General features: G+C 43.1%; 5 protein-coding genes, 1 long non-coding RNA gene and 1 pseudogene across 16 annotated transcripts; 6 read left to right on the plus strand and 1 right to left on the minus strand.

Annotated features, from left to right (window-relative positions):
- Positions 1-24,267: 24,267 nt before the first annotated feature.
- LOC119820578 (cytochrome P450 2B1-like) lies at positions 24,268-63,356 on the plus strand. Its single transcript, XM_038339055.1, has 9 exons — positions 24,268-24,600; positions 30,832-30,994; positions 31,130-31,279; positions 36,726-36,886; positions 38,071-38,247; positions 38,693-38,834; positions 48,770-48,957; positions 49,130-49,271; positions 62,785-63,356. The coding sequence occupies exons 1-9, from the start codon at positions 24,430-24,432 to the stop codon at positions 62,964-62,966; spliced, it is 1,476 nt and encodes a 491-aa protein (XP_038194983.1). The 5' UTR covers positions 24,268-24,429; the 3' UTR covers positions 62,967-63,356.
- A 2,408-nt stretch (positions 63,357-65,764) lies between these two features.
- On the plus strand, positions 65,765-93,422 carry LOC119820542 (cytochrome P450 2B1-like). The gene is made up of 9 exons (XM_038338993.1): positions 65,765-65,950; positions 72,234-72,396; positions 72,532-72,681; positions 74,618-74,778; positions 75,946-76,122; positions 76,570-76,711; positions 78,512-78,699; positions 78,868-79,009; positions 93,026-93,422. Exons 1-9 carry the CDS (start codon positions 65,780-65,782, stop codon positions 93,205-93,207), a joined length of 1,476 nt encoding a protein of 491 aa, XP_038194921.1. The 5' UTR covers positions 65,765-65,779; the 3' UTR covers positions 93,208-93,422.
- A 1,354-nt stretch (positions 93,423-94,776) lies between these two features.
- LOC119821863 lies at positions 94,777-107,828 on the plus strand (annotated as a pseudogene).
- Positions 107,829-142,639: 34,811 nt separating this feature from the next.
- On the plus strand, positions 142,640-173,802 carry LOC119820758 (cytochrome P450 2G1). 10 transcript variants are annotated; one of them, XM_038339336.1, is made up of 12 exons: positions 142,666-142,689; positions 143,760-143,815; positions 161,096-161,194; positions 162,333-162,595; positions 163,145-163,307; positions 164,725-164,874; positions 167,556-167,716; positions 168,081-168,257; positions 169,935-170,076; positions 171,466-171,653; positions 171,773-171,914; positions 173,285-173,802. In XM_038339336.1, the coding sequence occupies exons 4-12, from the start codon at positions 162,416-162,418 to the stop codon at positions 173,464-173,466; spliced, it is 1,485 nt and encodes a 494-aa protein (XP_038195264.1). In that variant the 5' UTR covers positions 142,666-142,689; positions 143,760-143,815; positions 161,096-161,194; positions 162,333-162,415; the 3' UTR covers positions 173,467-173,802. The 10 variants fall into 10 exon arrangements, with proteins under 10 accessions (XP_038195261.1, XP_038195265.1, XP_038195259.1 ...); XM_038339340.1 differs by having other exon boundaries at positions 162,365-162,595; XM_038339342.1 differs by having other exon boundaries at positions 162,368-162,595.
- A 9,984-nt stretch (positions 173,803-183,786) lies between these two features.
- LOC119820574 lies at positions 183,787-203,210 on the minus strand. Its single transcript, XR_005286517.1, has 3 exons — positions 203,078-203,210; positions 195,786-195,899; positions 183,787-190,606 (listed from the first exon to the last, which is right to left on the minus strand). It is a non-coding gene; the product is annotated as an uncharacterized LOC119820574 (long non-coding RNA).
- On the plus strand, positions 188,633-195,459 carry LOC119820573 (cytochrome P450 2A3). Of its 2 annotated transcripts, none has more exons than XM_038339047.1 (9): positions 188,633-188,844; positions 189,109-189,271; positions 189,913-190,062; positions 190,299-190,459; positions 191,462-191,638; positions 192,800-192,941; positions 193,346-193,533; positions 194,121-194,262; positions 195,057-195,459. In XM_038339047.1, the coding sequence occupies exons 1-9, from the start codon at positions 188,665-188,667 to the stop codon at positions 195,236-195,238; spliced, it is 1,485 nt and encodes a 494-aa protein (XP_038194975.1). In that variant the 5' UTR covers positions 188,633-188,664; the 3' UTR covers positions 195,239-195,459. The 2 variants fall into 2 exon arrangements, with proteins under 2 accessions (XP_038194975.1, XP_038194976.1); XM_038339048.1 differs by having other exon boundaries at positions 191,462-191,560.
- Positions 203,211-243,398: 40,188 nt separating the features above from the next.
- On the plus strand, positions 243,399-251,597 carry LOC119820576 (cytochrome P450 2A9). Its single transcript, XM_038339053.1, has 9 exons — positions 243,399-243,620; positions 243,887-244,049; positions 245,536-245,685; positions 245,900-246,060; positions 247,661-247,837; positions 249,252-249,390; positions 249,824-250,011; positions 250,537-250,678; positions 251,220-251,597. Exons 1-9 carry the CDS (start codon positions 243,444-243,446, stop codon positions 251,399-251,401), a joined length of 1,479 nt encoding a protein of 492 aa, XP_038194981.1. The 5' UTR covers positions 243,399-243,443; the 3' UTR covers positions 251,402-251,597.
- The last annotated feature ends 31,344 nt before the right edge of the window (positions 251,598-282,941 follow it).

Here is a 282,941-nt window from a genome sequence, read left to right on the forward strand (position 1 = left end):
GGTTCTGGTAGACGTATTGTGTTCTCCATCGTGGAGAGCAGCATTTCATGTGTGGAGTCTGTGAAACTCATAAAGTCTAAAGCTGGGAAGGTTCTCAGAAAACCTGGGTCCAGGCTCTCAGGGACGGGTAGGAGAGAGATGGTCACGTGAAACCACAGAGCTCAGGATAGTGTTCTAAACTGATGAGACCCATACACCAGGGAGTATGATCAGTTAGAGGAAGGACCTATCACTAGGGTCAACTTGTGAGGTCTGGGCCTTGACTCTGCAGCTGAGGGGATATACAGAGATAATGTCACAGCCTACATGGGCCTCAGTCTGTTCTAGCCCTGGGTGGACATGAGGTGTTATGGGAGGCCCTAAAGGGTCAGGCTGAGGCTTTCTGTGGACAGGGGCTCATGACCATTATTGATCCATCTTCCAGACAGTGGCGAGTGGGGGGACAGTCCTGAAGGTAGGGGGAGGGATGATCCCACCAACCCCACTCTTAGATATGATTTTTATTATTATTATTTTATTTTTTTGGACAAAGACAGAATTGGGACTTCCTCAAGCAGTCTGTCTGATCACCATGAAGGACTTTGTACCAGAAAATGGAGCATGGAGAATGGAATCAGGATGGAGACTTGGGTCTGGTGGCACAGGTTCGGAAAACCTGGGCTGAGTCCCAGGGGTCTGTGCAGGAAGTCACCATGATGAAGACATAGAAATGGAGAGTGTGGTTGCCAAAGATCTGGACAGAGTAGTGTGGAGACAGGTTCAGGCGTGTGGGAGAATGACAAGCTAAAGATCCAGAGATATATTTCGATATAGAAATTTCACAGAAAAAATAGAACTAAAATATGGGATCCTAGAAAGAGTCAACAGAGACACAAATGTCTTGGTGGGAAGGACAGATGGTTGTGAGAGTAACAGGGTGTGCTGGTTTGAATGAGAATAACCCCCATGACTCAGATCTTTGAATACTTGGTCTCCAGTTGGTGGAAATGTTTGGGACAGGTTAGGAGGTGTGGCCTTGTTGGAGGGGATGTGTCACTGGGGATGGATTTTGAGGTTTCTGATGGAGGAGAGTTATCTGTCTATGTTACTTTCATTGGTTAATTAATAAAGAAAACTGCCTTGGCCCTTTAAGAGACAGAAAATTAGGTAGGTGGAGTAGACAGAACAGAATTCTGGGAAAGAGAGGGGAGACGCTTCAGGCAGTCACCATGATTCTCCTCTCTGAGATGGATGCAGGTTAAGATCTCTCCTGGTAAGCCAGACCTCCTGGTGCTACACGGATTATTAAATATGGGTTAAAGGAAGATGTGAGAATTAACCAATAAGAGGCTACAGATAATGGGCCAGGCAGTGTTTAAAAGAATACAGTTTCCATGTAATTATTTTGGGCAAAGCTAGCTGGGTGGCAGGACACAGTCCGCTGCTCCCTTCTACAGATTTCCAAAGCCCAAGCCTTTCCCAGTTAGTGCTCTGTCTACATCCTACATGGATGAGATATAAGCTCTCAGCTACTGCTTCAGCATCATGACTGTCCACCTGATTTCATGTTCCTGAACACGATGGTCATGGACTCACCTCTGAAACTGTAAGCCCTGATAAATCCTGTAAATGGAGACTGTGCTTTTGTTTCCTGGCCACCTGGACCTGAATTATCACACAAACCTATATTAATTACAACACGGTTTGGCCAATGACTCAGGTGTATTCCTAGCTAGCTCTTACATCTTAAATTAACCAATTTCTATTAACCCCTGGATTGCCATGAGGCTGTGGCTTACTGGTCAGGTTCTGGTGTCTTTCTCCTTTGTCAGCTACATAGCATCTGCCTGACTCCACCTTCTTTCTCCCTGCATTCAGTTGAGATTTCCTGCCTAGCTATATTCTGCCCTGCATATAGAGGGGAATCCCACACCTCTCGGTTGAGGTGGTCATGGTGTCTTAGCAGTGCAATGGAAGAGTAACTAAGACAAAGGGCATGAAGGGAGGACAGACTCTCAACAAGAGAGTCAGAGATGAGACCAGAGAGACACAGATGCACAAGAAGTCACACCATGGCAGGTGCCTGGAGAATAACTGACACAACAAGGTTACAGAAATACAGACAAAGCAGGATATGGCCCAAGCCAGGTGAGAGCCAGTCAGAGGGACAATGTAGGGCACTCTTAGAGCTCAGTGGTATACCTCTTGTTCCCAGGGACATTTCTAAGCTTCTTTTACTATGCCATGGCCAACATTATGATTTTCAGTGAGTGCTTTAATTTCTAGGATCTCAAATTTGTACATTCACTAAGTTCACTGAGTGAAAGATTCACTATCATCAGCTCTTTAAATAGCTAGTTAAGGTCAGAAATTACACCATGAGCCAGGAATCAGTGTGGGTGGATTCTGGGAAGAGACCAGGGGTCTGGAAAACAGAGGCAAGAAAGCCTCAGAGGTCAGATTCCCAGAGAAGTGAGATTATTTTAGTCTGTCCATGCATCTGAGTGTGGTATCACTCAGTGGGTAACCGACAGCATCCATAGAAACTGAGGAAAAGGAGATGTGCCAAGGCATGCTCTGATGGGAGTGTGTGCACAGCTGCATGGAGACCTGGGTCTGAGCCATGGAATCACATAAAGGCATTGTGCTGGGGCAAGTTTCTTATTCCAGGATTTGGAAGGTTGAGGCTGGGGCTCAGGAGTTCAAGGTTATCCTCAGTTCCTTACATGGAGGCCAGCCTGGAATACATGAAACTCTATCTGAAAAAAATATACAAAATACTTTTCTTCTCAAGGAGATACATTGTTTACTTGTTTACAGAAATCTGAGATAGCATTTCTGGTTCCAGTTTGCCTATTCCCACATCCATAGACTCCCATGAAAATACTTTACCTTCCAAGTGGGGTGACAAGTTACACAGGGCATAGATTTAGGCATCCAAAGGATGGACTGTGGGAGAAGAGGCTGTAGTGATCTTGCGGTGATTCTAGGTAGCTGGAGCTGTAGTGGCAGCAGTGTGTGTGTGTGTGTGTGTGTGTGTGTGTGTGTACCCACATGACCACCTACACTCAGCTGGGAGCACACTCCCCAAGTTTCTGAGGTGTTCTTGAGATGTTGTCATGCTGTGCAAGGCACAGACTTAAGAACTAGCCATTTATGGGATCAAAACATGTTTTTCGGGTGTTCATGCCTTCCTCTGGGTGTGTGAATCCTTCCTGGCATCTTAAAGCACTTCCATGACATCGAGAACTGAACAATGTCATTACTAAGCATGCGAGAGGTACCAGGAATCACTGAACCCCAGTGCTCATCAGGCTCTCTCTGACTCCTTCCTTCAAATAAACTACTTGATGAAAAAGGAGCAGAGGTCTCAACAGACAGAAAAGCTTTCTCCTGGATTCCTGTGCTGATCTCTTCAAACTGGACTCAGAAAAACCCGTGCCAAATCAAAACCTTTTATTTTATTAATGATTATAACACCTTTGGGGGAAGTGATTTATCCAATGTCATATAGTGAGATTAGCATGAAAAAGGGCTGGAATCTTCATCTTATCCACAGCTCATTCTCAGTAAAATACAAGGGACCTGGATTAATCTCCACCCACCAGCCGTTCCATAAGCAAATCTCTTTCATAAGTAGAACAGAAACACTACACTAGGCATCTCCATAAAGAGCCCACTGGCAGTCCTATGTATTATATTGACAAGTGACAATCAGCATCTTAGAAAAGAGTTCCTTTCTATCTCCCTTCCTCCCTTCCTCCCTTCCTCCCTTTCTCTCTTCCTCCCTCCCTCCCTCCCTTCCCCCTCCTTTCCTTCCTGTGGTGTTTGAAAGAAAATGGCCCTCAAAGGGTGTGGCACTATTAGGAGGTAAGGTCTTATTGGAGGAAGTGTGTCACTTTAGGCGCAAGTATTGAGGTCCCTCAGTGCAACAATATTCGACTTCCTACTGCTTGCAAGATGTAGCAGTCTCAGACCCAGAACCATGTCTTCTCACATGCTGCCATGCTCCCTGTCATGCTGATTATGCACGGAACCTCTGGAACTGTAAGCTAGCCACTTAGCCAAAAAGAAATGTTTTTCTTTTTTTTTTCTTCTTTTATTTTTTAAAAAGAAAACAATCTTTTTTCATTTTATATACCAGCCCCAGTTCTCACTCCTTCCCCTCCTCCCATTCCTTTCATCTCCCCCCCCCCACCTCACCCCCATCCACTCCTCAGAGAGGGTAAGACACATTGCTTTGGGGAAGGTCCAAGGCCCTCCCTACTATATCTAGGCTGAGCAAGGTATCCATCCAAAGAGAATGGGTTTCCAAAACACCAGTATAAGCAGTAGGGATAAATCCTGGTGCCACTGCCAATGGTCCCAGTCTGCCCCAGCCATACAACTGTCACTCACATTCAGAGGGTTTAGTTCGGTCCTATGCTGATTCCTTCCCTGTCTGGCTGGAGTTGGTGAATTCCCATTCGCTCAGGCAAACTGTTCAGTGGGTGTCCCTATCATGGCCTTGACCTCTATGTTCATATTCTCACTCCTCCCACTCTTCAACTGGACTTTGTGAGTTCAGCCCAGTGCTCCAGTGTGGATCTCTGCCTCTGTTTCCATCAGTTGCTGGATGAAGGTGACATTTAAGATATTCATCAATCTGACTACAGGACAAGGACAGTTCAGGCAGCCTCTCCTCTATTGTTTAGGATCTTAGCTGGGGTCATCATTGTGGATTCCTGGGAATTTCTCCAGTGCAAGGTTTCTTGCTAGCACTGTAATGGCTCCCTCCATCTAAATATCTCTTTCCTTGCTCTCATCTCTGTCCTCCCTCCATCTTGACTATCCCACTCCCTTCAAGTTCTCCTCAACCATTCTCTTCTCCCTTCCTCTTTCCCTTCCATCTTTCCTCCCCCCACCCCATGCTCCCAATTTTGTCAGGCAATCTTGTTTATTTCCTCTTTCCAGATGGATCTATATATGTTTTTCCTATGGTTTACCTTGTTACTTAGCTTCTCTAGGATCATAAACTATAGTCTCAATATCCTTTACTTTACAGATAGTATCCACTTATGAGTAAGTACATACCATGTTCATCTTTCTGTGTCTGGGTTACCTCACTCAGGATGTTTTTTTTTCTAGTTTCATCCATTTGCATTCAAGTTTCAAGATGTCATTTTTTTAACCACTGAGCAGTACTCCATTGTATAAATGTATCACAATTTCTATATCCATTCTTTGGTTGAGGGGCATCTAGGTTGTTTCCAGGTTCTGGCTATTCTGAATAATACAGCTATGAACATAGTTGAACAAATGTCCTTGTAGTATGATTGAGCATTCTTTGGTTATATGCCCAAGAATGGTATTGCTGGGTCCTGAGGTCTGTTGATTCCCAGTTTTCTGAGAAACTACCATATTAATTTCCAAAGTGGTTGTACAAGTTTGCATTCCCACCAGCGATGGAGGAGTGTCCCTATTATTCCACATCCTCTCCAGCATAAGCCATCATTGGTGTTTTCGATCTTAGCCGTTCTGACTGATATAAGATGTTATCTCAAAGTCATTTTAATTTGCATTTCACTGATGACTAAGGATGTTGAACATTTCCTTTAGTGTCTTTCAGCCATTTGAGATTCGTCTGTTGAGAATTCTCTGTTTAGTTCTGTACTCCATTTTTAATTGGGTTATTTGGAATTTTGATGTCTAATTTCTTGAGTTATTTATATATTTTGGAGATCAGTACTTTGTTGATGTGGGGTTGGTGAAGATCTTTTCTCATTCAGTAGGCTACCTTTTTGTTTTATTGACTGTGTCCTTTGCTTTACAGAAGCTTCTCAGTTTCAGAAGGTCCCATTTATTTATTTGCTCTCAGTGTCTATGCAACTGGGGTTGTATTTGGGAAGTGGTCTCCTGTGCCCATGCATTAAAGGTTACTTTCTACTTTCTCTTCTCTCAGGTTCAGTGTGGCCATATTTATATTGAGGTCTTTAATCCATTTGGACTGGAATTTTGTGCATGGAGATAGATATAGATCTATTTTCATCCTTCTATATGTTGATATCTAGTTATGCCAGCACCATTTGTTGAAGATGCTTTCTTTTTTTTCCATTGTATAATTTTAGCTTCTTTGTCAAAAATCAGGTGCTCATAGGTGTGTGGATTAGTATCCAGTCTTTAATTCAATTCCATTGATCAACCTGTCTGTTTTTATGCCAAAACCCAGCTGTTTTCATTACTGTAGCTCTATAATAGAGCTTGATATCAGGTATAGTGATGCCTTTGGAAACTCCTTTATTGTACAGGATTGTTTTGACTATTTTGGGTTTTTTGTTTTTTCATATAAAGTTGATTATTGTTTTTTCAAGGTCTGTGAAGAATTGTGTTGGAATTTTGATGAGGATTGCTCTGAATCTATCTATAGATTGCTTTTGGTAAGATTTCCATATTTATTGTTGATCCTACCTATCCAAGAGCATAGGAGATCTTTCCATTTTCTAGTATCTTCTTCAATTTCTTCCTTCAAGGACTTAAATTTCTTGTCGGACAGGTTTTTTTTTATTTCTTTGGTTAGTGTTACTCCAAAGATACTTTATGTTATTTGTGGCTATTGTAAAGGGTGATGTTTCTCTGATTTCTTTCTTAGCTTCTTTATCATTTGTATATAGGAGGGCTACTGATTTTTTGAGTTAATCTTGTATTCTGCCACATTACTGAAGATATTTATTAGCTGTAGGAGTTCCCTGGTAGAGTTTTTGGGGTCACTTATGTATATTATCATATCATCTGCAAATAGCAGAAGTTTGACTTCTTCCTTTCCAATTTGAATCCTCTTGATCTTCTTTTGTTGTCTTATTGCTCTAGCCAGAACTTTAAGAACTATGTTGAATAGATATGGAGAGAGAAGACAGCCTTGTCTTGTTCCTGATTTTAGTGGAATTGCTTTGAGTTTCTCCATTTAATTTGATGCTGAGTGTCAGCTTGCTGTATATTGCTTTTATTATGTTTAGATCATTCCTTGTATCTCTGATCTCTCCAAGACCTTCATCATGAAGGGGTATTGGATTTTGTCAAATGCTTTCTCAGCATCTAATGATATGATCATATGGTTCTTTCAATTTATTTCTATGGTGGATTACATTGATAGATTTTTGTATGTTTAACCATCCCTTCAACTCTGGGATGAATCCTACTTGACCATGGTGAATGATTTTTTTGATGTGTTCTTGGATTGGGTTTGGCAGTATTTTATTGAGTATTTATACTTCTATGTTCTTGAGTGAGATTTATCTGTAATTCTCTTTCTTGGTTGAGTCTGTGTGTGGTTTCAATATTAGGATAACTGTAGCCTCATAAAAAGAGTTTGACAATGTTCCTTCTATTTCTATTATTTGGAACACTTTGAGGAATATAGGTTTTAGCTATTTTTTTGAAGTTCTGGTAGAATTCTGCACTGAAACCATACAGCCCTTGGCTGTTTTTGGTTGAGAGGCTTTTGATGAAAACTTCTATTTCCTTTCAGTTTATATGTTTATTTAAATCATTCACCTAGTCTTGATGTAATTTTGGTATGTGGTACCTATTCAGAAATTGTCCATTTCTTTTACATTTTCCAATTTTGTATAGTACAGGTTTTTGTAGTATGACCTAATGATTCTCTGGATTTCTTTGGTGTCTATTGTTATGTCCCTGTTTTCATTTCTGATTTTGTTAATTTGGATGTTCTCTCTCTGCCTTTTGATTAGTTCAAATAAGATTTTGTCTATTTTGTTTATTTTCTCAAAGAACCAGTTCTTTTTTTTTGATTCTTTGTATTGTTTTCTTTGTTTCTATTTTATTGATTTCAACCCCCAACTTGATGATTTTTTGCTTGACCATGACCTTCTGACATTCATTGTTTCCACTGAGAAGTTGGGTGTATTTCTGATAGGTCTGCCTTTATATGTTACTTGATATTTTTCCTTTGCAACTCTTAATATTCTTTCTTTATTCTGTACATTTTGCATTTTGATTATTAAATGGTGAAGGGCCTTTTTTTGGGTCCAGTTCATTTGGTGCTCTGTAAGCTACTTGTATCTTCATAGGAATATCCTTCTTTAGGTTGGGAAAATTTTCATATATGATTTTGTTGAATATATTTTCTGTGCCTTTGAACTGGAGTTCTTCTCCTTCTATTTCTGTTATTCTTAGTTTTGGTCTTTTCATGGTGTCCCAGATTTCCTGGATTTTTTTAAAATTTTTTTTCTCACTTTTTTATTAAAGATTTCCATCTCCTCCCCTCCTCCTCCCCCTTCCCTCCCCTCCCTTCCACCCATACCCCCACTCCACCCCTCTCCAAGACAAAGAGCCATCAGGGTTCCCTTCACTATGTTAAGTCCAAGGTCCTCCCAGCTCCCCCTAAGTCCAGGAAGGTGAGCAACCAAACTGACAAGGCTCACAGTGAGCCCGTCCATGCTATAGAGTTCATGTTCATTGCTGTTGTCCTTGGTTTCTCAGTCCTCCTCCACCGTCAGCCACATTCAGAGAGTCCGGTTTGGTCCCCTGTTCCATCAGTCCCATTCCAACTGGACTTGGTGGTCTCCCATTAGATCTGTCCCACCGTCTCAATGGGTAAACGCACTCCTCACGGTCCTGACTTCCTTGCTCATGAACTCCCTCCTTTTGCTCCTCATCAGGACCTTGGGAGCTCAGTACGGTGCTCCTATGTGGGGCTCTGTCATTTTCTCCATCCAATGCCAGGTGAAGGTTCTATGGTGATATGCAAGATATTCATGAGTATGGCAATAGGATCTGGACATTTCTGGCACCCTCTCCTCAGCTGCCCAAGGACCTAGCTGGGGGTGTCTTCCTGGACACCTGGGAACCCCTCTAGAGTCAAGTCTCTGCCAACACTAGAATGGCTCCCTTAACTAAGATATATAATTCTTTGTTCCCATATCCACACTTCATATATCCCAACCATCCTATTCCCCCAAGCTCTTCCCATCCTCCACTTCACACTTTTCTCTCCCCATCCCCCCTCCCCCATCCCACCCCACCCCCATGTTCCCATTTTTTGTCCGGCAATCTTGTCTACTTCCAGAATCCAGGAAGATAACTATATGTTTTTCTTTGGGTTCAACTTCTTATATAGCTTCTCTAGGATTTTTTACGGATTATAGGCTCGATGTCCTTTATTTATGGCTAGAAACCAATTTTTTTTGTTAAGAATTTGTTGGATTTAATGTTTTCTTTGACAGATGAATCTATTTCCTTTATAGTATCTTTAACCCCTGAGATTCTCTCTACCATCTCTTGTAATCTTTTGGTTATGCTAGCCTCTGTAGTTCCTGTTCATTTACCCAGAATTTCAATATCCAGAATTCCTTCAGCTTATGCTTTCTTTATTGCCTCTATTTCAGTCTTCAAGTTTTAAACTGTTTGTACTTTTTGCTTCACCTGTTTGATTGTTTTTTTTTTCTTGGTTTTCTTTGAGAGATTTATTGATTTCTTCCATTTTTTTGTTTGTCCTTTCCTCCACTTCTTTAAGAGAATTTTTCATTTCCTCCTTAAAGGTCTCCATCATCCTCATAAAGTTACATTTAAAATCATTTTCTTCTACTTCTTCTGGGTTAGGGTAATCAAGTCTTCCTGTTGTGTGCCCACTGGCTTCTGGTGTTACCGTGTTGGGTTCTGGTGTGACCATGTTGCTTTTTAAGTTTTTGAATGAATTCTTGCATTGGCATATACCCATCTCTTCCTTCAGTTGGTGCCAGCAGTGTCTTTGCCTCTTGGTCCAATCCTTGCAGTTGCTGTCTGTGCCTTTGGGAGTTGTTCTTGGTCTGCTCTGTACAGTCGCTGTCTGTGTCTCAGGGAGCCACTGTGGTCTCTCGTAGGCCAATCTCTTGGCCTGCTCTCTTGGTCTGTTCTTTTGGTCACAGCTCCAGAGTTCCTCTCTTGGTCCTCTCTCTTTCCTCTCTGTGTAGTTGCAGCTCATGTTTCAAAGTTCCTCTGAGGTTGCAGGGGATAGGAGGGTTTGGGGGTGGAGTGGGGCTTGTAGCTTGCAGTGTCTAATCAATAGGATGGAGCTGTTGGAGCAGCCTACCTACAGGAAACTTGCATGCTGACTAGCTAGAGAAGCTTATGCAGGTGGGGGAGGAGCCCAGGATTTTGCCCTTGTAGGAGGGCCTAGAGAGTGGGGTGTCCCGCCAGGTGGGTGGTCATTCACCTCTTGGTTCTCTCTGTGTAGTAGCAGGCTGTGTTTCAGAGTTCCACTGAAGTTGAAGGGGTAGGAGCGTTTGGGGATAGAATGGGACTTGTAGCTTGCTGGGTGTCATTGATGGGGTGGGGGTGTTGGAGAAGGCTACCTGTAGGAAGCTTGCCTGCTGGCTGGTTAGAGAAACTCAAAATGTGTTTCTAAGAAGAGTTACTGTGGACTGGGCAGTGGTGGCACATACCTTTAATCCTAGCATTCAGGAGGCAGAGACAGGTAGATCTCTGTGAGTTCGAGGCCAGTCTGGTCTATAAAAGCTAGTTTTAGGACAGCCAGGGCTGTAATACAGAGAAACCCTGTCTTGAAAAACAAAACAAAACAAAACAAAAACAGCAAACAAACAACAACAACAAAAAGATTTACTGTGGTCATGGTGTCTCTTCACAGCAATGGAAACCCTAACTAAGATACTTTCTTCCTTTCTTTCTTTGATAGATGTGTGTTGTATACATGCATGTGTGCTTGTGTGTTTTCATATATGTAGGTGCACCTGTGTGTAGTAGTTCAAGTCCACATTCACGTTTTCATGCTGGCCTGAAGTTAGTGTCAGATCTTTCTTGATGGTGCCCCTCTTCACTGAGGCAGGGTCTCACTGGACCCAGAGCCTCCTTTCCCCAGAGGTCCCATGTCTGTCTTCCAAGTATTGGGTTTACACAGGGAGCCAAACATACCTGGCTTTTACGTGACTTGTGTGTTCTGAACTTCAGTCCTTATGTTTGTGTGGCAAGCACTGTATTGGTGGAGCCATCTTCCCAGTCCTATTGTGAAGAGTTCTGAAGACTCACCTCAGTGTGTGTGTGTGTGTGTGTGTGTGTGTGTGTGTGTGTGTATGTCTGAATGTGTTTATATGTGTGTATGTTGATGTAGTCCAGGTTGTCTTGAGCTTGCAGTAGCCCTGGCTAGGTTCAATCTCATGACAACTCTCCAGTCTCACTCTTTAGAATGCAAGGATCAGAAGTGTGGGCCACCATGCTTGGCTTGCTTGTCAATTCTGGGGACCTCTATTGAGCACTGTTATTAGTGATTACTCATGTGCCTCTTCCCCTGTCTGTCCATCTCAGGAAAATTCCAGGCAGAAACTGATGGTGTGGTTAGCAGCTGCCAGTGTGTCAGCCTTCAAATATTGGGCAAAATATACTTCATATTCATGCTGCTACCCTTCCAGAGTTACAGTGACCTCATCCCAATTGGTCTCTCACTGCGTCATCCAGAACATACTTCCAGGTACATATGAATATCTTTAGAGGTAATTGATTCCTCTAGCATCTAATGCAAACATGCTGCTTTCCCATAAGCCCCACAGGGCATGTGTCTTAATCATGGTCTATTGCTGTGAAGAGACACCATGACTCTGGTAACTCTTTTTGTAAAAAATTTTTAATTGATTTTATTGAGCTGTATATTTTCTCTGTTCCTCTCCCTTTCTCTCCCCTCCCCTTCTACCTTCTCCCATGGTGCCCATGCTTCCAATTTATTCAGGAGCTCTTGTCTTTTTCTACTTCCAATGTCAATTAGATCCATGCATGTCTTTCTTAGGGTCCTCATTGTTGTTTAGGTTCTCTGGGACTGTAAATTGTAGGCTGTTTTTTCTTTGCTTTATGTCTTATGAGTGAGTACATATGATATTTGTATTTATGTCTCTGGGTTACCTCACTCAATATGATGTTTTCTAGATCCATCCATTTGCCGTGAGCACAGTAACTCTTATAAAAGAAAACTTGTAATTGGGGCTGGCTTACAGTTTCAGATGTTTAGCTCATTATCATCTTGGTAGTATATGGTGGCATGCAGGCAAACATGATTCTGAGAAGGAGCTGAGATTTCTACATCTTGATCCATTGGCAACAGGAAGTGAACTGCCACAGTGGGCTTGACTTGGGCATGTAGGAGATGTAAAAGTGACACACTTTCTCCAACAACTTCCTATTAGTGTCACTCCCTAAATGCCAAGCATTCAGGCACATGAGTTTATGGGGGCCATAACTTTTCAAACTACCACAGTCCACTCCCTGGTCCCCATAGACATATAACCATAAAATGAAATCCAACTTCAAAAGTCCTCATATTTTATCAACAATGTTTTAAAGTCCAGTGTTCAAAGTCTCTTCTGAGATTCATGTAATTGCTTAACTGTAAACCCCTATAGAATCAAAATAAAACCTTTCCAAAATGGAGGAAATGGAGCATATGAGGAAGTACTGGACCAAAGTAAGACCAAAATCCAGTTGGGCAAACTCCAAACTCTGCATCTCCAAATGTGATGTCAAAGAGCTCTTCAGATCTTCAACTCCTTTCAGCTTTGTTGACCACAACATACTTCTCTCTTTTGGGCTGGTTCCACTTCCTGTTAGCAGCTGTGATTGGCAGGTATCTCATGAAAGTGGCATCTCCAAAATTGTGTGGCTTCCAGGGCAATCCAGGCTTCACTTTTTCAGCTTCATGAAATAGCTTCTTTGAGCCTTCATGTAGGGAAACCTATGATACTTGCCTGGCCTCAGAGGCTTTTGTTAATAGCAAGGGGGATTCCATAATCCATTTCTTCTATTCTTGGCTCTAAAGTCAGAATCACATGGCTGAAGCTGCCAAGTTCTGAGCTTGAACATGGTTCCCTCATTCCGTTACATCTTCAACTTTTTGTTCATGTTTGCTTCACTGCTTAAACTTGTCATTCCTGGTACTTGCTCTGCAGATCTGGCTGACCTCAGACTTAGAAATTTAATTGCCTCTATCTCCACATGCTGGCATTAAAGGCATGTGTCACCACACCTGGCTCCAAGCTTTCACAAATTGGAGGCTTATTTGGGTGGGGTCTTGCCCTGAGGTCTCCATTCCCTTTATTCTATTTCTTGATCTGTTTATCATTTGAACACAGGACTTAGCTCCATTCTATTTCTTGATATCCCCTTTCTCCTCAATCTGTAGATTTTGTATTTTTACTTACTTAGCTTGCTCCTTTTCATTACAAATCTTCTTAAGAGTCAACACAAATAACAACATGGCAGAGTCTATACAAGGCTGTTTTGAGATTTCCTTTGCCAGTGTAAGTAATCCAAAATTCTTCATTTAGCCTCAGACAGACATTTTGGACAAGAGCAAAAAGCAGCCACATTCTTCACCAAATATCACAAGAATGATCTCTAGATAACATACTGAAATTCTTCTCTGATACCTTTTGATCCAGGCCCCCACAGTTCAAATCATCCTCAAGACTCCTTTAGTATGGCCTGTAAGCACTTCACTGCTTTCCTAACTCAAAGTACCAAAGTCTGTATAACCACAAAGAAAAGCATGGCTAGGCTTTTACAGCAATTCCCCACTCCTGTCTTAGTTAGGGTTTCTATTGCTGTGAAGAGACACCATGACCACAGCAACTCTTATAAAAGGAAATATCTAACTGGGCATGGCTTACTGTTTCAAAGGTGAAGTCTATTGTCATCATGGTGTGACATGGCAGTGTGTGGGCAGAATTGATTCTGGAAAAGGAACTGAGATTTCTACATCTTGATCTGCAGGCAACAGAAGGAGACTGTCACGCTGGGTGTGACTTGAGCATGTATGATCGATCTCAAGCCTGCCTCGAGAGTGTCACACTTCCTTCAACAAGGGCACACTTCCTAATGGTGCCAATCACTATAGGCTGTGCATTCAGATACACTATAGAGACCTTACCTATTCAAGCCACCACAGGGTGTTGGCAGAGATTCTTCTGTCCTTCACAATTCCCTCACAAATTGGCTTATTTTTGTGTGACTTTCCTAGGGAGATGCGAACAAACATATTCATATCAGATATGTGAAAGGTGACAGACCAAAGAAATGACCCCACCTGAGTGTGTCTTGGTAGATCGATGACTTATTGAAATCACTTACAGGAACATGGGGAGGATTTTAATTCACAGGGTCTTGGGTGACTCAAAGCTAACCAAATCACCCCAAATCCTACCCTACTATGAGGGCAACTCATTAAATTGGTAACCTTGGCACTCACTACCAGCCTTGAAGGCAGTATTTGCTTCTGTAATCATTTGAATCTGGCACCTTTCTGAACTTATGATCCTTGATTCTCCCTCCAGGGAAGCACACTTCAGTACAGAGGAAATAGCTCCACAACTCTTGAAAATATACTCAATGAGAAACACCTGGAGAAAGACAGAATAGAGAGAAGGAACATAGGAAGGTGGATTTGATGAAACAGAGTAGCAAAGACATAAACATGAGAGAGAGACAGAGATACAGAGTGACAGAGATAGAGAGACAGAGAGAGACAGAGAGATTCATACTACTTGTATTGATGAGCAGAATATAAACGGAGGTGTATCATCTAAATTTATGCAAATGAGCACAGAGATACACCATTGAATAACTGGGTACTCTACAAGTACTTCTCAAATCTTGTGTTCTCCCTCACCTCCTAGAAAAAAAATATGTGTTTGTGTGAGAGGCTGGCCCAATGTGAGCCCTCATTTTTGACCACCACACTGCAGAACTTGTCCTTGGGCTGCCCAGGTCCCAGAAATCTGGACCCCATACCAAAGCTGAATGGGTTTGGCAGTTGCCCTGTGTCCAGGAGCTCAGGAGCTCTGCCTCTTGCCTGTGGGATGCGGTCACCTTGGGATCTTGAGCTCAGTTCCCAGTCCTTTAAAGTATGGATCTGTTGGTCTTCTAATCTCTTTCATGTTTGCTCTTAACTGTAGAAAATTTCATTTCCACCCGGCCCAGCCTACTAGTTCACAGATCCCTCTAGACTAATGGTTCTCAACCTTCTTAATGTGAATTTTAATAAAGTTCCTCATGTTGTGATGATCCCAACTATAAAATTATTTTCATTGTTATTCAAAACTGTCATTTTGCTATATTTATGAATTGTAAATATCTGTATTTTCTGGTGGTATTAGGCAACCCTTGTGATAGAGGTTGTGACCCACAGGTTGAGAACCATTGACCTAGATGAACTTCACAGTTGACCAAGGAGAAACCCTGGTGGTTTCAGGGTTGAGAGAATACCTTTGGGAATTAATGTGAATTTTAACTCTACGATTAGGAAAACTGAGGCCAACATTAGAGGAATATGTACAACGGGGATGTGAGGGCAAGATCAGTCATGCCAGCTCCCTCTTTGCTGTTCACATCCCACAACCTCCCTTTCCTTCCTCGAGTGACAGAGCTTGTTCTTTCCCAACCTATTTGTCATGTACCTCCAAAGTATCTTCATTAAGTCTCTGATCCTAGTTCTTTGAAAAGTCTTAGTTTAAAATCAAGTTCTACCACTTCTCAACCACTCTGACATGTGTTCCTTTCTACTCTTGTTGGAGAAAGGACTCACATAAAAAGTTCTCACTGTGTAGCTCTGAATGGTCTAGAACTTGGTATGTAGATCATTCTGGCTTCTGAATCCCAAGAGAGACCACTGGCTATATCTCTCAGAGGCTGTGATTACAGAAACATTGTTTTGTAATTTCATGAAGAATCTCTTTACCTCCAATGAGTCAGTCCAAATTCGCCCTTTCTCAGAAACCCAGCGCCACTGGTGTATCATTTCTATGTGCATGGACGAACCTATTTGGAAAGTTCAGTATAAATGCAATTATACTTGACCTCTACACTTCCTGATTTTTTTTCATGTAACATAAGGGTCTCAGGGGCCGTCTTCATTGGAGCATGTGCCAACAATGCATTCCTTTTTAATAGCTGAATGATAATCCAAGGTTCCCCACATTTTGTTGATATGTTTTCCCACTAGGGACATGCATGCACATACACACACACACACACACATACACACACACACTGGGTCTTAGTATGCAGCCCAGGGTGTTCTTGACTTCCTAATCTATCTGCCTCATTCCCCAAGTAGCTGGGATAAGATATACATCACGACGTCTGGTGGGTTGTGTCCATTTTTGATTCTGCTGGGTATGGGTCTTTCTCTCAGCTGATTTCTTCTTGCTGTGTTCCTGTGCTGGCTGCTTTAATGTGAACTTGATACAAACTAGAGTAATTTGGGTAGAGGGAGGTTCAATTGAGAAAATGCCCCTATAACCACAAGACCCCTCCCCCACTCCATATTCTGAAGTTGTATGGGAAGGGTGATGGGAAGGAAGGGTGATGGAATCACCTGGGCTTCAGTGGTCTGGGACAGCCTTATCGCTCCAGCTCTGTCTCCTCAGCCTCGTGACTTTTCTCTTGTGTTGACTGCCTGCTCTTCCAAAGGTCCTGTGTTCAATTCTCAGCAACCACATGGTGGCTCACAACCATCTGTAATGAGATCTGGTGCCCTCTTGAGGAAGAGACCTGGTCAGTCATCCTCATCAGCTTAGACCATGAAACCTAGTATGGACTAGTTCAACAGAACCGCCTTATACAGGTTGCGCATGCATGCTTCAGCATTGCAGAGAATACGTTTCAATTTCATTTTTATTTTCCTCAGTGGACATTCTGTGATTTCAACATCTCCAGCATTTTGGGGGTCTCTATTTCAACTTAGGCTTCACTTCTCCTGCTTCATGTAGTAGCGTATAAGGCAGGGACTCATAAAGGGAATCCAACCATACCAGTTGGTGCTGGACCTCAGCAGTTTTCTGGAACTTGGGTGGAAACCTCCAGGATTCCGTCACTCTTGTATCTTTCATGTCTGCCAAACCAGTGCCACATGATGCTGCCACCAAGTTCCAATGCTAGATCAATCTGTGCCTTGCTCCCTGGACCACAGTGTTCTGTGGCCTGAAGAACAGTTGGCCACTGCTTTTTGACCCTGGGGTAACACTTACTAGGTGACATTTTTGTTTTAGAAAGGAATCTTGCATTTCAGAAACCCAAGCCTACAGTGGGCGAAGTCTTGCCCTCAGCGCAGCATTTCTACTGTCCCAGTGCAGAGCACTGTTAGTCCTAAAGATGGGAGGAGAAAGACCACCGACCAAATCATCATGGCCAAATGAGTTAAAGCAAGCTTTTTAATTCATGTTCATAAGCTGCTTCCCCCTAATGCAGGGTTCAAGACACCAGCATTGGACCTGAGAGACAAGGCTTTTACAGAACTCTGGGATGGAGTAGAACACAACAGGTGGTCTTAATAAGTTAATCGCGAGGGTCTTATAACCTTTTGAAACAAAGGTAGGTTGCAAGGCAGTTATAAAACATTTTGAAACAAATAAATGATTGATATTCCAGGAACAGGGAGTACAGAACCATTTGTAGTTAAAGCTACAGTGGGGTATGGCTGAATCCTTGAGAAACAGAGGTTTAAACCTCTGTTATATTAAAGCATAATCAGGAATGACGCTAGTTTGGATTTGCTATGAGATGCCTTGTAAGCCTAAGGTGGAGGCAGACTGGTTCTTCACACAAGTTTGTCCTCAATGCTGGTGATTACCTTAACGAGTACAGCTGCCTCCTCTGAACCTACATTGCCTGCAACTTCAAACTCTCTCATGCTTCTTTTAGTTTTCTTCTGGAAAATTGCAGAGTTCCCCAGTCTTCCTGCTCCACTTTGCTCCTTATTACTGCGGACTTGAATCAGAGCAGTAGGCGGTCACCATGCCACTGCTCTACTGCTTCACCAAATAAACGAGTCCGTTCTTTTTTCTTTTCTTTTATTGATCCCTTGGGAATTTCACACCATGCTCCCCATCCCACTCATTTCCCAGTCCGTTCATGTCGACTCGCCATCCTTGTAGCCTCCCCACCCCCCAAACAGAAGAAAAACATTTCACTTTTCCATCTTTCTGTCTTCTCCATCACACATTCATTTGTCCTCATGGCTTTGGGAGCTGTGGTGTGTCTCGTAGGATACCACACAGCTTTACTTGTGAATGTTCATTGCAATGAGTTGTTGGTCTGCTTTAAGGCCTCTGGCTTCTGGTACACACCATCAATACTGAACCCTCAGTGAAAACTCTCTGATATCCTGCTATTGCCTCAAGTCATGGAGATCTTGCATCTATGGTTCCACGGGATCAGACTCTTCATGTGCTCCAGCAGGTCATAGATAGGGTAGACATTGGGGTACACCAGCTCAGAGCCCCAGATGTGGGTCAGGGTGGTAGCTGAGTTGGTCAGCCCAGATCTCCACGGGGACTGACTCCTTTAGCAGAGGGTCAGGGCCAGCTCTCCTGCACACATGGTGAGGGGTGAGAGCAGCTCTACTGAGTGTGGGACTAGCTCTCCCATTGTGGAAGCAGGGAAGGGGAGGGATATTTCTCCTAGTGCCATGGATGGTCAGGACTAACTCTTCAGTGTCCATACCATTTGACCCAGTTTTTCATGGAGGAGTGCCTCTTCTAATGGTTTGGCCTGCAAGAGGCAGAACCAGTTCTCCATTAGCCAAGTCACCCATGGCCCTTGATGGTAACATGGGCCACAAACATCAACACTGACTCTGTCTGTCATAGGACGCAGACTCGGACCTGGCCCTCAGCCACAGTTAGGGCCTGGAGTCCATTCTTTTTGAATTCAGTTTCACTCAAGTTCTTAGGGCACAAAGAGAGCAAACCAGATTTCTCTAGACTATTTGAATAGCTTTTAGCCTTGCTCCCTTAGGCTCTCACTATTGTTTCCCTTTCTTTTACTATTCTGGTTTTCCAAAGTCCCACCAGAGCACCCAAATACAGTCCACTTTTGGGCTTCTTTATAATTCCATGCTCTTTTCATAAATCGGCTACAAAGACCTAAGAACCATATGGTCAGGTATATCACAGTGACAACAAAAAACACAAATTTTCAGGAGGAATGGCTGGTCCATTGATGTGATGAAGGGCCTGACAAGGGTCAACAGGAAGAGAAAGGGATTGTTTTGAAGGTACCATCCATGATGACATGGAAGGTGTTGGGACAGGAGTATGTCAGAGTTTACACTGTAGGTCACACTGTATCCCTGGCCTTGAACAAGAGGTAGATGTGTACTTGTGTTCAACATGCATTCTTCTTTCTATTTTAATTGGGAACCACACAAGGATGGTACCCATAGACAGGGTAGGGATTCCCTATTCAATTAAAAATCTGTAGTTCTCTTAAGAAGGAACCCCCAGGGGTAGATTGATACGATCCCAAATCTAGTTGAGGTGAACCAACATAGTCCAGTGGATTCTCTCAGTTGTAGGGACTGAGTGGTATTCCCAACACTCTCTCCCAGTCCCTGAGCCTCTGGACTTAGAGGCTTTTCTTCTTCTTCTCCCAGACTCAAGGCTTCTTCCTTTTTTTTCTGTTTCTCTCTATACTCTGTGTCACCCATATCTGTGATTAATCTATTTGTCCCTCCTTCTCCCTCTATACATCATCTCTCTTTCTCCTCTGCATGGAAATGGAATTTAGGACCTCAGACCTGCTTGTAAAGTGCCCTAACCCTAAGGCACATCCAGGATCATCCATCCATGACTGGAAGAGGCCAGGCAAGTGCTCTACCATTGTGGTACATCACCAGCCCTTTAGAAAATTTTAATCTGGAGATAGGGTCTTGCTAAGTTACCCAGGCAAGGACTGATGCTTAATCTTAGCCTCCCAATTGCTGAAATGAGAAGCACAGGCCTTTCCTTGGACCCCCCCCCCTCTCTCTAAAACAAGACTTCACATCTCTTTACTAAATAGAGAGAAACACACATACATACATACAGAGAGAGAGAGAGAGAGAGAGAGAGAGAGAGAGAGAGAGAGAGAGAGAGAGAGAGAGAAAGAGAAACTCTTCTTTCTATATTTATCCAGTGCCTGTCTACATCCAGGACATGACCTCAATAGCCGAGTTACATTCCAGTGACCAAAGAGGAAGGAAGAAAGGCATGCAGATTTCAGACACAGGACCTGCACTCTCCTGTCCTTGGAATGGTGCCACCCTAGACTAGACTGAAACCAGACCTTTGTTCTTGCCAAGCTGGGTGATCTGACACTGAACATGGGCCATTTTCCCAACCCAGGATTCCTGGTGGGAGCCATGAGGTGTGTTCCATGCAGTAGCTGACAATTCACACTTTGGGAAGGTATGTCATCTTCCTTTATTAATATACAGAGGAGAGAGAGAGAGAGAGAGAGAGAGAGAGAGAGAGAGAGAGAGAGAGAGAGAGAGAGAGAGAGAGATTGATTGGGGCGTTGCCGAAGGTCACACAGTGAATTAGAACTACTTTGTGCAATAGAAAAGCTGCTTTCCAAACATGAACTGTGCCAGATATGATGGCACACATCTGTAATACCAGCACTATGAGCCTGTAATAATAGTTTTATGAGTTCAAGATGAGCCGGGATACATAGGGAGAACTTGTCTAAGACAGATAAACAAGCCAATTTAAAATGTGGTATGGAGAATCAAATTCAAACTTGGAAGTTTTATATATGCTTGAAATAGCAGAGATACACAAATCATTTTCTATATAATTCAAAAATTTTGAAAGGAAAATTATGATACAAATTAAGCTTTTATCACTTCAAAATATACACCAGATTTCTACACACAGTATGAACACCACCACCAGCAACAATAATAACAACAAAATCATAAGATCACATGGCCTAAGTCTGTAATCTTAGTTACTCAAGAGAAAAGATCATAAGTTCACAGTCAGCCTGGGTGGCAGAGCAAAACCCCAAATATCTTTGACACATTGGCACATACTTGCATTCCAAGTGCTGGGATGTGGAAGCAGGAGAATCAGGAATTCAAGTTTGGCCTGTACTACATAGTGATATTATGTTTCCTAAAAACAAAGAAAGCCAAAACAAAAAGAATGGGTGCTGGGGATTTGGCAGAGTCGGGGAATGTTGGCTTGCCCAGTGAAAATGAAGCCCTGAGTTCAATGCCCAGCAGCATATAATATAATCATTGCGATTCATGGCTATGCACTCAGCACCAATAGAGGAGCCATTGCATCCTTGGCTACACTGTGATACAGGGTAGGTCAGGTTTCATGAGACCTTCACACCAAGAGAGAAAGAACAAAGGACATCTGTTGAAGTTTTAGGTTGCTTTGAACCTGCTTGTCTATCAGGATGACAATACACCTTGGGTACCTTAGCCACTGGACCACAATGACACTGACATATGTGAGGGTAGATGATGTTGATGGTTCTGGGCCTTAGATAACTGATATTTCTTTGTTGAGATGCTTTGGAAAGGTCTGTAACTGGAATCTGATCCTGATATAGTCAAGAATAATCTTCAGGGTCCTGAGACTGTATGTATTCATTATCACACTCACTTCATGCAGTGATGAAGGTGAAATCCAAGTCTTCATGGATGCAAGGAATATAGCCTATCAACTGAGCCCATCTCCAGGCAGTTTTGCCCTTGACTGACTATGTAGTTCATTAGATGTCAGTGTTATCCAAATGGCTGGTTCTATTTACGTTTCTTGACCCTCTTCCTTTTCCCTGCAGACAACTCAATATGTCCTTCTAGGTTCCTCATCTCTCATCACTTCTTTTTGTCAAAATGTCAGTATGACATACAATTTATAACATAGAGAATGAAGTTTTTCTTCCAAGACACAGATATGCATTTAAATTGACCCCAGTGTGTATACATTATCTATCCAGATTTATACTAGTGTGTAGTTTACAATTGAATGGTGACCAACAAAGTCAGTAAAAAAAAGTGGTGAACTATGGGGAAGGCTTTAATTAAATTTAGAGTTTAGGGTTTTGGGATAGAATGAATTCTTTTTATCTGAGAGTATAGGGTGAGTTATATTGGAAGGAGCAGAAACAGAATGCTAATTGTTGAATGTTTTCTTTAAAATTCAAATTGAAATTTAAATGCCATTATAACTACATTAAGTAGTGATATGTGAACTAGGGAAAGGGGTCAATAGTTAAGAGCATTTGCTGTTCTTGAAGAGGACCTGGGTTAAGTTCCTAGCATCTACATGATGGCTACAGCCATCTATAACTCTAACTTGAGAACATACAGTGCCCTCTTCTATCCTCTTGGGCACAAGACATACAAGTGTTGAACATAAATATGTTCAGATGAAACACTTATATAAATAAAATGAAAATTTCAAAAGGAGCTGGGTAGTAGTGGTGCACACCTTTAATCCCAGTACTCAGGAGGCAGAGGTAGGTGAATCTCTGAGTTTGAGACCAGACTGGTCTACAGAGCAAGTTCCAGAACAGACTCCAAAGTTACAGGGAAACCCTGTCTTGAAAAACAAACCAAACAAAACAAAAGGATAAAATGACAATGTGAAGCTCTAGAGCTTTGTAATGCCCATTCTAAACGAGTAGATATTCACTGCCATATATAGACTGTGGAGCTGGTCAATTTCTCTGTGTTATGTTTTATAATACATTTAAGTTAAGACAACAACAAAAAAAGAAATGAAATGTTTTAAATGTGATTCAGGCATTGCCTTTATGTTATAGTTTGGTTGTGGAATGTTCCTTTCCAGCTTACTTATTTGATCAGTTGGTCTTTAGTTGGTGGCGATTTTTTGGGAGTTGTACAATATTCAAAGGTCGGGGTGGCTGGTGATACAAGTTACTTAGATTAGGCTAACATTCATAGTTAGGCTCTGTCTCTTTCTCCCACATGCAATTCATTTTTTGCTACTGATATGTGATTAGTCTCAATTTCCCATGTCAATGCTGGGGCTCAAACTACCAAAGAAATTAAAACAAGAAAGTAAATGGTGAGTCTATCATATAACAACCCCACTCCTGGTACTAATGCTTTGTGTTACTTGCTTTGTCATTGTGGCTAAATATCTGCTCAGAAGCAAGTGTGAAGGATTTGTTTGGGGTCAGTATCAAGACAGGAAGGCAGGGCAGCTGAACCCCTAGGTTTGTTGTGTGAGCATGTGGCAGGTGAGAAGGGGAGAGAGGAGGGTGTGAGGGAGAGGTTCCCTCAAGTAACTTTCTACCAAGTTTAAGAACATCCTAAAATACTATTGGTTAGAGACCAAGCATTCAAACACATGGAGTCATGGGAGATCCTTTGCATTCTAACCATGACACTTTGTGACTGGATCAATGTCATTGTCATAGGAGCGGGTCCTCTATGAGAGTCCAGTTTCCTTTTCAGCTCTCCCAGGCTTAGGTGCACTTGCTTGTCCCCTGGCAAGTTATAATGCAGCAGCAAATGCCTCACCAGACACCAGTGGGGTGTTCTGGGAAATAACTGCTTCCAGAAGCACAATGTAAAATGACTCCTAATTATAATTTCCTGCTCTGCTCTCTGGTACTCTGCCTCAGTAGGAAAACAGAGTTAGACAGCCTCAGCATCCTGAAGCTCTGAGTTCACAGAGGATAGAGACCCGTTAGGGAGAGGTGGGTCAGGGGGAAGGCCAGAGAGCATCAGGTGCTGGTGTGAGACAGCGAGGACGAGGAAGTGATCACCAGTCAGAGTGATCAGAGACCCAGAGGCTCCAACTGCTCCTCTGCCAGGCTGGAGCCTCTCTCTCCACCTGACTGCTGAGCCTCACACCTCCTGTATCTCCCTACTTCTCCATTCTCTCCCATCTGTGGTTGTCACAGGCCTGAGAGTGACATGGGGACTCTGGAGAAATCACATCAGCACTGAGCTTGGGACATGTACAAACACACAGAGAGTCACACGGTAATATGCAACTCATTCCTGTCACTCAAGTCACACGCAAAACTAAGAACAAACAGAGTGGATTCCCAATACAAGGATGTACTTGTGAGCCACATGTGGTGGCTCACACCTTTAATCTCAATACTCAGGAGGCAGAGGCAGGAGGTTTTCTGAGTTGGAGGCCAGCCTGGTCTACAGAATGTGTTTCAGGACAGCCATGGTTACACAGAGAAACCCTGTCTTGAAAAATCAACCAATACAGACACACCACCACCACCACCACCACCACCACAACAACAACAACATGCATAGAGAAATCTAGAGAAACACACAAAAGCACAGACATGCACACTCACATAAGATATAACCCTTCACATATGCAACACACAGACAGTCCATGCCTGTGTAAATAAACAGAGAAAGCTGTGCTGACATGCGTGCATAAAACCCCGAAATCAAGATGCTTGACTCAGTATATTCTTTTGTCCTATGTACCTGTTTTGCTGCCCTTGCCAGCATCTATGGAACAGGGAGTGAGTAGGTCACCGACAGCCCAAGCAGGAAGTTTGGGTGCTAACACTAAGGGACAATGATGAGATAGGAGGCAGAAATAACTGAAGTTGCTCAACTGAGTGGAGAGGCAGGTCCAGCATAAAAGTCTTGCTGGAGTCTGCAGTGAAGTGGACGGTGCTCAGACCAGGACCATGGAGCCCAGTGTCCTGCTCCTCCTCGCTCTCCTTGTGGGCTTCTTACTACTCATCGTCAGGGGCCACCCAAAGGCTCATGGTCACCTCCCACCAGGACCTCGTCCTCTGCCCCTCTTGGGGAACCTCCTGCAGATGGACAGAGGAGGCTTCCTCAACTCCTTCATGCAGGTGAGACACGCACATAGCCTGAGCCCTACGGCCTAGCCCTGTGTTTGCTCCTGGAGATCACTCAGTGGGAGAAGCAAGGGACTCCTCCCAGGCCATAACCTCAGGTGGGAAGGTCGCTGAGTGGAAGGTGAGGTGCTGGTTGGTGACAGATGGTGACGGATGGTGCTCAGGTTGGTTGACATGTTGGAACTGGGTGGGGCACTGTGCTTGTAATATGAACGGAGAAGGTGTTGAGATGTGTGCCAAGGATTTACAGTTTTCCTTTTTGGTCCAGAAGGGAAAGAAAAATGTCAGATGTAGTGGTAGATTAGATTTGCTTCTGCCAGCACAAGGGATTAGCCTGCTGTCTTCAGGGACAAAGGGGAGGAGAGGCAGGTCAGGAGGTGGGGTAGGTAGGGATGCTTATTTTATGTTTTTAGAACACATAAACCATTCATGGAGCTGACCCTGGCACCATCTTTTACAGTCTTCACCAGAGAGATTTCATCTTTAATTACCACTTCTTTATTAGTAATCACTTAGCATTCTTGGCCCCACTTCCCATTTAGAGAGCTGATTTAGTGGCAACAATCCTGCTACGCCTTGGTTTTTTAATATATCACCCACCTGGACCAATGGTGTATTCCTCTGAATTTTAAAATTTGAGACAATTTCATTTTGGGGGGAGGAGGGGGAATAAGATCATCCTCCTTTTCTCAGTCTAATAATCCTTTTGAGCTAACATCTCACGTGCTGGACTGATAGATGTGTGGTACATCTGGCCGTAAGTGTTTTTCAAATGGGCTTCACTCATGCCACACCATTCCACTTAGCATCCTCTCCAATATTTTTGTATTCTCTGAAAATCTAATTCCTTCCTTTCTTATTTTGCTGTCCACGTCTCTATGTCTAAAGGTCATTCCTACTTGGAGGTAATTACGGTTGCTTGAGTAATTATGGATGTAGGAGATATTTACTGTCATATGAGCAACTTTTGAACTGAAGAAAGTGGCACCTCCCCCAGCACCCTTACGCCCAGAACTCACAGTGAGGGTTGGTGACATCCTGTCATGATAGCACGACATGCTGCATCTTTTCCCTGTAGGGACAGTCATCATGTCATCTGCAAACAAGGTTCCCAGGGGCTAGGTGATGTGCACTGGTCAGGGAATTCCTACCCTCTACAGAGCTCCTTAAAGAACCATTCAAATAAAAAAACCAATGTATGTGGCAATATCAGGGAGCCAAGCTGCCTTCCTTGACCCTCAGAAGCTGAGAGTCTGTTTGCAGATATAGAATGAACGCATAAAAATTAATTTAGCAAATTATCTGCTCACCTGGGTGATATTGGATACAAGCAAAGCAATAGGAATTTTAAGATTGGTTGGGAGTTCAAACAGACTCATGTAAATGGCAGGATATAAACAAATCACAAAGACGTTCTTGAATGTTATCATTCTAGAAAAAGCCATTCCTGAGCAGCAGCTGGTGCTAGGGGAAGAGTGGAGCCGGGTGGATGAGGTCACGGTGTGACAGGGGAGAGGCAGGCGTTGAATCTTCAGGTCATGGGGATGAGCCAGCTTAACTGATGCTAAGGATGGTATAAACAAAAGTGATTCAACTAAGCAGGCAAGAGAAAGTCTCCTCATGTATTCATCTGTTTTCTGTTGCTGCCACAAAAGTCCAGAGGCTAAGTTCTTTATAAATTAAAGGCTTATCCAGCTCTTAATTGTGAGATTTGACAGTCTAAGATCAAGCAGCCAATTCTTCCAACCTCTGATAGGGACCCTTCTTGTCTGTCACAATACAGTAGAGGACAGGAAAACCTGTCACATCAGAAGATGCTAACCATGTGTGTTGGTCTTGTTTCATAATAATCCATTCTCTGTGAATCCAGCCCTCTCTGTGAGACCAGCATTAACCTATTCTGTGGGTCTAGCCTGAAGACCCAATGCCTCTCATTAGGCTCTAGCTCCTGAGGGATCTGCCACCTTTCAACACAACCACATGGGGGCGAAGCTTCCAGCAGAGAGTGCACAGAGGACACTTTCATCATGTTCAAGGCACAGCATGTGGAACAGGCAAGAAGAAAGAGCAGGTGGTTCAGACAGATGGCTCTGGATGCCAAGTGGTAGTGATGTCCCGTAGTGAAGCCCAGAAGCAACCAGCTCGGCTCTCTCAACTGTGTTGTGGATGAGCCTGGAGCCTGACTCAAATCCAGCTGCTAAGGGCTGTGTCAGCTGTGTGAGCTCCAAACCCATGTGCGGATGCACGTGAACCAGCAGCTGGCAAGCCCTCTGGAATGTTTCTTGGAAGCTTCTCTGGTGGCTCAAGAAGCTGAGATCTCTTCTAGGCAGCTGTGTTCTAAGATGGTTGTGTGGGCTTTAGTCATGGTGTGTCTGTTACAAAGACTGAGTCATAATGATGACATTCTTTTGGCCAGTGGTAGAGACACAAAGAGGAGCTAGACCCTCCATACGTAAAATCACCAGTATTCTATGGTGTCATAATAACACTTCATTTTTCTTTAATAAATAAACTCTGTGTTATGGTGTTACTATTTTGGGGAGTGTTATTTCAGCATCATTTTAAACATAAGTATTTTCTAGGTGTGGTGCTATATCACATCCTTTTTATTGGGTGCTGGGAGTAAACTCAGGGCATCATGCATGTCAGACAAGCATTCTGCCAAGCAAATGCATCCTCAGCCCCTAGAGGAAGGACCTTTAGCGTGTACTTCTTCCACTTTCTTTTGCTCTCCTCTGTTCTTCCTTTTCTTATCATCACCATCTTGGTCATCACTATTGCCTCCTCCTTTCTTCTTCTGAGATCTGCCTCAGGAGTGGATCAATGTATCTGTCACAGGAGTGGGTTTCTCATCAAAGTGAGTTCAGCCCCTTCTTTCTCAGATTCATGCTTTGTTGCCTTTTCTTTTAACATGGATGACATGGGAAGAAACTCCTTTCAGATGCACGCCATACTAAAAATGCCCAGTCTCAAAAAATGTAAGAAATAATCTGTGATCTATATAAAGTGCCCCTTCTTGACATTTGGAAAATGAGCTGAGACCGAAGATGAGGTTCAGCTTGGGGAAGGTTCACAGGCACAGGAACAGACAGTGAGAGGAGAGGCCGAGATCTGGTGCATACAGATCTGCAGCTCCCAAGTCTCTGAAATGCTCCTGGAATAAAGCCGCTTCATGATGTAACTACCACTGAAACTTTTTAGAATTAGGTTAAGAGTTCAGGCCACCTCTTTTGTAAATAGGCATACAGAAATTGACAAAAAACTTTTGAGCATTTTCCAGGTCTTGTGACACACACATGATCCCAGCACTTGGGAGCTGGAGGTGGAAAGATCAGGAGTTCAAGGTCTTCTTTTAGCTACAGAGAGAACTTGAGACCAGCTTGGGAAAAAAGGTCCTGTCTCAGAATAAAACAATCCACAATATTATTTTGAGAATTCGTGGACTTGCTCCAGGTCTTTCTTGGGCCATGTAGTCACCCATATGTTTTGACTAGTGAAAAGAGAAGAGATGACCACTTGTGTGACCTGGTTTGGGGGAAGAGGACTGGTACAAATTCTTCTCCACTCATCAAAGTAGAGAGATGAGGGATTGTGCCTCGGTTTTGAGTATTCTTGAGTATTGCATTTCTCTTCTGGTGAGAACAAGGATACACGACTCCCAAGGGTGTGACAATCCGTGTTTGTTCAATAACAACTCGCTTTGCCCACACATTGACTTATTTACCAAATCACTGATAATTTATTTGGTCCCTTTGTCCTGGGAAACATTCTATCTGTGACATCTCAGAGGCGGATAAGGTCACCACCACGCCTACGGAGCATTACCCTGGCAGTGACAGACAGACACAGCAGGTGGACAGGAGCAATGAATCAAACAAAGCAACATGGTGTTTCAGCAAATGGTGGGAGTTTGTGACACAAGGTCTTGCTTTGCTTGTGAACAAAAACTCTGAGAGACACAGATAGTGGCACTGTGGGAGGCAGGTGCTGCAGAAAGGACCTGAAGCAGAACAGGGTCAGGGAGCAACATGGGGCTGGTGTTAAAGAGGAACAAAGGAGGAATGGAGACGCAGAGGACTGATGGGATCCTGTCAGGCACAGCCATGCGGTCATGGTAGGGACCTTGATCTTATTTTCAGCAGCCATGGTACAATGAGGATCTTAGGGAATGTATGGGGTATTAAGTAAGGATTGTTTCAGTGAATGCTGTGACTTGGGTTGTGGTGAAACTGTTTGTATGGATGTGAGAGCAGAAGTAGGGGACCAGGACGGGGCTTGCAGAGGGCAGTGCACAGCATTTTAAAGTAACATTAACTCTAACTTCTAAAACATGCAAATTTCTGAGTGTGTTGGTCTGTCTGTCTGTCTGTGTGAGTATGTTTCTAATTGTGTGCACACACCTGTTCATGGGGGCAGAGGCCAGAGGAGGGTGCCAGTGTTCTCCATCGATTCTGTTCATTACTTTGAGGCAGGATCCCTCCCTGAAACTGGGTCTGGAGGTCAACAAGTCCCAGCAATCCTATCGTCACTGTCAAACACTGCTCAGAAGTCATAGGTATGCATGAATACCCTGTCTTGTTATATTGGTGCTGAGATCCAAACCCTGGTCGTCACAACTGTGGCCAAGTTCTATTATCTGTTGTGCCCAAATTACAGTGTTTACAAATGATCTGTATTGTATCATCTGTCTGTCTATCCTTTCATCCATGTACCTACTTATTTACTTATCCATCCATCCATCCATCCATCCATCCGTCTACCCACCCACCCACCCACCCACCCATCCATCCATCCATCCACCCTCTATCTATTTTTATTTTCAGCATCATCATTTTGTGTGTGGTTGTGTGTGTTTGTGTGTTTGTTTAAGTGGTCCTTATGTATGCCTGATATCTGAAGAAGCTAGAGGACGTCAAATCCCATGAAGCTGGCATTACAGGCAGTTGTTGGCTATCTGACATGGGAGGCAGGACTAACCTCTCTGCAATAAAGGCAGTACTCTTAACCACTGAGCCACCTCTTTAGCTCCAACTATGAAATTTTGAGTTAAGATATGATTGAAGTGGGTCATCTCTCAAAAAGCACACCTCAATAAAGTTGAAAGAGGAACAGATTCTTATCATTGATGTGCAGACCAGCTAACATCAAGACTGGTTCCTGTCTCAGCCCCTTGTAGTCACTACCTTCCCACTGTCCTGACACACCATCAACCACAACTGTGTTGGAACATCATTTAGGTGCAGCAGATAGAATAAACGTTTGCTTTTGTGTTAACACTGATTTGGCAAATTTCATCTACATTGTTGATCTCATCTGAGGATTTGTTAGTTCATTGTTGCATAAGATTCAGTAGTGTGACCCCCATCTAAACACATAAATACACCAACTTCACACATGTGCAGAGCTTTTTCTTAGCATTGTCCCCAAACAACACTGGGCACTGACCATTTTCATAGCCTTTCATTTCTATTAGCTGACGTGCAGTCTAGAGAGAGGAAAGGTTACAAGAGGACGAGGGGGGGTTGTTTGCAAACATCGCACCATGTTCCTCAAGGGCTCTGAGCACTGGGAGGTTGTCATGTTCCTGGGACCAATTCCCTGGAGATGCCCTGATAGTGGCATGGCCAGGCATTTTTCCAACTGTCCTTACTGCAGTCATGACTCACATTCAGGACCACTGCTAGGGGACTATCACCTTCCCTTCCCATGTAACCCAGTGGGTGGGTCAGTGCCATTCTCTCTGAATGTTGTCAGGAGGCATTGGACAGCCTTGGTGACAGAAAGCATGGTTCTTTATTGAGAGTCCAGAGATAAACAGCCAGTCTGAAGGCCATGGGCATGTAACTACATGTATATCTGCATCCATATCTGAATCTATCTTTTTTTTTGAGATAGGGTCATGTGTAGGCGAGACTGGCTTCAATTTGGATGTGTAGCCAAGGATGACTACTGATTCTCTGGTCTCTGTCCCCCTAGTGCCAGGATTAGAAACAAGGGTTGTCCTGTCTCCCTACTCTACAGGGCTGGTGTACTGATTAGGAAACCCAACCAATCAGTGCAGGCCCTGCCTGTCTGGTGAATTAACCCTTCACCTCTTAGGTCCTCAAAGGGAAGGGAGGCCAGGGGAGGGGTTCCTATTTACCAGTCTGTGTCTAGGTGTTTTCACAGTGTAACAACAACGTCTGCACTGACTAACCACAACCCTGGTGCCCTTATGCTTGGCAGCTTCGAGAAAAATATGGAGACGTGTTCACAGTGCACCTGGGACCGAGGCCTGTGGTCATGCTGTGTGGGACAGAGGCCATAAGGGAGGCTCTGGTGGACCAAGCGGAGGCTTTCTCTGGCCGGGTGACAGTTGCTGTGATTGAGCCAGTTGTACAGGGATATGGTGAGATATGGGACAGAATGGAATGGAGGATGTAGTCCAGGAAGGTGTGTGAGAGGTGGAGCCAAACATGTGGGGAAGGACTCAGGGTCTTTGAACTTCCGTTGTAACCCAGCCATGCTTCCCCTATGTTCTTAGGTGTGGTCTTTGCCAATGGGGAACGTTGGAAGGCCCTTCGGCGATTCTCTCTGGCCACCATGAGAGACTTTGGGATGGGGAAGCGGAGTGTGGAGGAGCGGATTCAGGAGGAGGCCCGATGTCTGGTGGAGGAGCTGCGGAAATCCCAGGGTGAGTCCCAGAGAATGGGCAGAAGGGAAGATGGTGACACAGGGACCTGTGTGCAGAGCCTAAGAAAGAGAAAGAGACATACAAAGGTAGAGAAACAGACAGACAGACAGACAGACAGACAGACACACACACACACACACACACACACACACACACACACACACACGATGTATGGGAGGATAAGGGCAGATGTGGAAAGGCAATGGCAGGGAAAGGAATGTCAGATATATTGTGTCTAAAATAACTCAGAAATATGTACTGACCACAGTGGTCACTTTTCTTCAGAAAACCAATCTGTGAATTAATTTTCTGTCAACTAAAGATGACTGGTGTACACTTGTCCTCTCCGAGCTCTGAAGGTGAGGCAAGATGGTCGTATGCTCAAGGCCAGTCCTGTCTATGTTTTCAGGTCCTGTCTTACAATGTGACTGTGGCTGGTTGTAGAGCTTCTAGCACCATAGAAGTGGGCATGGTCCTGCATGTTTGGAATCCCAGCACACCAGCGGTAAAGGCAGGAGGCTGAGAGTTCCAAGGTCATCTTCCATTGCACATCGAGTTCAAAGCCACTTTGACTCAACCATCGTAGTTGCTCTCTATCCCTGCCTTGAACCCCCACGGTCTTATCAAAGCCAGATGTGGACTCTAGATCAAAGGGAAGGGAGCAGGAGGACCTGCAGACATGGTCTAAGCAGGGATCTGTGTTTTCTTCCTTGTGAGTGTGCTGGTGAGAAGAGTGAACCCAGAGGCTCATGGGAGTTTGATTTTGGTAGAACTCAGAGGAACTCTGGGCACTTTAAGGTTTGTTATATCAAGGGCACATTGGTGACAAGACTGTTGTTTGCACCTCCATTTCTTTTTTTTATTAAAAATTTCTCCCTCCTATCCACCTCCCATTGGTCTCCCCATCCCCCCATCGACTCTCCCTCCCTCCCTCTTCTGTCCGAAGATCAGTAAGGGTTCCCTGCCCTGTGGGAAGTCCAAGTTTCTTCCCCCTCCATCCAGGTCTAGGAAGGTGAGCATCCAAACAGGCTAGCCCCCCCCCCCCCCCGCCAAAGCCACTATATGTAGTAGGATCAAAATCCAGTGCCATTGTCTTTGGCTTCTCAGCAGCCCTCATTGTCCGCCATGTTCAGGGAGTCCGGTTTTATCCCGTGCTTTTTCAGTCCCAGTCCAGCTGGCCTTGGTGAGCTCTGATAAGATCAGCCCCACCATCTCGGTGGGTGGGTGCACCCCTCGCAGTCCTGACTTCCTTGCTCATGTTCTGCCTCCTCTGCTCCTCAATTGTACCTTGGGAGCTCAGTCCAGTGCTCCAATGTGGGGCTCTGTCTCTATCTCCATCCATCGCCAAATGAAGGTTCTTGGTGATATGCAAGATATTCATCAGTATGGCTATAGGATCTGGCCATTTCCGGCTCCCTCTCCTCAAAGCCCAAGAAACTAGCTGGGGGCTTCTCCCTGGACACCTGGGAACTCCTCTAGAGTCAAGTCTCTTGCCAATCCTAAAATGGCTTCCTTAATTAAGATATATACTTCTCTGCTCCCATATCTACTCTTCCTATATCCTAACCATCCCATTCCCCAAGCTCTCCCCAACCTCCCCTTCACACTATTCTCTCCCAATCTCCCCTTGCCCCCATCCCACCCCACCCCCAAGTTCCCAATTTTTGCCCGGCAATCTTCTCTACTTCCAATATCCAGGAGGATTACTATATGTTTTTCTTTGGGTTCACCTTCTTATTTAGCTTCTCTAGGATCACAAATTATAGGTTCAAAGTCCTTTATTTATGGCTAGAAACCAATTATGAGTGAGTACATCCCATGTTCATCTTTTGGGTCTGGGTTACCTCACTCAGAATAGTGTTTTCTATTTCCATCCATTTGCATACAAAATTCAAGATGTCATTTTTTTATCGCTGGGTAGTACTCTAATATGTATATATTCCACACTTTCTTCATCCATTCTTCCATTGAAGGGCATCTTCAATGCTGAAGATGCTTTCTTTCGTCCATTGTGTACTTTTAGCTAATTTATTGAAAATCAGATGTTCATAGGTTTGTGGGTTAAGATCCGGGTCTTCTATTCAATTCCATTGGTCGACTTCTCTGTTTTTATGCCAATACCAAGCTGTTTTCAATACTGTAGCTCTGTAATAGAGTTTGAAGTCAGGGATGGTAATGCCTCCAGAAGTTCCTTTATTGTATAAGATTGTTTTGGCTATCCTGGGTTTCTTGTTTTTCCATATAAAATTGATTATTGTCCTCTCAAGATCTGTGAAGAATTTTGATGGGACCTTGATGGGAATTGCATTGAATCTATAGATTGCCTTTGGTAGAATTACCATTTTTACTATGTTGATCCTCCAAATCCAAGAGCAATGGAGATCCTTCCATTTTCTGGTATCCTCTTCAATTTCTTTCTTCAAAGACTTAAAGTTCTTGTCAAATAGATCTTTCACTTCCTTGGTTAGAGTTACCCCAAGATATTTTATGCTATTTGTGGCTATCGTGAAAGGTGATACTTCTCTGATTTCCCTCTCTGCTTCCTTATCCTTTGTGTATAGGAGGGCAACTGATTTTTCAGAGTTGATCTTGTATCCTGCCACGTTACTAAAGGAGTTTATCAGCTGTAGGAGTTCTTTGGTGGAGTTTTTCGGGTCGCTTATGTACATTATCATATCATCTGCAAATAATGAAAGTTTAACTTTTCCTTTTCAATTTGAATCCCCTTGATCCCCTTATGTTGTTTTATTGCTATTGCTATAACTTCAAGCACTATATTGAAGAGATAAGGAGAGAGTGGATAGCCTTGTCGTGTTCCTGAATTTAGTGGGATGGCTTTGAGTTTCTCTTCATTTAATTTGATGTTAGCTGTCGGCCTGCTGTAAATAGCCTTTATTATATTTAGATATGATCTTTGTATCCCTGATCTCTCCAAGACCTTTATCATAAAGGGCTGTTGAATTTTGTCAAATGCTTTTTCAGCATCTAATGAGATGATCATATGGTTTTTTTTCCTTCAGTTTATTTATATGATATATTACATTTGATAGATTCGTATGTTGAACCAGCCCTGCATTTCTGGGATGAAACCTACTTGATCGTAGTGGATAATTTTTCTAATGTGTTCTTGGATTTGGTTTGCCAGTAGTTTATTGAGAATTTTTGCGTCAATGTTCATGAGTGAGATTGGCCTGTAATTCTCTTTCTTGGTTGAGTCTTTGTGTGGCTTAGGTATCAGGGTAACTGTAGCTTCATAAAAGAAATTTGGCAATGACTCTTCTGTGTCTATATTATGAAATACACTAAGGAGTATAGGTATTAGGTCTTCTTGGAAGTTCTGGTAGAATTCTGCATTGAAACCATCTGGTCCTGTGGTTTTTTTTTTTTTTTTGGTAGGGAGGTTTTTGATAACAGTTTCTAATTCTTTGCGACTAACAGGACTATTTAGATTGTTCACCTGGTCCTGGTTTAACTTTGGTATATGGTACTTATCTAAAAAAATGTCCATTTCTTTTACATTTTCCAATTTTGTAGCATACAGGCTTTTGTAGTAAGATCTAATGATTCTCTGAATTTCCTCTGTGTCTGTGGTTATGTCCCCCTTTTCATTTCTGATCTTATTAATTTGCTTGTTCTCTCTCTGCCGTTTGATTAGTTTGGATAGGGGTTTTGTCAGTTTTGTTGATTTTCTCCAAGAACCAGCTTTTTGTTTCATTGATTCTTTGGATTGTTTTCTGTGTTTCTATTTTGTTGATTTCAGCCCTCAGTTTGATTATTTCCAGTCTTCTACTCCTCCTAGGTGAGTCTGCTTCTTTTTTTTCTAGAGCTTTCAGGTGTGCTGTTAATTCTCCAATGTGTGCTTTCTCCATTTTCTTTAAGTGGGCACTTAGTGCTATGAACTTTCCTCTTAGCACTGCTTTCATTGTGTCCCATAGGTTTGAGTATGTTGTGTCTTTGTTTTCATTAAATTCAAGAAAGACTTTAATTTCTTTCTTTATTTCTTCCTTGACCCAGGTGTGGCTCAGTAGTTGACTGTTCAGTTTCCATGAGTTTGTGGGCTTTCTGGGGGTAGCATTGTTGTTCAATTCTAAATTTAATCCATGGTGATCCGATAAGACACAGGTGGTTACTAATATCTTTTTGTAACTGTGGAAGTTCGCTTTGTTACCGAGTATATGGTCAATTTTCCATGAGCTGCAGAGAAGAAGGTATATTCTTTCCTATTTGGGTGGAATGTTCTATAGATGTCTTTTAAGTCCATTTGGTTCATTACCTCCATTAAGTCTTTATTTCTCTGTTAGGTTTCTGTCTGATTGACCTGTCCATTGGTGAGAGAGGAGTGTTGAAGTCTACTATTAGTGTGTGTGGTTTGATGGCTTCCTTGAGTTCTAGTAATGTTTCTTTTACATAAGTGGTGCACCTCCATTTCTTTACATGGGGTATTTGTCATCTCTTATTGACCTTTCTCTGGAGATCTGAGAGGTCAGTGCGGAAGGGGAGGGAAAAAAGGTGCAGAGGCTGAGAAGAATGAACTGGAGCAAGAAGTGAGAGACGGAAGGAACCAGAGGAAGAGAAGTGAGCCCCAAGGCTGAGAGTGAAGCTCTTGAGCCCTAGGGAAGGATCCACACAGGATCAGAGATCACAGACAAGCCAGCCCCAGGGTGAAGGGTAACAGTGGCCCCAATACTGTTAGACTGACAACAGTTCTCCAACCACCAGGTTCATGAGTGAACCTGGCACACAAAGGCAACAGGAGCTAATGGCTTCTGGAACACCACAGAGCCTAGAAGAGAGGAAGGGTGGAAGAAGTCAGAGAAGGAATGGAAGAAGTCAGAGAAGGGATGGAGGAAGTCAGAGAAGGGATGGAGGAAGTCAGAGAAGGGAGGGATGGAGGAAGTCAGAGAAGGGATGGAGGAAGTCAGAGAAGGGATGGAGGAAGTCAGAGAAGGGATGGAGGAAGTCAGAGAAGGGAGGGATGGAGAAACACTGGCAGATGGGCATGGAGTGTGCAGGGCTTGTAAATTCACACAGCCATCCCTGAACCCTTCTCTGCACCATTCCCTCCAGGGGGAGTTAGCTATCAGTTTAGAGTCAGGATGTTGTCCTGGGAGGAGGAGCAGTGTGGAGACTGACTACACACACTCCACCTCTCGGTCCCAGCATCCTAGCTTCAGTCATGATTAGCTGAGTTTCCTTGGTGAAGGTGCCTCCCCTTCTGTGTATATGAATAGCATCTCACAATCTCTATACTATGAAGGGGAGTTAAATAAAAAGGATGCATGCATCTTTGAGTGCAGACTCATATGGGCATCATATGTGCAAATGTGATAGCAGCTGTTGCTGTTCATTGAGCGGTGAGTGGGGGTTCAGCTTTACAGAGATGGGACCGATGGCAAATGTTCCCTGATTCTATAGCCCCTGTCTTTTGTCATGCATCCTCCTCCAGGAGCCCCCCTGGACCCCACCTTCCTTTTCCAGTGCATCACAGCCAACATCATCTGCTCCATTGTCTTTGGAGAGCGCTTTGACTACAAAGACCGCCAGTTCCTGCGCCTGCTGGACCTGTTCTATCAGACCTTCTCGCTCATCAGTTCATTCTCCAGCCAGGTCAGTGGGCGGGAAGAGAGGAGCATCCAAGGCAGAGGAAAGAAGATGCTGCTAGGTGGGTGAAGAAAGGAGTAGCTTAGGGCTGAACGAAAGACAGAGACAACTTTGAGAGGCAAAGAGGTTGCGAGCAGGTGGGAGATAGGATGGGGAGCAGGGCAGAGATGTAAATGCAGAAATACAGAGTCATTCACACCTGCAGGAAATGGTGATGTGGGTGCTGCAGCTGTAGCTCTGAGGGTAGAGGACTTGGTTTTCATGCATGAGGTCCTCATTGCATTTCCTGGGTGTGGTGGCATACCACTCATGCAATTCCAGAACATGGAGGCAGGGAGATGAGATATTCAGGGTGTACCTTTGCTATACTGACTTTAAGGCCACTCAGGCAAGTATGAGACCTTGTATGCATAAGCAAAACCCCAAATTTAAACACACAAATTAAAACACACAATGACAATTCAGCACAGGGTATTGAGAGAGAGCACAGAGGAGAGGAAAATGGAGTCACAGAGCGCAAGGCCAAGGCGAGAGACAGATTTAGAGATAAAGCTCAAAGCATGCATGTGCGTATAGTGTATACATTTGAGAGACATGTGTGTATTTATGTGAGAATTTTGTGCACTTATCCCTTTAACATGGGGACCTAGGGGCATGAGGTGGTTTGAGTGAGATTGGCCCAGGTAGGGTAGTGGATTTGCATGCTTGAAGAGCTGTTTGCAAGGATTAGGATTTGTGTCCTCATTGGAGGAGATGTGTTGCTAGGGGTGAACTTTGAGTTTCCAAATCCCATGCAAGGCCAGTGTTCCCTCTAGTCCTAACTGTCTGCCTGTATACCATGGTGTCATCTCTGAGACACATGTCCTTTTGCTTGTAGATCATGATGTCAGCTCTCAGGCACATGCCTGTCTGCTTGTACATCATGATGTCAGCTCTCAGGCACATGCCTGTCTGCATGTTATGATGTCAGCTCTCAGGCACATGCCAGGCCTGTCTGCTTCCTGCCATGATGATAATAAACTAACTTCTGATACAGTAGGCATGCCCTCAAAAATGCTTTTTTTTGTAAGAGTTGCCTTGGTTATGGTATCTCTTCTCTGGGTACGGTGCAGCAATAGAACACTAAGAGCACTTCCACTTCCTGTGACCTAAAAGTTCAAGAGAACCTCCTGGGCTCTTCTTTCTTGCAGGTGTTTGAGCTTTTCTCTGGCATCCTGAAGTATTTTCCCGGTGCCCACAAGCAAATCTTCAAAAACCTGCAAGAAATCCTTGACTACATAGGCCACAATGTGGAGAAGCACCGGACAACCTTGGACCCCAGCAATCCTAGAGACTTCATCGATACCTTCCTTATACGCATGGAGAAGGTAAGTCCTGCATGAATGAGAAGGGATGGCTGAGAGTGAAGGCTGAGGATGTGAGCGGAGGAAAAGGGGGCAGAGGATGGGGAGGAGAGACAGGAAATGGAGTGGAGGAGATGCAGAAGTGTCTGGAAAATGATGAAAATAAAGGGAGGAGAAAATGTGATAGGGAGAAAGAAGGGTGGGGAAGACACACAGGGCAAGGGACAAAAAGCAGGAAAGACCACAGAGGAAGAAAGAGCCTGGGAGACAAACCATGATAAACTACCAGAGAGTAAAGTAGAGAGAGAAGACAGAGCAGAGAGAGATTAAGTGATATTATTAAGGACTGAGAAATGTCATGTGGTCCATATAATGTGAGACAGAAGGACAGTTCCTAGGATGTGTGTGCCTCTCCCTGCAAGGCTCCAGTCAACCCTGACCCTCCCTTCTCTCTCCCATCTGGAACCAGGAGAAGTCCAACCAACACACAGAGTTCCATCACCAGAACCTCATGATCTCCGTGCTGTCTCTCTTCTTTGCTGGCACCGAGACCAGCAGCACCACGCTCCGCTATGGATTCCTGCTCATGCTCAAATATCCCCATGTTGCAGGTGAACCACAGGTGGCCAGTTGGGGAATGTTCTAGCTCCCTATTGGCTGGGAAGTTTGTGAGGGTGAGAGAACCATGAGCCTCGTATATCTGGAGCTCCGAAGGCTTTGGACTACTTCTAAACTAAGGCAGTGCTGTGGGTGGTGCATGAATGAGCACTCAGCTGGCCTGTTTTCCATTGATTTTACCTATCAATTAATGGTTGATCCACCCATCCTTCCTTCCATCCATCCATCCATCCATCCATCCATCCATCCATAGAACCATCCATCCATCCATCCTTACCTCCTTCTTTCCTTCTGTGTTTACATCCCTCCATTCACTTGTCTTTCTCTTGGTCTACCTCTTTTTTCCATTTTCCCATTTTATTCATTTCCCATCCATCTATTATCCATCCAACCATTTATCCATCCCTCTACCCAACTATTTACCCACTCATGTATTCCTCTGCCCATCTTTTCTACATCCACAGATTATTCATCCTTGAATCTTTTGTCTCTGCTTCAATCATTTATTTGGATGAATCAGCCTGTGAGTTTTATTCTTTGATCAGATCTAGTTGAGTGGGCTATCTATCACTGATTCATTGGTCATTCCTTAATCCTACTAATTAACCTTTCAATTCACTCTTCATGTGTCCATCCATCCCTCCATGTATCCGTTTAATAACGCACTCATTTCCCTGTGATTTATTCATCATTCAACACACCTACCTGTTTATTCCTATATTTTCTCGTTCATTCATTCATATATTTGCTTAATGTTTTGTTCCTTGGATTCCTTGATTTATTTGTCTATGAACCATTTATTGACTCATGAATTGATTAATACGATGAGTGAGAAGTGGAATATGGGCATCCAGTGTTGCTTTGCTCATTTCTCTCACTCTGCAATCTTTCCTGTGGCGGCCGCACTTACATTCGCCATTACAAGATGGCGCCGAGGGCTAAAGTAAACAAGTATGTGGCGCGAACTTTTCGCGCCACATCTGCCTGGCAACAGGTTTCCACCAATCCTTTTCTGCCACGTCACCTAATCAGTAGACACGCCCCGTCCTCCTCTATATAAGCCGCCACCCAGCCCGGCTCGGGGCCCCCTGCTTCCAGCTCTCCCTCAACCAAGCAGCGCTTCATTAAAGTGTGATCAGAGAAGAATCCTGTGTCGGTGGTGATCTTTCCCTGCTGGTCAGGGTTCGCTCGCCGCAGCTGGTGCCGAAACCCGGGAACTTCGGCGGACACACACAGGGGGCCGAAAAGGATTCAGAACTCTACACACGAAGCGGTCGGCGCCGGTAAGTATCCTCAGGTATGCTTCTTGGAGGAATTAGTCCTTTGTGGTTTGCACTAGCAGTGGTTGTTTTTGCTGTAGTGGTTTATGCCTTTTGCATTTTTATCCGTTGTCATAGACCAGGAGAGGAGTGTCTCTGCTGTAACATCTAAAGTGAAAGTAAATCCGTAGCAGATAAGGCGATTTTTCTGCCCTTTTGTAAGCCTCTTGTAGAAAAGTGAGCAAAGATGGGCAACGATCAGTCTGTCTCCAGTGTATGCGATTTTGTAGATCCCATACAGCGGTTACTACAGGAGAGAGGATTGAAAATCTCGAAATCCACCATAAAGGTGATTGTCGGGGATATTGATCGCATGGCTCCGTGGTTTGCGGTGTCTGGGGATCTAAATCTGCATTGCTGGAGAAAGCTAGGCAAAGATTTGGAGGCAGCAAAGGAACAGGGGCAATTAAAGAAGGGGACTTATCCTTTTTGGAGATTAGTACACTCCTGTTTAAAAGACGGAAAAAATGTAGAGGAGTTAAGAGAAGGAAGGAAAATGTTGGCAAGACACCAGGACAGCCTTTCAGAAGCAGGTTCAAAGACAGAGGAGGATACAGAAGAAAAGTGCACGGTAATAAGGAACAAAAAAGGAGAAAAGAAAGATATAAAAGAAAAAGAGGATCCTAAGATAAATAAACCTTCAGCACCTCCCCTGTATCCGGTGCTGGATGAATTCGCAGCCTTGCGGCTGGCTGAAGAGGAGCTGGTAGAGGCAGAGGAGGAGAGCTTAGAGGAGGAAGATGCACGTTATGAGGAGGAGAGATATGGGCCAGCTCTAAAAGTGCCCACTAGAGAGTTTCCCCCTCCTTACGTGCAGCCCAGGAGTAGCTGCCATTTCATCGACAGGGGCACTCTTGCGCAGTTAGCTGTGCATTATCCACCTTCAGTGGTGGTATTTCCTGTTTTTGAGGATCAAAATCAACAAAGATATCATGAGCCAGTCCCTTATAAAGAGTTAAAAGATTTAGTGGAAGCGGCAAAGACTTATGGAGCTAATGCGCAGTATACCCGCACATTACTGACTCGGTTGACCACCAGAGCTATGACACCAACAGATTGGTGGGAAATTGCTAGAGCATGCCTTTCTACAGGTCAATATCTAGATTATAGATCTATAGTGGTAGAAGCTGCTCACACTCAGGCTCGAGTAAATGCGCAAACGCCAAATCGAGCTCCCTGGAATGCAGACATGTTATTAGGGCAAGGGCAATGGACGGCTAATCAAACAGCCTATCCAGTGGAGGTATATCAACAAATTAATGAAATTTACACAAGAGCATGGAAAATGATACCAAAAAGAGGTGAAGTGACGGGTAACCTTACTAAAATTATTCAAGGCCCTACTGAACCTTTTTCGGAGTTTGTGGCTCGCATGATGGAAGCCGCAGGGAAGGTGTTTGGTGAAGCCGAAGAAGCTATGCCTTTGGTTCAGCAGTTAGTGTTTGAACAGGCTACTAAAGAATGTAAGAGAGCCATCATGCCATGGAAAAATAAAGGACTGGATGCTTGGCTTAAGGCCTGCCGAGAGATAGGCGGCCCTCTAACTAATGCTGGCCTAGCGGCTGCTATGCTAGCAGTCTCCAGGGGGCAGGGAAGATCAGGTACCTGCTTTAATTGCGGGAAGCCGGGGCATGTACGAAAAAATTGCCCCCAAGGCACACATAAAAAGAGCCAAGGTCAGAGACAGCCGGGCACATGCCCGCGGTGCAAAAAGGGAAAACACTGGGCAAATGAGTGTCGATCCGTAAAGGATATCAATGGACAGCCCATACCTAATGCAACATCAGCCATGTCAAAAAACGGGCAGAAGGGCCCACTACCCCAGGGCCCGAGAATTTATGGGGCAATTCAGGAGCCAAACATGAGACCACCCCAGTCATCAGAAGGGCCACCACAGGCTCCGCAGGGTTGGACCTCCGTGCCACCACCGGATTGGTACTGACTCAGAGTATGGGTGTTCAAGCTATAGACACAGATATGTCAGGACCTCTAGAGGAAGGAACAGTGGGATTAGTTTTAGGAAGATCCTCTAGTACTCTTAGAGGGTTATTAGTGCTACCTGGAGTGATCGACCCTGACTACAAAGGCATTATTAAGGTAATGTGTCATTCTCCGTTTGGCATCATTTCGATTGCACCCGGAGATCGTATTGCACAATTGTTAATTCTTCGATCAGACCATGAAAAATTTCCCTCTTATGAGAAAGAGAGGGGCAAGCGAGGGTTCGGCTCCTCTGGGGTTGAACTAGCATGCTTGTCTATAGGACTTGATGATCGCCCCATGTGTACCCTAGAAATAGAAGGAAAGCTCTTTACGGGCCTATTGGATACCGGAGCGGACAGAAGTGTGATGCGTAAACAGGATTGGCCGAAGAGGTGGCCGTTACAGACGGCTGCACAAACCTTACAGGGTCTAGGATATCAAAATACTCCAGATATGAGTGCTAAGCAATTGCATTGGAGGATGGAACACAGTCAAGGCATTTTTCAGCCTTTTGTCATAGACCTTCCTTTAAATTTATGGGGAAGGGATGTACAACAACAATTAAAATTGATAATTACCAATGATTATTCTCAAGTGAGTAAAGATGTCATGAAGGCACAAGGCTTTGTACCAGGAAAAGGGCTGGGGGCTCGCCTTCAAGGACGAAGTGATCCCGTGTTGCCCACTCCCAAATCTGATCGGAAGGGCTTGGGTTTTTCCTAGGGGCCACTGATGATGCGTTACGCATCCCCTGGGGCACAGATACACCCGTTTGGGTGCCTCAGTGGCCCCTGTCTATGGAAAAGCTCCAGGCCGCACACATATTAGTTAAAGAACAACTTCAGCTTGGTCATATTGAACCTTCTGTGTCTCCTTGGAATTCCCCTATTTTCATCATAAAAAAGAAGTCAGGAAAATGGAGGCTGCTGCATGACCTTAGAGCAGTTAATGCACAAATGCAACTCATGGGATCTGTCCAAAGAGGGTTGCCTCTTTTAAGTGCTTTACCAAGAGATTGGCCTGTTTTTGCCATAGATGTTAAGGATTGCTTCTTTTCTATACCCTTGCATGTTTTAGATAAACATCGTTTTGCATTTACTGTTCCCTCTATAAATCACGAACAGCCTGATGAACGCTATCAATGGAAGGTCTTACCACAGGGTATGGCCAACAGTCCCACCATGTGCCAGCTATACGTGGATCAGGCGTTACAACCAGTGAGACGTAGTTTTCCAAAAGTTAGGCTGATCCATTACATGGATGATATCCTATTGGCAGCAAAACAAGAGCATATGCTAGAACGGGCATTAGTTGCCCTGGAGGCATCCTTAAAACAAAAGGGGCTGATTATTGCCGCCGATAAGATTCAAAAGACAAGTATTATAGAGTTTTTAGGAGCCCATGTTACCCCAAAACAGATTTTTCCACAAAAAATTTGCATTCGCACATCACATTTACGCACTTTAAATGATTTTCAAAAATTGCTCGGAGATATAAATTGGCTGAGAGGATATCTCCCCATTACCCGTGAAGCTTTGCAGCCGTTGTTCTCAATATTAGAAGGAAATCCTGATGTAACGTCACCTAGAGAGCTTACACCCAAGGGAAAAGAAGCATTAAAGATAGTGGAAAAGGCCATAGAACAAGCGCAGGTTCTTCGGTTTGATCCAGAACAACCATTATTGCTTTGCATTCTGCGCACTGTTGGTCATCCTACTGGAGTATTGTGGCAGACAGGCCCGATTTGGTGGATACATGGTCATACACTTGGTTCACGCACGTTAAGCTATTATCCTGATTTAGTGGCACAACAGGCATTATTGGGAGTGAAGTTCAGCTTGACCACCTTTGGAAAAATGCCAGAGAAGTTAATATTGCCCTATACCAAAGATCAAATTGAAGTTTTGACAGGGACTACTGATGATTGGGCCGTATTGATTTCCTCATATTCAGGCGTTATTGATAATCATTATCCGTCTGATAAATTGCTGTCCTTTATGGCACAGAATGTTGTATATTTTCCAAAGATTACCAGTGCTTCTCCTTTGAATAATGGCTTGACTATTTTTACTGATGGGTCCAAAACTGGAATTGGAGCCTATATGGTATATGGCTCCCCGCCTGTTACTCTGAAATTTCGCTCTGGAGCACCCCAAGTCGTGGAGTGTCAAGTAGTGTTGGAGGTCTTTAAGGCCTTTCCCCATCAGCCTTTTAATTTGTATTCTGATTCATGCTATGTAGTTAATGCTGTAAAACATCTGGAAGTGGCTGCATATGTTAAACCTAGTAGCATGGTTGCATCTTTGTTATTACAAATTCAGAATTGTATAATTCAACGTGCTAAACCATTTTTTATCGGTCATATTAGAGCTCATTCCGGTCTTCCTGGACCTATGACTGAAGCTAATGATATGGTTGATAGGGCTACCAGGGAAATGGCTTTAGTTGCCCTGGATCCTATGCAATCGGCTGAACAATTTCATAGAAAGTTTCATGTGCCTGCAAATACCCTTCGCCTTAAGTTTAATATTACTCGCGACCAAGCGCGTGAGATAGTTAAACAATGTTCCTCCTGTGTGATTTTTCATCATCCGCCTCATATTGGGGTTAATCCACGTGGGTTAAAGCCACTTACCCTTTGGCAGATGGATGTTACTCATGTTTCAGAATTTGGCAAACAAAAATATTTGCATGTTTCTGTGGACACTTGTTCAGGTGTTATACATGCCACCCCGTTATGTGGTGAAAAGGTCCTTAACGTAAGGACCCATTGCCTAGAAGCCTGGGCTGCTTGGGGCAAGCCTTATTCTTTAAAAACTGATAATGGCCCGGCATATGCCTCTAAAAGTTTTCAACAGTTCTGCTCTATTTTTGAAATTAATCATACTACTGGTTTGCCCTATAATCCACAAGGACAAGGCATCGTGGAAAGGGCTAACCGCACCATTAAGGAATTGCTTCAAAAACAAAAAGGGGGAATAGCCGAGGGCGCATCCCCGCGAGATAGAATATCTCTCGCTCTCTTTACATTTAATTTTTTGACCTTGGATTCCAATGGCTGTTCAGCCGCGGAAAGACATATGGACCACAGACACAGAAATACAGAATTAGTAAAATGGAAGGATGTAATTGATAACAAATGGTATGGACCGGACCCTGTGATACAGAGGTCCAGGGGAGCTGTTTGTGTCTTTCCTCAGAATCGGCCAGATCCGGTGTGGATCCCTACCAGACTGACAAGGATCGTGACAACACTGGAACAGCCTGACGAAGAGCAAGGAGATGTTGCTGCTCCTGATCCTGTTGGTGAACCTGCCGGTTCCAGTTGAATCTGAAGAATCTTATTTCTGGGCTGTGGCCCGTACATGGCCCATTCCAATTCCTGTTCACAATGAGTCCACAATATTGCCACAATTTTTTGTTGATAGTTGCCAATTGAACTTAGTTTGCAAAAAGGTGGATGCTCAGGAACAGAAATTTAATCAAACTGTAGTGCCCCTAGCAGGAACTTTATGTTTTACCACAAATCAGAGCACTTCTATCTCAGATTGCATCTTGCTAGATGCTATGAATCTTACTGTAGCTAGAGATCCATTTTTAGAAGATACCCCTAATTTTTTGAGAAAGGCCATTAGCGTAGCCCTGCCTCAGGTCAGATCTGGAGCTAAATCTGGATCTGGCTCCTATTCCGGTTCCAATGATACTGTTAATGTTACCACTTATGGGATCAGTTGCAACCTTACAACGCCCAATTGGGTACAGGTTAGCAAGGTTAATAATAGTGATTCACAGGTTGGCAATAGTAATCATACTAGTAATAATATTTTTTCTTGGTCTGTCCCTAGATGCTCTGGTAATGATTTGAGCTATCCCCCTGAATTTGTGGATTGCAGAGGACGATATGATAAGTTTTACAATAATTCTGGATGGGTTCTTAGGAATCTTAACCATTTTAAGGTTAAAAGAAAACTTATGATAAAGGTTGGATCACCCTTTACACCATGGATACTTATGAATTCCAGAGGAGCTATAACTGAGTTGTCTCCATTTGCTACATTTGTTCGCTCTGGAATAATTATGTTAAATAATTATACAGGGATTATGAATCACACTTCTAAAGAAATTAATATAACTAGTGTAGAGAAAAAACATAATACTACTCTACGGCAAACCAGAGTTTGCCTGGATCCTCCCTTTGTCTGGCTTTTGTTTAATACTACAGGGAGTTCAAATAATACTGCAGTTGATTGCAAGAAGGATAATTGCTCTCTGTCACAATGTTGGAATTTCTACCATTCAGGTGCGATTGTTATGCGCATCCCTACCTTTGTGTTTTTGCCTGTAAAAGCCAATCCTAAGAACTTCCCATTAGCCACCCTGGTTCGCCGGAAAAGGGATTTTGGCATTACAGCAACTATTGTGACGGCTATTGCAGTGTCTGCTGCTGCAGCTGTTACTGCAGGAGTAGCTATGGCCAATCAAGTTCAGACAGTTACTTTTATCAATTCCGTGGTTCAAAAAACCTCGGACGCTATGTATATACAAGAAAAGATTAACCATCAATTAATGTCAGGTATTTTATTGTTAAATAAGAGAGTTGATTTGGTGGAAAGAAATATGTTAAAAATGTTTGATATAGTTACCTTTGGTTGTGTAGATCGTACTAAGCATTTGTGTGTTACCCCCTATACTGCTACCCTTAATGAATCCCGAGCGATTTCTCAATATCTAAATGGCAATTGGACAAGGGAATTGGAACAATTGCAAGCAAATTTTAGTTTGAAGATTTTGGCTTTGAATCAAACCCAGGCGACTATGGTTTCGCTGGGGGAATTTACAGATTGGCTGGTAGATACCTTTTCATATATTAAGGAATGGGCAGGGGTTGGCGTGCTAGGATTAATATTAACTTCGGGAGTGATATTGGCGTTGTTTCTGATTCTAAGGCTGATTCGGGTAAGGAAACGGGAAAAGGTGGCCATTGCTCGTGCCCTCGCAGCCTTGGAGGCCGGTAACTCCCCCCAAGCTTGGATCAGCATCTTACAGGACTCCTGACCCTAATCCCTGCTTTTGCACCCGAAGGCCATTGAGCCATTGCACTCGGAAAGAGGGATCGATGAGGTTCCCCTGAATCTGGGGATGTGTTGTCCTGGACAGGAGGTTTTGCACCTAAGAGTGCACTGAGTAGATCCACTCAGGAGATCATGACCTTATGCATATGGGTAGTCCCGCTTATTTTTCCCATCCCTGAGAAAAACGGGACATGTCTACATTTTCAGGGTAAGGTCCTCTGACCTCAGCCTTGACTGTCTTTTAAATTTCATAAAATTAAAAGGGGGGAACTGTGGCGGCCGCACTTACATTTGCCATTACAAGATGGCGCCGAGGGCTAAAGTAAACAAGTATGTGGCGCGAACTTTTCGCGCCACATCTGCCTGGCAACAGGTTTCCACCAATCCTTTTCTGCCACGTCACCTAATCAGTAGACACGCCCCGTCCTCCTCTATATAAGCCGCCACCCAGCCCGGCTCGGGGCCCCCTGCTTCCAGCTCTCCCTCAACCAAGCAGCGCTTCATTAAAGTGTGATCAGAGAAGAATCCTGTGTCGGTGGTGATCTTTCCCTGCTGGTCAGGGTTCGCTCGCTCGCCGCACTTTCCTTTAGTAACCGACTCATCCATTGCTTGGCTGACTTACACATTCACATTCTAAGAATCTGAAATCGATGTGATGTTGTTGTGAGTTTGTCTGCTGCGGCTCATGTGTGGAGGTGGGGGGACAACTTTGTGCAGTTGGGTCTCTCCTGCACATTCACACGGGTTCTGATGTCAAAGCCAGGCTGTCAGGATGGAAATCAATGCATCTGCTGACTAAGCCATCTTAATGGCCAAAGTATTCACCGATGTATTCATATTTAGTATTCAGTTATACACAGATTAATTTACTTTCCTTTCATTCCTGAGAATATAGCCTCAGGTTATTTGTCTGGATTTTTAAAATGGTTTTTAGTAGTGTACATTGTTGTTTTGTCTGCATATATGTCTGTGTGAGGGGGTCACATTCTCTGGACCTGGAGTCACAGTGTGAGTTGCCATGTGAGTGCTGGGGATTGAACCCTGGTCCTCTGAATGAGTGACTGGTGCCCTTAACCATTGAGACATCTCTCCAGCTCCCTGAATTTTAAAATATAAATTCCATGCAAAGATCTCTCTCTCTCTCTCTCTCTCTCTCTCTCTCTCTCTCTCTCTCTCTCTCTCTCTGTGTGTGTGTGTGTGTGTGTGTGTGTGTGATGCAGGAACACAAATTATATCATTATATTTCAAATATGGAGAATTCTTACCATCTCTCTCTCCAGCCTTCCCGCAGACTGATAGGTGAAAAGAGCCCTTTGCTGTGGGTTTTCCTTTTCTTTCTGTTATGAGCAAGGTTGGACCTTTGGAGATAGTCTCTAACATAGGCGTGGCTGGAGAGAAGCACAGGTGTGCATGCCCTAGAATGCTCTGTGTCTTTCTCAACAGAGTCTCCTGGCTCTGCACTGTTCCTACGCTATTGGCTCACAGAAAACAGGGTCTCTGTGCATTGCCTCCGTGAAGGGATGGACATTCCATGTTGTCTTCCTTTCTGTGCAGGAAAAGTCCAAAAGGAGATCGATGAGGTGATCGGCTCACACCGCCCACCAACCCTTGATGACCGCACCAAAATGCCTTACACTGATGCGGTCATCCACGAGATTCAGAGATTTGCAGATCTTGTCCCGATTGGAGTGCCACACAAAGTCACCAAAGACACTTTGTTCCGAGGGTACCTGCTCCCCAAGGTGAGACCAGCTGCGATTCCACATCTCTATGCCATGGTCATCCTCCATTCTCCCAATCACCACTCTAGGCCTGTTTGTGGTTTCCCAGCATTCTGTGGTTCTCTAAGGACTGACTGTCTGCAAATGGGAGCCAGGGTATGCTAATATCATTGCCTCTCACAATGTCTCCTAGAACACTGAAGTGTACCCCATCCTGAGTGCAGCTCTCCATGACCCACGGTACTTTGAACAACCAGATGCCTTCAATCCTGAGCACTTCCTGGATGCCAATGGGGCTCTGAAGAAAAATGAAGCTTTTATGCCCTTTTCTATAGGTGAGAGGGACCTGTGCTTCCTTTCCCAGACACTAGAGGGCAGGCTCATCCTCCAGGATACAAGACTAGGTCCATGATTACCTAGTGCTGTTCTGGCTGCCAAATTTGCCTGAACCCTCACTTTCATCCTGGTTACTGTCCCATGACGCGAATATTGACTTAAGGAGCATTCTACTGAGGAGGATTTTGGAGAAGTATTTAAAAGCCTTTAAACTCGAGCAATTAATTTTCTTTCCAATTTAATTTTTAGGGGAAAATCTTTTTAAAGGAGTGAAAACATTTGTCTTTACGCATGACTAAATGCCTAACAGAAGAGAGTAAAGGATGTTCACAGAGAACAAAATGGATTAAATGCCAACAAGGTCTTTCCTGCCCCTGCCAACAATAAATAACAGATTAATTAATAGAGGGGATGGGAGCACAGATATTCCCAGGTCAGGATGTCCAAGATATCTTTAAAGCCAGCGTAGTAAATCCCACGTAAAGTCCTCAAAAGAGCAGAAGACAGTTTCCCCACTGTAGAAAGTGCAGTGATGGAAATCTGTCAATTCTTCTCAGTTGCATCAAAGCCATCCAATGTGTTCCTCTGCCTGTTAGACTTCTGCTATTTTTCTTTTTCCCTTTTATTAAAAATAGACTCTTTCCTCATACAATATATACTGATTACAGTTTCCCCTTCCCTCTCCTCCTCAGAGTCTCCCCCCGGATCCACTCCTTTCTGTCTCTCATTAGAAAAGAACAGGCTTCTAAGTGATAACAGCCAAACATGATGAAATAAAATATAAGATAAAACAAAATCCATCACTCCAATGTTATACAGTGCAAACCAACAGAAGGAGCCGAGCCCAAGAGAAGGCGCTAGGACCAGAGACCACTCATTCGCACACTCGGGAACCCATGGGAACACTAAAAGGAAAGCTCTAGGATGTGCACAGAGGACCTGGTGCAGCCCCGAGCAGGCCCTGTGCCTGCTGCCTCAGTCTGCGTTCATACGAGCTTTGCTCAGCTGGTTCAGAGCCTCGTTCTCTTGGTGTCCTGCATCCCCTCTGACTCTTACCCTCTGTCTCCTTCCTCTTCCTCTGGGTGCTCTGAGCTCTGAGGGGAGGGTTTTGACAAAGATTTTCCATTTAGATCTCTGTGTTCCAAGGTTTCTCTGTCTGTGAAACATCTGGCTGTGTCTCTCTGAATTTGTTTCCATCTCTGCAGGGGGAAGCTTCTCTGGCGATGGCTGAATAAGGAGGGCTCTGATCTATGAGTGTAGCAGATTTCTTTAAGGAATTTATTCATTTCCTTTTAAGGACCTTTATAATCTATATAAGGTTTTTTAAAGATCTTTTTCTTGAACTTCGTTTATGTTGGAATGATCAGGGTCAGCTATGGTACAGTTGCTGGGCTCTCATAGAGACACATTGCCCTGGCTGTTACTGATTGTGTTTTTATGCTGGAATCCAGGAATCTGGTTTTGGGGTGATTCTAGGTCTAGGTGCCGATCTCTGGGTTTGTCTTTGTTGGGTGGGTGTTTGCTTTCTTGGTTTCTGGGTTTTAGGTGAGCATGATGGCTGTGTGTTGCCTCATAGGAAACTTTCTGTGGACCTGTTTCCCTGTCCTGCCCAGCTGGTGTGTTCCCAGGGAGTGCCTGCTGGTGTTGGAGCCTGGGATAATGGGAGGAGTTGGGGGAAGGAAGATTGGAGGAGAAGATCTCTGTGATTCATTGGGGATGGGGTCAGGGAGGCAAGGGAGGACACACCAGGCATTCTGCTGCAGAGCTGGGGATGACCCTGGCAGGGGTTGGAGCTGAATCTGGAGGAGCAGAAGGAGAGGCATGGATCCTCTGTCAGTCTATCTGCTTCCTTAGCAGGAGAGGTCTTTAGGCCTGTAAGGGGTACCTTCTGGGGAAGATCTGGGGATCCACAGGAGACGGGGGAGGGGGGTTGGAAGGTTGTAAGAAGATTTCCATTGCAGAGTTGGGGTAGACTCTATGGATTAGATCTTGGGGAACAGAGGGAGAGGTGAAGATCTGCAGTCAGCCTACCTCACCCAGGGCAGGAGTGGCCTGTGGGTTAGCAGAGAGAGTGCGAATTCATTTTCTTAAGAAACAACAGCAATAACAAGTGACATCAAGTATGGACTGCCATGAGATGGGTCGGGTCTTCTGGTTAGGGAAACATTTTTTTTAAATTTTTTTACTACTTTAAAAATCATACCAATCAAAATTTCCACTTCCTCCCCTCCTTTCACTTCCCTCCCACTCCCCCAACACACCCTGCCCCCACAACCCTCGGGTCCTAAGAGAGGTCAAGGGACCCTGCTCTGTGGGAAGTACAAGGCCCTCCCCACTACATCCAGACTGAACAAGGTATGAATCCAAAGAGAATAGGATTCCAACAAGCCAATACATGCAGTAGAGACAAATCCCAGTGTCATTGTCATTGGCCCCTCAGTCTGCCCCAGCTGTCAACCACATTCAGAGGGACCAGTTTGATCCCATGCTCATTCATTCCCAGTCCAGCTGAAGTTGGTGAGCTCCCATTAGCTCAGGCACACAGTCTCAGTGGGTGAACCCCTCGTGGTCCTGATTTCCTTGCTCATATTCTCCCTCCTTCTGCTCTTCAGTTGGACCTTGGAAGGTTAGCCTAGTGCTCCGATGTGGGTCTCTGTCTCTGTCTCCATCTGTTGCCTGACGAAGGTTCTATGGTGATATTCAAGATAGACATCAGTCTGACTACAGGACAAAGCCAGTTTAGGCACCCTCTCTTCCACTGCCCAGGGTCCTAGCTGGGGTCATCCCCATGGACTCCTGGGATCCCCTCCAGAGCCAAGCCTCTTGCCAACCCCAAAATGGCTCCCTCAATTAAGTATCTCTTTCCCTACTCCCATATCTGTCCTTCCTCCATCTCAACCATCCTGCTCCCCCAAATTCTCCCTAATCCTCCCCTTCTGCCTCTCCCTCCCCCTTTCCCCTTCCATCTACCCACCATGCACCCAACTTTTGCCAGGCGATCTTGTCTGCTTCCAATTTCCAGGTGGATCTATATATGTTTTTCTTTGGGTTCACCTCATTAATTAGCTTCTCTAGGATCACGAACTATAGGCTCAATGTTTTTTGTTTATGGCTAGAATCCATTAATGAGTGAATAAAAAAAAATTTTATAATTTTGGGTCTCAGTTATCTCACTCAGGATAGTGTTTTCTACTTCCACCCATTTGCATGCAAAATTCAAGATGTCATTGTTTTTTACCGATGAGTAGCACACTAATGTGTAGATGTGCCACATTTTTTATCCATTCTGCACTTGAGGGGCATCTAGGTTGTTTCCAGGTTCTGGCTATTACAAATAATGCTGCTATGAACATAGTTGAAGAAATGCTTTTGTAGTATGATAGGGCATCTTTTGGGTATATCCCCAAGAATGGAATTGCTGGATCCCGAGGTAGGGACTCCCAATTTTCTGAGAAACTGCCACACTGATTTCAAAGTGGTTGCACAAGTTTGCATTCCCCGCAGCAATGGATGAGTGTTCCCCTTAATCCACATCTTCTTCAGCATAAGCTATCATTGGTGTCTTTGTTTTTAGCCTTTCTGACAGGTGTAAGATGGTATCTCAAAGTTGTTTTGATTTGCATTTCCCTGAAAGCTAAGGAAGATGAACATGTCCTTAAGAATCTTTTGGCCTTTTGAAATTCTTCTGTTGAGACTTCTCTGTTCAGTTCAGTACCCCATTTTTTAATTGGGTTATTTAGAATTTTAATGTCTAGTTTCTTGAGGTCTTTATATATTTTGGAGATCAGTCCTTTGTCTGATGTGGGGTTGGTGAAGATCTTCTCCCATTCAGTAGGTTGCCTTTTTGTCTTAACGTTTGTGTCCTTTGCTTTACAGAAGCTTCTCAGTTTTAGGAGGTCCCACTTATTCATTGTTGCTCTTATTTTCTGTGCTACTGGGGTTATATGTAGGAAGTGGTCTCCAGTGCCCATGCACTGAAGGCTACTTCCCACTTTCTCTTCTATCAGGTTCAGTGTGGCCATATTTATATTGAGGTCTTTAATCCATTTGGACTTTAGTTTTGTGCATGGTGATAGATATGGATCTATATTTATTCTTCTACAGGTTGACATCCAGTTATGCTAGCACCATTTGTTAAAGATGTTTTCTTTCTTCCTTTGTATAAGTTTAGCTTCTTTGTCAAAAATCAGGTGTTCATAGGTTTGTGGATTAATATCTGGGTCCTCGATTTGATTCCATTGGTCAACGTTTCTGTTTTGATGCTAATACCAAGCTGTTTTCATTACTGTAGCTATGTAATAGAGTTTGATGTCAGGGATGGTAATGCCTTCGGAAGTTCCTTCATTGTATAGGATTGTTTTGGCCATCCTGGATTTTTTCATTTTTCCATATGAAGCTGATTATTGTTCTCTCAAGGTCTGCGAAGAATTTTGTTGGGATTTTAATGGGGATTAAATTGAATCTATAGATTGCCTTTAGTAGAATTGCTATTTTTACTTTGTTGATCCTACCAATCCAAGAACATGGGAGCTCTTTCCATTTTCTGGTATCCTCTTCAATTTCTTTCTTCAAAGACTTAAAGTTCTTGTCAAATAGATCTTTCACTTCCTTGGTTAGTGTTACCCCACGATACTTTATGCTATTTGTGGTTATTGTAAAAGGTGATGTTTCTCTGATTTTCCTCTCAGCTTCTTTATCCTTTGTGTATAGGAGAGCTACTGATTTTTTTGAGTTGATCTTGTATCCTGCCACATCACTGAAGGTATTTATCAGCTGCAGGTGTTCTCTGGTAGAGTTTTTGGGGTCACGTATATACACTATCATATCATCTGCAAATAATAAAAGTTTGACTTCCTCCTTTCCAATTTGAATACCCTTGATCTCCTTATGTTGTCTTATTGCTATTGCTATAACTTCAAGCAAAATATTGAAGAGTTATGGAGAGAGTGGACAGCCTTGTCTTGTTCCTGATTTTGGTGGAATTGCTTTGAGTTTCTCTTTGTTTAATTTGATGTTAACTGACGGCTTGATGTATACTGCTTTTATTATATTTAGATATGATCTTTGTATTCCAGATCTCTCCAACACTTTTATCATAAAAGGTGTTGAATTTTGTCAAATGCTTTTTCACCATCTAATGAAATGATCACATGTTTTTTCTTTCAGTTTATTTATATGATGTATTACATTGATAGATTTTTATATGTTGAACCAGCCTTGCATCTCTGGGATTAAGCCTACTTGATCACAATGGATGATTGTTTTGATGTGTTCTTAGATTTGGTTTTCTAGCATTTTATTGAGAATTTTTGCATCCATGTTCATGAGTGAGATTGGTCTGTAATTCTCTTTCTTGCTTGAGTCTTTGTGTGCTTTTCATATCATGATAACTGTAGCTTCATAAAGAGTTTGGCAATGACTCTCCTGTTTCTGTTTTGTGGAACACATTAAGGAGTATAGGTATTATCTCTTCTTGGATGTTCTGGTAGAATTTTGCACTAACAACATCTGGCCCTTGGCTTTTTTTTTTTTTTTTTTTTTTTTTTTTTTTTTTTTTTTTTGGTTGGGAGGTTTTTAATGACAGCTTCTATTTAATTTAATTTTTGTCTTGATTTAATTTTGGTATATGGTATTTATCTAAAAACATGTCCATTTCTTTTACATTTTCCAATTTTGTGGAGTACAGGCTTTTGTAGTAAGACTTAATAATTCTCTGAATTTCCTTGGTGTCTGTTGTTATGTCTGCCTTTTCATTTCTGATCTTCTTAAGTTGAGTGTTCTCTCTCTGCCTTTTGATTAGTTTGGATAGGGGTTTGTCAATCTTGTTGATTTTCTCAAAGAACCAGCTCTTTGTTTCATTGATTCTTTGAATTGTTTTCTGTGTTTCTATTTTGTTGAGTTCAGCCCTCAGTTTGATTATTTCCAATCTTCTAGTCCTCCTGGGTGAGTCTGCTTCTTTTTTTTCCTAGAGCTTTCAGGTGTGCTGTTAAGTCTCTAATATGAGCTTTCTCCATTTTGTTTATGTGGGCACTTAGTGCTATAAACTTTCCTCTTAGCACGGCTTTCATAGTGTCCCATAGGTGTGCATATGTTGTGTCTTCATTTTTGTTGAATTCAGGGAAGACTTTAATTTCTTTCTTTATTTTTTCCTTGAGCCAGGTGTGGTTCAATAGTTGACTTTCAGTTTCCATGAGTTTGTTGGCTTTCTGGGGGTGGTATTGTTGTTAAATTCTAAATTTACTCCATGTTGATCTGATAAGATACAGGTGGTTACTTCAATTATTTTGTATCTGTGGATGTTTGCTTTGTTACTGAGTATGTGATCAATTTTTGAGAAAGTTCCATGTGATGCTGAGAAGAAGGTATATTCTTTCCTGTTTGGGTAGAAAGTTCTATAGATGTCTGTGAAGTTCATTTGATTCATTACATCTGTTAGTTCTCTTATTTCTCTGCTAAGTTTCTCTCTGGTTTACCTGTCCATTGGTGAGAGAGTAGTGTTGAAATCTCCTACTATTAGTGTGTTGCATTTGATGTGTACTTTGAGTTCTAGTAATGTTTCTTTTACATAAGGGTGGTTTTATATTAGGGGCATAGATATTCAAGATTGAGACTTCATCTTGATGAATTGTTCCTGTTAAGAGTATAAAGTGTCCTTCTTCATCTCTTCTGATTGATTTTAGCTTGAAATCAATTTTGTTAGATATTAGGGTAGCCACACCTACTTGTTTCTTAGGTCTGTTTGATTGGAAAACCTTTTCCCACCCCTTTACTCTGAAGTAGTGTCTGTCTTTGAGGTTGAGGTGTGTTTCTTGTAAACAGCAGAATGTTGGGTCCTGTTTTTATATCCATTCTCTTAACCTGTGACTTTTTATAGGTGAATTGAGTCCATTGATATTAAGTGATATTAATGACCAGTGGTTGTTAACTCTGCTTATTTTTTGGTGGTAGTGTTTGTGTGTTTCCTTCTTTGAGTTGTGTTGGTGGAGGGTTATCAGATGTCTGTGCTATTGTGTGTGTTGTTAGCTTCCTTGTGTTGAGGTTTTCCTTCTAGTACTTTCTGTAAGGCTGGGTTTGTGGATACATATTGTTTAAGTCTGTTTTTGTCATGGAATATCTTGTTTTCTCCATCGATGGTGAAAGAAAGCTTTGCTGGGTATAGTAGTCTGGGATTGCATCCATGGATTCTTAGTTTCTGCAGCACATCTATCCAAGACCTTCTTGCTTTCATGGTTTCTATTGAGAAATCAGGTGTAATTTTGATAGGTTTACCTTTATATGTTACTTGACATTTTTCCTTTGCAGCTCTTAATATTCTTTCTTTTTTCTATTTGTTTTGTGTTTTGATTATTATATAGTGAGGGGATTTTTTTTGATTCAGTCTATTTGGTGTTTGTAAGTTTCTTGTACCTTCATGGGAATATCCTTCTTTAAGTTGGGAAAAGTTTCTTCTATAATTTTGTTGAATATATTTTCTGGACCTTTGACCTGGAGTTCTTCTCCCTCTTCTAACCCCTACTATTCTTAGGTTTGGTCTTTTCATGGTGTCCCATATTTCCTGGATGTTTTGTGTTAAGAATTTGTTGAATTTGATGTTTTCTTGATCAATGAGTCTATTTCCTCTATACTATCTTCAGTGGCTTAGTTTCTTTCTTCTATCTCTTGTATTCTGTTGATTATACTTGTCTCTATAGTTCCTGTTCATTTACCCAGATTTTCCATATCCAGCCATCCCTCGGTTTGTGTTTTCTTTATTACCTCCATTTCAGTCTTCAAGTCTTGAACTGTTACCTTTACCTGTTTGATTGCTTTCTCTTGGTTGTCTTGGGTATCTTTGAGGACTTTATTAATTTCTTCTAACTTTTTGTTTGTCTTCTTTTCTATTTCTTTAAGGGACTGTTTAAAGGTCTCCATCATTTTCATAAGGTTACATTTAAAGTTGTTTTCTTCTACTTCTTCTGGGTAAGGATGTTCAAGTCTTCCTGTTGCATGCTGGCTGGATTCTGGTGTTACCATGCTGCTTGTCAGGAAGTTGGAGGAATTCTTGCATTGGCGCTTGCCTATCTCTTCATTCAAAGGAGGTCAACAGAGTCTTGGCATCTTGGTTCAATCTTTGCTGTGGCTGACTGTGTACTTGGGAGTTTTTCTTGTTCTGTCCTCTCTATGTCCCCTCAGCACTGGAACAGGCTCTCAGATCCCCTCTGCCCTGAAGCAGGCTGTGTTGGGGTATCAAAGTCCCAGTAGCAGGAACACTCCCCACTGGCTCTCCATACCCCTCAGCCCTGAAGCAGGCTGTATTGGGGGTTCCAAGGACCTTGCAGATGAAAAGATGAGCTTGGGGGCAGGGTGGAATGGGGTAAAGAAAGCCAGCAACAGGGAACACACCCCACTGGATGACCAGAAAAGCTTAGGGAATTGGAGGGGGCCTGGACTCAGTCCCCCGCTGTGACTGTCCCAGAGTGTGGTACTTCAGGCTATCTGGCTGTGTGGCCACTTACTCACCTCTTTGGTTCCTCTCAGCATGGGAGCATGGTGTCTTGCAGGGTTCCAAGGACCTAGCAGATGAAAAGATGGGCTTGGGGGCAGGGTGGAATGGGGTAAAGAAAGCCATCAGCAGGGAATACACCCCACTGAATGGCCAGAAAAGCTTAGGGAATTGTAGGGTGCTGAAAGTTTTCTTCTATAATTTTGTTGAATGTATTTTCTGCACCTTTGAGCAGGAGTTCTTCTCCTTCTTCTATCCCTATTATTCTTAGGTTTGGACTTTTCATGGTGTCCAGATTTCCTGGGTGTTTTGTGTTAAGAATGTTGGATTTTCTGTTTTCTTTGATCAATGAGTCTGTTTACTCTATAGTATCTTCAGTGCCTGAGATTCTTTCTTCTATCTCTTGTATTCTGTTGGTTATACTTTTGTCTCTAGTTCCTGTTCATTTATCCAGATTTTTCCATTTCCAGAATTGGTTTGTGTTTTCTTCATTACCTCCATTTCGATCTTCAAGTCTTGAACTGTTTCCTATACCTGTTTGATTCTTTTTCTTGATTTTCTTGGGTATCATTGAGGGATTTATTAATTTCTCTTAAATTTTTGTTTGTCTTCTCTTCTATTTCTTTAAGGGAGTTTTTCACTTCCTGCTTAATAATGTCTCCATCATTTTTATAAGGTTACGTTTAAAGTCATTTTCTACTTCTTCTGGGTTAGGATGTTCAAGTCTTCCTGTTGCATGTTCGCTGGATTCTGGTGTTATGTTGCTTTTCAGGATGTTGGAGGAATTCTTGCATTGGTGCCTACCCATGTCTTCCTTCAAATGAGGCCAACAGAGTCTTGGCGTCTTGGTCCAATCTTTGCTGTGGCTGACTTGGGAGTTTTTCTTGTTCTGCCTCTCTTAGGTCCTCTCAGCACTGGAGCAGTCTGTGTTGCAGGATTCCTAGGACTTCACAGGTGAAAAAGGTGTCCTTGGGGGCAGGGTGGGTTGGGGGAAAGCCCAGCAGCAGGGACACTCCCAGCTGGCTGGCAAGAAAAGCTAGGGAGTTGTGGAGGGGCCTCTAGGTTCTTGTACACTGGAGAGTGGGTATCTGGCTGTCTGGGCTTGTGGGTGCTGATTTACCACTCAGATTACCTCTGCACTGAAGCAAGCTGTGTTGCAGGGTTCCAAGGACCTCGCAAGTGAAAAGGCAGGCTTTGGGGCAGGGTGGGGATGGGGCAAAGAAAGCCAAGCAAGAGAAACACACCACATTGGATGGCCAGAAAAGCTTTGGGAATTGGGGGGGGGGGACCTGGATTCTGTCCCTCTGGGAAGGTCCCAGAGAGTGGCGTGTCTGGCTGTTGGGCCCTGTGGCCACTGACTTACCTCTCCAGTCCCCTCTGCACTGGAACAGAGTCTGTTGCAGGGTTCCGAGGGTCTCACAGATGAAAAAGCAGGCTTGGAGGCAGGGTGGGATGGGAGAAAGATAGCCCAGCAGCAGGAACACTCCCCGCTGGCTCTCCAGTCTCCTAAGCCCTGAAGCAGACTGTTTTGTGAGTTCCAAGACCTCGCAGGTGAAAATGTGGGCTTGGGGGCTGGGTGGGATGGGGTAAAAAAAGCTCAGCAGTAGGAACACACTCCACCGGATGGCTAGAAAAACTTAGGGAATTGGGGGAGCCTGGATTCTGTCCCCCTGGGAGGTTAGGGATACATTTATGTGTGAGCATGAGGGGGATGGAGTGTGACCTGACACATTTGTCTGTTTGCATTAAATACTCTTTGACGTTTTAAATTGTAAGAGACATCAAAATTAGTAGCATGTATTTGAGCCAAGAACCCATTCATGATGGATAATCCCCTGAACCAGAGAAAGTTCAGTAACAGCTCCAAGCACAAGTTGTCTGTAGACCAGAGGGCTCTGGGCATGGACACACAGCTTGATGGGTGCCAGCTCTGCTTTGGCCTTATTTGGCTATGCTGTTGCAGTTGGCAGCTTGGGATAGGTTAACTGCTGTGAGTGACTGAGATTTGTTCTTTCTTGGAAGACTATAATCTCAAGTTAGTGTGTGGTTCAATTGTCTTTTGTGTTTGTTTAATTTGTTACATACAAAAGCTGCCTCCAGCCAAATTTAATTCAGTTGAATGGACTCTATGGGATGTAAACATGGAATCTTTGTGTTCAGGTTTCTTATCTTTTAGAGAAAGAGAGGTTCTAGAAGGAATTCCTTAATCTTTACTTGTCCCCCTCCACCTTCATGCTAGGGGTGGAGCCCAAGGCTGTGGGTTACCATGTTAAGCAAGTTTTCTTGCAAAGACCCCACACCTCCGGACTCCCCCTTGTGCATCCTAGAAGATGCTCTCCTGCTGAGCATGCCTGTCCTCATCCCCTCACTGAGAGATTTTAGGCAAGTGTTCTCCTGCTGAGCCATGTCTCAGCTAAGAATTGTCTTAGTCTTGAGTTCGAAGTGATTTCAGTCACCCCGGGCTCCAGAATTGTCCATAGAATAGTCCCAAGTGTAGAAAGGCAGGAGTGTGGAGAAGAGGGACAAAGACAAATAAACAATAGAGAGGGAAGGACATCAAGACAGATTCCAATAAAGAGAGGCGCACAGAGACACAAGGAAGCTGCAGTAGGAGGAGATGTGTGGTAGGAATCAGAGTGTGGACAGGAGAGAGAAGAAGAAGATGAGGAACTGAAGGGAAAAAAGGAAGAAGACAGGAAGAGAGGAAAAGGAGGGAAGAGGAAGAGAGAGAAAGACACAACTAGAAATAGACAGAGAAACATGAGGGAAAACTCAGAAGGAACATATGACAAGGTATCCTTAGACAGAGAATTGGGAGGGGCTAAGAGGTATCTAGGGAGTTTGGAAAAGCACGAGTGGGTGGAATAGATGAAAGGACACACACACACAGCAGTGATAGCATAGGTTCATGTAGGCTGACATTGGCAGAGAGAAGAGCGGGGAGGAGAGAGGGAGAGAGGACATGCCAAAATATGTTAGAGCTAAAGAGACATGAACAGTGTTTAAATCGCCAGCTCCAGGCGTGGGGACTTTGTGTTGAAAGTGAGATAAGTCATTAAAAGCTGCTCTGGAAAAATCTGGGTCACAAAACCAGTTCTAGGAGAACCATCTCAGAGAGCTACTCCATGAATTTCCAAACTCATTCTAAATCAGAATTCACCTAAATTTTGGAAAGGAGGTGCCCCAAGGGACAGGGTGCTTCAGCTAATTACTCCTACACAGGCACAGTTTCCCAACAACTGGAGGTCACTGGGGTTGCTGGGAAATCCCTCTTCTACCTGGAGGCCCCTGGCAGCCAGTTGCACATTAATAATCACTGAGGGCCAGGTGGTGGTGTCACAGGCCTTTAATCCCAGCCATCAGGAGGCAGAGGCAAGCTGATCTCTGTGAATTTGAGGCCAGCCTGGTCTACAAGAGCTAGTTTAGGACAGCACAAGATGTTTTAAAGAGAAACCCTGTCTCAGAAAAAAAAATAATCACCGAGGTACAGGGCAGGTGGTGGAGCCTCTGCCTGGGCTTTCAGGCTCCCTTGCTCTGTGCTGCTCCATGCCCGAGGAGACAAACCAACAAGGGCTCCTTACACCTCTGAGAATCTGCTGGGTGCCATAGATCCCTCATCTTGTGCTCCTTCCCATTCTCAGTTGTATGAACGATTAATTGTGTTTGGGGATTTGTTGACGTTCTTTGATTTCAAGCTGTAGAAGCATAGGGGCAGAGAGAAAGAGAGAAAGGAGATGGGCATGAGTGACAGAGGGGACAGAGAAAGTGGAGAGACAGAGAATGCTTGGTAAGCAGTCTATAATCTTCCTGCCCTGGTCTCCCAAGAGCTGCACTTGCAGGCATGTGTCTCCATGCCTGGCTCATCTAGGGCCCTTAATATCATCCAGTTGTTGATCTAGGAATCTTTGTAAACAGCACCTTTACCCTCAGGGCAGCCAATGAGATGGGGACCAATCCCCACACACGAGAAAGGAGGGAACACTAAAGATGTATTATAGATGTGTAGGCATAAAGAGTTCATTCCTACTCTCAGTAGGTTCTTATGTTTCTGGACAAAGGACTCTGGCAATCTCACAAAAGCTAGAAATTTGTCAGATGTAACCATGAGACATCCACCAACAAACTGCACACATGTTACAATTTATTTATTCAATGTGTACATGGTTGTATGTATATACATATTTCCTATATAGTGTGTGTGTGTGTGTGTGTGTGTGTGTGTGTTTATTGATATGCTCAGATCTGCAAAGTCCCCAGAAAACCAACAAGGAGACCGAGTCCCACATGTAAAAGCAAAGAGCCTTTATTTTGTACAAGTTTGCAAACTCAGTCTCTCCATGTGTCCAATGTATTGGAATAATAGGAGAGCTCTAAGCTCAGTTAGAGTTGGGTTTTTATAGTAGTAAAGGTGGGGGTGAGGGATTTCTAAGGTTCAGGACCCCTGATTGGCTGACATTTGTCTAGGGGTGTCCTGGTGAATGTATGCTGGCAGGTGATCCTATCTACAATGGTTGGCACCTAAGGAATTTCCTTGGGATGGTCTGTGCCTGCGTGGTGCCTGGGTAATCTCAGTATGTGGTCCTCCCTGCAACCAGGTATTGCCTCAGGGTAAACTACTGAGACTCAGGCCTCTTTTAAGCTTACCATGACTGGGTCCTACACTGGCAGCTGATAATGGTTGGAAGTTAAGAACTTCCTTTGGGTGGTCTATCCCTATTAAGCTTATCATGCCTGAGTCCTACATTTATGTTAGAGGACAGCTAGTGGGAGTTTGTTCTCCCCTTCTAGTATGTGGGTCCAGGGGACTGAACTCAAGTACTCAGGATTGACGGCAGGTGGTGGTCTCACTGGCCCTTGCACCAATTCTTTAAGGTTTTAGGAATCTCTTAACATTCTCACTTGAGTTACAGGGGAGTGTCAAACTCATTCTTATCCATTGCAATGGGAGAGTTGTCTGGGTTTAGGGAAGGGACAGTCTGAAGTTTGTATACTCACCCGGGGCTCACATGGCTCATTCTCTGTGCCCACAGGAAAGCGCATTTGTCTTGGCGAAGGCATTGCCCGCAACGAATTGTTCCTTTTCTTCACCACCATCCTCCAGAACTTCTCTGTGTCCAGTCCCGTGGCTCCTAAGGACATTGACCTCAGGCCCAAGGAGAGTGGCTTCGGCAAAATGCCCCCAACATACCAGATCTGCTTCTTGGCCCGCTGACTGGGCTGAGGTGGTCAGGTATCCCCACACCTGTTGAGAATGGCCCCATCTTTCTTCCTCTGTGAGACCTGCTGCAAACCAGGCCATAGGTCACTGCTCAAACCCTTTCACCTTACTGCAGCTTCTGCAAAGCTCCGAGGTGTGTTCTTCTGCCCCGAGAATGGCATTGGAGAAATCAGTCGAGTGTCTTGCTTGATATGTGAACAGAGAGACTTCTGGAGGCCACATCTCATGCTGAGTCAGTCTCCTATTGCTCCTAACAGCCACAGTCCCCATGTATCATCTTCTGGTGCGCTATGATCTACACCAATGGACTCTGTATTTGGTCTGAATTCTATGTCTATAAACTTGCCTAATATGTATGGTTCATGTAAACAGAGTCACATAGTGTGTGATCTTTGGTGTCTGGTTTCTTTTTACTTCACACAGTATTATCTAGGTTCCTGTGCTTTGCAGGCCACAAACACCTTCATGTGCTTTTATCCTTTCTTAGCATCCTCTCTATGGGCAGAGGCCTCCTCAGTTGATACACCCTGAGCTATGTGATTCTGAACACTGATCTCAGGTTCCCTTATGTTTCCTATAAGAATCATACCAATAACTTCATTAGCTAAGGTTCTGTAAAAGAACAGTACTGATAGAAATAATCAGTCTGTCTGTCTGCCTATCTCTCTCTCTCTCTCTCTCTCTCTCTCTCTCTCTCTCTCTCTCATCTATATGGGATATATTAGACTGGCTTACAATCAGTGCCAGGTTAGTTCAACAATGACTGTCTCATAATGGAAAGGCTGAGAATTTGGTAGTTGTCCATGCAAGAGTATGTAAGCCTCAGCTGTCCCACATGGTGCTGCGGTCTTGGAAAATGCCTGGAGAGCTGATGGTTTTCAGTCTCCGTTGAAACCCAGAAGAATTTGGATTTCATTCCAGCAACAGCAAAGGTTAGATGAACTCGAGTGAAGGCAGGCAGGCAACATCAACAACTTCTGGCCCTGGTTGCAGTTCAAGTCAGCCTCCCTGTCCTTGCCTCTGTGTCTCCAGTATCTAGACAGAGCTAAGATGCTGTTTGAGAGTAGAACAGTTTCAGTCTCTCTGTATATATCTGTTTCTGCGTCTGTCTCTCTGTCCCTCTCTCTATTCTTTCTCTGCGACTGCTACGTGATCCGTAATAAGTTCCCATAACAAAAGTGTGGCCCAAACTACTAAAGAATTTCAGACAAGAAACAAAATGGTGAGTTTTTATCTCATGGCAACCTCACTCCGGCTAATGATTTTCTGCATTAGTTGTTTTTTCTGTCAATGTGGCTAAATATCTGCTCAGAAGCAAGTGTGAAGGATTTATTTGGGGTCAGTTTCAAGACAGGAAGGTGGGGCAGCTGAACCCCTTGGTTTGCTGTGTGAGCATGTGGCAGGTGAGAAGGGGAGAGAGGAGGGTGTGAGGGAGAGGTTCCCTCAAGTAACTTTCTACCAAGTCTGAGAATGTCGTAAAATACTATTGGTTAGAGACTAAGCATTCTAACCATGACACTTTGTGACTGGATCCATGTCATTGTCATAGGAGCGGGTCCTCTATGAGAATCCTGTTTCCTTTTCAGCTCTCCCAGGCTTAGGTGCACTTGCTTGTCCTCTGGCAAGTTATAATGCAGCAGCAAATGCCTCACCAGACACCAGTGGGGTGTTCTGGGAAATACCTGCTTCCAGAAGCACAATGTAAAATGACTCCTAATTATAATTTCCTGCTCTGCTCTCTGGTACTCTGCCTCAGTAGGAAAACAGAGTTAGACAGTCTCAGCATCCTGAAGCTCTGAGTCCACAGAGGATAGAGACCCGTTAGGGAGTGGTGGGTCAGGGGGGAAGGCCAGAGAGCTTCAGGTGCTGGTGTGAGACAGCGAGGACGAGGAAGTGATCACCAGTCAGAGTGATCAGAGACCCAGAGGCTCCAACTGCTCTTCTGCCAGGCTGGAGCCTCTCTCTCCACCTGACTGCTGAGCCTCACACCTCCTGTATCTCCCTACTTCTCCATTCTCTCCCATCTGTGGTTGTCACAGGCCTGAGAGTGACATGGGGACTCTGGAGAAATCACATCAGCACTGAGCTTGGGACATGTACAAACACACAGAGAGTCACACGGTAATATGCAACTCATTCCTGTCACTCAAGTCACACGCAAACCTAAGAACAAACAGAGTGGATTCCCAATGCAAGGATGTACTTGTGAGCCACATGTGATGGCTCACACCTTTAATCTCAATACTCGGGAGGCAGAGGCAGGAGGTTTTCTGAGTTGGAGGCCAGCCTGGTCTACAGAATGTGTTTCAGGACAGCCATGGTTACACAGAGAAACCCTGTCTCGAAAAATCACCAATACAGACATACCACCACCACCACCACAACAACAACAACATGCACAGAGAAATCTAGAGAAACACACAAAAGCACAGACATGCACACTCACATAAGATATAACCCTTCACATATGCAACACACAGACAGTCCATGCCTGTGTAAATAAACAGAGAAAGCTGAGCTGGCATGCGTGCATAAAACCCTGAAATCAAACTGCTTGACTCACTATATTCTTTTGTCCTATGTACCTGTTTTGCTGTCCTTGCCAGCATCTATGGAACAGGGAGTGAGCAGGTCACCAACAGCCCTGCTTGTTGATACAAGCAGGAAGTATCGTTGCTCACTCTAAGGGACAATGATGAGACAGGAGGCGGGAACAGCTGAAGTTACATAACTGGGTGGAAGGCCAGATCCAGCATAAAAGTCCTGCTGGAGTGTGTAGGGAAGCAGACGGTGCTCAGACCAGGACCATGGAGCCCAGTGTCCTGCTCCTCCTCGCTCTCCTTGTGGGCTTCTTACTGCTCCTGGTCAGGGGCCACCCAAAGGCTTGTAGTCACCTCCCACCAGGACCCCGACCCCTGCCCCTCTTGGGGAACCTCCTGCAGATGGACAGAAGAGGCCTCCTCAACTCCTTCATGCAGGTGAGACACGCACATAGCCTGAGCCCTACGGCCTAGCCCTGTGTTTGCTCCTGGAGATCACTCAGTGGGAGAGAAGCAAGGGACTCCTTCCAGGCAGCAGGTTCAGGTGGGAAGGTCGCTGAGTGGAAGGTGAGGTGCTGGTTGGTGACAGATGGTGCTCAGGTTGGTTGACATGTTGGAACTGGGTGGGGCACTGTGCTTGTAATTTGAACGGAGAAGGTGTTGAGATGTGTGCCAAGGATTTACAATTTTCCTTTTTGGTCTTAAGGGAAAGAAAAATGTCAGATGTAGCGGTAGATTAGATTTGCTTCTGCCAGCACAAGGGATTAGCCTGCTGTCTTCAGGGACAAAGGGGAGGAGAGGCAGGTCAGGAGGTGGGGTAGGTAGGGATGCTTATTTTTATGTTTTTAGAACACATAGACCATTCCGGGAGCTGACCCTGGCACCATCTTTTACAGTCTTCACCAGAGAGATTTCATCTTTAATTACCACTTCTTTATTAGTAATCACTTAGCATTCTTGGCCCCACTTCCCATTTAGAGAGCTGATTTAGTGGCAACAATCCTGCTACTCCTTGGTTTTTTAATATATCACCCACCTGGACCAATGGTGTATTCATCTGAATTTTAAAATTTGAGACAATTTCATTTTGGGGGGAAGGAGGAGGAATAAGATCATCCTCCATTTCTCAGTCTAATAATCCTTTTGAGCTAACATCTCACGTGCTGGACTGACAGATGTGTGGTACATCTAGCCGTGTTTTTCAAATGGGCTTCACTCATGCCACACAGTTTCACTTAGCATCCTATCCAATATTTTTGTATTCTCTGAAAATCTAATTCCTTCCTTTCTTATTTTGATTTCCATGTCTCTGTGTCTAAGGGTCATTCCTACTTGGAGGTAACTATGGTTGCTTGAGTAATTATGGATGTAGGAGATATTTACTGTCATGTGAGCAAGTTATGAACAGCTACATCACTAAAGAAAGTGGCACCTCCCCCAGCACCCTTATGCCCAGAACTCACAGTGAGGGTTGGTGACATCCTGTCATGATAGCACGACATGCTGCATCTTTTCCCTGTAGGGACAGTCATCATGTCATCTGCAAACAAGGTTCCCAGGGGCTAGGTGATGTGCACTGGTCAGGGAATTCCTACACTCTACAGAGCTCCTTAAAGAACCATTCAAATAAACAATCCAATGTATGTGGCAATGTCAGGGAGCCAAGCTGCCTTCCTTGACCCTCAGAAGCTGAGAGTCTGTTTGCAGATATAGAATGAACTCATAAAAATTAATTTGGCAAATTATCTGCTCACCTGGGTGATATTGGATACAAGCAAAGCAATAGGAATTTTAAGATTGGTTGGGAGTTCAAACAGACTCATGTAGGTGGCAGGATATGAACAAATCACAAAGACTTTCTAGAATGATGATATTCTAGAAAAAGCCATTCCTGAGCAGCAGCTGGTGCTAGGGGAAGAGTGGAGCCGGGTGGATGAGGTCACGGTGTGACAGGGGAGAGGCAGGCGTTGAATCTTCAGGTCATGGGGATGAGCCAGCTTAACTGATGCTAAGGATGGTATAAACAAAAGTGATTCAACTAAGCAGGCAAGAGAAAGTCTCCTCATGTATTCATCTGTTTTCTGTTGCTGCCACAAAAGTCCAGAGGCTAAGTTCTTTATAAATTAAAGGCTTATCCAGCTCTTACTTGTGAGATTTGACAGTCTAAGATCAAGCAGCCAATTCTTCCAACCTCTGATAGGGACCCTTCTTGTCTGTCACAATACAGTAGAGGACAGGAAACCCTGTCACATCAGAAGATGCTAACCATGTGTGTTGGTCTTGTTTCATAATAATCCATTCTCTATGAATCCAGCCCTCTCTGTGAGACCAGCATTAACCTATTCTGTGGATCTACCACGAAGACCCAATGCCTATCATTAGGCTCTAGCTCCTGAGGGCTCTGCCACCTTTCAACACAACCACATGGGGGCCAAGCTTCCAGCAGAGAGTGCACAGAGGACACTTTAATCATGTTCAAGGCACAGCATGTGGAACAGGCAAGAAGAAAGAGCAGGTGGTCCAGACAGATGGCTCTGGATGCCAAGTGGTAGTGATGTCCCGTAGTGAAGCCCAGAAGCAACCAGCTCGGCTCTCTCAACTGTGTTGTGGATGAGCCTGGAGCCTGACTCAAATCCAGCTGCTAAGGGCTGTGTCAGCTGTGTGAGCTCCAAACCCATGTGCAGATGCATATGAAGCAACAGCTGGCAAGCCCTCTGGAATGTTTCTTGGAAGCTTCTCTGGTGGCTCAAGAAGCTGAGATCTCTTCTAGGCAGCTGTGTTCTAAGATGGTTGTGTGGGCTTTAGTCATGGTGTGTCTGTTACAAAGACTGAGTCATAATGATAACATTCTTTTGGCCAGCGGTAGAGACACAAAGAGGAGGTGGACCCTCCACACTTAAAATCACCAGTATTCTATGGTGTCATAATAACACTTCATTTTTCTTTAATAAATAAACTCTGTGTTATGGTGTTACTATTTTGGGGAGTGTTATTTCAGCATAATTTTAAACATAAGTATTTTTCTAGGTGTGGTGCTTCATTGCATCCTTTTTATTGGGTGCTGGGAGTAAACTCAGGGCATCATGCATGTCAGACAAGCATTCTGCCAAGCAAATGCATCCTCATCCCATAGAGGAAGGACCTTTAGCGTGTACTTCTTCCACTTTCTTTTGTTCTCCTCTGTTCTTCCTTTTCTTATCATCACCATCTTGGTCACCACTATTGCCTCCTCCTTTCTTCTTCTGAGATCTGCCTCAGGAGTGGATCAATGTATCTGTCACAGGAGTGGGTTTCTCATCAAAGTGAGTTCAGCCCCTTCTTTCTCAGATTCATGCTTTGTTGCCTTTTCTTTTAACATGGATGACATGGGAAGAAACTCCTTTCAGATGCATGCCATACTAAAAATGCCCAGTCTCAAAAAATGTAAGAAATAATCTGTGATCTATATAAAGTGCCCCTTCTTGACATTTGGAAAATGAGCTGAGACCGAAGATGAGGTTCAGCTTGGGGAAGGTTCACAGGCACAAGAACAGACAGTGAGAGGAGAGGCCGAGATCTGGTGCATACAGATCTGCAGCTCCCAAGTCTCTGAAATGCACCTGGAATAAAGCCGCTTCATGATGTAACTACCACTGAAACTTTTCAGAATTAGGTTAAGAGTTCAGGCCACCTCTTTTGTAAATAGGCATACAGAAATTGACAAAAAACTTTTGAGCATTTTCCAGGTCTTCTGACACACACATGATACCAGCACTTGAAAGGTGGAGGCGGGAAGATCAGGAGTTCAAGGTCGTCTTTTAGCTACAGAGAGAACTTGAGACCAGCTTGGGAAAAAAAGGTCCTGTCTCAGAATAAAACAATCCACAATATTATTTTGAGAATTCGTGGACTTGTTCCAGGTCTTTCTTGGGCCATGTAGTCACCCAGTATGTTTTGACTAGTGAAAAGAGAAGAGATGACCACTTGTGTGACCTGGTTTGGGGGAAGAGGACTGGTACAAATTCTTCTCCACTCATCAAAGTAGAGAGATGAGGGATTGTGCCTCGGTTTTGAGTATTCTTGAGTATTGCATTTCTCTTCTGGTGAGAACAAGGATACACAACTCCCAAGGGTGTGACAATCCATGTTTGTTCAATAACAACTCGCTTTGCCCACACATTGACTTATTTACCAAATCACTGATAATTTATTTGGTCCCTTTGTCCTGGGAAACATTCTATCTGTGACATCTCAGAGGCGGATAAGGTCAGCACCACGCCTACGGAGCATTACCCTGGCAGTGACAGACAGACACAGCAGGTGGACAGGAGCAATGAATCAAACAAAGCAACATGGTGTTTCAGCAAATGGTGGGAGTTTGTGACACAAGGTCTTGCTTTGCTTGTGAACAAAAACTCTGAGAGACACAGATAGTGGCACCGAGGGAGGCAGGTGCTGCAGAAAGGACCTGAAATGGAACAGGGTCAGGGAGCAACATGGGGCTGGTGTTAAAGAGGAACAAGGGAGGAATGGAGAAGCAGAGGACTGATGGGATCCTGTCAGACACAGCCATGCGGTCATGGTAGGGACCTTGATCTTATTTTCAGCAGCCATGGTACAATGAGGAGCTTAGGGAATGTGTGGGGTATTAAGTAAGGATTGTTTCAGTGAATGCTGTGACTTGGGTTGTGGTGAAACTGTTTGTATGGATGTGAGAGCAGAAGTAGGGGACCAGGACGGGGCTTGCAGAGGGCAGTGCACAGCATTTTAAAGTAACATTAACTCTAACTTCTAAAACATGCAAATTTCTGAGTGTGTTGGTCTGTATGTCTGTCTGTGTGAGTATGTTTCTAATTGTGTTCATGGGGGCAGAGGCCAGAGGAGGGTGCCAGGTGTTCTCCTCCATCGATTCTGCTCATTACTTTGAGGCAGGGTCCCTCCCTGAAACTGGGTCTGGAGGTCAACAAGTCCCAGCAAGCCTATCGTCACTGTCAAACACTGCTCAGAAGTTATAGGTATGCATGAATACCCTGTCTTGTTATATTGGTGCTGAGATCCAAACCCTGGTCGTCACAACTGTGGCCAAGTTTTATTATCTGTTGTGCCCAAATTACAGTGTTTACAAATGATCTGTATTGAATCATCTGTCTGTCTATCCTTTCATCCATCTACCTACTTATTTACTTATCCATCCGTCCATCCATCTGTACATCCGTCCGTCCGTCCATCCATCCATCCATCTACCCACCCACCCACCCACCCACCCAGCCACTCAGCCACCCATGCACCCACCCACCCATCCATCCATCATCCATCCATCTATCCATCCATCCACCCTCTATCTATTTTTATTTTCAACATCATCATTTTGTGTGTGTTTGTGTGTGTGTGTTTAAGTGGTCCTTATGTATGCCTGATATCTGAAGAAAGACGTCAAATCCCATGAAGCTGGCATTACAGGCAGTTGTTGGCTATCTGACATGGGAGGCAGGACTAACCTCTCTGCAATAAAGGCAATACTCTTAACCACTGAGCCACCTCTTTAGCTCCAACTATGAAATTTTGAGTTAAGATATGATTGAAGTGGGTCACCTCTCAAAAAGCACACCTCAATAAAGTTGAAAGAGGAACAGATTCTTATCATTGATGTGCAGACCAGCTAACATCAAGACTGGTTCCTGTCTCAGCCCCTTGTAGTCACTACCTTCCCACTGTCCTGACACACCATCAACCACAACTGTGTTGGAACATCATTTGGGTGCAGCAGATAGAATCAACGTTTGCTTTTGTGTTAACACTGATTTGGCAAATTTCATCTACATTGTTGATGTCGTCTGAGGATTTGTTAGTTCATTGTTGCATAAGATTCAGTAGTGTGACCCCCATCTAAAAACATAAATACACCAACTTCACACATGTATAGAGCTTTATCTTAGCATTGTCCCTAAACAACACTGGGCACTGACCATTTTCATAGCCTTTCATTTCTATTAGCTGACGTGCAGTCTAGAGAGAGGAAAGGTTACAAGAGGACGAGGGGGGGTTGTTTGCAAACATCGCACCATGTTCCTCAAGGGCTCTGAGCACTGGGAGGTTGTCATGTTCCTGGGACCAATTCCCTGGAGATGCCCTGATAGTGGCATGGCCAGGCATTTTTCCAACTGTCCTTACTGCAGTCATGACTCACATTCAGGACCACTGCTAGGGGACTATCACCTTCCCTTCCCATGTAACCCAGTGGGTGGGTCAGGGCCCTTCTCTATGAATGTTGTCAGGAGGCATTGGACAGCCTTGGTGACAGAAAGCATGGTTCTTTATTGAGAGTCCAGAGATAAACAGCCAGTCTGAAGGCCATGGGCATGTAACTACATGTATATCTGCATCCATATCTGAATCTATCTTTTTTTTTTTTTGAGATAGGGTCATGTGTAGCTGAAGTTGGCTTCAATTTGGATGTGTAGCCAAGGATGACTATTGATTCTCTGGTCTCTGTCCCCCTAGTGCCAGGATTAGAAACAAGTATCTTGTCTCCCTAAAGTGCTGGTGTACTGATTAGGAAACCCAACCAATCAGTGCAGGCCCTGAATGTCTGGTGAATTAACCCTTCACCTCTTAGGTCCTCAAAGGGAAGGGAGGCCAGGGGAGGGGTTCCTATTTACCAGTCTGTGTCTAGGTGTTTTCAGAGTGTAACAACAACGTCTGCACTGACTAACCACAACCCTGGTGCCCTTATGCTTGGCAGCTTCGAGAAAAATATGGAGACGTGTTCACAGTGCACCTGGGACCGAGGCCCGTGGTCATGCTGTGTGGGACAGAGGCCATAAGGGAGGCTCTGGTGGACCAAGCGGAGGCTTTCTCTGGCCGGGGGACAGTTGCTGTGGTTGAGCCAGTTGTGCAGGGATATGGTGAGATATGGGATAGGATGGAGTGGAGGATGTGGTCCAGGAAGGTGTGTGAGAGGTGGAGCCAAAGATGTGGTGAAGGATTCAGGGTCTTTGAACTTCCGTTGTAACCCAGCCATGCTTCCCCTACATTCTAAGGTGTTATATTTGCCAATGGGGAACGTTGGAAGGCCCTTCGGCGATTCTCTCTGGCCACCATGAGAGACTTTGGGATGGGAAAGCGGAGTGTGGAGGAGCGGATTCAGGAGGAGGCCCGATGTCTGGTGGAGGAGCTGCGGAAATCCCAGGGTGAGTCCTGGAGAATGAACAGAAAGGAAGATGGTGACACAGGGACCTGTGTGCAGAGCCTAAGAAAGAGAAAGAGAAGCCGGACAGTGGTGGCGCACGCCTTTAATCCCAGCACTCGGGAGGCAGAGGCAGGTGGATCTCTGAGATCGAGGCCAGCCTGGTCTACAGGAGCTAGTTCCAGGAAAGGCTCTAGAAACTACAGGGAAACCCTGCCTCGAAAAAAAAAAAAAAGAAAAAAGAAAGAGAAAGAGACATACAAAGGTAGAGAAACAGACAGACAGACAGACACACACACACACACACACACACACACACACACACGATGTATGGGAGGATAAGGGCAGATGTGGAAAGGCAATGGCAGGGAAAGGAATGTCAGATATATTGTGTCTAAAATAACTCAGAAATATGTACTGACCACAGTGGTCACTTTTCTTCAGAAAACCAATCTGTGAATTAATTTTCTGTCAACTAAAGATGACTGGTGTACACTTGTCCTCTCCGAGCTCTGAAGGTGAGGCAAGATGGTCGTTTGCTCAAGGCCAGTCCTGTCTATGTTTTCAGGTCCTGTCTTACAATGTGACTGTGGCTGGTTGTAGAGCTTCTAGCACCATAGAAGTGGGCATGGTCCTGCATGTTTGGAATCCCAGCACACCAGCGGTAAAGGCAGGAGGCTGAGAGTTCCAAGGTCATCTTCCATTGCACATCGAGTTCAAAGCCACTTTGACTCAACCATCGTAGTTGCTCTCTATCCCTGCCTTGAACCCCCACGGTCTTATCAAAGCCAGATGTGGACTCTAGATCAAAAGGAAGGGAGCAGGAGGACCTGCAGACATGGTCTAAGCAGGGATCTGTGTTTTCTTCCTTGTGAGTGTGCTGGTGAGAAGAGTGAACCTAGAGGCTCATGGGAGTTTTACTTTGGTAGAACTCAGAGGAACTCTGGGCACTTTAAGGTTTGTTATATCAAGGGCACATTGGTGACAAGACTGTTGTTTGCACCTCCATTTCTTTATGTGGGGTATTTGTCATCTCTTATTGACTTTTTTTCTGGAGATCTGAGAGGTCAGTGCGGAAGGGGAGGGAAGAAAGTTGCAGAGGTTGAGAAGAATGAACTGGAGAAAGAAGTGAGAGACAGAAGGAACCAGAGGTAGAAAAGTGAGCCCCAAGGCTGAGAGTGGAGCTCTTGAGCCCTAGGGAAGGATCCACACAGGATCAGAGATCACAGACAAGCCAGCCCCAGGGTGCAGGGTAACAGTGGCCCCAATACTGTTAGACTGACAACAGTTCTCCAACCACCAGGGTCCATGACTGAACCTGGCATACAAAGGCAACAGGAGCTAATGACTTCTGGAACACCACAGAGCCTAGAAGAGAGGAAGGGTGGAAGAAGTCAGAGAAAAAATGGTGGAAGTCAGAGAAGGGATGGAGGAAGTCAGAGAAGGGATGGAGGAAGTCAGAAAAGGGATGGAGGAAGACTGGCAGATGGGCATAGAGTGTGCAGGGCTTGTAAATTCACACAGCCATCCCTGAACCCTTGTCTGCACCATTCCCTCCAGGGGGAGTTAGCTATCAGTTTAGAGTCAGGATGTTGTCCTGGGAGGAGGAGCAGTGTGGAGACTGACTACACACACTCCACCTCTCGGTCCCAGCATCCTAGCTTCAGTCATGATTAGCTGAGTTTCCTTGGTGAAGGTGCCTCCCCTTCTGTGTATATGAATAGCATCTCACAATCTCTATACTATGGAGGGGAGTTAAATAAAAAGGATGCATGCATCTTTGAGTGCAGACTCATATGGGCATCATATGTGCAAATGTGGTAGCAGCTGTTGCTGTTCATTGAGCAGTGAATGGGGGGTTCAGCTTTACAGAGATGGGACCGATGGCAAATGTTCCCTGGTTATATAGCCCCTGTCTCTTGTCCTGCATCCTCCTCCAGGTGCCCCCCTGGACCCCACCTTCCTTTTCCAGTGCATCACAGCCAACATCATCTGCTCCATTGTCTTTGGAGAGCGCTTTGACTACAAAGACCGCCAGTTCCTGCGCCTGCTGGACCTGTTCTATCAGACCTTCTCGCTCATCAGTTCATTCTCCAGCCAGGTCAGTGGGCGGGAAGAGAGGAGCATCCAAGGCAGAGGAAAGAAGATGCTGCTAGATGGGTGAAGAAAGGAGTAGCTTAGGGCTGAACGAAAGGCAGAGACAACTTTGAGAGGCAAAGAGGTTGCGAGCAGGTGGGAGATAGGATGGGGAGCAGGGCAGAGATGTAAATGCAGAAATACAGAGTCATTCACACCTGCAGGAAATGGTGATGTGGGTGCTGCAGCTGTAGCTCTGAGGGTAGAGGACTTGGTTTTCATGCATGAGGTCCTCATTGCATTTCCTGGGTGTGGTGGCATACCACTCATGCAATTCCAGAACATGGAGGCAGGGAGATGAGATATTCAGGGTGATCCTTTGCTATACTGACTTTAAGGCCACTCAGGCAAGTATGAGACCTTGTATGCATAAGCAAAACCCCAAATTAAAACGCACAATGACAATTCAGCACAGGGTATTGAGAGAGAGCACAGAGGAGAGGAAAATGGAGTCACAGAGCGCAAGGCCAAGGCGAGAGACAGATTTAGAGATAAAGCTCAAAGCATGCATGTGCGTATAGTGTATACATTTGAGAGACATGTGTGTATTTATGTGAGAATTTTGTGCACTTATCCCTTTAACATGGGGACCTAGGGGCATGAGGTAGTTTGAGTGAGATTGGCCCACGTAGGGTAGTGGATTTGCATGCTTGAAGAGCTGTTTGCAAGGATTAGGATTTGTGTCCTCATTGGAGGAGATGTGTTGCTAGGGGTTGAGTTTCCAAATCCCATGCAAGGCCAGTGTTCCCTCTAGTCCTACCTGTCTGCCTGTATACCATGGTGTCATCTCTCAGATACATGTCCTTTTGCTTGTAGATCATGATGTCACCTCTCAGGCACATGCCTGTCTGCATGTATGTCATGATGTCAGTTCTCAGGCTCATGCCTGTCGGCTGGGATATCACGATGTCAGCTCTCAGGCACATGCCAGGCCTGTCTGCTTCCTGCCATGATGATAATAAACTAACTTCTGATACTGTAGGCAAGCCCTAAAAAATTCTTTTTTGGTAAGAGTTGCCTTGGTTATGGTACCTCTTCTCTGGGTACGGTGCAGCAATAGAACACTAAGAGCACTTCCACTTCCTGTGACCTAAAAGCTCAAGAGAAACTCATGGGCCCTTCTTTCTTGCAGGTGTTTGAGCTCTTCTCTGGCATCCTGAAGTATTTTCCCGGTGCCCACAAGCAAATCTTCAAAAACGTGCAAGAAATCCTTGACTACATCGGCCACAATGTGGAGAAGCACCGGACAACCTTGGACCTCAGCAATCCTAGAGACTTCATTGATACCTACCTTATACGCATGGAGAAGGTAAGTCCTGCATGAATGAGAGGGGATGGCTGAGAGTGAAGGCTGAGGATGTGAGCAGAGGAAAAGGGGGCAGAGGATGGGGAGGAGAGACAGGAAATGGAGTGGAGGAGATGCAGAAGTGTCTGGAAAATGATGAAAATAAAGGGAGGAGAAAATGTGATAGGGAGAAAGAAGGGTGGGGAAGAAACATAGGACAAGAGAAAAAAGGAAAGACCACAAAGGAAGAAAGAGCCTGGGAGACAAACCATGCTAAACTACCAGAGAGTAAAGTAGAGAGAGAAGACAGAACAGAGAGAGATCAAGTGATATTATTAAGGACTGAGAAATATTTTGTGGCCCATATAATGTGAGACAGAGGACAGAGAACAGATCTCAGGATGTGTGTGCCTCTCCCTGCAAGGCTCCAGTCAACCTTGACTCTCCCTTCTCTCTCCCATCTGGAACCAGGAGAAGTCCAACCAACACACAGAGTTCCATCACCAGAACCTCATGATCTCCGTGCTGTCTCTCTTCTTTGCTGGCACCGAGACCAGCAGCACCACGCTCCGCTATGGCTTCCTGCTCATGCTCAAATATCCCCATGTTGCAGGTGAACCACAGGTGGCCAGTTGGGGAATGTTCTAGCTCCCTATTGGCTGGGAAGTTTGTGAGGGTGAGAGAACCATGAGCCTCGTATATCTGGAGCTCTGAAGGCTTTGGCCTACTTCTAAACTAAGGCAGTGCTGTGGGTGGTGCATGAATGAGCACTCAGCTGGCCTGTTTTCCATTGATTTTACCTATCAATTAATGGTTGATCCACCCATCCTTCCTTCCATCCATCCATCCATCCATCCACCCATCCATCCATAGAACCATCCATCCATCCATCCTTACCTCCTTCTTTCCTTCTGTGTTTACATCCCTCCATTCACTTGTCTTACTCTTGGTCTACCTCTTTTTTCCATTTTCCCATTTTATTCATTTCCCATCCATCTATTATCCATCCAACCATTTATCCATCCCTCTACCCAACTATTTACCCACTCATGTATTCCTCTGCCCATCTTTTCTACATCCACAGATTATTCATCCTTGAATCTTTTGTCTCTGCTTCAATCATTTATTTGGATGAATCAGCTTGTGAGTTTTATTCTTTGATCAGATCTAGTTGAGTGGGCTATCTATCACTGATTCATTGGTCATTCCTTAATCCTACTAATTAACCTTTCAATTCACTCTTCATGTGTCCATCTATCCCTCCATGTATCCGTTTAATAACGCACTCATTTACCTGTGATTTATTCATCATTCAACACACCTACCCATTTATTCCTATATTTTCTCGTTCATTCATTCATATATTTGCTTAATGTTTTGTTCCTTGGACTCCTTGATTTATTTGTCTATGAACCATTTATTAACTCATTAATTTATTAATACGATGAGTGAGAAGTGGAATATGGGCATCCAGTGTTGCTTTGCTCATTTCACTCACCCAGCAATCTTTCCTTTAGTAACCGACTCATCCATTGATTGGCTGACTTATACACTCACATTCTAAGAATCTGAAATCGATGTGATGTTGTTGTGAGTTTGTCTGCTGCGGCTCATGTGTGGAGGTGGGGGGACAACTTTGTGCAGTTGGGTCTCTCCTGCACATTCACACGGGTTCTGATGTCAAAGCCAGGCTGTCAGGATGGAAATCAATGCATTTGCTGACTAAGCCATCTTAATGGCCAAAGTATTCACCGATGTATTCATATTTAGTATTCAATTATACACAGATTAATTTACTTTCCTTTCATTCCTGAGAATATAGCCTCAGGTTATTTGTCTGGATTTTTAAAATGGTTTTTAGTAGTGTGCATTGTTGTTTTGTCTGCATATATGTCTGTGTGAGGGGGTCACATTCTCTGGACCTGGAGTCACAGTGTGAGTTGCCATGTGAGTGCTGAGGATTGAACCGGTGCTCTTAACCATTGAGACATCTCTCCAGCTCCCTGAATTTTAAAATATAAATTCCATTCAAAGATGTGTCTGTGTGTGTGTGTGTGTGTGTGTGTGTGTGTTATGCAGGAACACAAATTATATCATTATATTTCAAATATGGAGAATTCTTACCATCTCTCTCTCCAGCCTTCCCGCAGACTGATAGGTGAAAAGAGCCCTTTGCTGTGGGTTTTCCTTTTCTTTCTGTTATGAGCAAGGTTGGACCTTTGGAGATAGTCTCTAACATAGGCGTGGCTGGAGAGAAGCACAGGTGTGCATGCCCTAGAATGCTCTGTGTCTTTCTCAACAGAGTCTCCTGGCTCTGCACTGTTCCTATGCTATTGGCTCACAGAAAACAGGGTCTCTGTGCATTGCCTCCGTGAAGGGACGGACATTCCATGTTGTCTTCCTTTCTGTGCAGAAAAAGTCCAAAAGGAGATCGATGAGGTGATCGGCTCACACCGCCCACCAACCCTTGATGACCGCACCAAAATGCCTTACACTGATGCGGTCATCCACGAGATCCAGAGATTTGCAGATATTCTCCCAGTTGGAGTGCCACACAAAGTCACCAAAGACACTTTGTTCCGAGGGTACCTGCTCCCCAAGGTGAGACCAGCTGCGATTCCACATCTCTATGCCATGGTCATCCTCCACTCTCCCAATCACCACTCCAGGCCTGTTTGTGGTTTCCCAGCATTCTGTGGTTCTCTAAGGACTGACTGCAAATGGGAGTCAGGGTATGCTAATATCATTGCCTCTCACAATGTCTCCTAGAACACTGAAGTGTACCCCATCCTGAGTGCAGCTCTCCATGACCCACGGTACTTTGAACAACCAGATGCCTTCAATCCTGACCACTTCCTGGATGCCAATGGGGCTCTGAAGAAAAATGAAGGTTTTATGCCCTTTTCTATAGGTGAGAGGGACCTGTGCTTCCTTTCCCAGACACTAGAGGGCAGGCTCATCCTCCAGGATACAAGACTAGGTCCATGATTACCTAGTGCTGTTCTGGCTGCCAAATTTGCCTGAACCCTCACTTTCATCCTGGTTACTGTCCCATGACGCGAATATTGACTTAAGGAGCATTCTACTGAGGAGGATTTTGGAGAAGTATTTAAAAGCCTTTAAACTCGAGCAATTAATTTTCTTTCCAATTTAATTTTTAGGGGAAAATCTTTTTAAAGGAGTGAAAACATTTGTCTTTACGCATGACTAAATGCCTAACAGAAGAGAGTAAAGGATGTTCACAGAGAACAAAATGGATTAAATGCCAACAAGGTCTTTCCTGCCCCTGACAACAATAAATAACAGATTAATTAATAGAGGGGATGGGAGCACAGATATTCCCAGGTCAGGATGTCCAAGATATCTTTAAAGCCAGCGTAGTAAATCCCACGTAAAGTCCTCAAAAGAGCAGAAGACAGTTTCCCCACTGTAGAAAGTGCAGTGATGGAAATCTGTCAATTCTTCTCAGTTGCATCAAAGCCATCCAATGTGTTCCTCTGCCTGTTAGACTTCTGCTATTTTTCTTTTTCCCTTTTATTAAAAATAGACTCTTTCCTCATACAATATATACTGATTACAGTTTCCCCTTCCCTCTCCTCCTCAGAGTTTCCCCCCGGATCCACTCCTTTCTGTTTCTCATTAGAAAAGAACAGGCTTCTAAGTGATAACAGCCAAACATGATGAAATAAAATATAAGATAAAACAAAATCCATCACTCCAATGTTATACAGTGCAAACCAACAGAAGGAGCCGAGCCCAAGAGAAGGCGCTAGGACCAGAGACCACTCATTCGCACACTCGGGAACCCATGGGAACACTAAAAGGAAAGCTCTAGGATGTGCACAGAGGACCTGGTGCAGCCCCGAGCAGGCCCTGTGCCTGCTGCCTCAGTCTGAGTTCATACGAGCTTTGCTCAGCTGGTTCAGAGCCTCGTTCTCTTGGTGTCCTGCATCCCCTCTGACTTTTACCCTCTGTCTGCCTCCTCTTCCTCTTGGTGCTCTGAGCTCTGAGGGGAGGGTTTTGACAAAGATTTTCCATTTAGATCTCTGTGTTCCAAGGTTTCTCTGTCTGTGAAACATCTGGCTGTGTCTCTCTGAATTTGTTTCCATCTCTGCAGGGGGAAGCTTCTCTGGCGATGGCTGAATAAGGAGGGCTCTGATCTATGAGTGTAGCAGATTTCTTTAAGGAATTTATTCATTTCCTTTTAAGGACCTTTATCATCTATATAAGGTTTTTTAAAGATCTTTTTCTTGAACTTCGTTTATGTTGGAATGATCAGGGTCAGCTATGGTACAGTTGCTGGGCTCTCATAGAGACACATTGCCCTGGCTGTTACTGATTGTGTTTTTATGCTGGAATGCAGGAATCTGGTTTTGGGGTGATTCTAGGTCTAGGTGCCGATCTCTGGGTTTGTCTTTGTTGGGTGGGTGTTTGCTTTCTTGGTTTCTGGGTTTTAGGTGAGCGTGATGGCTGTGTGTTGCCTCATAGGAAACTTTCTGTGGACCTGTTTCCCTGTCCTGCCCAGCTGGTGTGTTCCCAGGGAGTGCCTGCTGGTGTTGGAGCCTGGGATAATGGGATGAGTTGGGGGAAGGAAGATTGGAAGAGAAGATCTCTGTGATTCATTGGGGATGGGGTCAGGGAGGCAAGGGAGGGCACACCAGGCATTCTGCTGCAGAGCTGGGGATGACCCTGGCAGGGGTGGGAGGTGGATCTGGAGGAGCAGAAGGAGAGGCATGGATCCTCTGTCAGTCTATCTGCTTCCTTAGCAGGAGAGGTCTTTAGGCCTGTAAGGGGTGCCTTCTGGGGAAGATCTGGGGATCCACAGGAGACGGGGGAGGGGGTTTGGAAGGTTGTAACAAGATTTCCATTGCAGAGTTGGGGTAGACTCTATGGATTAGATCTTGGGGAACAGAGGGAGAGGTGAAGATCTGCAGTCAGCCTACCTCACCCAGGGCAGGAGTGGCCTGTGGGTTAGCAGAGAGAGTGCGAATTCATTTTCTTAAGAAACAACAGCAAGAACAAGAGACATCATGTATGGACTGCCATGAGATGGGTCGGGTCTTCTGGTTAGGGAAACATTTTTTTAAATTTTTTTACTACTTTAAAAATAATACCAATCAAAATTTCCACTTCCTCCCCTCCTTTCACTTCCCTCCCACTCCCCCAACACACCCTGCCCCCACAACCCTCGGGTCCTAAGAGAGGTCAAGGGACCCTGCTCTGTGGGAAGTACAAGGCCCTCCCCACTACATCCAGACTGAACAAGGTATGAATCCAAAGAGAATAGGATTCCAACAAGCCAATACATGCAGTAGAGACAAATCCCAGTGTCATTGTCATTGGCCCCTCAGTCTGCCCCAGCTGTCAACCACATTCAGAGGGATCAGTTTGATCCCATGCTCGTTCATTCCCAGTCCAGCTGACGTTGGTGAGCTCCCATTAGCTCAGGCACACAGTCTCAGTGGGTGAACCCATTGTGGTCCTGATTTCCTTGCTCATATTCTCCCTCCTTCTGCTCTTCAGTTGGACCTTGGAAGCTCAGCCTAGTGCTCCAATGTGGGTCTCTGTCTCCATCCATTGCTGGACGAAGGTTCTATGGTGATATTCAAGATAGTCATCAGTCTGACTACAGGACAATGCCAGTTTAGGCACCCTCTCTTCCACTGCCCAGGGTCCTAGCTGGGGTCATCCCTATGGACTCCTGGGATCCCCTCCAGAACCAAGCCTCTGGCCAACCCCAAAATGGCTCCCTCAATTAAGTATCTCTTTCCCTACTCCCATATCTGTCCTTCCTCCATCTCAACCATCCCGCTCCCCCAAATTCTCCCTAATCCTCCCCTTCTGCCTCTCCCTCCCCTTTTCCCCTTCCATCTACCCACCATGCACCCAACTTTTGCCAGGCGATCTTGTCTGCTTCCAATTTCCAGGTGGATCTATATATGTTTTTCTTTGGGTTCACCTCATTAATTAGCTTCTCTAGGATCACGAACTATAGGCTCAATGATTTTTGTTTATGGCTAGAATCCATTAATGAGTGAGTACATACCATTTTTATATTTTTGGGTCTCAGTTATCTCACTCAGGATAGTGTTTTCTACTTCCACCCATTTGCATGCAAAATTCAAGATGTCATTGTTTTTTACCGATGAGTAGCACACTAATGTGTAGATGTGCCACATTTTTTATCCATTCTGCACTTGAGGGGCATCTAGGTTGTTTCCAGGTTCTGGCTATTACAAATAATGCTGCTATGAACATAGCTGAAGAAATGCTTTTGTAGTATGATAGGGCATCTTTTGGGTATATTCCCCAAGAGTGGTATTGCTGGATCCCGAGGTAGGTTGACTCCCAATTTTCTGAGAAACTGCCACACTGATTTCCAAAGTGGTTGCACAAATTTGCATTCCCAGCAGCAATGGGTGAGTGTTTCCCTTAATCCACATCTTCTTCAGCATAAGCTATCATTGGTGTCTTTGTTTTTAGCCTTTCTGACAGGTGTAAGATGGTATCTCAAAGTTGTTTTGATTTGCATTTCCCTGAAAGCTAAGGAAGTTGAACATGTCCTTAAGCTTTTTAGCTATTCTGACAGGTGTAAGATCGTATCTCAAAGTTGTTTTGATTTGGATTTCCCTGAAAGCTAAGGAAGATGAACATGTCCTTAAGAATCTTTTGGCCTTTTGAAATTCTTCTGTTGAGACTTCTCTGTTCAGTTCAGTACCCCATTTTTTAATTGGGTTATTTAGAATTTTAATGTCTAGTTTCTTGAGTTCTTTATATATTTTGGAGATCAGCCCTTTGTCTGATGTGGGGTTGGTGAAGATCTTCTCCCATTCAGTAGGTTGCCTTTTTGTCTTAACGTTTGTGTCCTTTGCTTTACAGAAGCTTCTCAGTTTTAGGAGGTCCCACTTATTCATTGTTGCTCTTATTTTCTGTGTTACTGGGGTTATATGTAGGAAGTGGTCTCCAGTGCCCATACATTGCAGGCTACTTCCCACTTTCTCTTCTATCAGGTTCAGTGTGGCCATATTTATATTGAGGTCTTTAATCCATTTGGACTTTAGTTTTGTGCATGGTGATAGATATGGATCTATATTTATTCTTCTACAGGTTGACATCCAGTTATGCTAGCACCATTTGTTAAAGATGTTTTCTTTCTTCCTTTGTATAAGTTTAGCTTCTTTGTCAAAAATCAGGTGTTCATAGGTTTGTGGATTAATATCTGGGTCCTCGATTTGATTCCATTGGTCAACGTTTCTGTTTTGATGCTAATACCAAGCTGTTTTCAATACTGTAGCTATGTAATAGAGTTTGATGTCAGGGATGGTAATGCCTTCGGAAGTTCCTTCATTGTATAGGATTGTTTTGGCCATCCTGGATTTTTTCATTTTTCCATATGAAGCTGATTATTGTTCTCTCAAGGTCTGCGAAGAATTTTTTGGGGATTTTAATGGGGATTGCATTGAATCTATAGATTGCCTTTGGTAGAACTGCTATTTTTACTTTGTTGATCCTACCAATCCAAGAACATGGGAGCTCTTTCCATTTTCTGGTATCTTTTTCAATTTCTTTCTTCAAAGACTTAAAGTTCTTGTCAAATAGATCTTTCACTTCCTTGGTTAGTGTTACCCCACGATACTTTATGCTATTTGTGGTTATTGTAAAAGGTGATGTTTCTATGATTTTCCTCTCAGCTTCTTTATCCTTTGTGTATAGCAGAGCTACTGATTTTTTTGAGTTGATCTTGTATCCTGCCATATCACTGAAGGTATTTATCAGCTGCAGGTGTTCTCTGGTAGAGTTTTTGGGGTCACGTATATACACTATCATATCATCTGCAAATAATAAAAGTTTGACTTCCTCCTTTCCAATTTGAATACCCTTGATCTCCTTATGTTGTCTTATTGCTATTGCTATAACTTCAAGCACTATATTGAAGAGTTATGGAGAGAGTGGACAGCCTTGTCTTGTTCCTGATTTTCGTGGAATTGCTTTGAGTTTCTCTTTGTTTAATTTGATGTTAACTGACGGCTTAATGTATACTGCTTTTATTATATTTAGATATGATCTTTGTATCCCTGATCTCTCCAACACTTTTATCATAAAAGGTGTTGAATTTTGTCAAATGCTTTTTCACCATCTAATCAAATGATCACATGTTTTTTTTCTTTCAGTTTATTTATATGATGTATTACATTGATAGATTTTTATATGTTGAACCAGCCTTGCATCTCTGGGATTAAGCCTACTTGATCACAATGGATGATTGTTTTGATGTATTCTTAGATTTGGTTTTCCAGCATTTTATTGAGAATTTTTGCATCCATGTTCATGAGTGAGATTGGTCTGTAATTCTCTTTCTTGCTTGAGTCTTTGTGTGCTTTTCGTATCAGGGTAACTGTAGCTTCATAAAGAGTTTGGCAATGACTCTCCTGTTTCTGTTTTGTGGAACACATTAAGGAGTATAGGTATTATCTCTTCTTGGATGTTCTGGTAGAATTTTGCACTAACAACATCTGGCCCTTGGCTTTTTTTTTTTGGTTGGGAGGTTTTTAATGACAGCTTCTATTTAATTTAATTTTTGTCTTGATTTAATTTTGGTATATGGTATTTATCTAAAAACATGTCCATTTCTTTTACATTTTCCAATTTTGTGGAGTACAGGCTTTTGTAGTAAGACTTAATAATTCTCTGAATTTCCTTGGTGTCTGTTGTTATGTCTGCCTTTTCATTTCTGATCTTATTAATTTGTGTATTCTCTCTCTGCCTTTGGATTAGTTTGGATAGGGGTTTGTCAATCTTGTTGATTTTCTCAAAGAACAAGCTCTTTGTTTCATTGATTCTTTGAATTGTTTTCTGTGTTTCTATTTTGTTGAGTTCAGCCCTCAGTTTGATTATTTCTAATCTTCTAGTCCTCCTGGGTGAGTTTGCTTCTTTTTTTTCCTAGAGCTTTCAGGTGTGCTGTTAAGTCTCTAATATGAGCTTTCTCCATTTTGTTTATGTGGGCACTTAGTGCTATAAACTTTCCCCTTAGCACAGCTTTCATAGTGTCCCATAGGTGTGCATATGTTGTGTCTTCATTTTTGTTGAATTCAGGGAAGACTTTAATTTCTTTCTTTATTTTTTCCTTGAGCCAGGTATGGTTCAATAGTTGACTGTTCAGTTTCCATGAGTTTGTTGGCTTTCTGGGGGTGGTATTGTTGTTAAATTCTAAATTTACTCCATGTTGATCTGATAAGAGACAGGTGGTTACTTCAATTTTTTTTTTTTGTATCTGTGGATGTTTGCTTTGTTACTGAGTATGTGATCAATTTTTGAGAAAGTTCCATGTGATGCTGAGAAGAAGGTATTTTCTTTCCTGTTTGGGTAGAAAGTTCTATAGATGTCTGTTAAGTTCATTTGATTCATTACATCTGTTAGTTCTCTTATTTCTCTGCTAAGTTTCTCTCTGGTTTACCTGTCCATTGGTGAGAGAGTAGTGTTGAAATCTCCTACTATTAGTGTGTTGCATTTGATGTGTACTTTGAGTTCTAGTAATGTTTCTTTTACATAAGGGTGGTTTTATATTAGGGGCATAGATATTCAAGATTGAGACTTCATCTTGATGAATTGTTCCTGTTATGAGTATAAAGTGTCCTTCTTCATCTCTTTTGATTGATTTTAGCTTGAAATCAATTTTGTTAGATATTAGGGTAGCCACACCTGCTTGTTTCTTAGGTCTGTTTGATTGGAAAACCTTTTCCCACCCCTTTACTCTGAAGTAGTGTCTGTCTTTGAGGTTGAGGTGTGTTTCTTGTAAACAGCAGAATGTTGGGTCCTGTTTTTATATCCATTCTCTTAACCTGTGACTTTTTATAGGTGAATTGAGTCCATTGATATTAAGTGATATTAATGACCAGTGGTTGTTAACTCTGGTTATTTTTTGGTGGTAGTGTTTGTGTGTTTCCTTCTTTGAGTTGTGTTGGTGGAGGGTTATCAGATGTCTGTGCTATTGTGTGTGTGTTGTTAGCTTCCTTGTGTTGAGGTTTTCCTTCTAGTACTTTCTGTAAGGCTGGGTTTGTGGATACATATTGTTTAAGTCTGTTTTTGTCATGGAATATCTTGTTTTCTCCATCGATGGTGAAAGAAAGCTTTGCTGGGTATAGTAGTCTGGGATTGCATCCATGGATTCTTAGTTTCTGCAGCACATCTATCCAAGACCTTCTTGCTTTCATGGTTTCCATTGAGAAATCAGGTGTAATTTTGATAGGTTTACCTTTATATGTTACTTGACATTTTTCCTTTGCAGCTCTTAATATTCTTTCTTTTTTCTATTTGTTTTGTGTTTTGATTATTATATGGTGAGGGGATTTTTTTGATTCAGTCTATTTGGTGTTCTGTAAGTTTCTTGTACCTTCATGGGAATATCCTTCTTTAAGTTGGGAAAATTTTCTTCTATAATTTTGTTGAATATATTTTCTGGACCTTTGAGCTGGAGTTCTTCTCCCTCTTCTAACCCCTACTATTCTTAGGTTTGGTCTTTTCATGGTGTCCCATATTTCCTGGATGTTTTGTGTTAAGAATTTGTTGAATTTGATGTTTTCTTGGTCAATGAGTCTATTTCCTCTATACTATCTTCAGTGGCTTAGTTTCTTTCTTCTATCTCTTGTATTCTGTTGATTATCCTTGTCTCTATAGTTCCTGTTCATTTACCCAGATTTTCCATATCCAGCCATCCCTCGGTTTGTGGTTTTCTTTCTTCCACTACTCCTCCATTCAAGTCTTCAAGTCTTTTTTTTTTTTTTGCCAAGAATTTCTATTTTATTGCCATTCTTATTTCTTCATTAAGTTCTGTGTATATTAAAAATGTCATCTCCAGGAATGCCCTTCCCCTCCCTTCTCCCTCCTTTTCCCCTTCCCTCCCTCCCCTCACGCAACCTCCTTCCCTCCTCACAAGGCCAGGACCATCAGGTTCCCCACTCTATGCTAAGACCAAGGTCCTCCCACTCCCCCAGGTCCAGAAGGTGATCGCCAATGAGAAGGCTCCCACGAGCCCGTCCATGCAGAAAATCAGAGCCAGAGCCATTGTCTTTGCTTTCAGTCACCCCGCTGTTGGCCACATTCAGAGAGACGGTTTGGTCGCTATGACCATCATCCCATTCAACTGGAGTTGTTGTCTCTCCCATTAGTTCTGTCCACCGTCTCCATGAGTGAATGCACCCCTTCGTACTGACTTTCTCCCTCATGTTCTCGCTCCTTCTGCTCATCATCAGGACCTTGGAGCTCAGTCCCGGCTCCAAGTGGGGCTCAGTCATTTTTCTTCATTGTCGCCAGATGGAGTTCCTCACGGTCCTGACTTTCTTCTCATGTTCTCTCTCCTTCTGTTCCTCATCAGACCTTGGAGCTCAGTCCGGTGCTCCAATTTGCTCTGATCAGCGTCAGTGGAGGTCATGTGATATTCTTCATCTATGGCCGTCAGGTGTGAGTGTTCTATGGGAATAGGTCAAACAAATTCATCAGATGGCTATGGCCCACTGGCCTTTTCAGTCTCCCCCATCTCCCTCTTTGCTGTGGCTGACTGTGTACTTGGTAGTTTTTCTTGTTCTGTCCTCTCTTATGTCCCCTCAGCACTGGAACAGGCTCTCAGATCCCCTCTGCCCTGAAGCAGGCTGTGTTGGGGTATCAAAGTCCCAGTAGCAGGAACACTCCCCACTGGCTCTCCATACCCCTCAGCCCTGAAGCAGGCTGTATTGGGGGTTGCAAGGACCTTGCAGATGAAAAGATGGGCTCAGGGGCAGGGTGGAATGGGGTAAAGAAAGCCAGCAACAGGGAACACACCCCACTGGATGACCAGAAAAGCTTAGGGTATTGGAGGGGGCTTGTACTCAGTCCAGCGCTGTGACTGTCCCAGAGTGTGGTACTTCAGGCTATCTGGCTGTGTGGCCACTTACTCACCTCTTCGATTCCTCTCAGCATGGGAGCATGGTGTCTTGCAGTGTTCCAAGGACGTAGCGGATGAAAAGGTAGGCTTGGGGACAGGGTGGAATGGGGTAAAGAAAGCCATCAGCAGGGAATACACCCCACTGAATGGCCAGAAAAGCTTAGGGAATTGTAGGGGCTGAAAGTTTTCTTCTATAATTATGTTGAATGTATTTTCTGCACCTTTGAGCAGGAGTTTTCTCCTTCTTCTATCCCTATTATTCTTAGGTTTGGTCTTTTCATGGTGTCCCAGATTTCCTGGATGTTTTGTGTTAAGAATTGTTGGATTTTCTGTTTTCTTTGATCAATGAGTCTATTTCCTCTATAGTATCTTCAGTGCCTGAGATTCTTTCTTCTATCTCTTGTATTCTGTTGGTTATACTTTTGTCTCTAGTTCCTGTTCATTTACCCAGATTTTCCATTTCCAGAATTGGTTTGTGTTTTCTCCATTACCTCCATTCGATCTTCAAGTCTTGAACTGTTTCCTATACCTGTTTGATTCTTTTTCTTGATTTTCTTGGGTATCTTTGAGGGATTTATTAATTTCTCTTAAATTTTTGTTTGTCTTCTCTTCTATTTCTTTAAGTTGAAGTCTCCAACTAAAGTGTTTTTCACTTCCTGCTTAAAGGTCTCCATCATTTTTATAAGGTTACGTTTAAAGTCATTTTCTACTTCTTCTGGGTTAGGATGTTCAAGTCTTCCTGTTGCGTGTTCGCTGGATTCTGGTGTTATGTTGCTTTTCAGGATGTTGGAGGAATTCTTGTATTGGTGCCTACCCATGTCTTCCTTCAAATGAGGCCAACAGAGTCTTGGCGTCTTGGTCCAATCTTTGCTGTGGCTGACTTGGGAGTTTTTCTTGTTCTGCCTCTCTTAGGTCCTCTCAGCACTGGAGCAGTCTGTGTTGCAGGATTCCTAGGACCTCACAGGTGAAAAAGGTGTCCTTGGGGGGCGGGGGGGGTGGGGGGAAAGCCCAGCAGCAGGGACACTCCCAGCTGGCTGGCAAGAAAAGCTAGGGAGTTGTGGAGGGGCCTCTAGGTTCTTGTACACTGGAGAGTGGGTGTCTGGCTGTCTGGGCTTCTGGGTGCTGATTTACCACTCAGATTACCTCTGCACTGAAGCAAGCTGTGTTGCAGGGTTCCAAGGACCTCGCAAGTGAAAAGGCAGGCTTTGGGGCAGGGTGGGGATGGGGCAAAGAAAGCCAAGCAAGAGAAACACACCACATTGGATGGCCAGAAAAGCTTTGGGAATTGGGGGGGACCTGGATTCTGTCCCTCTGGGAAGGTCCCAGAGAGTGGCGTGTCCGGCTGTTGGGCCCTGTGGCCACTGACTTACCTCTCCAGTCCCCTCTGCACTGGAACAGGGTCTTTTGCAGGGTTCCGAGGGTCTCACAGATGAAAAAGCAGGCTTCGGGGCAGGGTGGGATGGGAGAAAGATAGCCCAGCAGCAGGAACACTCCCCGCTGGCTCTCCAGTCTCAGCCCTGAAGCAGACTGTTTTGCCAGTTCCAAGACCTCGCAGGTGAAAATGTGGGCTTGGGGGCTGAGTGGGATGGGGTATAAAAAAGCCCAGCAGTAGGAACACACTCCACCGGATGGCTAGAAAAACTTAGGGAATTGGAGGAGCCTGGATTCTGTCCCCCTGGGAGGTTAGGGATACATTTACGTGTGAGCATGAGGGGGATGGAGTGTGACCTGACACACTTGTCTGTTTGCATTAAATACTCTTTGACGTTTTAAATTGTAAGAGACATCAAAATTAGTAACATGTATTTGAGCCAAGAACCCATTCATGATGGATAATCCCCTGAACCAGAGAAAGTTCAGTTACCGCTCCAGCACACGTTGTCTGTAGACCAGAGGGCTCTGGGCATGGACACACAGCTTGATGGGTGCCAGCTCTGCTTTGGCCTTATTTGGCTATGCTGTTGCAGTTGGCAGCTTGGGATAGGTTAACTGCTGTGAGTGACTGAGATTTGTTCTTTCTTGGAAGACTATAATCTCAAGTTAGTGTGTGGTTCAATTGTCTTTTGTGTTTGTTTAATTTGTTACATACAAAAGCTGCCTCCAGCCAAATTTAATTCAGTTGAATGGACTCTATGGGATGTAAACATGGAATCTTTGTGTTCAGGTTTCTTATCTTTTAGAGAAAGAGAGGTTCTAGAAGGAATTCCTTAATCTTTACTTGTCCCCCTCCACCTTCATGCTAGGGGTGGAGCCCAAGGCTGTGGGTTACCATGTTAAGCAAGTTTTCTTGCAAAGACCCCACACCTCCAGACTCCCCCTTGTGCATCCTAGAAGATGCTCTCCTGCTGAGCATGCCTGTCCACATCCCCTCACTGAGAGATTTTAGGCAAGTGTTCTCCTGCTGAGCCATGTCTCAGCTAAGAATTGTCTTAGTCTTGAGTTCGAAGTGACTTCAGTCACCCCGGGCTCCAGAATTGTCCATAGAATAGTCCCAAGTCTAGAAAGGCAGGAGTGTGGAGAAGAGGGACAAAGACAAATAAACAATAGAGAGGGAAGGACATCAAGGCAGATTCCAATAAAGAGAGGCGCACAGAGACACAAGGAAGCTGCAGTAGGAGGAGATGTGTGGTAGGAATCAGAGTGTGGACAGGAGAGAGAAGAAGAAGATGAGGAACTGAAGGGGAAAAAGGAAGAAGACAGGAAGAGAGGAAGAGGAGGGAAGAGGAAGTGAGAGAAAGACACAACTAGAAATAGACAGAGAAACATGAGGGAAAACTCAGAAGGAACATATGACAAGGTATCCTTAGACAGAGAATTGGGAGGGGCTAAGAGGTATCTAGGGACTTTGGAAAAGCACGAGTGTGTGGAATAGATGAAAGGACACACAGCAGTGATAGCATAGGTTCATGTAGGCTGACATTGGCAGAGAGAAGAGCGGGGAGGAGAGAGGGAGAGAGGACATGCCAAAATATGTTAGAGCTAAAGAGACATGAACAGTGTTTAAATCGCCAGCTCCAGGCATGGGGACTTTGTGTTGAAAGTGAGATGTCATTAAAAGCTGCTCTGGAAAAATCTGGGCCACAAAACCAGTTCTAGGAGAACCATCTCAGAGAGCTACTCCATGAATTTCCAAACTCATTCTAAATCAGAATTCACCTAAATTCTGGAAAGGAGGTGCCCCAAGGGACAGGGTGCTTCAGCTAATTATTCCTACACAGGCACAGTTTCCCAACAACTGGAGGTCACTGGGGTTGCTGAGAAATCCCTCTTCTACCTGGAGGCCCCCAGTAGCCAGTTGCACATTAATAATCACTGAGGGCCAGTTGGTGGTGTCAGAGGCCTTTAATCCCAGCCATCAGGAGGCAGAGGAAAGCTGATCTCTGTGAACTTGAGGCCAGCCTGGTCTACAAGAGCTAGTTTAGGACAGCACAAGATGTTTTAAAGAGAAACCCTGTCTCAGAAAAAAATAATCACTGAGGTACAGGGCAGGTGGTGGAGCCTCTGCCTGGGCTTTCAGGCTCCCTTGCTCTGTGCTGCTCCATGCCCGAGGAGACAAACCAACAAGGGCTCCTTACACCTCTGAGAATCTGCTGGGTGCCATAGATCCCTCATCTTGTGCTCCTTCCCATTCTCAGTTGTATGAACAATTAATTGTGTTTGGGGATTTGTTGACGTTCTTTGATTTCAAGCTGTAGAAGCATAGGGGCAGAGAGAAAGAGAGAAAGGAGATGGGCATGAGTGACAGAGGGGACAGAGAAAGGGGAGAGACAGAGAATGCTTGGTAAGCAGTCTATAATCTTCCTGCCCTGGTCTCCCAAGTGCTGCACTTGCAGGCATGTGTCTCCATGCCTGGCTCATCTAGGGCCCTTAATATCTTCCAGTTGTTGATCTAGGAATCTTTGTAAATAGCACCTTTACCCTCAGGGCAGCCAATGAGATGGGAACCAATCCCCACACATGAGAAAGGAGGGAACACTAAAGATGTGTTATAGATGTGTAGGCATAAAGAGTTCATTCCTACTCTCAGTAGGTTCTTACGTTTCTGGACAAAGGACTCTGGCAATCTCACAAAAGCTAGAAATTTGTCAGATGTAACCATGAGACATCCACCAACAAACTGCACACATGTTACAATTTATTTATTCAATGTGTACATGGTTGTATGCATATACATATGTCCTATATAGTGTGTGTATGTGTGTGTTTATTGATATGCTCAGATCTGCAAAGTCCCCAAAAAACCAACAAGGAGACCGAGTCCCACATGTAAAAGCAAAGAGCCTTTATTTTATACAAGTTTGCAAACTCAGTCTCTCCATGTGTCCAATGTATTGGTATAATAGGAGAGCTCTAAGCTCAGTTAGAGTTGGGTTTTTATAGTAGTAAAGGTGGGGGTGAGGGATTTCTAAGGTTCAGGACCCCTGATTGGCTGACATTTGTCTAGGGGTGTCCTGGTGAATGTATGTTGGCAGGTGATCCTATCTACAATGGTTGGCACCTAAGGAATTTCCTTGGGATGGTCTTTGCCTGCGTGGTGCCTGGGTAATCTCAGTATGTAGTCCTCCCTACAACCAGGTATTGCCTCAGGGTAAACTACTGAGACTCAGGCCTCTTTTAAGCTTACCATGACTGGGTCCTACACTGGCAGCTGATAATGGTTGGAAGTTAAGAACTTCCTTTGGGTGGTCTGTCCCTATTAAGCTTATCATGCCTGAGTCCTACATTTATGTTAGAGGACAGCTAGTGGGAGTTTGTTCTCCCCTTCTAGTATGTGGGTCCAGGGGACTGAACTCAAGTACTCAGGATTGACGGCAGGTGGTGGTCTCACTGGCCCTTGCACCAATTCTTTAAGGTTTTAGGAATCTCTTAACATTCTCACTTGAGTTACAGGGGAGTGTCAAACTCATTCTTATCCATTGCAATGGGAGAGTTGTCTGGGTTTAGGGAAGGGACAGTCTGAAGTTTGTATACTCACCCGGGGCTCACATGGCTCATTCTCTGTGCCCACAGGAAAGCGCATTTGTCTTGGCGAAGGCATTGCCCGCAACGAATTGTTCCTTTTCTTCACCACCATCCTCCAGAACTTCTCTGTGTCCAGTCCCATGGCTCCTAAGGACATTGACCTCAGGCCCAAGGAGAGTGGCTTCGGCAAAATGCCCCCAACATACCAGATCTGCTTCTTGGCCCGCTGACTGGGTTGAGGTGGTCAGGTATCCCCACACCTGTTGAGAATGGCCCCATCTTTCTTCCTCTGTGAGACCTGCTGCAAACCAGGCCATAGGTCACTGCTCAAACCCTTTCACCTTACTGCAGCTTCTGCAAAGCTCCGAGGTGTGTTCTTCTGCCCCGAGAATGGCATTGGAGAAATCAGTCGAGTGTCTTGCTTGATATGTGAACAGAGAGACTTCTGGAGGCCACATCTCATGCTGAGGCAATCTCCTATTGCTCCTAACAGCCACAGTCCCCATGTATCATCTTCTGGTGCTCTATGATCTACACCAATGGACTCTGTATTTGGTCTGAATTCTATGTCTATAAACTTGCCTAATATGTATGGTTCATGTAAACAGAGTCACATAGTGTGTGATCTTTGGTGTCTGGTTTCTTTTTACTTCACACAGTATTATCTAGGTTCCTGTGCTTTGCAGGCCACAAACACCTTCATGTGCTTTTATCCTTTCTTAGCATCCTCTCTATGGGCAGAGGCCTCCTCAGTTGATACACCCTGAGCTATGTGATTCTGAACACTGATCTCAGGTTCCCTTATGTTTCCTATAAGAATCATACCAATAACTTCATTAGCTAAGGTTCTGTAAAAGAACAGTACTGATAGAAATAATCAGTCTATCTATCTGCCTATCTCTCTCTCTCTCTCCCCCCCTCTCCCTCTCCCTCCCTCCCTCCCTCCCTCCCTCCCTCCCTCCCTCTCTCCCTCCCCCACCTTTCTCTCTCATCTATATGGGATATATTAGACTGGCTTACAATCAGTGCCAGGTTAGTGCAACAATGACTGTCTCATAATGGAAAGGCTGAGAATTTGGTAGTTGTCCATGCAAGAGTATGTAAGCCTCAGCTGTCCCACATGGTGCTGCGGTCTTGGAAAATGCCTGGAGAGCTGATGGTTTTCAGTCTCCGTTGAAACCCAGAAGAATTTGGATTTCATTCCAGCAACAGCAAAGGTTAGATGAACTCGAGTGAAGGCAGGCAGGCAACATCAACAACTTCTGGCCCTGGTTGCAGTTCAAGTCAGCCTCCCTGTCCTTGCCTCTGTGTCTCCAGTATCTAGACAGAGCTAAGATGCTGTTTGAGAGTAGAACAGTTTCAGTCTCTCTGTATATATCTGTTTCTGCGTCTGTCTCTCTGTCCCTCTCTCTATTCTTTCTCTGCGACTGCTACGTGATCCGTAATAAGTTCCCATAACAAAAGTGTGGCCCAAACTACTAAAGAATTTCAGACAAGAAACAAAATGGTGAGTTTTTATCTCATGGCAACCTCACTCCGGCTAATGATTTTCTGCATTAGTTGTTTTGTCTGTCAATGTGGCTAAATATCTGCTCAGAAGCAAGTGTGAAGGATTTATTTGGGGTCAGTTTCAAGACAGGAAGGTGGGGGCAGCTGAAGCCCTAGGTTTGTTGTGTGAGCATGTGGCAAGTGAGAAGGGGAGAGAGGAGGGTGTGAGGGAGAGGTTACCTCAAGTAACTTTCTACCAAGTCTGAGAACATCCTAAAATACTATTGGTTAGAGACCAAGCATTCAAACACATGGAGTCATGGGAGATCCTTCGCATTCTAACCATGACACTTTGTGGCTGGATCCATGTCATTGTCATAGGATCGGGTCCTCTATGGGAGTGTCCAGCTTTCTTTTCAGCTCTCCCAGGCTTAGGTGCACTTGCTTGTCCCCTGACAAGTTATAATGCAGCAGCAAATGCCTCACCAGACACCAGTGGGGTGTTCTGGGAAATACCTGCTTCCAGAAGCACAATGTAAAATGTCTCCTAATTATAATTTCCTGCTCTGCTCTCTGGTACTCTGCCTCAGTAGGAAAACAGAGTTAGACAGCCTCAGCATCCTGAAGCTCTGAGTCCACAGAGGATAGAGACCCGTTAGGGAGTGGTGGGTCAGGGGGAAGGCCAGAGAGCTTCAGGTGCTGGTGTGAGACAGCGAGGACGAGGAAGTGATCACCAGTCAGAGTGATCAGAGACCCAGAGGCTCCAACTGCTCCTCTGCCAGGCTGGAGCCTCTCTCTCCACCTGACTGCTGAGCCTCACACCTCCTGTATCTCCCTACTTCTCCATTCTCTCCCATCTGTGGTTGTCACAGGCCTGAGAGTGACATGGGGACTCTGGAGAAATCACATCAGCACTGGGCTTGGGGCATATACAAACACACAGAGAGTCACATGGTAACATGCAACTCATTCCTGTCACTCAAGTCATTTAATAACACACAGAGTACCTCCCCAATACAGGTATGTACTTTAATGTCAATATTCAGGAAGCAGAGGCTGGAGATTCTCTGAGTTTGAGGCCAGCCTGGTCTACAGAGTGTGTTACAGGACAGCTAGGGCTACACAGAGAAACCCTGTCTTGAAAACAATTCAATAAAGGCACACACCACTAACACACATACACACACACATACACACACACACACACACACACCTCTAGAAGAACACAGAAAAGCACACACATGCACATCGACATAAGAACATCCCTTCTCATATGCAGCATACAACAGGTTCATGCCTGAGTAAATATACAGAGAAAACTGAGCTGACCAGGGCACACTCACTCCCAGCAATCAAAATGAATTATTTCCAATGTTCTTTTGTCCTATGTATCTGTTTCATTTTCCTTGCCAACATCTAAGGAATAAGTAGTGACCAAGTCTCCAGCAGCCCAAACAAGAAGTGTGGGTGCTCAAACTACTGGACAGTGATGAGACAGGAGGCGGGAATAGTTGAAGTTGCTCAACTGAGTGGAGAGGCAGGTCCAGCATAAAAGTCCTGCTGGAGTGTGCAGTGAAGTGGACGGTGCTCAGACCAGGACCATGGAGCCCAGTGTCCTGCTCCTCCTCGCTCTCCTTGTGGACTTCTTACTGCTCCTGGTCAGGGGCCACCCAAAGGCTCATGGTCACCTCCCACCAGGATCCCATCCCCTGCCCCTCTTGGGGAACCTCCTGCACATGGACAGAGGAGGCTTCCTCAGCTCCTTCATACAGGTGAGACATGCACAGGGCCTGTGCCCTATGGCCTAGCCCTGTGTTTGTGCCTGGAGATCACTCAGAAAGACAAGCCAGGGACCCCTTCCAGGTCATAGGTTCAGGTGGGACGGTCGCTGAGTGGAAGGTGAGATGCTGGTTGGTGACGGATGGTGCACAGATCGACAGGCGCGTCCTCGCTGTGTTAGAATTGTGTGGGGAACTGTGCTTGGAGTGTGAAAAGAGTCGAGGTGTTGAGGTGTGCACCAAGTGTTCACAATTTTCCTATCTGGTGCTTCTTTGTTCCAGAAGAAAAAGAAGAATATAAGAGGCATCAACAAATTAGATTAGCTTCTGCCAGCACAAGGGATTAGCCTGCTGTCTTCAGGGACAAAGGGGAGGAAAGGCAGGTCGGGAGGTGGGGTAGGCAGGGAGAGCTTAACAGTCATAAACACATGGACCAACTTAGGAGCTGATCCTGGTGCCTTCTTAACTAGTCTTCATCAGTGAGATTTTATGATTTCACATCCTTGGCTCCAGTTCCCACTGAGAGAGCTGAGAGTGTGGCAACAATCCCAACTTCCTGCTACCCTTTAGTTTTTAACAGATTGTCCATCTGGATCAAAAGTGTATTCATTTATTTTTATTTAGCTTTTAAGACAAGGTCCCCCCCCCCATTTCCTCCAGGTTTATTTCAAACTCATGATCTTCCTTCAATTTTCAAGTATCTTTGATCTGATCTGTAGATGGTTAGAAAACTGTTGCATAAGATTTGATGGTATCACCCAGCACAGAAAAAGGAATAGGTCAATATTAAACATGTGCAGAGCTTTTTCTTAGCATTGTCCCCTAAACAACACTGGGCACTGACCATTTTCATAGCCTTTCATTTCTATTAGCTGCAGTGCAGTCTAGAGAGAGGAAAGGTTACAAGAGGACGAGGGAGGGTTGTTTGCAAACCCTGCACTATGCTCCTCAAGGGCTCTGAGCACTGGGAGGTTGTCATGTTCCTGGGACCAATTCCCTGGAGATGCCCTGATGGTTGCATTGCCAGGCATTTTCCCAACTGTCCATAATGCAGTCATGACTCACATTCAGGACCACTAGTAGGGCATTATCACTTTTCCTTCCCATGTAACCCAATAGGTGGGTCAGGGCTGTTCTCTCTGAAATGTTATCAGGAGGCATTGGACAGGCTAAAGCTAGACCACAGGAAGCAAGGTTTTTGATTGATATTTAAGGGATAGACAGCCAAATTGTATGGTACAAGCAAGGTTCTATGGTTATATCTGTATCTGTATCCACATCTGTTTTAGGAGTCCGTTTGTTTGTTTCCCAGTCACCTGGAAATTCAGACCCAAAATAATCACACAGAAACCATATTATGTGCAATACTGTTTAGTCAATAGCTTAAGCATATTTCTGGCTAGCTCATATCCTAAACTAACCCATCTCCATTAATCTGTGTATGGCCATGTGGCTGTGGCTTGCCAGGTAAAATTCCAGCATCTGTCTCCAGTGGGGTTACATGGTTTCTCCTTGACTCTGTCTTCTTTCTCCAAGTATTCAGTTTAGTCTTCCCCACCGAGCTCTGCTCTACCCTATCATAGGCCAAGCCAATTTTTGTTGGAGGGAGCTTGCTTGTTGGTTCCTGGCTGCCCAGCTAGCTTAGACCCGAAATAATCATACAGAAACTATATTAAATCACTGCCTGGCCCATTAGCTCTAGCTTTTTATTGGATAACTCTTATATTAATTTAACCCATTTCTATTATTCTGTGTATCACCACATGACAGTGACTTAGCAGGCAATGTTCCCAGCATCTGCCTCAGGTGGAGAATCCATGGCTTCTCTCTGACTCTGCCCTTCTTTCTCCCAGCATGCAGTCTAGCTTTCCCTGCCTAGTTCTTCCCTGTCATAGGCTCAATGCAGTTCTTTATTCATTAACCAATAAAAGCACCATGTAGACAGAAGGACCTCCCACACCATTTCCCCTTTTCTGTTTAAACAAAAAGGAAGGCTTTAACTTTAACAAAACAGTTATCAAGCAAGAATTACAGTTACAATATTTATATCTACTTTATCTTTTATCATAACTAAGAAAAACTATAACCATAACTATAAATTCTTCAACTCCATCAAAGACTCCAAAAGGATATAATATCATCTAAGTAAACAGGAAGTGCTCTGTAAGCATCTTCCAAAACTCTATAATTGACAGAGACATCTTGCTACCAGGACAGTCATCCAAAGCTCTTTTGTATCATTGGGACATCCATCTTCAGTCTACATGTCCATAGTATCCAGCAGACATTTCCATGAAACAGGAAATTTCAATGACAGTTCTGCCTATATTGGCAGTTTGTCAGCTACTTTCTTCTGTGTCCTGCAGGATGTGTGGCAGACTCTTTCATGAATCAGGAACCCTGAGGACTATCTCACCTTTAAGCAAATTTAGCAGCAATTTCTCTGTGGGTCCTGCATGTCCAGTTTATCAAGCAGTCTAAGCAAGAGCAGTTTCTTGCCAAATGGTCAACCAACTCCATAAGGAGCCTCTTCGATGCCCATCTTCCTCTTGAAGTAGATTGGTGCTACCAGGAGCAGATGTGTCTCATTGTCATGAAAAATCCTAAGTTATTAAAACATTTTAAATGCCATATTCTGATGGTCTCTGAAAGAATCAAAGAATACCTATCTAACTGAAATATATCTCTATATATCTAGAAAACCAACATGACCACAAGCTTGACTATTATATATGATTATCTATTAACATTTTTAAATGAGCTATACAATCACAATACTTTAATTAAGAGCAGAAATATACATATAACAAAATTAACCTTAAGTTTGTATCAATAAACCAAGATCCATGCCAATGCAAATCTCTATAGCAAGTTTTCTTTATTCGTTAATGGTAATCACAGCATACAGACAGAAATCCCACATCACATATCTATATCTAGATCCATAACTATTTATTTTCTTTTGAGATAGGGCCTTAGGTAGCCCACACTGGCCTCTAACTAGATAGATACCCAAACATGACTACTAATTCCCTGACCTCTACCTCCCCAAGGATAGGATTAAAGTCATGTGTTTAGAGCCCCACCCCAACTCTATTGTACTGCTAATCTGAGTACAACATCCAACCAATCAGTGCAGACCCTGCTTACCTGGTGAATTAACCCTTCAATTCTTAGGTCCCCAGAAGGGGAAGGGTGACCAGAAGAGGCATTCCTATTTACCAATCTGTGCGTGTTTCACAGTGTAACAACATCTTCACTGACTAACCACAATCCTGGTGTGATTATGCTTGGCAGCTTCGAAAAAAATATGGAGACATGTTCACAGTGCACCTGGGACCGAGGCCCGTGGTCATGCTGTGTGGGACAGAGGCCATAAGGGAAGCTCTGGTGGACCAAGCTGAGGCTTTCTCTGGCCAGGGGACCATTGCTATGTTTGACTCAATTGTTACAGGGATATGGTGAGATACGGGACAGAGTGAAGTGGAGGATATGGTCCAGGAAGTCATGTGAGAGGTGGAGCCAAAGATTTGGGGAAGGATTCAAGGTCTTTGAGCTTCCATTGTAACCACCCATGCTTCCCCTACATTCTTAGGTGTGATCTTTGCTAATGGGGAGCACTGGAAGACCCTTCGGCGATTCTCTCTGGCCACCATGAAGGACTTAGGGATGGGGAAGCAGAGTGTGGAGGAGCAGATTCAGGAGGAGGCCCGATGTCTGGTGGAGGAGCTGAGGAAATCCTAGAGTGAGTCTCTGAAAATGAGCATAAAGGAAGATGGTGAACACAGGGACCTGAGTTCAGAGCCAAAGATAGAGAAAGAGAAAGAGTCACAAAAGTAGAGAGACAAACAGACAGACAGACAGACAAATGTAGAGAAAGAACATTAAATACAGATTAAATACAGAAGAGAGATTGTGTGTGTGTGTGTGTGTGTGTGTGTGTGTGTGTATGAATAGTAGCTATGGACAAAGATGTGGATAGAAAAATACAGAAAAATAAATGTGAGTTTCATATTGTGCATAAATAAACTCAGAAACATAGATTGAACACAGTGGTCACTTTTGTTTAGAAAAATCAATCCGTGGATTAATTTTCTGTGTCACTTGGGTATGGTGGTGCACACTGGTCCCCTCAGAACTCAGAAGGCAAGAAAAGATGGTCATCAACTCAATGACAGTCCTGTCACATTGTGAGGTCCTGTCTCAAAATGGTGTGTGTGTGTGTGTGTGTGTGTGTGTGTGCAGGTATAGGTAAGTTGTAGAGTATTTCAGCATTATATACAGTGGGTATGTCATACATGTTTGCAATCCCAGCACTCAGGAGGTGGAGCCAAGATGGTGAGATTTTCAAGGTAATCTTCTATTGCATACAGAGTTCAAGGCTATGTTTGCTTAACCTGTGTTACACCACTATCCTAATGATCTTAATTCAACTGTTCATAGTCTTCGTAATGCTGTGACCCTTTAATACAGTTCCTCATGATGTGGGGAACCCCAACCATAAAATTATTTTTATTGCTACTTCATAACTGTAGTTTTGCTACTGTTATGAATTGTAATATAAATATTTGTGTTTTCTGATGGTTTTATGAGACCCCTATGTCATTTGAACCTCAAGGGAGTCATGATCCATAGGTTGAGAACTGGTAATCTTAGTCAAAGATAAATGCAGACTCTAGGCCAATGAAGGGAAGGGAGCAGGAGGACCTGCAGACATGGTCTAAGCAGGGATCTGTGTTTTCTTCCTTGTGAGTGTGCTGGTGAGCAGAGTGAACCCAGAGGCTCATGGGAGTTTGACTTTGGTAGAACTCAGAGGAACTCTGGGCACTTTAAGGTTTGTTATATGAAGGGCACATTGGTGACAAGACTGTTGTTTGCACCTCCATTTCCTTATGTGGGGTATTTGTCATCTCTTATTGACCTTTCTCTGGAGATCTGAGAGGTCAGTGCAGAGGGGGAGCGAAGAAAGTTGCAGAGGTTGAGAAGAATGAACTGGAGAAAGAAGTGAGAGATGGAGGGACCCAGAGGAAGAGAAGTGAGCTCCAAGGCTGAGAGTGAAGCTCTTGAGTCCCAGGGAAGGATCCACACAAGATCAGAGACCACAGACAAGCCAGCCCCAGGGTGAAGGATAACAGTGGCCCCAATACTGCGGGACTGACAACACCAGGGTCCATGAGTGAACCTGGCACACAAAGGCAGCAGATAGCAGGTGCTGATGGCTTCTGGAACACCACAGAGCTCAGAAGTCAGAGAAGGAATGGAGGAGGACTGGCTGATATGAGTGGAGTGTGCAGGGCTTGTAAATTCACACAGCCATCCCTGAACCCTTCTCTACACCATTCCTGCCCAGGGGAGTTAGCTATCAGTTCAGAGTCAGGATGTTGTCCTGGGAGGAGGAGCAGTGTGGAGACTGACTACACTCCACCTCTTGGCCCTGGCATCCTAATCCCAGCCATGAGTCACTGAGTTTCCTTGGTGAAAGTGCCTCTTCTGTGTATATGAATAGCACCCCATAATCTGTATAGTACTGAGGGGATTTAGTAAAAAGCATGTATGCATCTCCGACTAAAGAACCCAGACTCATATGTGCATCATATGTGCAAATGTGGTGGCAGCTGTTGCTGTACATTGAGCAGTGAGTGGTGGGGACAGCTTTACAGAGATGGGGCTGAAGTTGAGTATTCCCCTAGTTCTGTATCTCCTGTCTCTTGTCCTGCATCCTTACCCTCCAGGAGATTCTTTGGACCCCACCTTCCTCTTCCAGTGCATCACAGCCAACATCATCTGCTCCATTGTCTTTGGAGAGCGTTTTGATTACAAAGACTGCCAGTTCCTGCGCCTGCTGGACATGATCTATCAGACCTTCTCGCTCATCAGCTCATTCTCCAGCCAGGTCAATGGGTGAGAAGAGAGGAGCATCCAGGGTAGAGGGGAAAAAAAGCTGCTGTGTGAGGGAAGAAGGGAGTGTCTTAGGGCTGGAAGCAAGGCAAAGACAACATGTAAAGGAAAGAACCTTAGGCATGAATGGAGGGAAGAAGGGAGGGATGTTGAGTAGGGTGGAAACCTGAATATAGAAATACATAGTCATCCAGACATGAGAGAATGATGATGTCAGGGAATCAGCTGTACCTTAGAGGACAGAGGACATCATATTTCATGCATGAGCACCTGTGTTTATCTCTAGGGCATGATGGTGTACAACATATGAGATTCCAACATTTTGAAAGTGAGTGCTGTGCTATCAGAAATTTGGCATGATCCTTGGCTATATATTGAGTTTAAATAGTAAGTTTGGCATAAGTGTGTCAGAATACAATACCCCATAAATTAAAAAATAAAGACAAAACAGAAAGAGAGAGAAAGAGAGAGAGAGAGAGAGAGAGAGAGAGAGAGAGAGAGAGAGAGAGAGAGCAGAGAAAAGGAAAAGGGAGATACGGAGAATGTAAAATGAAGGTTAGAGACTGATTTGAAGAGACAGTTCAAGGCATGCATGTGTATGGTGTACATAAATGAGGTGTGTGTATGTGTGTTTGTTCCTTCGGGATATCTGTGGACCTAGGAACACTGCCCACTTCCTGAGACCTGATAGCTCCAGGTCCTTCTTTGTTGCAGGTGTTTGAGCTCTTCTCTGGCTTCCTGAAGTTCTTCCCTGGCACCCATAGACATATCTGCAAAAACCTGCAGGAAGTCCTCTACTATATTGGCCACAGTGTGGAGAAGCACCAGGCAACCTTGGACCCCAACAATCCAAGAGACTTCATCGATACCTACCTTATACGCATGGAGAGGATAAGTCCTGCGTGAATGAGAGGGGATGGCTGAGGATGTGAGCAGAGGAAAAGGGGGTAGAGGATGGGGAGGAGAAATAGGAAATGGAGTAGAGGAGATGCAGAAGCATCTGGAAAGAAGAATAGAGAAAGGGTGGGGGGAGAAAATGAAATAGGGAGAAAGAAGGTTTGGGAAGAAACACAGTTCAAAGGACAAAAAGCAGGAAAGACCACAAAGGTTCTAATAAAGAATTTGGAAGACAAACCATGATAAACTACCAGAGAGCAAAGTAAAGAGAGAAGACTGAACAAACAGATCAAGTGATATTGTCAAGGACTGGGAAATGCCATGTGGTCCAGATAGTGAGACAGGACAGTTCGCAGGATGTGGGTGCATCTCCCTGCAAGTCTCCAGTCACCCCTGACCCTCCCTTCTCTCTCCCATCTGGAACCAGGAGAAGTCCAACCAACACACGGAGTTCCATCACCAGAACCTCATGATCACCATGATGTCTCTCTTCTTTGCTGGCACTGATACCAGCAACACCACACTCCGCTATGGCTTCCTGTTCATGCTCAAATACCCCCATGTAGCAGGTGCGCCACAGACAACCAGTTGGGAAACTTCTAGCTCCCTATTGGCTGTGGAGGTTTGTGTGAATAAGAGAGCCATGGGCCTCTTATATCTGGAGCCCTGAAGGCTTTGGCCTAATTCTAAACTAGAGCAATGCTGTGGGTGGTGCATGAATGAACACTCATCTGGCCAATTTTCGATTGTTTTCTGCTATATCTTAAAGGTCAATCCACACATTCTTCCATACATCCTTCCATCCATCCATCTATCCATCCATTCTTCCCTCCTGCTTTCCTTCTGTCTTTATATCCCTCTAGTTACTTGTCTTTCTCTTCATTCACCTCTTTATCCATTTACTCATTCTATTCATTTTCCCATCCATCTATTATCCATCCAACCATTTATCCATTTTCCTATCCTTCCTCTACACAACTATTCACCCACACATGTAGTCATCTGCCCATCTTCTCTACATCCATAGATTCTTTTATCTCTGTTTCACCCAAGGACATATATTTTCTTAATCTATTTGAATTAATCTGCTTGTGAGTTTTATTCTTTGATCAGATCCAGTTGAGTGGGCTATCTATCATTGTTTTATTGGTTCATTCATATACAAATCTCATTTCTTAATCCTTCCAACTGGTCTTTGAAGGATAATCTTTATGTGTCCATCCATTCATCCATGTATCCATTTAATAACTCACTCATTTATCTGTGATTTATTCATCAGTCAATACACCCACCTGTTTATTCCTATATTTGCTCTCATTTATTCATCCACATATTTGCTTGATTTTTGGTTAGTTGTAGTCATTGATCTATTTGTGTATGAATCATTTGTTGACTCATTAATTGATTAATACAGTGAGTGAGAAGTGGAATATGGGCATCCAGTTTTGTTTTGCTCAATTCACTCACCCAGCAATCTTTCCTTTAGTAACCGATTCATTCATTACTTGGCTGACTTTACACACTCACATTCTAAGAATCTGAAATTGATGTGATGTTGTTGTGAGATTGTCTGCTGCGGCTCATGTGTGGAAGTGGGAGGACAACTTTGTGCAGTTGGGTCTCTCCTGCACATTCACATGGGTTCTGATGTCAAATTCAGGCTGTCAGGATGCAAGTCAAGTGCATTTTCTGGCTGAGCCATTTCCTTGGCCAATGTATTCACCAATGTATTAATATTTAGTTTTCACTTATACATAGGTTAATTTATTTCCCTTTTATTCCTGAGGTTATAGCCTCAGATTCTTAGTTTGGATTTTTAAATTTATCTCTACTAATGTGCATTGTTATTTTGTCTGCATATATGTCTGTGTGAGGGTGTCAGGTGGTTTGAACTTGAGGCAAAGAGGGTGTGAATAGCTATGTGGAAATTGAGCCTGGGTCCTCTGCAAGAACAGCCAGTGCTCTTAACCATTAAGCCATCCCTCCAGCTCCGTGGATTTTTAAATATGGATTTCATGCAAAGATGTGTGTGTGTGTGTGTGTGTGTGTGCGCGCGTGCATGCGCGCACTTGCATGCTATGTAGGAATATAGTTTGTTACATTCATTACATTTCAAATGGGGAGAATTCTTACCATCATCCCCTCCAGTCCTCAGACTGATAGATGAAAAGAGCCCTTTGCTGTGAGTTTTCCTTTTCTCTCTTTTATGAGCAAGGTTGGAGCTTTGGAGAAAGTCTCTAACATAGTTCTAAGAGTAGCTGGAGAGACAGATGCCTGAGAGAAGCGTGTCCAAGAGTTCAGTGTGTCTTTCTCAACAGAGTCTCCTGGCTCTGCACTGTTCCTAAGCTATTGGCTCACAGAAAACAGTGTCTCTGTGCATTGCCTCTGTGAAGGGGACAAGCATTGTCTGTTGTCTCCCTTTTCTGTGCAGAGAAAGTCCAAAAGGAGATCGATCAGGTGATCGGCTCACACTGCCCACCAACCCTAGAGGATCGCACCAAAATGCCTTACACTGAGGCCGTCATCCATGGGACTCAGAGATTTTCAGATCTCACCCCAATTGGTCTGCCACACAGGGTCACCAAAGACACTTTGTTCCGAGGGTACCTGCTCCCCAAGGTGAGACCAGCTGCGACGCTGCACTTCTATGCCTTGAGTCCCCTGTATTCTCTTTAACCGTAGTACCAGCCTGTTTGTGTCTTCCCAGCATCCCCTAGTTTTTATTGATTGACTGCAGATGGGAGTCAGGGTATGTTAACATCTTTGTCTCTCACAATCAATGTCTCCTAGAACACTGAAGTGTACCCCATCCTGAGTGCAGCTCTCCATGACCCACGGTACTTTGAACAACCAGATGCCTTCAATCCTGACCACTTCCTGGATGCCAATGGGGCTCTGAAGAAAAATGAAGGTTTTATGCCCTTTTCTATAGGTGAGAGGGACTTGTGCTTCCTTTCCCAGACACTAGAGGGCAGGCTCACTCTCCAGGACACAGTCAGGACTAGGTCTATGTTTACTGAGTCTAGTCCAGTTGCTTTGCCTCAACCATCCTATCCACCCTGGCTACAGTCCCACTAGGGGCTCTTGATTAAAGGAACCCTCATCAAGAGGACTTTAGGGAAAGTATTTAAAAGCCTCTAAACCTGAGCAAATGCATTTAAAAAAAACAGCAGCAAGACCAACCAACATCATCTATGAACACTTCTTTGAGCTGGGTAGGATTTTGAACACTGGGGAAGCATTGATTTTAGTTGTGAGCACTAGGGAGATGAGGCATGTTTTGACATGCTTGTCTCTGTTTGCAGTTAAGTACTCTGGCTTGCTTAATTGTAAGAGAAATCAAAATTACTAGCATTTATTTGACCCAAGATGGTTATCCATGATGGATAATTTCTCGAACCACAGAAAGTTCTCAGTAGTGTGGGCAGGAAGCAAAGCATGTGGAGCTGAGCACATGGATACAACTTGATTTGTGTCAGCTCCACTTTTCTCCTACCTGCCCACACTGTAATAGTTGGCATCCTGGGATTTGTTTGCTGCAATGCTTGTCTCTGAGCCAGTTACTTGCTGGCAGAAAACTACTTGTTGGCACAATGTAATCCAGATTCGTTTTGTATTTCACAACTAATGACATTAGGTTACTTTTGTTATAGGCAACCTTATTCCAAAATGAATTCATTTTTAACAAGATTTAGTCATGAAAAACTCTATTTATGTAGATAGATTCCTTATCTTTGGGGAGAAAGGAAAGTTGAAGAAAGGATTCTTTAAAAATTATCTTTGCGTGCTAATTATTGAACCTAGTGCTTTGTAAATGTTAGGCAAGAGCTCTACTACTGAGCCATGCCCCCCAACTACTCTATGGGGGATTCTAGGCAGGTGCTCCACCACTGAGCCACACCCCTAGCCCCTCACTGTGGGATTCTAGGCAGGAGCTCTACCACAGAGTCATGCCCTCAACCTCTCACTGGGGGATTCTAAGCAGGTGTCCTACCACTAAACCACATATCTCTGGCAAAAACTATCCAGAGTTGAGTGTCATAGTGACTTTAGTGACCCAGGGCTCAGTTCCACCCTGAGATGTCCAGTTGAATCTTCATTCAGGGTGGGGACATGTAAAGTGCATTTCTCTACTCCATAGCTGTAAGCTTACAGGACAGCAGGAATGCAGATGATTACGTCTGGAAGCATCTAGGATATGGAGAGATAATGGAACTGAAGCAGAGGTCTTAACAAAGACAGGCACAGTGAGATTGGGACAAGGTGTACTATTCGTGTTAAGTGTCAACCCGACAATCTAGGATCTCCTGGGAAGAGGGTTTCAGTTTAGAAATACCTGTCTTACAATGGTCTGTGGGAGGCTTTCTTGATTGGTAATTGATATGGGAAGATGCAGTCTATTGTGGGTGGTATTATTCCTTGTTTGGGGCCCAGGCCTGTGTAAGAGATGCAAGGACTAAGCTGAGCTCCAAGGAAGTAGGCAGCATGCTCTTCTTATAGATGTGGGTTGACCAGTTTCCAGTTCTTGTTTCTTTGACTCCTCTGGCATGACAGTCAATAATCTGGACTTGTGAGTCAAAGAGAAGCCCTTTCCTTAACTCTGATTTTTTATTTTTTGGTCAGGACAAACAGCAGAACTGAAATCAGGACACAAGAAGACCATGCAGGAAGAGGCATTTTATGGGAGATGGAGAGTGAGCGGAGATGGTAGAAGAAGAGGAGGGAGAGGTCTCAGAACAGGCGGGAGGGGAGGATGGAAAATGAAGGGAGAGGACCTGAATGAGGAATAGACCAAAGGGACATACGGAGGCAAATACTGAATGAACAAGTGATAAGGGGAGGATGGGAGTAAGAGAGAGACAGAGACAGAGAAGGGGGAGGGGGAGACAAACAATAGGGAATTTAGACACAAAGAAGCAGAAAAGGAAAAAAAGTGAAAGAAAAATAATATCTGGTGGGTAAAGAGATACAAGTTGACAGCCCTGGCCAGCAAGCAAAAAAAAAAAAAAATATAGCCCAAAAGTGTTAGAGCCAAAGAGAACACGAACAGTGTCCAAATCGCCAGCTCCAGGCATGGGGACTTTGTGTTGAGAGTGAGATAAATCATTAAAAGCTGCTCTGGAAAAATCTGGGTCACAAAACCAGTTCTAGGAGAACCATCTCAGAGAGCTACTCCATGAACTTCCAAACTCATGTCACTTAAATTCTGGAAAGGAGGCGCCCAAAGGAATAGGGTGCTTTCCCTAGACACCCCTACATAGGCAGCTCCCCAACAACTGGAGGGAACAGGAGATGCGGAAAATCCCTTCTCCACCTGGAGGCCTGAGGCAGCCAGCTGCAGATTAAGATTCACTGAGGTACAGGGCAGGTGGTGGAGCCTCTGTCTGGGCTTTCAGGCTCCCATTGCTTTGTGATGCTCTATGACCAAGGTGGCAAACCAACCTTATACCCCTGAGAACCCGGTGGGTGCCATGGCGCCCTCATCATGTTCCCCTGCCCATTCTTAATTGTATGAGCAACTGTGTTTGGGAACATGTTGAAGTTCTAGTGCTGAGACCAGAAAGGGGTGGGGGAAAGTGGGGGAGATCCAGAGCATCTTCCTCTTCCTTCCTCTCCTTTCTCATCCTCCCTTCCTCTTCCTCCTCCTTCCCTTCCTTCTCTTCTTGTTGGTTTCTAAGATGCAGTCTTGATATACAGCTGAGGCTGTTTTGAACTCACGATCCACCTGCATCAACTTTTCACGTGCTACGATTACAGCAATGCACCATCATGCCTGGCTCATATAGAATTATTAACATCAGCCAGGTGACAATCTAAGAGTCAGTACAAATATCGACTTTTGTGCACATAATAGCCTTATGAGCTGGGTACCATTGTCCTCATGAGAGAAATTAAGAATACTAACGATATCTTGTTATAAATGTATATCCCCCCCCACCAAAGTATCCATACCCAACTCCAGGTTGGTCCTTACTTCCTCTGGGGGCAATGGATGCTTTGGAAATCCAACTCTGTCACAAACGAATGTGGGTCATCCACCTAATATTTCACACTCATTTTTTGAGGTGTGGAGGATTTCTTTATAGTCTCTCAGAATTGCAGGATAAGAATCAAACTTACATTCATTCGTTGTAGTGGATAGAGTTGTCTGGGTTTAGGGAAGGGACAGTCTGAAGGTTGCATACTGCCCTGGGGCTCACATGGCTCATTCTCTGTGCCCACAGGAAAGTGCATTTGTCTTGGCGAAGGCATTGCCTGCAACGAATTGTTCCTTTTCTTCACCACCATCCTCCAGAACTTCTCTGTGTCCAGTCCCGTGGCTCCTAAGGACATCGACCTCAGGCCCAAGGAGAGTAGTGTAAGCAAAATACCCCCCAACATACCAGATTCACTTCCTGCCCCGCTGAATGGACTGAAAGGAGAGAGTCAATGGATTTCAGTGTTTTCAAGAGTCCTCACTTCTGCCCAACTATGCGTCATGTTCTCATCTGTGAATGGAACTGAAAAAAACAAAACAAAACAGAACAGACAGTCAAGTGCATTTCTTGAACAGAGAGACTTCTGGAGGCCACAACTTATTCTGAGTCATTTCTCTCACACTTTTAACTGCTGCAGTCCCGACTTATCCACACTCTGCGCTCCGTGATCTGTGCTAATGGGCTGTAGATCTCTCTTGAGTCATCTCCATCATATTCCCATGTGTGTGTTTAGAATTGTGATTCCCTTTACCGATGAGTAACAGAGGTCACACACAGCATCACACTGCAAGTGAGTGGGGCAGCAAGATCACACCATGGCTCCAGAGCAAACTTTGCTATGGCAACTCCCTCCCTTATGTGTGTTTAAATTAAGATGAAATTCATATAGCAAAACTGGCTAATTTGTTTAGTTTAGTATTTTGAGACAGAGTCTCATGTAGTTCAGATTGACCTCAAAATCCTATATGCATCGAAAGACGACTTGAACTCTGGACCTGCTTTTCTCCATTTTCCAAGTGCTGGCATTATAGGCATGTGGACCTACATTAAGATTTTAGACTGACTGTATTTTAACACCTACATTATAACATCTTTTAATTTATTCACAACATTTTATACCTATGGTATCTAATTCCAGGTATTTTGTCACACATAATTGTTCCCCCACCCCAGCCCTGACCTGTTAAGAAATCCCCCAAGTTCCCTCTCCTCATAGCCCCTGAAGAATCTGGCTTTTGTGTCAATGGATTTGCTTGACTTGTCTCATAAAAATGAAACCAATAAATGTGTGATCTTTTATGTCCAGGTTCCTATGTTTCAGGGTACAGTCACACACCTCTATATGCCTTCCCCATTTTCTTCCTTAAAATCCTCCTCTCCTGGCAAGGACCTTCTCTCAGTCTGTGGCTCTAGGCCGTGTGAGTTTACTTAGATTCTCTTATGGTCCCTGTTAAGTTCTCCAAGGATCTCATAAACACACAAAGCTTTATCTCTGCTTACGGGGGTGTTCTTGCTGTGTTTTGTGTTGGGGTGGGGGTTACTTGTTTCTCGAGACAGAGTTTCATCGTGTAGCTATGGCTAGTCTTGAACTCACTAAAATCCAGCTGCCTCAGTCTCCTGAGTGCAGGGATTAAAGGTTTGAGCCATCACATTCTGCTTAAACACTGTTGCCTTTTTTGTTTTGTTTTGTTTGTTGTTGTTGTTTTGGTGTGTGTGTGTTTTGGTGTGTGTGTATTGGAGTTTTGTCTGTACATATATCTGTGTAATATATGAGTGTCTGGTGCCCATGGAAGCCAAAAGAGTTCATCTGATCCCTTGGGATTGGAGTTACAGATGGTTGTGAATATGGATGCTGGGCGTTGAACCCATGTCCTCTAGAAGATCAGGAAGAGCGGCCAGAGCTCTTAATCACTGAGACGTTCCCGCACCTCTGTTTTCGTATGTAACCTATTGATTCTCAGATACCTAGGGATTTTTCCAGAAGGTCTTTCAGTAAGAAGTTCTCCATCTCAGCCATGACAGGTTTGTGAAGGGTCAACATACTGTCTTGTTCTGTCAAGGAAGGAAGGAGTAAACACACAAATAAGGTGATGAGAACAGCCGCTCATTCAGCTCACCCATTGTGTGGCAAACCTATCTCTAATCTGTCTTACTTTTTTATGATGCCCAGAATTAATTCCAGTCTCTCCAGGTCCAGGTTTGCCCCAGTTCTTCAAAATCCATTCATGCTTGATCCCTCTTGCTGTCTTGTCACTTTCTGACAGAAGTGGCCCAGAGTCACACTTTCTTTGGAGCCACCTGAAACTCTCAGCCTCCATATTCCACACTGTTGGGACTCACGTGTTCCCTTAAGGGGAAGTACTGTTCATTTAACATTCACAACTATGATGACATTTCCAATCAACTGATGTAGGAAGTCCTTCTGTATATGTGTTGCTTTGCTTTTATTCGTTAATGAATAAAGAAACTGTTTTGAGCCTAGAGCAGAGCAGAACAGAGATAGGCAGGGAAAACTAAGCTGAATGCTGGAAGAAAGATGGTGGAGTCAGGGAGAAGCCATGTAACCCTGCAGGAGACAGACGCTGGAGGGAACTTTGCACATGGCGATACAAAGATTAATAAAAAAATAGGTTAAATTAAGATGTAAGAGCTAGCCAATAAGGAGCTAGAGCTAATAGGTCAAACAGTGATTTAATTAATAAGTTTCTGTGTGGTTATTTTGGAGCTGAGCAGCCAGGAACAAACACGTGGCCTCTTACTACAACCAGCCATTAGTCAATGGGTATCTGGCTGTCAGTCTTAAATCTGATGTACTAAATATCAGCCTGGGATCCCTGTCGCCTAGGGAGAGTTACCAGGAGCTTTGTCAAGGTGGATTCCTGACAAATCCTCCTCCAACAGCCACAAAAACAAAACAACAGCAAAGCCTGCCCAGGAATGGAAGAGGGAGGGCCGTGGAGGGCTGCAAAGCTCTGGCTTATTTTTAAAATCGCTTTTAAATTTTTTTTTGAGATTATATTTGCATCATTTACCCTTCCCTTGTCCTCCATCCAAACATTCCCATGTGCCCCTCCTTGTTCAATTGTTTCATTAATTGTTGTTACTTGGATGCATGTATATGCACACACATATGTAGTTCTAAGGACATAACTACAACCTGCTCAGTCTGTAAAGTGTTACTTGTATGTATGTGTTCAGGGCTGACCATTTGGCGTTGAATGACTTGGTATGGTCTTCCCTGGGAAGGCTACTTCTCTAGCTCTCAGCATTCCTTAACTACCTGGAGTTCTTTGTGCAGGGTGAGACCTTGTGGGTTTCCCCCTTCTGCTAATAGCATGTCTATCATCCTTGTTCATGTTGGTGAGACATAGGTGTAGCTTCTGCCATTCCTTGGAGACACGATTTCACAGCAAGCTCCTCGATCCTCTGGCTCTTACAGTCTTTCCACCCGTCTTCCACAATGTTCCCCCTGCTTCCTCCTTCTGAGTCTTACTCCTCAGCATTTTGCTAGTCTGGACCCGGAGTGTCTCCAGCTCAAGGGCTGTCTATCTTTTGAACAGTGGAGTCTGCCTTTTTTGGAAAACACTTTTGAAACAGACCCCATGACCTTTCCTCAAATCCTTCCAAGGGGTGAGATGTGGAGAAGGTCAGGGTGAGGAGGCAGGAGTTGGGAGGAAGGAAGCTGCGCTCACAGGCTGCAGAGTTGCAAGCCCATGGCTCAACAGGCATCGCCAGATCAGGTTGGGAATTCTCTTCTTCCAGCCATGCTGTGGTGCTAGAGAAGCTTCTAGAATTCTTTTGAGAAGGAACAGAGGGAAGGCTGGTAGAGACTTAGGTTCTGGTAGACGGCTGTAGTCTACATCATGGAGAACAGCATTTCATGTGTGGTGTCTGTGAAACTCATAGTGTCCAAACCTGGGAAGGTTCTCAGAAAATCTGGGACCAGACCCTCAGGGAAGGGTATGAGAGAGATGGTCACGTGAAACCACAGAGCTCAGGATGGGTTCTAACCTGATGAGACCCAGACAACCTAACACAGGGCAGTGTGATCCAGTGAGAGGAAGGACCCATCACTGGGTCAACTTTGATGTCTGGGCCTTGACTCTGCAGCTGAGGGGAAATATGGAGATACTGTTACAGCATACATGGGCCTTAGCCTATTCTAGTCCTGGGTGAACATGAGGTGATATGGAAAGTCCTAATGGAGCAGCTAAGGCTTTCTCTGGATAAAACTTATTATTGTCATCTGTCCCATCTTCCAGAAAAGCAATGATTGGGGGGACAGGGTTAGTCACTGGAGGAGGTAAAATAATGTGTGTGCTCATGTCTTCCTGCTCTGCCATGCCAGTCAAGTTTGGTCTTCCCCAGTGGAAAGCCTTGGGATGCTCTTGAGTGTTTCTGTCTGAGCACCATGAAGGGCTTCAGGATGGACAAATGGAGCATGGAGCAGTGAATCAGGAGGAAGGTGAGTGTTTGGTGGAGAAGCTTCAGAGTCTGGGCAGGAGGTCAACAAGGTGGGGGCATAGAGATAGACAGCCCTGCTGGGAAAGTTCCAGAGAGAAATATCGAGTTCTGTCATGATCCATTGCCTCTGGCTCTTCGTATTGTTCCAAATCTTCTTCAACAATGACCTCTACCTAAGGAGGAGGGGTGTGATATGTATGTCCCTTGCAGGGCTGAGCACTCCACAATCTCTTATCCTCTGCACCTTTGGCCAGTTGTGGGTCTCTGTGACAGTTACCATCTCTTATTGATTGATTGAGGAAGAGTTTCTCTGCCTATTTATTTGTTTATTTATTGAGACAGGATTTCTCTGTGTAGCCCTGGCTGTCGTGTAACTCACTCTGTAGACCAGGTTGGTCTCGAACTCACAGAGATCTACTGGTCTTTGACTCCCAAGTGCTGGGATTAAAGCAGTGTGCCACCACTGCCTGCCTAAGAAGCTTTTCTAATGGCAGAGGAGAAGACATGGTGATATGTAACTATACAAATACATCTTTAGGAGTGGGTTTAATTCTCTATCCAGTTAGCAGAACAGTAGTAGGTTCTCCCACAGGGCCAGTGATCTATGTGACCATGGGTTCTTGGCATCCTTACTGGTGCTAGGCATGGGTTTTCTCTTGGGAAGTGGACTTAACATCCAACCATAAAGTGTTAAACCAAATGGGTCACTTCCATTGTTTTAGTTTAAAAGCGGTGGAGGGAAGGAATGTCAGACCATACAACAAAACTCACCTGCCTGCGAGGTTTATTGGGGGGGGGGAGGAGGCTCAAAAATGGCCTCTGGGGGCCAGAGCTGAGGAAAGGAGAGCAAAGGGCAGGAGGAGCTTGACTTTCGTAAGGGGATATAGCGCATGCGCAGAGATAGAGTGTTCTACATAACTAGTTCAGTTGGATGAGGTAGATATTCCGTCAGGACCCTGAGAGCAGGCCAGCGTAAATGCCTGAATGCTAACACCCACAACATCAGTTTTCCTAGTGTGCAGTGGGCATGTCTTTCCAGGCTGGTCACTACTGTTGTTCACAGGGTTCACAGCTGAGTAAGACGGATGATGTCATTTCTCTCCAGTAAAGTGCATAGTACCTTCCACCTAGCCAGTGGGGGTGGAGCTTCCTGGTCAATACCAGTTTGATTATTCCATGTTCTATGATTCTAATACGTAGTATCTTCAGCAATAGAGTCTCATCATCCATCAAGTCTGGAGAGTAGCCGAGAGCAATGGCAATAACCCGTATTGTCTGGGGGTCTATGAAACCTACTGATCAAATGACTCAGGGAGGCAAGCCAAAGCCATCACTTGCTGACATGATCAGTGTTCTATTGCTGTAAGAAGACATCGTGACCATGGCGACTCTTTTAAAAGAAAATATCTGATTAGGCCGGCTTACAGTTTCAAAGGTTTAGTCCATTATTGCCATGCCAAGGAGAAAGGTGGCACACTGGCAGACAGCAGCTGAGAGTTCTCCATCCGATCTGACAGCAGCTGGAAGAGAGACTCTGGGCCTGGCATGGGTTTCTGAAACCTCAAAGCCCACCCCAAAGACACACTTCCTCCAGCAAGGCCACACCTCCTAATCCTTTCAAATAGTGTCTCTCCCATAGCACTCAAATATGTGAGCCTAAGGGGCCATTCCAATTCAAACCTCCACCCTTGGCTTTTTCCAATTGGATAGCCTGTGGTATCTAGTATGGGCATCGTCTCCGTTTAAATGCTTCAACAATGTATATATACTTCAGAGATCTTCCTCTACAGTAGTGGCTACAGTAGTAGTTGCAGCTTCCCCAAAGATGTATAGATGTGTGTACTCCCTCCCTTACTCTGGCCTCAAGTCCCTTAATCCTTCATGCTCCGTTCCTTCCCATTCCACCTCCAGGCTGTCTGTATTCTATCTCCCCACTCTCAGAAGTTGTGGTGCCAGTAAGAGGGGTCCTCAGGTGGTAGGGGCTGGATTGGTAGATGGGCACTGCTACTTTATGACCTTGTGTTCAGGAAGTGAGGGCTTGGGTCAGCAGGTGGTGAGAGACCTGTGTGCGATACGCTGCTCTTTGGGGCCCTCTGGTGGCAGACACTGGAGTTTCTGGGTGAGCATGGGTACCTGGGAGGTAGAGTGAAGAGAAACGAGAGGAGGTTTAGAGCTCTGCCACAGGCTTGTTTTTAAAGAAAAGAGAGGGAAGTGTGTATGGAAGCCTCTTAAGCTCCCTGATTCTTGCTCTTGATTGTGTAATGTCTCTTGTCCATCAGTCTAACGTTGTTTCCAGATCCCACCGGACAGACGCCATGGTTGACCTAGGAGGAACCTTTAGGATTTCAGGGTTGAGAAACATTTCCATAGACTTAGTGTTGGCACTGTCATTAGCAATTCGGTACTGGAGAGGCATCTCAGAAGAGGAAAGCACTTGCTGCTCTTGCAGAGGACTGGAATTTAGTTCCCTATGCCCATGCATGGCGACTGATGATTGCCAGTAAATACAGCTGCAGGGGACCTGGCTCCTCAACAAAACAAGACAGAAAGAGAAGAAAAGGAGAGGGAAGGAAGAGAGTGGAGGCGGCTGGGAGGATGGTGGTGCTGGGAATAAGACCATCTGTAGGGCAAGCATAAGGACCTGAGTTTGGATGTTTCAGTACCCACATTAAGAAAAAAGCAGTGCATACACACACACACACACACATACCATACACATATATACACACATCACACATGCCACATACAACACACACATCACAAAGTATGTACATACCACATACCATAATATACATCACCCACACACACCACACAATACACATACCACATACCACACACACATATACACACACCACATACTACATATGCACACACTCACACAACACATACACATATACCCACACCAACACATCACACACACACATGCACACACACCACATATCACACACACACAACTCGTACACACACCAAACATGCCCACAATACATCACACACATGCTCACATACACACACACATACATTTTCACGCATATAAATAAAAATTAAATTTAATAAAAATCTAGAGAACACTTTATAATTAAAAGGGGATTTAATGTAGATGAATTTTATTTCATTACAAAAAAACCCAAACCTGTCGCTCTCATGCACCTGCCTGGTGTTTACAACAGATGACTCTGCAATGTGAACCTTCTGGTGTTTGTAGAACATTTTGTGGTTTTTAGGAGTTTACAAAGCTCTTTATGCTTTCTGGACAGTTCTATATTGTGCACAGGACTGAACCCTCATCAATATGCTGTGGTTTACAAAGAATCTTACCACAGACACAGAAGTTTCACTTGGAAAATTCCCATGGCAGCAGTCATTCTTATGAAGTGATTTTCCATTTCATAAAGTAAATATTTTGCTAAACCTTTTGTAACGGTCACAAAGAAGCTGCCATGGATAAAGGGCTTTATTTTGCCCACAAAGTACATTAAACAGAAAACCACTTGATGGTAGCTTAAAATTTTTCAACACCCTTGAAGGGAGGGAATCTTTTTCAGTCTTCCAACATAGATTTGGCATGCTTCCCGAATGTCCACTAGGGGGCAGGCAAGATGCTAAGCCTGGCATTGGCAGTTAAACCAAGAAGACACTCTGTTCTAGTTCCATTTCTGTTGCCATAATAAAATTCCCCGACAAACAGCAACACAGCGGAGGAAGGGTTTCTTCAGCGTACAACTCCAGGTTCCAGCCCCTTTGAGGAGGGGAAGTCAAGGCAGGAACTTCAAACAGGTTCATATCACATCTACAGTCAAAAGCAGAAAGAAACGAACACACACACCCTTGCTTGCTTGCTTATAGGTAACTTTCTCTAATCTTATATAGTTCAGGTCCCCAAGCCAGGGTCTTAATAAACCAATTAACAATCAAGACAATCAAGACTCAGAAGAACCCAATGCAGACAATCCCTCATGAAGAATTTCTTCCCAAGGGATTCTGCCTAGTGAAACCCTGTCACAAACAGAACAAACCAAACAAACAAAAAACCAACCACATCGCTGGGTCCCTGGAAAATTTGGTATAGAGATGTATTGTAAATAAAGACAGGGTCACGCTGCATAACCCAGGCTGTCTTCAAAGGCTATTGCCTCATCCTTACGAGCGCTAGTAGTATAGGCCAGAGCTACCTTTCTAGGACAGATGTGACCTAAATCTTTACAGAATAGGTAAAACCACATTCTCCCAGTCTAAGAACCTGTGCAGCAGTCTCCAGAATCCTTCCTTCCCTCAGATACTCTTGCAGTTCCAGCACTTGCCCTGCAGGTGGAGCACCAGCCCCAGGAGAGCCCCAGCGGAGCTCAGACTGTCCATTCTTGGCTTTTCATCACCACTATAACCACAACACCTGAGACAACTAACGCACACAGAGAAAAGTTAATTTTGGTTCACAGATTTGAAGGACCCAGTGTAAGCAGGTGGAACCATTGCTGTGGACCCTCTGAAGGACATGCTGTATAGCAGTGACATTTGGTGCACTTACTTCATGAACAGGGAGGCAGAAAGAGACGGCTCTCAAAGCCTCTTCAAAGATACTCCCAGGGCTAAAGACATCTCACAAGGCCCCACTTCCAAAAAGTTCCACCATCTCCAAGTAGGGCCATCCCGAAGATCGAGTTAGTATAGAAACCTATATGGGACATTCAACTGCCCACCCTTTAAAAACCTCACCATGAACACCTTCAGAAAATTACTTCACCCAACTGATGACTGAGATGAATCTAGCACACAGGTTACACCATGAAAGACCTGATTAACAGCACCCCCATTCAGCATGAAGCAGTTTGGAGAGATAACTACGTCCATATTCCCAAAATTGTTTATGAATGTTCTTTTACATTTAAAGGGGGATATGATATAGATATGAATAATTTGCAATGGTATGGATTAACATTGCAAAAATGGTCACCATAGTAAAAGTGATCTACCAATTCAATTTAAAATTCTGATACAATTTCTCACAGAAATTGAAAAACTATTCTTAACTTCATATGAAAAAAATTAGTTAAACTGAGCTCATCTTAGACTTTCTTTAACAAGAGCTCATTTGATATTACACACGGGAGGTAAGGTGTGGCGTGCCTGGCCCTTTGTGAGGAGTATTGCACATAGCTTCTGGCTGCTCATCAGCCAATGCTTAGTGAGCATGTACTACATGCTAATGTAGGTCGACGATGAGAGGTCGAAGAGTAAGGAAATCATGTTCCCGCGCCTCATTCGGTTTGTAAATAACAGGGTTATAAATACTATGAAGAAAACGGAGCAAGGACAGGTGGATACTGTCTGCTCGTGGTCTTTTCAGGTGGAATAGTGGGAGGGTTTGGGGAAAGTGTGAGCTCTACTAGTGGGAGGGGTGTGGGGAAGACATTCCCTTGTAGAAGGAGCCACAAGGACAAAGGCCTTGAGCTGAGATCACTCTCAGCAGCATCCAGAATCAATATAATAAAAATAAATCAATTAAATATCAATTATTAATTAACAACAACCAATTAATAGCCAATTAATGTTCAATTAATTTAAATAATCAAGCATAGTGTCTGACAGTGTTTCCTGAAAAATGAAGGCATAGGCTCTTCCATCTTCTCCTCTTCTGTGAGGTGTGTGTGTGTGTGTGTGTGTGTGTGTGTGTTTACGATGCATGCCTGTGAGGTGTGGATGCACATACCCTTGTTTATGCAAGGGGAGGCCAGAGCAGGACATGGTGTATCTTCCTCTGCTGCTCTCTTCCTTGACAGGGTCTCTCAATTTTTACTTAGACTGCATTGCCTGTGAGCCCTTGGGGTCCATTTGTCTCCACTACCCAATGCTGAGACTGCAGGCAACATTTATCCATGCCCAGCTTTTTTATGTGGACTCTGCAGATTTGAACAGAGGACCTCGTGCTTGTCCAATGGACACTCTTGCCCACTGGGCATTTTCCAAGCGCAGTGCTATGTCTTTTGGAATAGGCTTGTTCATGTGACTCTCAGGGATATTGACCACTCTGTGCTGATAACCAGTGAACTCCAGAAATCCAATTGACTCTGTTTCCTCAGCTCTTGGATTAAAAGATTGTGTCAACATTCCTGGGTTTTTGATGTGGGTTCCTGGAACTGAATTAACATCCTTTCATATACTTTCATGCCATGTACTCTACAGCCTGAACTATCTTGCCAGCGTAGGGCAGTATTATTTATTATTTATTTATTTCTATTTTTTTTATAGGAAGTCTATGTTGGTCTTGAAACTGAGCCCAAATGCTGGTGTTACAGGGATGTGTCTGGCTCAGTTCACTAATTTCTTGCTGCTTGCTTTTTCTTGTTTACCTATATAGACCTCTCACTGTCTAGAAAGTGCCAGCACATGGTGGGGCTCACAATAGATATTAATGAAGTAACAATAGCCATGTGCTCAAGAAATGTGAGTATACTAGGACACAATGTTTTCAGGAGGACTGGAGTCTTGGGGCGCTCATAGATTTCTTTGGAAGATCTTTAGAGTTTAGGTTATCTCCGTGTCTGCAGACCAGGAGATCAGGCTGTCTCCCGTGTCTACAGATAACGTCTCTAGCATTCTCAGCTCTTCCTCAGCACAGGAGACAGGTTCTGCCCACATTATCTCAGCGTTGAGTCTGAGCTACTAAGTTAAGCCATTTGTAAAGTGGTGGATACAACAGGGCTTATTTACATGGAAGAACCGTTCGTGGAATTAGCTGCAGTGTGTAGATTAGCTGTGGTTGTATGGATTTGGGATCCAGCAAGCACACTGAAGAACTGGCTGTACTCATGGTGTTGAAACCTGTTGTTGGAGTTAAGTGAGATGTTATTTGCATTAGCCTGACAGTAAGCAGGAGCCAGAGAATCGACTGTGCGGGCTGCTCCCAGGGCATCTGAGGCCAAGTTGGCATGGGGCTTGCTCCACTGATTGGTTTATACCTCCCCTCCCTGCTTCCACGCTGTTCCTGCCCAATTGCATTCTCCCTGCTTTCCTCATTCTCTGTGTCCCTGTAGTCCATTTAAATGTCTCTGGCATTTGAATCTGTTTCTTTCTTGTCACGATCTTTCCATGTTCTCTTTGTTTATCTGTGTCTCCTTAGCTGCACATCTCTCTCTGCCTCCTCTTTCTTTCCATCTCCACGTGTCCTCTGTGCTTTGTGTCTTCGCTCATCCCTCCTCCCTTCTTTTTTGCCTCCTTCCTTTTCCTTTTCTCCCTCCTTCCCCCTTTCTTCCTCCCACTTATGCCCTCCCTGCTCCCTCTTCCTTCTTCCCATCTTTTCTCCTTCCCTCCCTCCCTCCCTCCCTCCCTCCCTCCCTCCCTCCCTCCCTCCTCCCTCCCTTCCTTCTTCCTTCCACTCACATGCGCCCCAGGCTTGCCCTGAACTCTTTGTGTGACAGATTATGATCTTGAACTTCTTTCCTTCTTGCACACACTACCATGCCTGGTGTTTGTGGTAGTGGGGATGGGACCCAGGTCGTGCATGCTAGACCAACACTCTACCAGCTGAGCTATATCCCCAACACTGTTTTGTGTCTTAATTGGTTGGCTTCTCCCTGTTTCTCTGGAGTCCCAGTTATTCACTTTCTCTCCCTGCCCCCTCTCATATTTTCATTTCCTACCTCTTCCCTCTAATGTCTTTTAGCTTTTGAGCCAACAATTCGTTTCTTTTTTTTTTTTTTTTTTTTTTTTTGGTTTTTCGAGAGAGGGTTTCCCTGTAGTTTCTAGAGCCTGTCCTGGAACTAGCTCTTGTAGACCAGGCTGGCCTCGAACTCAGAGATCCACCTGCCTCTGCCTCCCAAATGCTGGGATTAAAGGCGTGTGCCACCACCACCAGGCTTTCATTTCTTTCTCTAACTTTCTCTTGCTGCCTGTGTTCTCAGAAGCCCTTTCTCCTGGTCTCCTCTTGCCTCTAGGTGTTCTTGGTCCAGATCCATCCCCTTCTGACTCACTGCTTATGGGAAGATTTAGGTGGTGGTCATTACATGATGTCATGAACCCGGAGAGGGGTGAAGGGACATAATGAAGGGGCCTAGGGAAAGAGAAGAACTAAAGAAACGTTGTCTTTCTCTTCTCTCTTTGGAATCTTTTTACTTTTCCTCAGCCCACTAATCCAGCCTTATAAAATCTCCTTCAGCCAGACCCATGGTGCATGCATATGATCCCAGATACTAGGAAGAAGAAAGAGGAGTTCAATGTTCAACACCTACATGGGCTACAGAGAGAGTTCAAGGCCAGCATGGACAATTTAAAAACAGATCTTTTCTCTGTAAGAGAAAGAGGGAAAGGGACAGGGAAGGGGGAGGAAGGGAGAGAGAGGTCGCTATAACAGAGGATTTACCTAGTGTGCATGAATCCGTAGATTCAATCTCCAGTATCACAAAAACAAAACAAAGACAACCCCAAATGGGACTTCCAAAACCCTCCCACACTTCTGTTCTTAGATTGGGTGGAGAGATCAGATGACTATCTCTCTCATGTGGGCTGTGCTTAAAAGGACTACGTGTTCCAAAGGCCAGCCCTGCAGCCAGGTAGAGCTTGCCAGAGGACAAAGGCAGGACTCCACTAATTCCCAGCAAAAGCATAGAGTGATAGAATTAAGACAGCGCTGGAGATGGAAGGGTGAAGGGTGTCCTCTGTATAGACAGCGCTGGAGATGGAAGGGTGAAGGGTGTCCTCTCTATGGTCAGGTTCTACTCTTCCATTTTCTAAGCATTCAAACTACGATCTCTGAAGACAGAAGGCATGCCTGGCCTCCTCCTAGCACACTGCTGCAGGGTTTCAACAAGGAGAGAATGCTCATCTTCCTGGTGTGAGTGTGTGGTGGGGGGCAGGTGTCGGTGATAGTTCCTGGAGGGACCAACTGATGTGCTGGCTCAAACTCTGCACCTTTAAAGCCAGGTTCAGGACCAGGAAGATAACTGAGTTGGTAGAACTTCTTGGTGTGTGAACACAAGGAAATGAGTTCTGATCTCCAGTATCCATGTAAAAAGCCAAGCATGCTGGTGGGCATCTGTAATCCCAGTGCTTGGGAGGGTAAAGACAGATCGATTACTGGAGCTTGCTGGTCAACCAGCCCAGTCTAAGCACTCCATTCTCAGATCAGTGACAGACCCGTCTCCAAAAGTATGGTGGTAAGCCAGGCATAGAGACATATGTCTTTAATTCCAGCACTCGGGATGCAGAGGAAGGAGGATCTCTGTGGCCAGTCTAAGTCTATGTAGGTAGTTCTAGGACAACCAGAACTAAATAAAGAAATCCTGTCTCAAAGAGAAAAATGAAAAAAAAAAGATGATGGAAAGGTGCTATGGGATAATCTTTCTATATGCTGTAAATATGTGTTAATCTCATTAGTTGCTAATAAAGCTGATTTGACCTATAGCAAGGCAGAATGGGACTAGGCAGAAAAACCAAACTGAAAATACAGGGAGGAAGAAGGGTGGAGTTGAGAGAGAGTAAAGAGCCAGCTTCCAGGAAAGTGAGATTCTAGAGAACAGCTAAAGCCACGAAACCATGTGCAAAGAAGTAGATTAATAGAAATGTGTTAATTTGCCGGGCGGTGGTGGCGCACGCCTTTAGTCCCAGCACTCGGGAGGCAGAGGCAGATGGATCTCTGTGAGTTCGAGACCAGCCTGGTCTACAAGAGCTAGTTCCAGGACAGGCTCTAAAGCCACAGAGAAACCCTGTCTCGAAAAACCAAAAAAAAAGAAAGAAAGAAAAAGAAATGTGTTAATTTAACTTGTAAGAGCTAGTTAATAATAAGCATAAGTTATAGGTCAAATATTCTGTAATTAATATGTTTTGCATGTTTATTTCGGACAAGGTGGTTGCGATAAAAGAAAGTTCCACCTCCATTTACAGAAAACAATCGAGGAAGACATACCTAAGGTCAACCTCTGCCCTCCACATGCATGCACCACACATGAACACACACACACACACGCACATGCATATGCACAAACTTGCCTGAGGCAAGTCTCAGTGCACCTGTGTGTAAGATGAGACTGACACACATATTCCTGTCCCAATAAGGAGTCTCATCCCTGGCAGAGACTGGCTCTCTTTCTCCCAGCAGTCATTAGTTGCTTGTAATACTTTGCCATGGTATGTGACCCCATGACATTTTCTCCATCAAACAAAATATGTCCACTATTGATATTGCCATTGTTGTGGAATACCCTTCTGTCTGCTGTGAATATGTATTATTACCATTGGTTAATAAAGAAATGGATTTGGCCCATAGCCAGACAGAATAGAGCCAGGCATGAGATCCGAGCAGAGAGATAGGGAGAAAGGAAGCAGAGTCAGGGTGCTGCCAGGAGTTGATGGAGGAGTAAAATGCCAGAGCATTGCCAGTAAGCCATGGGCCACAAGGTAATACATGGGTTATTTTGAGATGTAAGAGCTACTTAGTAAGAATCCTGAGACATCAACCAAGGAATTATAATTAATAATAAGTCTCATAATGACTAGTTAATAGTTGGTTGTGGAACCAGGCAGGGTATGAAAAATCCTATGGTTACAAATGGCTTACCAAGGTGGGACTGTTGAATTTCTGTAGGCTCTGAAAAAGCCTTATAAAAAGGGCTCTAGAACACATAAATGGAGCCCAAAACAACTTCCTAGTTGCGCCTCTCATGCAGGCTGCACAGAGATGCCACAACATTTAGCCTTGAGCACAGCATGACAGATCCCCGCCCCAGTACACAGAGGCATCTCCAAGACTCTCAGCACGCTGTGTGGTGGATTTAGCTTTTGCTCATACAAACAAAAAAGTTTTGTAGGCCAACTGCATGCTACCGAGTGGAAGTATGGACCCCAGAGTTGGGGGAGGGAGTAAGTGTGACTGTCCTCAGAACCTCCACCATGTTAGGAAGCCCAGGGGGGCAGAGCCAGCAGGGTCCTAGTCATGCCCACTTAGCATTTTCAAAACTCTCCTTGTCATAAAATGGTTACAGATGCACAATAAAGACAGAATCAAACAAAAAAAAAAAAACCTGTAGATGGGTCACAATGTTTTAAAAATGTACATAGGCCTAAAGCCTAAGAAAGAAAGAAAATGGGTATAGACTGTAATAGAAAGAAATAATAGATTTAAAAAAATAAAACAATGTTTTTAAGGAGACAGTAAAAGTATTATTTTAAAAAGCCAAACAAAGATGAAAATAGAGAGTCTGGATTATGTATACTATTGGGTTTTCTTTGAAATTTTTCTTTTCAGGCAGGGTTTCCTGTAGCTTTGGGGACTTGAGGACTGTCTGTCCTGGAACTCACTCTGTAGACCAGGCTGTCATCAAACTCACAGAGATCTACCTGTCTGTGCATCCTAAGTGCTGGGGGGAAAAGGCCTAGCTCTTTCCTTTGAATTTTTTGACTAACTACAGTGAGACATTTGATTGTTGGAGCTGCTCAGCTAAACTAGCATAAAGATATCATGACTTCAAAATCTGGGTTTAAGGATATGTTGCTTTGGAAAAGAGGATCTTGTTTTGTTTCCACAGAAGATGAGAAGCTGTAGATTCCTATCAGGTTAAGGTTTGATCGAGCAAGACCCCTGAAAGGTCTCCTTTGGGAACAGTGGCACAGGTGATCCAACATCCAGGCTACTGGCTGAGATGGACCAACACAAAATACCCCAATCAGGATTTGATCATAATTCTAATTTTTTTCAGGATCTCCATAGGATTACTAGCACCCCCCAATCAGCAGAAAGTAGTATAGAAAACTTCACTCAAATTCTTAAAATATTGTTTGTAGAAGTTTGTTTTCATTTAGAGGGTTGGTTATAAATGGTTAATGGTCATAGTCAATCTCTTTCTAAAAAAATTAAAGGGGGATATGATACAGAAATGAGGAAAAGGGGTAGATTATTGAATTTAAATCCTTAATATAAAGCACAACTGTTAATCTCAAAATAATTTACTTTTGTAGGAATTTTGGTTTACTGATACAAATGTAAGGTCAATTTTGTTATACTATATGTATATTTCTACTCTTGCTTAAGGTGTTATGCAGCTCATTTAAAATGCAATGTATAATTAAGAAATAGAAATTAATACTCATCAATAATACTCAAACTTATATTCATGTTAGTTAGGTTTTCTAGGTATGCAGACATATATCTCAAATAGATAGGTAATCTTCAAGCACTTCAAAGACCTACAGAATATGGCATTTAAAATGTTTTAAGAACTTAGACTTTTCTCAATAGTGAGACATGTCTGCTCCAATAGTTCTAGAGGATGATGGGCATTGAAGAAGCTCCTTGTGGATTTTGCTTTCAATGTGGTGAGACTAGCCATTTGAGCAAGAAACTGCTCTTGCCTAGACAGTTTGACAATATGCTGTATAAGCTGGTCGTGCAAGACACACAGAAAAATGACTGCTGAACTAGACAAAACAAGGTTGAAGCACAATTAATCAAAGCTCAGAGAGAAAAATTGGGCTTTAATCCGATGATCTGAAAAGCAAAGCAACCAGCCACTGGCTCTTACATTGAGCTCATTCTGAAATGGCAATCCTGCCTCCAGGAATCTCAGATTGAAACTGAGACTGAGAACTGTCTCCTCTCATCTTACAATTCTCTTTAGGACTGGGATTAAAGGTATGTACTGGCTGGTTTCTATGCCAACTTGTGTGTTTACTGGGGTTAAAGGTGTGTGCTACCACTGCCCCGTCTATAAGGCTGACCAGTGGGGCTGTTTTACTCTCTGATCTTCAGGCAAGGTTTATTTATTAAAATACGAATGAAATGCCACTACACAAGTTAGGACAGTCCTTCAGGGTTTCTCCTTCATGGAAGAATCTGCCAGATATTGTGAAGGACACAGAAGAAAGAGATTGACAAATTTTGCCAAAATAGGTGGGACAGTCCTTCAAATTTCCTGCTTCACTGAGAAATCTACCAGATACTCTAGGCCTATAGGCCAAAGATGGATACTCCAACATTACAGAAGAACTTTCAGTGACTGTCCAGGCAGCCAGATTTCCCTGTCATTTCTAGAGTTTTGGAAGTTGCTTATAATGCATTTTCCAGTACCTCAGGTAATATTATATCCTTCGTGGGTGGAGTTGAAGACTACATAGTTATAATTATAGTTTTCTTTAGTTAAGAAAAATGATAACTTAGATATAAAATTTTAGACTCACAAAGATAAAATAGATGATAAAATATTTTCTTTAATTTTGTCAAATAGAAGTAGACTAAATAGTGTAATTGTAATTCTTGCTTGATAACTGTTTTGTTATATGTAAACTTGCTATGTTAAAGTTAAAATCTTCCTTTTTAATTAAACAGAAAAGGGGAGATAATGTGGGATACGCTTTTGTATGCTATGAATATGTCTATTGCCACTGGTTAATAGAGAATCTATGACAGGATAGAATATAAGCAAGGCAAGAAATCCAAGCAGAGAGACTGGGAGAAAGTAGGCGGAGTTGGGGAGATGCCAGCATCCACCAGGGAATCAAAATGTGAGGTAACAAGTCATGAATCACATGTTAAAATATAGAATAATAGAAATGGGTTAATTTAAGTATTCAGAGCTAATTAATAATAAACCTGAGCTAATAGGTCAAACAGTTTGTAATTAATGTTAAGCCTTAGAGTGGTTAATCAGAAACTGGTGGACGGGAGAGAAACCTCCAGATGCCCATTGTTCCTGTCTTGTTTATGGAGCTGTGAGAGACTGCTTCATGGCAGACTTCCTGACATTCTAGCTCTTTCAGTCCTCCCTCCCATCAGGATGGTTCTCAACAGGAAAGACTATTAATATTTCTCTTACAGAGATGTTTCTTTGTCTTGTAGACATTTCTTCTGAATTGAAACATGCTCTCCTTTAAGCCTGAGTAAAGAAGCAGATCCATAAAATCCAAGAAGCTAACCAAAGCTTACCAGACTCAGGAAGGTTCAGAGTCACAAAGTTTACAAGGCCTTTTCCCAAAGAATATAGAATCAGTTTGTGGTTGCTGGGAGAGGAGGCTCACTTAGTCTTTGTAATAACTCTGGGGCAGGAATGCTGGTGCTTGCTCAGGGTCTGCAGCAATTGAGGCTGACTTGATCTCTGTTGTGAGTTGTGTACACTGAACTTCTGTGGTGTGGAGAAGCCTGGCACAGGGACCAGAACTTTGGAGTTGTGTCTAGCACCCTTTTTACTGACTCAAATCAGGAAGTCAGAAGAAGAGCTAGAAGAACCTTTGTGCAAAGAGACTCATGCAGATAGTGGGTTGATTGTGGGAACCCCAAACCTCCAGGTCCCACAGCTTAGAACTGGCTGTACTGAAACTGGAAGTTAAGAATCTAACTGCAGACTAAGATTATTACGGTGTTCCGCAGGGTCTGGTCTCTCCCAACATCACATAAGCATACAGAATTCCTCATAGAGTTCTAGTTGTTGACTCTTTGCTCTAACCTGGCTATCAGAAAGTTGTGTGTGTGGGAGAGAGAGAGAGAAAGAGAGAGAGAGAGAGAGAGAGAGAGAGAGAGAGAGAGAGAGAGAGGTGTCACATTTGTTTATGCAAGTACCAAGGTAACAGGCCCCAGGAATTACCACAAATGACATCATATTAGAGGCACCCTGATGTGGGATTCTCCTTTGTATGCTGTGAATATCATTGGTTAGTAAAGAAGCTGTTTGGGGCCTGTAAAGAGCAGAATAGAAGTAAGCAGGGAAAACTAAACTCAATACTGGGAGAGAGAAGGCAGTATCCAAAGAAGCCATGTAGCCCTGCCAGAGACAGACACCAGATGGAACTCTGACGGTAAGCCACAGCTACATGGTGATACACAGATTAATAGAAACGGATTAAATTAAGATGTAAGAGATAGCCAGGCAGTGGTGGCACACATTTTTAATCCCAGCACTCAGGAGGCAGAGGCCAGCCTGGTCTACAAGAGCTAGTTCCAGGACAGGCTCCAAAGCCACAGAGAAACCCTGTCTCAAAAAACAAAAAAATAAATAAATAAAAATAAAATAAGAGATAGACAATAAGAAGCTAGAACTAATAGGCCAAGCAGTGATTTTATTAATATAGTTTCTATGTGGTTGTTTCGGGGCTTAGTAGCTGGTAACAAACAAGCAGCCTCCAACAACAGCACCCACACGCAATTCTGACCTAAGAGGCCAGCACATAGACTCCCACACCTGACAAAAACGAGAACACATAACTAATTAATCAAAGTCCATAATTCTGGGAAAGTTCTTATATGTACTAACCTTACTTTTTGGCTTCTATACCTCCATTTATTGCTAACTATTCTTGTTAAATGAAGTGTGTCAACCAAGATATGGATTTTGTGTATAAAAGGCAAAGAACAGTGAGGTTTGGGCTACACAATTTAGGTAAGTCCCCAAGTAGCCAGTCAGCAAATAAAACTTCCTATTGGCTTTAAGAATCTATGTTTGCTGAAGAAGTTACCTCTCAAGTCACATGACCCTCTGCCCTCTGCTCTGGTCCACACCTTACTAATATTCTCTCTCCCTCCCTCTGTCCCACTGTCTTTCCCCTTCCCCTTCTCTCTAACTTTATTTCCTACAAACAAAACTTTCACACAAAAACATTTTCAAAAACTTTATTCATAGCAATCAAACCAAAACACCAGTACCATCACCACAGCAACAGCAAAAGAGAGAAAAGCCCAGGCGTCCCTCTATAAAACAAAGGATAAACAAACTGCAGTGGTTTTGGATGATGGACCCAGCCAGAATTAACTATTGATAAACATCACGAATGAGTCTCCGTCATGCTGAGCTAAAGACCTTGTGTTCTGGGACTCTGGGGTGTAGCTCAGTGATAAAGCACTTTTGTAGACTGTTCAAGGCCTGGTTTCAATCTCAGCATCACCAAAACAAAATTTAAAAACCAGCATTTGCTCATAACAGTTAAAATTAGAAACAACCCAAGGTGTTTTGGTGGATGAGCAGATAAATCTGGATGTAGTATGCATACATGTTATTCTGTCTTAGGAAGAAAGGAGCTTCTACACAAGCCAATGAACCTAGAAGACAATCTGCTAAGTGAGATAATCCAGTCACAAAAGCAGAAATACCACCAGGTGTGGTAGGCAGGAGTTCAAGTTCAAGGCCTGCCTGAGTTATATAGTGAGTATGAGGTTGACAAGATCACCATAGTCAGACTCTGAATGACTTTGTACAGTGGCATTTATCTTATTTTTATTTAATATTTGAAAACTGCATATATGTATACAATGTATTTTGAACATATCCACCTCCTCTTTTACCCTCTCAGAGCCCCCTAGATCCTTCTTCTTTCCAATTAGTTCCCTCCAACTTTTGTGTCTTGCACATAGCCACAGCTGCTGTGAGTTCACAATTATATTGGTCATGTCATATCCAGATGTCAGCATCTCACAATGGTCCTTCCCATCCTCTAGATTTTACAGTCCTTCCTTTCCCTTTTCTTTGGGCATTGTGGGAAATGATATAAATGTCCTGTGAGCTGAGCATCCAACAGTGTCTTATTCTTAACTCTGACCAGTTATGGGTCTCTGGGTTAACCACCACCGCTGAACATGCTTCTCTTACCAAGGCTGAGACCAGCACTGGACAGCCTGACTTCAAAAGGAAAAGTAAGCCTGTGGAGCAGTGAAAACACAGGGACGGGAAGAGGACAGGGGTCTTCCAGAAACTGGAGGGAATGTGAGAGGTCATTATTCATAGGGGGCAGATGGATAGTAGTAGTGGCACTTGGACATTATGAATATAGTTAGTGACGTTGAACTGTGCAATCAGAAGTGGTTTTGATGTTAAACATTGTGTTAGTTGTATTTTGACACTATTTTTTAAAGACTTATGTAATTGGGTACATTCTGAACAGAAAATGCTAAACCAGGTAAAAATAATCTAATGTGAGAAAATAGAGCTTCTAATGATGTAAATGCTTCTGCTTAGTGTTATTCTGGAAGAAGCTCAAATGCTTTTTGCCTTGCAAGTTGAGAATGGAAGTCAGGACTTTGTTCCTGCTAGACAAGTGTTCTACTTCTGACCCACACTCACAGCCCCTCAGTGGGGGATTCTAGGAAGGGACTCAACCACTGAGCCACACCCAAGCCCTTCAGTTGGGGGTTCTAGGCAAGTACTCTATCACTGAGTTACACCCCCAGTCCCTCACTGGTTATACCCCAAGCACCCCAGTGGGGGATTCTAGGCAGGAGCTCTACCGCTGAGTCTTTCCTTCTCTTCTTTTACTTCTCTTTCTCTTCTCTGTCCCTCTCTATCTCTCTTCTCTTCTTTTCTCAGCCAGCACATTTTTCTTTTATTTCCTCTCCATACCCATTCTCTTTTTTTCTGTCCTAGGTTGGAACCCAGTACCTTCCACATACCAGGCAAATGCTCTTCCACTGAGCTACAGCCCATGCTCTCTTTTACTATCTTAGTTATCTCTACAAAGAGCCTTTTTCATATAGTTGGTGCCTATTCATATTTACATTATTGGATACTGAGACTGAGAAAACTTATAATTTATTGATTTCATTTGAAGATAGTGATGCTGGCAAAGCAGCATTTGGGATGCAGAAACAGATGGATCTCTGAGTCTGAGTCTAGCCTGGTCTTCAGAGTAAGTTTCAGGACAACCAGAACTACACAGAGAAACCTTGTCTTGAAAAAAAAAAAAAACAGAAGAAGAAGACAGCAATACTGATTTGCATCGCATATTTGCATAAAGCACATCTCTGCATCAGTCATCATCATATTTGACGTTGCATTTGGGGGAGGAGAGAAACTATCCTAAGAAAGTATTAGCTTGTGTTGGATATGAGAGCACAAAATGAAGAGCATAATTTGGAAAATGGTTCTTTTTCTTGGCTTGCTGCTTATTTTTTATTTAATTAAGTTTTAAATTTTATTTTACATTTTATCCACAGTTCTTCCCCCCACCCCTTGTCTCACCCTCACTTTGCTTTCCCCAGCCCATCCCCATCCAATCCTCCCAACAGGTAAGGGATCCCATGGAAAGTCAACAATGTCTGGCACATTCAGTTGGAGCAGGACCAAGCCCCTCCCACCTGCATTAAGGCTGAGCATGCCATCTCACCATAGACAATGAGCTCCAATAAGCTAGCTCATGCACCAGGGATAGATCCTGGTCCTGCTGTCAGGTGCCTCACAGATAGTCCAAGTTTCACCATTGTCTCCCACATATGGAGAGCCTAGTTTGGTCCCATGGAAGCTCCACAGCTGTCGGTCTAGAGTTCTTGAGTTTCCACAATCTTGGTTCAGCTGTCTCTGTAGATTTCTCCATCATGATCTTGACCTCCCTTTCTCATATATTTGGTATGTATTCACTCATAAATGGATATTAGATGTAACACAAAGGATAATCAGACTACATTCCACAGCTCCAGATGGTGTGGGAGGTCCTTCTGTCTATGTGTTGCATTTATTGGTTAATGAATAAAGAAACTGCTTTGGGACTATAGCAGAGCTATAGAGGAACAGAGCTAGGTGGAGAAAACTAAACGGAATGTTTGGAGAAAGGAGGTGGAGTCAGAGGGAGAAGCCATGGATCTGCCACCAGAGACAGATATGCTGAAACTTTGCTGGTAGGCCATGACCTCATGGTGATGTACAAATTAATGGAGATGGGTTAAATTAATATGTAAGAGTTAGCCAATAAGAAGCTAGAGCTAATGGGCCAAGCAGTGATTTAAATAATACAGTTTCTGTGTGATTATTTAGGGTCTATGCTAGCCAGGCGGCTGGGAACCAACAAGTGGCTCACTCCCTCCAACATCCAGAGAAGCAAAATAACAAGGAAGACCCTAAGATGGGCACAGGGATCACCCAGGGAAGGGTAAACTTGGGGTAAGGGGAGTAATAAAGGGGAGAGGATGGGAGATGAGAGCATGAGGGAATCGGATGGTCAAGGTAAAAGAGAGACAGAGTGGGAGAACAATGAGAGAGATAGAGAGAGCCACTATGGGATTAGGGAGAAACCTGGTGCTCAAGAAATTCCCAAGAATCCACAACAATGACCCCAGCTAAGACTCCTAGCAATAGTGGAGAGGGTGCCTGAACTCCCTTCCCCTGTAACCAGATTGGTGACTACCCTAATTGTCATCAGAGAGTCTTCATCTACCAACTGATGGAACCAGACCCAAAGATCCACAGCCAAGTACCAGGCCACGCTCTGGGAATCCAATTGGAAAATGCCCCTTACTTGTCTTTATTGTAATTTTTATTTTATGTGTTTTGCCCATGTTTGTTAATGCAACACATGCATACAGTGCCTGAGGATGCCAGAAGAGGGCAGTATGGATCCCCTGAGACTGGAGTTTCAGATTGCTGTGAAACACGGCATAGGTGCTGGGAATCGAACCTGGGTCCCCTAGAAGGACAGCCAGTGCTCTTAACCACCGAGCCATCTCTCCAGCCCCAACTGTTGATGTTCTTAGTCATCAGCGATGTGGCCTATGATTGATAGAAAGTTCTTCTCTTTGCATGTGAGATATCTAGAGTTCAAAGTTTCTGCTCCTTACTGAAGTAGCTTTTCATGGTTCATGTTGAGTTAATTCTGTACTTGAGTATTCAAGGAACAGAACAAAACAATGAAAATGGTGTCGCATTCGTGAGCCATTACCATTCTTACAATTGTGTTATCTGTTTTAACATGCTGCGCCACTGTACCTGGGTAACCAAGTATTGTTTCCCAGGTTATGATTACCTTCCCCAAACTGAATCTAAAATATGAGAAACATAAAAAGCCAAGGGTGGGAGTGGGCTGTAGGAGGTGGGCACAAGGGTAACTCTGGGATGGGATTTCTTGGTCATCCGTGGAAGATTCCATTTCAAGAGAGCAAGGCAGAGAGCGATTGAGTTGGATATGTGTTGAGCACATTTATGAACATGCACCCCCCCTAACATACACACAGAGGGGGGGGGGGGTTATAGAAAAGATAAAAAGACCAAGAATGCTATATAAAATGAAGTCAAAATGAGTAAACAAATGGTCAGAGCAATCAACTTGGAAAACAATACCCTACCTAGTACCTGGGCACAAATACCCATTATCAGGAGACTAATGATGCCTGGCTGCCATGACTGACAACTTTCTGATTGCTGTTTCATGCCACATCATCCAGGTTGAAAATTTCTAAAAATATGATCCAATATTTTAAAAACTAAAGAAATATATATAGAAAAAAGAAAGAAAAGAAAAAGGAAAAGGAAAAAAGAAAAGGAGTGGGGGTAGAGAGGAGTCCTTTCTCATTCTTGATTTTAACATGATTGCTTCAAATTTTTCTCCTTATAGGACAATACTGGCTGTGAGTTTGTCATATGTAGCTTTAATCACGATGAGGCATATTCTCTCCTGGCCTACTCTTTATAGAACTTTTATCATGAAAACATGTTGGATCTTTGTCAAAAATATTTTGTGCATCTATTGAGATGATCATGTGAATTTGTTGCTTCATCTTATGATTTATTTATTGGCTTGTATGTATTGAACAAAGTTTCTTCTTATCGAGTGACTATAGTTTGTGTCAAGTTGACATAAAACTCTCCAGCACCACTGGGGAGGTCATAGGTCCTGAGGTAGAAGGTGATATTGTGATTTTCCTAACTGGTCATGTTGTTGAATTGCCTTCTAACTATGCTTATGTCCATAGCCCTGGGCTGCTGTCAGTGTTGGTCAGAGAGGCTTCTTTCTTCAGTGGGAAACCATCAGAGCAGAGATTCCTAAGTGCTCAGGGTGCTGAGAATAAGAGACGGAGAGCTCAGCCCTAAGTGGACCATCTTTATCGACAGCCTCACTGATGCTTGTGGGCAGGGAGGGTAGAAAGGCAGAAGGATCCAGAGGAAGATTGCGATGAATTGAAACTTCTGGACATGACAAGGCTATCAAACTGATAAACTGATGGAAACTGTGCACGAGACCTAAACAAAGTCAAGCAACATAACTCTGGTGTTAAGGAGGCAGGTGCTCTCCAGGTCTCCTACCCGAGTGAGGAGCTACTGGGAGTTGAGCGCTACCACGGAAGGGAAAATCATTGTCTTCAAGGGTATGACATGGTTTTCCATGCTCTGGTGGATGGCCCCACACCCATGTACATGTGGGCAGCACAGATTGCACTTAGTGAGTTATCAGAAAATGAAGTTTCGAGGGAAACAGGTTACATGGTTGAAGATATGGAAGGACCTTGAGGAGGAAAATGGCAGTGGATGTGATCATATTTCATTGTATATATGCACATAATTCTCAAGATTCTTAAATTGTCTGACTCTAATTATATCACCTTCTAGCTAGTATCATTAACACTTCATGTTTGTGAGCAATGGTTTATAAACTGAGAAACCTGCATCAGCGGTGTGTATATGCAAATGCAGGAAGGCAAACAGCATAAAGTCCAATTCTTGAGATACTGGGAATACAGAAATACCAGTGTTGGGCCTTTTAGCCTTTCATGCTTACTTTATCTTTTTCCTAAAATAAATAATCTTGAATAAGATATTTGTTTGTTTGTTTTTGATCATCAAGACAGAGTTTCTCTGTGTATCCCCAGCTGTCCTGGAACTCACTCTATAGACCAGGCTGGCTTTGAACTCACAGAATTCAATCCCCTTGTCACTGCCTCCCAAGTACTGGGATTAAAGGTGTGTGCCACCACAGCCCAACTTGAATTTGATTTTTAATTATTATTTTTAAATGATCTATATGTATGCTAATATATGGGTTTGTACACAAGGATGAAAACTATGTGGGGGAGCACAGAACAGGGTCTCAGATCCTTCTAGTTTCAGGTTTTTGTGAGCTGCCCAGTGAGGACAGTGGGAGCCAAATTCAGGCACTGTGAAGAGTATGTGCTCTTAACCTCTGAGCAGCCAACACAGAATTTACACAATTTAGGTTAAACCTCAAATAGCTCAATGAATGCATATTATTGTAGTCTGATTTAGTACTAAGAAATGAGACATGGGGACTGGGCCCAACCCAGCAACCTTTGTGGGAGCAGTCCTGATCCAGTGACCTCCAGAACTCTGCAGGAGCAAGTAGAAGGGAGCAACCTGCTAGGGATCATGTCTGAGCCAGTGACCCCCACAGGACTGAGTGTAGCCAGTCACCTTGGTGGTACCAGGTCAAGCCAATGGCCTCCATGGGATTAGGCCTGAGTCACTGACCTCTACCAGAGCAGGCCTGAGTCGGTAACCTCTGTGGGAAGTCTACATAAGTGACCCCAAAAATTCTACCAAGGAACTCCTATAACTCATAAATACCTTCAGTAATGTAGCATAAAACAAGATTAACTAAAAAAATCAGTATCCCTCCTTTATATAGATGATAAATGGCTGAGAAAGAAATCAGAGAAACATTACCCTTCACAATAGCCACAAACACATAAAATATCTTGGATTAACTCTAACCAAATAAGTGGAAGACTTGCATGAAAAGAATTTTAAATCTTTGAAGAAAGAAATTGAAGAAGACACCAAAAAAAATGAAAAGATCTCCTATGCTCTTGGGTAGGTAGAATTAACATAGTAAAAATGACGATCTTACCAAAAGCAATCTACAGATTCAATGCAAAGTCCAGCAAAATTCTTCACAGACCTCAAAAGAACAATAATCAACTTCATATGGAAAAGCAAAAAACCCAGGATAGCCAAAACAATCTTGTTGGGAATCTGAAGGCATCACAATCCCTGACTTCAATCTCTGCTACAGAGCTACAGTGTAGTAAGGAACAGCAGGCTGCCTCCCACCACCCAGCTAGCTTTACACATGAAATAATTACACGGAAACTGTATTCATTTAAACACTGCCTGGTCCATTAGTTTCAGCCTCTTATTGGCTAATTCTCACATCTTGTTTTAACCCATATTTAGTAATCTGTGTAGCACCACAAGGTGGTCGCTTACCAGGAGAGATCTTAACCTGTGTCCGTCTCGGAGAGGAGAGGCATGACAACTGCCTATGGCGACTGCCTGAAGCGCCTGCCTCATTGCCTTCTTCCCAGCATTCTGTTCTGTTTACTCCACCTGCCTAATTTTCTATCCTATCAAAGGGCCAAGGCAATTTCTTTATTAACCAATGAAAGTAACACATAGACACTCCTCCATCACTACAGTACTGAAAACAGCCTGGTATTGGCATAAAAACAGACAAAAGGACCAATAGAATCAAATAGAAGACCAGGATATCAATCCACACACCTACAACAAAGAAACATAAAATATAAAATGAAAAGCATATTCAACAAATTGTGCTGGCATAACTGGATATCAACATGTAGAAGAAAGAAAATAGATGTATCTCTAACGTCATGTACAAAACTCAAGTCCAAATGGATCAAAGACCTGAATATAAAACCAACCACACTGAACCTCGTAGAAGAGAAAGTGGGATGTATACTTGAATGCATTGGCACAGGAGACCACTTCCTAAATATAACCCCAGCAGCACAGACACTGAGAGAAACAATTAATAAATGGGACCTCCTGAAACTGAGAAGCTTCTGTAAAGTAAAGGACACAGTCAGCAAGATAAAGGACGGCCTACAGAATGGAAAGAGATTTTCACCAACCCCACATCAGACAGAGGTCTGATCTCCAAACTATACAAAGGACTCAAGAAATTGGTCAACAAAGGAACAAATAATCCAATAAAAATGAGGTACAGACATAAACAGAGAACTCCCAACAGATGAATCTAAAATGGCTGAAAGACACTTAAGGAAATGTTCGACATCCTTAGTCATCAGAGAAATGCAAATCAAAACAACTCTGAGATTCCATCTTTCACCTGTAAGAATGGCCAAGATCAAAAACACTGATGACAACTTATGCTGGAGAGGTTGTGGGGAAAAGGGAACACTCCTGCATTGCTGGTGGGAATGCAAGCTGGTACAACCCCTTTGGATGTCAGTGTGGCAATTTCTCAGAAAATTAGGAAACAACCTTCCTCAAGACCCAGTAATACCACTTTTGGGTATATACCCAAAGGATGTTCAATCATACCACAAGGACATGTGCTCAACTACGTTCATAGCAGCATTGTTTGTCATACCCAGAACCTGGATCAACCTAAATGTCCCTTAACCAAAGAATTGATAAAGAAAACATGGTACATTCACACAATGGTGTACTACACATCAGAAAAAATAATGACATCTTGAAATTTGTGGGCAGATCTAGAAAATAGACAGATCTAGAAAACATCATATTGAGTGAGGTAACCCAGACCCAGAAAGACAAATATAAGTGGCTTTTAAACATAAAGCAAAGGAAAACCAGCCTACAATTCACAATCCCAGAGAACCTAGACAACAAAGAGGACCCCGAAAGAGACTACATGGATCTAATCTACATGGGAAATAGAAAAAGACAAGATCTCCTGAGTAAATTGGGAGCATGGGGATTTGGGGAGAGGGTATAAGAGGAGGGGGGAGGAATGGAAGGGAGCAGAGAAAACTAAATAGTTCACTAAAAACAATAAAAATTACATAAAATAATAAAAAGGAAATGCAGCATAGTAAACACAGCTGGTAATGCCAATGCAGCAGTTACTGGGTACAAGGGTGCAGTGACTCATTACCTCATCCTATATGATGCAAAGCAGCACCATAGAACAGAACATCAACTGTCATCATTGCTAACTATGCAAGTGCAGAAACCAAGTCCTACGTAGATAAAGTGACTTGATCTAAGGCGGCATCATTCGTGTGAGGAGGGCTCATGGTTGTGAACCCTGAAATATGCCTCATGTTCCCCCTCCAGAGTTTTCCTTGCAGGGAGAAAGTATAAATTCTGCAACTAAAACAAAACAAGGCAAAACAAAAACTGCACACACAAAACCATGGTGTCCATCCTGCTGGGGTTTTTGTTTGTTTGTATGTTTCTTTTGATTTTCACTTTTTAAAAATTTAGTTATTTATTTTATATTTTTCATAGCAATTCCAGTTCCCCCTCCCTGTTTTTTTACTCTTTTTAAAAACCAAGTGTGGTAGCAAGTTTTTTATTATTATTATTATGTATACATAATATGCTTGTATGCCTGCAGGCCAGAAGAGGGTACCGGATTTCATTACAGATGTTTGTGAGCCACATCCTTGGAAGAACAGTCAGTGCTTGTAACCACTGAGCAACCTCTCCAGCCCCCTTTACTTTATGTTTTGAGAAGGAGAAAAAACATGAAGTTGGGTGGCTATGGAGGTGGGAAGGATCTGGGATGAGTTGGGAGAAGAGAAAATATATGATTAAAATATAGTTTAGGGGGCTGGAGAGATGGTTCAGGAGTTAAGAGCTCTGGCTGTACTTCCATAGAACCCAGGTTCGTTTCCCAGCACCCACATGGCAACTCATGGATGCCTGTGGTTCCAGTTCTGGGGGATATGACACACTTACAGACATACATTGGGGCAAAACCCCAATGCACAGAAAGTAAAAATTAAATAATTATAAACTATATGCTGCATGAGAAAACTTATTGTTATAATTTTAAATAATGGAAGATTGCAGACAAAAACACAAACAACTGAAAATTATGTAACTAAAGAGAAAGGATTGGCAGAGGCAACAATGGATGTGCCAGTGTGAGCGTTCTCCAACTCCAGGTGTGTGGGTATTTCTCCATCACCTTTTGCAAGCCTGTGCTGTGGTGTCCAGAGCTCATGAACAAACAGCCAATGTGCTGTGCTCTCCACTTGGTTAGTTGTTCTTTTGTAAAGCTGCATCACATTTATTTATTCTGCAGTGTGTATATGAACTGGCACATTCAAGTCACGGGACACATGTAGAGAAGAGATGATAGTTCTGAGGAAGTGGTCCTGGAAACTGAACTTGCATTGCCGGGCTCAGTAGAGAGCATCCTTACTGATGAGTCATCCCACTGTCCTGGTTTCTTGTTCTTTGATAACGAAGTTCTGTCTACTCTAGTTGCATCACTTTGGAAGCAAGTGTGTGTGTGTGTGTGTGTGTGTGTGTGTGTGCGCGCGCGCGCGCGCGCGTGTTTATTTTTAGTTAATATGTGGAGATTTGGTCCATGCCTTCGACTGCATCCTCTATTTGTTCTCTGCGTACTTTGCCCCTTTATCTCTGTTCCTAGATAACTTAGCTTTGCGATTTTTTGAGCTCCTTCAGAGACTCATTTTCAAGGACACACATACATCCCTCATACTGTGAACAAATCAGTTTTACACTTCACTTCCCTTAATCCCTGTGAATTCCAGAGTCCTATAGAAAACCCAGCCATGTTCCTCGATGCCTCCTCAAGCCTGTAGCCCAAATATTAATCCATAGCAGGAAAAATGTTTTATCAGGGGTGCCTGGAACATCTGCTCTTGGTGCTCTGGCATGCTTTTGACTTCAGGTGTTTGATAAACTCTACCTCCAGGATCTTAAGACAGACTATGCAGAAATCTGTTGTCCTTGCCCATCAAAATGATTCCAGAAGCCAACAAAATCTGTGAGCTCCCCTTTTCAGAGTCAAAATCTTGTGTTTCAAAGTTGACTGTGTCTGTCTGGGCCTCGTCAAACAAAAAGGTCTGGGAAGCAGTCCATGTCTTTGCTGTCCTCCTGTGCCTCTGATACAGAATCATGGAAGGGCTCATGAGAGAAAGTCTCTGACATGTATGGATAATTCATATGAAGGCCAGAGGCACCAGAACTTTTTCTTCTTGTGTTCTCATGCACAGACTTGAGGAGAGAACATTAAACTAGTAAGCACAGGAGTCATCATAAGACAACTGAAGACAGCTGTGTGAGCATTTTAGAAGCTTCTTTGTAAGAAGTTCTTAGGAAGGCTGGAGAGACGGCTCAGAGGGTAAGAACACTGACTGCTCTTCCAGAGGTTCTGAGCTCAATTCCCAGCAACCACATGGTGGCTCACAATCGTCTGTAATAAGATGAGAATGGGTACCCTTTTTTGGCTTGCAGGCATACATGCAGCACTGTATAATAAATAAATGAATAAATAAATAAATACTTTTAAAGTACGTGGGAAGGATGTTTCTATGACTCCAGGAGACCCTCAAACAGCTGTATCACTGCAGAACCCCGCCCATCACAGATACCCCCATTGCTGTGTGACACTTTTCCCAGGGAGATATCAAGAACTGTCTACTTTTCCAGATGGAAAATGCTGAAAAACCAAAGTAATGTTAGCATCAATGTCCAGCTTGGTGAACCAATGAGCTATTAGAGCCACATACAGGAGAACAGGTGAGGGCTTACTTACAGGAGTGGGGATGACTCGAATTGGCCCTCTGTGTCAAGGGTGATGACCTGTATAAACTGGAACCCTGGCGCTCTCTGGATGACCTGGAGGCATTGCCACAGGTTGGAGACTCTTTCGTAGGCATCTCAGTTGGTCTGTCTCCTCAACAGTCCTGTTCAGTTTCAGGAGATTACTGAGTCTTAATGAATTTCCTGTTGGAACTTTCTGAGTCTTAAGGAGCTTCCTTCCAGGACAGAATGCTTTAATTCAGGGGAAATTTCAATATAGCAGTCATGGACAATGTACTCTGGAGTCCTGCTTTAAAGTCACCTCTCATTGACTCTTTGTATTATTTTTACTTTTCTTCAGTTTCTGACCCAATCTTTATAATTTCTTCCCATCAACCGCTTTGGGGTTTCACTTATTTTTGTTTTTGGGTTTTTTTTTGTTTTTTTTTAACAAAATTTTAAAGTGCCTCTTTAAGTTATTTAGTTTAGTTTTATTTCATTTTAATTTTGAGTTTTCTTTGTTTTTTTTTTTTAATGTAGGCACTTAGATCTGTAAACTTTCCTGTTAAGGGCCTCATTCCTTGTATTCCCAGATTTTGATAAGTTGTGACTTCTGCAGTTACTTTACTATTGATTTCTAGTTTTAATCAACTATGTTCAGATAGAATATAGGAAATTATTTCAATTTTTCTATATTTGGTAAGAGATGTTTTGTGTCTCAATATGTGATCTACCTTAGGGAAAGTTCTACAGACTGCTGAGAAGAATGCTCCTTCTGTAGAATGTGGGTGGAATATTCTGTGGACATCAATTAGGTCCCTTTGATCTATGAGGTTAACTTCAGTGTTTCTCCAATGACATATGCTTTGGTGAGAGAGTGAGACACTGAAATCACCTTCTACTACTGTCTTGGGATTAATCTTCTATTACACCCCCATAGTATTTTTTATGGAATTGTGTGCAACCACATTTGATATGTATATGTTCAAAATCAAAGTTACTTTGATGGATTGTTCCCCTGGTCAGTAATAAGTGACCTTATTATCTCTTCCTATTGGTTATGGTTTGAATTCTGTATTGTCGAATATTAGAGTAGAGTTTCTGCCTAGTTCCTGGTTCTCTTTGCTTGGAATACTTCATTCCACCCTTTCACCCTAACATGGATTATGAGACATGTTTCTTGTAGACAGGAAAATATGGGAAGATGGATCCTGTTTACCAATGGAACCTGCTAGACCATGTCTTTTGCTTGGAGATTGAGATCACTAATAATCAGTTATTATTGAAAGGCTTGTGTGGACTCCTGTCATGTTGTTCATTTCTTGTCTTTTAGTGTTTTCTTGGCCATTGTTTGCTTAACAACTGCCCAGCACTGCTTTACTTTTATATTGTTATTTGTTTATTTTGTTTGCTTTAGCTGCGCGCACCTCCAGCTCCCCATCTGTTCACACCTCTTCTCATCTCCAAACAGATTCTCACCTAGTTCAGGCTGGTCTGCAACTTGCTATGTAGCCTATTGGCTCGAACAATTGACCTTCCTTGCTTCTGTCTAACTAGTACTGAAATCACAGGTGTCTTCCCCTGCCCCCAGGCAGCACCTCTACTTTTAGTCTCTCTGTTGCTTTCATTTCCTATTCTTGGCATGAAATCCAAGGGCTTTTCACATGCCAGACAGGTACTCTATTGCTGAACTACATACAATGCAGCCAGTCTTTTCAGTCTCTCAATCTTCTCTGCAAATAACCTTTGCTCAGCTAGGTGACACCTGTTTATATTTACAGTGCTGAATGCTGGAACTGATGATGGAGGACTCTCATTGGCTAATAAACAAACTGCCTTGGCTTTTTGAGAGGGCCGGATTTAGATAGGTGGAGTAGACAGAACAGGAAGAAGGAAGTGAGGTAGATGGCTCAGACAATTGCCCCACCTCTCCTCTCTGGGACAGATGCCATGACTCTCCTCAGTGAGCCAGATGCCATGAAGCCAGCCACCAGGTCAGATGTGCTGAATCTTTCCTGGTAAGACACCACTCATGGTGTTACACAGATTATTAGATATGGGTTAATTAAGATGTGAGTAAGAGGATGAAAATAATGGGCCAGGCAGTGTTTAAAAAAATACAATTTGTGTGTTGTTATTTCGGGTAAAGCTAGCCGGACGGCCAGGAGCCGGGCAGCAGGAATGCAGCCCACAGCTCCATACTACAAACTGAGAAAGCCTAAACAATTCTACTGATTCATTTGAGGATAGCAGTGATGAAAGAATTGAACAGTTACATAAAGGGCATCTCAGCATCAATAGAGACAGGAGGAAGGGCATGGGGCGGGGAACGGAGGGGGGCAAGGAGGCAGGGATGGGGATGGGGGAAAGGAGGTAGAGGTATCCTTGGGTAAATTTCCAACTTGTTTGAGAATATGAAGGAGTAAAATGAATAGATAAAACATGAAGAGTGAACCTTGCTTGGCTTTGATTGTAGTTTCTGATTTTGGGTAGAAACTGAGAAATGTTGTAATGATGACAGAGTCCATTCAACTTAGATATTATTAATCATTAACAAGCCAGTCCATGTTAGAAAGCTTATTCTTTACTTTTCAGGTAGTAGGTTCAAACATCAAGGGTTCTGTTTCTCATAAGAATAACGTTCTCTGCTTTACGTTAAATTTATTTATAGTCTTCACTGGGCGCTCTTCCTCATACACACCTGGTTCTGATTAGCATCCAGTTTTTTTGTTTTTTTTTACCTTCCCAAATTGAAACCAAAACAAATAAAAGTTTTGTGTTTTCTTTTGCACTTAGAATTACTTTTGTAGTTTCTGACAGGGGGTCTGGAGGAGGGGAAATCACATATTGGCTTTTTCAGATATAATAATATACTAAAATAATTAGACACGTTTGAAAAGTTACATGTGAAGATGGACCAAAGTGAATTTAAGTCAGATCTTCCCTACTTTCAATTGCTACAAATAAACGATTTCTATGGGTAGAAAAGCATGTTGAAATTGTATGTTTTATGGAGATCCCTTGATGTTGTGTCAATGTTTTGTTCAAAGTATATTATCATCAAGGTGAACATGTTACTATCCAACAGCTCTGTCAGTTTTCCTGTATTTATCAAAGACCTGCTAGCATTGTGCCTAAGATCAGGTAGGATAAGCATAAAGCTTTTATTCATAATTTCATGTATTATATGAAATGTTTGGTTGTCTATGGCCTTTTCTCTCTAGTGTGACTCTAGCATCTTCTTATGCTGTGGATCTGAATTATTATGTAGTGTATCTTTCCTATTGTTTGGGAATTTCTTATAATGTGTTTTGATCAAGTACACCCCAATTTCTTCCCCTCTAGTTTCTTTCCACCCCCCCCACTTCTATTCCCTCACCATTTTATGTTTTTTTAAGCCTCTGAGTCCATTTACTGCTACTAGTGTACAAATGAGTACTGGACCTTTTGAATCATGGATAACCTCGCAGGGACTACAATTTTAAAGAAAGCTGATCTTTTCTTCTTCCAGCAGACATTAGTTGCCAATAGCTCCTCAGATAGGGGTGGGCCTTTGTAAACACATCCATATTAGGTTTTTGTCTGGCTTGATCTTTCATTGGCCTTGTGCATGCTCTCGCAACTATTGTGAGCTCACATGCACAACTGCCCTGTTGTGTCCAGAAAATACTCTCTCCCTGTAGTCATCCACTACCTTTGGCTCTTATGATCTTATATCTTATCTTACACAATGATAACTGAGTCTTTTTATTTTTTATCTTTTGGTTTTGCAAAACGGAGTTTCTCTGTAGTTTTGGAAACTGTCCTGGAAGTAGCTCTTGTAGACCAGGCTAGCCTTGAACTCACAGAGATCCACCTGCCTCTGCTTCCTAAATGCTGGGATTATTCCTTTACATGGTGTGAATATACATCACTGTGATTGGGCTAATAAAAAGTTTACTGACCGATACCTTACAGGGAGAGATTAGGTGGGACTGGCAGACAATGAAGAGAGCACAAAGAAGAAGAGGATGAGTCTGAGAATCATGAGGGATGAGGAGAGACAGAGATGAACTTGCCATACTGAGAAAAGGTACCAACCCACAAGGCAGAGCATAGATAAGGAATATGAGTTAATTTAAAAACTAATAACTGGGACCTCCTGAAACTGAGAAGCTTCTGTAAAGCAAAGGACATGGTCAACAATACAAAATGGATGCCTACAAAATGAGAAAAGATCATCACCAACCCCACACCTGACAAAGGGATGATCTCTAAAATATACAAAGAACTCAAGAAACTAGATGTCAGCCGGGCGGTGGTGGCGCACGCCTTTAATCCCAGCACTCGGGAGGCAGAGGCAGGCGGATCTCTGAGTTCGAGGCCAGCCTGGTCTACAAGAGCTAGCTCCAGGACAGGCTCTAGAAACTACAGGGAAACCCTGTCTCGAAAAACCAAAAAAAAAAAAAAAAAAAAAAAAAAGAAACTAGATGTCAAACTACCAAATAATCCAATTAAAAATGGGGTACAGACATAAACAGAAAATGCTCAACAGAAGACTCCCAAATAGCCAACAGACACTTAAGGAAATGCTCAACATTCTTAGCCATCAGGGAAATGCAAATCAAAATAACTCTGACATACCACCTTACACCAATCAAAACTGCTAAGATTAAAAACACTGATGACAGCTTATGCTGGAGAGGATGTGAAGTAAAGGGAGCACTCTTCCATTGCAGGTGGGAGGGCAAACTTGTACAACCATATGAAAATCAGTATGGTGTTTTCTCAGAAAATTAGGAATCAATCTACCTCAAGGCCCAACAATACCACATTTGGGCATATATCACAAATAAGAACAATCACACCACAAGGACATTTGTTCAGCTATGTTCATAGCAGTATTATTCGGAATAGCCAGAACCTGGAAACAACCTAGATGCCCCTCAATCAAAGAACAGATAAGAAAATGTGATACATTTACACAATGGAGTACTACTCAGGGGTAAAAACAAACAAACAAAAACCATCCTGAGTGAGGTAACCCAGACTCAGAAAGACAAATACAGTATGTACTCACACATAAGTGGATGCCAGAGATAAAGCAAATGACAACCAACTTACAACCCCCAACCTCAGAAGCTAGAACCCCCCCTTCCAGAAACAAATATAAGCAGATGTAGAGATCCACAACCAACTTCACCTACATGGCATAAATGCACATTTAGAGCTGAGCTTGAGACAATTGACAGATGGAAACCTGTAAAGCTAAGAAGCTTCTGTACATCAAAGAACACTATTGTTTGAGTAATGATAAAGCCCACAGAATGGGGAAAATCCTTCCCAGCTATTCATCTGACAGTGGATTAGTGTCTGCAATGTACAAAGAGCTAAAAAACCTAAATACTGAGAAAACAAATGATCTAACCAAAAGTTGGGATAAGAAGAAAAAGTGCAATATGGAACTAAGTGGAGAATTGTCAAAGAAGAACTACGAATGGCTAAGAAACATTTTCAATAGCTTTACCTTCATGAAGATGCAAATTAAAACTATTTCATCTCACCAAAGTCAGATGATTAACATAAGAAGATGGATGTGGAAAAGAGAAAGACTTGGTCACTGTTGGTAAGAGTGCAAACTGCAGTTGCCAGGATAAAAATCAGTGCAAAGATTCTTTTTTAAAAAAAGCTAAAGAGGGATTGACTGCATGGTCTAGCTATCCAATTCTAAAGTTGGGCATTTGCCCAAGGGAATCTCCATCCTACTGCAAAGATACTTACTCATTCATGTTCATTTTGCTGCTTTATTCACAATAGCCATAAAATTGCAACATCCTAGGTTAGATAGCAAGAGCCAGAAGACAAGAAGGCCTGCTGCAAGATAGTGTCTTCTAGATGACAGAGGAGCAGTATCCATGACATCCTAACAATATGGTTTCCTAAATAAGTCCTGAATAATGTCAATACCAGTTGATTTGAATAGAGAAAATGTCAAGAGACCCTACCCTTACGTGAAAATCCACAGACAACCTGGTTACTGACGGTGGGAGGATCTGTTCTTTCCAGGGAGGATGAACCCTCTGATAGGTGTGAGAATTTCTGAAAAAGCACAAAAGAGACAAAATACCTTTATCGTTGCTTCACTGAAGATAAAAGCATAGTTTTGAACAATTTTTTTGAGTGTAAATGTCAAGATACAAAAGTGTTCAAGGTTTCATTCTTGAGGAATATTTAGATTACGTTCTTTCAAAAGACATCTAATTATGCTATAAGCCCCCTCCCCCATTAGTTGAGCCCTTGACTGTGAACATGGTCTGAACTAAGAGATTCATATGCAGGTCACCACAAGCCACAAACAATCCTGTTAAGAAGATATATACTGAGTTCCTAATAGATATTGAGTATTAGCTTCTTGTCAGATTGCTAAAATGGTTTTATGTCACCTTGATACAAGTAAGAATCATCAGGGAGGAGGGATCCTCAATTGAAAATATCCTCCATTAGATTGGGCTACAGACAAACTGGTAGGGCATTTTCTTAATTAGGGATTGATGGAGGCAGGCCTAGCACATTGTGGGTGGGGCCACCCCTGAACTGACAGTCCTGGGTTCTATTAGAAGGCAGGCTGAGCCTTGAGGAGCAAGCCGCTAAGCAGCACTCCCCCATGGCCTCTGCACCAGCTCCTGCTTTCAGGTTCCTGCCCTATTTGAGTTCCTGTCCTGAATTCCATCAGTGATGAACAGCAATGCTGAAGTATAAGCCAAATAAACTTTTTCCTCCCCAATTTGCTTTTGGTCATGGTGATTCACTGAAGCAATAGAAACCCTGAGACAAGTTGGTACCAGGATAGTGGGTTACATCTCTGACAGACCTGGCCATGTTGTTTTGGGAAGGATTGTGGGAGGGCTTTGGAACTTTGGTCTAGAAAAGTCATTGAGTCTTGAGAGCTGTTCTGTAGGAACTTGGAAGATAAGAATATTGAGAGCAATGCAGACAATGGAGACCTGGCTTGTGAAGATTCAGAAGGAGGATTAAAGCCTGTTGAAACTATTTGTTACTTCGAATTAAGAATCAATGTTTCTGGGTAATTTGGCATGAAGAATCAGCTGTGGTTAAATTAATTAATTAAAATACCAAAACTATTAAAGTGAGACCTTTGCTACACTGGTCAGCTGGAACTGAGAAATTAGCAGTGATTAGGAAGAGAGCAGCATTGTTAACTGAGATCTTCTAGAAGTGTTTCCTAAGAGTCAGCACAGAGAAACTGTGTCCCAGACATTGGCCAAGGTTTTACCTTGTGCTAGTGGCTGAACTTGGTAGTGTAAGGGTCACCCAGGTGATACTATTTTAAAGGCATGTAGGGTGATGGTGAGCAGCTGAGGACTGGCACTGTGAGAGACCAGGAGAGGTAAAGGTGCAACCTCAGTGGCAGTTGAAGGCTCAGCACTGAAGGGGCCATGTAAAGAATTCAAGGCTTCAACCCCAGAGAACCTAGACAACAAAGAGGACCGTAAGATAAACTTACAGGGAATCTACATAGGCATAAGAAAAAGACAAGATCTCCTGAGTAATTTGGGAGTATGGGGGTCATGGGAGAGAGTAAAAGGGGAGAGGGGAGAAAAGGAAGGGAGTGGAAACTGCCTTGGCCTGTTGATAGGGCAGAACTTAGGTAGGTGGGGAAGATGGAACTAAATTCTTGGAGGAAGAAAGCAGAGTCAGAGAGACACCATAGAGACACCAGAAACAGATGTTGATAATTTTACCCAGTAAGCCACTGCCATGTGGCGATATACAGATTAATAGAAATGGGTTAAATTAATATAGGAGTTACCCAATAAGATGCTAGAGCTAATAGGCTAAGCAGTGATTTAATTAATACAGTTTCTGTGTGGTTATTTCAGGGCTAAGCTTTCTGGGCAGCCAGGATGAATAAGCAGGCTCTCCACCTACAGATTAGAGCCAATGTGGGTAACTAAATCCCCATAAAACCTGAGAGAGGTTCAAAAAGAATTCTAGACACAAAAATACAGAGTTTAACACAGCTTCTTGCTGTTTGCTGGTGGCATGCCACAGCTCCTTTAAAGAGAGATTTTCCTGATTCAGCCATAGAAGGAAAAAAAGCCACAGCCATTTTAAAATGGCAACTTTCTGGGCTGTTGTCGGTGCAAACTCTGACTCTTTTTGGCTACAGAGCATTTGAGTTGGGTTTGTGAACAGACTGCTGCAGCTTGCTTAATGGCAATGTGGACCAGCTTTGTGCCTGGAACTGTGATGGTGTGCTTGGCTCTCAGAGGCACAAGCGGCTCCACCATGCTGGACTTGTCAGGGCAAACAGATGGTACCATATTTGACCTAGTAATGTCGCAGCTTGGATTCTTAAGCCTTTTTAAAAGCGTGAAGCAAAAGTGCTCCTGGTCAGTAAAGAATTACAGGTAATGCAATAAGGACAGATTCAGACATAAACGAACTCTAAACAAGTCACAGCATTGGATAAATGTATGTAGCATGGGAGAGAGAAGAAAAACAGTATAGAGAGTCATAAAATAAAGTTAATGCTTAAAAAAAGGTAAAGTCTTTAAAGAGGCACAGTACAGACAGACATAGATTAAAATGAGTTAAAAAAATAAGCCACATCAAGATGAAAAATTCACAGAGAGTCTGGATTATGTATATTATTGTGTCTTCTTTGAATTTTTTGACTGTGAAGAAGCTAAGTACAGAGAGACATTTCATTGTATGGGCTGCTGAGCTAAACCAGCATATATATTCTAAAGGTATCTTGATTCCAAAATTTGAGTCTAAGGATATGTTGTTTTGGAAAGAGGTTTTTCTTTTGTTTTCACAGAAGATAAGAACCTGTGGATTGCTTCCAGACCAATATGGTATGATTAAACAAGACTCCCTGAAAAGTTGCTATAAACACCCCCACAAAGAAAATACTTCGCCCAACTGCTGACTGAGATGAACCTAGCACACAGGATACACCATGAAAGACCTGATTAACAGCACCCCCAAACAGCAGGAAGTAGTATGGACAGAACTACACTCATATTTCCAAATATTGTTTATAATTGTTTATTTACATTTAAAGGGGGTATGCTATAGAGAGTTGCATTGGTATGAATCATGGTTTGTTGATACAAATTTAGGGTCAATTTTGTTATATATATATTTCTGCTCCTGATTAAGGTATTATGATTGTGTAGTTCATTTAAAAATGTAATGTATAATTAATAAATATAGGTTAATAGATAATCATCTATAATAGTCAAGCTTGTACTCATGTTAGTTAGATTTTTCTAGATGTATAGAGATATACATTTGGGCAAGACATACATTTAGGTATTTGGGCAAGAAACTGCTCTTGCCTGGACTGCTTAACTGGACATGCAGGACCCAAAGAGAAATGACTGTTGAACTTACCCAAAGGTGTGATGGTCCTTCAGGGTTCCTGCTTCATGAAAGAGTCTGCAAGACATTCTGCAGGACACAGAATAAAGTGACTGGTAAACTGCCAATATAGGCAGACAATTCTTTGAAATTTCATGGAAAACCTTACTAAATACTATGGGCCTGTAGGCTGAAAATTGATGCCCCAATGGTACAGAAAAACTTTGGGTGACTGTCCAGGCAGCAAGATGTCTCTGTGAATTCTGTGAATTCTAGGGTTGCTTGCAATGTACTTTCTTTTTATTTATTTTTTAATTTATTTATTTATTAAACATTTCCACTTCCTCCCCTCCTCCTATTTCCCTCCACTCCCCCCACTTTCCCTCCCTCTCCCTCTCCAGTCCTAAAAGAAGTCAGGGTGCCCTGTCCTGTGAGAAGTCCAAGGCCCTCTCCTCCATCCAGGCCTAGGAAGGTGAGCATCCAAACAGACTAGGCTCCCAAAAAGCCAGTACATGCAGTAGAATCAAAACCTAGTGCCATTATCATTGGTTTCTCAGTCAGTCCTCATTGTCAGCCACATTCAGAGAGTCTTGTTTGGTCACATGCTCCTTCAGTCCCAGTCCAGCTGGACTTGGTGAGCTCCCATTAGATCAGTCCCATCGCCTCTGTGGGTGGATGCACCCCTCGTGGTCCTGACTTCTTTGCTCATGTTCTCCCTCCTTCTGCTCTTCATCTGGACCTTAGGAGCTCAGTCCAGTGCTCCAATGTGGGTCTCTGTCTCTATCTCCCTCCATCGCTAGATGAAGGTTCTATGGTGATATACAAGATATTCATCAGTGTAGCTGTGGGATAAGGCCAGTTCAGGTACCCTCTCCTCTGCTGCCCAAGGACCTAGCTGGGGACATCTCCTTGGACACCTGTGAACCCCTCTAGAGCCGAGTCTCTTGCCAACGCCAAAATGGCTCCCTTAATTAAGATATCTTCTACCCTGCTCCCATATCCACCCTTCCTCCATCTCAACCATCCCATTCCACCAAGCTCTACACATCCTCCCCTTCTCCCTTCTCTCTCCCCATCTCCCCTTCCTCCCACTTACCCCTCCCCAGTGATCCCAACTTTTGCCCCGTGATCTTGTCTACTTCCAATATCCAGGAGGATAAATATATGTTTTTCTGTGGGTTCACCTTCTTATTTAGCTTCTCTAGGATCATGAATTACAGGCTCAATGTCCTTTGTTTATGGCTAGACTCCACTTATGAGTGAGTACATACCATATTCATCTTTTGGGTCTGGGTTATCTCACTCAGTAAAGTGTTTTCTATTTACATCCATTTGCATGCAAAATTCAAGATGTCATTTTTTTTCCCGCTGAGTAAAACTCTAAAGTATATATTGCCACACCTTCTTTATCCATTCTTCTATTGAGGGGCACCTAGGTTGTTTCCAGGTTCTGGCTATTACAAATAGTGCTGCTAAGAACATGGTTGAACAAATGCTTTTGTAGTTTGATTGAGCATATCTTGGGTATATTCCCAAGAAAGGTATTGCTGGATCCTGAGGTAGGTTGATTCCCAAGGTCTGTGAAGAATTTTGCTAGGATTTTGATGGGCATTGTGTTGAATCTGTATGTTCGACTATTATAAATGATTACCTATTAATCTGCAATTTTAATTATATATTACATTTTTAAATGAGCTGCCTAAACATAATACCTTAAACAAGAGTAGAAGTATACATATAAGAAAATTGACCTTAAATTTGTATCAATAAGCCAATATCCATACAAATGCAAATTATTCATCTGTATATAATATCTCCCTCCCTTTTATTTAGTTTGGGAATTTGGGTGTAGTTGTCCCAAACTGCCTCCTGCTATTCTTTGGTCAAAGTATTTTTAGGGGTTCATGGAGAACGTTTGGGGACTCTTGTTCCATCAAATCACATTAGCCTGGAAGGAATTCACAGGTTCTCATCCTCTGTGGAAACAAAAGCAGAACATCTTTTCCAAAGTAACATATCCTTAGACTCAAATTCTGAAGTCAAGATACCTTTAAAATATATTTGTTAGCAGCCCCCACAATCAAATGTCTCTCTGCAGTCAGAAAATTCAAAGAAAACACAATAATATGCATAATCCAGACTCTCTGTGTATTTTTTATCTTTTTGTGGCTTATGTTTTTATTCCTTTAATCTATGACTCTTTAAAGACATTGTTTTATTTTTTAAAGCTATTTCTTTTTATAACTGTCTATACTCTTTTCTTTTCTCTCCCAAGCCTATGTACATTTATCCAACACTGTGATCCATTCAGAGGTTTTTTTTTTTTTATCTGAATCTGTTTTTATCCCATATCTGTAATCATTTTCTTACCAGGGACACTAAATGTTAAATGGCATGACTAGTATAAGGCTGCTTTGCCTTTTGGCTCTGCCCAGTCCAACATGGTGGAGGTAAGTTCTCCGCCAGCTCTGCAAGCCATGCTCTTCGCCCCAGCTTCAGGGATGCAGCAGGTCTATGTCACTATTAAGCAATTTGTAACACACTGATCACAGAACCCATTTAAGTGCAAGGCCTCCTGAAAGAGCCAGAAATCATTCTGCCTCATGATCCAGGAAGCAACCATTGCTTAATGGAACTGCACTTCTGCTTGTGGCCTGAAAACAGAGCCTATCTGGAAAAAAAAATGTGTCTACTAAGAAGTCATGCTTAACTCTATTTTTTTTATGTCTAGAATTCCTTCCCAAGCTCTCTCAGGTTTTATGCAGATGTAGTTGTCATATGTTGGGCACTATTTTGTAAATGGAGACTGCTCATTCGTTTCCAGCTGCTCAGCCCCGAATGATCACACAGAAAGTATATTAATTACAACTCTGCTTGACCAATGACTCAGGCATATTCCTAGCTAACTCTTGCATCTGATATTAACCTGTTTTTATTAATCTATGTATCACCACGAGGCTACGGCTTACCGGTCCGGTGGTGTCTGTCTGCTTTTTGGCAGCTACATGGTATCTCTTTGACTCCACCTATTCTCACTCCACATCTCTGTTCAGATTTCCTGCCTGGCTTTACTCTGTCAAGCCATTGGCCAAAACAGCTTTATTCATTATCCAATAAAAGCAACAAATATACAGAAGGCTTTCTTTCCCACATCAAGGCTGTTTACTGACTAGCCTTGTCCAGATATTATTAATCATACTTAAGAAATCTAAGAATAGTGCATGTATTCTTTGCCTTTTCCTTAGTTCTCTAAATGTCATAGTTTTCTTCCTTTGTAACTCATAATTAAACAAGCTGTTATGAATTTTGGGATGCATAGCTCCTTTGTTAAGGAGATGCTAAAGTCTTGGTCCCTTACAATTAACCCAACCCCTAGGGACTGGTTGGACCTAGTCTCAGCTGTGTTAGAGAACGGTCATCAGTTGAGCTGGAAGTGCATGTTTAGACAAGAGGCCAGGCTTTTAGAACAGCAGGAAAGATCAAAGGGAGTTGACATCACCCTAGATCAAATTATGGGTGAAGGACTTTATTCTGATCCTCTAGAACAAGCTAATTATGATGAACACACTCTATCCATATGTACTACCGCAGCCTTGAAGGCTTGGGACAGGGTTCAAGACCCAAGACAGAGAACGGAATCATATATCAGAGTTAAACAAGATCCGAGAGAACCATTTGTGGACTTTTTACATAGACTAACTAAAGCTGTACACATAGGGATATCTGACCCAGAGGCAAGGCAGGTAATAATTGAGTCCTTGGCTTATGAGAATGCCAATGTAGAGTGCAAAAGGGTATTGACGCCCCTAAAGATCAGATCAGCACCCCTGGAGGAATGGGTCTTACATACAATGAATATTGAATCGAATGAGCTTCACGCCCATCACGCCCATCACGCCCATCACGCCGATAAGTGGGTAGAAGATGCCATTGCCAACGGTACAAGAAGATATCAGAATACCAAATGTTTTAATTGTGGCAGAATAGGACATATGAAATGGAATTGCAGACAAAGGACTTACAGAAATAATAATAATAATAATGCCTTTGCCAGGAATAACAGGAATAGAAGGCCTCAGCCTTCAGGGTTATGTAGGAGATGTGGGAAAGGCAGACACTGGGACAGCGAATGCAAATCATCAAGAGATAGGCAAGGAAATCCGTTACAGGCGGGAAACGCCATGGGGGGCCTCTCGCAGGCCCCCATGGCGAATGTGGTCCAGTCATTTCCCGTTACAACGGAGAACATGCCTTGTCAGGACAATTAGAAATCCCCATGTCTGTTGTTGGAAGCGAAAATAGCCCAAGAGATGAATTACGTGTATTTTGGCAAACTTCTATAAGTGATCAAAGACCAAAGTTAAGAGTGTGTGTAAATGGCATTTTCATTACTGGCCTGCTGGACACAGGAGCGGATGTTAGTATCATTACTCCAGAATCTTGGCATCCGTATTGGCCACTACAGGATGTAAATGTTCGACTTTTGGGAATTGGGACCCTATCTCGAGTAAGGCAAAGCACTAGATGGGTCGAATGCATCGGTCCTGAGGGACAGATAGGAAAATTAAGGCCATATGTAGCTAATATTGCAGTAAATTTATGGGGTCGTGACCTATTGCAGCAATGGAATACTCAAATTAACATTCCTGCTGCCTCTAGAGCATATATTTCTGAGGAAAACATCAAAAGGTATTACAGATGGCGAAAACCAGCCATTCGGGCTGTACAAGAACACAAACCAATGGATGCCCCTCCAGAACCACCAACGGCCCTACCTCTAAAATGGTTGACTAAGAAACCGATATGGACAAAACAATGGCCTTTATCTGAGGAAAAGTTGCAAGCTTTAGAACAGCTAGTACAAGAGCAATTGGATGCTCAACATATAGAAGAATCTACCAGCCCTTGGAATTCTCCTGTATTTGTGGTTAAGAAAAAATCTGGTAAATGGAGAATGGTGACGGATCTCAGAGCTATAAACAGGATTATTCAACCTATGGGCTCTCTGCAATCTGGACTTCCTTTGCCTTCTTTATTACCAAAAGGATGGCCTCTCATAGTTATTGATTTAAAGGACTGTTTCTTCACAATACCTTTACAAGAAAAGGATAGAGAAAAGTTTGCCTTCACTGTGCCTACTTATAATAACTCTCAACCTACCAAGAGATACCAGTGGACCGTCCTCCCACAGGGCATGTTGAACTCTCCTACCCTGTGCCAATACTTTGTGAATCAACCATTGCAAATAATACGCAAGATGTTTCCCAAATCCGTTGTTTATCATTATATCGATGACATATTATTGTCTGATCCCAACATGGATACCTTAGAGAAACTGTTTGAAGAGGTAAAAACAGTTCTACCTAGATGGGGATTACAGATTGCTCCCGAAAAAATTCAGAGAGGAGATTCTGTTGATTATCTAGGTTATAGAATAGGTTTGCAAAAAATTAAGACACAAAAGGCACAAATTAGGAGAGATCAACTGCATACTCTTAATGACTTTCAAAGGTTGTTGGGAGACATTTCCAGCCTTCGACCGGCTGTTGGGATAACACCTGATATGATAGTTCACTTAAACAAAACCTTAGATGGAGAAAGAGACCTAAACAGTCCCAGAGAATTAACAGCTGAAGCAGAAAAAGAACTGACAATGATTGAAGAAAGATTGCAAGAAGCACATGTGGATAGGGTGAATCCAGAACTCAGTTGTATTCTCGTTATATTGCCTTCAAAAATTTCTCCTACAGGAATTCTAATGCAAAGAGATGATATTATTTTAGAGTGGCTCTTTCTACCTCATAAGCCAAGTAAGAAATTAAAAACCTATGTGGAAAAGGTTTCTGAACTAATCATAAAAGGTAAATTGAGACTTCGCCAACTAGCAGGCATAGACCCAGCAGAAATCATAGTGCCTTTCACCGCTGATGAGATACGAAAATTGTGGGAAGATAATGAACCATGGCAAAGAGCTTGTGCTAACTTTTTAGGAGAAATTAATAACAACTATCCAAAAAGCAAAAGGCTTAACTTTATAAAGAGAACTTCTTGGATTCTTCCTCGAATTGTCCGTGATGCTCCGATAACTGGAGCCCGCACGTTTTATACTGATGCTAATAAATCAGGGAAGGCAGGCTACAAATCAGAAGACTTGAGTAAGGTGGAACAAAGTCCTTATGATTCTGTCCAAAAGGCAGAGTTATTTGCCATTCTTATGGTGCTAAGGGATTTTAAGGAACCTCTTAACATTGTTACTGACTCACAATATGCAGAAAGAGTTATCTTACATATTGAAACTGCCGAATTCATACCTGATGATACTGAACTAACCTCATTGTTTATCCAGGTACAAGAAATGATCAGGAACAGACTTTGCCCTATGTATATAACACACATCCGATCCCATACGGGTCTGCCAGGTCCTGTAGCACGTGGCAATGCAGATATTGATCAGCTATTGATTGGTAGTGTGCTGCAGGCTTCCGAATTTCATGAAAAGCATCATGTCAATAGCAAAGGCTTGAAAAAAGAGTTTTCTATTACATGGCAACAAGCTAAGGAGATTGTAAAGAAATGCCCTACTTGCTCTTTCTATAACCAAGCACCACTGCCTGCAGGGACTAATCCAAAGGGCACCAAAAGGAATGAAATTTGGCAGATGGATGTGTTCCATTTTGCAGAATTTGGAAAATTAAAATATGTACATCATACCATTGACACTTATTCAGGATTCCAATGGGCAACTGCTTTAAGCTCAGAAAAGGCCGATTCAGTAATCACTCACTTATTAGAAGTCATGGCCATCATGGGTATACCTGCGCAAATAAAGACGGATAATGGTCCAGCTTATGTCTCTAGAAAAATGAAATGGTTTTTTGCCTATTACAATATTAAGCATGTTACAGGCATACCCTACAATCCTACAGGTCAAGCAGTCATTGAAAGATCAAATAGGACGATAAAGGAAATGTTAAACAAGCAAAAGGGGGTGGAGAATACCCCCAGAAATAGATTACATAATGCTTTACTAACTTTGAATTTTCTCAACGCTAATGAAAAGGGGACAACGGCTGCAGAGAGACATTGGATAATGGAAAAGTCTGTTGAATTAAATCAACCAGTTTATTTCAAGGATGTGCTAACCTCACAATGGAAGCCAGGGGATGTGCTGCGTTGGGGAAGGGGTTTTGCTCTTGTCTCCACAGGAGAAGAAAAATCGTGGATACCATCAAAATTAATAAAGGTTCGGTTTGAAGAGGAAAAGCCCCTTGGAAAAGAAAAATAACAATTCATGCACAAGGATGGTGAACATACTGATGGTAAGAAACCTATAGTACGGGGGCAGGGTTCTTTTCTTATCCCCACAGGAAGACGCTCACCTGCAAAGGACCTGAGGGACCCTGCATACCTTGAATATTGATGAATTGGAACCAATTGCAACCCAACAAGGATCAGCATTAACATTGGGTAAGCTCGGTGAGTATAAAAAACAATTTTTGTATGTGTGTCAATATGCATTTCTTCATAGATATTCAGAGCTGGTTTCTTGGAGTTGGACTCTGGCCCAGTCCCTCTCCAATTCCAAGCTTGTTTATAAGAGATTTCTCAGAGTTTCTGTCTCAGGTTAGGAGTAAGATTATGAGACAGAATATTAAAAACAATAATGTTGATGATGGTACCAATATATTTGCCTTCTTTGCCTTCATTCATATCTATGGTTGTTTTTAATGCACCTTTCATTGAAGATATGCACGTATACGTCTGTATGTGTCCTTGTAGATAATGCTTATCTCTCTCGCAACAAACGACAAAAATTTTTTTTTTCTTCAGTAATCTTTGCAGTTTCCAGGATGAAGACGGGGCCCCGCAACATCAACTCCAACTAGTTATTATGACGTCATGTTTTAGTAGCGCTAATATTTGGCCTGTTTTTTGGTACCAATTGCACAGAACACTTTTGAATGGTGCACATTTTTGACAACGTTCTGGCCTCATTTTTCAAAAAAAAAAAAAATTCAGAGGCTGGACACATTTTTCCTAGACGAAATGTTACCCTGGGTATTCTACCATCATTTGCTTTCACAGGAACCCCTGGGAAGAAAAGTCGCCCCTATGTCAGCTGGAAGCAATCTTGGATGACGACGCCCCCCCTCCAAACAAAGTTTACCCTCAGATTTAGGGACACTAATTGGTGGCTGGTATAGGGTGGTCGGGTTGTGGAAGGCTTTATATGGACTCAGGGGTATAATTTATGTGTATATCTATATGTATTAAAAAAAAAAGGGGGGGGGAGGGAGGGATTAACTGGTGATCTGAAGGAATAATTGATTTTTGTGTTATTGTTTTTCTTTTTTTTTAAAAAAAAAACTATATGAGTGTTGATTCTTGTATATTGATATATTGAACATTATATGAGAGTATGATACTACCTCTGTTTGAAACAATTGTTATATTGACATTGTTTACTATATTGCAATGTACATCTCTACCTCTGATATTATTTATGTAATGACATTGTTTACCATATTGCACTGTACATTTCTACCTCAGATATTATTTATGTAAGGACCCTGTTTACATTTTGGAAATCATTGTCTTCATTTTTTTTGCACAGTTGTCTATTCTATTAGTCTTACAGTTACATAAGTGTTGAGAATTATATGTTGGTCATATTTATATTTAGGACAATCAGGTTTTTTAGACACATAGAGGTTGTATTTAGTATAGATAGCATAATCTTCAACCTCTTTGAAGAACTGTAGAACATGGCCTTTAATCTAACCTACAGTTTTGTATTTATGAGACACAATCACTCCTGGCAACAATGCTCTACTCCCGAGAGAACGTTGAGCACCAAAGACACTCCACTGGGAGTTTGTCTTCTACTTGGCAGAACTGGCCTTGGGGCAAAGAAAAGCCCATACCTCCATTACTGACTAAAGTACGAAATATCCATAAGTGGATAAAACAGAATTGTCTTATCTTGCCAAGACAGGATAGGATAGTTCTACTAAAGGTTCCTTGCCATTGTATAATGGTATGTCAGGTTTTTTCAGGCCTCAGCCAAAGTTGGTTGCCTCAACATTGCTATCAAGACTTCGTGTGGTTGCCCAGGTAGTCAATTGTCTCTGTCTTCTGTTGCACATTTTGGAAGTTTCTCGTTTGTGCTTCCTGGTTGCTTTGGTAATTTTACTCTCCTTCTCAGATCTTTGATGGGGTTGAAGATTAGATAATGGTAGCTACCTTCTAGATTATTTAGACTTCTCAAAGTAGAGTGATTAGAAAAATTCTTCGTTATATACTTCTCGCCTGATATTGTTTACTTTTTGTAATTTTATATGATCTGTTCCCATTGTATATAGTTGTATTTGGTTTCTGAATCTGTCTTATTTAGACAAAAAAGGGGAGATGTTGGGGCAGCTGGCCCAATCCCTGCGTTCAGGGGCGTGGCTGCTCCAGCGGGGTAGCATTGCCCTTTAAATAGGATTGGGGGCCGGAAGGCAGCCCCGTTCTTGGCGCTCGCCCGCGCTCTCCTTCTGCTCCGTTGGACCCTTGGTTCTGTGAGTTCCCTTATCTCCCTTTGTATTAAAATTGAGTAATTATAAAAGGACTATTTTTGGTTATTTCCAATCTTCGCCGCTTCAGAAAATGCCTTATAGAAAGGCATTATGGGGGAATTTTGTCGATTAAGGTTTCCTCCTTTCAGATAGCTCAAGTTCATGGGTCAAGTTGATATAAGATTAGCCAGCACACTGTCCCTTCTTGTCTAATTGGGCACTCTAAATGCAACTATCACCATGATTCATGACCACTCTTCATTACCACAACCACAGCAAAAGTAAGAGACCATACCTCTGTGGTGTGTGGTGTGTATGTGTGTGTGTGTGTGTGTGTGTGTGTGTGTGTGTTACGGAAGGCCATGAAAAGGGGAGGCAAAATGAAACTAAGAGTCAAGAGAGACTCTAGAACTGGGTCTTTATGAAATGAAGCACGATTAATAAAAACTCAGAGACAGAAATTGAGGTTCAACCTGAAGGTCAAAAAAGCAAAACAACCAGCCACTAGTTCTTACCTCTACCTCAGTCCAAAATGGCAATCCTACTTCCAGGAATTTCAGAATGAGACTGAGCCTGGGAGCTGTCTCCTCCCATTTTATAATCCTTTCTAGTCTGGGATTAAAGGTATGCTCCACTTGTGCCTGTTTTCTATGGCAAACTAGTGTGGTTGCATAAATTTAAGGTAGTGTGTTATTACTACCTGGTCTGTAAAGCTGACCTGTGTGGCTGCTTTACTTTCCTGATCCTCAGGAAAGTTTTGTTTATTAAAAAACAATAAATGAAATGCCACTACAATGAAAGGCATCTGGAGTGAGAGTTTTGTTTTATTTTTCTTTCTGAGCTCATACAACCTCAATTAATGTTATGTATCCTAAATCCACTTATTTCCCTGCAGATTTTATGGTTTCATTTTTCTTTTATGCCTGAACAGGATTTTATTTTAGACACACACTAGGTTTCCATTACCCATTCACCTGTTGATGAGCAGCTACATTAGTTCTATTTCCTTGCTGTGGTGAATAGAACAGAAATGAACATGGAGGTGCGAGCATCTCTATGGTAAAGTGTGGGATGCACCGGGCAAATGCCCAGGAGCAAAGGAGCTGGGTCATATGGCAGTTTGGGGTTTTTTGTGAGGTTTGTTGCTGTTGTTGTTTGTTTTTGAGGAACCTCTGAAATTACTTTATCATGTATGCATTTATATATGTAAACAAATGTACATACATGTGTGTGGTATAGCATGTATAAAGGAGATGAAGAAGGGGTAATTTTAGATGATGAGGAAGGGCAGAATGCAGCTAAAGGACACATGAGCCGCGTAAGAGGATGGAAAGCTAAATGTTTTTCTTGTTTCCCTAGAAAAAAAGGAAAGTCTCCCAACAGCAGACCTAAGACAAAGAAAGTGACACATTTAGTCTGCCTAGAATTCCCACCAGTTCTCCTGGACATGGGACACCTCCGCTAAGGCAGCTAAATCTTCATCGTTCTCCCTGTCCAGTTCTTACTACATAGGCCCAGGCTGGCCCTAAATCCTGATTTCGCTGCTGAGGTTACAAGCGTGGGTGCCTGACTCAAGCTCTGTTCTTGGAACCTGCAGGTAATAAAAGGAACTCGATTTCCAAATGTGAAAACCCAGATATCTAACGACAGGGTCAGATCTGTGAGGTGGTGCCAGGACACAGCGGAAGAGAACAATAGCCTGTGAATGTGTTTGGGGCCAGGAAAGAAGCTTTCAGATATCTGGCATGAAAATAGATGGGAACTGTTTACTAGATTCTCAAGGATGGAGAATGCTAGCAGCATCTCCAAAGATGAATGCAATCTGTAGGGTGGTGTTCTGAGTGTTCCCTGCATCTTTGATATCACATCATGGAGTTTGGATAAGTCAACATAATCTAATCTTTCATCATTGTATCTAAAGTAGATACTAACTTGTATGACATCTTATAAAATGTGGTTTACTTCTTTTATAGTACTTTGCTGAATACTTTATACATGAGTAGAACGTGTATGGATCAAATTCATGCCCCTTTCCCTTCCCCAACTCCTCTCCTATGTCCCTAAAACTTCACCCAACTCCACATGCAATATCTCTCTATTTCTCTCTTACACACACGCACACACACACACACACCACATCACACTCACAAACACCACTCACAATCACACAAACACCACACACAACACACATGCACACACCACACTCATGCACACACTACACTCATGCACATGCAGACATACACACACCACACACACACTCTAGTTCTCATTACTTCCACCAGATGTGCTTTGGGATGAAAGAAGACCCAGGGCTGAGTGGGAAACTCTCAGGGGCTGCTTGTATAATGTTCTTGGATGTGCTGAAATAGGGAAGGAAGCATCTTGCCCCTGGCATTCTCTGGACAGGTAGAAGGAGTGCCCAATGAATTGGTACTCCATGGGCCAAAAACAAGGGTCTGAGGGAGGAGAGTTCACATGTCAGGATAATGCAGGAAAGCCTATACTTTGTGCAGATTCCCTATGAATACATTGCTTCTCAGATGTCACAAAAATATGAAGCTGAAAGACAGTTGAGAAACTTGAAATGGGAAGAAAGGAGATAACCCCTTGTGGGTTTTCCTGGGTGAAATCAATATACCTCTGTGCAGGTGAGAGAATACAAACTGTGTAACTTCACACTCACCGAGTGATCTGCCTCCTGATGGTGTAATACAGGGATAGTTTGACTCCCACAGGGTTCAGATTTCTCTTTAAGCTGATCTCCCAGAAGCTATTTAGGCAGGATCTGGATTCAAGGACACACACACCTGACAGCACCATGGCGCTGGGAGGGGCCTTCAGCATCTTTATGGCACTCTGCTTGTCTTGCCTGCTCATCTTGATTGCTTGGAAGAGAACCAGTAAGGGACGGAAGCTGCCTCCCGGCCCCACACCAATACCGTTTTTGGGGAACCTGTTTCAAGTTCGCATTGATGGCATGTTTCAATCCTTCCTAAAGGTGAGTGTGTCCATTGCTTCTTAGAGCAATGAAGTCAACAAACAGCAGAGCTGAGTTCACACCAAGCCCATGATTCCTAACCACAGACTCAGAGAGACATTTTAGTAAACTTAAATTACGGAATCCTAGAATCAAGGGGGAAGAAAGTCTTAGATTCTGAGTACACTAAAACTGAGTTCCGCTCTTCTTGGGACCCTGGATCACAGTCTAAGGGGTTGTGGAGTCTCATTTCTTTAAGGGCAAATTGTCTTAGACTTTTACGACACTAGAAACCTAGCCTTTCAAAGAGAGAAGGTGTAGAGAAGGTGTAGCAGAGTCCAGCTATTCCAAGTCCATTGTTTTACAAACAAAACTAAGATGTACAAAATTAGGGACATGCACTGCCCAAGGTCACAGGAATCAGTATGATGTGCTTTTCCCCAACACCCTTCCAAGCCCAGGACCTTCCTCTAGTCCTACCTTTCCATCCTCCTAGAATCTCTCCCCTTGACTGGGGGTCTCATCACACTCCATTTTACTCCTTCCCTCGGTATCTTTCTTCACGCCCAGCTCCAGGAAAAATATGGGACTGTGTTCACTGTATACTTTGGTCCAAGGCCAGTGGTTATCTTATGTGGGCATGAGGCTGTGAAGGAGGCCCTGGTTGACCAAGCAGATGACTTCAGTGGCCGTGGTGAAATGCCTACATTAGAGAAGAACTTCCAAGGTCATGGTAAGTGGCAGCAATAGGAACAAAACCAATTGCAATGTATTTAGTGTGTTGATGGGTCTCTGGTAGATGATTCATGAATCACGTACATTGACTCCCTCGAGAAGGGTATGAATGCCCTGCTAATTTTGGAAGTGCAAAAGCTAATGGTAGAAAAGGTAAGGTAATGTCTCGCAGTATGTGTGAGGGCTACTTGGTTTTTGGATTCCAGAATCTGAACTCTAAAATGCTTGTACTGTTATTTTTATTCTTACTTTTCATGAATTACTGTGTGGTAATATATGTGTACCCCATAAAAGCTTAGCAGCCAGGCTTAGTTCCTATCTGCCCGTATGCACATACAACACAGGTTTCACAGCACCTGCATTTAGGATTATTCTTGTCTAGTGTTACCTGTGCATTCTACAAATGTAGGCAGGCTCACTTCCCTTGTTTCATCTGTCTATCTCTCTATCCTTCTATCAATATACATTTTTCTCAGTTCTACCCATTGTTCTATAAATCCATGAAAATATATTCACTATCCTGTGTATGCAAACATCTTTCCATCCTATTAGTCATATTTCTGTCATTGTTCTATGTATCCATGAATCCACCAATGCTTTGACTTGTGCAGTGACCTTTAAGTCATTCACACACATATTAATCTTTCCATCCAACTGCTCTTCCATCCATCCATCCACCTTTTCTTTCAGCTGCTATCTGTTCATCTTAATCCCTCTGTCCACTAACACCTCACTCAGAGTGTTTCATCTTTATATCTGTCCAGACAGACAGACAGACATTCATCTACCCACCCATATATCATTCCAGTCCAGAGCACAGGCTGCTTATCCAGGGACCTGAGTTTGGTTCCCAGCACTCACACAGGGCTCACAACCATCCAGTTTCAGGGGGATCTGATGCCTTCCTCTGGACTCCACCATTACACTCTTCCTGTCATTTATCAACATATTTTAAACTGATCTTATTAAAATCCCAAGGAATTCGCCAGTCGACAACCCTGGTGATTTCTTCTAGTCTTCATGCAAGGTAAATCCTTTTTCTATAGGTGCACTGATGTACAGCGGTGAGCTTCTGTGCACACACATATATAAGTTTGAAGATTCCAACTGTCACTAAGAAGATAAAAATAGCCTTTCCACTTAAGGAATACTCTATACGGCGTGTCATCCTTACCTCCTCCACTTTTCTTGACACTGAAACTAACCCAGCCACAGCTCGCTAGCCTAAAAGAAAACTTCCTTGCTCTCCGAGATTATTCCTAGCCTCATTCCCTTTTCCTTCATCCCTGGACTATTTTGGAGAGAATCTTGATTTCCCATTGAGCCTGGAAGGCTGACTTTCATAATTGTGTCTACTACATACTTGAGAGCACAAAGGGGAGGGGGCAGGGGCCTGACCATTGACATTCCGGCAGGTTTGGCTCTGTCCAATGGAGAACGATGGAAGGTTCTTCGGCGTTTCTCCCTGACCATTCTTCGAAACTTTGGGATGGGAAAGCGGAGCATTGAGGAGCGGATCCAGGAGGAGGCTGGTTACCTGCTGGAAGAATTCCACAAGACCAAGGGTATGGAGACCACATCGGATAACTGGGTATTTACAGAGAGCTAAGTTCATGGGGAGACTTGGCGGAAGAAAGACCTGAAATAGGAAAGGTTGGAAAACATTAAGGGTTCACAGAGATTTTCAGTGAGGTTCCAATGTTACAAATTAACATGGAAGATTCTGAGTGACAGTTTGTCTAGAAATGCTCCTCAGTGAACCTCAGCTGTTTGTAGCTCAAGAAATCATGCAGGATTCTTGTGTTGGTTGAGCCTGCGTCTTTTCCTGGAGAAAGGATCAAATGTTGCTCTGTCATACATGCTTTATTGTGATAATGAAAACAACACAAAACTCACCATCTTCCCCATTTTTAAGCGTAGGCACAGTTTTTCAGGCTGGAGAGACGGCTCGGCTGCTAGAGCACTGGCTGCTCATCCTGGGACCTGAGTTTGATTCCTAGCACTGTCATGAGAATCACAAAAGTCCAGAATTCAAGTTTCAGGGGATCCAATGCCCTCTTCCAGCTTCCAACAGTACCAGGCATGCATGTAGTTCATAGATATATATGCAGGCAAAACAACTATTCTCAAATAAAAGTTCAATTAGAACAAAAATTTAAAGAGTATAGTGTATATACTCATCACAGTAAACAAATGCTTAGAAATATCTCATTTTGAGGTTCTTTTCTCCCACCCATCCCTGGTGTGTGGGGGGAGGGGCATGCCCTATGCAGCCAGGCTGGCTTTGAACTTGCTTCAGTTAACACACACACACACACACACACACACACACACACTTCCTTCAGGAAAACTATTCTCTTGAGTATTTTACTACATTAATTTTTTTTCAAAAATTACAATGTATTTATATCATATTTTTCCCTCCCAACTCCTCCCAGATCATCCCCACCTCCATACCCACTCAACTTCATGTTATTTTTCTCAAAATAAAATAAAAGAACGAAAATCAAAGCACACAAACACCCCTAATCAAGAAGCTATTTGCAATTGGTACCTGCTGGTGAGGGAAAGAACCAGTCTCCCCAATGGAGTGTGAACGGATAATAGCAACCACACTCCAGAGAAGCCCCCATGCCCAGGAGTGGGCCAACACAAAACAGGACCTGAGGGTTTTTGTTTATTTGTGATTTGTGTTTTATTGAAGTTTTCACAGTGTCTAGTTCCCAGCATATAAAAAGGTATGGCACCAATAGAGTCTAGAAAGCAAAGACAGAGATTCAGATATATAGAAACAAATAGAAGTCCCTTGTTAGGACTCTGTAAAAGAATACGGAGTCCACCCATGGCTTTGAACAGTCTTGTACTTCTAGAAGTTATCTGCTATGTTGTATATTGTAAATGTGTGCATAATACTGGAGAAATTGAGCCCCACACCCATTACTTGACCAGGATCCCATTTTACAGATAATGTGTCTGAGACTGAGGGAAGTAATGTCCTTTCTCATATGAATGAATGTTGGATGTATGTATGTGCATATTCATGTTCACATGTTCTTGTACACAAGTGTACATATGTGTAGAAGTCAGAGACTGACATCAGAGGTCTTCCTCAGTCCCTCTCACCTCTGTTCACTGAGGGATTTGTGGATTGTCGCTGCACCCAGAGCTCTTCCCTACCACAGACCCAGCTAGCCAGCTTCTGCCGCGGAATGCCTGTCTCCACCTCTCAAGTGTTAAATCGGAGACAAGCTGCCACACTTTTTTAAGTTGACCAGCCTTAGCCAGGCGGTGGTGGCACATGCCTTTAATCCCAGCACTTGGGAGGCATAGGCAAGTGGATCTCAGTGAGTTAAAGGTCAGCCTGGTCTACAAGAGCTAGTTCCAGGATATGTTCCAAAGTTACAGAGAAACCCTGTCTTGAAAAATCAAACAAAAAATAGGAAGGAAGGAAAGAAGGAAGGAAGGAAAGAAGGAAGGAAGGAAGGAACGAAGGAAGGAAGGAAGGAAGGAAGGAAGGAAGGAAGGAAGGAAGAAAGCTGCCCAGCTTTATCTCTGGGTGCTCAGGATTCTAACTCCAATCTTCCAGTTAATGTGGTAAATGGTTTGTCTGTTGGGCCTTCTTCTCTCCATAAGATAAACAGATTTTTTGGTAGACAGAGACTGAATTTAGGTGTTTTTTTAAATTGTTTTCTTATTTTATGTGTACAAATATTTTGCTTGCACATATGTCTGTGTACCATGTGCATGCCTGGTGCTCCCAGAAGCCAGATGATTCTTAGAACTGGAGCTACAGATGGCTGGGGATTAAACCTGGTTCCTTTTCGAGAGCAGCCAGTGCTCTTAGCTTTGGAGCCATCTCTCCAGCCCCTGGGGGTTTTGTTTGTTTGTTTGTCTGGTTTTTGGTTTTTTTCTTTTTTCAGATGTGTCCTCTATTACTTTCCACCACAAATACATTTAGGGAACAGTGACAAAAGATCATGCTGAACTTCTCTAGAATTTCTTGGGTGTTTACTCCAGGCCAGGAGACATGCTAGGCATCTTACATGCATCATCATAATGAACACCCACAGATCAGTCAGAGATTTCCAAACCAGGTTGCGGTTTGGGAAAACTAGACTCAGATATGCAAACAAGGCACTAGTGCCTACCACTAAGCAGTGGACGTGAGGCTCTGTGCCAACACTGAGAAATCTACTGCCCTACCTCTCTTGTGACTGGTTCCCACACGGTCACTTTCTATCTCTAGGAGCACCCATAGATCCCACCTTCTACCTGAGCCGCACCGTGTCCAATGTCATCTGCTCCGTTGTCTTCGGGAAACGCTTCGACTATGAGGACAAATGTTTCCAGAACCTAATGAAGTTGATCAATGAGAGCTTCGTGGAGATGAGCAAGCCCTGGGCACAGGTATTTAGTAACCACCAGTCAACTCCCTGCCCACCCTGCATTCTCAAGCAAGCACTTTCCTATGCACCACCTAACCCTCTTCCTTTCATCCCTGGGAGGTGCTTATCCATTCGTCTAATAGTTCAGAAAACAAGGTGTTACACCCAAATCTCAAACCCAACAGTAGACGACTTAGTGAAACAGGGCATCTCTGAGTAGCTTAGGAGCCTTGAACCACCACCGATCTTTCTTCTCAGTGTCCCTGGTGAAGGGATTAACAGTGATTTCTGCTCTGCCCTAGCTCCAGCCACATGAGCCCAACTCTCTGACTTTAGAACTTGGCCCATCTTGTCCCTGACACACACCCCTTTGCTTCTGCCCACAGTTATATGACATGTTCTGGGGAATCATGCAGTATTTTCCAGGAAGTCACAACCACCTCTATAACTTGATAGAAGAACTTAAGGACTTCATTGCATCCAGGGTCAAGATCAATGAAGCATCCTTTGACCCCTCAAACCCTAGAGACTTTATCGACTGCTTTCTCGTCAAGATGTACCAGGTACTTTTCCCTTATGCCATTCTTTCTGTCTTTTGAAGCCTTCATCCCTGCCATGTCAAACCCATCTTGCAACTCTTAGAGGAAAAGAGAAAAAACATTATCTCATACAGTTTACTTCTCTCTCTAGATAAAAATGGAGAAACTGTAGAAATGTGAGCCACTTGCACCTTTCAAATAAATTTTCATAAAATTAATGTAATCAGATATATTTGTATTTTATATATATGTAGTCAGGATTCTCTAGAGCCATGGTTCTCAACCTTCTTAAGGCTGCAACCCTTTAATACAGTTCCTCATGCTGTGGTGACCCTCCCAATCCAAAAATTGATTGCCACTTCATATCTGTAATTTTGCTACTGTTATAAATTATAATGTAAATATCTGATATGCAACACCTGTGGAGGTCATGAGCCACAGAGGGACAAAACTTACAGAATGTGTGTGTGTGTGTGTGTGTGTGTGTGTGTGTGTGTGTGTGGTGTGTGTTCAGGATTTATTAGAATGGCTTACAGGATGTGGTTCAGCTCGTCAACAATGGCTATCTACCAATGGAATGTCCAAGAATCCTCTAGTTGTTCAGTCCATGAGGCTGGCTGTCTCAGGTGGTCTTCAGTATCTGCAAGAACCCTGAAGAAGTTGACTCTAATGCCGGTGAAGAATGGACTTACAAACAAAATGAGAGCAAACAGGCAAAGAGAACCAGCTTCCTTCTTCCATGTCCTTTATATAGGTTACCAGCAGATTAAAGGTAGAACATTGCACCTCACAAGATCTGGATTGAAGGTGTATCTTCCCACATGAAAGATCCAGATGAAATAGGTCTTCCCACTTCAAGTTGACAACCAAGAATAGCCGTCACATATTAGTTGCATGTTAGTGGGTTTTCATGTGATACTTTCTTACAAGAATACAGCCTGCACTGGTCAACACCAATACCCTTTGTCTTTGTGAGCATGGCCTACTTTCAAGTAAACTTTTCCTAGTTTCCATCTATGACAGAGAACACGCAGTAACTGCCTCTGTGCCTTGTTTGTTTGTATAACCTTATTCCTCCAGTTATATTCATTTTGCTGCAAAGAACTTGTTCTTCATGACAGGATGTATATATACTATATTTTTCTAAAATATACTTCAGATCTACAAAGTTTAGCATAAAGAAACTTACAATCTTACAGTTCTAAGATTATTTATACAGCAGACTATATTACTGAAAATCAGAATGTGCCTTCAGAGTCTCAGCAGTGAGAACCTTAGCAGTTCACTCTCTAAATTTAAGTTTAAGCTTCAAATTCACAAGTTTAAAGCCTTTGAAGTGTAGGGATAAAAGTAGTCTGCATGCCTGTGTGGTGGCCATTGGAATTCTAGGAAAATCATTATGGAACCCGAGTATTTGGCAGTTGGAAGTTATAGGTTCTAATGCCCCCCAAACTTTCAAATTGTGTAAAATTCTGCTTCCTCTTCCCTTCTCTTCTTTCTCACTACATATGCACTGTCTTTTTCTTGCCATTCCTCTAAAACACCAGACATGCACCTGCCTCAGCACCTTTGCTCATTGTCTCTTCTGGATTTACTTAACCCATCTTTCTACCTCCCACTAATAGAACTCCTCTACAGAGAAGGGAGGGGAAGATAAAGTCTCACATGGGTGATTTTATTGGCAATTCCCTTTGCTTTCAGGATAAAAGTGACCCCAACACAGAATTCAACCTTAAGAACTTGGTCCTTACCACCCTCAACCTCTTCTTTGCTGGCACAGAAACAGTGAGTTCCACCTTGCGCTATGGATTCTTGCTGATGATGAAATATCCCGAGGTAGAGGGTAAGTTTCTAATGAGCAACTAATCTGATATCTCATATACCTCCTCAGAAGGATAGTGATCTTGAAATTGTACAATCCCACAGTCTTAGCCTCTCTTTCCTTGATGGCTTCAGAACAGGGTCCATCACCCCTCTGATTGTCCCTAGATTTGTTCTCTGTGGCTGTTGAGACTTAGAAGCCTGTATTTATCATCTGATCTTCCTAGTCAGGGCTTTTGCTCAGAGTGGCTTCCACTAGACTGACATCAAGGAAGAAAGACAGTGACATTTTCTCTGCCTTCCCAGTTCCCAGAGAGCCTTAATTGAGCTCCTGAGCTCATGTTTCCTGCATCTGCAAAGTCAGAGCAGACACCTTCCCATCTCTTTGCTTCAGTTACCTCCTCTCCTAACTCTTGCCCGTCTTCTTCTCTACAATTCAAATATGACTACTCATGACCAATATGCATAATCTGGTTAATCTCTTTGATTCACAGAAACCTAGTGAGACCTGTCAAGTTCCCTCTGACCTTATGTCATCTTCACATACATAACATTAATGTCTAGGATTTGAAGGCACACCTCTTCCCTTCCCCTTTCTCTTGGAGCCCAGGCTAGCCTTGGTCTGATGACCACACTTCTTCAGCCTCCTGGGAAGCTGGGATGACATGTATGTCATCATACTCAGGCAAGGCTATGTGAGAGTTATTACTCAGCTGACTACACTGTCGATGTCAGACAGAATTCATGTCTAATAAACTAGAATTTGATCTGGTTGGTGAACTCAAGTAATCAAAAGTCACTTCTTCCTGGAAAAAAAAATGCTCTAATTAGGCTTTCCTCTACACTAGTCAAGTTCAAAATAAGAGTTGGCTTGCGTAAAAACTCCACCTGTGTAGGAAGGACACTGCAGTGGGACCCAGCATGCTGCACTGATCAGTATCCTTCCATGGCTTCTTGGTATTTTTAATTAAATACCAAATTCCCACATGGCATTCAGGGATCTAGGCTCTCTCCCTCCTAATGTCTGATGAGTGCTGGAGTACCATGATGTCTGCTGCACCACTGCAGTGAAGCAATCCAAACACACGTGATCCTCCCAGAAGACTCATTGTTTTCCCTGCATGTAGACAAAATCTTCACCTCAAGATCCTTTTCAACACAGACATTCCCTGGCCAGACATGTGGCTCATACCTGTAAGCCGACACATATGAGACTGAATAGAGAGAGAGTGTTTGAGACCTACATAATGTATGTAGTGAGTCCCAGTCCAACATGGACTACCTAGCGAGGCCCTGTTGGCAAACAAGCACACACACCCTGCAACCACAAATAAAAACAAAGGCCGAGCAATGAAAGCAAACGTCAGCCTTTCCTGAGGCCTTTCCTGGTATATCTTCTTCCGTGTTACAGCCAAGGTTTATGAGGAGATTAGCCAGGTGATTGGAAATCACCGGGCCCCAGCAGTGGAGGACCGCGCCAAGATGCCCTACACTGATGCCGTCATCCATGAGATACAGAGATTGACAGACATTGTGCCCCTTGGTGTCCCCCATAATGTCATACGGGACACTCATTTCCGAGGCTACTTTCTGCCCAAGGTAAGGTTGTACCCCATTTTTGTCCTAACACCCTTTCCTAACCTCTCTCTCTTCCTGTTTTGTACCTCTATCCCCCATTGCCCAAAGCAGAGTTCTAAGGGCCTCTGTCTGTCTCCCAGGGCACAGACATTTATCCGCTGATTGGCTCAGTCCTCAGAGATCCCAAGTACTTCCGCTACCCAGATGCTTTTTATCCTCAACACTTCCTGGATGAACAGGGGCGCTTCAAGAAGAATGATGCCTTTGTGGTCTTTTCCTCTGGTGAGTTGTTAGATCTAGATTTCCCCAGATACGCACTAGAGTAGTCTCTCCAAGGTCTGTGTTACAGAATTATGAAAAAAATCCTAAAATCCCAGACCTGGGAATATTAGACTCATTCACTTGAATGACTGTGGGCATGCGGGCATGGTGCCAGTGCCTGTATGCAATCTCAGTATTCAAAAGGCAGGGGTAATAAGACTTAAAGCTGAAGGCTAGCCTGGGATCACAGCAAGATTCTGACCTTAAAATAATTGGAAATGATGAAAAAAAATAAAATGTTAGAGCTACAATAGCAGTGAAAAGGCATTTAGTAAATTTCATCATACTATGTTAAGAATCAAATTAAAAATATTTCATGTTTTGTCAGCCACATGATCCTTGTCTGAACCATACGTGCCTGTCATGTACGATGGACAAATGTAGCCACTGATAACATTTGACTGAATTGTCACATGTGTGTGAAAATGTAAACATTCTTATTCAAGAGCAATGAAACATGAAACACATTAACTTACACAAAATATTCTTTTTCCTCTGAATATTTTCAAACATTCTAAGAGATAAAAGGTATTAGTACTCAGTGTGCATACAGACAAAAAGCAAAGCCACAGATTGGCCTCACAGACAGAAGTATGTCGGCCTGTGAGTAGCTGAGCCATCCTGCGATTTTAAATGGCAGTCAAGGGATGCCTGGACCCTTTGAGAATTATTGCAATTGTCAACCGTGTTCCTGGGATCAGGAAGCTATCCTTCAATACAATTCTTTTTTTTTTTTTTGTTTTTGTTTTTGTTTTTTGAGACAGGGTTTCCCTGTAGTTTCTAGAGCCTGTCCTGGAACTAGCTCTTGTAGACCAGGCTGGCCTCGAACTCAGAGATCCGCCTGCCTCTGCCTCCCGAGTGCTGGGATTAAAGGCGTGGGCCACCACCGCCCGGCCCTTCAATACAATTCTTAACTCTTTTTAAATGTCGATAGTATTTGATACCTAAGGCATCTTAAATACCTCTGGGGAATTGAAATTAAAAGAGTTTTGAATATTTTTCTGCTCTGGGGATGGCATTCACACACACTGAGTGTGTCACACACCCCAGACTCTCTCTGGTAGAATCCAGTCCCTGGCTGTGCAGTTCAGTAACACCCCAGCTATCATGGGTCTTTTGGGACCATTCTGTCGGGTTCTAACCCAGGTAGAATCTCAGCAAACAGACAGAAGTTGCCACCTGTCCAGTCCCTCTAGGTGGCAGCTGGTAGTTGGGCAGTACCAGTGGGGACCCCAGTAAGTCTTGTTAACGATCATGGATGCAGCTGTGAGTTGAGATGCCAAGGAGTCGGTAGAGGCTGCCATACCCCTCTGTCTCTTGTGTGTCTACAGGAAAGCGCATCTGCGTCGGGGAGGCCCTGGCCCGCATGGAACTCTTCCTCTACTTCACTTCCATCCTTCAGAGGTTCTCCTTACGTTCTCTGGTGCCTCCTGCTGATATCGACATCAGTCACAGGATCTCTGGCTTTGGCAACATCCCCCCCACTTACAAGCTCTGCTTCCTGGCCCGCTGAATGCCAGCTGATAGGCCAATCAAGAGAGCTGAGAGCTGAGCTCAGCTGGAGTTCACCTCTGCAGGCTCTCCCTTCCTTCCTCAATCCTCTCTACACCTAGAGACGTCATGTTCACGCTCATGCTTGTGCCGAGGTCACAGCTCTAGCTACAGTCACTGTTTGGGGCAAAGCCTGAAGGTTTAATTAAATTCACTGGATTTTTCAACCTTGGTCTCAATCCCCTCCCCCAGACTCTTACGGCCTTTTGTCTCCCCTGCATAGTGACCAGAATGTGCTCCATAATTCTCTCCTGTTTGCTTGTGTTTCTCTTTCTCCAATAAAGAACTCAAGACTGTTGGTCAGAGCAAGTTTACTGTGTATCATGTTGAGAGTTCTATTGTTGCAGGAAATAACCAAGGGATTAGACACCCAACCTGAGAGCCAGGAAGCAGGGTATTGTATGCACAACAGGCCCAGGGGGCTTCAATTCAAAACTGATCTCTGAGTTCGTTAAACAGAGACTTTTGTCCCCCGACCACACACACATAGCAACCAAGAGTGACATATACTGTATTAAATTTGCCTAATGTAATATATTAAATATATTAAAACTGCCTCCCCAAACAGAAGTCTATCATGGGTAAAATTTTATTCAGTGCAGAAGGGAGAGGGAAGAGGTTACAGGGGGGCACAGTGAGCTCCCACAGGGTGCTGACCTGGTCTTTCTTTCTTTAGTTTCCAAGGGGGTCTTCTGCCTCAGGGTGATGTGCAGAACAGACGTTGAAATGTTCTAACTGCTTGTTACTGGTAGCAATTCCCTATGCCGTCAACAGTTTCTGGACTGATTTTGGTCACTTTGTGGGGCATCAAGCATCTTGCCAGCTCAGTGCTTGTCCTCACTATCTCTTCTCCTGCTAAACTTGCTCTCCTAGTGGCTCTTGTCTCAACTCCCAATTCTCCACACTCTGCATTCTGTTTTGAGTATACCTCAGTTCTTCACAATTACAGTTAATAAATCACCACACTGAAATACAAACTGAAAAACAAATATATATTTTAAAATACTTTTATTCAATAATTTCATACACATTGTACTGCCTGGTTTTGTGTGTCAACTTAACACAAAATAGAGTCATCGGAGAGGAAGGAACCTAAGCTGAGAAAATCCCTCCATGAGATCAGGGCATAAGGTATTTCCTTAATTAGTGATCAATGGGGGAGAGCCCCGAGCATTGTGCACAGTACTATCCCTGGGCTGGTGGTCCTGGATTCTCTAAGAAAGCAGGCTGAGCAAGCCATGGGGAGCAAGGCAGTAAGCAGCGCCCATCCATTGCATCTGCATCAGCTCCTGCCTCGGGGTTCCTGCCCTGCTTGACTTCCTTCACTGATGAACAGCAATGCTGAAGTGTAAGCCTAATAAACCCTTTCCTCCCCCAGTTGCTTTTTGGACCTGGTTTCATCACAGCAATAGAAACCCTAACTAAGACACACAGATGGAATGTACTTTAATGATATGTACCTCCATTCCTCTCAGTTATCTACCTCCCACTGTCTATGGAATGCTTTATCTTCCTGATACCCTAAATCTCACCTTTCTACTGCCTTTAAAAAAATAACTAGGGTTAATTGCATGCACACAGTTTTAGAGTTATTTACTTGATAACATAAAGTGGTTACACCCCTGAGGAAAAATAGCTTCTCCTTTCCCAGTTCCCACCACTACCCAGAGGTCTTCAACTAGTAGTGGAACCTCCTATACACCACCCCCATCTATGTTTGGAGCTTAACAGCATCCATCTTGTGCAGGTAGCCATAAACACAGTGAGCTTGTGTGTGCCATGGCAATGCTACATCCAGAAGACAGCATTTTCAGCATTCCTCTCCATCCTATGGCTCTTATGTTCTTACCATCCCCTCCTCCAATGTCTCCTGAGCCTTGGGGAGGGGTGGATATAAATGTCCCACCAGGTTTGAGCACTCAATAGTCATTTATTCTCAACACTTGAACAAATTCTGAGTCTCTGCATTAACTGCGGACCACTGCAAAAAGAAGTTTGCCTAACTGAGGTTGATAACAGCACTAAACTACGGTTATTAACAAATATTTGGAAGGCAGTTTGATAACACATCCATTTAGCAAAACAACAGTAGTAATCTTCCCCTGGAGCCCATCACCTTGCTAACCTTGGGTTTTTGGTCAGGTTTACAGTACTAGGTATGAATTCCCTTCTGTGAAATGGGCTTCAAATTGAACCAAAAGTGGTTGTTATTACCATAACGTGCATGCCGCTATTGTCCAGTGGCTTCAACTTGCCTGGCAGATCATTATTGTAGCACACAGCATCCACTGCAGGGTAAAACACAGATGGCTACTCCAGCAGTCTGCACAGCACCTTCCCACCAGGCAAAAACACCCAGCAGGGAGGAAACTCCAAGCCTTGTTCCAAATAGATCTCTCTATGCATCACGAAAAATGCATGTGGTATCTTTGGCAACAGGGTCTTCCCATCTAGTTCTGGTGGACAACCAAGAACAAGGGCACTAACTGTGTTGTTTAGAGGCTTCTGGGGTCTCCTGACCAACAACTCATGGGGGTAGTCTATGCCTGAAATTTCATTTGCCATCCCATGGCTTATGTAAACACTATTATCCACCCATGCAGGGTACCTGCATTCAAACTCTTTTTTTCTTTTAAATTGTGTTTTAAACTTATAAGATAATAGATTTCTATATGACTTTTTCATAATCCTTCATTTTTGTTGATACACCCTCATCTTTTCTCTTTCCCGTCACCTCACCCCACCCTGTTTACACCTTTCCACCCATAGTGTTCACCCTTTCTTCCTATCACATGTGTTTTACTATCCCCCCAAGACCTCTTCTTTATCCCTCACCTTTCATGGATCTTTTTCTTATTACCTGACTTCCTCCTTCTGACAAATAGACATAAATTTGAAATTTTAAAGTAGGCTCCAAACATAAGAGAAAATACATGGTACTTGGGCTACCCCTACTTAATATAACATTTTCTAGTTCCATTCATTTGATGTGGGAAGTCCTTTTCTCTTGGTTAATGAATGAAGAAACTGCCTTGGCCTGTTGTTAGGACATAACTTAGGTGGGCAAGACAGAACAAAATGCTGCGAGAAAAAAGGGCAAGTAAGAGAGAGATGGCATGGATCCACCACCAGAGTCAGACACAGAACCTTGCTGGTAAGCCACAACCATGTGGCGATAAACAGATTAGTAGAAACAAGTTAAATTATGATGTAAGCCAATAAGAAGGGCCAAGCAGTGATTTAATTAATACAGTTTTGGTGTGATTATTTCGGGTCTAAGCTAGCCAGGCAGCCAGGACAAACAGCATTCATTTTCTTGCATATTTCATATTTTTGTTTTTCTTTATCACTAAATATAATTTCATTGTTGTTTTAACTTCATCACAGATGTTGTACCTTAATCTACTACTACAGCTAGCAATCGCAGCTCCACAGTTACCCGGCTGCTTCTCTAGAAGCAGCCTAGCCAATCAGGCTGTAACCTGGTTGGAATTCTGTTCCTGCAGGCACCAGCTCTATCACTGCCACTAAAGGTAGTTTTAACTAAATCTGTCTTCTATTTATAAACAAGACTCAAGATTCAAAGGTTGGGGTGAAAACCTGCTAGCTCTGAGAGGCTGAGTCACAATTAGCTAACCTTCTCTCCTTGCTGGCCTCTCAGAAGGACCCATACTTCTGCTTTGCTGATGTGAGATTTCCCTCTGTATGTTGTGATTACCATTAATGAATAAAGAAACTGCTTTGGACCTATATCAGGGCAGAACTTAGGTAGGTGGGGAAGATGAAACAGAATGCTGGGAGAAAGGAGGCAGAGTCAGAGAGATGCCATGCAGCCCCACCAGAGACAGATGCCAGAACTTTAACCAGTAAATCACAGCCATGTGGCCATACACAGATTAATAGAAATGGGTTAAATTAATATGTAAGTGTTAGCCAATAAGAAGCTAGAGCTAATGGGCCAAGCAGTGATCTAATTAATACAATTTCTGTGTGATTATTTCAGGTCTAAGCTAACCAGGAGGCTGGAAACCAACAAGTAGCCTCCTCCAACAAATTGGTGCCCAAAATTGGCGTACCAACGTGGTAGACTAAATCCATATAAAACCTGAGAGGGCTTGGAAATGAACTCTAGACACACCCACAAAAAGTTTAGCCACATTTTCTTTCAGCTGGCAGCTTGCCCAAACAGCTCCTTTAAGAGAGGTTTTTCTGATTCAGCAGTAGCAGCAAAAAGCTGTGCCATTTTGAAATACTAGCTTTCTGGGCCATCCTGACAGCACAAACTCTGACTCTTTCAGGCAGGAGGTCTGGCTATAGAGCATTTGAGTGTGGTTTGTGAACAGACTGCTACAGCTTGCTTAATAGAGGCATGGACTGGTTGTGTGCTTGAGAATGGGGTTGTGTGCATGATTCTCGAAGGCAGTAAACAGCTCCACCATGCTGGACTGTGTGGAGCAAGCAGCCAGTACTATATATACCATAGTAATGCCGCAGCTTAAGTTTTTAAGAAGTGCTTAGCATTTTAAGAAGTGTTTCTGGACAGTAAAGAATTACAGATCCACAATAAGACAGATTCAGACATAAAAGACCTCTAAATGGGTCACAGTGTTGGATAAATGTATGTAGACTTAGGAGAGAGAAGAAAAAGAGAATAGAGAGTTATAAAAAGAAGTAAATGGTTTAAAAAAAATAAAACAAAGTCTTTAAAGAGACAGAGTAGAGAAAGCCATAGATTAAAGGAGTAAAGGAAAATAAGTCACATAAAGATGGAAAATTCATGGAGAGTCTGGATTATGTATATTATTGTGCTTTCTTTGAATTTTTTTGACTGTGAAGGAGTTAAGTAACCAACATATATACTTTAAAGGTATCCTGACTTCATAATTTTAGTCTAAGGATATGTTGCTTTGGAAAAGAGGTTCTTCTTTTGTTTCCACAGAGGATGAGAACCTATGGAATCATTCTAGACTAATGTGGTTTGATGGACCAAGAGCTCCTAAAAGGCCGCTTTGACCACCCCTCAAAAAATTGCTTCACCCAATAAACATCAGAAAGAAGTTTGTACAGAACTACACCCATATTCCCAAATATTCTCTATAAGTGTTTATCTACATTTAAAGAGGGATATGCTATAGAGATTTGCATTGGTATGTATCTTTGTTTATTGATACAAACTTAAGGTCAATTTTGTTATATGTATTTCTGCTCTTGATTGAGGTATTGTATTTGTGAAATTCATTTAAAAATATGATATATAATTAAGAAATATAGGTTAATATATAATCAATTATAATAGTCAAGTGTGTAGTCATGTTAGGTTTTCTAGATATATAGAGATATATTTAAGTTAGGTATTCTTCAACTCTTTAAGAGACCTTCAAAATATGACATTTAAAATGTTTAAGAACTTAGGACTTTTCATGACAATGAGACATGTCTGCTTCTGGCAGCACCAATTACTTTGGGAGGAAGATGGGCAACGAAGAAGCTCTTTATGGAGTTTGTTAGCCATTTTGGAAAAAAAACTGCTCTTGCCTGGACTGTTTGACTGAACATGCAGGACCCACAGAGAAATGACTGCTGAACTTGTCTAAAGGTGAGATGATCCTTCAGGGTTCCTGCTACATGAAAGAGTCTACCAAACATTCTGCAATACACAAAAAATGTGATGAACAAGCTGCCAATATAGGTTGAACTGTCTTTGAAATTTCCCGCTTCATGGAAAAGTCTGCTGTATACTATGGGCCTGTGAGCTGAAGATTGGATGCCCCAATGGTACAGAAGAACTTTGGGTGACTATCCAGGCAGTGAGATGTCTCTGTCAATTCCAGAGGGAGAGGACCATGCATTCTGTCTCTCTACCCTTGTTACAGACTCTAAACCCTTTAGACCTTGGGATCCCTGGAAAAAAAATTTTGACAAGCAGCACTCGTAATTTTATGTTGGAAAAGACACTTAGGAAGGAGTTTATACCATAGGTCAGACTAAAAGGTAAATACTGGGTTTGGAAGGTGCCCTTTCTTCTTGTCTAGAGATGGAGTCATTGGTGTCCAAATTATATCTTTTATACCTTTTGTTTTAGAATCTCCTCACAGTCTTTTCATTAATAGTCCACACAGAGGCCCAATGATGAAAATGTTGTGAAATCCTCCCCTAAACAGCACATCATACAGAGGCCGTACAGGCCGGCTCAACATGACATGATGTCAGGGGATGAGGATTGCCCTCCACATAGCCTAAGACAGGGACCCCTGCCGTCAAAGACCTGCTTACTCTGGTCTTGCTAGATACTGCCCCCAACCTAAGACAGGGCCCTGGGAACCCTATGACGGGTAATGGAGAAAAAAACCTGGTCCCCACTCGACCTAAGACAAGAGCCCTCATCACAGGCCATCATTAAGGGCCAAAATAAAATAATTAATACTACCCATAAGACACCCCTCTGTTCCCAGGAGAGGAAAGGAGACTCCACTCGAGAGGAGGGTCCTCCTTGTCCCTTCTCTTATAGGTCTGACAACATGGTTAGATTCTGACCAGTGTTCTCCACTTATTAGCTGCCTGCCTTAATAAAAGGAAGGGGGATTTGTCAGGGACCATTTTCCTAAAGGATAGATTTGTCAGGGACCATTGTCCTAAAGGATGGATTTGTCAGGGACCATCGTCCTTACATGGATAGCAGAGGTCATTGCCCTAAGGATGTTTATGGAGAACCCACCCCTTACTCCAAATGCTAATGGATCACATCTGTTAACGGAACCGCCCCTAACTCCAATGTTAATGGATCACATGCTTCGGCTTACACCAGGTGTTGACTGATGACCTTCAGTTACCCTACCCCTACCTCCACCCCATTTAAGGGGTATATAAGCTGTAACTTTCACCCCAATAAACAGAGACCTTGACAACAGAATCTTGCTTGGTTTCCTTCCTCTCTCCAGCTCAAGTCTTGCAGGTTAGCGCCCCTTCAGGGGACCCTAAATAGCTGATCCCGCAAAGCTGGGGTTACACGGTGTAAAGACAGAGAGGGACAAAACGCCTTCTTAACTCCTGAATTACAGGGAGTGTCAGTTATGTTGTGTGCAGGTCCCCAAGACTTAAGGCCCTGCTCTCTAACTTGTCTTTGGACAAGGCTAGCTCAGAGTTGAAACTATGGCTTAGGATTGACTCACTGAAACTACAAATTAGGAATTGTTGATGTCTCAAATCAGGTGCAGAATTAATGAAGCCAGAAGCAGGGTCAAACTCCCTGAGAAGGTCTGAAGCCACCCTGTCCTCACAAGTCGGCGTACAATTTGTTTAATGATTAAAATGAAGTGGATTTATCTTTTCCAACTGAACTTTGTGTGAACCAATTTTCCTCAAACTCATTCTTACTCATTTGATGTGAGATGTAATGATTGAGGCCGCTAGTGTGGCAAACAGAGAGAGCTAGACTCTGATGTTGACTGTGGAGTTTTCCAAGTTGATGACCTCAGCTTCTTCACTTATAAACTAGAAATATTTTTGCACCTCAGAAAGGTGTCAACAATCATTTTTTTAAAAAGCAAAAGAAACCCACCAAACTTATTTTTTTGAAAGACAAACACAGAATCTCACATACATGGAAAGACTTAGACAGCTGAACTCATAGGAGAAGAAAACGGGCTGGCAGGGGCCCGAGACTGGGAGAGGAGAGTATTGGCCAAAGGATCAGAATATCAGGTTCGCCAGAGACATAAACAGATCTATTATACAACACAGAGGCTGTGGTTAATAATAAGGTATCATATTCTAGAAAACTACTAAGATTCAGAGTGTTCTCACATAAAATCCTTTGTGACACAATATGTATCTAATTACCCTGATTTAGCCATTCTATAACATATAATATGTCAAAACATCGTGGTGTACACCTTAAATATATCTGGTTGCTATTTGTCAATTTAAAAAGAGGTCTTACATAGGAGAGAAAGTAGAATGCATGTTCTATGAACACAGAAGTAGGGTTCCTAGGAGGACGACTAGGGGAATGGGTTGAGGAGAGGGAAGGGCTGGGTAATGACAGAGGAGCAACCAAAACCAAGTGTCTATGAAAGTGTTGTGCAGATCCCTTTATGGTGAGGGCTAATTACATTATTGATTTTGTCTAAACATAAAAAATGTGGCAAATATCATTTTGAAAATATAAGACATCAGAAGATACCATGGTCCTACTTTAAGGGGTGGGTGGGCTACAGGGAGGTGCCTACTGAGAGACCAAGTGATATTGTCTCAGGTCCCAGAGAAGACACTGATCACAGTGACAAAAAAGATGAAGAGCCTCAAGTAGTGACATATGTAGACGTATTATATGCATATATCATGTGTCATATATGTATGTAACAACAATTAATGAGAAAAGGACAGGAATTGAAAGAGAACACGAGGTGCATGGGTGGGTTTGGATGGAGGAAAGGGAATGGGAGGAAGTGACACCATTATATTATCATCTCAAAAAGAAAAGAAAAAATGGGAGTTGGGGGAGGAGCAGACAGCTGAAGAACTCACAGAAATTAAAGCAGAAACAAAGGCTGCCAGAGCTGATGAAGACCCACCTGCATGTGATGAGAATCATGTATGGAAAACCAGCTACCCAGTCCTCGGATGAACGCTGTTCCAGTTAAACAGCAAGCTCAAAAACAAAGAAAACAGATGAAGAATGAAGTAAATGAACAGAATTCAGAACTCACAGAGCCAAGTAAGGAACTGTCACCTACTCATGTTTGACAGTGAAGGTGGAAATGCGAACACTTTGGATTGGTTTTCATTGACAGCAATGACGTCTTTTTTTTTAAAAACAATAATTCCCTGTGTTTCTTAAAGTAACATTTACCTTGCCATGTACAGGTTCCTTACAGAAAAACAAGAAAATGGAAAAACCCATTCATGAAATGAGACCTGTCCCCATCCACCGCTGGCCCACTGGCTGGAAGTACTAGACACGGCTGTTAGTGTTTGTTATTTCCCATGTATGGGTATGTATATATGTAAATTATATACATATATTTTTTTTAAACTTGGATTATTAGATAAATACAAATCAATTCTTCCAGGCTGTTTCCATGCTGTGTGTTCATCAAACCACTCTCTGCATGCGTTCCGCCACATATCCTGTGGTTTTCCTGGCCAAGGATGAACAACCAGACAGAAAGGAGCTGGACTCTCTTTCCCTTGCACAGGGTTTCGGCCAACACTCCCCACACTTGTCCCTAATCCTTGTCATAACCATGAAATCTGGAATGCAAACATTTTTCTTCTCTGACCACAGCCTTTTGTTCTCCAGGCTCACTCGCCACCTGGCTACCATCAGCCTGGGGGTGTAGGTGGTGGTGTGCTCTGGTTGGCCAAGTCACGGTTGGTTAATGAACCAAGGAATGCAAAGGGAATAAAAGGTGAAATGTCTCTCTTATTGAGGTACACTTGTTCTTGCCTAGTTCTGGAGTTATGGGGTTTAGGGTAATAGGGTATGGGTATAAGAATCATAAGTGTTTAGGGAAATTTTCTGGTGTGTCATAAAAAAACAGAAATAAAAAAAAATTAAACAATAAAACGAAACCTCAGACAGCAGACAGGGCTACAAGAAGCATGGGACTTAGAGACACACAGGCCAGTGCAGACACAACTCTCATTAGGATAAACCCCAAAGTAAACTGCCACCACCTTAGGTTTCCTTAAGATCTTCATTGGGAAACGGTTTGATATTTGATAGAAGGAGTGGTTGTATAACACGGTGAACGTATCAAATGCCACTGAACTTTCCTCTAGGAACATTTAGTTCCTATGTTATGTCATCTCAATTGAAAACAAAAGGAGAGATGCTGAGGAGACAGCCCAGCTGGTAAAGGGTGCGTTGTGTAAGCATGGGATCCCTGCCCCCACATCAAAAGCGAGGCATGGTAGCACACACCTGCACCCCACTCTGTTCTATTCCTCTCACAGTGTTGGGGTTGGGAGAGATGGATCCAGGAGGATCCCTGAGCCTCATTAGCCACACGGGCTAGCCGAGTTGGTGAGCTGTGGGTTCAGCAAAAAATATCTCAGGTCTTAATGTGGAGAGTAATTGAAGAAGACACATTGACCTCTGTCCTCCACATGTGCACACATACACACTCAACAACAGCAGCAGCAGCAACAACAACAACAACAACAACAACAATAATAATGGAAAGGCTCATTTTGTACAGGATTATAGGTTTCAGGTATATTTGGGAGGAGCTTTTTTTTTTTTTTTTTGTCCTGAGAGTTTTGGGTCAGAGGGTGAGGAGCAGACAGGAAGTTAACAGATGAGATTAAAGTGAGTGGGGGCAGCGTGGGGGAGGGGTGACCGTCAAGCACCCGTTCTGTTCTGTTTCACTCCCCTCATGTCTGAGACCCGGCTCGAATGGGAATGAGTCTACTAGAGTTCGTCTTTCCCCTCCTCCCTGGAGAACCCATTCTCCAAGAAGCATTTCCCACAGGGCTGTCCTTGGAACACCTTCCCAAGCCTCAGTCCTCCGTGGTCCGTTATTACAAGTAATAAGAAAGAATAATAGGACCATCTAAGACTGATTCCTCTGTGTTTGCTCTGCTTCAAGATCCCTGGAAGTGACTTAGTCTGGTTTGTCAGGCTGTCCCAAGCTAAACCCATCATGCCTTGCCTCCAACCTGACCTTGTTCTGTGCCTTCAAGTCTAAATGACACACTCCCAGCTATCACCCACATAGGCAGGATGTACCGAAGTAATGGTGAATTGTCCCTCCTCGGCCTTTCTCCAGGCAGGTTCCATCCCCACACTCACATCGGGATGCCTGCAGCACACACTCCCTCGCTTGACAGTCTCCACTATTATCCCATCCCAGAAAACTGAAGGATCTTCCTCAAACACGAATGTGACCATCTTTTTACTCTCATTAGACATCCCCTTGGCTCCCTGTTGCTTCAAGATGAACCCCAGGCCCCTCACTACATTACCTAAAGCACCATGTGATCTGGCTTTCACGTGTGGCCCAGGCCTTGGCATCAATACATCCTCGTATCTCTAATTTCACTCAGCCAAGCATGTAGGTCCCTCGTGAATGCTGTTGCTTCTGTCTGGAACACTATCTCCTAACTTTGTCTACTCTCCCAATAAGACATCCCAACTGCTCCTTCTGGTGGTCTTCCGTAAACACACAAGGTTGAGTCCGTTGCCATTTCTGGCTTCCTACAGACAAGTATTTCTTCCCTATTCAGTCCGATCCCCTGTGGCTTCCCTCCATGTCACCATCCATCTAACCTGTCACTGGTGACCAATGTCTCCTGGATCCTTGGTCAAAAGCCTTCAGTGAAGCCGGGCCCAAGGCCTGTGAACACCCCTGTATCCCTCAGCACAGAACTGACACCGTTCAGTGAACACTAGTTCAATGACTACTGAAAATATTGACTGGCTTATAGGTGTTGGAGGCAATATCCCAGGAACGAATCTTTGAGAGAATTTCTGAATATGTTCAGTGGGAAGTAAAGAGTCTTCGGGATCTAGGACACACATGTCCCATGGGAGTATTTCAACTCTTTGTCTTGGTCATGGTGTCTTACCACAGCAACAGAATAGTAACTAATACAATCATGTTGCAACATGCATTCCCACAGAGACCACAAACATGTACTCAAAATAATTCACACAGAAGAATGTGTAAACAAAGCTTGTCAGGGCAGAAGCACCTGTCATAATTTACTAGTCAAAATGATCATAACATGAAGATATCCATAAACACAGAGGACTCTTGGGGATGAGGAGAGAAGACAGACATCAAGGCAAAATCCTGGGCAGGCTCCAGCTCCATCCAGAACAGTCTGAACATCTAATAATAACCTATGTTTGCTCAAAAATTGCCCAATAGAGCACCAGCCCCCCAGGATAAACTTCCTGTTCAGAGCTTCAGGGGTGGAAGGACAGTAATGTTTGACTTCAGTATAGAAGTATTGGGGAGGGAGGTTTCTCAGACACCCTCTTCTGGTCCTGGAGGCACTCAAAACAAGACAGGCTATCGCTATAGTTCTGCCTTCTGCCTTCCCCCCATAGCTAGATGTTAGGACCCTGTTGCTGAAGACACCACCAACTTTGGCTGCAGGACATAGAGAGGTCAATCTTGAACTGACCAGGAAATTGTCTCCTTGCTGGCTAACTTTCCTAGTGCTAGAATGTGTGGGACAGAGAATTCTGGGGGAGAACACCTGACAATGGTCTTCCAGTGCTGGACCCTCTATGCTGCAATGAAAACCAGAGATTGCAAAAGGCAGATTGAGGCTTAGAGTAACATCAATCCATCTCCTTTTTCTTATAGATTAATAAGCTGCGATAACGCTTGGATAAAACAGCTAATATTTGTTAGTTTTATATATTTACTCATACATTACTACCAAGAGGTACATAAACTCAGTCCTTGAACCCCTAAAACTCATGTTGTCAATGAAGTCAGCTCTTAACGGACACACAACAGCAGAGAGGAATTTGGGAAGACTGACTGGATTGTGAGGTGGTGGAGGGTGGTATCTGCCCAAGACAGGGTTCCATTTTGTGCCTTACTCTTGCTCTTAATCACTCAACCAGAAAGGGTAACTGAGGTCCATCAAAGGGGATTTTCTGCATCACCACTAACTCACTCTGGAAGCCTGTCTTGAGGCACTGCCACTTGCACATGTCTCTTCCAGGTGACTGTAGGCACCCATCCCTCGTTCGCGTGCCAGTGTCTCTCCCACGTGACTTTAGTTTCTGCTCTAACATTCATGGGCCCGCAAAAATCATTAAGAGCAAATACACTTGATCTCTCTTGAGCTCTTTAAGCTCAGTTCCCATTCTGGCCCTCCCACTTCCACCCCCTGTACAGAACATGGGAGCCTGCCTGAACACTTGGGGTCCTTCCTGGTGCCACCCTCACTGAGAAACAAATTCTCCAAATTGCTCCCTTTCTCCTATTCAAGTGGAAGCAGCGGTGGGGGGGTGGGGGGGAAGAGGTCCAGGCTCGGGCTGGTGCAGGTGCAGGCTGGTGATAAGGATAAAAGGGAGATTGCCACCTGCCAAGCCTAGGCTAATCCCATTCCCCGCCTCTTTCTCCTCCAAAATCAACAAACAGCTTTCTTCTGCCCTTTGTTTCTCTCCCACAGGTCTCAGAGTCCAACAGCCTAAAATGAGATGAGCAACATGCCAGACATGGGAGTTCCAGCCTCACCCACCTCCACCTGTCAAAAGCTAGGCTAGGGCACCACCATGAATGGTCCATCCATCAAAGCCTGCCAGTGTCCACCAGAGGTCCCTCCCAGGGTCTAGCTGAGGTCAGTCTCAGCAAGTACCTCATGTTTATGTCAGAATCTGCTGGAACCAAATCCAGAGACTGTATGATGCTGATCTTATGCCTTCAATTCAGGCAATTCAGTGACAGCTTACCTCCACTCTCAAGGTCCCTCTTAGCCTAAGAACTGATTCTACTAAAATCCCCTTGTTGCTAAGTTTAGTGCTAAGTTCTTTCTGCCCTAGTGCTTCCTGGGGACAATCTCAATGCCAACCCCATCCTCCTCCCTCCTGGATCTGCTTAATACTGACATAGCAACTGCTGGTGTCTTGTCTTTTGTCCACTGCAGATCCCAATCTCAGCACCCACCCTGTCCCAGAATAAGCTGGGCCAGGCAACGAAGAGAAAAGCAAGTTGAATTACAACTCCTTCGTGATCTTGGCAATCTCAGTGAGGTTGGGGTCACCACAACTCTATAGTGGCTAACATTCCACAGATGGGATACATATGATCTTCCTGAGGTACATATTTATCAAAAGGTAACTACCCTAATTATTCTAAACAATTTTCAGTGTGGGAGAACTGTGGACTATTCCCTTCTCTGTGGCTACCCTTAGCATCCCAGGGTCCTCTTCTGTTCCCCATGCTGGATGCTTACCTAAGTCCCTCTCCAGCTAATAGCAAACCCTGGCAATGCTGGCATCAGTCCGCTGACCACACACCCCAGTTATTACCCGCTCCATGTTCTCTTTCCACTGGCTGGGAAAAGAAGTCTAGAAAGAGAAAGAGGAACTGTAGGCTAAGGAAGATTTTGATGGTTTTGGTTTGCAGGGTTTTTACGTATGTGGCCCCCATGCTACCCTGTGTCCTATTCTCAGTGCATCCATATATAAAATAGGGAACTTTTGTAAATTACAACAGCCATGAGCCAGTGAGCCTGGTGGCCTTTCCTAAGGATCTGGATAGGAATGGGGGGGTGCTTTTGTAAATTAGAACTTCTCTACTATTTTGGTGGTTGTTATAATCATTCCTCAAGAACTAGACAGACCCTCTGATGACTGTGACCCCCAGATATTGTCTCTAGTACTGTGCAAGTTTCCTTTGAAATAGGGCTTCTGTCTTCCCCACCTTTCCCGGATCCTATGTTCCTATCCTAGACTCAGGTATTTCCCTAATGGTTCTGGGTATCAAGAAAGAGCCTAGGGTCAAAATCAAAGTAGATCCATACCCAGGTACAGGTGTTGATTCCAAGATCCTGCTGGAATTTCCATATGCTTCTCCCTTATCCAAAGCCATTCTTGCCTCAAGATCCACAACCCATAGCCCTGAAGTCTCCCCTTTCTTAAATCCAGGACTCTTTTCATTGGGCTCCTGGAGTTGGGGGTAGTGGTGCAGGCCTATAATCCAGCACTTTGGAGGCAGAGGCAGGTAGATTTCTGTGATCTACATATTGAGCTTCAGGCCAGTCAGGATTACATAGTGAGAACTTGTCTCAGACAAGGAAGAAAATGAACTTCCAAACTCATAGCTGTACATTCTGTTTCAAGCCAATGAGAACCCACACCCAGAGCTCAGAAGGGTCTCCAATACAAATGTCATGAAGGATTCAGTTCTGGCTTCTGTCTACTGTCCCTTTCCTCTGTAACGCATAGTCTTAGAGTACTTCCTCCTCAGATGTCATAAATTCAGTCCACTCCCTGTTAATCCCTCATGGGCCCTCCTCTTCCTCCTCAGTTGTTGACCTTGTCTCAAGCTAGTTGCGTGATGGGGGGTGGTAGTCTGGAGGTGAAATGAGACAGTTGCATAATCAAGGCCAAAGGCCACCTTCTACCTCAGGATGTATAAAAGCAAACTACTGCAGCCTTCACCAGCTGTCTGTCACCCTCATCGCCACCATGCTGGCCTCGGGACTGCTCCTGGTGACTGTGCTGGCCTTCCTTATTGTCCTGGTCTTCATGTCTGTCTGGAAGCAGAGGAAATTTTCAGGGAAGCTGCCTCCAGGACCCACCCCACTGCCCTTCATCGGAAACTACCTTCAGCTGAACACAGAGCAGATGTACAACTCCCTCATGAAGGTGCCACTGGGCAGTGTGAAGGGTAGAATGGGGCACATAGGGATGCCCAGTTTTGATAGAGGCTTTGTGGTAGGGTATTGACCCTAGGGGGTGTAATTTTAGGCTGGTAGAATTGTGAAGAGTCAGCAACCAACTCATAGGCATGTGAGACCACATCTTGGGGCATCCCATCTGGTAGCTGTTAGAACTCCAGAGAAATGAATCCCAGACCTGTCACCAAGTTCTGACCTCTTTCCTCTTACTTTGCTCATCCTCCTCTATCAGATCAGCGAACGCTACGGTCCCGTGTTCACCATCTACCTGGGGCCTCGCCGAATTGTGGTACTATGTGGACAGGAAGCAGTCAAGGAGGCTCTGGTGGACCAAGCTGAGGAATTCAGTGGGCGTGGCGAACAAGCCACCTTTGACTGGCTCTTCAAAGGCTATGGTGAGGGGGACAAGATGCAGGGGAATGTGGCAGGGAACAATTGGAAGGCATCAGTTTCCCGCCTTCTCAGGGACTCTTTTGTCCACATCGCTGCCTCCTGCTGGGCCAGTTCTAGGACCCATTGCATCCTAATCTTCCTGTCTCTCTCCGCCTGTGTCTCCTGACCCCTGCCTCACACACGCCACCCACACCTCCTCTTGCACCTTGAGATTTCTCTATCTAAATCCTGTGCCTCTAACAGGCTCCCCTCTACCCCATTGCTCTTAGCTTCTGTGATTCTCTCTCTTCTCCACTGCTGTCTTCTTCCACTGTCAGAGCATCACAGAACTCTGTTCCCAACCCAGTATCCAAGCTGCAATCTCGCCTTTTCCCAGACTCTCTTTGTCCCTCTCTCCTTATTTCCCTCTCTTCCCTAGTTCAATTATAAATCTTTCACAACTGTATCCACCCCCAAATCTCCACAGTCTCCCTTCTCTAGCCTCTGCCCTGTCCCTCTGTCTCTGCGCCTCTGGCATCTGTCCTCCTCTGTCTCCCTCTTTCTTCTGTTCTCTAACTCGCTCTTGGGGAACAGAGCAAGGGTGGTAAGTAGTCAGCCACATCCCTCTTCTCTGACCTCTCCCGCCTCTCACTCTCCTTTCCAGGCGTTGCCTTCAGCAGCGGGGAGCGCGCTAAGCAGCTGCGGCGCTTCTCCATCGCCACACTGCGAGACTTCGGTGTGGGTAAGCGTGGCATTGAGGAGCGCATCCAAGAGGAGGCGGGCTTTCTCCTGGAGACATTCCGGAAGACAAACGGTAAGCAGAGCTCCGCAAGTTCTCAGGACTGACCAAGGGGAAGACACCCTTGGAAAAACAGTACCAAGATCTAGGATGGGAACTAAGCTAGGGAAGAGCGTCCTGGTCCCGCTGTCCGGTTTTGGAGGAGTTGGCGGACTCAGCCAGACAGCCAGTGCTCATTTTGAATTCTCTTCCGGTGGAAGCCCTTTTCCTAGCTCCAGTGTCTCGCTCTCCGTTCTCCTCCTTACCTACAGGTGCTCTCATTGACCCTACCTTCTACCTGAGCAGAACAGTTTCCAACGTCATTAGCTCCATCGTTTTCGGGGACCGCTTTGACTATGAGGACAAAGAGTTCCTGTCACTGCTGAGAATGATGCTGGGAAGCTTCCAGTTCACAGCTACCTCCACTGGGCAGGTAACCTGTTTCACCTTGTCCTACCACTCCCACACCACAGCTGCCAGCTCGTTCCAAAAACTGCCAGCCTCCTTCCAGCAGATACCTTCAAAGCAGCCCGGCAATTGCGCCTGAACGGATGTCAATACAGAGTCTCTACCGCTGCGCCTGAAATCAGAGCCAGCAGTACACACATTCAGGGGCGCAAATACACTGGGGGGGGTTGATGAGGAGAGAGGGGGAACAGTATCTCAGCAGGGCCGACATTACTATGATAATTCATTTTACTCTCTAACCAAGGTTGCTACAGGGAGCCCTGCTGAATGCACTAGCCCCCTTCAGTTCCCGAGTGCCTGATGCTGCAAAATCCTGATCACTCAAATCATGCGCCATCTGCAAAATGTACAGAGCCAGTCCACTGAACTATACAGATGAGTGCTCTTTACTCAGCCATGGATCGCTAAGCAAAATTTCTGCACAGACTATCCCTCAAACACCCCAGTTAAGGGTCCTCCAGCACAGCTCACCCACGCATCTAAGTGGGGGTCCTCCGTGCAGCTGTTTGAATAGCAATGCAGGTGAACATGAGAATATCCCCCACTACTTTAAAATGTCTATTTTTAATTTTTTTGGACAAGCATATATTGTGTACTGAGCCAACCACCTAAACATCTACATAGGTGACTCCTGCCCAACCACCTAAACATCTACATAGGTGACTCCTGCCCAACCACCTAAACATCTATATAGGTGACTCCTACCCAACGATTGGATGCTTCTCACCCCAGTCTCACCTGAACACCCCAAACCTGCATGTGTTCCCAAATCTACCTCACTTAAACCTTGGACAATAGCCCTCACACTTAAACTATAAGAATTCTGTTGCCACACAGCTCCACCTGGTGCCTAAACTCCTGGACAGGTGATGTGAGCACACACCCCTCATCCTAAGACAGATGCCACATTTATTGGGTTTTGTCTAGTGACAGCTGCCTTGGTTTCTCATCCCCTTCCCACCACCAGCTCTACGAGATGTTCTCTTCAGTGATGAAGCACCTGCCAGGGCCACAGCAACAGGCCTTTAAGGAACTGCAGGGGCTGGAAGATTTCATAACCAAGAAGGTTGAACAGAACCAGAGTACCCTGGATCCCAATTCCCCAAGGGACTTCATTGACTCCTTCCTCATCCGCATGCAGGAGGTAAACCCAGAAGCCAGGGAGCATGATGAGAGGTTCAAAGTCAAGAAGGGTGAAATCAGGGACAGGGACGAGGGAGTTGAGGACCACTCATGGGTGCCCTGGCTATAATCCTCATTCAACATCACTGTTCCGTCCACTACCCCCTGTTCTCAGGAGGGTGTACAGCCTGAGAGAGCAGCCAGCGCACAAGGCTGCCATGTTCCGGGCACTGTTTTAAAGGCTTAGTTTAATTCATGTGTTTAGTACCCATAACTCTTGAGCGAGGTTTTGTTTCGCCTCCCATTCTACAAATGAGGAGACTGCAGCCCTGTGAATATAGGTGACCTTCTGATATCAGAGCAAGAAAGCCATGCATCCTATCTCACTGACTCAGGATGGTGCTTTCAGCTAACACGCCATTTGCCTTTGCCTGTCCTCATGGCTGTTTACATCTGTGTGACCTGAGCTTTATTGGGATCTTCTTCTACCTGTTCAGAACAGGTATAGAGATTTTGCTATTGTTGGTTTTGAGACATCTTTCTATGTAGACTGATTGGCCTGAAATTTGCTGTGTAGGCCAGGCTAGCCTCAAACCTGTGGCGGTCCACCTGGGTCTGCTTTCTGGAGGCTGAGATTATCAGTGTGTGGTGTCTGACCAAGATGAAACTTCATGTACTCTGAAGGGCAAAGGACTGAGAGGTGGAATTCCTTTAGGGAATATTAAAGATTATAATTAAGAAATAAGATCCTGTTGCCTAAAACTCATTGTCTGAGGGCTGGAGAAGTGGCTCAGTGGTTATGAGCACTGATTGCTCTTCCAGATGACCTGAGTTCAATTCCCAGCACCCACATGACAGCTCACAACTGTCTGTAACTCCAGTTACAGGGGACCTAACACACTTGGTAAAAAACCAATGCACATTAAATAAAAACTGACAACTACATTGGTCATTAAAGATCAGACAATCTACTAAGTCCTGAATGACAGAAGAGCTCTGGATTAGGGTACTAGATCACTTCCAAAGGTCTGGAACTTGGACAGAAGCTGGCATAGCCAGAATGCCCCTTCTCTCCTTAGGTCTGGGTCAAAGAGAAGTGAATTAGGGCAGGGAAAGGGGATAAAACAGAAGGGAGCCAAGAGCATACAGAGTGGGTTGGACTTGAACACTTTCCTCCCTGCAGGAGAAGAAGAACCCCAATACAGAGTTCTATATGAAGAACTTAGTGCTGACGACACTGAACCTCTTCTTTGCCGGTACAGAGACTGTCAGCACCACCCTTCGCTATGGCTTTCTGTTGCTCATGAAGCACCCAGATGTGGAGGGTAAGGGTCAAAACATGCTTCTCTGATCTTCCACATTATTCCCAACTTCTCTCAAGAAACTAGACTCTCAGATAGCTACTCCCTTCTCTGCAAAGACAGAGAGAAGCTGGTGGGCACCAGCCTCTAGTTGTTGAATCAACTGGTGTGTTGCTCGACTAAACCTCAAAGGACCCACTTCCCTGTCCCAGGACGCTGCCTAAATCTCCTTCCTCACAATTCTCACATAATTCTGGTATGACCCAGTTAACATGAACCTCCTCCAACAATGCCTATGACTCGCATGTACCAAAAATGATTGACAATGTCATACACTGCTTCATGGCCTCCGTCCAGTTCTACACTTGTGCACTATCATCCTTAGGGTGAGGTTCTTGGACTCTTAAACACATGCCTCTTCTTCTCAGCCAAAGTCCAAGAGGAGATCGACAGGGTGATTGGCAAGAACCGGCAGCCCAAATATGAGGACCGCTTGAAGATGCCCTACACAGAGGCTGTCATCCATGAGATCCAGAGATTTGGCGACATGATCCCCATGGGCCTGGCTCGCAGGGTCACCAAGGACACCAAGTTCCGGGACTTCCTCATTCCCAAGGTTCTAACTCACCCAACCTATAGTAATCTCCAGCCTTCTTCATGGCCCTGCAGGCTCTCCTCTTCATTAGAAACCACCGAGCCCTCTCTCACTCTCTCAGTGACAGGATCTCTCTGCCACCACACCCCTCCAGCTTTTCTGACCTAGAGTCTCCTATATCTTGGGTTTTCCCTCCCCAGACTTTCTGACCTAGGAGTTTCATCTTCATGCCTCTCAATCACAAATCTCAAGACGTAAACTCAATTAACCTAGAACTCCAGTCAGAGACAGATACATGTCTGCCATGTATCCTGTTTAGGGGTACATAAATCCAATACCCTTCAATTGTTGACTTGAGAGACATGAAGTGCATATCCTTCAACTCCCACCACAGAACACAGACCCCATGTCAACCATTCATCCTGTGTCCTAAAACAAGAGCCCCACATCTCCTCTCTCTAGGATGATGACCTCACATTCCTCAAAACCTCTCCCTCAAAGTCCCCTCAATGCACATATATTATCTTCATCTCACCCCTCTCACCCCTATGAACCAACAGGACACTCATCCAAATCTATCTTATCAATCAAACCTTCCTCCTCCACAGGGCACTGAGGTGTTTCCTATGCTGGGCTCTGTTCTGAGGGACCCGAAGTTCTTCTCCAACCCCAAAGACTTCAACCCAAATCACTTCTTGGATGACAAGGGACAATTTAAGAAGAGTGATGCATTTGTACCCTTTTCCATAGGTAAGAGGGCACTGTCTAGTGCCAGGCCACTGCTCACACCAACAGAGACAACTCCTCTGTATCTCTCCATCTTGGAAGATTCTCTTGGATCAAACCCTCAGCCAATTGGCTGCAACTCCCATATTTTACAAGCCTATGTATCTGAATCCTGGAGAAGTGATGGTCAAGCTGTAGTGATAGATTAGGTGAAATGAAGTCTCAAACTAAATCAGAGGTCTCTCTCAGGTCACACAACCAGTTCTCAGAAAGATGTGGCAGCTGCCTGTGGTGGCACTCACCTTTAATCCCAGCACTCTGGAGACAGACAGAGGCAGAGACTGGGGGATCTTAGTGAGTTCAAGGGCAGCCTTGTCTACAGAGTGAGTTCTAAGACAGCCAGGGCTGTTAGACAGAGAGTCCCTGTCTCAAAATATCAAAAAGAAGAAAAAGAAAAGATGGAAGGAAGGGAGGGAGGGAGAGAAGGAGAGAGGGAAGGAGGGAGGGAGGGAGGGAGGGAGGGAGGGAGGGAGGGAGGGAGGGAGGGAGGGAGAGAAAAAGGAAGGAGGGAAGGAAGGAAGGATGTAGCTACATGGCAGCCATACTGGAGAGTGCCTCTGTAGGGAAGGCAACCTACATTTCTTATTATTACAGCCTGGTGAGGATCAACTCATCACAAGTACAAGGAAAACCGAGGCTCGGAGATTAGAGCCTTCTTTAAAGGTCTCAGCCTGTCCTCCCACGGAGAATACAGTCAGGGATTTGCTATAAGGATGACATTAAAAACTGGCTTCACCCTTCCTGTCTCTTCTCTTTAGGAAAACGGTACTGCTTCGGGGAAGGACTGGCTAGAATGGAGCTCTTTCTCTTCCTCACAAACATCCTGCAGAATTTCCGCTTCAGGTCCCCACAGGCACCCCAGGATATCGATGTGTCCCCTAGACTCGTGGGCTTTGCCACAATCCCACCAAACTACACCATGAGTTTCTTGTCCCGTTGAGCCAGCCAGCGCTGGATAAGGGTAAAGGGAAGGATGGAGACCAGGCTAGTGGGGGGTTGGGACTTAGAAGAGATCAGAGGGACAGGAGAAAGAGAGGACATGATAGACTTGCTGAAGACAGACTGCCATTTCAAAGGTAGAGCGGGAGAAAGGGGAAATTGATACTATGTTGTGAATAGTAATAACAATAACAATAAAAGTAGACATTATTTATAGAGTAAGTATTTTTGTCAAGTTTATGCTCAAGAGTCTTGTGATCATAACACTCACAAATGCATGGGAAGGGGAGAGAATTCATGTCCGTTTTATTAGCGAGGCATGTTCTTAACCTTATAATGTTTCCTTAGTCTAAGATTACTGAAGTCTCACCGATTCCAAGAGCTCAGTAATACTTGGATGAATATCTGTGTGCACTGGCCTTGGGCAGACTTTCAAATAGCACCACACATCAGAGAAAACAGGAGCTCAATCTGTTGCCACATCATCCTACCCAGAGATATCTCGGAGCTTCAGATGGGCCCCCAATGTGGTTTCACCATCAACTCACCCACACTTTGATCTTCTTTTGAGGAACTGGCACATGCTTGTCACCTTAATGCTGAGAGGGGTTGAAGACAGTCCAGTCCAACTAGATCATGAACTCTTAATTTAAGCAGAGATCCTGTCTCAAAAACAAAAAAAAAAAAACCAACAAAGTAGAGAGAGACTGGAGAAGACACGCAGTGCTGTCCTCTAGGCTCTACACGCGTGCACACATACACCTATATGCACATACAAAAATGTATGCACATACAGAGGAGAAAGGGGTTAGATCAATTTTAGCAATGAGACACACCTTCAGGGGAAGGGACAGTGGCTAGCAAGTCTTTGTCTGAAAGGGAGAGAGGAAGAAACCAATAAACCCTGTAATGTTAGGAAAGACGTTAGAACTCATGAAGTCATGAGCCAGTATACATAGGCAATGTGTACTGTATCCATCCACATCCTGCTGAAGCAAGCCTGGAACATTCTTTGTGATAAGCCATTTGTTAGGGTACAGAATCTTCAATCACTTTGCAAATATTAGGGTAACCAGAGTAGCTCTGATGAACAAGGTGAAATGTAGCCAGAAATCAATAGCAAAGTTAAACCACAAAAACCACAAGGATAGGAAAATTAAGAAATATGCTTGTTATTTTTTTTTCATTGAAAAATATAAATTACACGTATTAGAGGCTGAAGACATCTTAGTGGCTGTAAGCAGAGGCTGCTCTTGCAGAGGACTTGAATTGGGTTCCCTGCACCCATGTCTAGCAGCTCAAAGCCACCTGTATCTATAGCTCCCGGGGATTCAACTTCTCCTTCTAGATTCCATGGGCACTGGAGGTTTACACACATTCACACACAGAGACGCACACAAATAGAAAGGATTTAAAAATAAGTCTTTTAAAGATACACACGTGAATGGAGTACAATTGTTGTTTTGATACATGTATCAATTAAGCAATGGCTAAGTCACACCAACAAAAACATGCAAAAAATGCAGACTTATATAACAGTGGTTCAGAGAAATAAAATATATGGTAAATCATAAAACACTTAAATAACGGAACAAAAATAAATATGAACAAATTTGCAGAATGAGCCATAGCAGAAGGTGTAGGTAAATTCATGGAATGGCTTTTAAAGAAAGCTCAGATTCATAAATGTTCTTTTTAAAATTTCCCATGGGTCAGAAAGATTCATCACACTGAGACTTTTTTTCTTTTTTTAAATTTTATAAATTATTTCCTTTATTTTTCAAGATTATCATATTCTAACATCATTTCCACCTCCCCTTTCCTCCCTCCAAACCCTCACAGCCACAACACCAAAGAAGAAACCATAGTCCAAAACCATAAAGAGGAGATGAAAAACTTAGCAAGGTGGGGGAAAGGAGAAGCAAGGAGGTGACTCAGCAAACAAAAAGAAATCTCCCCTCCAACCAGGGTACCCAGCAGGGGTGCCAGGAGCTCAAAGTACCCTAGAGACTGCAGGCCCCCAGCTGAGCACGGACTGATGGCCATAACTTCAGGACGGAGCCATAGTTCTCATAGCCTTTAAATCCTGCACGGGAGTTTGCTCTGAAAGTGATTTTTCTGGCATAACAAGCTAGCTTTAGGGAAGAAACAAATCATTGTCTCACAGAGTGGTGTGTTCAGGAGCTCCCTTGAGGTCTGTCATTAAGGACTAAACTACTCTGGGAGACAGGGCAGCAGGGGGAGTGGGGGCAGGGCTTACTGACAAGTAACAATTCTGCATCCTGCAGACAGGGCTCCAAATGGTCCCAAAAAAGACAGTTATGAGGGAAGTGATTGGCCACAAACCTGCCAAGTGTCTTCATAAGCATCATTGCCTGGGGGAAGTAGTGTGGTCAATGGCTTCAGTTTCTGTGGGAAGTAACCATACTTGTCCCCTAAGATCAGGTATGAAGAAGGCCACGGTTCAGTTCATGGGACACCAAAGAGCTCTGGACCACAGTGCAGCGCTTCTTTGCTCTGCTCTGAGCTGTTCTGAATCATGCCACATGCTCAGTTTGTGTCATCAAGGCCTCTCATTTGGGAAGTAAAGAAAGCAGAGAGTTGTTTTTGTTTTTGTTCTCCAGGGGTGGAAGGAGGAGCTCCCTTCTTATCTTCCATGACTCATTGCAGCTAAGGGAACTTTTCGTGTTGATGGACAGACAGTAAGAGAAAAAGGAAGGTTGTATAATACACAAGTGAAGAGAGAGAGACTCTGAAGACCAAAGGAGACTAGAGGTGGCGAGGAGGAGGAAAAAGAAACAAGGTTAATGAGGGATAAATACAGTCAAATGCATAATATACTTAAAATGAATAGTCTTTATAAAGCCAGAAACTATGGGTAGTTAATATACACCATCTAACAATTCAGTAGTAAGACTGAGGAGATATTGGCAACTGATGGCTTCTGGGAAAAGAAGAGTTGGTATTCATTAAGAAGATGGCAGCAGACAGCCCAAGCATTTCCTAAGGCTTAGATCTAGATGAAAGACCAAATATTGTCCTCAATACAAGGCAGAGAGTTCCCTGGGGGATAAGGCTGCCTTTTCACAAGTCTCTGGGATCTGTACAGCTGCATGCCTGCTGTCCATGTGACCTCACTCTGGAATTCTCTCAAAGGATAAAGGCCATATTCAGCATAAGATATGATATGAAGTCATTGCTCTGAGCAAAGACACTAAGGACAGAAGCAGAAAGGGCTCAATAAGGAAAGAGGAGTTAGGACAAAAGCGTAGACTGTCCAAGGCAACTCAGGGACCACCACAGTGTGGGCCTGAGGATGAGGCCACCCATCTAAGTACTTCTTCCTCTTACGTAATGGCCACCAGTTGTTCACATATCTTATCAGGCTCCCGGGTCATCACATCAATAGTACAGAGAAAATGCAGGAGAGAGGTCCCAGGTTCGTTATAGCATAGCAACTACTCCTGGTACCAGCTGGGTGTGTTGTCTTGCTGCCCTCCCTGCTGCCCTTCCTGTTTTGAGGCAAATGTTTCGATACTGGGTAAAGAAAGGGTGATGAAGAATAGCTGGCCTAGAAAGTTTGGGTTCTGGCTGCATGTCATGACCCTCTTCTCTCTCAAACGTTTGTCCTCATGCACGCACGTGCATACACACACACACACACACACACACACACACACACACACACATCAAATGAGAAACATCCATCAAGAACAAGAATAAGAGGAAGGATCAGAAGAACCAGAGGGGTCAAGGACACCTAGAGAACACAGCCCACAAAATCAATTGATAGGGACTCATGGGGGCTCACAGAGATCAGGGAGCCTATAGGGCTCTCACCTAGTTCCCCTGAATATACATTATGGCTGAATAGTTTGGTGTTCTTGTGAACACCTAATAGTGAGAGTGGGGCAGTTGCTGACTCTTTTGCCTACATGTGGAACCCTTTAACTACTGGGTTGCCTCATCCAGTCTTGATGTGATGGTGTGTGCCTGGTCTTAATGTAGCATATTATGCTGAGTTTGGTTAATGTCCCCTGGGAGGCCTGTTCTTTTCTGAGGGAAAATGGAGGGGGCATGGATCTGAGGGAAAGGATAGAAGGGAGGTTGGAGGAGAGGGGAGGGGAAGGAAGGGAAAAGAAATGGAGGGGAGGGGAGAGGAAGGGAGGAGAGGGGAAGGGAGTAGCAACTTCATTCAGGATTGAATATATAAAAGAATAAAAAAAATTAGACTCAGAGATATGATGTAACAAACATATGAACCTTGCAAACTTCCTTAAGGGTCTGGGCAGTAATCCATAGAGAATCTGTACGTTAGAAACCTTGGATATTTAGGCCCTTTGTGCCATATTAGTGGCTGCTGTTACTATTTTCGAGGCTTCGCAGGTCCTTCTGACAGCTTTGATCCTAAGATACAATGTCCAGTTCAAGCAAAAGTCCTACTGAAACATCGCTCTAGACTCCCACCCCTCCCTGGCCTCCACATGAGCTGTAGAGGTTCTCTGTTCCCTAATGCCCATCCTGGACTCTCTTCCAGGCTCTTAGGAAGAAAGAGGCAAAGTGGACAAAAGCTAAGCAGGTCAACAGCTAGACCCTGTGCTCGGTCTCAGGATCCGTTCCAGGGTCTTAGAATTCAGCAGTTGAGAATCATTTCTCTGGAAGAGTCCTGCTGCCTTGCTTTTTCATATTTCTTGTGTATCTGTGCTGCAATCTACACATTTATTGGTTTATATCTGTCTTTTGGGTCCATTTGGGAATATTCTTACAGAACGACTACCCTAAAGACTCAGTTCCCAGAACATTCATAGCAGCAGCAGCAGCAGCAGCAGCAGCAGCAGCAGCAGCAAGAGCCTTGCATGAGTCAGGCGGTGTCACACGCCTTTAATCCCAGCACTCAGGAGGCAGAGGCAGGGGATCTCTGTAAACTTGAGGCCAGCCTAGTCTACAGAGTGAGTTCCAGGACGGCCAGGGCTACACAGAGGAACCCTGTTTTGAAAAACAAACAGAAGAGCCATGCAAAATTCATTACAGCCACGATGAGTACATCATCAATGAGCACAAGCCTGAAAATGGAAAAACTACCATAGAATGTGCTGTGCCCCTACAAATATTCAGGTTAAGCAGGGGAATGGTAACTCATTGAAATGAAGGAAGCAGGGACAATAGAGACATAGAAAGCAATGTTAAATAAATAAAATCAAAGAGACTGGGGGAGAACATTATGAAGAAGAAGACAATAGATCAAAAAATTAGAAATCAACAAAAAGAAAACAAAAGAAAATGACAGATTTCCTAATAATAAAAAAATTAGATAAAAATTTTAAAGGGTCAATGCAATCCCAATCAAGGTCCCATTAAAATTCTTCACAGAGATTGAGAAGACAATAATCAACTTTATATGGAAAAACAAGAAACCCAGGATAGCCAAAAAAATCTTATACAATAAAGGTACTTCTGGAGGCATTACCATCCCTGACTTCAAACTCTATTACAGAGCTACAGTATTGAAAACGGCTTGGTATTGGCATAAGAACAGAGAAGTTGACCAATGGAATCGTATAGAAGACCCGGATCTTAAACCACAAACCTATGAACACCTGATTTTTGATAAAGGAGCCAAAAGTACACAATGGAAAAAAGAGGGCATCTTCAACAAATGGTGCTGGCATAACTGGATGTCAACCTGTAGAAGAATGAAAGTAGATCCATATCTATCACCATGCACAAAACTCAAGTCCAAATGGATTAAAGACCTCAATATTAATTTGAACACATTGAGATTGATAGAGGAGAAAGTGGGAAGTACTCTACAACAAATGGGCACAGGGAACCGTTTCCTATGCATAACCCCAGCTGCACAGACTTTAAGGGCAACATTGAATAAATGGGACCTCCTGAAGTTGAGCAGCTTCTGTAAAGCAAAGGACATTGTCACTAAGACACAAAGGCAGCCTACTGACTGGGAAAAGATCTTCACCAACCCTGCAACTGACAAAGGTCTGATCTCTAAAATATATAAGGAACTCAAGAGACTAGACGGTAAAATGCCAATTAACCCAATTAAAAAATGGGGCGATGAACTGAACAGAGAATTCTCAACAGAAGAAGTTCGAATGGCCAAAAGACACTTAAGGTCATGCTCAACCTCCCTAGCTATCAGGGAAATGCAAATCAAAACAACTTTGAGATATCATCTCACACCTGTCAGATTGGCTAAAATCCAAAACACCAATAATAACCTTTGCTGGAGAGGTTGTGGGGTAAGGGGCACACTCATCCATTGCTGGTGGGAATGCAAACTTGTGCAACCACTTTGGAAAGCAGTGTGGCGGTTTCTCAGGAAATTCGGGATCAACCTACCCCAGGACCCAGCAATTCCACTATTGGGAATCTACCCAAGAGATGCCCAATCATACAACAAAAGCATATGCTCATCTATGTTCATAGCAGCATTATTTGTAATAGCCAGATCCTGGAGACAGCCTAGATGCCCTTCAGTGGAAGAATGGATGAAGAAACTGTGGAATATATACATGCTAGAATACTACTCAGCAGTAAAAAACAATGACATCTTGAATTTTGCAGGCAAATGGATGGAAATAGAAAACACTATTCTGAGTGAGGTAACCCAGACCCATAAAGATGAACATGGGATGTACTCACTCATATTCGGTTTCTAGCCATGATTATAGGACATCGAGCCTATAAGTTTGGGATCCTTGAGAAGATAATAAGAAGGTGAACTCCCAAAAAAGATATAGTAATCCTCCTGGATATTGGAAGTAGACACGATCGCCAGGCAAAATTGGGAACTTGAGGGTTGGGCAAGACTGGGCCAAGGGAAGATGGGGAGAGAAAAGTGTGAAGGGGAGAGCGGGGGGAGCTCGGAGGACTGGGGTGCTTGGGATATAGGAAGGGTGGATATGAGAGCAGGGAAGCATATATCTGAATTTAAGGAGCTACCTGAGGGTTGTCAAGAGACTTGACCCTAGAGGGGTTCCCAGGTTTACAGGGAGACGCCCCCAGTTGGTTCCTTGGGCAGCTGAGGAGAGGGAGCCTGAAAAGGCCAGTTCCTATAGCCATACTGATGAATTTCTTGCATATCACCATAGAACCTCCACCTGACGATAGATGAAGAAAATGACAGAGCCCCACCTTGGAGCACCGGACTGAGCTCCCAAGGTCCTGATGAGGAGCAGAAGGAGAGAGAACATGAGAAAGAAAGTCAGGACCGTGAGGGAACCTCCAGCTGGCGACAGATGGGGAAGGTGACTGAGCCCCACATTGGAGCACTGGACTGAGCTCCCAAGGTCCCGATGAGGAGCAGAAGGAGCGAGAACATGAGGGAGAAAGTCAGGAACGAGAGGGGTGCGTTCACTCATGGAGACGGTGGGACAGAACTAATGGGAGATCACCAACTCCAGTTGGAATGGGACTGATGGATCATGCGACCAAACCCGTCTCTCTGAGTGTGGCCAACAGCGGGGGCTGACTGAGAAGCAAAGGACAATGGCTCTGGGCTCTGATTCTTCTTCATGGACGGGCTCTGTGGGAGCCTTCTCAGCTTGGTCGATCACCTTCCTGGACCTGGGGGGAGTTGGGAGGACCTTGGTCTTAGCATAGAGTGGGGAACCCTGATGGCTCCTTGGCCTTGAGAGGGAGGGAGGGGAGGTATGGGTGGAGGGGAGGGGAGGGAAGGGGGAGAAGGAGGGGAGAGAAAGGGGAGAAGGAGGGGAGGGAGGGGGGAGGAGGAGGGAAGGAGACGGAAATTTTTAAATATAAAAAAAAATAAACCATGAGAAAAAAAAAAAAATTTTAAAGGGAATAAAAAGTAACATACAAATATTTCTTCGGTCTGTAGAGATAGTTCAGTGGTTAAAAGCACTTCTTACTCTTGTACAGGACCTGGATTTGATTCTCAGCACCCACATGATGGAACTCCAATTCCAGGGGATCTAGCACCTTCTTCTAACCTCTGTGCACACCAGGTACACATGTGGTGGGCAGACATACATGCAGACGAAACAACCAAACACGTAAAAAAAAAAATAAGATACTTTTAAAAAGTCTGATCTTTAAACTGAGATAAAGTCAAGATTCTAATTAATAATAAAATAAACATATTTCTAAAAGTAATTTTAAAAAATGGCAATCTCAGTGGTCAAAAAAAAGAGAAGTTGGGATATTTGAGCAACTCCATCCTGGGCCCTTGAAACGCTGAGTCTACCAGTTATGCACATGGTCGGGGAGGGACAGTCAAACTTATGGATCCTTCTCTGTTGTTCTCCTATACCCCTCCCCCACATCCCTACCTCTCATCCTCCACCCCACCCCTTCCCCTAGCCTGCAAAACCCTCACCTTGGTAGCTTGCTTTCTGGAATAGCAGGTGGTGACTTCTAGCCTTGCAGTCTGTGAGCAGGGCAAGTTCCCTTCCTCCTGAGACAGCTTGTAGTGGGGAGCTGTGGGCCGGCTTCCCACCGCTGGGCTTCCAGCCACCGGCTAGCTTTACCCAAAATAACAACACACAAACTGTATTCTTTTAAACACTGCCTGGCCTTTAGTTTCAGCCTCTTACTCACATCTTGATTAACCCATATCTAATAATCTGTGTAACACCAGGAGTGATGTCTTACCGGGAAAGATTCAGCACGTCTGACCTGGTGGCTGGCTTCATCGCGTCTGTCTCCCTGAGGAGAGGCACGGCAGTCTGCCCTAGAGAGGTGAGGCATGGCGATTTATTAACTTAGGAGAGGCTAACTTAGGAGAGGCGTGGCATCTGACTGAGCCATCTACCTCACTTCCTTCTTCCTGTTCTGTCTACTCCACCCACCTAAGGGCTGGCCAAGGCAGTTTCTTTATTAATGAATGAAATCAACACAAACAGAAGACTCTCCCACATCAACAGCTAACTCCTGGTGACTGGGGTTAGCTAGGAAGTATGTTCCAGTGCACTGGGAGCATGGAAAGCAATCTCAGCTCTGAGATTGGTCACGGTGGAGGACCTGTCGCTCTGCCTTCAAGACTTCCTAAGTATCAGTCACACTGCTAGAGGGATGCTACTTAGTGGGTATAAAGCACACCCCTGGAACTTCAGAATTCCCAGGCTCTCTAGCATTCTCAAATGCTAGGCATAGACATAGCTCCAGAGGTCAGTCCATAATCTGGCCTCAGGCTCTCATACTCAAGGACTTTTCTCAGAGGGTTGGGAGAAGCACTCCCCATGAACTTCCCTGCCTGAGCCAGGCCTCCTGCTAACTGCACCCTTCAGCTTGTTTGTCTCTGGCCCTACTGCCTTCCTCTGCTGCATTCTTCTGACTCCTTTCACCAGGGGCTATGGAAGGTGAACTAAGGCTCCATGGTTGTGGCTGTTCCTTTATCTCAAGTCCCCAGGATAGGTCAGTGTGTGTGTGTGTGTGTGTGTGTGTGTGTGTGTGTGCGTGCGTGCGCGCATGAGAGAGAGAGAGAGAGAGAGAGAGAGAGAGAGAGAGAGAGAGACTTTGTCCTCTCTTAAACATTGCAAACACCTCCATGCAAAGGTGACAAGGAAGGAAGGACGGAAGGAAGGAAGGAAGGAAGAAAGGAAGGAAGGAAGGAAGGAAGGGATCCAACCAATAAACTAATTTCAGATGCTAAATCCCAATACAAAAAGAAAAACATGAAAACACGAGCCCTCAAAACAGTTTCTCCAAAAACTATCAATTCCATCATAATGCCCTCCAATGACAGTGACTTAGAAGACTTTTCAAAGAATTTTAAAAAATAATTATTAGTACATTCGAGAAAGACATGAATGTACTCCAAGAGAACAACAAGACGCTGACATGAAGAAGCCAGTACAAGTTAGGGAAACAGAACTCAGTCAGAGTCACTGAAGAAGGAAACTGACATAATGTTTGAAATGAAAACTCAGTCAGTTCAGTGGAAAGCCTGAACAGCAGGGCAGATAAAGTGAAGGGCTAGATGTCAAAGCTTATAGACAATGTACAGAAATTGGATCATTCTGGTGAGGTCAGTGAAACTTAAGAGAATATGGGAATGGAAACTGGGAAGGCTTTGGGACATCAGGGAAAAAACAAATCTAGAAAATATAGGCATACAAGAATTTCATGCTTCAGGCATAGAAGGTATGAGTAACAAAATCATGGAAGAAAATCTTCACATCTGGAGGCAGTCACAACCATTGAGCAACAAAATCATAGAAGATGATCTTCACATCTGGAAACTGTCACAACCATTGAGTAACAAAATCATAGAAGATAATCTTCATATCTGGAGTCTGTCACAACCATTAAGCAACAAAATCATAGAAGAAAATCATATCTGGAGGCAGTCACAACCATTGAGTAACAAAAGCATAGAAGAAAATCTTCACATATGGAGATGTTCACACCCATTGAGCTACAAGAGACAGACAGAACACCAGATAGACAGGGCCTTCATATCATATACTCAAAAACTCAGACACCTACAACAGAGGGCACTGAAAACTGCAGGAGATAAGGGCCATGTCTTACATGAAAGCAGGCCGATCAGGATAGCCATTATTCAATAGAAAACTTTAAGGCCAGAAGACTTGGGGAAAATTTATTCCAAGTTCTGAAAGGTCACATCTGCTACCCACTATGACACTCAGTAAACTATTTATCATATTGAATAAAACAGACTGAAAAGATTTATGAAAAGATTTATGGCCACTAAGCCAACTCTACAGAAGATAATAGAAGGAACATTTTGGACTGAAAAAATATTAAACACACCCAAGAGACCACAGGGAGGAAGTAAACAATATTATGATTGTTAATAAAAAGGTTCTAAGAAAATGACCTGGACTAGAAGGTCACTCTTTGATGTCTGGATCCTAAGAGGAAGGGTCAGGAAATGGGAAGATAAAGAAGATTAAAAAAAATCTGGGGTCAGGAGATGTTGCACAAACTATGTCTTATACCAAAGGAGCTTTTTAAGAAGTACAGAATCTTATATACAGTCTTTCCTGACAGGGAAAATGTGATGAAGCCAACAAAACACTGTTATACAATGAGACAGAGTCATTGGGAAGCTAATCAAGCACTGTTACACGGGGAACACAGATGACCTCAAGGACATCAGAGACAGAGCACCTTGGGACTCTGATAACCATAGCCCATATGTTTTCTGAAGTTGGAAGTACTCAACGTTCACTTATATGTGTTTATAATTTCAACATCTGTTGTCTTTGTCTCTATGGAGTGGCTCTGATTGGGTCAGGTTTGAAGTCTATATGTCAGCTATTAGAATAACCAGTTCCTAGTTCAATTGCTTGGCGTACCTTTCTTGCAGCCTGTCAGTCTAAGGTGCCCTCTGTTTTTGATAGTGCTGTGTTTCTTATAGACAGCATAATTACAGGCCCTTTTGCATAATTCACTCTTGTCTGTTACTTTGGATTGGAGAATCGAGACCATTACATTGAGAGTTGTTATTGAAAGCTGTATATTAATTCTTGTCATTTTACTGCTTTTATGTTGTCCCTCTGTTGAGGGCTAAGTCAATCCAAGGCTTTCCCCGAGGTCTTGATGTATAGAGAAGAAACACAATTCCTTTTCTAAACCAGGAACACACTTGGCAGAGCCAGTGATGGCCCCAGGGCCAGGTCCTCACAGGGGAACAGTGGCTTTGAATACTGATAGTCAAACTCTTCACTGTAGATAGATTTTTTGAAGAGGGGAGGGCTGCCAGCTAACAAATAATGACACAGAGACTTATTATTAATTATGAAAGTGTGACCTTAGCTTAGGTTTTCCCTAACTAGTTCTTATAACTTAAATCAACCCATATTTTTTTAATCTGTGGCTCAATACCTCATCTCTCCATATTGCCCATCCTGCTTCCTCCTCATTTGCCGGCCCTCCACTTTTCCTCTTCCCAAAGATCCTTCTCTGCCTGGAAGTCCCACCTGTTTCTCCAGCCTAGCTATTGACCGTTCAGCTTTTTATTATACCAATCACATCAATACATCTTCACACAGTATACAAATATCCCACAACACATAGCACAGATATGAACCCCAACATAGTAATTCTTCCAAACCCCATTATCACTAGCGTAAAGAACATGCAGAAAAGAATTAGACACATCATAGTTAAACAGCATCATAGACCAGACATCATAGAACAATCTACCCAAACACTACTGATGTGAGAGAGTCTTCTGTTTGTGTTGATTTCATTCGTTAATAAAGAAACTGTCTTGGCCCATTTAATAGGCCCACCCTTAGGTGGGTGGAGTAGACAGAACAGGAAGAAGGAAGTGAGGTAGATGGCTCAGTCAGATTGCCATACCTCTCCTCTCTAAGCCAGATGCCATGAAGCCAGCCAGCAGGTCAGATGCGATGAAGCTCTGGCCCAAGATGGACATACGCTAGAATCTTCCCAGTAAGGCACCACTTTGTGGTGCTACACAGATTATTAGATATGGGTTAGTCAAGATGTGAGTAAGAAGCTGAAACTAATGGGTCAGGCAGTGTTTAAATGACTATAGTTCATGTGTTGTTATTTCAGGGCATAAGCTGGCCAGGCGGCTGGGAGCCAGGCGGGAATGCAGCCCACCACTCCCAATCACTACAGAATGGCACTCAATGTGGATAACTGAATCCACAGAAAGCTTGGGAAAGAATAGAGTAAAGCATGGCTTCTTGGTGGCAGGAATTTCTCAGGTCTGCTCTGCTTGCTAGAGACAAGCAAGCGCTCTCATCTAAGAGAGGCTTCCTGACTCAGCTTTAGCTGCAAAACTCTGCAACTCTTTTAACAGGTCCTGCCACGAAACACTTAAATGGTGTTGATGAAAAGCTGAACGTGTGTTTTTCAGTTTTTAGCCGCAGCAGGAAAAAAAGTTGTGCTGTTTTAAAATGCTGGCTTTCTGGGCCGTCCTGCCAGGGCAAACTCTGACTCTTTCAGGCAGGCAGTTGACTAAGTGTGGTCTGTGAGCAGAATGTTGCAACTTGCTTTCCAGCAGGGACCTTGAAATGCCATAGAGTTGTGGCAATAAACATGGCTACAGCCAGTGCCTCTGCCATGAGGCTGGAAAGCTAAGGAATGGGCTGGATTCAGCCTTCAAAGCCATGGCTTTAATCCTACCCACATTGCTCAGTAATTTAAAGGCTTGTGTCATCAGAAAAAGAGAGATACAGTAAAGAGAGATTAAAAAACAAAGAAAACCTCTAAATGTTTTACAGTGTGTTAAAAATATATGCAAGCTAAAGGTTAAAGTTCTTAAAAGTAAAAAAGAAAAAGAAAAAAGAGAGTAGTTTGGGTGTGGTGGTACACACCTTTAATCCCAACACTTGGGAGGCAGAGGTAGATTGACCTCTGTGACTTCAAGGTGTGGCAGGACACACCTCTAATCCCAATGCCTGGGAGGCAGAGACAGATGGATCTCTGAGAGTTCAAGGACAGCCTGTTCTACAGGGTTATTCCAGGACAAAGATATACAGAGAACCTGTCTCAAAAAATAAAACTAAAAATAAATGAAATACAGGTTAAAATAAAGCCGTACAAAGATGGAAAATACACAGAGAATCTTGATACTGTATACTATTATGCTCTCTTTGAATTCTTTGAATGCTGAAAAAGGAGCAACAGCTGCTAAAAGATATTTGTTTACAAATCCTGTTGAACTAATCCAAGATAGATATTTTGAAAATACCCTGACTTCAGAATATAGATCTATGGATATGATACTTTGGAAAAGAGATTCTTCTTTTGTTTTTACAGAAAATGAGACCCTGTGGATTGCTTCTATCACAAGATGGTATGATAGACCACGCCCTCCTGAAAGGTTGCTGTGAACACCCTCAAAAAATTACTTTGCTCAACTGCCGACTGAGAGGAACCTAGCACACAGATTATACCATGAAAGATCTGATTAACAGCGCCCCCATACAACAGGAAGCAATTTGGTGAGAAATAACTACATCCATATTCCCAAATGTTTATAAATGTTCTTTTACATTTAAAGGGGGATATGATATAGATATGAATAATTTGCATTGATATGGATTTTGCTTTAGTGATTTAAATTTAAGGTAAATTTTATTATATATATGTATATTTCTGATCTTGATTAAGGTATTGTGGTTGTGTAGTTCATTTTAAAAATGTAATATATAATTAGGAAATATAGGTTGTTAATGAATAATCATCAATAATAGTCAAGCTTGTGGTCATGTTAGATTTTCTAGACATGTAGAGATATATTTTAGTTAATAGGCATTCCTAATATCTTTCAAAGATTACAGAATATGATATTTAATGTTTTAATAACTTAGGGTTTTTCATGACAATGAGACATGTCTGCTCCTGGCAGCACCAATCTACTTCAAGAGGAAGATGGGCATCGAAGAGGCTCCTTATGGAGTTAGATAGCTATTTGGGCAAGAAACTGCTCTTGTCTGGACTGTTGCATAAACTGGACACAGAGAACCCTCAGAGAGAGGACTGCTGATCTTGCCTAAAGGTGAGATGATCTTTTGGGGTTCCTGATTCAAGAAAGAGTCTGCGAGGCATTCTGAAGGACACAGCAGATAGTGACTGAACTGCCTTCAAAATTTCCTGCTTCATGGAAATGTCTCTGGATACTATGGGCCTGTAGGCCAAAGATGGATGCCCCAATGGTACAGAGGAACTTTGGGTGACTGTCCAGGCAGTGAGATGTCTCTGTGATTTCTAGAGTTTTGTAAGTTGCTTACTTCTCATTTACTTAGGTAATATATCCTTCTGGAGTCTTTGATGGAGTTGAAGAATAAATAGTTATAGTTGTTTTTCTTTGTTATGATAAAAGATAAAATAGATCTAAATATTGTAACTGTAATTCTTACTTGATAACTGTTTTGTTATATGTAATTTTTCTATGTTAAAGTTAAAGCCTTCTTTTTTTGTTTAAACAGAAAAAGGGGAAATGATGTGGGAGAGTCTTCTGTTTGTGTTGATTTCATTCGTTAATAAAGAAACTGTCTTGGCCCATTTAATAGGTCCACCCTTAGGTGGGTGGAGTAGACAGAACAGGAAGAAGAAAGTGAGGTAGATGGCTCAGTCAGATTGCCATGCCTCTCCTCTCTGAGCCAGATGCCATGAAGCCAGCCACCAGGTCAGATGCGATGAAGCTCTGGCCCAAGATGGACATACGCTAGAATCTTCCCGGTAAGGCACCACTTTGTGGTGCTACACAGATTATTAGATATGGGTTAGTCAAGATGTGAGTAAGAGGCTGAAACTAATGGGCCAGGCAGTGTTTAAATGACTATAGTTCATGTGTTGTTATTTCAGGGCATAAGCTGGCCAGGCGGCTGGGAGCCGGGCAGGAATGCAGCTCACTGCTCCCAATCACTACATACTACAGATTATATAGTCCTCTTAGCTGCTCATAGAACATTCTTTAAACTAGACATCTTGGCACAGAAAGCAAGTCCCAACAAATATAGGAGAGTGGGATGATATAAGTATCTGACCACAATAAATTAGAGATAGAAATCAACAATGAAAGAATCTACAGAAAATAAAAAGCCCAATGAAGTTTAACAATACAGCACTGAATAATGGGTTGGACACGTGGGAATCTATTAAAGGAAAGGAAAATTTTAATTCCTAGGATTAAGTGTGATGAAAAGAGAACACATCAGAACCTATGGGTTATGAATGATAAAGGAAAAACTAGGAGGGAATTTACAGCTCTAAATGTTTGCATTAAAAAATCCAATTCTAGGGCTATAAAGGTGGCTCATAGGATGGAGAAGACACTACTGGGTGGCTCACAACTACATGTTGCTCCAGCACCATGGAATCCAACATTCTCTTCTAGTCTCGCTGACACCTGCACACACATTGCATACACAGAGGTGCACACATGCACATTTTTTAAAAAAGTCTTTTTAAAATATCAGGTGCCATGAGAATTTCACTCCACTGGTAGGCATCATCTTTCCACTCTTGCTGAGGACCTTCATTGAGCCTACTCACTCCTCAGGTTTCCCTTGACAACCAGGAGATGGAATCAACATCAATGATTATCAGTTTAAAAAATGGATGAAGATCATTGGAACATTTGCACAATGCAATTCTATTAGCACTGAAAGAAAAGTGAAGCTGTGGTATTTGCAGGAAAATAAATGGAACTAGAAAATTTTACACTGAGTGAGTTGTAGTGATAAGGTGATCAGGCCTGCTTTTTGTCTCGCCCAGCTCCTGCATGGCTAGCTTATGCCCTGAAATAACAACACACAAACTGTATTCTTTTAAACACTGCTTGGCCCATTAGCTCTAACCTCTTATTGGCTAACTCTTACATCTTGCTTTAACCCATATTTAGTAATCTGTGTAGCACCACGAGGTAGAGTCTTACCAGGAAGATTCTTAACCTGTGTCCATATCAGAGAGGAGAGCTATGGTGTCTACCTAAGGCGTCTGCCTGACTCTGATTTCTTTCTCCCTAAATTCTGTTCTGTCTACTCCGCCTACCTAATTTTCTGTCCTATTAAAGGGCCAAGGCAGTTTCTTTATTAACCAATGAAAGTAACACATAGACAGATGACCTTCCTCCATCAGTGAGGTAACACAGGCTCAAGATGACAAACACTGTGTGGTCTCTCCAATATATGAATCCCAGATTTGAAGCTTTGAATTTCTGTGTTTAAGTTGTGGGGGCTGTGTAAAGTCCAACAAGCACAAAAGGAATCATTAAAGGAGTTGATGGGGATCAGTATACGGATATAAAAATAGATGTAATGTTGAAATAGACTGTGGAAATACCAGGCATGGAAGGAGTGAGTGAATTGGGAAAAGACTGGAGGAGGGACAACCAAAACTGGATATATGGTAAAACTATTTAGGAACCTGCCCTTTATAAGCTAACCACAAATGTATTTTTAAAAAGGAAGTTAAATGAAGCTGCCTTTCATATGTGAGCAATACTGCTTCCAGGGTTTATGTTTTTCTTTTGTTTTTATAACTAAAATTAAGCACCTGTGAGATGTTGGCCAAGAAGTTTCCAGTGGTTCCTGAAACAATACAGCCTATTGTTTTCAGCTGTCTGATAACCACACAGAGGTTTAATATTGATTATAAAAGCTCAGTCAATAGCTTAAGTTTGTTACTAACTAGCTCTTACAACTTAAATTAACCCATATTCTTATCTAAATGTGTCCCAAAGCCTGTTACCTCATTTTCTACATGTCCTGCGTCCTCTGCATCTGGCTCTTGACTCCTGAGACTCTGCCCTTCTCCTTCCCAGCGTCCTCCTAGTCTGGCTCTCCTGACCAATCTCTTCCTGGCCAGCTATAGGCCAGTCAGCTCTTTATTAACCAATGATAGTAGCACATACTTACAGTATACAAAGATTGTTCCACAGCAGTTGTCCACTGGCACTAGGCACTAATACCCTGTAACTGAAGACAGCACACTTTGGTTGCAAGTCTTGGAGAAATCAATCTTGAACTGTCCAGGAAACTCTCTATTTTATGTCTAGCTTTCATAATGCCAGAAGGATCTATGCCAGGGGGAAAAGTCATTAATGGTCTCACTCAGTGCTGAACCCTATGTGCTACAACTCCAGCCTGCCAGGCAAAGTGTGCCCATTAGTGCTATTGTGGCGTGACAGTTATGGGAGTAACCAGTCACTTTCTGATCATGCTTGAGGCTTGCTCCAGTGCTGTAAACCTGGACAAAAGACTAAGTCAAGGGAGCTCAGAGGCCGGGAGTGAGGAGCTGTTGCTGTTTTGCTAAGCGTTCATGTTGCCGTGCTGCCTTCTACATGGTTCTATTTATATTCATAGATTTGGGCTGCTCTGACCCTCAGAGGACCTTCCTTTTTGTAGGGGGCAGTGGTTAATGTAGATATTAAAACCTGGTAAAGTGCTGAGAGTAAGTGCCTATTGAGTGCTCAGCCATAGATGAGTCACGTGCAACAGCCTCCTCGTACACAAGGTTCAGGGAACATCGCAGAAGTGGGGCTGGAAAGGGCTGCAAAGCATGTTAGAGCCAAAGATGGGAAAGAGAGCTGTGGAATCCTATGTTCTGGACATGACATAGTCATTGCACACATGAATGCACAGCAGCTGTGGCCACCTGCACAATCGCTGCACCAGATGGAGTCCATCAACATCCCAGCATGCATTAGGGAGGAGCTACTCGGGCCCCAGCCTTAGCTGACAGCTATAGGGAGCTGATGGCTTCTGAGGGAGAGAGAGTCACCTTTTATGGGCAGGGATGAGTGTTGCCCATGCCCCAGGAGAGGATACCTGAACACATGGGAAACATTAAATTGAACTCAGTGAGTTATTAATTTTTTTTAAACCACATGAAATTGGGAGGAAGATGTACTCAGGTTCCCAGAGGGGAAGTAGTAGGAGGTAGAAAAGATCAACACACACTGCATAGATGTATACATTTTTCAAAGAATACATTTATTTTTTTAAAGATTTATTTATTAATTATGTATACAGCATTCTGTCTGCATGTCTGATGCAGGCCAGAAGAGGGCATCAGATCTCATTACAGATGGTTGTGAGCCATCATGTGGTTACTGGGAATTGAACTCAGGACATCTGGAAGAGCAGTCAGTGCTCTTAACCTCTGAGCCATCTCTCCAGCCCCAAAGAATAAATTTAAATTATTATTTTTAAGAATACTTATGTGGGGGTGGAGAGATGGTTCAGTGGTTAAAACCACACATTGTTCTTGCAAAGTATCTGAGTTCAGTTCCCAGGTGGCACACAACTGCTTAAAGCTCCAGCCTCAGGGAGCTGACAACAGTGTCACCTCCTTGGGCACATGCACAGACACACATAGGTGCTCATAAATAAATAATAAAACTTTAAAAGAAACTAAATAGCAAAAGTTATATGAGTGAAAATAAATATTCAAGTTAGAACAGCAAGACTGAAACCCTGAGCCCCAACTAAAAAGAAAGACAGACGTCTAAAAACCTGAAAAACTAAGAGGGGGAAATGCTGATCTGGGCAGGACAGACTCCAGATGCCTCCCTGGAAGACTTTACAATTAACTAATATTTTTAAATATTGGATTTATTTATTTTATGTGCATGAGTGACTGCCTGAATGTATTTAGAAACAAATGTGCATGCCTAGTGCCTGCAGCAATCACAAGGCCACTTCTATTTGATCAAGCAGTCACTTTGCTCCCCTGGAACTAGAGCTGCCTTGTAGGTGCTGGCACAGAACCCCAGACCTCCCAAGAGAGCGAGTGCTCTTAACCACTGCTCCATCTCTCCAGCCCCTGTTTTTTTTTTTTAATTTTAGCTCAACATATGAAAAATCAGTCCTCCTTTTCTATGAATACTAGCTATCCTCCTAAAAATCTACTACAAAATAATTTAATTGGAATGAGCCAAATGTTCCCCAAAGACATTTGAAATGTTTCAGGGATAAATCTTACTGCCTTTCTATTAGTGCTACATTCACTGGATGCTTGACGTAGCCAGCGTTGGGTATTGTCATCCAACACTGTCTCTGTTTGTTGACAGTATCACTTCTTCCACCCAGGCTGTGTCTTTGCCTTTTGGTCCGTGTCTCGACTTCGCTTTGGCACATCTTTTATGATCAGGTATTGATAGACATGGTGATAACTCTGCTACAGTGCAGCAAGGTAAAGTTAGCAAAGTACCTACACATGAACTATTTAAGAGCCAAATGTAGTATAAAGTATGTTAATTTTGCCTGTGCTGTTGATGCTTGTTAAGAGCAAACTCTGGGAGAAAGGTAGACTCCCTTGTCTCAGACTGCAATGTGTTTATCTCAAGTGTTCTCTGAGTCTCCTTGTCCTGCAATAGGCTGACACCCAACGCTGTGACAAGGACAATGGACATCAGTGAACAATCCAAGAATATCTAAGATCCTGGGCCCTTTAGAGCACTTCAAATGAGGTTACTATTCGTTCATTCTGTGGTATTAATAAAAAAATGCCTGTGATTTGGGGGGAGAGGGTAAGTGAACAGATGATTCAGCGATTAAGAACACTGGTTGTAATTCCAGATGACTGGGGTTCAAGTCCCAGCACCCACAGTGTGGCTCACAGCCATCTATAACTACAGTTTCTGGGGATCTGATGCCCTTTGCTGGCCTCTGTGAGTATTGCTGGCATGTTGTACATATGCAGATAAAACATGGAATCATGGAGGCTCTACCTGAGAGAAATCATTCTTTACTGGGACTCTGGCCACAATCATTTAGTTGGACTCACTCCTCCAGTTGTTTCTGAGGGACATTCTGATTTTGGTTTTATTTATTTGCACTTTGCTATTTGTTCTTTGACCTTTGTTTGCTACAGATGTAAAACACTCCAACCCAAAGGTACTGTCAATCATTCTGTGAGTAGAGTCCCTTACCCATGCCCATCCTCACTAAGGATTGGTTAAAAACTCCCACACCAGAAGGGGTTCCCAAGCCCATGCTCCTTTAGCTGAAGAGTTATTGGAAGTTGTTGACTGCTGGGGGAAGGGAGAGTCATTTTCCTTTAGGAGTATGGCCACTGGTAGGTTCTCCAAGCCCTAATGGATGATTCCACATCCTTGTGCATTTGGACAATGTTAAAGGACTCAGTGGGCTAAATGAATAAGTAAATAAATATTATAAAAGGAATATTTGATGCTGGAAGGGAGAAGTAAGGAAGCTACTGGGGCAGTTGAAAGAGAAGTGAGGGATAGATGTGATCAAGACACATTGCATATGTTCATAAAAATTTTTAAGGAATGAATGATTTTTTTCTCAAGACAGGGTTTCTCTATATAGCTCTATTTATTCTGGAACTCACTCTGTAGACCAGGTTGGCCTCAAACTCAGAGATTTCCCTGCCTCTGTTTCCTGAATATTGGGATTAAATGCATGCATCACCACCACCCAGTAAAAATAATTTTAAATGCCCAATGCAGGAAAGTAAGAAGTACATAGAATGGTGTCCCATACCCATTATTAGGTATGCTATCTCATCCAAGGAAAATCCAAAATATTGAATCTATTTATATCCATAACACCAGTCTTCAACATTCCAACTTGATCTAAAATCAAAGTTAAGGTACTTATTCATGAAACCCATCTGTATTAGTCAATCATAACTAGCCGATATTGGTGGAGGCTGCTTGTTCATTTTCCCAGCAGCCCAGACCTGAAATGTTTAGACAGAAACTATATTAATTAAATCACTGCTTCACCTATCAGCTAGTGCATATTTCTAGCTAGCTCTTATATCTTAAATTAACCCATTCCTATTAATCTGTGTATCACCACAAGGTCATAGCCTACTGGCAAGGTTCTGGCGGCCTCCGGTGACCATCTTTCTCCCTACATGGCGTCTCTGACCCCACCTTCTTTCTCCCAACATTCAGTTTAGTTTTCCCTGCCTAGCTCTGTTCTGCCCTTTCATAGGCCCAAGAAGCTTCTTTATCCATTAGCCAATAAAAGCAACACATATACAGAAGGGAATTCCATATCACCTCCTCTTTGCTGTCTAAATAAAGAGGAAGGTTTTAACTTTAACATAGTAAAATTACATGTAACAAAATAAGTATCAAGCAAGAATTACAGTTACAATATTTATATCTATTTTATCTTTTATCATAACTAAGGAAAACTCTAATTATAACCATCTATTCTTCACCTCTATCAAAGACTCCAGAAAGATATACTATTATTTAACAAGAAGTGCATTGTAAGCAACTTCCAAAACTCTGGAATTGACAGAGACATCTCACCTTCTGGACAGTTACCAAAAGTTCTTCTGTAACGTTGGGGCATCCAATCTTCAGCCTACAGGCCCAAAAGTCTGGCAGACTTTTCCGTGAAGCAGCAAATTTTAAAGACAGTTTCATCTATATTGGTAGCATGTCAGTAACTTTCTTCTGTGTCCTACAAAATGTTTGACAGACCCTTTAATGAAGCAGGAACCCTGAAGGACTGTCTCACCTTCTTTAAGCAACTTCAGCGGTCATTTTTCTTGTGGGTCCTGCATGTCCAGTTCATACAGCATACCATCAAGCAGTCCAGGCAAGATCAATTTCTTGTCCAAATGGCTAACCAACTCCATAAGGAGCCTCTTTAATGCCCATCATCCTCTTCAAGTAGATGAATAAAAAGTCCTAAGGTTTTAAAACATTTTAAACCCCATATTCTGTTAGTCTTTGAAAAATATGAAGAATATCTATCCATCTGAAATACATCTCTGTACATCTATAAAACCTAACTAACTGCAAGCTTGACTATCTATTAAGTTGTATTCTTAATTATACATCACATTTTTAAATGAGCTGAACAAACGCAGTACTGTAATCAAGAGCAGAAATATACATATAACAAAATTGACCTTAAAATTGTATCAATAAACCAAAGTCCATACCAATGTAAAATATTCATCTCTATATATCATATCCCCCTTTAAATGTAAACAAACATTTACAAGCATTGTTTAGGGAACTTGGTCGTTGATCTCTACTTCCTGCTGATTGGGGACACTGTTAATCATATCTTTCATGGGAAATGCTATATGATAAGTTCATCTCAGCCAGCAGTCCTGAAGCTGTCATAGACGTTGGACCATCTGGACCATTGCTCCAGGGAGTCTTGTTTGATTAAACCACATTAGCCTGGAAGGAATCCACAGGTTCTCATCTTCTGTAGAAATAAAAGCAGAGCCTCTCTTCCAAAACAACATATCCTTAGACCAAAATTTGAAGTCAAGATACCTTTAAAGTATATATGTTGGTTTAGCTTAGCAGCCCATAATATGAAATGTCTGTCTGTACTTAGCTCATTCTCAGTCAAAAAAATTCAAAGAAAACACAATAATATATGCAATCCAGGCTCTCTGCATGTATTCCATCTGTATGTGGCCTATTTTTCTTTACTCCTTTAATCTATGACTGTCTGTACTCTGTCTCTTTAAATGCTTTATTTTTTAAAACCATGTACCTTCTTTCTCCCAGCATTCAGTTTAGCTTTCCCACCTAGCTCTGTTCTGCCCTGTGATAGGCCCAAGCAGTTTCTTTATTCATTAACCAATAAAAGCAACACATATACAGAAGGGAATCCCATATCAAGCCATCAACCATCAATGTGTTAAATACCGGAGTTTATATCCTAACTAGTACATGTAAAGTCGTCAGATACTTTGTCTCCCAATGTTGTGACCTTCTACTAGAGCCTGTGTGCCCGTGGAGCAGCCCAAAATACTCCTCCTCCTCCTTCCAAGTTTTGCAATGTAGTCACAGTGTGTATTAGGAGATGAAACTGGGAGGTGTGGTGAAGCAATTACATGATTAGGACCAAAGGCCATCCCTCCATCCCAGGGAATATAAAGGCAAACGTTTCAGTCATCAGTGTGTTCTTGTCACCCTCACTGCCACCACAGTGTAGTCAGGGCTTCTTTCGGTGCCTATGTGGGCCCACCCAAGAGTCATGATCTTTAATGTCTATTTGGAAACAGAAGGAGTACTGAGGAATGATGCCTCCAGGATCCTCTTTGCCTTCAATTGTCAATTAGATGCAGTTGGACACTGGGAAACCATACATCTCCCTTACAAAGAAAGGTACCACTAGGCAGGAAGGTGGATGAAATGAGATGGGTGTGGGAGTCTCTCTGTTTTATCTGAGGATTTGTATGAGAGAATTGATCGGGACGGAACTGCCAAGGCTATGGTGAGGACAACAGCATGTGGGGAATGTGACCAGGTACACGATGGCTTTGGATTCCAGAGCATTGGTACACAATGGCCTTGGTTCCAGAGAATTGACTGACTCTTGGCTGACCTGTGTGATAACAGTTGTGCAGAACACTGAGTCCTTTGATCTCCCACATGCCAGCTCATTTCTTCCTTGCCTAACTTCTTGTCTCTGGCCTGTTTTAGGTGTGTGTATGTGTGTGTGCCTGCTTTCTGATCTTTCCATATTAGAGTGCATGTTGTCTCCCACTGTATGTCTTTTTCTTTACAGATTAATTTATCTTATGTGTTTTATCTATGTTCTGTTTGCACATACATCTGCACCTCAGAAGAGGGCATTAGATCCCATAGACAGCTGTGAGCTGCCATACAGGTGCTGGGAATTGAACTCAGGACCTCTGGAAGAGCAGCCAGTGCTCTTAGCTATTGAGCCATCTCTCCAGCCCTGTATGTCTTTTCATTCTGGTGCCTAGCCATCTCTTAGAAACCCTTGAAATTTCACTACAGGAGCCCCGATTCCCTAACTTTGGTGGTTTTTCTTTATGTCATCTAATTCTGTACTTTCCTTATGCTTTTTCTCTTTGCTCCTCCCTCCTTTTTTCTGTGTTGTCTTCTTTTTATTCTAATTTGACATAATCTAGAGTCATCTGGGAAGAATGAAATCTCAACTGAGATATTTCCTCCATCAGACTGAACTATAAGCAAATCCGTGGGTCATTTTCTTGATTGATGATTAACAACCCATATGGGCAGTGCCAACCGTAGACAGGTAGTTCTGAACTGTATCCAAAAACAGACTGAGCAAGCAAGCCATGAGTGGCAAGCCAGTGAGCAGTGCTTCTCAATCGTCTCTGCCTCTAGGTTCCTGCCCAGATCTTACTTGAAAATAAATTTTTGGAGTGACATTTAAGCCATTAGTTTTGGTATTTTATCACAGCAATTGGAACCCAACTAAAACATCTTCATCTCTCAAAATTTTCTCATGATGTCTTCCTCAATATCCCCATGACTCTATTGAACCAAGCTGACTTTCCTTTACTGACTGGGTGTCTCATTCTGAAGATTTCTGAAAGTGGCTCAGAGTTTGTATGTCTAGCCCTCTCTAGGTCTAGCCTGAGTCTATCTTTCTCTCGTCCCTGTAAAAGGAAGTATCTACTCTGCCTAGTCCTGCTGCCATTCAGTCCCAAAGAAACACACAAAGACTGATATTAACTATAAACTGTTTGGCCTATTTGCTCAGGTTTATTATTGACTAGCTCTTACAACTTGTATTAATCCATAATTCTTACCTATGTTTAGTTGTGTGGCTTGGTACCTTTTCTCAGTCAGGCATTCTCATTTTGCTTCTTCTGCATTTGACTTGTGACTACATCTCTGCCTTCCCTCTTTCCAGAATTCTTTTAGTCTGGTTGCCCCACCTATACTTTCTAACTGACTACTACCAAGTCAACATTTATTAAACCAATATGAGTGGCAAAACTTTATAGTGTACAGGAGCATTCTCTCACAGCATATCCTTTTTTATTATTCAAAACAAGAACCCTGAATCTAATTTCTTTGTTTAGCTTTTTTCCTAACCATTACCCATAACAACTTGTAACCAACCCTCTAAACAAAGACAAACATCCATAATCCATTTTTTGAGATGTGGTCTTAGTTTTCTAAGATACTTGCTGATTGGGGGCACTGGTAATCTTTGAGGGACCCTGAAAAAAATTAGGATTATGGTCAAGTCCTGACTGAAATATTCTGTGAGGCTGGATCATCTCAGTCAGCAGTCTTGAAGCTGTACTGGATAAAGAACTCAGAAAGAACTACAACAGAGGTGCTCTGAAACATTGGATCATCTGGGCCATTGGTTCCCATTAGAGATTTTTCAGGGTGTCTAACTTGCTCAAAGCTATTTTTAACTCATTCAGAATGAGTCCAGAGCCTCTGTTTCCTATGGAAATAAAAGCAAAATCTTTTGTCTAAAGTAACATATCTTTTGACTTAAATTTTAAAGTCAAGGCATCTTCAAAATATATAGATTGGATTAATCCGGCAACATATATAATCAAATGTCTTTTAGCAGCTGTTGCTCCTTCATCAGCAGTCAAACAACTCAAAGACAACACAATAATATACAGCATTCAGATTCTCTGTGTATTTTCCATCCTTATGTGACTTTTTTCTCTATTTCTTTTATTTTTATTTTTAATTTTTGGATTTTTGGGACAGGGTTTCTCTGTATATCTTTGACTGCCCTGGATCTCACTCTGTAGATTAGGTTGGCCTCAAACTCACAGAGATCCCCTTGCCTCTGCCTCCCAAGTGCTGGGATTAAAGGCGTGTGCGACCATGCCCAGCTACTCTATTTCTTTTTTAAAGGACTTCCTCTGTATCCTTCTTTTCTTTCTCAAGACTGTATATTTTTAAATACACTGTAAACCCTTCTGTCTGAATCTGTCTTTACTGTATATCTCTATTTTTTTCTAACTGCCTGAGTCTTTAATCTTCTTAATGGAATGACTAGGATTAAAGCTGCGACTTTGGTAGTTGGCTCCACACCATTCCTTAGCTTTCTAAGAGTCTAGCTTCATGGTGGAGGTACTGGCAGGAGCCACATTTATTTCACAACTTTATGGAATTTCTAGGTCCATGCCACCACCAAGAAGCAAGCTGATGGCTGCTCATAAGTACTATTTAAGTGTTTGGTGGCAGGCCTTATTAAAAGAGCTGCAAGGTTATTGCTGCTAACCCTGAGTCAGGAAGCCTCTTTTAAAGGAGTCCTGCCTCTGCATGCCTCTAGCAAACAGAGCCTACCGGAATAAAGATGGTTACCAAGAAGCTGCACTTGATTCTATTCTTGTCTGTCTAGAATCCTTTTTTTAAAGCATTATCGGACTTTATGTGGAAAATCTTGACAAATATTGGGTGCCATATGTCCCACCTGGTCCCACAACCATTCAGTTCCAAAGAAACACACAGAGACTTATATTAATTATAAGCTGTTTGGCCTATTACCTCAGGCTTATTCTCTTAAAACTTAAATTAACCCGTAATTCTTATCTATGTTTAGTCACGTGTCTTGGTACCCTTTCTCAGTAAGGAATTCTCATCTTGCTTCCTCTGCACCTGGCTGGTCACTGCATCTCTGATGCCTTTCCTCTTCCCAGAAATCTCTTAGTCTGGTCTCCCTACCTATACTTACAAAAGAGCTGGGGAGGGGCAGGCAGTCCAGAGCCAAGACAGGGTTTCCTCATAGCCTGACAGAGACCAGGCCTTAGAATCAGTTTACTAAAATGGGACAGAGCTAAACAGACAGTCCTCAGAATCAAAAAAAAAAAAACCCACAACTCAGGAACAACCAATCAGCAGTCACCCCACAGACTTTTGCTAGCTCAGCAGGCACCCTATGCCTCCTTCTATTGGCTTAGCAGCCCCCTAAAGCCCCTTTCTGGACTCAGCAGGTGCCCCCCAGTCTCTTGATAAAGATAGCTTTCCCTACCCTCTGCTGGAAGGTCCCAACCACTAGAATCTCCCACCAATCAGCCCCCAAACTAATCTTTCCTCCACCAATCAGTCCCAGATTAATCCCTGCTCCCTGGAATTCCCCTAACTCTGCTTAAAAGGAGCCTGCATCCTTCTTGGAGGAGATGCCATGTGCAACTCCCAACATTGAAATTAATAAAGCGTTCTTGTTACTGTATATGTGGCTATTGGTCTTTCATTGGGGGCTTCTCTCAGACCCTAACACTTCCTGCCTGGCTACTGGTCAATCAGCACTTTATTAAACCAATACAAGTGACAAATCTTTACAGTGTACAAGAGCATTATCCCACAACACATTCTTTCTCTCTTAGTATGAACCATGACCCCCCACCCCCAAGGAGTATCCTCAGAGGTAGTCTGTGGCCCATCCCAGCCACAAAAGTTATCAAGGAAGAATTACAGTTACAATATTTAGATCTATTTTATCTTTTATCATAACTAAGGAAAGCTATAACTATTTATTCTTCAACTCCATCAAAGACTCCAGAAGGATATAATACTACCTAAGTAAACAAGAAACATGCAACTTTCAGACTCTTTCATGAATCAGGAAACCCAAAAGATCATCTCACCTTTAGGCAACTTCAGCAGTCCTCTCTTTGTGGGTTCTTTGTGTCCGTTTATGCAACAGTCCAGGCAAGAGCAGTTTCTTGCCCAAATGGCTATCAAACTCCATAAGGAACCTCTTTGATGCCTATGTTCCTCTTGAAGTAGATTGGTGCTGCCAGGAGCAGACGTGTCTCATTGTCATGAAAAGCCCTAAGTTATTAAAACATTTAAAATGCCATATTCTGTAGCCTTTGAAAGATATTAAGAATGCCTATCTAACTGAAATATATCTCTATATATCTAGAAAATCTAACTAACATAACTACAAGCTTTACTATTATTAATGATTATCCAGTAACAACCTATATTTCCTAATTATACATTACAGTTTTTAAAATGAACTACACAACCACAATACCTTAATCAATATCAGAAATGCATATACATATAACAAAATTGACCTTAAAATCCATACCAATGCAAATTATTCATATCTATGTATATGTAAAAGATATTTTAATATGTAAATGTAAATGTAAAAGAACATTTATAAGCAATATTTGGGAATATGGGCACAGTTGTTTTTCTCCAAACTGCTTCCTGCTGAATGGGGGCGCTGTTATTTAGGTCTTTCATGGTGTAACCTGTCTGCTAGGTTCATCTCAGTCGGCAGTTGAGTGAAGTAATTTTTTGAAGATGTTCATAGCAACCTTTCAGGAGGGCATTTCTCTCCAAACTGCTTCCTGCTGAATGGGGGCGCTGTTATTTAGGTCTTTTTTTTTTTTTTGGTTTTTCGAGACAGGGTTTCTCTGCAGCTTTTTTAAAGCCTGCCCTGGAACTAGCTCTTGTAGACCAGGCTGGCCTCGAACTCAGAGATCCGCCTGCCTCTGCCTCCCGAGTGCTGGGATTAAAGGCGTGCGCCACCACCGCCCGGCCTTATTTAGGTCTTTCATGGTATAACCTGTCTGCTAGGTTCATCTCAGTTGGCAGTTGAGTGAAGTAATTTTTTGAAGATGTTCATAGCAACCTCTCAGGAGGGCGTGGTCTATCATACCATATTGGGATAGAAGCAATCCACAGGGTGTCATCCTCTGTGAAAACAAAAGAAGACCCTCTTTTCCAAAGCATCATGTTCTTAGATCCAAATTCTGAAGTCATACCATTAAGATGTCCATTCTGGTCTAGCCTGGCAGCCCATATAATAAAATGTCTCTCTGTATTTAGCTCCTTTACAGTCAAAAATTTCAAAGAAAACACAATAAAATACATAATCCAGACTCTCTGTGAATTTTCCATTTTTACGTGGCTTATTTTTACTCTATCACTTTATTCTGTCTCTTTAAAGACTTTACCCTTTTTAAAAAGGCATTAACTTTATTCTCTATATATTTTTTTCTCTCTCTCAAGCCTATGTACATTCATCCAACATTGTGATGTTGTAGAGCAGCAGCTGTTCTGGATGTTGGCTCCACCTCTCTCCAATTTCAAAATGAAGTATGTACCATTTTCTACTAGCTCTGGGGCCACTAGGTAGGAGCTGCACTCAGCAGTTTAACTTTTGAGAATGAGTTTTTTATCTCAATTACAGCCTAATCTGCCAGGCAGACCACCGCACAGCCTGGAAACATCTCTGTGTATGGCAGCTGGAGTCACCATGCTCTCCCGCTTGTGCACGCCTAGTAAACCTGATCCAGCTGTCTGTCCAGGTGCAGGCGGGGAGCACTGAGCAATTGGCATGGTCTCAGAGCACTCTCCTTCTGATCCCAAGCAGGAACACAAACATCCAGTCCCATAAAAGCCATTGAAATGCTTTAAAGCCAGAATTTGCATTGGTGGCACAGCCCCAGGAAGCCGCATTTAAAAATGAGTGGCTTTTTTTCTGCCGCTATTGCTAAAACAGGAAATCTCTCTACGGTACGTCCTCAGAAAAATTTCTCTGCAGCACACTCTAGCAAATAGCAAAACGCTGTGTTAAGCTCTCTCTCTCTCTCTCTCTCTCTCTCTCTCTCTCTCTCTCTCTCTCTCCTCTCTTTTCAACTTTCTCAGGTTTTTAAGTGGATTTAGTCCATCACGTTAGAGCACCAATCTGTAGATGGAGCGGCGGGGCTGTGTCCCACCACCCGGCTAGCTTTACACCCTAAATAATTACATGGAAACTGTATTCTTTTAAACACTGCCTGGCCCATTAGTTTCAGCCTCTTGTTGTCTAATTTTCACATCTTGCTTTAACCCATATTTAGTAATCTGTGTAGCACCACGAGATGGTCGCTTACCAGGAGAGCTCTTAACCTGTATCTGTCTTGGAGAGGAGAAGCATGGCGACTGACTATGGCGACTGCCTGAAGCGTCTGCCTTCTCTCTCCCAGAATTCTGTTCTGTCTACTCCACCTACCTAATTTTCTGTTATATTAAAGGGCCAAGGCAGTTTCTTTATTAACCAATAAAAGTAACATATAGACAGATGACTCTCCTCCATCAACTCTGTCCTTCTTTCTCCCAGCATTCAGTTCAGTCTTTCCTGCCTACCTAACTTCTGACCTATCAGCAGGCCAAGGCAGTTTCTTTATTCATTAATGGTAATCACAGCACATAGAGAGGACTCCCACATCAGCATGTAATTCCATTTTGTATATGTACTTTACTTTCTTTTGCAGCATATGATACTTGAACTGGCTAGTTTTTTTTTTTTTTTTTTTTTTTCGAGACAGGGTTTCCCTGTAGTTTCTAGAGCCTGTCCTGGAGCTAGCTGTTGTAGACCAGGCTGGCCTCGAACTCAGAGATCCACCTGCCTCTGCCTCCCGAGTGCTGGGATTAAAGGCGTGCGCCACCACCGCCCAGCCTGGCTAGTTTTATGTTAACTTGACATCAACAAGAGTCATCAGAGGAGAAGGAGCCTCAGTAGAGGAAATTTCTCCATAATATCAGGCTGTGGGCAAGTCTGTAGGGTGTTTTCTTAATTAGTGATTGATGGGGGAGGGCCCAGACCTTTGTAGGTGGTGCCATCCCTGGGCTGGTGGTCCTGGGTTCTATAAGAAAGCAGGCTGGGGAAGCCATGAAAAGCAGAGGCAAGGGGATCTCTGTGAGTTTGAGGCCAACCTAATCTACAGAGTGAGATCCAGGGCAGTCAAAGATATACAGAGAAACCCTGTCCCAAAAATCCAAAAATTAAAAATAAAAATAAAAGAAATAGAGAAAAAAGTCACATAAGGATGGAAAATACACAGAGAATCTGAATGCTGTATATTATTGTGTTGTCTTTGAGTTGTTTGACTGCTGATGAAGGAGCAACAGCTGCTAAAAGACATTTGATTATATATGTTGCCGGATTAATCCAATCTATATATTTTGAAGATGCCTTGACTTTAAAATTTAAGTCAAAAGATATGTTACTTTAGACAAAAGATTTTGCTTTTATTTCCATAGGAAACAGAGGCTCTGGACTCATTCTGAATGAGTTAAAAATAGCTTTGAGCAAGTTAGACACCCTGAAAAATCTCTAATGGGAACCAATGGCCCAGATGATCCAATGTTTCAGAGCACCTCTGTTGTAGTTCTTTCTGAGTTCTTTATCCAGTACAGCTTCAAGACTGCTGACTGAGATGATCCAGCCTCACAGAATATTTCAGTCAGGACTTGACCATAATCCTAATTTTTTTCAGGGTCCCTCAAAGATTACCAGTGCCCCCAATCAGCAAGTATCTTAGAAAACTAAGACCACATCTCAAAAAATGGATTATGGATGTTTGTCTTTGTTTAGAGGGTTGGTTACAAGTTGTTATGGGTAATGGTTAGGAAAAAAGCTAAACAAAGAAATTAGATTCAGGGTTCTTGTTTTGAATAATAAAAAAGGATATGCTGTGAGAGAATGCTCCTGTACACTATAAAGTTTTGCCACTCATATTGGTTTAATAAATGTTGACTTGGTAGTAGTCAGTTAGAAAGTATAGGTGGGGCAACCAGACTAAAAGAATTCTGGAAAGAGGGAAGGCAGAGATGTAGTCACAAGTCAAATGCAGAAGAAGCAAAATGAGAATGCCTGACTGAGAAAAGGTACCAAGCCACACAACTAAACATAGGTAAGAATTATGGATTAATACAAGTTGTAAGAGCTAGTCAATAATAAACCTGAGCAAATAGGCCAAACAGTTTATAGTTAATATCAGTCTTTGTGTGTTTCTTTGGGACTGAATGGCAGCAGGACTAGGCAGAGTAGATACTTCCTTTTACAGGGACGAGAGAAAGATAGACTCAGGCTAGACCTAGAGAGGGCTAGACATACAAACTCTGAGCCACTTTCAGAAATCTTCAGAATGAGACACCCAGTCAGTAAAGGAAAGTCAGCTTGGTTCAATAGAGTCATGGGGATATTGAGGAAGACATCATGGGAAAATTTTGAGAGATGAAGATGTTTTAGTTGGGTTCCAATTGCTGTGATAAAATACCAAAACTAATGGCTTAAATGTCACTCCAAAAATTTATTTTCAAGTAAGATCTGGGCAGGAACCTAGAGGCAGAGACGATTGAGAAGCACTGCTCACTGGCTTGCCACTCATGGCTTGCTTGCTCAGTCTGTTTTTGGATACAGTTCAGAACTACCTGTCTACGGTTGGCACTGCCCATATGGGTTGTTAATCATCAATCAAGAAAATGACCCACGGATTTGCTTATAGTTCAGTCTGATGGAGGAAATATCTCAGTTGAGATTTCATTCTTCCCAGATGACTCTAGATTATGTCAAATTAGAATAAAAAGAAGACAACACAGAAAAAAGGAGGGAGGAGCAAAGAGAAAAAGCATAAGGAAAGTACAGAATTAGATGACATAAAGAAAAACCACCAAAGTTAGGGAATCGGGGCTCCTGTAGTGAAATTTCAAGGGTTTCTAAGAGATGGCTAGGCACCAGAATGAAAAGACATACAGGGCTGGAGAGATGGCTCAATAGCTAAGAGCACTGGCTGCTCTTCCAGAGGTCCTGAGTTCAATTCCCAGCACCTGTATGGCAGCTCACAGCTGTCTATGGGATCTAATGCCCTCTTCTGAGGTGCAGATGTATGTGCAAACAGAACATAGATAAAACACATAAGATAAATTAATCTGTAAAGAAAAAGACATACAGTGGGAGACAACATGCACTCTAATATGGAAAGATCAGAAAGCAGGCACACACACATACACACACCTAAAACAGGCCAGAGACAAGAAGTTAGGCAAGGAAGAAATGAGCTGGCATGTGGGAGATCAAAGGACTCAGTGTTCTGCACAACTGTTATCACACAGGTCAGCCAAGAGTCAGTCAATTCTCTGGAACCAAGGCCATTGTGTACCAATGCTCTGGAATCCAAAGCCATCGTGTACCTGGTCACATTCCCCACATGCTGTTGTCCTCACCATAGCCTTGGCAGTTCCGTCCCGATCAATTCTCTCATACAAATCCTCAGATAAAACAGAGAGACTCCCACACCCATCTCATTTCATCCACCTTCCTGCCTAGTGGTACCTTTCTTTGTAAGGGAGATGTATGGTTTCCCAGTGTCCAACTGCATCTAATTGACAATTGAAGGCAAAGAGGATCCTGGAGGCATCATTCCTCAGTACTCCTTCTGTTTCCAAATAGACATTAAAGATCATGACTCTTGGGTGGGCCCACATAGGCACCGAAAGAAGCCCTGACTACACTGTGGTGGCAGTGAGGGTGACAAGAACACACTGATGACTGAAACGTTTGCCTTTATATTCCCTGGGATGGAGGGATGGCCTTTGGTCCTAATCATGTAATTGCTTCACCACACCTCCCAGTTTCATCTCCTAATACACACTGTGACTACATTGCAAAACTTGGAAGGAGGAGGAGGAGTATTTTGGGCTGCTCCACGGGCACACAGGCTCTAGTAGAAGGTCACAACATTGGGAGACAAAGTATCTGACGACTTTACATGTACTAGTTAGGATATAAACTCCGGTATTTAACACATTGATGGTTGATGGCTTGATATGGGATTCCCTTCTGTATATGTGTTGCTTTTATTGGTTAATGAATAAAGAAACTGCTTGGGCCTATCACAGGGCAGAACAGAGCTAGGTGGGAAAGCTAAACTGAATGCTGGGAGAAAGAAGGTACATGGTTTTAAAAAATAAAGCATTTAAAGAGACAGAGTACAGACAGTCATAGATTAAAGGAGTAAAGAAAAATAGGCCACATACAGATGGAATACATGCAGAGAGCCTGGATTGCATATATTATTGTGTTTTCTTTGAATTTTTTTGACTGAGAATGAGCTAAGTACAGACAGACATTTCATATTATGGGCTGCTAAGCTAAACCAACATATATACTTTAAAGGTATCTTGACTTCAAATTTTGGTCTAAGGATATGTTGTTTTGGAAGAGAGGCTCTGCTTTTATTTCTACAGAAGATGAGAACCTGTGGATTCCTTCCAGGCTAATGTGGTTTAATCAAACAAGACTCCCTGGAGCAATGGTCCAGATGGTCCAACGTCTATGACAGCTTCAGGACTGCTGGCTGAGATGAACTTATCATATAGCATTTCCCATGAAAGATATGATTAACAGTGTCCCCAATCAGCAGGAAGTAGAGATCAACGACCAAGTTCCCTAAACAATGCTTGTAAATGTTTGTTTACATTTAAAGGGGGATATGATATATAGAGATGAATATTTTACATTGGTATGGACTTTGGTTTATTGATACAATTTTAAGGTCAATTTTGTTATATGTATATTTCTGCTCTTGATTACAGTACTGCGTTTGTTCAGCTCATTTAAAAATGTGATGTATAATTAAGAATACAACTTAATAGATAGTCAAGCTTGCAGTTAGTTAGGTTTTATAGATGTACAGAGATGTATTTCAGATGGATAGATATTCTTCATATTTTTCAAAGACTAACAGAATATGGGGTTTAAAATGTTTTAAAACCTTAGGACTTTTTATTCATCTACTTGAAGAGGATGATGGGCATTAAAGAGGCTCCTTATGGAGTTGGTTAGCCATTTGGACAAGAAATTGATCTTGCCTGGACTGCTTGATGGTATGCTGTATGAACTGGACATGCAGGACCCACAAGAAAAATGACCGCTGAAGTTGCTTAAAGAAGGTGAGACAGTCCTTCAGGGTTCCTGCTTCATTAAAGGGTCTGTCAAACATTTTGTAGGACACAGAAGAAAGTTACTGACATGCTACCAATATAGATGAAACTGTCTTTAAAATTTGCTGCTTCACGGAAAAGTCTGCCAGACTTTTGGGCCTGTAGGCTGAAGATTGGATGCCCCAACGTTACAGAAGAACTTTTGGTAACTGTCCAGAAGGTGAGATGTCTCTGTCAATTCCAGAGTTTTGGAAGTTGCTTACAATGCACTTCTTGTTAAATAATAGTATATCTTTCTGGAGTCTTTGATAGAGGTGAAGAATAGATGGTTATAATTAGAGTTTTCCTTAGTTATGATAAAAGATAAAATAGATATAAATATTGTAACTGTAATTCTTGCTTGATACTTATTTTGTTACATGTAATTTTACTATGTTAAAGTTAAAACCTTCCTCTTTATTTAGACAGCAAAGAGGAGGTGATATGGAATTCCCTTCTGTATATGTGTTGCTTTTATTGGCTAATGGATAAAGAAGCTTCTTGGGCCTATGAAAGGGCAGAACAGAGCTAGGCAGGGAAAACTAAACTGAATGTTGGGAGAAAGAAGGTGGGGTCAGAGACGCCATGTAGGGAGAAAGATGGTCACCGGAGGCCGCCAGAACCTTGCCAGTAGGCTATGACCTTGTGGTGATACACAGATTAATAGGAATGGGTTAATTTAAGATATAAGAGCTAGCTAGAAATATGCACTAGCTGATAGGTGAAGCAGTGATTTAATTAATATAGTTTCTGTCTAAACATTTCAGGTCTGGGCTGCTGGGAAAATGAACAAGCAGCCTCCACCAATATCGGCTAGTTATGATTGACTAATACAGATGGGTTTCATGAATAAGTACCTTAACTTTGATTTTAGATCAAGTTGGAATGTTGAAGACTGGTGTTATGGATATAAATAGATTCAATATTTTGGATTTTCCTTGGATGAGATAGCATACCTAATAATGGGTATGGGACACCATTCTATGTACTTCTTACTTTCCTGCATTGGGCATTTAAAATTATTTTTACTGGGTGGTGGTGATGCATGCATTTAATCCCAATATTCAGGAAACAGAGGCAGGGAAATCTCTGAGTTTGAGGCCAACCTGGTCTACAGAGTGAGTTCCAGAATAAATAGAGCTATATAGAGAAACCCTGTCTTGAGAAAAAAATCATTCATTCCTTAAAAATTTTTATGAACATATGCAATGTGTCTTGATCACATCTATCCCTCACTTCTCTTTCAACTGCCCCAGTAGCTTCCTTACTTCTCCCTTCCAGCATCAAATATTCCTTTTATAATATTTATTTACTTATTCATTTAGCCCACTGAGTCCTTTAACATTGTCCAAATGCACAAGGATGTGGAATCATCCATTAGGGCTTGGAGAACCTACCAGTGGCCATACTCCTAAAGGAAAATGACTCTCCCTTCCCCCAGCAGTCAACAACTTCCAATAACTCTTCAGCTAAAGGAGCATGGGCTTGGGAACCCCTTCTGGTGTGGGAGTTTTTAACCAATCCTTAGTGAGGATGGGCATGGGTAAGGGACTCTACTCACAGAATGATTGACAGTACCTTTGGGTTGGAGTGTTTTACATCTGTAGCAAACAAAGGTCAAAGAACAAATAGCAAAGTGCAAATAAATAAAACCAAAATCAGAATGTCCCTCAGAAACAACTGGAGGAGTGAGTCCAACTAAATGATTGTGGCCAGAGTCCCAGTAAAGAATGATTTCTCTCAGGTAGAGCCTCCATGATTCCATGTTTTATCTGCATATGTACAACATGCCAGCAATACTCACAGAGGCCAGCAAAGGGCATCAGATCCCCAGAAACTGTAGTTATAGATGGCTGTGAGCCACACTGTGGGTGCTGGGACTTGAACCCCAGTCATCTGGAATTACAACCAGTGTTCTTAATCGCTGAATCATCTGTTCACTTACCCTCTCCCCCCAAATCACAGGCATTTTTTTATTAATACCACAGAATGAACGAATAGTAACCTCATTTGAAGTGCTCTAAAGGGCCCAGGATCTTAGATATTCTTGGATTGTTCACTGATGTCCATTGTCCTTGTCACAGCGTTGGGTGTCAGCCTATTGCAGGACAAGGAGACTCAGAGAACACTTGAGATAAACACATTGCAGTCTGAGACAAGGGAGTCTACCTTTCTCCCAGAGTTTGCTCTTAACAAGCATCAACAGCACAGGCAAAATTAACATACTTTATACTACATTTGGCTCTTAAATAGTTCATGTGTAGGTACTTTGCTAACTTTACCTTGCTGCACTGTAGCAGAGTTATCACCATGTCTATCAATACCTGATCATAAAAGATGTGCCAAAGCGAAGTCGAGACACGGACCAAAAGGCAAAGACACAGCCTGGGTGGAAGAAGTGATACTGTCAACAAACAGAGACAGTGTTGGATGACAATACCCAACGCTGGCTACGTCAAGCATCCAGTGAATGTAGCACTAATAGAAAGGCAGTAAGATTTATCCCTGAAACATTTCAAATGTCTTTGGGGAACATTTGGCTCATTCCAATTAAATTATTTTGTAGTAGATTTTTAGGAGGATAGCTAGTATTCATAGAAAAGGAGGACTGATTTTTCATATGTTGAGCTAAAATTAAAAAAAAAAACAGGGGCTGGAGAGATGGAGCAGTGGTTAAGAGCACTCGCTCTCTTGGGAGGTCTGGGGTTCTGTGCCAGCACCTACAAGGCAGCTCTAGTTCCAGGGGAGCAAAGTGACTGCTTGATCAAATAGAAGTGGCCTTGTGATTGCTGCAGGCACTAGGCATGCACATTTGTTTCTAAATACATTCAGGCAGTCACTCATGCACATAAAATAAATAAATCCAATATTTAAAAATATTAGTTAATTGTAAAGTCTTCCAGGGAGGCATCTGGAGTCTGTCCTGCCCAGATCAGCATTTCCCCCTCTTAGTTTTTCAGGTTTTTAGACGTCTGTCTTTCTTTTTAGTTGGGGCTCAGGGTTTCAGTCTTGCTGTTCTAACTTGAATATTTATTTTCACTCATATAACTTTTGCTATTTAGTTTCTTTTAAAGTTTTATTATTTATTTATGAGCACCTATGTGTGTCTGTGCATGTGCCCAAGGAGGTGACACTGTTGTCAGCTCCCTGAGGCTGGAGCTTTAAGCAGTTGTGTGCCACCTGGGAACTGAACTCAGATACTTTGCAAGAACAATGTGTGGTTTTAACCACTGAACCATCTCTCCACCCCCACATAAGTATTCTTAAAAATAATAATTTAAATTTATTCTTTGGGGCTGGAGAGATGGCTCAGAGGTTAAGAGCACTGACTGCTCTTCCAGATGTCCTGAGTTCAATTCCCAGTAACCACATGATGGCTCACAACCATCTGTAATGAGATCTGATGCCCTCTTCTGGCCTGCATCAGACATGCAGACAGAATGCTGTATACATAATTAATAAATAAATCTTTAAAAAAATAAATGTATTCTTTGAAAAATGTATACATCTATGCAGTGTGTTGATCTTTTCTACCTCCTACTACTTCCCCTCTGGGAACCTGAGTACATCTTCCTCCCAATTTCATGTGGTTTAAAAAAATTAATAACTCACTGAGTTCAATTTAATGTTTCCCATGTGCTCAGGTATCCTCTCCTGGGGCATGGGCAACACTCATCCCTGCCCATAAAAGGTGACTCTCTCTCCCTCAGAAGCCATCAGCTCCCTATAGCTGTCAGCTAAGGCTGGGGCCCGAGTAGCTCCTCCCTAATGCATGCTGGGATGTTGATGGACTCCATCTGGTGCAGCGATTGTGCAGGTGGCCACAGCTGCTGTGCATTCATGTGTGCAATGACTATGTCATGTCCAGAACATAGGATTCCACAGCTCTCTTTCCCATCTTTGGCTCTAACATGCTTTGCAGCCCTTTCCAGCCCCACTTCTGCGATGTTCCCTGAACCTTGTGTACGAGGAGGCTGTTGCACGTGACTCATCTATGGCTGAGCACTCAATAGGCACTTACTCTCAGCACTTTACCAGGTTTTAATATCCACATTAACCACTGCCCCCTACAAAAAGGAAGGTCCTCTGAGGGTCAGAGCAGCCCAAATCTATGAATATAAATAGAACCATGTAGAAGGCAGCACGGCAACATGAACGCTTAGCAAAACAGCAGCAGCTCCTCACTCCCGGTCTCTGAGCTCCCTTGACTTAGTCTTTTGTCCAGGTTTACAGCACTGGAGCAAGCCTCAAGCATGATCAGAAAGTGACTGGTTACTCCCATAACTGTCACGCCACAATAGCACTAATGGGCACACTTTGCCTGGCAGGCTGGAGTTGTAGCACATAGGGTTCAGCACTGAGTGAGACCATTAATGACTTTTCCCCCTGGCATAGATCCTTCTGGCATTATGAAAGCTAGACATAAAATAGAGAGTTTCCTGGACAGTTCAAGATTGATTTCTCCAAGACGTGTAACCAAAGTGTGCTGTCTTCAGTTACAGGGTATTAGTGCCTTGTGCCAGTGGACAACTGCTATGGAACAATCTTTGTATACTGTAAGTATGTGCTACTATCATTGGTTAATAAAGAGCTGACTGGCCTATAGCTGGCCAGGAAGAGATTGGTCAGGAGAGCCAGACTAGGAGGACGCTGGGAAGGAGAAGGGCAGAGTCTCAGGAGTCAAGAGCCAGGAGCAGAGGACGCAGGACATGTAGAAAATGAGGTAACAGGCTTTGGGACACAGTTAGATAAGAATATGGGTTAATTTAAGTTGTAAGAGCTAGTTAGTAACAAACTTAAGCTATTGACTGAGCTTTTATAATCAATATTAAACCTCTGTGTGGTTATCAGACAGCCGAAAACAATAGGCTGTATTGTTTCAGGAACCACTGGAAACTTCTTGGCCAACATCTCACAGGTGCTTAATTTTAGTTATAAAAACAAAAGAAAAACATAAACCCTGGAAGCAGTATTGCTCACATATGAAAGGCAGCTTCATTTAACTTCCTTTTTAAAAATACATTTGTGGTTAGCTTATAAAGGGCAGGTTCCTAAATAGTTTTACCATATATCCAGTTTTGGTTGTCCCTCCTCCAGTCTTTTCCCAATTCACTCACTCCTTCCATGCCTGGTATTTCCACAGTCTATTTCAACATTACATCTATTTTTATATCCGTATACTGATCCCCATCAACTCCTTTAATGATTCCTTTTGTGCTTGTTAGACTTTACACAGCCCCCACAACTTAAACACAGAAATTCAAAGCTTCAAATCTGGGATTCATATATTGGAGAGACCACACAGTGTTTGTCATCTTGAGCCTGTGTTACCTCACTGATGGAGGAAGGTCATCTGTCTATGTGTTACTTTCATTGGTTAATAAAGAAACTGCCTTGGCCCTTTAATAGGACAGAAAATTAGGTAGGCAGAGTAGACAGAACAGAATTCTGGGAGAGAGAAGGCAGATGCTTCAGGCAGTCACTGTAGTCAGTCACTGGTGATGGATCTTCTGTTACAGGGTAAGGGCTCCGTGTTGGGCAGCTACACCTCCAATGGGTCTTCTGTTACTGGATATTGGCTCCTTGCTGGGCAGGTATCTCAAAGACAAAAGGTCCAGCTCACCACCGGTAAGCTGAGTGAAACAAAGGGTCTCCTGCCACTCACCACCAGGTCCCAGCCCTAATACAGACCGAGCAGGGCAGTTTTGTGGCCACGAAGGAGGGGAGTGGAGCCTTAGGGATGCTGGGATGGGATAGGAAGAGAAGGGCAGAAGGCCATTTCTTCTAATCTTGAAGAAATGGAAAAAATTGACATTATGAAAGTGATAGAGACCCTTAAACTGGATATGAAAAACTCCCTTAAAGAAATGGATGAGAAGTATAACAAAAAGTTCGAAGAAATTAGTAAAACCGTAAATGATACCCTGGAAAACCAAGAAAAAACAATCAAACAGGTAATGGAAACAGTTCAAGATTTGAAAACTAAAATGGAGGCAATGAAGAAAACACAACCGATATGGAAAATCTAGGTAAACGAACAGAGACTACAGAAATAAACATAACCAATAGAATACAAGAGATAGAAGAAAGAATCTCAGATTCTGAAGATACAATAGAGAAAATAAACGCACTGATCAAAGAAAACAGCAAATCCAACAAATTCTCATCACAAAACAGTGAGGAAATCTGGGACACAATAAAAAGACCAAACCTAAGAATAATAGGAGTAGACGAAGAAGAATTACAGATCGAAGGCCCAGAAAATATATTCAACAAAATTGTAGAAGAAAACTTTCCCAACCTAAAGAAAGATATTCCTATGAAGGTTCAAAAAGCATACAGAACACCAAATAGACTAGATCAAAAAAACTTCCCCTTGCCATATAATAATCAAAACACAAAACATACAGATTAAAGAAAGAATATTAAGAGCTGCAAGGGAAAAAGGTCAAGTAACTTATAAAGGTAAACCTATCAGACTTATACCTGATTTCTCTATGGAAACCATGAAAGCCAGAAGGTCCTGGATAGAGGTACTGCAGAAACTAAGAGACCATGGTTGCAACCCCAGACTACTATACCCAGCCGGGCTATTGTTCACTATCAATGGAGAAAAAAATATATCAGGATAAAAACAAATCTAAACAATAATGTAGCCACAAATCCAGCCTTACAGAAAGTAATAGAAGTAATATCACAACCCAAGGAACCCAACAATGCTAACACTGCCTACAATAACTCAGTCATCTAACGACCCTTCACCAGCACAACTCAAAGAAAGGTAACACACAAACTCTACTACCAAAAAAAAAATGACCGGAGTTAACAACCACTGGTCATTAATATCACTTAATATCAATGGACTCAATTCACCTTTAAAAAGGCACAGGCTAAGAGATTGGATACGAAAACAGGATCCAATATTTTGCTACTTACAAGAAACACACCTCAACCACAAAGACAGACATCTACTCAGAGTAAAGGGTTGGGAAAAGGTTTTTCAAGCAAATGGACCTAAGAAAAAAGCGGGTGTGGCCATACTAAGTTCTAACAAAATTGACTTCAAACTAAAATCAATCAGAAGAGATGGAGATGGACATTTTATACTCATAACAGGAATAATTCATCATGATGAATTCTCATTCCTGAATATCTATGCCCCTAATATAAAAGCACCCACTTATGTAAAAAAACACTTCAAGAACTCAAGGCAGTCATCAAACCACACACACTAATAGTAGGAGACTTCAACACTCCTATCTCACCAATGGACAGGTCAATCAGACAGAAACCTAACAAAGAAATAAGAGAATTAATGGAGGTAATGAAACAAATGGACTTAACAGACATCTATAGATCATTCCACCCAAATAGGAAAGAACATACCTTCTTCTCTGCAGCTCATGGAACCTTCTCGAAAATTGACCATATACTCGGTAACAAAGCAAATTTTCACAGATACAAAAAAATATTAGTAACCACCTGTGTCTTGTCGGATCACCATGGATTAAAGCTAGAATTCAACAACAATGCTACCCCCAGAGAAACTACAAACTTATGGAAACTGAACAGTCAACTACTGAATCACTCCTGGGTCAAGGAAGAAATAAAGCAAGAAATTAAAGTCTTCCTTGAATTTAATGAAAATAAATACACAACATACTCAAACCTATGGGACACTATGAAAGCAGAGCTAAGAGAAAAGTTCATATCACTAAGTGCCCACCTAAAGAAAACGGAGAAAGCACACATTGGAGACTTAACAGCTCACCTGAAAGCTCTAGAAAAAAAAGAAGCAGACTCATCCAGGAGGAGTAGAAGACTGGAAATAATCAAACTGAAGGCTGAAATCAACAAAATAGAAACACAGAAAACAATCCAAAGAATCAATGAAACAAAAAGCTGGTTCTTGGAGAAAATCAACAAGACTGACAAACCCCTATCCAAACTAATCAAACGGCAGAGAGAGAACACACAAATTAATAAGATCAGAAATGAAAAGGGGGACATAACCACAGACACAGAGGAAATTCAGAGAATCATTAGATCTTACTACAAAAGCCTGTATGCCACAAAATTGGAAAATGTAAAAGAAATGGACATGTTTTTAGATAAGTACCATATACCAAAGTTGAACCAGGATCGGGTAAACAATCTAAATAGATCTGTTAGTCGCAAAGAATTAGAAGCTGTAATCAAAAACCTCCCTACCAAAAAAAGCCCAGGACCAGATGGGTTCAATGCAGAATTCTACCAGAACTTCCAAGAAGACATAATACCTATACTCCTAAATATATTTCACAATATAGAAACAAAAGAATCATTGCCAAATTCCTTTTATGAAGCCACAGTTACCCTGGCACCAAAACCACACAAAGACTCAACCAAGAAAGAGAATTACAGACCAAACTCACTTATGAACATCGACACAAAAATCCTCAATAAAATACTGACAAACCGAATCCAAAAACACATTAGAAAAATTATACATTATGATCAAGTAGGCTTCATCCCAGAGATGCAGGGCTGGTTCAACATATGAAAATTTATCAATGTAATCCATTATATAAATAAACTGAAGGAAAAAAAACATGTGATCATCTCATTAGATGCTGAAAACTCATTTGACAAAATTCAACACCCTTTTATAATAAAGGTCTTGTAGAGGTTAGGGATACAAGGTTCATACCTAAATATAATAAAAGCTATTTACAGCAAGCCGACAGCTAACATCTAATTAAATGCAGAGAAACTCAAAGCCATTCCACTAAATTCAGGAACATGACAAGGCTGTCCATTCTCTCCTTATCTCATCAATATAGTGCTTGAAGTTCTAGCAATAGCAATAAGACAGCATAACGGGATCAAGGGGATTTGAATTGGAAAGGAAGAAGTTAAACTTTCATTATTTGCAGGTGATATAATAGTGTACATAAGCGACCCTAAAACCTCCACCAAATAACTCCTACAGCCAATAAACTCCTTTAGTAACATGGCAGGATACAAGATCAACTCCAAAAAATCAGTTGCCCTACTATACATAAAGGATAAAGAAGCAAAGAGGGAAATCAAAGAAGTATCACCTTTCACGATAGCCACAAATAGCATAAGATATCTGGGAGTAACTCTAACCAAGGAAGTGAAAGATCTATTTGACAAGAACTTTAAGTCTTTGAAGAAAGAAATTGAAAAGGATACCAGAAAATGGAAGGATCTCCCTTGCTTGTGGATTGGGAGGATCAACATAGTAAAAATGGCAATTCTACCAAAGGCAATCTATAGATTCAATGCAATCCCCATTAAAATCCCTTCAAAATTCTTCACAGACCTTGAGAGAACAATTATCAACTTTATATGGAAAAATAAGAAACCCAGGATAGGCCGGGCGGTGGTGGCGCACGCCTTTAATCCCAGCACTCGGAAGGCAAAGGCTGGCGGATCTCTGAGTTCAAGGCCCGCCTGGTCTACAAGAGCTAGTTCCAGGACAGGCTCTAGAAACTACAGGGAAACCCTGTCTCGAAAAACCAAAAAAAAAAAAAAAAAGAAAAGAAAAGAAACCCAGGATAGCCAAAATAATCTTATACAATAAAGGAACTTCTGGAGGCATTACCATCCCTGACGTCAAACTCTATTACAGAGCAACAGTATTGAAAACAGCTTGGTATTGGCATAAAAACAGAGAAGTCGACCAATGGAATCAAATAGAAGACCCTGATATTAACCCACAAACCTATGAACACCTGATTTTCGATAAAGGAGCTAAATCTACACAATGGAAGAAAGAAAGCATCTTCAACAAATGGTGCTGGCATAACTGGATGTCAACCTGTAGAAGAATGAAAATAGATACATATCTATCACCATGCACAAAACTCAAGTCCAAACCTGAACCTTATAGAGGAGAAAGTGGGAAGAACTCTACAACACATGGTCACAGGAGACCACTTCCTATGTACAACCCCAGCAGCACAGGCATTAAGGGCAACATTGAAGAAATGGGACCTCCTGAAACTGAGAAGCTTCTGTAAAGCAAAGGACACTGTCTTTAAGACAAAAGGGCTACCAATTGACTGGGAGAAGATCTTCACCAACCCTGCAACAGACAAAGGTCTGATCTCCAAAATATATAAGGAACTCAAGAGACTAGACTTTAAAATGCTCATTAACCCAATTAAAAAATGGGGCACTGATCTGAACAGAGAATTCTCAACAGAAGAAGTTCAAATGGCCAAAAGACACTTAAAGTCATGCTCAACCTCCTTAGCAATCAGGGAAATGCAAATCAAAACAACTCTGAGATACCATCTTACACCTGTCAGAATGGCTAAAATCAAAAACACTAATGATAGCCTTTGCTGGAGAGGATGTGGAGTAAGAGGTACACTCATCCACTGCTGGTGGGAATGCAAACTTGTGCAACCACTTTGGAAATCAGTGTAGCGGTATCTCAGGAAATTCGGAATGAACCTACCGCAGGATCCAGCAATACCACTCTTGGGAATGTACCGAAGAGATGCCCTATCATACTACAAAAGCATTTGTTCAACTATGTTTATAGCAGCATTTTTTGTAATAGCCAGATCCTAGAAACAACCTAGATGCCCTTCAGTGGAAGAATGGATACAGAAAGTGTGGAATATATACACATTAGATTGCTACTCAGCAGTAAAAAACAATGACATCTTGAACTTTGCATGCAAATGGATGGAAGTAGAAAACACTATCCTGAGTGAGGTAACCCAGACCCAAAAGGATGAACTTGGTATGTACTCACTCATCAGTGGATTCTAGACACAAATAAAGGTCAGTGAGCCTATAATTCCTGATCATAGAGAAGCTAAATAAGAAGGTGAACCCAAAAGAAAACATAAAGTTATCCTCTTGGATATTGGAAGTACACTAGATTGCCAGGCAAAAATTGGGATCTTGGGGTGGGGATGGGGTGGCGGTAAGGGGTGATGGGGAGATGTGGATAGAAAAGGGAGGAGGAGAGGATGGGGAGACCCTGGGGGAATGGGATGGTTGGGATGGAGGAAGGGTGGACAGGGGTGCAGGGAAGAAGATATCTTAATTAAGGGAGCCATTTTAGGGTTAGCAAGAGACTTCACTCTAGAGGGGGCCCCAGGTATCCATGGAGATGTCCCCAGCTAGTTCCTTGGGCAGCTGAGGAGAGAGAGCCTGAAATGGCCCTTTCCTATAGCCATACTGATGAATATCTTGCATATCACCATAGAAGCTTCATCTGGCGATGGATGGAGATAGAGACAGAGACACACACTGGAGTGCAGGACTGAGCTCCCAAGGCCCAAATGAGGAGCTGAAGGAGGGAGAACATGAGCAAGGAAGTCAGGACCGCGAGGAGTGCGCCCACCCACTGAGACTGTGGGGCTAGTCCAATGGGAGCTCACCAAGGCCAGCTGGACTGGGACTGAAAAAGCATGGAATCAAACCGATTTCTCTGAACATGGCGGACAATGAAGGCTGACTGAGAAGCCAAGAACAATGGCACTGGGTTTTCATCCTACTGCATGTACTGGCTTTTTGGGGAGCCTAGTCTGTTTAGACGCGCACCTTCCTGGACCTAGATGGAGTGGACCTTGGACTTCCCACAGGGCAGAGAACCCTGACTGCTCCTTGGACTGGAAAGGGAGGGGGAGGGGAGTTAAGGGAGAAGAAATAGGAGGTGAGGAGGAGGCAGAAATTTTTAATAATAATAATAATAATAATAATATGAAATAAAAATAAATAAATACAGAAAAATAGAAATGGGTTAAATTAAGATGTAAGAGTTAGCCAATAAGAAGCTAGAACTAATGGGCCAAGCAGTGATTTAATTAATACAGTTTCTGTGTGATTATTTCAGTTCTGGGTGGCCAGGACAAACAAGCAGCTCTCCTCCAACAATATGCAGCTCAGTCCAGTCTCCTTCATCTACTTCTACCAGGAACACCACACCCACAGCTCCTTCTTGTCATATGACCATCCAATCCACAGCATTTGAATGATTCCTGGGTCCTTAGTAATATTTCCCTCCTTTGGATTCTAGAAATGACTCGAGTGTTAAAAGCACTTGTTGCTCTTGAAGGGGACCCTGTTTTTATTCCCAGGACCTACATAGTAACTCACAACCACGTGGAACTCCATTTCCAAGGAATCCATCTATATCTTCTGACATCCCTGGACACTCTGTGCATGAGTTACACAGGCACACATGCAAGGAAAAGCATTCAGATACATAAAATTTTAACAAGATTTAGCCTTAAAAGAAATAAAATAAAACAAATATTTTTTTTAAGGTTCAGTATCCCCCTTTTGCCCGGGCAGGATCCCTGAGCTGCCAGGAATCCCTGATCCTGTGCAGTGGAGTTCCATCTGGATTGAACCTCCACCTGGCGATAGATGAAGAAAATGACTGAGCCCCACATTGGAGCACCGGACTGAGCTCCCAAGGTCCTGATGAGGAGCAGAAGGAGGGAGAACATGAGAAAGTCAGGACCGTGAGGGGTGCGTTCACCCATGGAGACGGTGGGACAGAACTAACGGGAGATCACCAACTCCAGTTGGAATGGGACTGATGGAACATGCGACCAAACAGGACTCCCTGAATGTGGCCGACGGTGGAGGCTGACTGAGAAGCCAAGGACAATGGCGCTGGGCTTTGATTCTTCTGCATGGACGGGCTCTGTGGGAGCCTTCTCAGCTTGGTTGATCACCTTCCTGGACCTGGGGGGAGTTGGGAGGACCTTGGTCTTAACATAGAGTAGGGAACCCTGATGGCTCCTTGGCCTGGAGAAGGAGGGAGGGAGGGGAGGGGAGGGATGGGGGAAGAGGAGGGGAGGAGATGGAAATTTTTAAATATAAAAAATAATAAACCATATAAAAAAAGATTCAGTATCTGCAGCCGGGCTTCCTGTATCATTACAGTGAAATCGAAAAATTTGAATTCTATCACAAAGCACAGCATTCACATTTATGAGGCCTTTTTCATGTGCTCAGCCATATAAATGTAGGTTTTTAGTTCTTGATTTGATCACCTGCACTGAGAGAGAGAGAGCCCCCAGATAATCCCTCTTTAGTGTTTTGAATCAAGCCTGACAATCAGAGGTTTCCCTCTGCATTCCTTGTTGTGGGTGTTGCAACACAGACCGGTCACTGTTAGGAGATAAGACCACAAGATAAAAAGACTGGACTACATAAAAAGGGACAAAGGTCCTCCTCTACTCCCAGAGTATAAAGGCAGAGCGCCTCAGCCTTGGCCACGAGCCTGTCATCCTCACTGGTCACCATGCTGGACTCAGGGCTGTTCCTAATGGCCATGCTGGCCTGCCTGAGTGTCATGGTCTTGGTGTCTGTCTGGAAGCAGAAAGTCAGGGGGAAACTCCCTCCAGGACCCACTCCTTGGCCTTATATTGGGAATTACCTGCAGCTGAATACAAAAGACTTGTACAGCTCCATCACAGAGGTATCACCCAATGAGGGGATGGATGGGACGTGGGAGTGTGGCAGTCTGTGATTTTGCATGTTCTTTGTGGCAGATGATGCATAGGGAGAGGCACAGTCCTATGATGGGGGAATTGGGAAGGCTTGGAGCTCCTCCAGATCTTTGGGTTTTTTTCCAATCGTTTGATCGTTGATTCCAAGTAGGATGACATCACAGTATCTAACCTTTGTGTACTGGTCCAGTTAGGTGAACAACTCACCTAACACCTCCCATCTACTCCACATCAGCTCAGTAAGCGCTATGGTCCCGTATTCACCATCCACCTTGGACCTCGCCCGGTTGTGGTGCTCTATGGATACGATGCAGTCAAGGAGGCTTTGGTGGACCAAGCCGAGGAATTCAGTGGACGAGGCGAACAAGCCACCTATAATACACTCTTCAAAGGCTATGGTGAGGGGAATGCCACACTGGGAAACATGGCTAGGGACACTTGTTGGCCTCATTTAAGTAGCTTGTCCCCCTAACTCATCACCCCTTTCAAGGCTGTGGGTCCTCTGCTCTTCTCTCCACATCAGTATTGAACGTCGCCTCTCACTGTGTCCCTCCCCATCCTGTCTAATCTGTGACCTTTGCTCCCAGCTGCTCTCTACCCCATCTGCCTCTTCTCCCTCACTAAATGTCTGCCTTTGGTGCATCTGTCTTTAAGAACCTTTGGACATCCTTCCAGATTGAGGATGACATCCTCCTAGATTAATTTACCTGATATTTTTATCTTCCTAAAGCATTTTAGAATTATGTACTTAATGTTTCTGTGTATGAGTGTTTGCTTGTGTGGTTGTACATGCACCATGTGTGCCCCTGGTGCCCGTGGAGAAAACCAGAAAGGTCATCACTCTTCATAGAGTAGGGGTCACAGCAGCTTGACAGCTGCTGTGGGCATGCCTGGACGGGAACCTGGGTCCCCGGCTAGACAACAAGTGTCTTTATCCACTGAGCCTTCTCTCCAGACACTGATGTTTTTCCATTTTGCTGCCTTCACCTTCCACATTCCGTCATAACTCTTTCTCTTTCCCTCCCTTTCTTCCTCTGATTTGGGAATGACCAATGTTATTTCCTTTCCTGGGAACCTATGGCCAACTGCCTCCCTCTGCTTTTCTTGTCTCCCAGTACTTATGTTTCTAGACCAACTCGGAATCATCACAAACATTGTTTCCAATGACCCTGCTAAGTGCTCAGCAGCTGCCTGCAGTTTTAAATGCTGTGTTACATATTTCAGATGTTTTCTCGAGGATGAGTCTAACTCTCATGAAACGTTATAGTCCAGAAAGTGCTGGCCATGGCTGAAAAACTTCACACTGGCCTTGAGCAACAAAGTGTTTGTTATAGGCAAGAAAAGGCAAAATACAGAGAAAGCACAAAGCACAACTATCTTTATACCATTAACTCTGTGGTGACTGTCTAACAAACAGGAGGTGTCTGTTTCCTTGAAGAACTGAGAGAGACACAAATGCCTACCGCTATCTAGTGTCAAAATACAGAAGTGACCACAGCCCAGGCCACAAAAACAAAAGCAGAGCCAGGGACAAGGGCATGTTTGTGTGCAGCCAGTCCTTGCTTTACTGGAGATTTCAGCAAATCTGTCTGGCCATGGGATTCTTGGTGCTTTCACCATTTCAGAGACCCAGAACAGCTATCCTCTGAATCTCTGCTTTTGCCTGGTTGCTGCTGTTTCTCTTTGTCTGGCTGAATTGTTCCAACTGTCTTCTTCAGTTGGGTGTTCATGACACAGGGACTGTGTTTGTAATTCCTGTGTTCTCTCTGTCTCTATCCCTCTGTGCCTCCTTCCTTTGCTCTTGGGCCTCCTCTCCAGTGTGGGACTTGGTCTTCCCCAGCGCCACTCTTCGTCTTCTCTGCCTCCATGTTCTCACCTTTTCAGGTGTGTCGTTCAGTAGCGGGGAACGAGCCAAACAACTCAGGCGCTTCACCATCACAACACTGAGAGATTTTGGTGTGGGCAAGCGTGGTGTGGAGGAGCGTATTCAGGAGGAGGCAGCCTATTTGGTCAAGATGTTACAGGGCACCGGTGGTAAGCAAGAGACCCTTAGGTGTTTGGGCAAGAGAGGGAACAGCCCCAACAGCCTGTGGGTTGTGGAAAAGAAGGGTGGGGAAGAACGTCTAGAAAATGGTCCCTGGATTCTGATGCCCGGAGTGTGGTCCCTCATGCCAAAGCCCACATCATCTGCTTGACTCTTATCTTCCTCATAATCCCTATGTCTTCCCAACCACGCCATGCCTCTCAGGAAAGCCCATTGACCCTACCTACTACCTGAGCAAATCGGTCTCCAACGTCATTAACTCTATCGTCTTCGGGGACCGCTTCGACTATGAGGACAAAGAGTTCCTGTCGATGCTGCACATGATGGGGCAGATAAACAGGTTTGCAGCTTCCCCCATGGGGCAGGTAAGCAACCAGCTCTCCCTTTCACCTTTCTAATGTCCCACAGCATCTGTCCCCACAGAGGGCATGGACCACCCCAATTCTCATCCCCACAAACATAAGCTGCCCCCAAGACCAGTCCTTACCCTCAGACAACTGACCTTTACTTCAGAACCCATGGGAGCCATGCAGAATCTAAGGACACCTGGATATCTCTCAGAGGTTTCCCTGACGACAAACTGGGAGGGTTTCCCCAGCTTTCCTTAATTTCTAACAAATCCTCTGTGTGGTCCTTCTGAACATCCAAACCCCTGCCCAGGGGAGACACATAGCTCCCTTAGGTCCCTCCTTCATCTGCCAAAGCAAATCCAGTAAAATTATTTGGCCCCTATACCACTGCCCCAAATATCCCACCGGGACAACTGGACAAGAGACATCTGCTTGTTCCACGTGAATTCAGAAATGAGTAAACAGGCAACTCAAAGAAAACACCTAAGCACAACTCTCTGGATAGCTGCTTTCCCAAACACCCAAATGAGTGTCTTCCAGTCCCGTACAGGACACACCAAACAACCAAATGAGTGTCTTCCAGTCCCATACAGGACACACCAAAAAAACAAAACATCTGACAGGTGTGCCTCATGCCTTATAACCTGAACCATCCCAGGCTGAAGACCTGACTATCTAGAAAACAGATGCTAATCTCAGACAACTATGTAGACAGCTAAACAGCCTGCCTGGATGCCTAAACATCTAGGTTCCCCCATTGCACTCAGGGGCTGAATGTCTATTAGTGTGCCCCTTTGATCCACCTCATGTAAATTGTTGGACAATGGACATCTGTTTAGCCCACCTATGAAACTGCTGTCTGTGGGGCTGCAGTGACAGCTCAATGGTTAGGAGCATGCACTGCTCAACTCCTAGAGGACCTGAGGTCAGTTCCCAGCATCCATGCTGGGCATCTGACAACTACCTTGTCTTAGTTAGGATTTATTATTGCTGTGAGGAGACACCATGACCACAGCAACTCTTACAAAGAAAACATTTCATTGAGGGGGCTCACTTACAGTTCAGAGGTTCAGTCCATCATGGCAGGGAGCAAGGTGGCATGTAGGCAGGCACGGTGCTAGAGAAATCGCCTAACGACTTACATCTTTCAGACAACAGGAAGTGGAATGACATATTGGGTGGTATCCTGAGTACAGGAAACCTCAAAGCCTGCCCCCACAGCGACACATTTCCTCCAATGAGGCCATACTCACTTCAACAAAGCCACACCTCTAAAGAATACCACCCCCTATGAGATGATTATGGGATTATGGGGGCCAATTGCATTCAAACTACCACACACAAGTAACTCCAACTCTAGGGGATCTCAGCTCTAGGGGATCTGACTTTGGACACCTGTACTAACACATGTGTGCAAAATTAAAAGTAAAAAATAACAAAATGAATACAAAGAGTTTTTTTAAAATGAAGAAGAGTTGTGTGTGAAATCTAGCCTCCTATAAACACATTGGTACCAAATGCCTTGAGCCAAGAAACACTGCCTGAGACAAGTTCCTTTCCCATTGGGCATTGCCACTAACAGCTCTCTCTCCCATCCTTTCTCTCCTGCCCCCAGCTCTATGACATGTTCCATGCAGTGATGAAGTACCTGCCTGGACCACAGCAACAGATCATCAAGAATACACAGGAACTGGAAGACTTCATGATCAGGAAAGTGAAGCAGAACCAGAGTACCCTGGACCTCAACTCCCCACGGAACTTCATTGACTCTTTTCTTATCCACATTCAAGAGGTGATTCCAGCATCTGTGGGATGGGAGGTCCAACACCAGGCAGCTGGAAACCACTCTAAAAAGGAAGGAAGAACTGAGGCCCGTTAAGCCCCCAAGATGCTCCTCACAATCCCATTTATAAATAAACATCCCTCTTCCATCTGCTGAACCGTATCCAAGCCAGGAAACCAGCAAGCAGATTAGCATGCTAACCCATTTTCCAGCAATGTCCCCTGCAAGACACAGTTTTCAGTACATCCTGCTATTACATGCTTAGCATCCCCTGAAGCTACTGAAAAAGACTGTGGAGCCTACATTTAACAAATGAGGAAACTGCCCAGGGTCTCTAAGTGGCCAATCAACCTGACGTCATACAAGTGTATCCCTAACACAATCCCTTGCCTCTTCGCTTCTAAGGCTTTTGCTATGAGCCACCATGATCTTATCATTTCATATCTTGATTCTTAAATGTACATGAGTGGCCCAGGAAACCTGGTTTTTTTTATGTGACATCAGAGAGCTTCACAGACAGGGAAAAAAATGACATGGAATTCAATAGAGTGTGAAGGTCAAGGGTCTGGTTAGGGACTCTTCTATGGGTTGTTTGAGGAAGCAGTAGAGATTGACATTTGAATTCTGGGTCTGTGTCTCACCTGTCTCCAGTGATACACTCCATCATGGCCTCTGTGGAGTGGAACTCTTCCTCACAGTCCTTACCCCTCCCTTGATACATGTTATAACTATGAAAAGTAACAACAGAATGACCATTAAAGGACAGACAGTTGGCTAGAGAGAGAAGCAAAATTCTCACTCAAATCCATGACCCTGCACATGACCTGGAGGATACCTTTCCCACCCTTGAGAGCTGGATCCAAAGACAACTCCAGAAGTGGAGCCCACAGAACTTCAGTGGTTCCACCCTGAGGAACCTAATCTGCAATTTCTGGCTGTTGAGGGGAGGTGACATCATACTGCTTAGTCACGTGGGTACTGGTAAACTGCCCTAGCTCAAGTAAAGCACCCCTCACCCATACGCATGCAGCTAACCCTATTCATAAGCAGCAACCGCAAAAATGATATGAGACAATTGGAGGGGACTTCTTAGGAACAAGAAAGGGTTTGATGGGAGGAGAAAAGAGAAAAGAGGAGATAATAGGTGGGAATATGTTAAAAATACATTTCGAATCATGTCTGAAAAATGAGGACACAAGGTTCACTGGGTATGGAAGGGGTCTAACTAGGAGGATTTGGGGAAAAGGTCTGAATATACTCACAATACAATGAGTGAAAATTCTCAAAGAATTAATAAAATATTTGTAAAAAAATAACTAGAAAATTTTTAGACAATTAAAACCTTTAATGTCCTCCAAAGGAACGATAAACTGATGGATGGATTTCTCTCTCTCTCTCTCTTTCTCTCTCTCTCTCTCTGCAGGAAAAGAACCCCAGTTCAGAGTTCCATATGAAGAACCTGGTGATGACATCACTGAACCTCTTCTTTGCTGGTTCCGAGACAGTCAGCTCCACTCTGCGCTTTGGCTTCCTGCTGCTCATGAAGCATCCAGATGTGGAGGGTGAGGCCGGCTCTGGAGCATGGAAGTGAGAACCACAGATGCTCCAACCTCCTTTCTGAGCTGACCACAACCTCTACCCAGTCCCTGAATGCTCAGGCATACCCTGCTATGCAGAGCCAAGGGAATATAAAATGCTCAAACAGAGCTTTCATTAGCTGTTAAAATATTAGACATTTTCAAATAGATTTCCCACCGGCTGCCAGACTCCTGAACTCTGGTCTACGCCAGCTCTCTTCCCTGTTATCCCCTCATGATTCTATCATGAGAAGGATCAAATGGCACTGGCCAGCATTTAGGTGTGAAGATGTGTTTTAAATGGTCTATATGCATGTTATTTACAGATTCATGTAATACAAACTGTTTTATATGTTTGAACTACGGCACTTGCTCTGTATTCCCTAGACTCTTAAATACAACCCACCTTGTCCTCTAGCCAAGGTTCATGAGGAGATTGACCAGGTGATTGGCAGAAACCGACAGCCCCAGTTTGAGGACCACATGAAGATGCCCTATACCGAGGCTGTGATCAATGAGATCTTAAGATTTGCCAACTTTGCTCCCTTGGGCATTCCTCGAAAGACTATCAAGAACACCACATTCCGTGGCTTCTTCCTACCCAAGGTACAGCCACACTCACCCAGGAGCGGTCTCCAGCCCTCTTCCTGGTGCCTTGATACCCCTTTTTATCTACAGCTATCTAACCCCACTCCAATTCCTCCAATCAAAGAATCCCCCAGCTACTATGTCAGCCTCCCCAGGATTCTCTGATTAGATTGCTGTCACCTCACCTTGACTCAGTACTTTGGGAGATTCATCCCCGTGCCCCCAGCTTCTTGTTTCAGGGAAGCAACCTGATTTCTAACCACTCTTCTGCCTTGATAGTCACCAACCCCTCTACTCCTGTGCTGAAGGTCAAGCCTGTGTTCCTCCAACAGCCAGTCTCAGAACAAGCACTCCCTTGAGCTCAAATCTCCTACCACAGGCCTCACACATCACATCCCCTCTAAACTCGTATTCCCTAATGCCCCTCCCTCAGAGACCCCCAAATATGTGCCATCCAGTTCCTTCATCTGGGACCCTAGCACTTCTGTGAGGTATTTTCTCCACCAACCCACCTTCTCAGATCTCTTTCCTTCTCCCTTCCAGGACACTGAAGTGTTCCCTATACTAGGTTCTCTGCTGACAGACCCAAAGTTCTTCCCTAATCCCAAAGATTTCAACCCCCAGAACTTCCTGGACAACAAGGGACAGTTGAAGAAGAACTCTGCTTTCGTGCCCTTTTCCATAGGTAAGAAAACACAGGCTTGCTGGACCACTGCTAATATCAACAGGGTAGCTCATCCCCTCTCTGGGATGCAACCTAGCATCATTTTCCCGTGTCGAGTTCCTATTGGAATCTAACTTCCAGTCAACCAGGTGCAACCCCTGTACCTCTAATGCACTGAGAATCTGGACACAGGTCAAAGGGTCAATTGGACTCCTTTCAGAGACGGGGGGAAAAAGCAAAGTTCAAATTGAGTCTGCCATCTTTCCCAAGCCATGCAAGCAATCCTTCAGACTCTTTGAAAGGAGACAACAGCACAGCATCCATATTTGAGAGCAAAACTGGTAGAGGAAGCATCTTGACTTCCCATCGCTCCAGCCTAGAATGGGTCACCCCACTTCGTGTATAGGGAAACCAAGGTTCAGAGGGGCTTGGGAGTCTTTCATGATGATCCCTCGGGCTTCAGCACTTGGGTCCTTCTCCCCAAGGGAATGCAGCTGTGCACATGGACTAAGGCAAGGCAGCAGTGAGAGTTCTCTGTGTTCCTCCTCTCTCTCCTCTTCAGGAAAGCGCTTCTGTTTGGGGGATGGCCTGGCTAGGATGGAGCTCTTCCTCTTCTTCACCACCATCTTGCAGAACTTCCGTTTCAAGTTCCCAAAGAAACTTGAAGACATCAATGCGTCCCCCAAACCTTTGGGATTTACCAGGATCATACCAAGTTACACCATGAGCTTCCTGCCCATCTGATTCTAGGCTCAACCAAAGTTGAGCCTTGGTTGCTCAGAGGGAGGGAGAGTCTGGAGTGAGGCCAGAATGAAGGCAAAGCAAAGGGAAAAGGTGAAAGCTGGGGGTTAAGAAGGGACCACGTGGCCGGAAGAAAATTTAAGCACCTACTTAAATTGTGTTGGTAATAAAACTGATACCATGCAGTGGTCAGTGGTAATAACAGCTGTCAGTCACTGAGCAAGGGTTCCTGGTCAGCTCTGCCAAAGTTGTCCCATCATCCTCTTATTTGGGACTTAAAACCAAAGAAGAGTAGAGTCATGTGTCCCTCAGCCCAGTTTCCAGGTTTCAAGGATGTAACTTAACGAACTTGAGTCTAAACTCTGGTTTAAAAGACTCAGGTTAGCTATGCTTAGGGCACAGGACTTGAACCCCAGCACCCAGGAGGAAGAAGTGAATGGATCTCTAGGAGGCCAGCCAGGATTATACAGTCAGACATTGCTCCAAAACAACAGCAAAACCCCTCAGTTTATATTGCATTCCCACAGGCCATAGAGCCCAGCTTGTTCTTGAGGAGAGATCTGTATCCAGCCATTTGGGCAGGGCTTTTGATGTTCTGTTGAGGGAGTAGTTTATTTGTTCTTGGGGTTTTTTTTTCCCCTTTTTCTTTTGTATATCAGTCATTTGTTTGGGTTTTTTTTTTACATTTACTTATGCATGTAGGGGGTAGGGCATGCCATGGCATACATGTAGAGGTCAAAGGACAAGCTGTGAGAGTGTGTTCTCTCCTTCCCACATGTAAAGCATAGGACTCAACTCACATGGTTAGTCCTGACAGCAAGGGGTTTTACTCACTGAGTCCTCTAACTGGTTCATTTAGGAAGTTCTTATTGTCAGCCTTTCCTCAGCTGAAACCACAGGGGCCTGGGATATTATTGCGCATTCTGAACAGTCCTGTCTGGTGTCTTTCTTCCTTCCTGCCCTGGCAGGCAGCTGATCTAGCTCCAATACACACTGTCCCACAGCCTTGCTTTCTCATACCCACCCCAATTGCCAGGGCATCTGTGCCACACCCTGCAACCCCCACCCCATGCCAGGTAAGCCCATTGTGGCTGAATCAGCCCACCTGGGACATAGGAATAAAAGCACTTTGGCAGCAAGCAATTCAAGAGAATAATGAATTATCATAGATTGGCAAGGAAGCGCGTTTCACGCATGGAGTACACATGGCTGTGTGCTCACCCATTCCCCTCAGTCACATGCCCATGTACTCTGCATGTGTTTCTGAATGGGGGGGGGGTCTCTAGAGCTCAGCTGCAGGGCACAGCTAAAAGTATTAGAATCTCCTGCTTGTTCTCACGCAATTCAGTGTAAAACCTGTAGGAGACAAAAATCCTTAAACACTGCACAGTCCAAACACCTAGACACATCAGCCTGGATTCCTTTGAGTCCTAAATTAAATGCTTCATGCATAAGTGAAGAGATGCCTCAGCAGATAGATTACCATGCAAGCCTGACAATGCGAGTTCTAGCCTCGGAACCTATGTATAACTATGGATACGTTGGCACCAGCTGTAACCTCAACATTCCTACGGTGAGATAGGAGAAAGGGACCAGAGAATAAACCAGAAGCTCCCAGGCCTAATAGCCTGATGTATGCTATTGTCTTCATTAGGGTTTTTTGTTTTGTTTTGTTTTGGTTTTTCTATGAAGAGATGCCAACCATGGCATCTCTTATAAAAGAAACATTTAATTGGGGCTGACTTACAGTTTCAGAGGTTTAGTCCCTTATCTTCATGGCAGGACATGGTGGCATGCAGGCAGACAAGGTGCTGGAGAAGGAGCTGAGAGTTCTACAGCTTGACTACAGGCAGCAGAAGGGGGCTGTGTACTACACCGGGGGTGGCTTGAGCATATTAAACCTCAAAGAGCATATTAAACCTTCACAGAGACTCCAAAAGGCCACAGCTTCTCCAACAAGACCCCACCCCATAAAAGTACCACTCACTATGGGCCAAACTATCAAACACATGAATCTGTAGGGGTCATACTTACTCAAACCACCACAGACAGGCAGGGACAGAACAAGAAAGGCTATATCAGACAAGGCAGCAGGAGAGAGCTGTCCCCTGAAAGTTGCCCTTTCACCTCTGCATGTGGTGCATGCACTGGAGCACATTCATGCCCACACTCAAACATGCACAATTTATTTAGTGTGATTGTTATACACAGACATAAACCGAGTCCTCCCTTCTCCCTCCCCCCTCCCTCCCTCCCTCTCTCTCTCTCCCTCTCTCTCCCTCTCTCTCTCCTTTCTCTCTCTCCCTCTCTCTTCCTCTGTCTCTCTTCTCCCCCCCCCCTCTCTCTCTCTCTCTCTCCCTCCCTCTCTGTCACACACATGACAACTCACTTTTTCAGGACTATGTCTCCAGAATTGTTAAATTTTCATAATTTCCACCAATCAATTTCCGTTACTCTATTGTTGGCAATGCAGAATCCATTTGTGCTAAGGACTGAGGGCTGAGGGGACCCCAACCCCCATTGCCTGTATTTTCATAGGCACTCTAGCTAGTAACCCAGTGTCACAAACCAAACACATTATCCCTGTGGATCTCTCCTAAAAGGCCTCTGGAAACCTCAACTCAAGGGATCAGAACTTTGGATAATAAAACTATCAAATCCTAAAACTGCTGAGTCTACAGTTTAGAGTCTCAGGTTCTCAGAACCCAGTACTTGCCCGTCACTGATGTCTTCAGAGGCCACCATAAACACATCTTTGGGAACTTATCCCAGTCACTTCTGAGATAGCAAACACCAGAACTCCCTGCTGAATATCTCCCCATAATGAGTTGAGGGAGAAAAGGTTGAAAGGAGAAACTGGGGAGACCTGACGGCAGGAGCTGGGATGGAGAATGGGGAATAGTCTTTGTCTTCTAAGACAGAGAGAAAGAGAGCAACAAAAAACAGATTCCTCAAACTTTCAGCTAGAAATAGGTAACCTGGGGATGCAGAGGTAGTATATGGGTTAAGAGCATGTGTTGAGTTTCCAGAGGACCTATTCAGCTCCCAACACCCACAGTGGGTAGCACAAAATGCCTGTAACTCCAGCTCCAGGGGCTCAGACTCCTCTGACCTCCTTGAGCCCCTGCTCCCACTCACATGCCCATACTCCAGCCCAGACACGTCTGCATACACATAATTGAAAATAATAAAAATAAACGCAAGTGTGGCAGGAGACGCCTTGAAGACCAACACTAGGAGGCCAGAGGCAAGTAGAACTCCCAGGCCAGCCTGATCTACACAGTGAGACCGGCCTCAATATTACTAATGGTTCTGATCATGATGATGATACTTCTTTTAGAAACTGGAAAATGTTTCAGGATATTCAATCACACTGTGGGCCCAGGCTTGGCATTTGCATTAATTAAACAAAATTAACATAAGGTCAAGAGGCAGAGTTTTCAATTAATCGACAGAAAGTAAACATAGAGAGTCAGGAAGGCATCTGGAAAATACTAGAGAGATGCACAGGAGGTAGTAGGAAGGGACTTCCTCTGGTGCTTTGTTTGTTTGTTTTGGCTGAGCAGAGGATGCTGTCTTTCAGAGACACTGGCAAAGAGAGAAGTTCGGTTAGTTGCTACTCAGCCTCTCCGAACTCTCAGGTTTTTGCCCCAGTCTCTGATTCCCATGCCTTATTGATAAATAGAACAACAGAGATTTAATTAAAAGTTCTACAGAGCCAGTGCCTGCCGGAATGGAATTCCCACAAGGCGCCACCTAAGTAGCTCCTGGCCACGGCCAGAGAAGCGGGCCAGTAACTGTGGAGCCACATTACTGACTGAAACAGCAGGAGATCAAAGTGCAGCCTCATCAAAGCAGATGAAAAAACAGCATCTGGCATCCACCACGTGGCACAACCACACTGAGAGTTCACATCAGTAGGCTGCCTCCTCTTGGGTGACCTCAGAAGGCCTCGAGCCTGACCCTGACAGTGCTGTTGCTGTGGACAAACTGAAAGCCAGCAGATTTGGTGCTATACCTGGGACATCTTTAAGGAGAGAGTTAAATAATTAATATTATTTAAAAAGAATATTCTTTCCTGTGTTAAGAATCAGAAGTATCACAATGCAGGGCTTTAGAACTCTGTATAGTGTTGCTGCAGATGGCTTGTAATGAAAAAATAAATGAGGGAATCAACCACTCGGCTGGAATTGACATAATGCTGTTAGTAATTACCATCAATTTGATAATTCATATTTTATCTGTAAAACAGTGGTTTAGTAACTGTACCAGACATGAAAATTTGACTGACAAAATACAAGTCTTAGAAGGACTTACAACTGATGAGATACAAGGAAAGACCTACTCTTTTAATCCCAGCAGTCAGGAGACAGAGACAGGTGGATCTCAGAGTTTGAGGCCAGCCTGGTCTACAGCGCGAGTTCTAGGACAGCCAGGGATACACAGAGAAACCCTGTCTTGAAAGAAGAAGAGGAAGAAGGAGAAGGAGAAGGAAGGAGAAGAAGGAAGGAGGAGGAGGAGGAGGAGGAGGAGGAGGAGGAGGAGGAGGAGAAGGAGAAGGAGAAGGAGAAGGAGAAGGAGAAGGAGAAGGAGAAGAAGAAGAAGAAGAAGAAGAAGAAGAAGAAGAAGAAGAAGAAGAAGAAGAAGAAGAAGAAGAAGAAGAAGAAGAAGAAGAAGAAGAAGGGAAGGAAGGAAGGAAGGAAGGGAAGGAAGGAAGGAAGGAAGGATACTGAGACACAGACAGAGGAATGTAGACGACTGCATCACTGTGTAATGAAACTGAAAGGGGAAGCCCAAGGTTATTAGAAAACCAAACTTGGTTTATCCTTTAAACAATGTTTTTCTAGATATAATTCAAACAGAAGGTCCCAGCTTTCTGGAGTATGTAGAAACTGTGACAAAGGCTGACACTGGACTAATGAATGCAGATCAACAAGGGACAGACAAGGTAAACCTTTGACATTGAGACACACCTGAGGGGGGCTCCCACAGGCCCCAATATCAAATTTTGTTCAATCATTCCCTGTAAGCATGGAGGAAACTGCTCACCAGAGCAAATAAAAGACTTAATGCCTATTGTTAAAACCTATACTGCTCTGGATGTGATAAAGGAATGAACAGCTTTGGTAGATAAAACAAAAAAAATCCAAGAGAGCCCATTAATCAAGTGTTTTGGCAAACTTCTATAAATGGCCAAAGTTCAAAACAAAAGTATGAGTAAATGGCATTGTAGTTTAAGATTTAGTAGTAATAGGGGCAAATGTAGCAATAATTTCACCAAAAACCTGGCATCAGATTGTCCTCTTTCAGAGGTAAATATTCAGCCTCTAGGGATTAGAACTTCAAGTCAGGAAAAATAGAGTACAAAGCATATTGAGTGTCTAGGGCCACAAGGACAGATGGGAAAATTAAAGCCATATGTGGTTAACATAGCCATAAATTTATGGGGATGTGATTTGTTGCAGCAATGGAAAACACACACTAATATTTCTCCAATCTCAGAAACAAACCATAAAAAGGAGCTTCTACTAAAAATATCACAAGGTATTATCAAGAACAGCCACAGAGCATTCAGGTTGTACATACGAGGGACACAAAGATATTGGTATTTATCTTTAAAACAGTTTGCTGACAAACCTGTTTGGGTGAAACAATGACCTTTGACATCAGAAAAATTACATGCACTAGAAGATCTGGCACAGCAGTGGTTAAATGCTCAACATATTGAAGAATCGACCACTCCTTGGAATTTTCCTGTATTTGTCATTAGAAAGAAATCTAAAAATTAGAGAATGTTAACAGATTTGGGAACCATAAATAAGGTGATTCAGCCAATGGGCTCTTTATAGCCTGGAAATCCCCAGTCTTCTCTATTAACTAAAGGATAGTCTAATACAGTGATTGATTTAAAAGACTGCTTTTGTACTATACCTTTAAAAGAACAAGATAGAGAAAAATTTGCCTTCACAGTGCTTATAATAATTCTTTACCTACTAGAAGGTATCAGTGGAGAATCTTGCCACAAGGAATGTTAAACAGCCCCACCTTGTGTCAATATTTTGTACAGCAGCCATTGGAAATAATTCACACAATTTTCTTAATCTATAATTTACCATTATATGGATGATATCTTATTAGTTGATTCTGATACTAATACCTTAGAAAAATGTTTGATGAAGTAAAGAGAATTTTGCCTTGTTGAGGATTGCAAATTGCTCCTGAAAACAATACAGAGGAGAGTCTATTAATTACCTAGGATATAAGATAGGCTTAAAAAAAATTCAACCACAGAAAGTATAAATCAGGAGAGATCAATTGAAAACTCCAAATGATTTTCAAAAGTTGCTAGAAAATATTAACTGGCTATGGCCCACAATTGGATTAATAACCCAAGAACTAAGTAATTTTTTTCAAACTTTATGAGGTGATAAGAGCTTAAATAGTTCAAGAAAATTATCACCTAATGCTGAGAGAATTGGCTCTAGGAGGAAACAATTACAGGATGCACTTGTGGATCATTTGGATGCAGAGCCTGTTATGGTTTGATTATTTTACCTTCTATGCATTCTCCTGCAAAAATTCTCTTTTTATTGTAATTTTTCCTTTATTTTACATTCCAACCACAATTCTCCTTCCCACCCCTCTTCCTGCTCCCCTCTTCTCCCCTCCAGTCTACCCCCCATCCACTCCTCCCAATGTATAAGGGCTCCCATAGGGAGTCAACAAAGTCTGGAACATTAAGTTGGGGTAGGACCAAGCCCCTTCCCCCTGCATTAAGGCTGAACATGGGTTCCAACAAACTATAAGTTATGCACCAGGGATAAATCCTGGTCTTACTGCCAGGGGCCCCTCAGGGAGTCCGTGCTTCACCACTGTCTCCCACATATGGAGGGCCTAGTTTGGTTCCATGGAGGCTCCACAACTGTCAGTCTAAAGTTCATGAGTTTCCATGAGCTTGATTCAGCTGTCTCTATAGATTTCTTCATGACAATCTTAACCTCCCTTGCTCATATATTCCCTCCTCCCTCTCTTCAATTGGATTCATGAAGCTTGGCCTAGTACTTGGTTGTGAATCTCTGCATCTATTTTCATCAGTTACTGGATGAAGGCTCTATGTTGGAGTATTCACCAATCTTATTACAGGGGAAGGCCAATTCGGGCACCCTCTCCACTATTGCTAGGAGTCTTAGCTGGGATCAAACATCACCCTTCACAATAGCCACAAATATATCTTGGGGTAACCCTAACAAAATAAGTGAAAGACCTGTATGATAAGAACTTCAAGTCTCTAAAGAAAGAAATTGAAAAAAATACCAGAAAATGGAAAGCTCTCCTATGCTCTTGGATAGGTAGAATCAACATAATAAAATAACCAAAGGCAACCTACAGATTCAATGCAATCCCCATCAAAATCCCAGCACAATTCTTCACAAACCTTGAAAGAAAATACTCAACCTCATGTGGAAAAACAAGCAAACAAAAAAACAGAATAGCTAAAACAATTCTCTACAATAAAGGAACTTCCAGAGGAATCACCATTTTTTACTTCAAACTCTACTATAGAGCTATAGTAATAAAAATAGCTTGGTATTGGCATAAAAATAGACACATGGACAAATGGAATTGAATCAGAGATCCTGACATTAACCCACACACCTAAGAACAGTTGATTTCTGATAAAGAATTCAAAAATACATAAAGAAAACATCTTCAACTAATGGTGCTGGCATAACTGGATGTCAAGTTGTAGAAGATTGCAAATAGCTCCATATCTATCACCATGCACAAAACTCAAGTCCAAGAGAATCAAGGACCTCAACATGAATCCAGTTACACTGAGCCTGATAGAAGAGAAAATGGAGGAAGAGATCCGGAGTGGTGAGTGAGTGGCTGCCTGGCCAGACAGTCAAGGGGAACGGAGTCCAGGCAACTTCCAGTTCCCTAAACTTTTCTGGCCATCTAGCTGAGCGTGTTCCCAGCTACTGCTTTCTTTATCTCATTCCATCTTGCCCCCAAGCACTCCTTTTCATCTGCGGGGTCATTGGATCCCCCAACTCAGCCTGCTTCAGGGCTGAGAGGTCCAGGGAGCCAGCGGAGAGTGGTCCTGCCGCTGGGGATTCTTTGTACCATACCACCCTCCTCCCCAAGTCCGCCTTTTTGTCTGTGAGGTCCTTGGAGCCCAGCAAGAGGCCTTGCTCCCTTGCTGAGCAGAACTGGAGTGATCCCCCAGCACAGCCAGCTTCAGGGCAGAGGGGATGTGAGAGCCAGCTCCAGTGATGAGGGGATCTAAGAGAGAGCAGACCAAGAAAAACTCCCAAGTACACAATCAGCCACAGCAAAGATTGGACCAAGACGCCAAGACTCTCCTGGCCTCATTTGAAGAAAGAGATGGGCAGGCGCCAATGCAAGAATTCCTCTAACAACCTGAAAAGCAACATAATAACACCAAAATCCAGCGAACACGCAACAGGAAGACTTGAACACCCTAACACAGAAGTAGAAGAAATTGAATTTAAACGTAACCTTATGAAAATGATGGAGAGCCTTAAACAGGAAGTGAAAAACTCCCTTAAAGAAATGGAAGAGAAGACAAACAAAAAGTTAGAAAAAAATTAATAAATCCCTCAAAGATACCCAAGAAAACCAAGAAAAAGCAATCAAACAGGTAAAGGAATCAGTTCAAGACTTGAAGACAAAAATGGAGGTAATAAAGAAAACACAAACTGAGGGATGGCTTCTGTAAATCAAAGGGCACAGTCATTAAGACAAAAAGGCAACCTACTGAATGGGAGAAGATCTTCACCAACCCCACATCAGACAAAGGTCTAATCTCCAAAATATATGAAGAACTCAAGAAACTAGACATTAAAATTCTAAATAACCAAATTTTAAAAATGGGGTACTGAACTGAACAGAGAATTCTCAACAGAAGAATTTCAAATAGCCAAAAGATACTTAAGGACATGATCAACTTGTGTTGGCATAAAAACAGACAGAAGGACCAATAGAATCAAATCGAAGACTAAGATATCTTAGTTAAGGTAGCCATTTTGGGGTTGGCAAGAGGCTTGGCTCTAGAGGGGTTCCCAGGTGTCCACAGGGATGTTTCCAGCTAGGACCCTGGGCAGTGGAGAGAAGGAGCGGGTGTCTGAACTGCCTTTGTCCTATAGTCAGACTGATGACTATCTTGAATATCACCATAGAACCTTCATCCGGCAACAGATGGAGATAGAGACAGAGACCCACATCAGAGCACTGGACTGAGCTCCCAAGGTCCAGTTGAAGAGTAGAAGGAGGGAGAATATGAGCAAGGAAGTCAGGACCATGAGGGGTTGGTCCACCCACTGAGACAGTGTGTCTGATCTAATGGGAGCTCACCAAAGCCAGCTGGACTGGGACTAAATAAGCATGTGATCAAACTGGACCCTCTGAATGTGTCTGACAATTGGGGTCGACTGAGAAGCCAATGATAGTGGCACTGGGATTTGTCTGTACTGCATGTACTGGCTTTTTGATCGTAGTCTAGTTGGATACATACCTTCCTAAGCCTGGATGGAGTGGGAAGGGCCTTGAACTTCCCACAGGGCAGGGTATCCTGACCTCTCTTAGGACTGGAGGGGAAGGAGGGAGGGGGAGGTAAATGGGAGGAGGGGAGAAAGTGGAAATTTTGAATGGTATTATTTATAAAGCAATAAAAAATTTTTAAAAAAAAAAGAAGAGAAAATGGAAAGTAGCCTTGAACACATTGGCACAGGAGACCACTTCCTAAATATAACTCCAGTAGCACAGAGACTAAGAGCAACAATCAATAAATGGGACTTCCTGAAACTGAAAAGCTTCTGTAAGGCAAAGGACATAATGAATAAGACAAAATGACAGCCTACAGAATGGGAAAAGATAATTGCCAACCCCACATCTAACAGAGGGCTGATCTCCAAAATATATAAAGAACTCAAGAAACTAGACATCAAAATACCAAATAATCCAATTTTAAAATTGGGTACAGATCTAAACAGAGAATTCTCAGCAGAAGAATCTCAAATGACTGAAAGGCATTTAAGGGGTTGCTCAACATCCTTAACCATCAGGGAAATGAAAATCAAAATGATTCTGAGATACCATCTTACACCTGTCAAAATGGCTAAGATCAAAATTACTGAGGACAGCTTACACTGAAGAGGAGGTGGAGTCAGGGGAACACTCCTCCACTGCTGGTGGGAGTACAAAGTTGTACAGCCACTTTGGAAACCAATATATCAGTTTCTCAGAAAATTGGGAATCAATTTACCTCAAGACCCAGCGATACAACTCTTGGGCAAATACCCAAAGGATACTCAATCATACCACAAGGACACTTTCTCAACAATGTTTATAACAACATCATTCATAATAGCCAGAACTTGCAAACAACCTAGATGCCCCTAAACTGAAGACTAGATAAATAAAATGTGCTACATTTATACAATGGAGTATTGCTCGGCTGTAAAATAATAACAACAACAACAACAACAACAACAATAACATGAAATTTGCAGGCAAGTGGATAAAACTAGCAAAAAAAAAAAAAACCCATCCTGAATAAGGTAACCCAGACTCAGAAAGACAAAGTGTGGATATTAGATACAAAGCAAAGGATAGCCAGACTACAATCCACAACTCTAGAGGAGCTAGGTAACAAGGAAGGCCCTAAGAGGAAACATTGATCTCCCTGGGGAGGAGAATTAGATGAGATTTCCTGGGTAAACGGGGTGAGGGGGAGCAGTAAAGGGGATGAGGGGTGGAAACATGAGAGAATGGAAAGGTCATGGAGAGAGGGGAATGGTGTGGAAGAGCAACGAAAGAGATTTTGATAGGAACAGTCACTCTGGGATTAGGGAGAAACCTGGTGCTAGAGAAATTCCCAAGAATCCACAAGGATGACCTGGACAAGAATTCTTATACAGAAAAAAAAAATCTTAGAGTGGGTATTTTTACCACACAAACAAAGTAAAAAAAAAAAAAAAAAAAAGACTTATGTAGAAAAGGTTTATAAATTGATTCTAAAATAAAAATTGAGACTTCACCAGTTAACAGGAATAGATACAGCAGAAATTTACTAATGCTGAAATTGCCTCTTTATGGGCAGAAAATGAACATTTGCAAAGCGTTTACAGTAATTTTTGAGGAAAATTAACATCAAATATCTCAATAGCAAAAGATTTGAGTTTAAAAAAGAATTAATTGGATTCTTCCTCATATTGTATGAGGAAAACTTCTGGTGCCCCTACATTCCATACTGGTGAAAATAAGTAAGAAAATGTAGGTTATAAGACAGGAAAAATAGGTAAAATTGCTCATAACCCTTATGATTTAGTTCAAAACTCAGAATTATATGCTATTCTCATGGTATTATTAGATTTTCCAGAACCTCTTAATATATTTATTAACTCTCAATATGCAGAAAGAGTTGTTTGACTTATTAAGGTCACTGAACTTATTCCTGATGATTCCAAATTAACTTTGCTATTTATTCAATTATAGATAACAATAAGATATAGAAATCATCCCTTGCATATAACACATATCAGATCCCATACAGGTCTACCAGGCCCTCTAGCACAAGGTAATGATAAATTGATCAACTATTGATAGTAAGCCTTGGAATTTCATGAGAAACACTGTGGTAACAGCAAGGATTTAAAGAAAGGTCACTTGGCAAGAAGCCAAGGAAATTATAAGAAATATTCTACTTATTCCTTAGATAATCAAACTTCATTACTTGCAGGAAGTAACCCAAAAGGTACTCAAAAATGAAATTTAACAAATGGATGTGTTTCATTTTGCAGAATTTGGAAATTTTAAATATGTACACCATACCATAAATACATATTCAGGATTTCAATGGGCAACTGCTTTGAGTTCTAAAAAGGCTGATTCTGTCATTACACCTTTATTAGAAGTCATGGTTGTTACAGGGATACTTGCATAAATTAAGACTTACAATGCTCCAGCATATGTGTCTAGCAAAATAAAACAGCTTTTTGCATATTACAACATAAAGCATATTACAGGTATTCCACACAATCCTACATCCAAGCAGTTATTGAAAGATATAATTATACTTTAAATGATATGCTTAATAAACAGAAGAGTAATAAAGATTCCCAGAGATAGATTACACATTACTTCATTAAATTTAAATGTTTAAATGCTAATGAACAAAGAATAACAGTTACAGAGAGACATTGGATAATAGAAAAACTGCTGAATTAAGTCAACCTATATATTTTAAAGATACATTGACTTCAGAATGAAAACCAGAATATATGTTACATTGGGAAAGAGATTTTTCTTTTGTTTCCACAGAAGAAAAGCTATGAAAAACCATCAAGATTTATAAAGATTAGATTCAAACAAGAGAGACCTCTTGATTATGAAGAGGTTATAGTTCATCAAATACTGTGACTATTCAATCCAAACTAAGTTATAAAACTAACAAATGATTTCATTTGATCAGGCATGAGAAAAACACATATGAAATATTTTTGAATGGTAATTTACCAATGGCACAATTGCCTTGTTACCAAATTTAGAAAAGAAATTAACATAAGAGATGTAAAGTTTGTGTGGTTGAGAAGCATACAAGCTTCAGTTGTTTAAGAAAATGTGTTAAGGTCTAAAAAGATAGTTTTAGGATGTTAATATAAGTTATGATGAAAAGTAGTTTAGGTATAAAACTTTGGACACATCAAGATAGGCTAGATAAGAGAGTACCTCCTCCAAATTCGCCAAATACAAATGAACTGAACATTGTGAATATAACCCTTTCTTGATAATTATTACTGTTGTATTTATAGTGTTAGAGTTAAAACCCTGCCTATTTATTTAGAGAAAAAGTGGGAAATGTCATGGGATATTTGCTCACACTGTGAAACCTGAGTTTGCATTTGCATTGATTAAATAAAATCAACCTTGGGTCAGGAGGTCAAGTGAGAAACTAGTTGACAGAAAGTAATCAAGGTCAGAGGGTGTCCGGAAGATGATGGAAAGGTGTCCAGGAAGCAGTCGGGAGGGCCGCTCTATGGCATTTGTGTGTGTGTTGGTGGAGCAGAAGGATATTTTCTTTCAGATACTGACAAAGAGAAGGTCAGCTAGTTGCTACATAACCTCTCTGAACTAGCAGGTTTACAACCCAGCCTCTAACATTCCAAAAAACCTGATTATGGATATGTGTATTTGTTAAGAGTGTTGGTCACAAGTTGTTATAGATGATGGTCAGGTGGGGGGAAGCTAAATGAAGGAGATTAGAGTTAAAGTTCTTGTTTTGAACACAAGGGTGAAATGCTGTGGGATAATGCTCTTGTACACTGTAAAGATTTGTCACTCATATTAGTTTAATAAAATGCTGATTGGCCAGTAGCCAAGCAGGAAGTCAACAAGACTAAGAGAATTCTGGGAAGAGGAAAGGCAGAGAGATAAAGTCACTATCTAGACATGGATGAAACAAGATTAGCATGCCTTACTGAGTAAGGTACCAAATCACATGGCTAAACATAGATAAGAATTATGGGTTAATTAAAGGTATAAGAGATAATTAATGATAAGCCTGAGCTAATAGGCCAAACAGTTTATAATTAATATAAGCCTTGATGTGTTTCTTTGGGACTGAATGACTGCAGGACCAGGCAGGACAGAAACTTCTTTCTGCACAAAGCCAGTGCCTGTGGGAAAAGAATTTCCTCCAGGCCACAGCCTGAGGGGCTGGGCTGCTGCCAGAGAAGCAGGCCAGTAACTGTGGAGTCACAATTGCTGACTGAAGCAGCAACAGATTAAAATTCAGCCTCTGTTCATATGAAAAAACAACAGGTAAGTTCATCAAGGTAACCAGTGCTAATGAGAGAAATAACATTCTGGCCACCTATACCCAGTCCAAACTTGTCCAAAATGGACACTCTCAGTTCTGGTAGGAACACCTGCCCAGCAGTACTGGATCCTGGCCCAGCTCACTGCACACATCTGGGGTCTTCCTGAGCCTCCTTGATGCCTCATTTGTGTTCTTTCTTCTGGGAGGGGTGTGAGGCTGGATCTGAGTGTCGAGCTGGAGAACTCTAGAACACAGCAACGACAGATGGAGTAGGGAAAGGGAGAGATGGTGATGCTCCAGGGAACTGCTTATTCACCAGCCTCTTCTACCAAGACAGTGATCCCTAAAATAAGATCGCATGTGAGTGCACACACAGGCATACACACAGATATATATATACATATATATACACATATACATATGCACTCACACATATATACAGAAACCCAAATACACACACACAATTATACATAGTATATACACACTTGTATTCACACATGCACATGCACACACATGCATTTACACATTCATATATCACAAATACATACACCCACACATACATACAAATATATTCATACACACATATATACACACATGCATACACGTATATACATATACAAGCATATACACATATACACACATACATATACACATACACAAAACACACATGTATACACACACACATTCACATATATAAATACATACACATATACATATACATTCACACATACATATAGAAAACCATATATGCACATACATGCACATGCATGCATACATACATGTATAGGCACATACATACAAATATATACACATATATACAGAAACACCTATACATACATATATTCACACACACACACACATCCACACACACCTGTTCCTTCCAGACTAAACCTAGGCAACAGTAGATTGAATATCTTCTGTGTGCCACTCACTGCCCTCATTGCCACATGGGTGAGTGGAACAAAAAGCACACATGGGTGACTTAAAACTAATGACATATTGAATCATAGTTTTGGCAGCTGGAATTTCAAAACCAAGGTTCAGCCACATCACAGTTCAAAACCACAACATCTGAATTGCATGTGGGAATTCTTCCTTCCCTCCCTTCTTTCCCACATCTAATGACTGAAAAGTCTGCCATTCCAGGTCATACACCCGAATCGCTCCAACCTCTGCCTTAGGAGCACATGCATTGTCTGTATTTGTGTGTCATCATATATGTACCTTATTTTACTTTTATTTTGTTGTGTGTGCACATACGTATCTATGTTAAAAGTGGACCGGGCCTGCTCTTGCGTGTACCACAGTTGGTGAGCAGTGGAGTCAGCTGTCCTACTCTCATGACCCAGGGTGAGCTCTCCTGCCTGCTGCAGGCATCGAGGGGTGAAGGGAAAAGGGCATCTTTCCGTCACCCATGCCACCACATGGCAGCCAAGGGAGAGCAGGGTCATACAGCTGGATCATGTGGAGGCCTCTTCTCCATTGAGGTCCCCTCCCTGCAGATAACTTTAGTGTGCACCAATTTGACAGAAGAGTAGCCAGCATACCCACCCTACTCCAGAATGATCTCATTTTAATCAAATCCTGTTTCCAAATAGCTCACACACTGAGCTCCTCAGGCTAGGCCAGTAACGCCTAATATATCCCTGTCTTAGTCAGGGTTCCTGTGCTGTGATAAAACACCGTGACTGGAGGAAAACAAATATGGCAGTCACCACCAGCACCTGCTGTGGAGCCCTGAGTAGTCTGAAATATCCATGGAGGGCACAAAGGGTGACACAGAAGTGGAAAAGGATCCACAGAGCCTAAAGTAGATCCATAATAACTAAAAAGAAATAGAAGAGGCCCATGGCAGCAAACTCCACAGAAGCAGGCTTGAGCCAGTAACCTCCACAGGAGCAGGTATGAGGAAACCACCACTGAGGGAGTAGTCCTGAGCCAGAGACCTCTGTGGGACCTGGCGCCAACCAGGGACATCTGAGGGAACAGGCCTGAGTCAGCTACCCCAGCTGGAGCAGACCCAAGGCAGCAACCTCCACAGGAGCAGGATTGAGCCAGTGGATGAAGACGGATGCTAAAAAGAAATCCCACACTAGCTCAAAATAGAGTATAAAAAGGGTTGTTTATTTAGGGGTAGATTCACAGATCACAGTCCTCTGCTCCAACAGGGAACAGCAACCGAATCCAGCAGTCAGAGAGAAAGAGGGAGAGAGAGAGAGAGAGAGAGAGAGAGAGAGAGAGAGAGAGAGAGAGAGAGAGAGAGAGAGAGAGAGAGAGAGAGAGAGAGAGGGCGCTTTACATCAGCGTTTACAGTATAAGAGGCCACACCCAAGTGGGCGGGTAACTTAAAGGCTACTGGCTGAAGGATTTCCTACAGCACCTCCCCCTTTTGCTTAATTAAGAGAGTTCTAAGCCTAATACAAAATTATATACAATAAGAACAAATATCAGGTATAAAAATTAGAATTACAAGCAGCATAAACAATATCAAGTAAGAAACGTGGTAAATGATTCAATAATTATCCTATCCTAAGGAGTCTAAGTCTTGTATTATAAATAACTTGACCAAGTCATGAGAGGAAAGTAACTACAGTCATCTAAGCCCCATTGAAGACTCAAGAAGGGAGATAATATTACTTGATTAAGCAGGAATTGCAATCAAGTGTAGTGCCATATTATACAGGCCCATATTTCTACCTTGTATGGTGGCCAGACTGCACCTGGCCACACAGAAGGTGGTCACCTAACCTTTCCAGACAAACTCACACCATCCTAAACAAAGAGTCAGGATATGCTAATATCACTCTGCTCCCTCTTTGTAATTATGGAAGATCACCTGGGGAAGAAGTGTTAATTCAGTCTACATGACAGAGCAACGATAGTTGCAGATGTGACCTAAATCCCATTACCCCAGAAACAGAATGCTAATGAACTTCCCCCTCAGTTTAACTTTAGATATAAAAGCTGTTGGGATAATAAACACTGGTGATCTTCAGGATTTAAATAAAACTCCCTCCTGATATTGCTGTGTGAACTGTGCCTCAAATATTCCCATGCCTCTACACTCTTCCGAGAGATAATATATGTCAAGGCTGGACCTCGACAGTCAAACAAATTCCAAAATGTGCAGCAAATGACAGAGACAACTGGCTACTTGAGCAATCACCCAAAGTCTCATTTGCTGTGTTGGAGCAACCAACTTTGGCTACGGCCTAGAGTAACTGACAGACCATTTTCAAAGGCAAGAAGAATATCAAAACCATCTTGCTCTGTCTTGGCAAGGTTTGGCATTCTTTTTTTCTGTGTCCTGCTTGTCCAGTCCAGACACTGTGCATTTTGTCAGTGGTTGAGACATGGGCAGTTCTTTGCCCAAAAGACAGTTTTGCCAAGAATAAAACAAGCTCCAAGTGGCATGTCTTCAGTTCTTAACAATCTCTTGGGAATAGATGGATGCTGCCAGGAGCAATTGTGTCTCACATCAAGAGAACCCTAAGTTATTTAAATGCCATTTTCTGCAGCTCTTTAAGTGGTTGAAGATTACCTATCTATGCAGAATACAATCTATATGTATCTAAAGAACCTGATTAGTCTAACTATAAGTATGACAAACATGGACAAACATGGATGACTATTGACCTATAATTCTTAATACCTATATAACTTAAAGACTAAGACTTCATATTAAAATATTAAACAATCTTTAAACAACTGTGTAACAAATGAGGATAATGACTTCAAATGTAGACAATGTATAAGTATCTTGATGAGAGGTATAAATGTATATTTAAATATGATAAATATATCCTAAAATTGTATCAGTGTACAAAAAATATTTTAAGCAGAGGTAGAAGCATACATATATGCAATATAACAAGATAACTTTGCCTAGGTATACAAATATTGTAGAAAATAGGAACATATTCAATATAATTTAATTTGTATCAATATACAAGAATCTATGCCAATGTAAATTGCCCATTAATAATAGTTCACAAATATTCACTCTATTACTCACTATTATTAGTGAGAGTAAGCTCACACTAATCTATCTATTATCCCACCAATTTCCCTCTTTTTTTCAAAGAGATTTCTGAGCCTACATAAGCTCCACCCAACCCCCAAGCCTATACCAATTATAATCAACCCTAATTGATATCCCTAACCCTGAGGAAAAACTTTGCTGAAAGAGGGTATTTCGTCTTCTAGAATTACTTCCAGCTGTCATGAGGATAATGTTCTTTCTATGGGATCCTGTGAAAGTAAAATGATGGTTAAGTTTCAAGATCATTGTCTGGTATAATTGCAAAAAGTCTCCGAGTAGTCAGCAGGGTTTTTCTGAGGATCCTATTTGGAGTTCTGGTAAAAAAGCTGGTACCTAAAACAGGTCTTAAAGCAGCGCTATCAGCATCATGACGTCATATCAACCAGGTGGAGTCATTAATGTGGGGCCCCATCTCCTTCCTGGAAACCTCAAAGATTACTTCAGGAAAATTCATTTTCATTGTGGAAAACTTAAATATTACTTATACAGACATATCTATCTTTCAATGAAAGATATGATGGAGACAAAAATAGGTATGAAGAAAAGTAAAGTTTTTTCTAAATTCTTCTTTCTGTCCCATACTAGATGGCTCCCGACATGGGACAGAAACTCTGAATTATTCTTTTAACAACGTGCTTGGATTTAGAGAAGGACAGAGCCACTGTCCATCTCCAAAGCCAGCTTTGATTTTTTAGTGAGTCATATCTATTATTATAGTAGGTAGCGTGTGTGTGTGTGTGTGTGTGTGTGTGTGTGTGTGTGTGTGTGTGTGTATTTTTAGTGATTCTTACCCTCAGGTGACCTGTTCTCATAAGTCATAATTCTCTTTGTTCAGTGATCCTTTCTGAATAGTTATCTTTTTTTCTTTAGGAATCTAGATGTCCAGAGTCTCTTGACTTTTTGAAGAGTATTTTCCTGCAAAGACAAGAACAGAACCCTGCCCCAACCCTTATGAGGTTTCCTTACCATCTGTATGATTGTCACCTCTGTAGATGAGACATCATTTCTCTTTCTCAAAAGGTTTCTCCTTTTCAAACTGACTCTTTATTAATTTTGATGGTATCCATACATTTTATTCTCCTGTGGAAACAAGAAAGAATCCCCTTCCCCAATGTAGCACATCTCCAGGTTTCCATTGTGAGGTCAACACATTCTTGAAGTACACCAGCTGATTTAATTCAGAAGATTTTTTTTATTATCCAATGTCTCTTTGCTGCTCTTGTTCCTTTGTCATTAGTGTTAAGAAAATTCAAGGTTAATAAGGCATTATGTAATCTATTTCTGGGGGTATTTTCCATACCTTTCTGTTTATTTAACATATCCTTTATAGTTCAATTTGATCTTTCTATAACTACCTGACCTGTAAGATTGTTTGGTATAGCTCTAATATGCTTTATATTATAATAAAGAAAAAACTGTTTCATTTTCTTAGAGGCTGTACCACTATCTGTCTTTATTTGTGCAGGTATACCATGATGACTATAACTTCTAATAAATGTATCAGTCTTTTCTGAGCTCAAAGCAGTTGCCTATTGAAAACCTGAATAAGTGTCATGGTATGGTGTACATATTTTAATTTTCCAAAATCTGCAAAGGGGAATACATCCATCTGCCAGATTTCATTCCTTTGAGTACACTTTGGGTTAGTCCCTGCAGGTAATGGTATTTGGTTATAAAGAGAGCAAGTAGGATATCTCTTTATAATTTCCTTAGCTTGTTGCCATATAATAGGAATCTCTTTCTTTAAATCTCTTCTACTAACATAATGTTTCTTATGAAATTCTGAGGCCTTCAACACACTTCCTATCAATAATCAATCAATTTCTGCATTACCTTGTGCTAGAGGACCTGGCAGACCCATATGGGATTGGATGTGTGTTATATATATGGGACAAAGCTTATTCCTGATTATATCTTGAACCTGTATGAATAAGGAAGTTAACTCTTTACAATCTGATATAAATTCAGTGATTTCAACATGCAAGACAACTTTTTCTGCATATTGTGAATTAGTAACTATATGGAGAGGTTCTTTAAAATCCCTAAGTACCATGATAATAGTATTTAATTCTGCCTTTTGGACAGAATTATAAGGGTTTTGTACCACCTTACTTAAATCTTCTGACTTGTAACCTGCCTTTCCTGATTTATTTGCATCAGTATAGAATATATGGGCTCCAGTTATTGGTGTGTCATGTACAATGTGGGGAAGGATCCAAATAGTTCTCTTTATAAGGTTAATTCTATCACTTTTGAGATAATTGCTATTTATCTCTTCTAAAAAAATTAGCACAAGCTCTTTGCTAAGGTTCATTGTCTTCCCATAATTTTTTTAATTTCATCAGTAGAAAAAGGCACAATAATCTCTGCTGGGTCTATTCCTGCTAGTTGACAAAGTCTCAATTTTTCTTTTATGATTAACTTAAAGATCTTTTACACATATGTTTTTATTTTTTACTTCGTTTCTGTGGTGAAAAGATCCATTCTAAGATAGTGTTTTTCCTTTGCATTAAAATTCTTGTAGGGGAAATTCTGGAAAGAAATATGACTAGAATTCAATTAAGATTTGGATTCACCTTAATCTACATGGTAAATAGAAAAAGACAAGATCTCCTGAGTAAATTGGGAGCATGGGGACTTTAAGGGAGGGTTGAAGGGGAAGGGAGAGGCAGGGAGGGGAGCAGAAAAAAATGTAGAGCTCAACAAAAATCAATTTTTTAAAAAAAAAAGTGCTCTATTGAACCACTCCTGGGTCAGGGAAGAAATAGAAAAATTAAAGACTTCCTAGAATCCAATGAAAATGAAGGCACAACATACCCAACTCTATGGGACACTATAAAAGCCATGCTAAGACAGAAGTTCATTGATTCTTTGTATTGTTTTATTTGTTTCTATTTTGTTTATTTCATCCCTCAGTTTGATTATTTTCTGTCTTCTACTCCTCCTGGGTGAGTCTGATTCTTTTGTTCTAGAGCTTTCTGGTGTGCTTTTAGGTCATTAGTGTGCCTACATAAAGAAAGTGGCGAAAGCTCACAAAAAGAATCAATGAAATAAAGAGCTAGTTCTTTGAGAAAATCAACAAGATAGACAATCCCTTATCCAAACTAATCAAAAGGCAGAGAGAAAACATCCAAATTAACAACATCAGAAATGAAAAGGGGAACATAGCAATAGACACTGAGAAATACAGAGAATTATTAGGTCATACTACAAAAACCTGTACTCTACAAAGTTGGAAAATATAAAATAAATGGACCATTTTCTGGATAGGTACCACATACTAAAATTACATCAAGACCAGGTGAATGATTGAAATAGACCTAAACACTGAAAGGAAATAGAAGCTGTCATCAAAAGCCTCCCAACCAAAAATAAAATAAAACCACCCAGGGCAGAGTGATTTCAGAAGCTTGGTCGATCACCTTCCTGGACCTGGGGGGAGTTGGGAGGACCTTGGTCTTAGCATAGAGTGGGGAACCCTGATGGCTCCTTGGCCTTGAGAGGGAGGGAGGGGAGGTATGGGTGGAGGGGAGGGGAGGGAAGGGGGAGAAGGAGGGGAGAGAAAGGGGAGAAGGAGGGGAGGGAGGGGGGAGGAGGAGGGAAGGAGATGGAAATTTTTAAATATAAAAAAAAATAAACCATGAGAAAAAAAAAATGGAAAAAAAAAAAAAAAAAAAAAAAGAATTCTACCAGAACTTCAAAAAAGAACTAATACCAATGCTTCTCAAAGTGTTCCACAGAATAGGAACAGAAGGAACATTGCCAAGCTCTTTTCATGAGGCTACAGTTACCCTGATACCAAAACCACACAAAGACTCAACCAAGAAAGAGAATTACAGACCAAACTCACTTATGAACATAGATGCAAAAATACTCAATAAAATACTGGTGAACAGAATTCAAGAACACATCAAAATATAATCAACCATGATCAAGTCAGCTTCATCCAAGAGATGCAGGAATGGTTCAACATATGAAAGTTTATCAATGTAATCCACCATATAAATAAATTGAAAGAAAAAACTATATGATCATCTCATTAGATGCTGTAAAAGCATTTGACAAAATCCAACTCCCCTTCATGATAAAGGTTTTGGAGATATCATGGATAGAAGGAACATATCTAAACACAGTAAAAGCAATATACAGCAAGCCAACAGTCAACATCAAACTAAATGGAAAGAAACTCAAAGCAATTCCACTAAAATCAGGAACAAGACAAGGCTGTCCACTCCTCTCCATGTCTATTCAACATAGTTTTTGAAGTTCTTGCTAGAGCAATAAAACAATAAGAGGAGATGAAGGGGATTCAAATTGGAAAGGAAGAAGTCAAACTTTCATTATTTGCAGATGATATGATGGTATACATAAGTGACCCAAAAAACTCTACTAGGAAACTTCTACAGCTGATAAATACCTTCAGTAATGTGGCAAGATACAAGATCAACTCAAAAAATCAGTAGCCCTCCTATAAACATGTGACAAAAAAAGCTGAGAGGGAAATCAGAGAAACATCACACTTCACAATAACCACAAATAAAAAAAATATCTTGTGATAACACTAACCAAAGAAGTGAAAGACCTGTTCGACAAAAACTTTAAGTCTTTGAAGAAAGAAGTTGAAGAAGAAACCAGAAAATGGAAAGATCTCTCATGCTCTTGAGTAGGTAGGATCAACATAGTAAAAATGGCACACCTACCAAAAGCAATCTATAGATTCAATGCAATCCCCATCAAAATCCCAACACAATTCTTCACAGACCTTGAGAGAATAATTAACTTCATATGGAAAAAAACAAAAAACCCAGATTAGCCGAAACAATCCTGTACAATAAAGTAACTTCCAGAGGCATCACCATCCCTAACATTAAGCTCTATTATAAAGCTACAGTAATGAAAATAGCTTGGTATTGGCATAAAAACAGAGAGGTTGACTAATGTAATCAAATCAAAGACCCGTATATTAATCCACAAACCTATGAACATGTGATTTTTGACAGAGAAGCAAAAAATATACAACTGACAAAAGTAAGCATCTTCAACAAATGATGCTGGCATAACCGGATGTCAAGATATAAAAGAATGAAAGTAGATCCATACCTAGGCCCATGCACAAACTCAAGTCCAAATGGATTAAAGACCTCAATATTAATCTGACCACACTGAACCTGATAGAAGAGAAAGTGGGAAGGAGCCTTCAATGCATGGCCACAGGAGACCACTTCCTAAATATAACCTCAGTAGCACAGACACTGAGAGTAACAAAATAAATGGGACCTCCTGAAACTGAGAAGCTTCTGGAAAGCAAAGGACCCAGTCAATAAGACAAAAAGGCAGCCTACTGAATGGGAAAAGATCTTCACCAGCCCCACATCAGACAGAGGGCTGATCTTGAAAATATATCAAGAACTCAAGAAATTAGATATCAAAATTCCAAATAGCCCAATTTTTAAAATGGGGTACAGAACTAAACAGAGAATCTGAAATGACTGAAAGACACTTAAGGAAATGTTCAACATCTTTAGCCATCAGGAAGATGCAAATCAAAACTCTGAGAAACACACAAAAAATTAAAAATAAAATAAAATAATCACATAAAAAGTGATAAAAGAGGACACAGAGCTGAATGGGTAGGAGAGCTGTGGTGGATCTAGGAGGAGTTTAGGAAAAAAGAATAAATAAGATAAACATGCATGAAATTATAAAAGAACCAGCACAAAGATGAAGACCTCAAAGAATGTGAGAAAAATAAAGATTGACCACAAGCAGTATACAATGACATCAACAGAGAAGCCATGAGAGCTACAGGAAGAGACAGAGACGTGGGCAGAGACTGATGTTGGGAGACAGTAACTGAAACACACACAGGGCTGGAGTCAGACAGGAGAGAGACAGATGAGCTGGCTGCAGACACCAAGAGATGCTGCAGACTGGAAATCTGAGACCTCCTCTTCTCTCCTGGTTCTGGTCTTGCCCCACCTTCCCCTTCACTCATGTCTCCTCCCTGTCTCAGACTCTGAATTTATCTTCTCTGCATCCAGCACTCTGCATTTCTGATTCCCCTGGCTCTGCTGGTGCTCACGGGTGGTGCCCCTATGGCCGTCCATCCTGTGCCTCAAGCTTGGTGCCCAGAGCTGAGTGGAGCGTATGTTCAGGACCCAGCAGGTGGTCTTGCCATGCCCCAAGTTCAGCATCTGAACAGCAGGGAACTGTCCAGGGCCCCATGGCTGAACTGTCAGGGTCCCAGTGGCTGAGCTCAGAGAGGTCAAAGATGCAGTCAACTAGGGGCAGCCCCAGGGATGAGTCCTCTACCTCCTTCATTTTTCCAGAACTGGAGCTGATGTCACTGAAAGATGGTGCTCAGAAGAGAAACTTGCCAATCACTCCTTCACAGCTGTCCTATATGAGCGTGCAAACACTTACTTCCCATGAAGTCTATCTGAGCACGACAGAACTTTACAGTGATGGTATCTTCAACCCAGTGGACCTTTGGCTTCTTTAGGACTGGAATTCAGTTCTGTATATATGTTCTCTCTCTCTTTCTCTCTCTCTCTCTCTCTCTCTCTCTCTCTCTCTCTCTCTCTCTCTCTCTCTCTCTCTCTCTCTCTCTGGTTTAGTAAATGATTCTGCGTTGAATAAACAAACAGTGAAAGATCCCTGGACTGGGAAATTGCGGCATAGCTCTGAACCTCAGCAGAAGGGGCCTGCCCTGACTATCTTTGGGTAGACTCACAGTCCCTTCCAAAGGGTCCTTGGCTAAAGGAACAGAACAGCATTGGGATGTGGGCTGAGCTGTCATTACTAACCCTTACTTAGTGTGTCCTCTTGATTCAGAGTCAGAGAAAAGAAAGGACTTGAGAAAGGGCTTTTCAATCATGGTGTTCTGGTCTACCCACTCTGAGCTGCACTTCCCTTTTTCATGCCTTTTTCTCTGGCTAATGTGTTTGTCCTCTAACAAGCAGCTTGCACTATCATGCAAAGAACATGCTGCCAGAAGAAGTGACTCAGCTTAGTTCCATCCTGCAGCAATTTCCTCCTGCCAGATCCACGCTCTTAAACTCCACTAGCCACAGAAATAAATCAGCTGCGGTCTACTGAGCACATCTGTTGTTGGTAACCTTCATGCCTTCATTAGGATGTGCTCCACTGAAATAGCCTGGGAGAAGATGTCAAAGGTCCCAGAAAGCTCAAACAATAGCATCACCTTTTCAGGGTCACATCACAACATCTGGATAAGATTAAGATCTAACCCTAGCCCACCCATCCATCCATCCATCCATCCATCCATCCAATAACATCCAGTCAGCCACATGGGACACTGGGTCCAGCAAAGAGAAGGGTCTCCTGAGTCCACAACTATCTCATCCTAGATGTCCCAGGACACTGCCAAGCAAAACAGTGTCTTGTGTAAAGTCAAACTGGGCTGCCCACCCTTTCATGTGGAAACAGCAAGGCCAAGAGCATCTCCCTCTCTCTTCCAACTCTCTGTCCCCTTCTAATGCTATGTCCTCCCATGGAGGATCATGGGAGCCCTCTGGAGACCTTTGTTGCTGTCACCTGCATTGAGAAACAAATTCTCCCAGCTGCTTTCTCCTTCTTATTCAATACAGCAGAGGAGAGAGCAGGAACCCAAGACCACTAGCATTCCAGGCACTGGCCAGAAGGCAGCATTTGCCAAACCAATGCCTGCCAGGTTCTACTCACCCAACCACTTTGCACCCCATACCCACAAACAGCATTCTGTGTCTGCCTCTGCCCTTTGCCCCTTCCTACAGGTCTCAGAATCCAGAAGTCTAGAATGCTTTCAACATGTATCACCACAGGGCTTCTAGACTGACATGCCTCTGAGTCAGCATGCAACTCTCATGACCTGACCATCAGTGCCTCCCAAGCCCACATGGGTCCCTCCAGGATCAGCGAGAGCAATCCCAACTTGGCATGGCTGACTGCAATTCCACCTGATGCTCATGCTGGAAGATCCAGGAGCAAATTTGATCCCATAATAGCTACCTTCTCACCTTTCTAAATGCAACCTTCCAGGCTCATGCTCAATCCTGCTCACACCAAAAGTGACTATTTCATGTTCTTTTGGAATGACATAAGTAATAACTTCTTCTCATCGCAGTGTAAACTCACGCTTCCTAACACACACACATGAAGTCAATTCCCCATCTTCTTCCTATTCTCTCTCTTGATCTTAAGGCTTCAAAACCCAAGGTGTTTATGGGCGGGGAAGGAACAGTTATAATGTAATGTTACTGCATTTGACAATAAGATTTGAAATCAGTATATATTTATAATGGCCACTGTGTAGCTGGGTTTGACCTGGACCCATAAGTTTACTTCTTGCTGGCTTTCAAAATACTATGATTCTTTACAAACTGCTGAGATAAAAAGTCATCAGTAGTGTGACCTAGCTCTGAACTGTGAAGCTACAATAATGGCTGACCTAGCAAGATAAACCCATTGGTGCAATAATGACATGAATGTAATGGGGGTAACCAACTGCCTTCTAATTGAACATGACACATTATGCAAGAGGAAAGTATATCTGATGCTATAAACCTGGCCCAGAATCTTTGGTTGGGAAGACAATTGGTCCTTTTACTATTTTGCTAAAGGTGCATTGTGTAAAATCATTTTCCAAAATCTGATCCTAATACCCAGAGATAAATGCATCTCTTATCCCTCATCAGAGAATTGTCTTTATGTCTATATTAACTGTCTAAATGGCAGTTAATACAGAACCTCACAGAATACAGAGAATGAGTGTTCAGCCGTAACTAGGATATCTGTATCATGCCCACATTCCTTTCCCAAGGCTAAAAGAACATCCCAGAAGAAGCAGCCGAAATATTTAAGAGTGGGAATTTGGAGAGTATATCTGCAAAACATTGAGTTCTGGTCATAACAAGAACATGGCACTCAGGATATCATACATGCACAAGACCTATACAAGATCAAGGTAGCCAGCACTGCAACATTTGCAAGTGAGTAGCTCATAAAACCCACCCCTAACTGAAGAGTCTGGGGCAGATGCTAGCTGCTAAGGGAGGCTCTGTTGTATTCAACAGTGTGGTTCATGGTAAGACATTCATGCTGCAGGAGATGATCCTATACCTGTGCACATACAGACAACACTAACCATACTCTGTGATGTTTTTTCAAGGTGAAGAGTGCTGGAGAAATGAGTTGGCAGTTGAGACCTCACTGGTCTCGCAGATGAGCTGAGTTTGATTCTGAGAACCATGTCAGGCAGCTCACATGGCCTGTCACTCCAGCTCTAGTAGATTGAGTGCCCTTCTTTGACCTTCTGGGTCTCCTGCACCTGCATATATATAAATGTATGCAAGTTAAAATAAAATAAATTCTTCAAAAATAAAAAGAAGACATGAAGTCAAGAGAAGAATGCAGTATGGGATGAACTGGAATTGAAGTGTGGGGTGGATATGATCTAAATGTATTGTGTTCATATATGGAATTATCAAGAATAAATAAATGATAGATGATAGATAGACAGACAGACAGACAGACAGACAGACAGACAGACAGACAGACAGACAGATGGATAGACCAACAGATAGGCAGGCATATGGATTAAAAGAAAAAAAATAGCCACAATGTATATCTGGGCGCCATGACACATACCTGTGATCCCAGTACTGAGCATGTTAAAGCTGGGGGATTGTTGAGTTCCAGATCAGCCTGAACTGCATGGCAGAACTCAGAACTCTCTCTCTCTCTCTCTCTCAAATAAAAACAAAAGCAATCAAGTGTTGACTGAATGCCATTCTGTTGACAGAGGTTTTTGTCCCACCGGGTCCTGCAGTCATTCAGTCCGAAAGAAAGACACAGAGGTCTACATTAATTATAAACTGGTTGGCCTAGTAACTCAGGCTTCTTATTAACTCTTAGAACTTATATTAGTCCATAATTTTTGTCTGTGTTAACCACGGGGCTTGGTACCTTTTTTGGTGAGGCAGTCACATCTTGCTTCCTCTGTGGCTGGGTCATGACTAGAATTCCTCTTCCCAGAATTTTTCTGTTCTCATTGCCCCACCTCTACATCCTGCCTGGTCACCCTACCTATACTTCCTGCTTGGCTACTGGCCAATCAGTATTTTATTAAAAAATAATACAAGTGACAGGATAAATGACCATTGTCCCACAGCAATCAAGCTACTATTCAGTCATTCCACAAATAGTACAAAGGAAATGGCCCGAGGTCTTCCAGTTAACAGCTTTGTACTCTGGGACAGTGGCCTCTCTATTTTACCTCAACTTTCTGTTTACATTTTCTACTTGATATCAGTAGAAAATGATCTATCACTATGACAGTGTACATCTGTGTTTTGATAGGTTGCTCGGTTTGTGTTCTGTGTTTGTTTATGTCACAGTGCTCAGGATAGAGGTGAGGGTCCTAGCATGCTGGGGACACACTGTAACCCTGAGCCATACTCCCAGCCCCTCTCTGGAAGACACTAGGCAGGGAATCCACCACTGAGCCACACCCCCAGAATCCCAGGCGGATTCTAGGCAAAAGCTCCAGCTTTGAGCCACATCCCAATGCCTGAACGTGCATTACAGAGATAGCTTAGATGAGTCCTCAGTTGGTTGAGTGTGGAGTCTAGTGCTCAATTTGACATAGTGTGGATAACAGTTCCTCTAAGTGCTATTGTAGTGATGGGAGCGGCGGGCTAGCTTTACCCGAAATAATTACATGGAAACTGTATTCATTTAAACACTGCCTGGCCCATTAGTTTCAGCCTCTTATTGGCTAATGCTCACATCTTGCTTTAACCCATATTTAGTAATCTGTGTAGCACCACGAGGTGGTCGCTTACCAGGAGAGATCTTAACCTGCATCCATCTTGGAGAGGAGAGGCATGGCGACTGCCTTGAGACGTCTGCCTGATTCTGCTTTCTTTCTCCCACAATTTTGTTCTGGCTACTCTGCCTACCTAATTTTCTGTCCTATTAAAGGGCCAAGAGAGTTTCTTTATTAACCAATGAAAGTAACACATAGACAGATGACCCTCCTCCATCATGCTATAACTTCCAGATGATAATTGCCTGCTCTGTGCTTCTCTTTTCTGCTCTGAAAGACTGGCTGTTTTGAGAATAATGCAAGGTGAAGTGGTGATACATGATGAGTGCCTAAAATTGGAAGCTTATCACCTTCACCTTCACCTTCGCCAGAATCTGAACAGTACACACGCTGAGCTCCAAAGACCGCCTTCTGATGGACAGCAGGGTCAAATGACAGCTGCTGCTCCTGGGGCGTACCCTGCCATCTCCCCCGGGGGTCTGTAACACTGTAGACTGTAATGCTTAGTTGCAACATTCCACAGTAAGCCATTTGCCTTATAGTTTAAATGAGCGAGGCTTCCAGGAGTTGTGTGCTGTGCCCATAAACGTGACTCTTAAGGAAGACAAAGGGCAGAGGAGCGGGGCTGGGGTCACTGTCGATGTTCTCCAGCTCTGCTGGGAAGACACTTCCTCCAGGACCCACTTCTCACCAAATTCCTCTCACAACACCCCGCAGTGTAGGAACCTGTCAGAAGACACTACAACTTGGATAGGTCAAGTCACTTCCTACTCTGTGAGCAGTAACACCAGGTTCCAAAGCCAAGTCCAAGTCTCTCCCTTCCCACACATGATAGCATGTATCTGTATTCCCAGAACTCAGAAAGTAGGGACAGGAGGACCATGAGTGTGAAGTCAGACTGGGTTACATGGCTAAGTCCCAAACCAATGTGCACTGCAGAATGAGAGTCTCTGTCTGTCTTTCTGTCTGTCTGTCTGTCTCTCTCTCTCTCTCTCTCTCTCTCTCTCTCTCTCTCTCTCTCTCTCTCTCTCTGTGTGTGTGTGTGTGTGTGTGTGTGTGTGTGTGTTCTCCACACCATGCTAGGTGCGGAGTTAAAGGAAAACAGTTAATTATATCATAATTATATCAACTGCTTACATTTCATTTCCTACAATTCTGCTTCTGGGAATGATGCAGCAACAGAGACTGGATTTTTTAACAATATTTTCATCAATATTTGAGAAGTACATAAACACATTTTGAGCACAGCTATACCCCTCCCCACTCTTCCCATTACCACCTTTTTTCTCCCTCCCATCCTTTCCCACTCAACATTCTGTTTTCTTAGTCTTTTTTACTGAATTGAGTCCAGTTTGTGTTAGCCAGCTAACCCTGGGAGTGGGGCCTGCCCTGGCATGTGAGCAACCTCCAGAGGTCACATCATTAAAGGAAACTGACTCTGGCTCTCCCAGCAGCTATCAAATGCCACTGGCTCCTCAGTGACTGATGGGAGTTCCATTCCCACCCTCTTATCTTTGTGCTTGTTTGTGTAACTTAAGCTTGGTCAGGGCTTGTGTGTGTTGTCACAATCATGGTGAGTCCATACGTGCAACTGCCTTGTTGAGTGTAGACAACATTACTGCCTGGTGCTACCCACCTCTGTATTTACCATCTTTCTGTCCCCTCTTCCGTGGCGACCCCTGGGCCCTTCAGTGAGGGATGTGATACGTACGTCCCATTTAGGGCAGAGCCCTGAGCACAGAAAATAGATTTTTATCCTCATGTGAAACAACTAGAGAAGTATAGGAAATATTAGAAACTCAAGGGGATGCAACAGAGAGTCCTAGCTAAGGACACAGCTGAGGATTTGGGAAGGCCAGGGTCCGTAAAGAGAGGTGTCCCGACTTCAGAGCTCGGATCCCTGCAGAAGTCTTAGCCTCATGCCCAGTCTGCTCAGCACATGTGTATCAGGAACTCCTGGGGAACTTGAGCTGGAAACACAATCATGTCTTTCCCATCCATGTCCTAGTGCCATGGGATGCTGGTAAAATTATGTCTGAGTAACAAGATGTGACGGTCGGTTTTAACTGTCAACTTGACGTGGCCTGGAATGACACGGGAAGCAAGTCTCAGTGAGGGACTGTCTAGCTCATGCTGACTGAGAACATGTCTGCATGGCTGTGTTAATCAGTGTGGAAAGACCCAGCTGGAAGCAGAAGTACCGTCTAGAGTGGGCCCTGAACCTTCTAAGAGAAGACAGAGTTAGCTGAGTACAAATCATGCCTTCATCTCCTTCTGCTCTTGACTGTGGACGTCATGTGACCATAGCCTCCTGCAACCTAGGATCCTGAACTTAAAAATAAACAAATAAATCCTTTCTCCACTAAGTGCCTTTTGTCAAGGTGCCTTATCACGGCAACAGAAACGAACTAGGGCACAAGATAACCTGATCTAGGCCTAGAATCTTACAGCACTGCCTCCTACTGCTCCTCCTTTTTCTCTCCCTCCTCCTCCTCCTCATCATCATTTTCTTCCTTACCCTCCTCATCTTCTTCCTCTCTTCCTCTTCTCACAACTAGGCCAGGATGGCCCCAAACTTGAAATTCTCAGGCTTCTATTTCCTAACTACTGAGACTGAAAGTGTGTACCACCATGCCTAGTTGACAAAACATGCCTGCAACACTCAAAGAGAAATGTGTCTTGGCCAGTTGTGGTGGTGCACACCTTTAATCCCAGCACTTGGGAAGCAGAGACAGGCAGATCTCTGTGAGTTTGAAGCCAACCTGGTCTACAAAGAGAGTTCCAGGACAGCCAGGACTACACAGAGACAACCTGTCTCCAAAAAAAAAAA

Source organism: Arvicola amphibius, chromosome 8 (assembly GCF_903992535.2).
Source record: "Arvicola amphibius chromosome 8, mArvAmp1.2, whole genome shotgun sequence".
Lineage (NCBI taxonomy): Eukaryota > Metazoa > Chordata > Mammalia > Rodentia > Cricetidae > Arvicola > Arvicola amphibius.

Bases quoted from the DNA above. Each gene is read 5' to 3' on its own strand.
- LOC119820578 (XM_038339055.1), top strand. From the start codon at position 24,430: ATGGAGCCCAGTGTCCTGCTCCTCCTCGCTCTCCTTGTGGGCTTCTTA. The intron at 48,958-49,129 runs GTGAGACCAGCT...AATGTCTCCTAG, and splicing joins GAGGGTACCTGCTCCCCAAG to AACACTGAAGTGTACCCCAT. The intron at 49,272-62,784 runs GTGAGAGGGACC...CTGTGCCCACAG, and splicing joins TTTTATGCCCTTTTCTATAG to GAAAGCGCATTTGTCTTGGC.
- LOC119820542 (XM_038338993.1), top strand. From the start codon at position 65,780: ATGGAGCCCAGTGTCCTGCTCCTCCTCGCTCTCCTTGTGGGCTTCTTA. The intron at 65,951-72,233 runs GTGAGACACGCA...TATGCTTGGCAG, and splicing joins TCCTCAACTCCTTCATGCAG to CTTCGAGAAAAATATGGAGA. The intron at 76,123-76,569 runs GTAAGTCCTGCA...ATCTGGAACCAG, and splicing joins ACCTTATACGCATGGAGAAG to GAGAAGTCCAACCAACACAC.
- LOC119820758 (XM_038339333.1), top strand. From the start codon at position 162,416: ATGGCGCTGGGAGGGGCCTTCAGCATCTTTATGGCACTCTGCTTGTCT. The intron at 168,258-169,934 runs GTACTTTTCCCT...CTTTGCTTTCAG, and splicing joins TTCTCGTCAAGATGTACCAG to GATAAAAGTGACCCCAACAC. The intron at 170,077-171,465 runs GTAAGTTTCTAA...TCCGTGTTACAG, and splicing joins GAAATATCCCGAGGTAGAGG to CCAAGGTTTATGAGGAGATT.
- LOC119820573 (XM_038339047.1), top strand. From the start codon at position 188,665: ATGCTGGCCTCGGGACTGCTCCTGGTGACTGTGCTGGCCTTCCTTATT. The intron at 192,942-193,345 runs GTAAGGGTCAAA...TCTTCTTCTCAG, and splicing joins GAAGCACCCAGATGTGGAGG to CCAAAGTCCAAGAGGAGATC. The intron at 194,263-195,056 runs GTAAGAGGGCAC...TCTTCTCTTTAG, and splicing joins ATTTGTACCCTTTTCCATAG to GAAAACGGTACTGCTTCGGG.
- LOC119820576 (XM_038339053.1), top strand. From the start codon at position 243,444: ATGCTGGACTCAGGGCTGTTCCTAATGGCCATGCTGGCCTGCCTGAGT. The intron at 243,621-243,886 runs GTATCACCCAAT...ACTCCACATCAG, and splicing joins TGTACAGCTCCATCACAGAG to CTCAGTAAGCGCTATGGTCC. The intron at 244,050-245,535 runs GTGAGGGGAATG...TCACCTTTTCAG, and splicing joins TACACTCTTCAAAGGCTATG to GTGTGTCGTTCAGTAGCGGG.